This window comes from Dreissena polymorpha, chromosome 14 (assembly GCF_020536995.1).
Source record: "Dreissena polymorpha isolate Duluth1 chromosome 14, UMN_Dpol_1.0, whole genome shotgun sequence".
Classification (NCBI taxonomy): Eukaryota; Metazoa; Mollusca; class Bivalvia; order Myida; family Dreissenidae; genus Dreissena; species Dreissena polymorpha.
The window spans coordinates 9,665,603-9,942,677 of NC_068368.1; the positions used below are offsets into that span (position 1 = coordinate 9,665,603).

General features: G+C 34.4%; 5 protein-coding genes and 3 long non-coding RNA genes across 8 annotated transcripts; 1 reads left to right on the top strand and 7 right to left on the bottom strand.

Moving 5' to 3' along the window:
- Window positions 1-19,430: 19,430 nt before the first annotated feature.
- LOC127858670 (protein KTI12 homolog) lies at window positions 19,431-36,067 on the bottom strand. The gene is made up of 5 exons (XM_052395873.1): window positions 36,053-36,067; window positions 35,663-35,755; window positions 22,728-22,807; window positions 21,544-21,703; window positions 19,431-19,487 (listed from the first exon to the last, which is right to left on the bottom strand). The coding sequence occupies exons 1-5, from the start codon at window positions 36,065-36,067 to the stop codon at window positions 19,431-19,433; spliced, it is 405 nt and encodes a 134-aa protein (XP_052251833.1).
- An 18,886-nt stretch (window positions 36,068-54,953) lies between these two features.
- Window positions 54,954-185,550, bottom strand: LOC127858671 (receptor-type tyrosine-protein phosphatase kappa-like). The gene is made up of 18 exons (XM_052395874.1): window positions 185,379-185,550; window positions 183,771-183,908; window positions 176,221-176,459; window positions 175,858-175,939; window positions 65,385-65,461; window positions 64,931-64,967; window positions 64,573-64,670; window positions 63,967-64,089; window positions 63,568-63,722; window positions 62,876-63,011; window positions 62,490-62,603; window positions 62,087-62,189; window positions 61,751-61,824; window positions 60,334-60,462; window positions 59,873-60,004; window positions 57,629-57,768; window positions 55,387-55,522; window positions 54,954-55,088 (listed from the first exon to the last, which is right to left on the bottom strand). The coding sequence occupies exons 1-18, from the start codon at window positions 185,548-185,550 to the stop codon at window positions 55,008-55,010; spliced, it is 2,166 nt and encodes a 721-aa protein (XP_052251834.1). The 3' UTR covers window positions 54,954-55,007.
- LOC127859020 (uncharacterized) lies at window positions 72,065-74,207 on the bottom strand. Its single transcript, XR_008039236.1, has 3 exons — window positions 74,070-74,207; window positions 72,633-72,770; window positions 72,065-72,325 (listed from the first exon to the last, which is right to left on the bottom strand). It is a non-coding gene; the product is annotated as an uncharacterized LOC127859020 (long non-coding RNA).
- Window positions 87,656-88,094, bottom strand: LOC127859019 (uncharacterized). Its single transcript, XR_008039235.1, has 2 exons — window positions 87,945-88,094; window positions 87,656-87,879 (listed from the first exon to the last, which is right to left on the bottom strand). It is a non-coding gene; the product is annotated as an uncharacterized LOC127859019 (long non-coding RNA).
- Window positions 114,612-128,021, bottom strand: LOC127859013 (protein KTI12 homolog). The gene is made up of 8 exons (XM_052396398.1): window positions 127,800-128,021; window positions 120,407-120,458; window positions 119,454-119,506; window positions 118,931-118,986; window positions 117,334-117,413; window positions 116,615-116,774; window positions 115,049-115,180; window positions 114,612-114,758 (listed from the first exon to the last, which is right to left on the bottom strand). The coding sequence occupies exons 1-8, from the start codon at window positions 127,948-127,950 to the stop codon at window positions 114,615-114,617; spliced, it is 828 nt and encodes a 275-aa protein (XP_052252358.1). The 5' UTR covers window positions 127,951-128,021; the 3' UTR covers window positions 114,612-114,614.
- On the top strand, window positions 128,271-140,613 carry LOC127859016 (deoxyuridine 5'-triphosphate nucleotidohydrolase-like). The gene is made up of 6 exons (XM_052396402.1): window positions 128,271-128,516; window positions 133,753-133,844; window positions 137,138-137,182; window positions 138,659-138,733; window positions 139,421-139,491; window positions 140,540-140,613. Exons 1-6 carry the CDS (start codon window positions 128,347-128,349, stop codon window positions 140,594-140,596), a joined length of 510 nt encoding a protein of 169 aa, XP_052252362.1. The 5' UTR covers window positions 128,271-128,346; the 3' UTR covers window positions 140,597-140,613.
- A 12,805-nt stretch (window positions 185,551-198,355) lies between the features above and the next one.
- LOC127859017 (uncharacterized) lies at window positions 198,356-200,234 on the bottom strand. Its single transcript, XR_008039234.1, has 2 exons — window positions 199,882-200,234; window positions 198,356-199,169 (listed from the first exon to the last, which is right to left on the bottom strand). It is a non-coding gene; the product is annotated as an uncharacterized LOC127859017 (long non-coding RNA).
- A 32,313-nt stretch (window positions 200,235-232,547) lies between these two features.
- LOC127859011 (multiple epidermal growth factor-like domains protein 11) lies at window positions 232,548-245,742 on the bottom strand. The gene is made up of 14 exons (XM_052396396.1): window positions 245,684-245,742; window positions 244,847-245,059; window positions 244,437-244,634; window positions 244,097-244,228; window positions 243,278-243,415; window positions 242,827-242,964; window positions 239,189-239,326; window positions 238,798-238,935; window positions 237,773-237,907; window positions 235,153-235,282; window positions 234,543-234,658; window positions 234,250-234,330; window positions 233,840-233,919; window positions 232,548-233,413 (listed from the first exon to the last, which is right to left on the bottom strand). The coding sequence occupies exons 2-13, from the start codon at window positions 244,899-244,901 to the stop codon at window positions 233,855-233,857; spliced, it is 1,464 nt and encodes a 487-aa protein (XP_052252356.1). The 5' UTR covers window positions 244,902-245,059; window positions 245,684-245,742; the 3' UTR covers window positions 232,548-233,413; window positions 233,840-233,854.
- Between the last annotated feature and the right edge of the window lie 31,333 nt (window positions 245,743-277,075).

Below are 277,075 nucleotides of genomic sequence, written 5' to 3' on the forward strand. Positions count from 1 at the left end.
CATGCTGGAATATCAAACAATTTCTTGCAATATTTCTAAGTAGTTTTATTTTGTTGAAATGTTTATTGTTCATCCAGTTTATGCTATTTTCCGACCGAATTTTCTGTTTTTTGGGGAAAAATCTACCATTCTTCCGTGATGTTTTTCTTTGCAATAGAAAAGGATACATCATTTATAAACTCGACCATGCGCTTTATCTAAAAAAAACTCCTCTTTATGACAAAACTTTAAAAAAACAACTCATGAACTTACCTCTCGCGCGTGGCTTTTGTTGTTATCTGGTATCGAAGTGTCATCTGTTATCAAAGTATCCGCATACCCAGCGTGATTAAGGGCGGACCGATATTTTCATTAAGTAAAAATACCGACGATTTTTGTCCGTATTACGGATAATTTAACGTGTTTTTCCAGTATTTGACAGAGTACATTTTCCGTTTTATATCATATTTCTATTTTAACCACAGAAGTTCATTGCGTAAAATTTAAAAAAACGTTTGCTGTTTTGTTTATTCTATTAACATATTACATTATATTAACTTTTGAACAAAGTGCAAACGTTACCTTTACCGGGTGGTGCGGTGGTCTAGTGGTAACACACTGGTCTACCATTCCAGAGGTCCCTGGTTCAATTCCTGGCCGGGGCACTGGAAAATTCAGAAATGCTTCAAGTGTTTCCCACCCAACTAGAGATGTACTGGTGTGAAACCCAGGTAATTCTCGCGTGTATCGGTGCTATACACTGAGCACGTAAAAGAACCAAGAGATCTATTCGCAAAGAGCTAGGGTATCGCACCCGGATTCCTTGTATCTCAATACTGTCCCTTCTGCTTGCTGTCTCTTCAGCAAAAACCAAAGGACTCCATTGGAAATAAGTGCTTGCACTCTCATGGGTTATCCTTGACCGCAAGGTCAAAAGAAATACATACATACAATACAAAACGCGTTCAGCGCATGTACTGTATCATGTATTTCTGACGGTCACAATCAGCTCCATCATCAACCACAAAAGTTAAAGTGATATTAGACGCATTTAACAGTCAGGGTTTTTATTCCACTTTTTGGGAAGATAGCCCATGGCTTTGAAATTGGGAATTTTATCGGCATTTTAATGAAATTGGGAAAATAAATTCATTAGCCTTTTTTTCCACATGAAAAGTCCACTGATTAGGGAAATACTAAATTTGATATAACTCTTTATAATCATTCAAATTAAAAGAACAAAATCATATAATACTTTGTTAGATTTAATTGAATTGAAATTGAGATAAAATACGCATCAGACTTCTTTCTCAAAAAAAAAAATTGGGAAATTGGGAATTTTTTGCCACATTTTGGGAAAAAAGTATACTTTTTGGGATTGGGAACATAGCCGAATATCGGCTATAAAATCATCAAATCGGGCCAAAAAAAACGCTGACAGTATATAGGTGTCTATCGCAACCGTTGTTTATTTTTGGTGTTTTCACTTCATATACACTTATATTTCTTCATGCAGCATCAACATACTAAAACAATATCCCGGAAAGAGAAAAATTATGCATTTGAATATCAACCGTACTTTCGTTTTGACAACTTACGACAGAAATGATTCGATGTACGATGTGAATCTAAATTAAGTTTAAGTGCAGATTCGTTCACACGATACAAAGACACAATTTTGTTTTACGGATCATTTTAATTTTCTGCAACGATAATATTCAAAGGACACACGAACACTAAATCCGATCCTAATAAAAAGACAGTTCCGCTCGGCTTAGAGGACTGGATCAGTCATGTAAAATATCGAAAATAATGTATATTTTATATAAACAACTGGTAGCTTGATGAGTTGCAGATTAGTCAGTTGCCACATTTCAACTAACTCTTTTGATCTGTTATTCTGCTCAGCTCAATTCAACAGTGAAAAATGCGTTTAATGCTTCGAATTTTATAGAACACTGTGTATTACAATTTGAACAGAAATATCGATATTATTTGCAAATTAGCATTGTCCTAATGTTCCCAATAATCTCAGGTGAATTCTCGAATAAAAAGAATCTTTTAAAGGGACTTGTTCACAGATTTGGTATGTTTTGACGTTTGTCTTTAAATTCTTTAAATCGATGCATGTACGCATCGGTATAAAATAAGAATAAATTAAAGAAAGAAAGAAAGGAATCCTCACCAGGACACGAGCCACTGACCTTGTGAATAAACTCGGCCATCCATACAAATAAAGTATGAGAGGTATTTTATACTTTATATAAGAAATCCTCGTTATGACAGAACATATAACGAATACAAAAGAACTCTCCAAATCCTTTTGCGTTTATAAACGTCATGTTTCTTAATGGTCAACATATGCATATAATGAATATTTAAGAGCATGGTAAAGGTTCAGTATTACTGTTTCCCCGCAAATATCATAACTACAAGATAATTAGCAAATCTTTTTTCCAATTTTGAAAATTTACCAAAACGTGGACAGGTCCATTTAAACCTATAACAATGGTTGTTTGAAAATGCCAAGTGAACTCATTATTTCTAATATTTTTTATACCACATGGTGGTTTCAAATTTCAGAACGAGGCTGAATGTGACAACATTCCTTTCGTTTGTTATGAAAATAGTGGCGAATATCAACAATAAACTGATTCTAAACTGAAATTCTAAAATAAAGATTATAACACTTAATAATAATTCAACAGCATAACATAAAGTAACAACGGTGTATGTATACATTTTATTTCATCTTTATAAAAATACGATTAAGGTAATACAACTGTAATGGGCAATATTCCAAAACCCATTAAAAGTATTAATTTCATAAACTTCATACCATATGTGGTCTTATTACAAATTTTTAGGGTGGCTTTCCATGCAAAAAAAAAGTTCGTGACTTTTTCTGTATGATGACCCATAATTTGAATTTCTTCATAATTAAATTACCCCTGGGGATAAATAAATTCAATTAACTCATATTTGTTAGCATTTTTTGTTAACAATGTTTGTATATTTAGTACAGGATATGATTGTAGATGATAAAATAATATAATACAAGACAATTGAGTAATAAAAATAACGAAAAAATCTGATTTATTATGTAAGGTTCTTCAAAACTACAAGCTCAACCCGTGTATGCAAAAATCACCCATACAAAATTTTCTTCTTTTTTTATAAGTTGTATGTTATTTCTTTGGAATGTGAGCGTTTATATTTTAGCAAAGACATGTGATCAGCTTAATTCAAAGTAAAAAATCAATTTGCCCGTGTATATTTTGAACAAATCACTAAAATTTAATAGTGCCATAAGAAATATTTTTCAAGAAATTCAAAACCACATAATGGCAAATTGTCAAAATATACAAAATAAACAGAGTCATTTACCAATTCAGTAAACACCTTCAATGTTCTTACTCATTGTTACTTGTATACATATATTTAATACATTATGCAGTTATGCTAAATCTGCCAATGTAGGGATGGCGTTGGTGAGTTGGGGGTGGGGGTGGAGGATGAATAGGTCTGAAAAGTGAATAAAAAATACAATTTTGTATACTTAGTATTTTTCTCTGTTAAGAAGATCTATAACATTGTTAGATTTAAATTCAAATGAACACCTACCTAACAAGCTTGTATTTATTTAATAACAATGTACAAACAAAAATATTAATGCAAAACGAAACTAAATAAGCGTACTATACTTATAAGTTCCTTTGATATGGACAGGGCTTTCTACACTATATCCTACACTACATAAGTTAGTTACAAATACTCAAGCAAATTTGGTGAAACTTGGCATGCATATAAAAGGCAATATAGGGATTAAGTGCAATCCTTCATTTTTCACTTAATGTGATTGATCAGGTCACTGTTACTAAAAAAAGAAACAAGCAAGAGCACCGCAAAACCGGTGCCACGCTCGGCTACGGGTGCAGTTTTGAATAAATGAAAGCTTGTCAGATTATTTTTATTAGAGGTAACAGTGACCTTGACCTTTGACCTAGTGACCCCAAAATGGGTGCAGGGTGTAGAACTCATCATTGTGCATCTACATATGAAGTTTCAAAGTTGTAGGTGGAAGCGCTTTGATTTTAGAGCCAATGTTAAGGTTTTAGCACGACGCTGACGTCAGATGGCGGACGACACAAAGAGCTGGCTATGACAATACCTTGGGTTTTCTCCGAAAACGCCGAGCTAAAAAACACGCAAAATTGATCCTACGATAAGTAATAAGTGTGCTTTGATGAAATTGTGTGCACTTATAAAGGGTTTAATGGAGATTATGCAGTACCATATTTCTTACTTTAGTTGAAATCACTGTAACTGCAGGGCCCTCAATCCATTTTAGGGGAAGCGGGTCGCTACCCATAGCAGGGGGAATTTTCGCGGCGTTTCCCTTTTTGGGGGATTTTTAACTTACTCTCTAATTATTACATTTGTACATGTTTGCACTATATTCATTGCTTATTTCAAAATTAAGTATGTTTGACAAGATTAAATTAAAATATAATTGAGATATAGTAATCATGAGACATCTATCTATAAAAAAAAAAATTTTTTTTTTTTTTTAGTGGAAATTTTTCCCACAAAAAGGGGACAAAAGTATACTTTTCAGAGGGGGGGGGAAGCGGCCAAATTTCGGCCGTGGATTTGACAGATTGAGGGCCTTGTAACTTAAAAATAAATAAAGAAATGCACAGAATCTGACTTCTGTAATTACTCAAAAACTACTGAAGGTACTGAAATAAAACATGTAATTGAAATTTTCTTTCAAATCATTCGTTTGACACAGCCAATGGGGAAAAGCTGTGGGTCATTAAATCTTTTAATGACAAATTCACAAATTGGAGCAACTTTTTAAGTGCTGCCATATCCGTCATAGCATCCTGTGCATTGTATGTTTCACCAAGCAATTGTAAAACTAAATCAACTTGCTTCAAGGACTGCTTTGGATATAATTTTCTGAATACTGATAGAGAATCGATAAAAGAGCAGTTATACAAAATATCAATTGCATTACATTAACCAAGATTGAAACAAAAAGTGTTAAATCAAAACGATGACCATTATGATCAACTAAGCACACATTTCGAAACTTTTCAAGCAAATGTATAATTCTTTCGACAGCCACTCATATTGACACTGGCTGCACAACTTACCCAATGAATGTCATTGTCCCGACACTGCATGGCTGCACAACTTATCCAATGAATGTCATTGCCCCATCAGTCATTGAAATGCATGTAACTTGTAAAGCCTCTTGACCTATTGATACCGTTGGCGTGACATATGTTGCCACTGACTACCAGACTGGACTTCCACCGATGCATAAAAGTAACCTGCGGGAGTTCCCTTCCTTCAACTAGAAACATAGTTGACATTGCAATCTAGTAAAATATTGACATGCAATATCACATTTAGAATGCAACTTAACAGAATATATTGGAATTTTATTAGGTTCATAATCATACTGCTGATCTACCAGCCAAAAAATGTGTGAACTGCTGATCTACCAGCCATGAAATTTGTTTTAATATAGAACAAAACCATGATGTTTTAAGAAGATTATTGTTATTTTTGACATATTATTTTGGCTATTATTCTAGGATTGGGAAAATTTTCAGCTAATTGGGCGAAAATACTTTTATTTTGAATTCGGAATGGGTCAGACATTCTGACCCGCAGGATTTGTATATAAAGGCCTGCCAAACGTTGCCCAACTTTCACTTGTGAGATTGGCGGTCAACAAAGATAATTGGTTTTTCAACACATTTTATATAGTTTGATGTTTTCCATGTCATGATGCAAACATTTATTGTTACCCCTGATAATTCAAATTATAGATTCTTACGTCATTTCATTTAAGATAGCATCGCTAGCTGCAATCCTAGCTGATTCAGTCGCAACTTGATCTATCACCTCACCAGCTGGCTGTTCTATTATTTTTAAGTTGGTGTCCGATATTGTTTTGAGGTTTAATGTGGACAGGCTCACAGCATATTGTTTACACGGGATGGTCCACCCAGGCTGTCCACGATTGCTAAATGCAGAAACAAATATAACTATAGCAAAGATACACAAGTAAGTACAAGATCTAAAAAAATACACATTTACTTCTGGTTTCTGTATCTCGATGTTTACAGTAAATAGAGCATAGACAAACACCATTATATAATGATAATTATGCCCGTAATTTACATTTTTGAACTAAATGTCTATATAAATGATTACCGTATGTGTATTTTATATAAACTCTCTGATCATATATCTGTGACCTTACCTGTTTCAAGTTTTGTGTTGACAACAAAGTAGGTATTCCACTTTTCCAGGTCCATTTTTCCCATTGTATTTGACTGTGTGGGTTTAACCATACGCTGCAGTGTTTACCAACTGGCAGTCAATGTTACTGCACTCTACGTACAGATTTTTTTCTTTTTTGCTACTTCTTTTTTACTCGTTAACTGTCTTTTTGGTTACGATTCACGATTGTTGTTTTTTATGTTGGATAATAGTATTACCAAGTTGGATAATAGTATTAAATCAAATGAAATTATACCAGACAGTTTAGAATATGACATATATAGAAAGGACAGAAATTTAAACGGTGGTGGTACGATGTTACTCATCAAATCTAATTTACTTTCTTCTCCGTTATACTCAGTTGAAAATGAATCAGAATCAGTATGGGCCAAATCATCTTTAAAAGGGAAAACTCACTTCTTCGACAGTTGGTATAGGCAGCCGGATGCCCCAGTAGATCATCTTGTCTTATTTAAAGATCAGTTATGTAAAATTAAATCTTATGTGAAAGAAAATGTCACACCATGTTTACATGTATTGGGTGATTTTAACTTCAGAAAAATAAACTGGCAAAATAAACTAAATAACTTTACGTCATCATGCTTATCGGACTGTGAAGGCCAATCCCTTATTGATATCCTAGACGAACATAGTGCTGAACAACTCGTAAATTTTCCCACGAGGGACGAAAACACCCTGGATTTGTTAATTACAACACTACCCGGTCAATTTGAAAATATCTACTCGCCAGACAAGTTTAGTGATCATGATGTTATCGCTGGTACGTTGAAGTGTGACATCCCGTACAAGAAACAACCAAAACGTACTTATTTCCAATATTCAAAAGGAGATTATGATGCAATGAGAAAGGAAACTTTGGACTTTGCAAAGGACAAATATTTCAACGGTTATCAAAACTCCAGAACAGTGGAAGAAAATTGTCAATTAATCAAGAAATTCTTATTCAAATGTATAGACACTCATGTTCTAAGTAAAATATCTAAAAGTGTACAATCTTTACCTTGGATTATTCGAGAAATCAAAACATTAGTAAAACGTAGAAATAAAACTCACGCACATTTAAAAAAAACTGGAAATATCAGACTGAAAAATAAGTGGAAATTGTTAAGAAAACAAGTCAAAACTGAAGTTCAAGAAGCACATGACAATTATCTGAATAATTTAATTGAAGAAATTAAAAAAGACTCTAAGCCTTTTTGGAAATACATAAACTGTCAAAAATCCGACAAACAGGGTATACCCCCTTTAACAACAAAATGTGGCTCTACTGTAGAATCAGATTTAGAGAAAGCTAAAGTTTTAAACGAACAATTCACCAGTGTCTTTACGCACACCGAATATACATTAGTTCCTTATGAACCACCTTTATATGAAAAAATGGACTTAATACATATTACTGAAAAAGGAGTAGAAACATTACTTCAAGGTTTAAATACAACCAAGGCCATCGGTCCTGATGGTATACATCCAAAAGTATTAAAAGAACTTGCAACTAGTATATCAAGCGTATTAGCGCATCTCTTTCAACAATCAGTAAACATCGGTACTATTCCGGAGGATTGGAAATCAGCAAATATTTGCCCGTTATACAAGAAAGATGACAGATAAAAACCTAGTAATTATCGACCTTTGTCGTTGACTTGCATATGTTGCAAACTTCTAGAGCACATCATCTGTTCCAGCTTAATGCAACATTTTGACAACAACTCTATTCTGAACAAAAATCAACATGCTTTTCGTAAAAATTACAGTTGTGAAACCCAACGTGTAACAGTCATTAATGACTGGGCAACATCTATAGATAAATCCAAACAAGTGGACATTGTTATACTAGACTTCGAAAAAGCGTTCGACACCGTGCCTCATGAATTATTAAAAACTAAATTACACAAATATGGAGTTCCCGTAAACATCCTACAGTGGATAGACTCTTTTTTAGTAAACCGTAAGCTATGCGTTGTAGTTAATGGCACCAGATCAGAATCATCAATTGTTAAATCCGGAGTACCGCAGGGAACTGTATTAGGACCTATCCTATTTTTGGTGCATATTAATGACATTTCTATGGACATAATTTCGAAAATTAGACTTTTTGCCGACGATTGTGTTTGCTATAGGAAAATAAATAATTTTCAAGACTGCTTAGATCTACAATCGGACATTAACAAACTTGGTAATTGGGCCACTTCTTGGGGCATGAGATTCCAACCCAGTAAATGCAACATGATGACTCTTTCACGTAAAAAGAAGAAAATTAATTTTGACTACACATTGAAAAATACTCGTCTAGAATTCTTATCTTGTATTAAATATCTTGGAGTGAATATCACATGTGATCTGAATTGGAGCAAACATATCAATGAAGTCTGCAACAAATCGTACAGAACGTTAGGTCTTCTCAAAAGAAATTTATCCATGTGTCCTCAAGACGTAAAACTTCAGGCATACAAAGGACTAATCCGCCCAGTGTTAGAATATGCCAGCGCGGCCTGGGATCCGCATCTAATTTATTTACAAGAAAAACTTGAAAGCGTACAAAAGCGTTCAGCTAGATTCATCACTTCTAATTATCGGGACTATGAACCAGGATCCATGACTAAAATTTTAAAAGAACTAGAACTACAACCTTTGAAAGAAAGAAGAAAACAAAATAGACTAATATTACTATGTAAAGGACTTAATTCACGTGCAAATTTACCATTGAATCAACTACATCGACCTATTCGTTTCACCAAAAACATGCATAATGAGCATTTTAACAGAATTTCGACAAGGACAAACGTACTGAAGTTCAGTTTCATCCCAAACACAATATGTGACTGGAACTCTATTCCTCCGGACTTGATTCGCAAATATCAAACAGCTACAAATGATCGTGTTTCTGTGTTTATAAACCAAATAAGAGGGGGGCTCTAAAACTAAGTATGTTTCACAGCTACTTGACGCACGCGCGGTGAGTAAACGTTTTTCAATGTTTCACCATAACACTTCAAGATCAAGATCAAGATGTTGTCGCGAAAATATATTACTTCAGGTTCATTTTTTACACGAATTTTAAAGAAAAATCTATTTTGACGTCGTAATATATTGTACAATGCATATCATCGATACAATCTATTATTGAATTATATAAAACATGTTCTTATTTTAGATTTATACTTTGTTAATAATAAACCGAACAAAACGGACATCTCACGACTTCAGTTACGGCGACACGAATTACCTAAATCTACCCAAATCTACCGAAACCTTCCCAAATCTACCAAAATCTTCATAAGTCTTTGTAAAAAGAAATTATCTTGCATCATGTTTGTGTGATGGGTACTATTGTTTTGTTTTATGCTTCATCTTTACACGAGACAATGTGTAATTTCCTAATAATGGGTAGATCTGGGAAGATTTGGGAAGATTTAGGTAATTCGTGTCGCCCTTGTAAAATAAGATTACAGTGTTAGGGAAGGGTTATGGAGGTTTCGGTAAATGACAAGTTCGGTAAATTGATTTATATAGTAAAGGCCGTGGATGTTTCGGTAAATTGGTATAAATAGGAATTATCGCACCTTTGTCGATAAGCGTGTACATTAATTGAGTTGTTTGGCACTGATTAAATAATCTGTTTAAATGTACGGAGTTGATTTTATCAATTTAGAGATGTTTGCAAAGTGTTAATATTAATTATCCAGGCTTGCAACCTATTAATATTCTAATCAAGGGAGGTAAATTATATATTAAAAGTTTATCTTTACGTCATGATCGTTTTGTATTTTATATATGTTTTTAAACAATTAGTTGATAAAAACCTTAAATAAAGCGTATCAGATAAAAAATAATAATAATGTGGCTCTTACAAGAGGTGGCCTCCACGTGGCAAGAGCTGGGCAACATATTCATTATTTTGGCAAACTACCTCATGTTTATATAATGAGAAATTTTCGGTGGTTTAAAATACTAAGATCAAATATGTTTGTTTCTTATATAAATAAATTTCTCGCTTCTTGTTCCTACAATCAGGTCAGCACATAAGGTATTATTCTTAAAATAATCTAGATATGTATGTTTAGATCGTGAACATGCTTTAACACTGGTGGCCGAGTTTTTACATACACGACCAGTAACTTTCAAACTATGAAATAAACAAACGTTTTCCTTCTGTAATCATGTTTACAAAAAAATACTGGTGGTGACATCAAAGGATGTTTATTTGTGGTAAAAATAACATTATTATGTAATTGGTTAATTATAAAATTATCATGGTCATTTTCAAATAAGAAATCAAAGAGAGGATGAAGAGAAGGTTTTCACGGGTTATCGAGTAATTAAGGTAAGTGTTGTTGCTCAATTGTTAAAGTGTGTATATATGCAGGTGATTTCTTTAACTGTATCATACAATCATGGCTGAACATCTATGTATTTTCTGCAATATTAAGGTCACCTCTCGTGCGCACGCTATTGCATGTGATGCACGTGGAAGATGGAGTCACCGTAGACACACCGGTAAGTCTTAGTATTTTCTTTGTGATAACAGAGATACATTAAAATTGTGAATTTGCATTTCTTTTGTGGTCGCCTGTAATGTCTTTATTTAAAACTGATTATAAGTAATGCCAATGATTATTTTAATTAACGCAAATTAACAGATAATGGTTGTAAATATAAAATCATATTATGTTATAACTTTGCTTTCTTTATTTTCAGAAATTACCCATCAGCAGTACATGCAAGTTCGCAGTGGTGAGTTACAGATAGAGTGGTTATGTATTGGCTGCCGGAACCCTCCTCTGAATACCACAGCAGAGGGCGACGAACCACCACCACCACTTGAAATCCCGGTCTCGCCACTCAGAAATCTTGCGCAAGAGGACATAAGACACGGGGGTAACACTACCATACCAGATGTGTCATTCGATCTTACTCAACAGTACGAACGACCAACACCAGTGTTAGATACGTCTCTACCTGATGACCTTGAGCTGAACGACGAAATCCCCGCCGACGACGCCGTAATCACGTATGAGATTGTGGAGTCCGGGACTAAACGAGGTGCGGCGAAACTGATCTGTTCGGATGGATATTCTTACACGAAGGGGGTATGTATTTTACGTTTCCTTAAAATAAATTACATACCTTGAGAATACATAAGATGTCTGATAAATGCAGCTCGCATTAACTTTTTTATAATAATATAAAATTATGTGATTTTGCATAATAATTCGTTACACGCATTTTGAATACACTGATATAAATATTACACATGATTTTTTTATCATTCAGGTAGCGTCCGGAGAGAGACAATTCTGACGATGCTCGGTGCGAAACAAGACAGTAAAATGTCCAGCATCCGTGAAACAGTACCGCGACATGTTCACATCGGGTGTAGGGGGACACGTTCATCCACAAGAACCTGGTGCTACAAAAAATATGAAAATAGCTAAGAAGGTACGATTGTTTGGATATTTTATTATTACTTATTGTACTTAATATATGTACATTGAAGTGTAATTTATTTTGCACAATCTAACTTATAATCTTATATAACTTATATTATGGATATTGTATTATTACTTATTTTATTTAATCAATTTTAGATTGAAGTGTATTTTATTTTCAACAATATAACTTATAATCTTAGATAACTTACGTTATATTTGTTTCAGGTGAAGGAACTTGCGCGAGAGCGTGTCTTTGAGCCAGCCGCCGCAATCGTGGAATGACTGATATGGTTGAAATGTCACATTAAAATGAAATTAAATCAGCATGCGGAAAATCTGAATGATAATAATGTGTCGTATTAATATTGTACTGTGTCAAAAATGTATCTAATTAATATGTGACTACTCCCTCATTTTTTTTAAATGACATGATACATTCAAATATGTCCTATATATATATAAATATATCACATTTAATTGTACTGTGTCATAAATGTACATGTATCTGATTTGTATTAGAAATGAAACTTAATTAAATCAGCATGCGGAAAATCTGAATGATAATAATGTGTCGTATTAATATTGTACTGTGTCATAAATGTATCTTATTAATATGTGACTACTCCCTCATTTTTTTTAAATGACATGAAATATTCAAATATGTCCTATATATATATATATATATATATATATATATATATATATATATATATATATATATATATATATATTGTATCCATGTTTTACTTGTTGCTTATTTATATTATATGGTAAATAAAACGGATTACAACGTCAATTAGTTATTATTTTTTATTCAACGGATTTGTTCAGGCTAAAAATGATATCAGTTATTTTGGCCGTAAAACCCATTGTTCCAGTACAGTAGCCAGGTGCCTGTGTATTAAGTTGATAAGATAGTGATCATCACAGCAGGTTGCTATTACACAGTGTATTCATTCTTCTGGCGTTGTGTTAGATGTCATTTTTATCAGTTTTCAATTATGTGTATCTCTTCGCTTAACTCAACGTTGAATGGCATGCGCACTTAACATAATTATATAACATAACGCGTATCATTATATTACTTTTTATTAATTACGTACACATTTAGATTTTATGTATTGTTTTTTTATTGATTTTTTCTCAACCTGAAAGAAATAATAAAACATGTAATATAAAATTTAACATTTGGCTCTTACAAGAGGTGGCCTCCACGTGGCAAGAGCTTTAGTTTCATATTCATTATGTTGACAAACTACCCCATGCTTATATATTGAGAAATTGAGTGTTTATCGGTGGTCTAAAATACTATTGCGCTTTATATTTAAACTGAAATCATTTTTATTAAATCATATTTTACAAGAAACTTTTTAAAATAGCATTAAACTTTATTGAAGATCTTACATTGATTCCGCCATAAATCATAATTTATTATTACTATTATGTTATTTAAATTAAAGCACCAATTATAAAAAAACAGTATTGCGTTATTTAAATCGTAAATTTACCTACAATTTCCTAACAGAATTCGTTTTTCAGAGGTAGCTCATTCATTCCCCTTAATTCTTTACCGTCGGCATAGCATTAATTACTCAACTCAAAATTAATCCACAGTTTGCAAATAAATGCCCCTAATGTTATTGTAAGCCAATAATAGGTGTCATTAACACCTCGTTGTAGGTATACCACCTCTATAAAAACCAATTAACCGAACCCTCCACGGCATTTACTATATAAATCAATTTACCGAACTTGTCATTTACCGAAACCTCCAGCACCCTTAGGGAATGCTATCGTACAGCAATGTAATGTCCGCCAATAACCGATGCATACTTTGGGAATTATAAATTACATATTTGTTTACCTATATTCACTATCGTAACGGCGGTAAAATTATAATGCATAAGACGCATCCTGCGATGTTGTTATGGAATTTGTATTTTTTTTTATTAGCGCCACCTCAAATGTATTTTTTGGAAGTTGATTGGTCACGAAGATCCGTCTACATTTTTAGACACATGTATCTGTAACGCGTGCTAAATAAAAATGAATTTACAAGAACAAAATCATGAGAGTATAGTGTCGCCTATTTGTCCACTTGCATATCCATCACACCTTCTTTTCAGGGCTTAAATTACCTATGGATAAGACCACGGCGTTTCAATTTAATGATTTGTTTAGTATTTAAAGGATCGTGACATTTTCATAATTCAATTAATAACACAAGCGCCTTCCTGTTTAATATATGTCGTTTTCAATTGGTAGACCAGACAGCGATAGTATTTTCTTTAAAAATTATTTTTTGATCATTCTGTAAAAAATAAGTTTTATGTAGATTATTGGTTCATGATTCGATACATGGGAAAAAGAATATGGTTCTGCATGGTAATTTTGCATCATTCTGAAAGAAGCGTTTAGTACTCATTGAGGCAGGAAGAAAGTGAAACAATTAAATATAAATCCATTAGAAAAAAAAGATGAAAAGGTTCTTATTTATCTTCTTTGGGACCATTTTTCCAATGTTTGTTTTGTTTCTCTTTTGTGTCGTTGATGTAGATAATGAAGGCCAAAAATATATAATGTAGTTACAGTTGGCTCTTATTAAACGAGCATGACCGTGTGATGGTTAAAAAATATGCGAATGCATAACTAAGGCTTAAACGGATGCGTAGTAGTTGTTATGCTATGTATCTATAGAGTAAATAGAGATCATTTCAGTATGCCAACCCAATTATACTATACGAATTTTGGCTTTATTGCACTGCTTTTAGATTGATATTCGTTATATGCGTTATATATAATTGTCGCAAAAATAGTGTATTCAATATACTGAAACTGCCAGTTTATATTTATTTTTGTTTCGGCTATGTCATTGTATTTGTCGAATCTGACACGTAACGCAAATTGCTAGTGTCCTATTATCTGGGGCGTAGGTACGTTATGTTTTGCAAAGATTTATCAAATTATTTTGAATAGCACACGTAGGATGCAAAAAAATTGTGTGCTTGTTATTTGCTGTGCGGCTCCACTTACCAATATTTTTTAAATGCCCAAAACACTAGCGTTAATGTAATAACCCAACTATTGAAATAAACTTATCAACTCATATATTGTATACAATTGCATCACTTTTTCACATACATTCAAAAGGAAATATTACATGTGGGTGCACTCATTTGCTCTTAAAATGTTAAGTTGATAATTTTAACAATGTTCATTATTGTTTAAATATTTGATTTATATACACCGTCCGATTGTTTAAGTTTTCTAAAATCTTCTTTAAAATATCATTCAAAGTTATTGTTTTTTCTAACGAGGCTTTTTTAACTGGCAAAAAAACTAACATTTTTTTCTATTGAATAGCTTGCATGGACACTCCTTGCGTGCTCTGCGTTCCGATATTTGCACAAACAAAAAGTCATTTTGAAATAGCATATACATTTATGACTTTGCGCTTCAGTTACGATATCTACCGACATTAGCCGACGCATTAGCCGACGTCAATCGATCTTACAAAAAAACGCGAGAAATGATTACAGTTGTACGAACTAAACATATTAAAGGGGCCTTTTCACGTTTTGGTAAATTGACAAAATTGAAAAGTTGTTTCATATTCGCAAATTTTCGTTTTAGTTATTCTATTTGTGAGGAAACCGTAATACTGAACATTTACCATGCTCTACAATAGCCTTTATATGCATCTTTTGACGATTTAAAAACTTGAAAATAATAAAGAGTTGCAACGCGAAACGATTGAATAATTTGGAGAGTTCTGTGGTTGTCCTTATATTTTGTGAAACTACGAGGATCGCTTATATGAAGTATAAAACACGTCTTTCATTGTGTAAGGAAGGATGGCCGAGGTCTAATTCGCAGACTTTTTACCCCAGCACTCAATGGGTCAGTGGTTCGAGTCCTGCTGAGGGTTACCTTTTTTTCTTTTTTTTTTAAATTTAATTCTTGATTTTCTACTGGAGCTTTTTAGTTCCAATGTTTACATTTATCAATATAAAGCATTTAATGATAAACTTCAATACATGCCAAAATCTGTGAAAAGGCCCCTTTAACATCAGTCAGGTATGTGTATAAGATAATACACATACTTGCATCAGTGTAAAAGTGGTCCGAATACTAAACATCGATAATTACACAAAACAAATATATAAATTTGCCGCATCAGAACCTCGATAAAGTAAATTAAAAAAAACAACAGTGTTATATAAATATAATTTTTAAAGGTATGGGTGTTTTGGTGTATGTTATTTTTCATGAGCGTTCGAACGTGTAATAGGTGTGTTAATAAATCAACCATAACACAAAGCACTATAATAAGCGAATTACATGACACTATATAAAGGTTATGTTAATTTGCTTTTACATTGAATGACAATATTAAAGATTAATTATATACAAGTGACAAACGGACATAGTGAAAATTTAACTGTTCATGCATGTTTATTAAAATCTCTTTATTAGTGATTATCATTCATAACTATTTCCTAGTAAAACAGGATAGTTCAACATACCGGATATTTATAGCAATGTGGAAGTATTTTAGCTTCTTGATTAACAACCTGAACGGATACAACTCTTAAACAAAGTCATCTTAAATGTACCGATTTATGCTCGATGGGCTTGAACATCAACAACTTAATCAGCAATCGCTTTCAATCTTAATTAACGTCTATCCCAAAGCAGACAATATCTCAACACTCGGGGGATGCTCTATGAACAAGAGCAATGTCGCGCAAGAGTGTTGAGCTGGCTCAGCATTCATCTTAACGCCTTTGAAACGAATGCTGATCTGGAATGTCGCGCTGGAGTGCTGAGCTGGCTCAGCATTTGACGTAATACTTTTAAAACAAATGCTGATCTAGAATGTCATGCTAGAGTGTTGAGCTGGCTCAGCATTGAACTTAACGCTTTTTGATACAAATGCTGATCTGGAATGTTGCGCTGGAGTGCTGAGCTGGCTCAGCATTCGCTGTAACACTTTTAAATCGAATGCTGATCTCGATTGTCGCGCAAGAGTGTTGAGCTGGCTCAGCATTCAACTTTACGCCTTTAAAAACGAATGCTGATCTGGAATGTCCCTATGGAGTGCTGAGTTGGCTCAGCATTTGACTTAAAGCTTTTGAAGCCAATGCTGATCTAGAATGACGTGCTAGAGTGTTGAGCTGGCACAACATTTAACTTAACGCCTTTGAAACGAATGCTGATCTGGAATGTCGCGCTGGAGTTCTGAGCTAGCTCAGCATTCGACGTAATACATTTAAAACGAATGCTGATCTGGAATGTCACGCTAGAGTGTTGAGCTGGCTCAGCATTCGACTTACGCTTTTGAAACGAATGCTGATCTGGAAAGTCGCGCTGAAGTGCTGAGCTGGCTCAGCAGTCAACTTAACGCCTTTGAAACGAATTCTGATCTGGAATGTTGCGCTGGAGTGCTGAGCTGGCTCAGCATTCGCAGTAACACTTTTTAATCGAATGCTGATCTGGAATGTCTCGCTAGTGTTGTTCTGGCTCAGCATTCGCCATAACACTTTAAAACGCATGCTGATCTGGAATGTCGAGCCAGGTGCTGTTTCAGATCAGCATTCGTTATTTGCTGAGCTGATGATGATTACTGAGCTGTGTGGCAACTTCACGCACCTGATGTATTGTTTGTATTTATTGAAACACTTAATTAAAGTCATCTCAAATATGTTGAATTTTGTATACGCAAATTAAATAACACGCAAACCATGCTTAGCATGAGACAAAACGCGTGTTTCTTCCTGAAAATGTGTAATCGTAGAAAATACTCAATCTGATATAGCAACAAAATAGTGTATGATATATTGTACGCTGAATGCGTCGAAGATAACGAATAGCAGGTACAATAGATCTACGCAGCGTGTCGTGTAATGTGAATAGAGAAGTCATTATTTTAGCTATAAAGTATTAAACATATTGCAGTAAATCAGGCTATGGTCCCAGATTTCTTTAAAAGTGATGGGGTTCATATGCCAAACTTACCCGTTCTTAAGTTTGGCTCGATTGGTCATCGTCTGCCCGGGTACTACTTAAATTATTGATACAAGCCTGTGTCAATTGAAGTTGTAGCATTCAATAAAGAAGTTAATTATGTAAAACACGAATACAAACATAAACAGGTATTTTCAATGTTTATGAACAATTGCACATCAGCCTTTGCTGTTCTTAATATCACCGAGATCTCTTGGAAAACTAATATTCACCAATCAACATAATATTTTGTTACATGATTACTGACTTAAAGTAAAAGTAACTCGGCAAGACATATACGTAAGACACTTGACACGATGAATGACACAGTCACCTGACGCCCGACACAACATCGCGACGCACATCTTGAAACGACAATGTAGCTTGACTTTCAAAACGGCGCATGACAATGCAATGCGACAAGTGGCATGTACTTCTCATGTGACACTCGACACGACACTGTGAGTGCCACGTTACATTTATTTTCTGAGCTGTTTTCGTCATACGATAAACCACATTTAAGTAACATCTTAACATGACAGTCGCCACTTAATTCTAGCATGACACAACACTGTATCGTGACACGCTGCATTAGATTTTAAAGGGACAATAAACACGACACACATCATTGTAACGTGATGCAAGTAACGACATTGTCAAGGAACTCACGACCTTGTACAATCATGCATCACTGTTTAACTCTTGATTATAGCACTGTTGCACACAATTTATTTCATGGAAGATGCATAGCTTGCAACACAACAAGTACAGACGAGTTGAAGCCAAAACAAACACTGTAGAAGATTCAGTGAAAAAAAGAGTCACCGGGCAGAATTACACATACGTACAAATAAAAATCATTGAACAAAGGTTCTGACAAGACTAAACCTGGGGAGCCCGGTGCCAGTTCACTGTCTTGCCAGGGCGTGAGAAAACTGCTTGTGCGGGTCCCATCAATGATCGAAACCTGGACCTTCTGATCAAAAGTCTTAGGACCATTCAAAAGATTGAACCCATGACCTGATAAACAAGAAACCGTCGGAGACGGGTGATGCTCCCCAAGGTTTTTGTGTCACAATATTGCACTATATATTCAGATAAAAGGAAACGTCTTGAGGGCACAGTAGTTTTGGGGACAAGAATGTTTATATAGAAAATTTCAAAGGGCCATAACTCTGTGAAAAATAATCCGACCAGAACCCGCTGATAATATGCACATCTCCTCATGGTAGTGAAGCTTCCCGTAAAGTTTCATTGAATTCCGGTCATTAGTTGCTGAGAAATAGCCCGGACAAAAAATGCACTATATGTACAGTTAATGGAATATTTCAAAGGGCCATAACTCTGTAAAAAATCATCCGACCAGAACCCGCTGATAATATGCACATCTCCTCTTGGTAGTGGAGCTTCCCATAAAGTTTCATTGAATTCCGGTCATTAGTTGCTGAGAAATAGCCCTAACAACAATTGTGCACGGACGGACGAAGCGGCGACTATATGCTTCCCCCAAAATAAATTTTGGGGGAGCATTAAAAAGGCTGACACCAAATCCATACGAAAATGTTGACCCTTTAAAATTGATTACTAGTGAATATAATAATAAAATACACATATATTTTTATTTGAGCGTATTATTGAGGTACTGTATAAACATTTTTGTAAGTTGGGCGTGGTTGGACACGGGGTGCATCTTCATGTACGTCGCAACCTCTGAAGCTCGGCAAGGGTCGAAGGTCGCGTGTACTGAAGCTGAAACAAAACGGAAACTGAAAGTATAATAAATGCTGGTCAATATAGTGTTGTTATTTTGAATTTGTGTTGTTTAAATACCAAAATATGGATGGCCGCATAAATTGAAACAGTGCATGAACAACAATGGTGTTTGTTGAAAAATTCAAGAATAAGTTTGTACATTATATACATCAACAGACGTTAAGACGGTGGAACATGTTAACACAGGTATACACTTCTCCCTATTGTATCCCAGGAATATGTTAACACAGGTATACACTTCTCTGTATTGTATCCCAGGAAATTATTACTGTAGGAACACAATTGATTTTAATCGTGATGCTTTGAACAAAAATGAACCTGATCTGTAGCTCCGGGTACGCCTATAGTATCCCCAGGGACACATGTTTTCTGTGACCCCATGATGACCCCCACAACGTCCTGGGTCGTCTTGTCCAGTTCGTACAGGAAGTTAGTAGATTAGAGGGGTTGCTGAAATATACGAGAATCGCTGTTGAAAATAGGGAGTATAATGCATGTGCATGCAGTCGGCACAAGCTCAACTGGGACGACACTCCTTAATTAGATTTTCGTTTAGAAGAGACTTTCTTTGAACGGATAATTCCATAAAAGCAGCAGAAACACTTTACGCACATGCATTAAGTCAAGTTTTCAGTTAATATATCTTATGCCACTAGCACTTTGGGCTACTTAGATTCAATTTTTCATCGCCGAAATACAAGTTCAATAGCCCAAAAATTGCCTTTGTTTTTAGAAACTTTATATTTCTTTTGGTATACAGCACCAGAAGGGTTACTTTTACAATAAGCACAGGAGATTATAGTCATTAAAGCATTGATTTCACCGGACTAATAATTTCACTTTGTTTTCAATTAAAGGGGTCTTGTCACGTTTAGGTTAATTGACAAAATTTAAAAAAATGTTTCAGATTCGCAATTTTTTGTTGTAGTTATGATATTTGAGGAAACAGTAATACTGAACATTAACCATGCCCTATAATATAAATTATATGCATATTTTGATGTTTAAAAACCTGAAAATTATAAAGCTTTGCAGCGCAAAACGATTGAATGATTTTGCGAGTTCTGTTGAGTTGTTATATTTTGTGATACTACGAGGATTGCTTATATAAAGTATAAAATACATCCCAAAATGTATGAGCACGGATGGCCGAGTAGTCTAAGAGATAGACTTTAACTCCAGGCGTCAATGGTTCGAGCCCATTTGAGGGTTACTTTTTTTCTTTCTTTAATGTTATTCTTGTTTTTTACTGGAGCTTTTTAGATCTAATGTTTACATTTATCAATATAGAGCATTTAATGACAACCTTCAATACATGCCCAAATCTGTGAAAAGGCCCTTTTAAAGACTCTTTTTTTGGGCTGGTCATGCGTTTTCCTAACTTTTAGAATTAAAGGACCTGCCATATACTGAACGCAAGTCTATTACTATAGCAAACTTAAGGGTTTAACCCTTTTTAAAGCCTCCGACCACAACAAATTGACTATTAACCACAATGTGCGATTTTGATCCTAGGAAGCTAGGATAGCCATAGCTAGGAAGATGGTTTGTAAATGAAATATGAATTTCCTCATGCTTTTGTATATATTAATGGATGAGTTGTTTCAAAATTTCTCGACCATTGAATTTTAGAGAAACATGTGATCTTCTCATGCTGTACAAATGTGGAAAGGTTTTATAAAATTAATAAATAAATGATGAAGTAACAGTCCAAACCATCGATTTGTTTCAATAACTGTTTGTCTAACTATTACCTCTAATCTTGACCTTGACCTTGAGCTAGGGAGACATGCGTTACATGAAACACACCATATTCTAGTAGTTAACCGTTTTAGTAAGTTATTTTAAAAAGTGCATAAAGAATGATTGCGGCAGTAGTGACTACCCTACACATGCATTTATGCACATACCCTCATTGTGAAAGCTGTACAAAGCTTGATGCATTGGGACTTGACATAAAGTGTGGAGGAGATAAAAAGAAATTTTCATAAATACAGTTTTTTGTATTGCAACTCAGTATAAATCTACAAACTGGTGCCGTGGAGGCATTGGGGGCAGGAGCCTTCTTTTTCAACAGAGCATCTGAAATCGCATCCAATGGCAACACATCGTCCTTCTGAATTACAAACAGCGGACTATCCCAGTGGTTATTGGACCTTGGCTCCTCAAACCTCTGCACAAGGCCATCGAATCTGAATAAAAATTATTCCACACCTGGGCTTTTATTTTATTTATCAGGGAAATAGCCTAGCCTGCCATTGAATGATTTATTGACGAAGTTGATAAAGGGGAAGAAATGTCCCATGGTAAACTTGAAATTGCGTTAAAATAGTATCATTTTACAATTGCATTATAAGAAAATTATAGGACATGCAATTCTGTAATTACAGCCAAGTAATAAAGAATCATCAATATTATGAACATGTGGCAAATGTCAGTTTCATACATGTCATAACTACACAGATCAGAGGGGGTAATCACGTGATAGTCAAGATGGCGACGTCCATGCCAAGACAGTTATTTTTCGCCGTTTTACACCCTTTTTCATTCTGTTATTTTTAAAAGGACGCTCATTTTCCAGCCACATCAGCAAAAAGGTGATTAGCGTTTATTTCGTATTTAAATTCGCTTTATATCTCGACTTTACTCCCTGCAAATTTTCTTAGTGGAGCCCTAATTAGGTCATCCCACTAAGAAATTTTGCAACGAGTCAAGTCGAGATATAGAGCGAATATTACTATGAAATAAAAGCCAGTATCTTTCTTCCTAATATGGTTTGAAAGTCAGCGGAATAAAAAAGTTAATACAAGTAATAAAGAGTAAAAAAAACGAAAAATACTTGACTCGGCATGGACGTCGCCATCTTGTTTGTCACGTGATTACACCCTCTGACAGATGCAAAGGGCCAAAATTATCCACACACACAAACAAAATTAGACCACAAAATATTGCTTTCTATAAAAACTGTGTGAAATTTCATTTTAAGCCATTAGGGTCTATGTCAGATTAATTTTGCAAGGCATAGAGTATAATAAAGCATAACCTGAGTCTTGGTCACACAGAATGACTTAAAAGCAAGTCTCAACCAAAAACAAACGACAACCTGGTAAATCTGCTGTAAAATTCAACATCCCATTAACATGCTTTAACATATGATGATTGAAAACTTTAGAACACTTGGTAATTAAAGATAAAAACAAATGAGTTTTTTCTCACATTTCTTGCACATACTTCTCCTCCTCAGCTCGGCTGTTGTTCCATTCACTTGCTAGTTCTTTACTGGTATCACAGAATATCTGAAAATCACAAAGTTCCTACTACAATTTACATGAACTTGCAAAGCATACTGTTTTTATACTTTTGCAAAATAGTTCTTTAAGGCCAATAGAGTCAACCATTGTTTGAAAGTGATAGTAAACCAATTAGTGGGACTGAATACCTGTTGCAGAGTGATTGAAGCAATATCGCCAATTTAAAATGAGCATTCCAATCTACATCATTAAGGAGATGTGCAATTGTTAATGTTTGAAATTAATGTAAGAAAATTAGTTTGCTTAGTTTTCAATAATTATTTATTTTTCTCTTATAAATGCACGCAAATTATCACTCTTTATTATATTATAATAGCATACATTGTCTTCAATCCATCGCATGTTGGCTGACAGGTATTATTGTAAATGACAATATATGAAACCCGAGCAAACAAGCTGCAGTTTATTTATGTTTCTTAAGGTACAAGCATACAGAGTTCCATTTAATCCTTTAGGAAATTGCATACAAATGTTTTTCCCTATATCTTGCTATTAATTCATGTACAGGGGCTATTTTAAAATAACATGACTCTGTCAATAAATGAATGAAAAACTGAATCAATTTGTACTTGTGAGAGTAAGTCCAAGTATGCTCATTGCTGTAGTCACACGTTCTTTTAAAATCACATCTTGAGTGCAATATAACTATGAACATTACAATTCTTACAAGAAATATACTCACCTTTAATATAATTCAATGAATCAAGTATGGTAATTGTTTCTTTACTCAGGTTTCTAGAAGAAGAAAAATCAACTTCACAATATGTTATATAAATTTTGTGAGTAACACAATACAAGTAATACAAATGTAGTTAAATTACTTCAAATACAAAGTCGCAAAGATATGATCTAGTATGCCCATCTGTTAAAGAAATTCAGGTAAAGATTGGAGAAATCTTGATCTATTTATCTTGTTTTACTTTAGACCTTGACCTCCAACCAGTAGACTTGAATACAATGTGTGTTGCATAATATTCTAGTAACTACTGCAAAATTATTTAAAAACCGTTAATTTGCAAAAGACTAGGTATAACCTTTGACCTTGATTTGTGATGTTGACCTTTGACCTTGTGACAGGGTTTTTTGTGTTCCGGACATTCATTCTGATCATGCTTACACACCATATTCAAGTTATTTGAAAACTCATCCTTGATGGACATGGTTATGATTTGGACAAAGTGTCAGGTACTAATATCCAACATTGGACAATTGACAGTGTATTTTGATTGACCTTGGACCTTGAACGCTCCAGAAAGTGTCAAAAACACAATTTCCTAAAATTGACCTTTAGCTTTTTTAATGTGACCATGACTATGAACATATTAAATATAAATAAAATATGAATCAGCTATCCTTAAAGTAACTCCAAGAAGAAATATATATACAGTGCTGGGCTCAAACCCACAAACATTGGAACACTAACATGGCGCTCTACCAACTATGCTAACCTTGCCACTGGTTCTTACACACAATACAGCTTATCAGCTACTATTTTTCCTTATTTGAATGCCGATGTTTTAAATTACCTTTGCAATGACGACTTCAAATTGCCTCTGACAATCTTCTCTTCTTAAAGGGATCTTTTCACGCTTTGGTAAATTGACAAAATTGAAAAAAGTTGTTTCAGATTCGCAAATTTTCGTTTTAGTTATGATATTTGTAGTCTGAAGATACAAAGGAAAAAGACATTTTGACATATGTTGAAAACACTTGAACACAATGTGACCTGAATGTGTGACTCTGACCATTAACTACAAGTCAATCTAATTAGTGACAGATCTAAGATCACAAGTCAGAGCATTTGAGAGGATTGTGATGGCATTTTTTAAAAGTTTGCCAAGTCATAATAATGTATAAGTCTAAAGGATAAAATTATGAAATACATAATTGTACTAGGATGATCTTTACATTTTCCATTTGAATAATGGAAAAAGATGTAAAAAACTACATAAGATAATTACATTCTTGCATTAAAATGTTCTGCAAAAATATGATTGGATGTTTGGCCTATGAGCAGACATATGGTGTTTTGATTTCAAAGTTTAATAGTGCATATCAAATTATTTAGGTTTATAATGTCACATTATGATTGTAACGCAATTAGTTTGTAAAAAAATTGTTTCAATTTAATGACTATGTTCATGTTCAGATAAGTCTGTATTGATATGTAGCATGCAGTTTATGCACACACTCTCAATTTTTTGTTGCGGAATAAAAACTGACAGAGAAAAAAGCCCAGTTACTGCTTCTGTATATCTCTGCACTAGTAAGTTTGGTTTGAATCATATGCTACCCATTACTTGATAAACGCTACATAGCTAACAAGTATTTCTTGTGAAACACTGGGACAAATGAATGTCCACAAGATTCTTACAAAACTGGGGGAATCAGTGCTTGTTTGTTATTTTGTTCAAATTTGAGGGGTGTAGGGGGCCAGTTGCCAATGGAAAAAAGTATATTTTTCCTAAATGGGATCTTCAAATTTCCAATTTGAAGGTTTACTATTTTTTTTTTTTATCTTTAATAAATAAATCTCAACATTAAGTTCACCTCCCATCAATCCTTATAAATTTAACCTAAGTAATTAATTCAATTAACTTTTATGCTCAATTTTAAGAGATCTCAATTTGTAAGCTAAAAGACAGTAACATGCACACTTTTGTCCAATCCATACAATCTTTGGTATGATAAGGATGGAATCATGTTAAACATTTGGTCAATGCTACATATTTGTTTTTACAAGTAAACTTTTGTATTTAAAGCTAATTTTTTGGAAGACATTGTGTTTTTGTATAATAAGTCTGACAGGTTTCACAGAATCTGCTTGTATGAATACTGTGTAAATAACCCATAAAGGCTACCTGATACCATGTCCCTGTTGTGTATTGTATTATTCCAGACAAAGCTCCAATTATGTCGGGATGCATAGAAATATTTAAAAAGATCATAACTTTACAAATATTTCTCATGGTTTAGAAAATAAAAAAATATAATAGGCTGCTGCTGCAATTTGATTTGGGCCAGACATGTAACATTGGTATTATATATTTGATGTTTCATGTAGTTACGTGCTATACAATAACTTAATAAGTACTTTAATTAAACTCTGTGTCTTTATTAAGAATTCTGCTAATCTGAAAATAAATTGGTTATTTGTTAATTGATTTTATAATTGGTTTTGTTGAGAAACAGAAAGAAAATGTAGTTAATTTGTGAAAACAAACTTTGAAAAAGCCTATTTAGGCGAAATATATTAGACAAGAGAGGAATTTGTTCTGTGTAAATTTATATTTATCCCTACAGGATACAAAACTGAGTAGATCTGAAAATAATCAATTAACTTAATATGTACATATGTACATTGAATCGCCACTGTAAGTAGAACAGTGTATTAAAAGCTTTTAACAATTATTTTTGGTGCTGATTTCCTTTATGAACAAGAATATCAGTGGAACTGATGGATGCTCCCGTATGATGCGCTTTGTCAATCTATGTGTTAATAACCACCTAAAAAATCTATTATAAGCCTCGGTGACCTTGACCTTGACCCCAGTGACATCAAACCTCATCAAAAGGTAGAGGTTCTTGCATTTTACCTACGTGCCAAATATGAAAGAGATCGGTAAAGAATTGAAGGTGCTATGAGAAACTGTAACAAAAGTGTGACGGAAAAATCTATTATTAGCGTCGGTGACCTTGACCCCAGTGACCTCAAACCTCATCAAAAGGTAGAGGTTCATGCAAGGTACCTACATGGCAAATATTAAAGAGATCGGTAAAGAATTGAAGGTGCTATGAGAAACTGTAACAAAAGTGTGACGGAAAAATCTATTATTAGCCTCGGTGACCTTGACCCCAGTGATCTCAAACCTCATCAAAAGGTAGAGGTCTATGCAAGGTACCTACATGCCAAATATGAAAGAGATCTGTAAGGTATTGAAGGTGCTATGAGAAACTGTAACAAAAGTGTGGCTGAAAAAGTATATTATTAGCCTTGGTGAGCTTGACCTTGACCCCCAGTGACCTCAAACCTCATCAAAAGGTAGAGGTCCATGCAAGGTACCTACATGCCAAATATGAAAGAGATCGGTAAAGTATTGAAGGTGCTATGAGAAACGGTAACAAAATTGTGACTGAAAAAGTATATTATTAGCCTTGGCGACCTTGACCCCAGTGACCTAAAACCTCATCAAAAGGTAGAGGTCCATGCAAGGTACCTACATGCCAAATATGAAAGAGATCGGTAAAGTATTGAAGGTGCTATGAGAAACAGTAACAAAAGTGTGACGGAAGGAAGTAAGAGGGGAGCATAAAAATCACACACATATACAAAATAGTAACTGTTATAAGCCGAAACATAAAATTTCCGAAACTCAACTATATCCTGATTTCCATCAATTATTACCAGCATATACTTTATTGCGATCGACACCAGTGTTGTGATCGCTGACTACTACAACGGTCTTTTTCTGTTTGTTTTCAAAATATTTCTTCAATTCTTCAGTTCGTCTACTCTTCCCACAAGACCAGAGGGGGTAATCACGTGACAAACAATATGGCGACGTCCATGCCGAGGCAGGTATTTTTCGTCGTTTAATACCATTTATTACGTGTATTATTATTTTTTATTTAGATCACTTTCCAGCCATATTAGGAAGAAAGTTACTGGCTTTTATTTCACAGTAATATTCGCTCTATATCTCGACTTTACCCATTGCGAAGTTTCTTAGCGGGATGACCTAATTAGGGCTCCACTAAGAAAATTTGCGTGGAGTAAGGTCGAGATATAAAGCCAATTTAAATACGAAATAAACGCTAATCGTCTTTTTACTGATATGGCTGGAAAGTGAGCGTCATTTAAAAAATAAACAGAAGTAATAAAGGGTATAAAACGGCGAAAAATAACTGTCTCGGTATGGACGTCGCCATCTTGATTATCACGTGATTACCCCCTCTGAGGACGGATACCCACAAATATGTATAAAAGGCATTTTATATTAATTTCTTGTTATGGGCGCTGCCATCTTGTCTCAGAACGAACCGAACGCCATAACTGTCGGAAAGAAAATTGTATGATTAAATCTTGCACCGCACTAATAATTTCTAAATTTTTACGCCTTAGCATGTTTAAAAGCATTCAAAAATGGCATAACAACTATTGTACTAAACAATATGCCCTTAGATGAACCTATACAGCATTGTTAACGATTAGATCATAACAAGCTCTTAATATATAGCATATTATAACCGCTGCAAATATATAGCAGATTGTAACCGCGGTAAATACAAGCCTAGAACAGTGACCTCCCTTGTAAGTTTTATTTCGCGCGTAATTTATTGTTTATTTTGAAGCGCCAAAATCAAGTTGATAAACAATACAATGCCGGTCGAAGTGGAAAGGCAAATATCTGAAGTCATAGAACCTTTGGCAAAGAAACCTTGCATTGACGACTCGATGGCCGGACCAGTGTTGAGATTCGCAAAGCTGACAGCAAAGGCTTTCACACCAACACGGGGATCCAAGCTCGCCGCGGGTTACGATTTATACAGGCATGAAACTTTGAGTTTGATTCGGGAAACCAATTACATGAATTGCCACTCGTTAGGAAGCGACTGTCATTCAACAATCTGTATCCAAAAGATTCAATGGAAATTTTCTTGGTGATACTTTTGCATTATAGTTTACATTGGGCGTAGTATCTTAAAGGGACATGTTAGAGTTTGGAAAAACTAAGATAAAAAATTGTCATGTATTCAAAACAGAATGCGTAGATGTTTAAACAAGTGAATTAACCCCCGGGGGGTAACTTCTTATATACGGGTTACCGGTATATAGGGGTGTGCCGATTTTATGGGGTGTGTTTTTCGACTGAAAATATAGATATGGGTATGGTTTTGAGATTCTTAGTGTAGTTATGGGTATTGAAATCAGAAATTTGCTTGTATATAAATGCATATAGATTTGAAAGTATCAGTATCAAAATGGGTATGATAGGTCGCCGTTGTGTAATGGCTATGGTGTCCGCCTAGCGACCGGGAGGTCAGGGGTTCGATCCCCACCGTGGGAGCGTTCTTTACATCTCCCCCAAAGACACCAAGTACTGGTTCTAGGCCCAGGAAACGGACTCGATAGCGTTTATATAGGCCTTAGGCTTCCGATGCAATCGAGCTAAAATAAATAGGCTTAAACTAAAATGGGTATGATAAATGTCATTCTTGTATATACATTGGTATCAAACAGTAAATTTCAGTAACGGGAAAGATGCAGAAACTTGACTGTGTCCACTTTATCAAATTCTAGTATTTAAATGAGTCCAGTTTATCAAATTCTTGTATTGAAATGGGTCCACTTTCTCAATGGTATCGTATACAAATGGGTATGCTATAAAAAAAAATATTGTATCAAAATGGGTCTGCATTATCAGAGTTCCGGTATCAAAATGGTTCACATTTCGGAAGTCTCAGCGGGACACCCCTACCCTAAAATTTGGGAAGTTACCCCCCCCCCTACCCCCCCGGGGAATTAACCTTAAGAAATAAATGTTAAAAGTATTGGTTCATTAATGAATAATCTTAATTCAAAATTGCTACATTAATTAAACATGTGTAACGGTTTTGGTAGATAATTTTGAAAATTACATATTTCTGATTAATAATTAATTGAATGTTGTCATTTCTTGTGGTATCATACTAGTCAAGTAGCCATTCCTTCAACCCTGGCATTGGCAGTGGTTCCTTTTGACACTTTGGCATGAGTAGGGAACTTAATCAGAGTCTTTAACAGTGGCAGCAACGTTTGGGTAATTTCCGATTGGGAAAAGTATGGGTACCAGGCCAAGTCGGAAACATTAGCACTGAACACCCAGAAATTTGGAAAATTCCGATCGTGAAGTTTTCATTTTTTTGCTCACCCTGATGAGCTTAACAGGGAGAAGATGGAAGATGACAGATTGCAAGGGCATAATTGTGCATCCTGTGTCAGGAACCATAGACATATTGACAGATTTGAATCTAGAAGTTTCATGTATGGGATGCCCTAACAATGCATGATCTTGATGCAGGGGCCTTATTAGCACTTACCTCATGGGATGTTGCTTGGAGGGGCAGGCAATCAATTGTCCTTCAAAAACATTATGTTCAAGATGTGCAGCACATGCATGTATGTTGCAACCATATTGATTTGTGAATGTACACATTTGACTGTGGTGCATTTCTGATTGTAAACATAGCCTGTGTTGCTGTGGTATGTGTCATTGGCTAAGCAGAGTGCATGATCTTTGGTCTGTTACAGTCAGAATTTTGTGGACACAATCATGATCGCTGTGACCCCAACTACCACAAACAGCGCACTTCTACAGGATGTGTGATAGCAACACATTTTGCACATGTAGATGATCAGGTTTCACATTGCACGGCCCTTGCCTTGCAATCGTTTGCACACCCAACATTTAGCGCAAGATGCTGACACTGACTGTGTTGTGGAATTAATGAGCAAAACTTGTGGTGCCGACAGCACTTATAGTAATTTTACTTCGCTCCTTCGGGGCAATGAAAGACAGTTTCTGTCCTGTAAGTCTGTGAGTTTCCTAACAAATCAGTCACGATTTCAGGGTCGGCAATGCACCTGAGGTTCTTTGCATTAAACGCTTTTTTGACACAATGCAGCCTGGCCGCGCAGACTAGCTAGAAAGGTCTGAATAGCTGTTCCTGGAGATTGGGTCATTCTGTTCAGTTCAATGCGAGCCACTTGATTGCACAGAGAAGATCAGCTTCTGCCATGTTGGCAACATTACCCTGAAGATCCTGCATTAGGTCTTTACATAAATCTGGGTTGCAGCAATAGAAAAGGGAAGTGGGTAAAACACAGTTCGTAATAGACATTCCCACTTTGTAGATGTTACACTGTTGTATTTATGCTAATAATAATAATAAACTATAAAAGTGCAATAAAATAAGACAATTGTTAGTTACTGATATTGCATTTGTAATTCGCTGTGTAAAATAGAGTACACGTGTGGCTGTGATAGCACACTAGCCTTTTTCTAGAGGTCCTGGGTTTGAATCCTTGATAAGGCAGTTTGTATGCCCCCGGATCCAATGATCGGGGATATATTGTTTTTTGCCTGTCTGTCTGTCATTCTGTCCCAAAACTTTAACCTTGGTCATAACTTTTGTAATATTAAAGATAGCAACTTGACATTTGGCATGCAGGTGTATCTCATGGAGCTGCACATTTTCAGTGGTTAAAGGTCAAGGCCATACTTCAAGTTCAAAGGTCAAATATATGGCTTCAAAGCGGCGCAGTAGGGGGCATTGTGTTTCTGACAAGCACATCTCTTGTTTTCTTCTTGCTATTGTTATTAGTTCAATCTTTAAAATATAGATTTGTTAGTAAAAATATTTCATGAGATTAAAAAAAAATACTAAAAAAGTGTAACAAAACCCTTAAAGTATTTATCCAATCTACATGAGTAACACGGCAATATACTCAGACATTACCCAGGTTAAGAAATTGAAAAGTCTGGGATAGTGTCATAACAGTGATTTTTTTTGTCTATTGGGAAAAGTACTAGTCCCGCGATCGGGAAAATTTGTGTCGTTAATTCTTCAGATTGGGAATTGTGTTTTCAATTTCTTGGTACTAAATTTAACAAACCCATTCAAATATTGTTAACCAGGTTTTCTGAAGGAAAAAACTGGTTATTAGATTGGCGAATGTCGGCGGGCAGGCGGAACAAGCTTGTCCGGGCCATAACTTTGTCGTTCGTTGTGAGATTTTAAAATTATTTGGCACATTTGTTCAACATTATTGAACGGTGTGTCGCACAAAAGAATTACGTCGATATCTCTAAGGTCAAGGTCACACTTTGAGTTCAAAGGTCAAAAATGGCCATAAATGAGCTTGCCCGGGCCATAACTATGTCGTTCATGGCGAGATTTTAAAATCATTTGACACATTTGTTCACCATCATTGGTTAGTGTGTCACGCTTATGGCTAGGATCATGAAACTTAATAGGTACATTGATCATGACTGGCAGATGACCCATATTGATTTTCAGGTCACTAGGTCAAAGGTCAAGGTCACAGTGACAAAAAACATATTCACACAATGGCTGTCACTACAACGGAGAGCCCATATGGGGGGCATGCATGTTTTACAAACAGCCCTTGTTGTTACTTGTTTGCTTTTCAACTGATAAATAATGGTTTAAGTGCTTATTTCTGTTTGAATTCTTGAATGTTGACTAAATGATTTAAGCATTTTTGTAAAAATAATTGCTAAAATATTTTTGTTGTATAAATTGTATAGTTTGGTTCAATGTCATGTTCAAACTGTGAACAAAAAGTGCCACCATTATGTGTTCAGTGTATCTTGCATAATTTAATGGTTATATTTTGTTATTTTGTAATATGACTGTTTGTAAATAATAATGCAATATTATTTGTTCAAGATAGAAGAGTTGTGCTTATTTAAGATTGTTTCCATATATATATTGTTCCTGATTTTTTACAAAAAGGAGTTATGTATTAAAAGAAAACCATGCCTTTAAATGTGTTTATGCCTTCAAGGAGTGGGATACATTAAGCAATCCACTTGTCTGTATGTATGTGCATTCAGAAGCTTGTGTTTTGAAATCTTATTACTGAGTGGTAGGGCATTTTCCTCCCCTGAAGCAGTTCTTATATCACACCCCTATGAGTTCTGTATGAAGTACTTTGGCAACAGTTGTTTCGTGCACTCTCCCCCCCGCCTCCCACCACACACACACTTCAAGTATTATAGCAAGTGTTGAAAAGCTCATACTCAATACTGGGGCTGTTATAATAATATTCCATGAAACAGAGGGTACAAGGATTCAAAGAAAGCACCGCCGATAAAGAAGGAAATTTCAGCTTTGATGAGCTAAAGCAGTCCATTTTTTCACTAAAATAATGGTCCCTTAAATGTGTACTGTAAATACTGGGAGCGTCTGTCTCAAACTTGCACAGTTGAATAACTGTAGTGATGATATGATGGTAAAGACAGGAATTCTGACTGCAACCAGTTTCTGCTGATTGATTAGCCTTTGCCTGTCAACTACAGACTATATGGAGGATTTGAATGTGTCCAATAAAGAGTTGTGGGGGGCATCAAGGTCAAATATATGGCGTCCGTCCGTCCGAAAACTTAAGCTTTGGTCATAACTTTTGCAATATTGAAGATAGCAACTCAATTGATATTTGGCATGCATGTGTTTCTCGTGGAGCTGCACATTTTGAGTGGTGACAGGTCAAGGTCATCTTTCAAGGTCAAAGGTCAAATTTTGCAATATTGAAGATAGCAACTCAATTGATATTTGGCATGCATGTATATCTCATGGAGCTGCACATTTTGAGTGGTGAAAGGTCAAAGGTCAAATATATGGTGTCTGTCCATCCGAAAATTTTAACATTGGTCATAACTTTTGTATTATTGATGATAGAAACCTGATATTTTGCATGCATGTGTATCTCATGGACCTGCACATTTCACGAACACAGCTCTTGTTTTAATGATAACATCCAGCACACTTAAAATATAAATCTATTGTTTCAAGTTGTTTTTTCTCAAACAATTGATGTGTCCTTAAAGGGACCTTTTCACAGATTTTGGCATGTATTAAAGTTTGTCATTATATGCTCTTAATTGATAAAGGTAAATATTGGATCTAAAAAGCTCCAATAAAAAAAAGAAGAAAAAAAAGTAACCCTCAACTGGGCTCGAATCACTGACCCTTGGAGTAAGTCTATTGCTTAGACCACTCGGCCATCCGTGCTCATACAATGAGAGATGTATTTTATACTTTATATAAGCAATCTTCGTAGTATCACAAAATATAACGACAACAACAGAACTCTAAATTATTCAATCGTTTCACGTGGCAATGCTTTATAATTTTAAGGTTTTTAAATTGTCAAAAGATGCATACAATGGATATTTTAGAGCATGGTAAATGTTCAGTATTACCGTTTCCTCACAAATATAAATACATCCAAAACTTTCGAATCTGAAACATTTTTTTTTAATTTTGTCAATTTACCAAAACGTGAAAAGGCCCCTTGAGTCTGATGAGAGTTCTTGCCTGACAATATGAAGGTGAAGCAAGTTGTCAAGGATGAATATTTCAAAATCAAATTTCCAACCAAGAAGAAACCTGTCTTATCAAAACATTCTACATCCAAAAAAAACACTGATTTTTGAAGAAGCTTTCTTAAAAATATGAGTCAATGAATGACAGTTTAATTAATTATATTAATTTCCTACATTCTTAAACATGTCCTCAATTGTAGGAACATATAAATGTGTATCTCCTGTTGTAAGCAAAAAATATGCTGTACCTTCAATTTATTGTCAGATCTATTATACAAAGGAAAAGATAAGCAAGATATTGGAGTTTAAAATATAACCTTGACTTCTGAGCAATGGACACCTGGCTGGTTTAGCACTAGATACATCGTATCCTGCATGGTATCCTGATGGTGATCATTTGTGTAGAGTAAACATTAAAATTACGCCCAAAAATGATCAAGTGCAATCTTGGCAAGACACATGCATCAATCCAGTATTGTGAAAGTTTCATCGAGCTGTCTGCAAACAGGCTCGAAAATACACGTAAAATAATAACCAAACACAACAGTCAAGAGACATTGTATCAATACAAATAATTTATTTCACATTCAAGATATTCTAAAGAACATGTGTTTTATTGAAATAGGAGCACTGCAAGGCAAACACAAATATAAAATGGATCCTTGGCATTCCTTGTGGCAGTTGTAAATTTCCTTTAAATTCTCCCACAACTTGAGAGCGTCTTGCAAGTTGACCGCAAACTGGTAACAGATTCATGCTTCATTCAGACAACAGCCAAGTACTGGCAACACAAATATCTAGGACAAAAAATATTCTTCAGTTTTGGTTCCAACATTTGCCTGAACTCATTATAAACAAAGAATTTTTAATACATGTTCATGTCTGTGTTGCTTTAAAATGTAGCACTTTAACAGCTTATTTGATGAACATGACCACCTCATATCACAATGGAGTCTCAGTACATATTCAAACAATTTCTTGAGATCTTCTTCTGTTTACTCGTAGCCCCTGCAAAACATGAACATTCATTCAGATTCACGTATTAGTCACATCAGGTGTTTACTTGATTATGTGTACTTAATTGTATAAGAGCCGCTTTACGCAAAAATGGGTCTTATTTGTATGCTGCCTGATCCAGCGTAGCTCAAGATGAGGCTGCTAATTCGTGCACTCTTTTGTCTAATTTGCAGACAGGATAGCTCCTAACTAGAATCCACGGATGAGCACAGTGGACTGGAGCTAGCTTGGCACTGTTTTGCATAAGACCCATTTACTAATAACATGTCTCAGACATGGCACATTTGACAAAACTTGTATTAAGCACAGTGAAATAAATTTGTGAGCATGCTTTGAAGAATGAAAATACAATTTATTCAGAGTATACAAATTTGAGCAAAGTTGAGCGGACTTCTCCAGCTTATCTGGGATAACACTCTTAGCGCATGCATTAACCCTTTCCCCCATAAGAAGCAAACTGAAAATGGCTTTTGCAACCAGCATAAAACCAGAACAGCCTGCGAGTAACTTGCAGTCTGTTCAGGTTCTATGCTGTTTGCTGCTTATCAGTATTTTAGGGTTGGGAATGAAGCGTTTAAAAATTGAATACAGTAAGGAACGTATTCAATTAAATGTAACTTTTTAAAGGAAGACACAGGAGTCAAAATATGTATTGCAAAGGGTAAAAGCAAGTTTTTGTCGAATCAGGCTCATATTTTCACAACAAGAGAACTTTCTTGATCATGTGAGCTATTTCCCAGTTGTTCTTGGAGACTATTGAAGAGCGGATCTCAACACCGTCCTTGGTAATGGTGGCCAGGTCATACTGAAATAGTGATAGAACAAATTGAACACTGCCAGGAGGGTTGAAATAGCTTTCACATTTGCATCAACATGTTCTTCAATCGACTTTCTATTTTTGGGAAGTATAGGATATGAAAAGGGATACTACAGTGCGTTTAACAACGATGTTAATTGCGTGCTCAGCGTGAAAAAAAATGGTATATATAATGATAAGGCTTGAGAGATAGAGCAGTTTCACACTCAACTCTCGACATCAAAACAGTCTGGGTGTGCCTCATTAAATTTAGAAGATTGTCAGCGTCAGAGGGGTTGTACTTACAGGCTGTGTTCTCATATTCAGTAATAACTACGATAATGCATTCTGGTCACTCGTAAATTTAAGATCATATAAGTATCGTTGTTCAATTACCTGATATAAGCTCTGACGAAAATATTTTAAATTGTTTGCGAAATTAAAAGTTAAACATGTAAATGTATAAAGCTTTATGCCAGCCGTCATTTCAGCAGTGAAATCGTAACCTAACTTGCATTACATATATCTTGTATATAGATCGACATTAATTAACTGTGAGTTTTTTAATATACACTGATATAAATGAACGGTTTTGTTGATGTTTTTTATAATGCAAACAATTCAGCGTCGTGTTAAATTTAAATGATTTTCTTACAATATTACTATGACGAATTGTTATATAGAGAGTTCTGACTAGTATGCAAACACAAGGTACTCAAGTAAAGTATTGTGTGTTCTGTAAATAAAAAGGATGTGGATGAGACAAACACACACGCAAAATAACCTCACTATTGTGCAATATGTTTTTTTATAAATCGACTGAAACCATTTTTAAAATCGACATTTATATCACTAGAACAAAATAATGTCTGTTACAAGTTTAATGATGATCTGAGAAAAAATCCAAAGTAGTTTACAGGCATTTTAAACAAGCATACTGACTTAGTTTTTGACCCCACATGGCCAAATATCGCACAATGCTGAGCTATCACAATTCTAATTTTCTGGCATATGTTCAAGAGTTGTCAATATTAATAGGTTATTTAACGTTTCACTCTACAATACGGAGATATATTTAGACGACCACACAGTTTGAAGTCATGTTGGACGAACCGGTGTGTGCGAGTCCAAATAGTTTACGCGTTGTTCAGTTTAAACGTCTAATAAGCTTTTTATTTTATATCAATTTCTTATGCTGTGTGTTTTATTTTAATTTTAATTTTGATTTCAAAATGCTTTAATTGCACCTATGCTATTTTCAAGACAAGCGCCCATGTGACTATTGCACATTCGGATACTTTGTCTCGGTATCGTTATAAAACAATTACTTAGTGCACTTGGCACATAATTTTGACAAACGTTTGATAGTTAAAACATTTCTAACACATATCCTGTATACGTTCATATTCCAACATTATATTAATTAAGGGGGGGGGGGGGCAACAGTTTTTTAACAAATCAGATAGCAAGTAGGTAGCACAAGTTATCTCTCTTGAGCAAGAAGATGCAAAAGCAATTGTTCACTCATGAATATGTTTAGACTGAGTGGGGAAATTTGATTAGTCTCTTGACATAATACATATAAATATATTCGTAGAGGTCAAGTAGGATTAAATAGTAACAGTAATTGTTCTTTAATTTGATTAAGCTGTATGCGAATTTCTTGGAAAATAATAATAATTATCATACTCATCATCATCATCAATGATATCATCATCAGCAGCAATTTCATTATCGTCATTAGTGTCATCATCATCATCATCATCATCAGCAGCAGCAGCAGCAGCAGCAGCGGACACATCATCATCATTATCTTCTTCTTCTTCATCATTATCATCATCAGCATCATTAACATGATCATCATCATCATCATCATCACTATCATCATCATCATCAGAAGCAGCATCAGCAGCAGCATGATCATTATCATCATCATCATCGTGGTCGTCATTATAAAAACAAATGCAACATAAGACTATCAGACATGTCACTATAATAGCAATCAGTTAGAGAGAGCTATTCATCAACATATGTTCAAAGTTTACACTTGTCAAATAGCCAAAATAAAGAGCTTAGTTTCCACATCACATGGATGTAAATTAACACAACACATTTGGCGAAAATGCGACAATAGTGTGTTAATAAGGTTTTAATAAAGCCGTATTTGGAAAACTTTCGCGCCCCATAACGGCAATATTTTTAATATATTTAATATTTTAATGGATATTGTGTCCGCCTTGCGACCGGGAGGTCACGGGTTCGATCCCCACCGTGGGAGCGTTCTTTAGATCTCCCCCAAAGACACCAAGTACTGGTTCTAGGCCCAGGAAACGGACTCGAGAGCGTTTATATAAGCCTAAGGCTTTCGACGCAATCGAGCTAAAATAAATAGGTTTAAACTAAAATATGCTATATTTGTGCTTTGATAACATAGGCACACAAACTAACTTTCTTATCTGATTTGCGTCTTTCATGACATATGTATACAACTCATGTCTTAACAACTTCTCATAATAGTCATCAGTCGCGTAAAAGATATTGATTTTAATTGTATATCTGACTTTAAAAAACAAACCCACGAGTTCATGTTTAAATGTAATGGCCAAAACAAATTAAAAATAAAACAGTAACTGGAAGACGTTGCAAAACCGATTTTTAGCAACCATTTGGAAATCATGGTTCTTTCCGTAATACTTGAATGTTAAATATATATGCATATATTTTACTTTATTACATTATAGCTGATTATATAGATATCTACTACTTTTATATAAATTCATTTTTTTTAAAGATGCAATCATCTTTAAATATCCCATGTTTTGTATAATGTACATGTATATGAATTGGTTATGTGGTTAGTGGTAGTCATCCAAAACGAAATTGTGTGTTGTTCCTCTAAATAGACCAGTTTCACAATACCACCGCTGTTGCTATTTTTAGATATCACGTGTTGCGTCGAATTTCAGAACGAGGCTGAACGTGTATAGATATCTAGCGGAGGATATTGATGAACCAGTTGATTTTTATTTATTATTATTAAGGATTTTCATGAGCACTGACACTGATTAAAATAACAGAATATATATGCATATATGCATGTGTTGTTTAGTCGATAAATTAATGAGGGGTTATAAATAAACGTCCTTACAACTAAGTCATATTTTAAAGCCATAGTACCACTAGTGAATACGTGTATATACATTTTATTTCATCTTTATTTGAATTCAAGATACGCATGATCATCAGAGCAAATGTGGTCTGAAGAATAAACATTACACTAATTGCACAAAAGAAATATATACATAAGCCGTATAATACAAAAGTTATTTTATAACTTAAATTCTCAAAAGCAGAGACGTAGATAACGTCTCTATCAAAAGTATGTTTGTTGGTCTGTACTATTTTTCATTAACGATCGAACGTGTAGGATGTGTGTTGACTCAATCATAAAAAAGCAATATAAAATGCAAAGCACATGATACTATTTAAATGATATGTCATTTTTCTTTTAACTTGAATTAATTTTCTTTTACAGTGAAAGACAATATTGAAGAATTATTCTATACAGGTGAAAAAAACGAACGTAAAGCAAACTGAAATGTCTATGCATGCACCTTGATTTCTCTTTAAACGTGATAATGAGTGATACATATATGTCGCTTTATGTCATAAATCTCTTTTGTCTGTATTTTTCTGAAACACTATTTAACTCCGTTGTGGTCAAAGAAAATATGCTTGTTTTAATTTTGTTCTTCTATACACTAACGAACACTCTTTATAGTACTACGTAATGATGAAGTTTTATTTTACCGGTACCCGCTAAAAAGTTTTCGTGTTAGGCACAACATTTTATAAATATTTCAAATGCATTGGTATTATGTAAGCACTTCATTATGTATCCTAACATTCTTTCACAAAGACAATCGTTACAACGATAATTTTGGCAAGGCGGACATTCGTTCATACGTTGTTTTAACTATCCGGGCATTCATTCCCACGCTATTTTGACATCCCGGACAATCTTCCAACATTATTATGACATACCGGATATTCGCTCCTACATAGTTTTCACTCTCCGATTTCTGCAAGGTTTCGCAAATTACAGATTTCAGTGTTAGTCGATATATTTGAATATTTTTTAACGTTATCATTCTCATGATCAAGATAAAGTCTTACAACAGTATAAAGTATTGCACAAAATATGAGAAAATTAAAAAAAATCATTTTAAAAACCACACATTAAAATACCGGATAAGATGTCAAGAGTGTCATGTTATTTAAAAATGTAATAATAATGACCGGGATAGCAATTATTCAGGAACGAATCTCCGGGCTGTCAAAATAACGATGGAATGACCGGGCGGCAAAACATTATGTAGGAATCATTATCCGCATTGTCAAAATAAAGAAGGCAAGAATGTTCAGGTTGTCAAAAACATAAGAACGAATGTCCGCCTGTGTGGAATATAGGCTAGGACAAGTGTCCAGCATTCACTGTATTATTATGATAAAACTGGCTAATATCTTTACAGTATTTAATTAGAGTATTTGGCGTTACATTAGACTTAGAAATGACTACGTAATATTACTACCACGATAGATATTGTGTATCATAAATGATGTTCAATGACCAGGCATTTACCACGTGTGGTTTATGACACCATGCTGGTAATAAGTATTTGTCGGCACAATATCTGATCATAACGAGATAATGGGTTTGTGCTAAACACAGGGGCTATTGAACAACGAATGTATCAATTAACAAGATATATCTTTATTCAAACAGCGCGATGCAAAGATCTAACAAAGAGTGTCAAATTATGAAATGTGTGCAAAATAATGAAGAAAACAAGTGCTTTAATCAAGATTTATTTTTATGTATTGACACTTGTGAAGTGTGAAGTACAAATTTATTACTTATTCTGACAATGTCATATTGTGTTTTCTTAAATCGTTACATCGCCGAATGTTCAAAGAGTGAAAGGTTGAAATCAGATGCGCGTTGCATGGGACTATTGTAAATGGTTGCACGTTCAGCCTCGTTCTGTAGTTCTGCGAGTCACGTGACTTTGCGCTCTTATCAATTTAGGCCTATTGTAAAAAGGGTCTATTAGAAATGTATTTATTTACTTTGACTTAAATCATGTGAGATCGACCGTACCAGGTATTACAGTTGATATAAGTGCAAAAACATGTTACGGTAATTTGTTAAATGCTACCCTTTCCGTTCACAAATGAATAAAAGCGATACGTTTATGTATACAGACATTGCGCGTCACAGTTTCTGATGCAAATAATGTTTATCACGTGCAATCATTTATCCATACATACAAATAATATATGTAGCCCATGAAGTATTTTCTCGAAATGTGTCTACTATTAACATGTGATACAGATATTTGTGCACAAGAAACGAATAGAGTATGTTTACAAAGTAGTCCAAATTTGTAGCAATTTATCGAACACCTGCTGATTAAATTATAATATATCCAGATTCAATAACTTATTACCGTTTACTTAATTGCATTAACAAAATGAAAATAAATACTAAGTTTACTTTGATTGCACGCGGCTCCTGTTCAGCCTCTCTGACATCCTGTTCTACAGGAACCGGTTACAGTTTCACAAGGTCCTGCCAGACATTGACATCTTTGTACACAATAAGGTCCGTAGGTTCCAATCATGCAATCTTTAAAACACGCATATGCTTTATTACAGAAGACATGTATTTTAATTTAAAACCACTCATTCATTTTTAGTTGAAATACTAATATTTTCGTTTATACTGATAATACAAAGCACACATTTATAAAACCAAACTGATTGTTGATTATAACGGGTATATTGACCCGTTGCACGACCGTTTTATTGTCAGCTTTAACACCAAACATTGTAATTTCCCTAAGCTGTTCGTAAGCTGAAATTTAAGAAGAATTTATTATCGTAGTATACAATTTAAAGTGTTATAAAATGTTAATAATGCATACGAAATTTACGAAAATCTAATGACACAGCTTTGATACAAACTACATCATATTTATTGAACACTGTTAATTATGATTATATGAATAAGTGTCATAAGATAAAACATACAACAAAGAGAAACAAACATTAATATAAATGTATCTTAAGAAATCTACTACCTCCGTCGGTACGACCCTGAAGTACAATGCGCTTCCCAAATATATGTTTGGGGTAGACTTAATTGAAACCAGGTCGGCCTTTTAATGGCGGAACAACATTTACATTCAACAGAGTAACCAGTGCTTTCATCGATGGCTCGGTTGAGAACCCAGTTATCATATACTGATTGGTTTGTCGACAGTGTAGCTCCTTGAAGTACAACTTTTCTTTCACCTTAAAAAAGCAGGCGTTATTTTAGTGATCAATTTTAGAATTATTCGAATGGCAACATTGCGAATCTAAATCAGCTATCAATTATAGCGAATTTGTTTTCAAGTTCAAAATGTGAATATATCTAAATGCATTCGTGTTGTGTTTTGGTGCCGCTAATGTGATTTGTTTAGAACGTTTTAGAACGCATCGATCTTGGTTGAAACATTTGTTATTTCGTGAATAAAAATTATTATTTAGAACAGAATAACATGATTACTATTAGCACGAAAGATACAATCGTATTTATTTTGCTGCATAAATACATGTACTGTTTAAATTAACTAACATCAATGAACTATGACTTAAATGTGATACGATGCAATTTATTGGCGTAATAATTTCAAATGTGTGTTATAGGACTTCATAGGGAAAAAGACAAAAGAAAAATAGCATGACAGAAACAGTCATTAACGAAGGACAGTCCCTTAATGCGGCATAGTGTAGACACTGTGATAGAGAAGATAGAGAAACAAAGACCTAGATTTAGAGATAATAGTTGTAAAAGACGAGAAACTGTTTCAGATGAAATTGAGCTTAGTAACAGAACGTTTGCTTACTTTTAAGTGTAAAGAAACTGCATCGAAATACACGTATTGTGTAATTAACAGCTCCGTTATTTTGATTAAACACTATTTCAAATACATAGATATTCGTTAGCTTTACTAAATTTAGTTCTGAGTCTGCAATGCAGCATCTGTTTACGTCTCTCGCAAGAGACCTATGATATAGTATGTACGAGTAAATCCGATCATTTTACTGTAAATAAACCAGCATATTGTTATGGCTTACAATCGGGCTTTTCCGCACAAGCGTATTAAAAGGGTAGAAAACGTAATTGATACAGTAATCTGTATACATGCATACAGGCAGTGTTAAGTGAAAAAATATAAATAGATAGAAATTCCGAAAAACACAACAATCAAAAGCCTGAATCATTATTCATAAATACATTACAAATTCTATGTGTTGAACTGTATTGTTTATTAATAAGTTTAGTATAATTCTCATAAAAATGGGAAACTACATACTTTAAAGTTGGATCACAATCGTCAACGCTTTCTATAAGCGCTTATATGAGTATCATCACCATTTGCCAACAAGTGGGTGGAGTTTCAACTTTGCAGTTGCGTATAACGTCATTTATCGTCTCGTCTGTTGAATCAGCATTTCGTGGTTCGATAGACATATTTCTCGAGTCATGTATGGTTGTCGCTATGAACGAATATGAACATATTACGCTCCGACTTAATCGGGAGCACTACATTCGAGTAACGTAGTTATAATGTGTGTGTACATCATTTGCAATATAACAAGTTATGTTATTCGCGCCGCGTATTTAATACTTCTAAGCGAATCTTGTTGTGTTACGCATTTACTGAATACGTTTTTTTTCAACCCTACACTATGCGCGCAGCGTACTTGTATAAATCGTATAAGCTACGTCCACTTTTTCATACTGATAACAACTAGCCAATGTTACACCCAAGTATTCGAATATAACAATTATGAATGAAGAGTATATATGTTCTAAGGATAATCGACCGAGTATTAAATACGGCTCATAATATAAAATTAATAGTCGTTTCCATGCTATGTCGTTAATATCTACAATATGTTCATGGCATTAAATTTATTTGATAAAGTTGAATGGGTTGATGGATTGGTATATTGTTTCTGTATTTTATCATATATATTCATGCTTTTCGGGATTAAATTCGACATACCATTGTTCTGTCTATTGTTCTCTTTATTTTCAAATTTCTAACTTCCTTTTATGTATATAAGAGATGTAAAGGATCAAAGTGTAAAAACTGTATCATTTATTTAGCGGACCGAGAAAATACATATGATGCTTATATGTCAGCAACATTAGCTGAAGCTCCTCGGCTCACAGCAACATTTTATAACGTCATTATATCTTGTCAGCATTACTCCAAATAGTTTTAAGATGACTAAAACGTCTAAATCGTGTTCCTTTCCCATATTCGTTGTTATGTGCGTATTTGTGTTCACTATTGCATTACAATGAAAACAATAGCGAGATATATTGTAATATTTATAATACGATAGTGGAAATGTAAATATGGTTTTCATAGAACACAATTTATACTTAATACTTAATATGGAAGTGTCAGATAAACTTGTCCGAGCCATATCATATTGACCAAGGTTAAATCTTGTTCCGCAATAGTAGCTCCATTGAAATTAACTCTCTTTGATAAACATGTTCAACTACAATCAGACAAACTAAATAAATCCTACGCAACGAATTATGCGATACTTATGCTTTTATACGAGGGTCGTTTAGGACCGTATTTACCATACACAGTTAGTTTTTCTAAAAAGGCATATTGCTTTGAACACATGACATTTGACTTGCTCAGTTCTTGAAATAAATGTCGGCATTAAAAAAACTGACATTAATCTTCGAATTACCATTTATGTTAGTTCCACTTTACACAATAGCTAGAACACTACATGTAAACAATCTTTCTTATAAAGCAATAAGAAACAGCTCAATGGAGCGAAGAAAAGTTGGCTTATGATCAACAATAATGTGCTTGGGGCTGTTGTCGGCCAAAAACTTATGGCAAATCGCATAGCACTAACATAAACAAAGTGGCCAGGGCAAAAGGCCAGTGTTATAATCGCAGATACCGGTTATAAAAAGAGAACCAACTAATCCCACGTGATCAAAGAAAGTGAATAATCAGAAACAAGCGACGAACAAACTTTTCATTATTACACTAGACTGATATTCGAATACTACAAATACTACAGAAGACGAATTTATATATTTTTATCATGAGTGGATAACAATTGATAATATACCAATAACAACGTATTTTTATTATGCTTTTTACTGAAGTTTTTATGATTAACTGAATAAGTTGATAACGTCACTCAGACGTTATATCGGTAATCGTCACAGTTGTATTAATTATTTAACACCGAAAAAAATCACTTAAGTTCATAAACAGTAAAACACATATTTTATATAAATCATACTAATTATAACTCTATTAATAATGAAATCAATTAGTACCTGCGCATATGCATGCACGTAGAATGAATCCAAGTAAACATAAATATATCCTTTCTGATTTATACATTCTGAAAATATCGACTTCAACTTAAATCAAATGCACATTAAATGCTTGCGGTAAACAACACGCATTTGTTTACAGTCCTGTACAGTTTTTTTAAGTCATTCGCACACGGTGACAACCGGATTTAAAACTCCCTTCTTTACATGAGAATTGTAACATAAAGTTAACGTAGGAAATGACAATTGGTTGTTTCATGAGAAATGCGACAACCGTAGATATATATTTAAATGATCGTGATAATCTAGGTTAACGCTCTCCAACAAACTTGTATTGTGCGCACTTCCGGATTATACGGAAATGCGACAACCCCCTCCCCTCTCTGTATAACTAATTTATGTCCGTTTGTCAAGCGTATGATAATGATCGACTAGTACAGTACACAAATCCATCCGTTAGCCGCTGGAAAAGAGATACCAACAATTGTGACGAAATGATTCAATACATAATTGAGATACCGTCTGGTTTCAAGTTATTACAAACAGCTCAATGGAGCGTAGACAACTTGGCTTCTTATCATCAATAATGTGTTTGGGGCTTATGTCGACCGAAAAACTTTGGCAAATCGCATAGCACTAACATAAACAACGTGTCCAGGGGAAAAAGACCAGTTGCACATATATAATGAATAATCAGAAACAAGCGATGAACAAAGTTTTCATTATCACACGAGACTTATTTATACTAGACAAACAGTTACTTCTATAATATCTACAACGTCACTCAGACGTTATATCGGATATTGTCACAGTTGCATTCAGAGATTAACACCGTAAATTCACTTACGTTCATAAACAGTAAAAACACTAATTTTATATAAATCATAATAATTATTAACAATGAAATCAAATAGTACCTGCGCATATGCATGCACGTAGAACTAATTCAAGTACACATAAATATATCCTGTCTTTTATATACATTCTTGATATTTCGACTTCTACTTAAATCAAATGATAATCAACTACTTTCGTTAAACAAAACGCATTTGTTTACACCCCTGTATAGTTTTTCATTTTCACAATATGACAACGGGATTTAAACCTTCCTTCTTGACATGTGAATTGTAACATGAGTTAATGTAGAAAATGACATTTGGTTGTTTCATGAGAAATGCGAAAACCGTAGATATCTATGTAAATGATCTAGTTAATCTAGTTTAACGCTCACCAACAAACTTATTGTATTGTGCGCACTTCCGGATTATACGGATATAAGACTTCCTTCCCCCCTCCCCTCTCTGTAAAACTTATTTATGTTCGTTTTTCAAGCGTATGATAATGCCCGACAGTACACGAGTCCATCCGTTAGCTGCTGAAAGTGATATATCAACAATAGACTGATCCCGGAAAAGCACGAGTTTAGAAAAACCCACTAATTACCCCGGTACAAACAACGCTGGTCCATTATATCAACCAATGATAGCCTCCTTTAAATAATAACGGTTGATACGGTGTGTAATTTTGAAAGGATTATAAATGGATCATGTTTATTTGTACCAGCAGATTAGTGGGTTTTTCCAAAAAGTTGCTTTTTCCGAGATACATATATTGTGACGGACTGATCATGTACATAATCGAGATTCCGTCGGGTGGGTTTAATTATCAAATGAATTAAACGACACAATTTAAAAGCATGTACTTACTCAAATGTAGACATTACAAAAGAAAAAGTTGAGTGACTCCGAACTGTCTATAATGCTCAGAAATAGTTCAGAATATTGATGGTTACACAGTGGTTCTTCATAAAGTGTGTTCTTAACGACCTTTGCGAACGGACACTTTGACCGCAAGATATTTTAAACAAATCATATCAATCGGTGTTATACAATTGCCTAAAGGAGACTATTGTTAAATAACTTAATCCCAATGCATTAGCGTTGGTCCAAATAAGGCAAATGTTATGAGCAAATTAAATTGACCGATATTTGCGGTTGTGAGTTGTAAATATTTAATAGCCGCGTAATTATACACTCGTCGTCTAATCTTGAGCCAACTTTAAGTGTTACCGTAGTAGCTCTAAGTTTAATAACAGCTATAAATTTGTAAACAACCACCTTCAGACAAAATAATCATTTGATGTGCCTCTTATTCTTTGGACATGTAGATTTCTCCTTTTTTAATGACTCCTATTCTTTGGACAGTTGCATTTGATCCGAATTCATCTTATTGGTATTTTCGTTAATCCCTCGACATATCACATCTGTGTTTTTCCAACCAGTGTACGGTAATAAAACCTGGCAGATGAATACGAACAGTCAGTAGACCGTTACGTTTGCTTTATTTTAATATATAGTCATACGAACTCGGTGTGGTAAGTATAAGTACTGTGCGGTACATCGTTTAGCGGAGTTACGGAATACCGTTATGTCATCGTTGTTACACATTAAAATACACAGGGCGACAATGCGATAGCGCAATAACACGATGGCGACAATGCAAAAGTACGATGGCGACAATGCAATAGTACAATGGCGACAATACGATAGTCGTATCGTACAGTCGCCATCGTATCATCGTACTGTCGTCATCGTATCATCGCATTGTCGCCATCGCACTATTGCAATGTCGCTGTCGTATTGTCGCACTGTCTTCATCGTATTATCTCACTATCGCATTGTCGCATTGTCGCCATCGTACTATCGCAATGTCGCCATTGTATTGTCGCACTGTCGTCATCGTTTTATCGCACTATCGCATCGTAGCATTGAAGCCATCGTACTGTCGCAATCGTATTGTCGCACTGTCGCCATCGTACTTTCGCATTGTCGCCATCGTACTATCGCGTTGTCGCATTGTTGTCATCGTACTATCGCATTTTCGCCATCGTATATCGCGTTGTCGCCATCGTACTATCGAATTGTCGCCATCGTACTATCGCATTATCGCATTGTCGCCCTCTGGATTTTAATGTGTAACCACGATGGCATTACCGGTATTCCGTACGGAGTACTTTTGTCCATACGGAAATAAGAAAACAAACCGTTTTTGAAAGTATGATTTTTGTATTTTTTTTACAGAAGTAAGTCTGTTCATATACATGGAAACATCATATACTCAAAATTGACGAACATATGACCTAATTGAATACTATTGTTGATGAAAAGTCCAGATTTTACAGAGAAAAGGGCATCAACTGTGCAATATATTTAGTATTTTGTTAAAAGTACAAGATAGAGTCGCTGGAAAGTAAACAATTTTAAGGCGGAAATGTCGCATGGCGCGCTTAACAGGCCATACCGGGAGCCAGTATATTCACCTCACATCGCAATCCAGTGGGTCTACTACTGAATAACCATTGATACTAGTGATCGTTAGTATATTGAAGATGTAGTATGTTGCGGTTATTAGCGTGCTTTTATAGTAACAACCGATCATTCTCCATTGAAAAACAAATGCTCAGCGAGAGTAAAGTCAATGATCGTTAACAACTATTTGCAACTTTATTTTCGGTATGCGTGGTTTTAAATTATAATTGGATTCGAAAGGCTAAAATTCCGCCAACACCGGTATTTAATATGAACATTCTAAACAGATAGAACGTAAATTCACACTTTCACCAGTTTAAAAATACATTTTAAAATACTTTACTAGCTGAAGTTATGTTTGAGGAAAATGTAATTCTTGTTTACCGGTACTTTCGATGTAAGCAATATATCACAATGATACATTTATAAACCATAGGAGATGTTTAAGTTTAAGCTAAGAATATTTTATCAAGCAGTGTTGTTTGTTAAATACGCTTCCATTTGGCATAAACACAACCGGTCATGTATATTTCCAAGCATTCTGTGAATATGCAAATGACTTAAAAAAAACTGCTGGAGTTTGGATTTTAATAACCGAATATTGATGTATTTTAATATCCTTCTCAGCCAGTGCTCGACATGCATACAAATCAGTTTTTCATAACTTAACACAGAATGGCTATACTTTGACAAATGTAGATTCGATATAAAATATATCAAATACATCAAACCAGACAAAAAGTAGTTCCAGTATGATTCGTAGCTAGCAGGTTAGGGCAGATAAAGCCTATTCAAAGTGTGATTGGAAACAAAGTAAGATTGATAACTAGACATTAAATCGATTGCATAAATGATAGAGCGTCTTCGAGCGCTCCCATCTTGTGCCAAAGCGATCAATTTTCGCAATTACGTTCTGGAAGGAAGGCGGTAGGCATTGAAACAACAGCGACAACGGGTTCAACTCAATCAAGTGTGCGTGTGTGTGTTAAATAGTTTGCTGATGCAAGTAGTATATGTTGTAGAGATGTTATAGAAAGTTGTAGCTTTAATGTAGATAATCAACATGATATACCAGTGTTGGCTTTTCTTGGAAATGAACAGGTAGAATTTAACTGCAATTTGATTAATTACATTGACAAAAAGACCAAGGGTATGTTCTCGCGGTCATCGAGACAAGTAAATGATACAACTTGGAATGCAAATGAGCTCAGGAAAAGAGCAACCTGTTTACTGAAGTAAACGGATTAAATGCGGGCGTTTCAATTAACCATTCAGGTAATGTAAATTGTAAATTGACAATTATTAACGCCATTAGGCCACAGGAAGTTGAATTTCAGGAGAAACCATATAAGTGTCCCGTCTTCCAACATGAATCAAGTGGGACTTCATATCATCAGGAAACTTTCTTGCATACATCTTGAATTGATATGATTCGGTCCCCGGCAGCGGACACAGAATCCCATAAGCTGGCTCCCAAACGTGAGAACAATTGGTATGATATGATTCCCGTAAGCGGACAAACAATCCCAGAAGTGACAAGAAAATGTATGATATTGCTCCCTGAAGTTAGCTAAAGTGTACATGGTACATTCGCGGAAGTGGAAGTAACATATATTAGACGGTTTTCGGAAACAATTTGTAGATGATATGGTATGTCCGTTGAAGGGCACATCTACTTTATATAAAGGTTGATAATTGTGCGGTAAAACATTTAGATGTTACTGCCATCTGGTATGATATTAAACTCACAGCTGAATTTTGCATGAACCGGAAAGAGTTAATATAATTGTTAAAACTTATGGGAATGGTTTGCAGTATTTGTATAAAAAGTTTTTTTAAACAATCAAAATAAAAAACCTATTTTATTCAATGATAGTCGTGAAAATAATATCCAAAAAATAGCTTTAAATATGTTTTATGACAAATACATATAACGTTAAGTCCGGATTGGATTACAAGAGCAAACAGTGGAAATAACAACTAGTTAAGTCGAAGTTTCGATCTAGACGATTGGCAGATACGATAAATGTACTTCTTTCAGATATGAAACAATCATAGCAGAGAGTCAGTAATATAATGGTCATTTTAACAATATTTTGTCTAGATGGAAACGAAACTTAAAGTTTTGAACCTTTAAGCTCGCTAGCTGTTAATTGATTAGATCGTCTTCGTAGGAAAATCAAGTCTTTCCATGTTGTATACGAACGTTGCTTATATTTTCTGTTTCATATCCAAGAATGCTAGGATTAAGTTTGTATTTCCTTTATATCAAGAATTCGCGCCCATTTTTATAATATATGTTCGTTGAGTACGCACATGAGTGTATCTACCATCACGCAGTGAATGCGTAGAATGTCGTGTTGCCATTATTGAGAATTATATATAGTTAAATATGTCGTTAATCTTTAAAGTAAATTAACTTCGGCGAAAAGTAGTTTTTTTTTAATTGACATTTTTCGTCTTTAACTAGTCATATATTCAAGGTAAATTTACAACAGATAAAACTTGAGCATATGTATATGCTCGAATGATAAATGCTTTTACATTCACAGTATACGTTTTACTGTGTATTAAAATTTGTATTAAGTGTATATTCTTTATGATATAGATCTACATGCTTGTTTTGAAACTTTGTGCACATGTTGCAACTATGTATGTACCCTCGTAAATCGCACAATATAGTTGGTGTTTAGATTGTTTTATAAGTAGTTCGGACTGATAGCTTTAAGACGTTTCGCAGTTGACATTATATTCGGCAGGAAAGCAATAAGATCTGTGTAGTGTTTTCTCATATTTGGGGTTGTATTCATTTGAGAATAACGGCGTGTGATAATATTTTGAAGATTTGTATTACATTGGTAAAGGCCTTTAGTCACAATTCAATTATAATGAGTATTGACTCATACTACAGTATATTAATGGCTATATTTGTACTCGTTGGTCAAAGTTCAACTTTAACGTATAAAAATATTTACTATTTGAAATATGTGTATTTTAATGATGTATCTTAATTTTTGGAAATTTTGAAATCTATGAGTAAGTACGACGAGGAAATCGCATTTGACAGCGGAGGCCTCATCTTATCTACATGAAATTGACATACGATGACATGTTGAATACTGTTTCATCGTATCTCTTGAAAGCACTTAAACGCATTAAAAAGCCTGTGAACAACTTCCATGTGCATACAATTTGTTACCACTGTGACCTTGACCTTGAACTTGAGGTCAGCGTACATGTTTCGAAATCTGCGACCGCTATTCGAAACGGCTCATAACTACTGTGTTTCTTCAGATACTGATTTCATATTTGGTATGCATGTGTATCTAAACAGCACCTTTCCATGCGCATAAAATGTTCGAACCCTGTGACCTTGACCTTGAACTCGAGGTCAGCGTTCAGGTTTTGAAATCTGCGACCGCGATTCGAAAAATGATCATTACTACTGTGTCCCTTCAGATATTGCTTTCATATTTGGCATGCATGTGTATCTGGACAACACTTTTCCATGTGCATAACATGTTTGACCCCTATGACCTTGACCTTGAACTTGAGGTCAACGTTCAGGTTTCGAAATCAGCGATCGCGATTCGAAAAAGGCTCATACCTACTGTGTCCCTTCAGACATTGCCTTCATATTTGGTACGCATGTGTATCTAGACAACACCTTTCCATGCGCATGAAATTTATGAACTTGGGGTCCGCATTCAGGTTTCGAAATCTGCGACCGCGATTCAAAAAAGCTCATAACGTATGTGCCCCTCCAGATATTGCTTTCATATTTGGTACGCATGTGTGTCTGGACAAGACCGTTCCATGGGAATAATATTTTTGACCCCTATGACCTTGATCTTGAACTAAGGGTCCACGTTGAAATTTCGAAATCTGTGACCGCGACCCCAAAAAGGTCCATAACTACTATGTCTTGAGCTTTATGCGAAAATTTAATTAGATTGACTTTCTAAAATATATTAATCAATTAGATAATGTTTTGTTAGGTAAACATAGATATACGTTTTAAATATATATTTAAATATTAAGCATTGATTGTAAACGTAAAAGATTTGGGCATAGTATTTAAATTAGATAGAACAGGTATTGGTTGTGCTTACATTCTACCAAGTCAAAAGTCTCAAGAGATCCAGATAGCTTTTGTTTGAAGAAATTGAGTCTTAAAAAGAACAATATTGCGTCTTATGGTATACTTTTATTATATAAGCATTGTATTCAAGAAATTCAAGAATTGTTTGTAAAAATAAACATTGAGAGGATAATAACAAAGTATATTCACATATGAACCGCATTTGATGTCAAGGCCGAGCATTAAACCATTATTCGCAAATCAGTCAATCATACCATTTCTAACAGCGGTTTGCTCGGATATAGGATGGGTAAACACTTTACAACGACACGTTTCATGGGAATTTCATTCATGAATTTGAAATACTTGGAAGGAACGAATTCTCGGATAATGCTGCAATGTAGTTTAATTTTCTCGCGATAAACAATATCAGTAGTGCATATCACACAAGAGACAAATCAACATAGATAAACACAATAGTATTTGATTATGATAAAACAAAGCAAATGTATGTGTTAATAGATGTAAATATACAAGTATTTAAAAATCTAATTGACATTTTCACGCAATATCAATATGAAAATAGTGGTGATGTATTTTGGCAAAGTATTACAATTAATTAACAATACACAAAAGCATCAACAAGTTCAAGACATTTCTGACATCAATTGCAAAACAGCAAAGTGAAATTTCCTCAACGCACATAAATCAATTTTACAAGAAAACACCCAACACAAACAGGCAAACATGTATACATTATGGAAAAACATACAATTCTTTTCGTAGATGAGCAATACGATTATTGGAAGCACACGCCTATGTACGATTTCCGGAAAGCATTCAAACACCTTTTGAAAAACACTTAAAAATTAAATAAACCTATAAAAATACAGATCAGTAAAAATGAATGAAATGCTCAATCATTTTAATGACCTTAAAGAACGTGATTTTTATTATAATATATAGAATGAATTACGTGAGCATAATTTCAATACACCACAAACCGATAATGACCAGTTATGTTTTTCATTCAATTGTTTACAAACAAAAAATGGTTTACAACTTTGATAATAATTTACATTTAAATTGAATTGATTATACTTAATGCTATGACTATGTCGATCACTTCCGAGGCAAAAGTTAATTTTGTTTCCACACGTAAAGCACTGTATTCATATAGCGATATAACAATGCCGTTATCGTACGCCGATTATCACGTCATATTTGAAGTTTTTTCACATAAGTCCAATTATATTAAATGACGTGGAAAAATAGTGTAATACTTACAAATTTACACTCAATATAAGTAAAACAATAGTTGTGACTTTCGATAAACGACCTACAAGTTTGTATGATGATTTCTATGGTGAACCGTTTAAATTCGTTATATCCTTCTAATATTGTGACGTAACTTTATATAAAATACATATATTTTTATAACAGAAATGATGCATAACTGTGTAACCAACTCTCAAATAATCAATAGGGTCAAATACTCAATACTTTAAATATTTAGTCTTTAACGTAAAAACAGTCCAACAGTTCCAAACTAAACGAAGTCATCATTACTGAATGTTTGATGTAATAATAATTATAATTGTATTTAGTAATTTCTTCCGATATCGCTTATTTCATGTGTTACGCTTGCAGTTTTACAAACTAAACAAATATGATTGTTATTGTATATTGTTAATGCAGTTCGAATGTTCGTAACTCAATAAGAGAGCTTACCAACTCGAGAATATTGTTTCTATCATAGTTATGCAAAGCCTATGTATTGTTAAGATTATTAATCGCATGCATAAATCAGCGTTAAATGTCGACCAACAGTATTGTAATGGCAACTTGCTTGTAAAAGACAAAGATCTAAACATAAATAAAACCGTTTGATATTAACACCATTTTAAACATCAAGAGATTTCGTCAAATGAACAAACCAAGCAGATCATGTAACACGAAACAGTTTTTATATTTTTGAATATGCCCACCACAAGTAAACACCGTGCACCATTCATTCGCTTAGTTTTGTTTGCAATACTGGTCCTTTCATTTCATCTACATTTTGTATGCTGACATATTGATAACAAATGCAAAAAAATGTTTTATTTTATACGTAAGCTTTATTAAATAATAAAATGAATGGGAAAGTTAATATATAAAAATAGAAAAAAACCTTAAAGCATTAAAACAAATACAAAATTGCTGTACACTTTATGGTTACAAATAAACAAATATAATGAAGCAAACAAATGTAAGACAAATATATTACAAAATAACAAAAAATGCTAAATCGTATAACAATTAAGCATCTGTTCCCATACCGACGGTATTTATTTATTTGCGTGCGATATATTTACGAACGCACAAATGACATATCAGCTGTGTCTAGTATAGAAACATCCAACACATTCTTTCATTTTCATGTAATATCTATGACGACACTTTCTGAACATTTGCGTATGTGTTTGCATCATCCAGCGCAATGCAGTCTGCACAAAACTTGAACTGGTCCTACAACATACAAGTTGTTTTACTTCAAATCATTTTACTAACCGAAACATACACTGACTCGTGTTAATATGCCAAAATATATTTACAAACATTTGCGAATGCGACGTAGTCAAACGATTTAGTTTTTGTCAGAACTAACAGGTAAGGGCAAGTCATATGGGTCTCATCCGTCCGGTCAGTCTGTCAGTGATCGGGTAACAATATTGAAATGATCTTTAATACAAATAGTATCTAAATACGGGACATTGAGTAATTCTCTGCTTTGTGTGTATTAGGTGTACTAAAATACACAACGTACGAAGGTTGGTATAATCTGTTTTCGCCTCAGCCTCAGGTGCCTGACGACACGTGGTATGCTGACCTCACCATCAATCTCCACGTGTTCCAGAAGCGTCCATATGACTACGAACAGACCACTTTTGTCGGCGCCATTTCTATTTATACATGATATGTAAAGTCGTTTCATAAGTAGTTCATAACTATATATGGGTCGTGCTGTGTGAAAAAAGGATTAAATGCACGTGCGTAAAATGTCGTCCCAGGTTAGCCTGTACAGCCCGCACAGGCTAACCTGGGACGACACTTTCCGCAAAAACTTGATTTTTGCTTTAAAGAAACAGAGACAAATATCACACAAGCGGTCAGTGTTGTCCCTGATTAGCCTGTGCGTACTGCACATCCTAATCTGGGACGGCATTTTACGTACATGCATTAAACCCCCTTTTCAAAGAGCACGGCCCATATTCATCACAGCAGTCAGTAATGATTGATCGTTATATTCTCGGTTCTCTTATAACTACTTCCAGTCTGCTGAAAAAACCTGTATTACTAGTTTGAAGCTGCACATTCAATATCATAGAATATGATAATGACAGTAAGAATATCAATACAATTTATGATAGGCAAATCTTACAATAACAGAAATTACATAACAGATAATCCTTAAGGCCCAGTCTCACAATGTTGCCGGCGGAGCCCCGGTGCATGATCCGGCATCTACCGGGATGAACCGGGGCTCTACCGAGATGAACCGGGACTCCACAGGGATGAACCGGGGACGACCGAGCACAACCGGGGCTCAACCGGGAAAGTATTAAAATGTTTAATATCTCCGTGATGAACCGTGAGTCACCGGGAAGGACCGGCTACGGCCGGTGTGCACTGGGAACAACCGGGACGGCACCGGGAACAACCGGGATGGTACCGTAGCTCCACCAGCGCCCATACAGACCCCGGCAGAGCTACGACAACGCCCCGGTAGAGCACCGGTTAATGCCGGCAGAGTCCAGGTATAGCTACGGTAAATAAGTAAACCGGCGCTCTGCCGGGACGCCACCGGTATTCATAGGGGCTCAGCCGGGGCATAACCGGCGACGACCGGGGTTAAACCGGGGCGTTGCCGCAGCTCTGCCGGGGTCTGATGCCAGTATAGCCCCGGTGAGTGCCGGCGGATGTAAGGTATACCGGGGCTCTGCCGGGGCTCTGCCAGGGCTCTGCCGGGGCTCTGCCGGGGCTGTGCCGGGGCTGTGCCGGGGCTGTGCCGGGGCTGTGCCGGGGCTGTGCCGGGGCTGTGCCGGGACTGTGCCGGGGCTGTGCCGGGGCTGTGCCGGGGCTCTGCCGGGGCTCTGCAGGGGCTCTGCCGGGGCTCGGCCGGGGCTCTGCCGGGGCTCTGCCGGGGCTCTGCCGGGGCTCTGCCGGGGCTCTGCCGGGGCTCTGCCGGGGCTCTGCCGGGGCTCTGCCGGGGCTCTGCCGGGGCTCTGCCAGGGCTCTGCCGGGGCTGTGCCGGCTTTCACCGGGGCTCAACCGGGGCATTACCGGAGACAACCGGGGCTCTGCCGGGGCTTCACCGGGATAAACCGTAGCCATTCCAGGGTTGACCGGGACTCTGCAGGGCTGTTAACCGGCTTCAACCGGGGCGGCACCGGGAAATAGTGTGACCGCGTTTAAAAGTTGTACGAATCATCCCGGTTCTAGCTGGTAGACCGGCGTTAGCAAACCGGGATGGACCGGGGCTATACCGGCAATAGCGAGACTTGGGATTTAAGTTATGCAGAATTTCAGAAGCATGTGTGTATTTACTACATTGATGCAAGCTGATTTAATATTGCATTTATGGAATAAATTACTCCCCACGCCCAGTTAATTGTTTGTATGTAAACCGTGTAAATTACATGCAAAGAAATCGGATGTTTTCGTGTGCTATATGTCGATATATTTTGATCAAGTTTAAATAGGGGTACATAAAGTACATCACAATTGTTAATTATAAAATCTCAGTTGATTCGTTTTTGAAACTATCTCACGGTAGTACGGAATACAGGTCCCATAGTGAGTATGTGAAATGGGTATGGTACGAAGGACAGAGTAACAACTAAACAATTATTCATCATGATTAATTATTATTATTATAAAATGCAATATTATTTATTACAACAGATACACTATATTGTATTAAAATATGCAAATTCATTTTATACATAAAGTTATGCAGTGTAAGGGTAAGTTTAAATGTGTATACAAGGATAAGTTAATTAACTTACAGGCATTGGACTAGGATTGGTGCTTCACTTTTTGTAACATTTCGTACGTGGCGCAACAGATCCATAAATGATCGAGGACTCTGGGGCAGTTCCATCGTTTGCGACCAGCCTGTGTACACTATCTGTGAAAATCTGTGTGTCTGTAAAGTCAACACTGCTAAGCATTATTGCACGCAAAACATGGGATCATAAAACAGTACGACAAACACTGCACACTCTAAAACAATTGAAAATAGCACTTTATCTGACCATGTCTTTAGTTTAGCAATATTAAGTTGTTGTTTTTTCAATTTAACAGACGAAAGAATTCGTAAATGAATAAGTGGTCAGCAGTTTTTGTACTGCCGTCAAAGTGCTATTCGCGTGTTCATAAAGAATTTCATGATTATGCCGTATGTACATTCCAAGAAATCGAGTTACTTAGTGTACTTCTGTGTTAGTAACAGTCACCTGAAATTTACATCTGCAGAAATTAAGGGTCGCGCAAAATATTCCATTTTCACTTTTAACGTGTTGTTGAATTACTTCAATTGGGCTGACTGAAAGACGAATGATCGGATGGACGTATTTGAACAGGAGACTAACAGCTAACATAACGTCAAAAGTGTATACCAGAATGAATGATCAAATTGTAGGTATTTGATTAGTTATTATAATATAATTATTGTTCTTCATCCATTAACCTTGACCTCTGGTTATTTCATACAATTCGAACATTGACATGTAAACGTAAACAAGAGCACCGCCTAGCGGGTGCAGACCGCTCATCTATTTTTCTGTTCAAAGGTAAAGGGACCTATCTAAATACTTCAATCAAAAAGGAGGGAGAGGTGGAGGTGGAGAGGGGTATATTGTGTGGGGGTGTGGTCATTTATTACATTATCTTCCAAAAATAAGAAACAATAGGAAAAAAAAATAATGTATTTGTGGGGATTCTTGGGTGGGGTGATTGGACGGTCTTTCAAAAATAAAATAATACAAATAAATAAAAAAAATGTAACCATGTTTCAAAAAACAATTTTTAGTGTTGGGGTTCAGAGGGTTGCGGGGGGTCGGGGGGGTTGAGAGGGGTTATAGTGTGAGGGTGTGGTCATTTATTTGATGATCTTTCAAAAATAAGAAACAATTGAAAACAAAATATTATTTAAGAGGGGGGATTGTGGGGGATGGCTTGGAGTCTATTGTGGTATGTCAGGTAAGTGTTGTTTTGTCAAAGTATGAATCAAATCTGATCATAAATAAAGAAATTAAGGCATTTTAGCAAAATTTATTAATTTGACCTTGAGAGTCAAGGTCATTCCAATGTCAAGGTCAAAAACAACTTGACAGGTACAGTACTCTCATAATAGTATGAAAGTATATGAAGTTTGAAAGCAATAGCCTTGATACCTTTTAAGTAAGGAGAATATAAACACAAAATTTTACCAAATATTCAAAGTTACTAAGTCGAAAAAGGGTCATAATTCCGTCAAAATGCCAACCAGAGTTAAGTAACTTGTCCTGTACAGTCTCCATGTGATAGATATTATGTGTTCCAAGTCTGAAAGCAATAGCTATGATACTTTAGGAGTTAAGTGGACAAAAACACAAAACTTAACGAAATTTTCAATGTTCTAAGTAAAAAGGGGCCATAATCTGTCAAAATGCCAGTCAATGTCACATAACTTTGCCTGCACAGTCCTCTTATGATAGTTAGTAAGTGTTGCAAGTATAAAAGCAATAGATTTGATACTTTAGGAATTAAGTGGACCTAAACACAAAACTTAACACAATTTTCAATGTTTTATGTATAAAAAGGGCAGATAATTCTGTCAAAATGCCAGCCAGAGTAATCTTACTTTGCCCGCACAGTCCCCTTATGATAGTTAGTAAGTGTACCAAGTTTGAATGCAAAAGCTTTGATACATTATGAGAAAAAAGGCCTTAAACGCAAAACTTAACCGGATGCCGACGCCGACGCTCAGGTAATGACAATAGCTCTTTTTTTCAAAAAATATATGAGCTAAAATGCTTCAAATATTATTTAAAACTTCAAACTAAATTAGATGTTTATTGTATATACTTCGCACCAAAATCGTATTACGATATAGACCAATTTGATTCTAGATCAACGTCAAATTACTGTGTTGTCCTGCCTTCGACACGAACACCCTTAGCTAGCAATACACAATTAAAATAGACTTAAACAAGTATTATTGAGTTATATAAATTGTCAATTGTTTATGGAAGTGGGACAAAGATTACCTTGTGTTTCAGATTTAGGTCGAACGATCTTGTATAAAACTCTGGTCCGTCTTTCGATTCACAGGATACACCAGTCAATCTTATACCAGAAATCGACTTTGTTTCGTTTTCGCCTGGAAGACATTTTTCTTCCTGCAAATAAATTACACATTGTTTATATGCATGACGTTCGGCCTGCTTGATTAAAAAAAAATAAACCGCTTTAAATTTACAGTTGCAGTTACAGTTGACTGGGTTTCATGAAAAAACAAGAATTGATTTTCTGCTAATCTTTCTGTAGTTTAATTATATTACCGAAATACACATATATATGTTATAGACTGCAATTTTGTAAAATTATTTTTAGTTGCTCCCATTACCCCATATCTTTCAATGGGCATAACGAAGTGATAGCAATGAGTTCCACCCGTGTTTAATCGGGTTGTAAGTGCATCATACAAGACCATACGTATTTTGTTCACCTCAGACATGGACTCATCAAAGGAAATAATCAGTTCAATTTCCTTTTCACATATCAGTCTACAGAAGTCCACAAAACTGTGTTCTAGAGGAGCTTGTGTGATAATGAATCTTGTCGAAAGCTTGAAACTCTGAAGCAAATCAAAGGATTAGTATTTAATGTATCTAATATATTTATTAAATGCGGTTAAAAACGTCTAAATTCATATTTGCAGCACAGAAACATAAGACATGACTTTCGGACCTTTTATGAAATAAACACAGTCAACACATGTAAACATGGTTGCATTCCGTTTTGGATTAAAATATTGCCCTTGCCCATCATGTTTCATGACGCTATCTACTATCTTCTATGTGACCATTGTTAAACATGGTCTCTAAACCATCGTGATTAATCGCGTGTTATGTTGATTTCATTAACTATATGTACCTATTACTTAATATGTGTTAATTTAATATTTCAAATTAGTTTCAAGGTACACATAAGAACATATATGAATGTCATATAACACATAATAAACTGGTTAAACTTTAAATGAAATTTGGAGGTATATACAGTGCATAACCCATAACACTGTCAAAGGCAGTATGTAACAATAAATCAGTGCACTTGTCAAACATGTTTAATTTGCAATGTGGTTAATCGCCTTATAGAGCTACTGTCGACTAACGATTGATCATGATTTTTAAGACCATGATCAATCACTTTTCATGGTCTTATAGTTTCCAATAAAATTTATCATAGACCGTGTGGTTTATAGAAAATGATTTAGTACAGTGGTCAACCATTGTTTAATTATGATCTTAAGGCTTTGAGTATTAATTGAAACTTGCATAGTTAACTAAACAGTGTCTTTTTTATCTTTTATTATGCTAAAAAATGAGTTTGGAAACGTTTGAAGCACATTATATTGATACGGATACGGAAGACGACTGTTAAAGATAATGATGGTGACAGCAATTAAAATCAATATTAAATAGATTTTAATATATTATTTTCAACATTGATTCATCGGCAAACAAGACAAAAAAAAACAGAATCTAATACAATGAAAGATAGTATACTATAGTTAAACTTGATAGAAATTCCTTTGCAAACGTCCATAAAAATGAAATTAAGAGAAGTGAACTAAGAAAAAGACAGCGGTTTAAAGTGCATGTTTATAAAATACCTTTAAGCATGTTAAACATTGACATTATTTATAGTATACAAAACACTGTATTTGAATATTGGTAGAACAAATTCAAATAACAAATCGTAGTCAATCAACATTTTAACAACATTCATAATGGCCATATTTGACGAATACTATATTGATTTTTTAAGTGCAAAGATGTATACAATTGAAACTGATATAATTAAAATCAATATTAAAGCAAGTAATATTTACTGTATAATTAAGTTTGTTTAGCACTTACTGGCATTATAACAGCATTGATGTAATCGGTCGTGTGCGGAATGTGGGATGACAAATATGGGCGATAATTATCAGCTGAAAATTAATTACATGTTTATTTAAGGAACACAAATATCACATTAGGTTTTACACACAATGTAAAGCCAATTTATCGTGTGGTAAAATGTAATTTTAATGTAATTATGGCACTGCCTTCTACGTAACATACTCTTCAACAAACATGCCGAATTTAAACAATTTGTCAATGAACACATTTAATCCACATCAATACAAAAAAAAATACAAAACCACTACAGCAATCTAGTTTATATATAAGGCTATGTATTATTCTTCATACCAGCCAGGATGTCCATTGATCTATTCTTTGACTGATTCTCATTGGTCGTTGCCGATTTGTACGTGTTATCGTCTGGAAACAGTGACTCCTCGGTGCTTAAATCCTGAAACATGTTTCGATTTTTTAGATATTTAAGTAATAAAAGCCTCCCAATAATATTAGTATTAATGCGTTGTATCAATGTTGCATCTTTGGTTTGCCCTGATAGTTCTGTTTTTACATGTTTCCAAAGGAAAGTTAATGTTTTTTAATATGTTTTTGAAAACACATGTTTTGCAGTTGTGAATGTCAAAATTTATAGTTTATGTGTCCTACAACTCATGAAAAGTAACCTTAATGCGGCATTATCAACATGTCTTAATCAACCGCGGGGAATTATTGGATTCCCTGTTATCAAACTTACTAAATATTGTTCTTTGAGCCCCATATTATCTCCACTTAGCTGTTCGGTAGTCAGGGGTTTGGAAGGCAGTACTAACATTTCAAGCATCAGCTTGTACAGGTATCGGTACTGACTCTGGAATGATTGTCGAGCTTGACAATTATGTTTTAATAGAATACTATGTTATCGCTTTTATACTAAATAACGGTGTACTACGAACATATTCCGCGGTCTTGACGTATGTCTTTTCTTTTCCCATGCAATAAGATGCCGCTTTTATAGAGAAAATAACTGTACAATCAATACATTTTTATGAGTGTATTATTTGTGGAAAACAACAACAAAGATTTGAACAAGTGTTCAATCTTCATATATCACGAAACTACTAATCGGCTTGATACACTTACGGCAGTCTGCACCATGTTGACCCTTTGGGCGCGCAGGTTGGTCACACACTGTGGGATATCAATGTTCCCGGTCTCCTTTCCCTGATCGTAGAGATAGTCCATTGCAATGAAGGTCCCGGTGCGCCCAACACCAGCGCTGACAGCGGAAACAAACATATAGCACAATCGTTACTCAATTCAAAACCCAATAAGTAATCAAACCAATCCAATTTTAACCGATGCCATTTTTCGAATTTCGTTTTTTGGTACAGGATTTATGAAATTGCTCAGCATGTTTTGGTTAACGAAGTTGTAGATTGTTGTTTCATTTAAGTACGCTATTGCAAATATATATTGTGCACACTTTTGAACTAGATATCTTCGCAAATGGTTTCTGGATATCGTATGTATTCGAATTTCAAACAAACAAAAACGATTTGAATATAGACCCGTTTCCCTCCAGATCAATTGACGTCTTTCTTTTCTCCCAAGTAAACATCTTACCCGACTTGTATCCAAAACGGGCAAGGAGGGTATATGGTACACCATATAAAGTCAAGAAACGAAATCGAAACCATTAGTGTTACGAAGATGTTCGTTATCATATGCGTTGTGTTTCACATACAACATCTTAATGTGCAGCACTATAAATGATTCCCATCGCACAAACTAAACAACAGTCTGAAATACGAAAATGCTACAGCTTATTTTACCTGCAATGTATGAGCCATGGTTGTTTGGCGGTTCTCTTTTGACACCTAATCTTTCTCCAGAATTGAACGAGGCTTGTGCTGCTGGTTGGCACGTTTTTATCGGGCCAAGTAGTGTAGTGAAACTGGGTCACGTTGCGAGAAACATGAGGTTTATCCTGCAATTGATTGTTCTTTTATAGACTTTTACTACTTCTTCATTTCACATAAGACATAATGGAAATTACCTACGCACTCGAAATATTGTTACGCCTCTGGAACATTATTTACTCGATAAAACTGTCAATCGAACTATTATTCCAAATATTTTACTTATTGAAGAATGTGTCGTTAAACGAAAGTATCATTTCGGCATTGTTAAATTTAAGATTTGGAAATGGAACTACAAGAATCAAAACAAACCTTTTCATGCAAAGTAATCTTTCGAATTGTATAACATGAATAGTCTTTTTCTTCTGAAAGTGTGACCGCAAAGGTGCCGTGTATTATCGGTTTGCTTTCGCCCCAGTATTTCAAACATTTCATCTAAAAAATGCAACGATTGCAAAACAATATTGCTTGAGTTTCCTATATTTTAGGTAGTTTTAGTGCATGAATGTTATCATTTATGTTGCACTCAATTCAGTAATATATATTACTTGCTTAATGAACATGTCACAAATTTTAAAAAGGCCATATCCCTGACGTAAATTGACATATGTAAGAATTTATTTTCAATTTGAAACTCATGATTTAATCTATATTTTATATTAATTCGCAATACTTGTGACCCTTTATTAAAAAAAGAGGGACCTGCGTCGTAATTACATTTTTGTTTATGTACATCTTATGTTACATTGTTATTTTTATTTTATGCTCAAAATGACCAATGATTGAAACAATAAAAGACATGGCGACCTGTATTCTAATATTCATGTTTTTACGCAACAATTGACATGATTTTATCCAAAGAATTATTGAGTACACGTCCGTGACTACGAAGTCAGCAACAGATATTTGTACACGCACCTTTCCTTCTTCAACGAGTTTCGTAGCCATAACAATAATACAGACGTCTTGTTCCCACACCATTCTCCAAAAATCGCCTACCATTGGATTTACTGGACCTGAAAGCATGCAAGTGTTAGGCATTATACAAAGCATACGGGCACATTAACAAAGCATTTCCGTCTGGTAGTATATGGTGTAATGTTTTAAATTGAAATTGATCAACCGCGTAACATTTAATACTAGCGAATTTATCCCCCGATATTTGTTATCGACTTTATTTTTTATTGATACATATACACGTATTATTATCAGCTATTTACGCGATTCGTTGACATGAAAATATCGTGTTTTAATACATGTGTAGAAACTGTTTTACCTTGAGACGCAATATACTTTTTTTCTTCCGTGTAGCCCTACACAAAACATATACACAGGCTGATCATATATTTTATTTCAACGACAATAATAAATTTGTAAGATAGTTAACACTGTATTTGGTATGGTATTCATCTTAACACATTGAGTATAAACGTGTTCGAATAATAATTCCTAGCGGATAATAATGGATATATATTTTCATGCACATGTTTTACACCACAAAATATTTGACCGAGTGATAGTTCCAACTTAATCTCATTTATACAATGCTTCTAATTTTCTTAAAATATTGTAATCATGTTTTTTCTCTTGTCAAATAACTCGGCGTTATATTGTTTGTTTCAACGTCATACTATTTGTTATCAAATTCATTTAACAAGGGTATACTCATTACATATGTATAATGCACTATTTATAAGCTCTTCATTGTCAACAATAAATGTCTCACGTACATCGACATGGCAGGCGTTGATGTAGTCGGAAGTTGGTTCATCGGCGATTCTTCTGAGAATCACTCGAGAATGGTCGTCTGCAAGGACAAACACGTGATCCAATTATATTTCTTAAACGCAATACATTTGTTAAAATAGTTCGAACTTTTAATTGCGGCAATACTAGTATAGCTATGCATTTCAACGATGGTTAGATCATTATAATAAAACTGTTATTCTTAGAAAATGTCATACAATTAAATTAAATAATTTTATTATAAATATAAGTATTATCATGTATAATATTTATAATTATTATTAATTAAATTATAATAATATCAATTACAAAAAGAGCAAGAAAAACAAGAAGAAGAAAAATAAGAATATGAGTAATTACAATAATAATTATTCTAGTATTATCAATATAAATATAATAATAATGATAAATATAGTTATTATTATTATTATTATTATTATTATTATTATTATTATTATTATTTCAACGCTTACATACAAGCATGTCACAGTCATATAATAAAGACATAATGCATTTTGTATAAACGAAATACATCGTATATTAACAATGTATAACACTTGAATAAGGAAGGTTATATTATTTAATACTGTATATATTTAAAGCGTCTTTGCTTTTTTATCCTGCTAATATCTCACTTACATGCATAAATCTCTTTGTATCTATTTTTGCCTGTGGCTGCAGATGCCACAATCGTCGGATGCTGAAGACCATATGGTATTTTCTGTTCAAAAGCCGATTATTTATCAAAACGAAAACGATCGATTTATTCATATTAAAATAGTTCATTCAACCATTGTAATTGGTGTCAATCATAAGTTTATGCATTACTTCATTTTGATGAAACGACATTATTTGAAAGTGATTGCTAACTTTTGAAATTGAAATAATTTGGGAAAAAAATATCTTCGACATTTTACTAACTAAATGCACGGTCAATATTGCATACTGCATTAATAACAACATTGCATTAGCCTAACATTTGCCAAGTCATGTTATACTTACGTCGAATTCTTGATGGAAGAGTTTTTTGTTTTGGTAGTTGTCTCGTACGAACTCCCTCATATTATCGACAGCAATGAGACGTATTTCGGTACGTTTACGTTCTCTATGTAGTGATTCGCTGTTGTAGTAATGGCCGTCCTCTTCTGGAGACCCGGTGTTTGCATACACTGCGTTTGAAATAGCTTCATTTGGGCCTTTCAGAGGTTTAGTCTTTGACGATGTCGGCGTTTGGTCGATTTCTGCACATTCAGACAATTATCAATACACTTGTGTAAGTGACATATGCTTTGGGAACCAAAATGCATATATACAAATGTTCATTATGTTTTTAAAACGGACAACTTACTAGAATCTTTGTCATTCTGAATCGCAACAAGAATGTCGTCGAACTGGTGTCTGAAAAGAAAAATTTACAGTTGTAAGCTGACAACAATAATTGTGATTTCATATTAAAGTCATGTCCACAGTGAATATAATTGCGTACGTGTCCACTATTTCGACTACTAAAGCATGTGTATTTATCTATCAAGAGTTCGTAATATATAACACATGGCAAAAATGTTTACTAGAAACAAAAATGCAAAACATAAATCACCTTTTTGTTGGTGTTGAACGCCTGCTTCTAATTGCGATTATTGATACAATTACGATTGCGATTACCACAATACCACCAACCGAACCACCAACAGCTGGTCCTATGAGCTCAGACTGAATAACTGAAACCAGGCATTCAATGTATTTATCTAATTATGAACATAAGTTGCATTTAATGTCTGATTGCGTTGCATAAGATACTTTGTACAGAAAAATATTGTTTAAAGAAAACTGAAACTGTCTTCCTTACGTTGTGTCATACAAAGATCGCCAGCAAAGCCTTTTGTACAGCCTTGTGAACATATGCCGTCTATATGATGACACACGCCATTACATTTTCCACATGCTGCTGAACAATTGTCTCCAAAGAAACCGACATCACATGCTAGAATAGTTAATACCAAGTTTGTATATGTATTAGGTCCAAGAACAGATTGTGTTCTTTGTTAAAAACAAACAAGTGAACAAAAATATTTGAAATTAGCATGATCAAATTAAAGTACGTTTCTTTGACACAGTTTTGTCGTCAAAATTATGGTATTTACAATCATTTAATCTTTTTTCGGCAAAGTATTTAAACCCAGTTTTTCACCTTAGTTGACCTTTGTTAGCGATCAATCAATTTTAATATAAAATGTCCCGCTGGTAGGCCTGACACTTTTTTAAAGTAAAAAACGTGCAATCTACACATAGTTTTCACATTTACATTTAATTTGTTATTCAATCGACTTTCTATGTTGGGAAGTGTAGGGTATGAAAAGGGATACTACAGTGCGTTTAACAACGATGTTAACTGCGTGTTTAGCATGAAACAATTATATCTCTAATGATAAGGCTTGAGGGATAGAGCAGTTTCAAACTCAGCTCTCGACATCAATACAGTCTGTGTGTGCCCCTTTATACTAACAAGATTGCCAGCGCCAGAGCGGTTGTACTTACAGACTGTGTTCTCATATTCATTAATTACTACGATAATGCATTCAGGGCACTCGTATATTTAAGTATTGTTGTTCAATAATCTGATATAAGCTTTGACGAAAATATTCTTAATTGTTTGCGAAATTTACTGTTAAACATGTAAATGTGTAACGCTTTATACAAGCCGCCGTTTCAGCAGTGGAATCGGAATCGTTGCCTCACTTTAATGAATTGCATTACACATATCTTGTATAGAGATATAGTTTTATTAACATAAACTGATAATTAAAAAAACGGTATTGTTGATGTTTTTCATAATGTAAAAAATTCAGCGTCGTGTTAATTTCAATGATTTTCTTACAATATTACTATTATTAATTGTTATATAGATAATTGTATTTTACCTTCAATGCACATCGTCCCGTTATATCCGGGTCCACATGCCCCAGGGCATACGCCGGACAGTTTGTTACATGGCACCTTGTTTTTACAATTACCACAAATTTTCTCACATGCAAGACCATACCGTTCGTTTTCGCATTCTGTTTAATTAAACGTAAACAAAAACATATATTTGTTTTACTAAGTAATGCGGGATGTTTCCATTATTTAATTGTGGCCATCATTCCAATAACGATGTATGGAAAGTTTCGTATTCACTTATAGCATATGTATAGTCGAGTCGAACACTTTTTAAACGAAGACATATTTGTAAAACGTAATTTATAAATTGTCAATTTTTATTCAATATTTTAAGTGCGAATCATGTCAATATGAATTTGAAATGAAGTATACCATGAACGCAGAGAGAACCTTTGTATCCTGCAGCACATCCATCTGGACACATGCCGTTAGTCTTATTACATGTAGCGTTGTTCAAACATCGACCACATTGTGTAAGACAGCCCTGACCGTACCATCCGTTGTCGCAGGCTATGTGAACACATATTTATTAAAAGCATCGCTGATGTAACATATTAACGACGTATTCAAATATCATTGGTGTAATCTTTCGATGGTGTATCAACTAGCGCATTTGCAAAACAAATTGTGAGAATTACATATTTCCGCACAAAAGAAAAAAGTATTGTTTCTATCTTCTTACCATTGATTAAAAAATGAAAATTAACAGTAAAATAGGCATCACTGAGGCTGTAAACAGGCTCAATTTACATGCATGCGAAAGGTTGATTATGTTATTGAACGAAATAACATAATTATGATTTAAATATTGAATGTATGGTAAACTCATTTATCAAATTTCAATAATAAATAATAATTAACTTAAGAAACATAACAGTTAGCTAAGTTACTAAAGTAAATTGTTGTCCTGTGAATAAAACTAATGTCATTGGATGAGGCAAGCACCCACGCAAAATTACCCCACACTTGGGCAATATTGTTTGGTAAATCAACTTAAACCATTTTCAAACTCGATATTTACATCAATAGAGCACAGTAATGTATGTAACAAGTTCATGGACATTGGGGAAACAATCCAAAGAAGTTTTCAGGTATTTTAAATTTGCATACTGACTCAGTTTTTGACCCCACATTACCAAATATCAAACTATGCTGAGGTAACACAATTGTATTGTTCTGGCCAACGTTTAAGATATGTCAATAATACAGCTTTAATAGTGTTAACCATTTATAATGCTTAATACGGCATGTACGTAAATAGCTGTCTCTGATAAGATAAAACTGTTAACATTTTTACTTACAGAGCTATATCAAAACCTGTATAACATAAAGACAACAAAATAAAGACATACAGGCAAATGTGTTATCGTAATCTGTTGCAAATTGTGATAATACAACTTGGAACACTATTACTTATTGAAATATACATGTTAATTTCTTGGCACACAATTATGACAAATTGTTGATAGATAAAACCATTTCAAAACACAGAACCATGCACACTTTCATATCTAAACATAATATTAATTTAGGGGCGACAACTCTCATCATCATTATCATCATCATCATCATTATCATCATCATTTTCATCATCTTAATCATCTTAATCATCTTAATTATCTTAATCATCATCATCATCATCATCGCCGTCATTATTACCACCACCCCCAATAACAACACCATCATAATCATCACCATCATAATCATCAGCATCATTACCACCATCATCATCATTAACATCATCATTATACAATCATTTCATTAAAAAAACATTACGCTCCCATATATATCAGTGTAAAAGTTCTCATAATGTTCAGATAATATTCAGAGAAAAGCAACATCAACGTGTGTTGAAAGGTTACACTTGAGCCTAAACTAAACGCTAAACAAACATATCGCAAGGCATCTTTTTTTAGCGAAATACCAAAACAAATTTCGATTTCAGCCAAGATAAACTAAGAAACAAATACGTTGAGAACGTTTAACAAAGATTAAGTTAACATGCGACTTCTTCAGTTTTAATAAGGTTTTAATATAGCCGTATACAGAAAATTTCCGCGCATCCTGACTAAATTTTTTTTAATGACCGTACCTATGTTTTATCTGGGCCTAGATACCATTAAAAACATGGTCTGAGCAAGTTGTATGATGAGCTGACTACACAAGTGACTTCTAACGAGTTAGGAGCTTTCACTGTATTATATTAAGGACAATGCGCCATTCCCTGGAGGCCATAATTGCAACAAAGCGAACATTTGTTTTTTCTCTGAGATATTTTAAGAACGAATGTTCTTAATAAGTATCATGAAAATTTGACCGTGAATGTCTTTTCTAGACTGAAAACAAAGTTTTACTATAGACATATCCAGAAAATTGCCCGGAACCCTTGCGGCCGTGTTTTTCACCCACTGTTGAAACTGCGCTGAGATATAGTAGTAAAAGGTTTATGACCAAATTATATGAAGTTTTTAAAATAAATATACATTTTAAAGTGTGAACAAGGTAAACAAAGTTAAATTGAAGCCATATAAGGAAACTGCCCCGCCCTTTGATGGCAATGTTGTTAAAACGACCGGAATCATTTTCGAATTCGGATATTATGTAATGTTCTGACTATCTTTTTTGAGGTGGGAACTATAAATAATACGTCTAAATGTAAAATAGCTTTTTTTAAAGTTGACCTAGTTACATAGTTTATATTATGTACGTGATACCGTTTCGAACTCCGCTTACATATCATTGGGGCAAATATTATGCCCACGTATAACGATCTACCAATAAGTGTGGCCACTAGATTGTTAAGGTAACGCATCCGTAATGGGAACCTTTCAAAATTTAATATAATGAATTATATTCTTAATCAGCATTATTTCACTGAACTACAGGCAAAATATTAAGTAAGCTTTCTATGTTTTTTAAAAAATACAAATAAAAATGCAACATGCATGATTCGTATTTTCAGCAGTAAATGACCCAATTTAGCTATAACGTTGTTTTAATTTAAAAAATTGAATAATGTGCATACAAATTGTAACATATTTAACAATAAACATAGCTTATATGCTTTATTAAATCAAATTACGTAAGAAAAGAAATAAAACGCGTCGCAAATAGTACGTGTTGTCGGCGGGTTTCGAACCTGCGCTGGAAGATCCCCCCAAAAGATTTCTAGTCTATCGCCTTAACCACTCCGCCACGACTTCACATTAGTACCAGCTTAAATTAGATATCCCTAAGTAAACAGGTAAAAAGGCTCTTCGATCTTTGAAGAAATCGCGGGAAATCATTACGGGTGCGCTACCTTAATAAGGTAAATGTTGAAGACGGACGACGCATGACGAACAACGAAAAATAGGTGATCACCAAAGCTAGCTATGATCACTTCGAGCTCATGTGAGCTAAAATGTGTCTCAATAAAGTGCTGTTAGGTTAAAAAAATTACAATTCTTTGTATTTAAAGGATTTTTTAGTTCGATAAACTACATTGTTTTTTTTTTTCTTTTATAATGACTTTTATACAGATAAACTCATTTTAACAAAGGTTTGTTTCTATATAAACAATTCCCTGTTGTGATTTTGTCCAAATATAAGACGTAATTTTGAATCGTGCTCTGGCATATATGGAATTATATATTAATTTTTCGGATAGCAATATAAACACATTTTAACATGCTCTGAATATTCATGTACTAAAGACTCAAGTGTGTTAATTTCGTTGTTTTTCTTTTCTTTTTGGGCCAACAATTTCGTGCAGTTATATATTTCTCTGTGTGTCTTAAAATATGACTACTGCATTTGTATAGAGGGACGCTCAACCCACAAATTAATTTTACATTTATTTATAATTTACCGTCTTTGCACATAGTCCCGTTATATCCGGGTTCACATTCTCCAGGGCAGAGTCCGGAAACCTTGTTGCAGGGCACCTTGTTCTGACAATTACCACAATTGTTCTGACATCGAAGGCCATGCAATCCGTCATCACATTCTGTTCAATGAATAGTCAAGAATAACTCTACATATTAAATTAAGTAGTAGCATCGATGTGTCCATCATCACGTACTTAGCAGCAGTAACATTTAGGAAAACGAGTTCGTGGATGATTCGTATTCACTAGTAACATATAAATCCCTTACGTTCTGACAACGCATCTTTAGCTTAAATATGATTTTAACATCAGCAATATATATTCTTTCAAAAGAAGATCTAGTCACAAGACGTTTATGAAGAGTCAATTATTATTACATATCTAAAGCGAAAGCGCTGTCACTTGGAATCAGAAAAAAAGAACGTACTTTCTATGCAGAGAGAACCATTGTATCCTGCAGCACATCCATCTGGACACACACCGGAAGTCTTATTACAGGTAGCGTTGTTCAGACATTGACCACATTGTGTAAGACATCCCTGACCGTGCCATCCGTTGTCGCAGGCTTTTAATATTAATTTTACGTATCTTAGACATTACATTATTTTCTTAAAGAACGCATTCACAACAAACTATTTTCTCAAACATTAAAACGTCGACATTAAAGTATAAATCCTTCCGTTGTCTTGAATGATATAAAACTGTTTAGGAAAAGTACATTTAAGCGTAAATGTAGTAAACACACAAACTACCTTTCCAAGCAGTTCAGTCTAAAGTTGCTCTACAACTATCTACCACTTTGTTAATTATTTGTTTATATTCGACCATTATCGTACGTGCATTATTCTACGTAAACATCAGTCATAAGAAGATATTCAAACACATGTGGTGTCATAGTTTTTAAGCAAATAATGTTCACCTCATGCATTATTTGTTCGTTAATCAAACATCCATAATTGTAGCAATTTAAATGTTTAAAAAAAAATTTTTAAATAGATCTCTATAATCAATACATTTATTTCGGTTATGTTCTGTTGTGGTTCAGAGATTCGTAATCCCAGAGTTGGAACACTGAGCTTTGTATGTTTCATTAAGAAAGTAGTCCAAATCAGAAGCAGTTAATAAACATTCTGATAAAATAATCATTTATCCCGATTATTTTACTTCTGGTTGATCACATATATAATCGAATACACTTAAACTGTTAAGTACATATTTATAAATTATTCTGACAATGTCATATTGTGTTTTCTTAAATTGTTACATCGCCGAATGTTCATAAGAGTGAAAGGTTGAAATCAGATGCGGCGTTGCATGGGACTATTGTAAATGGTAACACGTTCAGCCTCGTTCTGGAGTTCTGCGAGTCATGTGACTTTGCGCTCTAATTAATTTAGGCCAATTGTGAAAAGAGTCTATTATAAATGTATTTATTAACTTTGACTTAAATCAAGTGAGATCGACCGTACCATGTATTACTGTTGATAAAATTGCAAAAACATGTTACGGTAATTTGTTAAATGCTACCATTTCCGTTCACAAATGAATAAAAGCGATACGTTTATGTATACAGACATTGCGCGTCACAGTTTCCGATGCAAATAATGTTTATCCCGTGCAATCATTTAACCTTACATACAAATAATATGTGTAGCCCATGAAGTATTTTCTCGAAATGTGTCTACTATAAACATGTGATACAGACATTTGTGCACAAAAAACGAATATAGTATGTTTACAAAGTAGTCCAAATTTGTAGCAATTTATAGAACACCTGCTGATTAAATTATAATATATCCAGATTCAATAACTTATTTACCGTTTACTTAATTGCATTAACGAAATAAAAAAATACAAAGTTTACTTTGATTGCACGCGGCTCCTGTCCAGCCTCTCTGGCATCCTGTTCTACAGGAACCGGTTACAGTTTCACAAGGTCCTTCCAGACATTGACATCTTTGTACACAATTAGGTCCGTAGGTTCCAATCCGGCAATCTTTAAAACACGCATATGCTGTATTTCAGAGCACACATTTATTAAACCAAACTGATTGTTGATTATAACGATGGATTGCAAAAGCACAAAAATAAGGCTTACAACATGTCATGTTACTAATATAGATGAGTGAAAGGCCCTTGATGCTTTACCTTCTTGTCTGTAAACCACCATTTCACATATTGTCATATAATTTGAATTCGGGTGCTCAACCAACGCGTGACCAACCACGCGTATTGCTTGCATAGCCTGTGGCGGACTTATCTCGTAGGTTCGTAGGATATCAGAAGAAGTTTTGACCAGTTGTTTGACCGTGTTATTGTCAGCATGAACACCATACATTGTAATTTCCCTAAACTGTTCGTAAGCTGAAATTTAAGAAGACGTATTTATTATCGTAGTATACAATTTAAAGTGTTATAAAATGATAATAATGCATACGAAATTTTATCTAATGACACAGCTTTGTTACAAACTACATCTCATATTTATTGGAATCTGTTTTTATGATTATATGAATAAGTGTCATAAGATAAAACACACAACAAAGGGAAACAAACATTAATATATTAATATAATCTTAAGAAATCTACTACCTCCGTCGGTACGACCCTTAAGTACAATGCGCTTCACAAAATATGTTTGTGGTAGACTTAATTGGAACCAGGTCGGCCTTGTAATGGCGGTACAACAATTACATTCAACAGAGTGACCAGTGTTTCCATCGATGGCTCGGTTGAGAACCCAATTATCATATACTGATTGGTTCGTCGACAGTGTAGCTCCTTGAAGTAAAACTTCACTTTCACCTTAAAAAAGCAGGCGTTATTTTAGTGATCAATTTTAAAATTATTCGAATGGCAACATTGCGAATCTAAATCAGCTATTAATTATAGCGAATTTGTTTTCAAGTTCAAAAAGTGAATGTATCTAAATGCATTCGTGTTGTGTTTCAGTGCCGCTAATGAACGCTTTAGAACGCATAGATCTTGGTTGAAACATATGTTATTTCGTGAATAAAAATTATTATTTACAACAGAATAACATGATTACTATAAGCACGAAAGGTACAATCGTATTCATTTTGCTGCATAAATACATGTACTGTTTAAATTAACTAACATCAATGAACTATGACTTAAATGTGATACGATGCAATTTATTGGCTTAATAATTTCAAACGTGTGTTATAGGTCTTCATAGGAAAAAAGATGCATAGCATGACAGAAACAGTTTTTAACGAAGGACGGTCTCTTAATGGGTTATAGTGTAGACACTGTGATAGACAAGATAGAGAAGAAAAGACATAGATTTAGAGATAATAGTTGTAAAAGACGAGAAACTGTTTCAAATGAAATTGAGCTTAGTATCAGAACGTTTGCTTACTTTTAAGTGTAAAGAAATACCCGTATTGTGTAATTAACAGCTCCGTTATTTTGATTGAACACTTTTTCAAATACAAAGATATTCATTAGCTTTACTGAATATAGTTCTGAGTCTGCAATGCATCATCTGTTTACGTCTCTCGCAAGAGACCTATGATATAGTATGTTCGAGTAAATTCCGATCATTTTACTGTAAATAAACCAGCTAATTGTTATGGCTTACAATCGGAATTTTCCGCACAAGCGTATAAAAAAGGTAGAAAACGTATTTGCTACAGTAATGTGCATACATGCATACAGGCAGAAGTTAAGTGAATAAATATAAATATGTAGAAATTCCGAAAAAACACAACAATCAAAAGCCTGAATCATTATTCATAAATACATTACAAATTCTATGTGTTGAACTGTATTGTTTATTAATAAGCTTAGTATAATTCTTATACAAATGGGAAACTACATACTTTCAAGTTGGATCACAATCGTCAACGCTTTCTATAAGCGCCTGTACAGTTTTTCATGTTCACAATATGACAACCGGATTTAAAACTTCCTTCTTGACATGCGAATTGTAACATGAGTTAATGTAGAAAATGACATTTGGTTGTTTCATGAGAAATGCGAAAACCGTAGATATCTATGTAAATGATCTAGTTAATCTAGTTTAACGCTCACCAACAAACGTATTGTATTGTGCGCACTTCCGGATTGTACGGATATAAGACTCCCCCCTCCCCTCTCTGTAAAACTTATTTATGTTCATTTGTCAAGCGTATGATAATGCCCGACAGTACACGAGTCCATCCGTTAGCTGCTGAAAGTGATATATCAACAATTGTGACGGACTGATCATGTACATAATCGAGATTCCGTCGGGTGGGTTTAATTATCAAATGAATTAAACGACACAATTTAAATGCATGTACTTACTCAAATGTAGACATTACTAAAGAAAAAGTTGAGTGACTCCGAAATGTCTATAATGCCCAGAAATAGTTGAGAATATTGATGGTTACACAGTGGTTCTTCATAAAGTGTGTTCTTAACCACCTTTGCGAACGGACACTTTGACCGCAAGATATTTTAAACAAATCATATCAATCGGTGTTATACAATTGCCTAAAGGAGAATATTGTTAAATAACTTAATCCCAATACATAAGCGTTGGTCCAAATAAGGCAAATGTTATGAGAAATTTAAATTGTCAGTTGTAAATATTTAATAGCCGCGTAATTATACACTCGTCGTCTAATCTTGAGCCAACTTTAAGTGTTACCGTAGTAGCTCTAAGTTTAATAACACTATAAATTTGTAAACAACCTCTTTTAGACAAAATAATCATTTGATATGCCTCTTATTTTTTTGGACATGTAGATTTCCCCTATTTTAATGACTCTTATTCTTTAGACAGTTGCATTTGATCCGAATTCATCTTATTGGTATTTTCGTTAATCCCTCGACATATCACATCTGTGTTTTTCCAACCAGTGTACGGTAATAAAACCTGAAAGATGAATACGAAAAGTCAGTAGACCGTTACGTTTGCTTTATTTTAATATATAGGCATACGAACTCGGTAAGGTAAGTATGAGTACTGTGAGGTACATCGTATAGCGGAGTTGCGGAATACCGCTATGTCATCGTGGTTACACATTAAAATACACAGGGCATTAATACGATAGCGCAATAGCACGATGGCGACAATGTAATAGTACGATGGCGACAATGCAATAGTACAATGGCGACAATCGATAGTCATATCGTACAGTCGCCATCGTATCATCGTACTGTCGTCATCGTATCATCGCATTGTCGCCATCGTACTATTGCACTGTCGCTATCGTATAGTCGCACTGTCGTCATCGTATTATCGCACTATCGCATTGTCGCATTGTCACCATCGTACTATCGCACTGTCGCAATCGTATTGTCGCACTGTCGCCATCGTACTATCGCATTGTCGCCATCGTACTATCGCGTTGTCGCATTGTTGCTATCGTACTATCGCATTGTCGCCATCGTATTATCGCGTTGTCGCCATCGTACTATCGAGTTGTCGCCATCGTACTATCGCATTATCGCATTGTCGCCCTCTGGATTTTAATGTGTAACCACGATGGTATAAACGGTATTCCGTACGGAGTACTTTTGTCCATACGAAAATGAGAAAACAAACCGTTTTTGAAAGTATGATTTTTGTGTTTTTTTACAGAAGTAAGTATGTTCATATACATGGAAACATCGTATACTCAAAATTGACGAACATATAACCTAATGAATACTATTGTTGATGAAAAGTCCAGATATTACAGGGAACAAGGCATCAATTGTGCAATATATAAAATATTTTGTTAAAAGTACAAGATAGAGTCGCTGGAAAGAAAACAATTTTAAGGCGGAATTGTCGCGTGGCGCGCTTAACAGGCCATACCGGAAGCCAGTAACTTCAACTCTCATCGCAATGCAGTGGGTCTACTACTGAATAACCATTGATACTAGTGATAGTAAGTATATTGAAGATATATACTAGACATCCCTAAATTTGGAAATAAATTGATCCAATTTAGGAGGATTGGAAAGTCCACTAGGCATACATGGGTTAACCTCGCATCGCAATCCAGTGGGTCTACTACTGAATAACCATTGATACTAGTAATAGTAAGTATATTGAAGATGTAGTAAGTTGCGGTTATGAGCGTGCTTTTATAGTAACACCCGATCATTTTGCGTTGAAAAACAAATGCTCATCTAGACTTAAGTGAATGATCGTTAACAACTATTTGAAACTTGTTTTTTGGAATGCGTTGTTTCATGTTATAATGATGTTAATCAGTTTTCCATAACTTTAAACTGAGTGGCTAGACTTGAATAAATGTAGATAAGATTATATATCAAATACATCAAACCAGACAAAAAGTAGTTCCAGTATGATTCGTAGCTAGCAGTGTAGGGCAGAGAAAACCTTTTCAAAGTTTGATTGGAAAAACGGTAAGATTGATAACTAGACATTTAATCGATTGCATAATTGCTAGAGCGTCTTGGTTCACGCCCATTTAGTGCTAAAGCAATCAATTTTCGAAATTACGTTCTTGTTAAAACAACAGCGGCAACGGGTTCAACTCAATCAAGTGTGTGTGTTAAATATTTTGCTGATGCAAGTAGAATATGTTATAGAGATGTAATCGAAAAATGTAGCTTTAATGTAGATAAGCAACATGATATTCCTTGGGAGTTTCTTGGAAACGAACAGGTAGGATTAAACTGCAATTAGATTAACTAAATTGACGAACAGAGCAACGGTATGTACTCGCGGTCATCGAGACACGTAAACGAGACACATTGGAATGCAAATGAGCTCAGGAAAAAGAGCAACCTGTTTCCGGAAGTAAACGGATTAAATGCGGGCGTTTCAATCAACCATACAGGTAATGCAAATTGCAAATAAACCATTTGTGTAGTTATTTAGCCACAGGAAGTTGTTTTTCAGGAGAAACCTTATAAGTGGCCCTTCTTTCAACATGACGCCAGTAAGATTTATATGATCAGGAATCTTCTTGCATACATCTAGAATAGGTATGCTATGGTCTCCGGAAGCGGAAATATGATCCCATAAGCTTGTTCACAAACGTGAGAACTATTGGCATGATATGATTCCCGGAAATGGACAAAGAATCCCATAAGTGACAAGAACATTGTGTATATGGTACATTCGCCGAAGAGGACGTTACAGATATTAGACGGTTTTCGGAAATGTGTTGTAGATGATATGGAATGTCCGTTGAAGGGAACCATAAAATCCTTTATATAAAGGCTTACAATTGTGAGGTAAAACATCTAGATGCGACTGGCATCTTGTCTGATACTAAACTCGCAGCTGAAGTTTGCATGAAGCGGAAGCAGTTAATATAATTGTTAAAACTTATGAAAATGCTTTGCAAAATTTTTATAATTAATTTTTTTTACCATCAAAATATAAAACCTATTTTATTCAATGGTAGTACTGAAAATAATACCATACATAGCTTTAAATATATTTTATGACAAATAGATATAACGTTGAGTCCGTATTAGATTCCAAGAGCAAACAATGGAAATAGCATCTAGTTAAGTCGGGGTTTCGATGTAGACGATTGGCAGACAAAACCATTCATTTTTCTAATAAGATACCACGTGTGGTAAACATTCGGCTCACCTACTCGCATCACATGTAAACAATACACGTAAACTGTGTAATTTACCGTGGTAGCTTTTCTGCCACAGAGACAGTTGATGCTTTAGAATAATATTCTGGGAACGAAGTTAAGTCGTTGGTAAACCACCAAGGTTGTTGTAGAGCAGTATATCGAAGTAAGCAATATGCACTATTTAGTCCCATCATGAATTAGAATGCCTTATAGGCAAATGTCGATTTTTCAGACTGAGAGTTAAGAGATTAAAAAAACTGAGGATGAGATTCTTTGATTCCAGGATTTGGAAATAGGTTGTTTTGGTAAAAATAGGATATATAAATATAATTATATATTTAAGCGTTTTGACGCATATCATTGTATAAACATATGGACAAACTATACGAAATACCGTATCAGTGTTTTTTATGCGTTGGGTGAAAGGAACGGCAATCAGATAGACTGTAGCCTATCTACAGAACAATCGGATACGCTCGGCTATTTTCCCTGTAAACAAGGTTAGAACCGGATCAAACCAGTTCATTGTTAGTGTTCTAGAAGGCAAGCGGCTAAACAAAGGAACAATGGAAAAAATTCGTTTTATTTGAATTTATACGTTTATTTTTGGAACATTATTGATTGGAAAGTGATATTTATTTGTCAATTTGTGCACGGCATGGAATACTATTGAAAACTATACTACAAATTACCAAGTTTTGACAAATTTACAGTTTTCAGTAAGTGCACCGGACGATTTCCTTTGTTTCAAAATGGAGGGAAAACAACAAAGAATGTCTGTAGCGATTTTAGGGCATAGTTTCATCCGTAGAATACATGAGAGCTTTCGGCATCATTCCCTGCCTGCCAACTACGACCTGACAGAATGCGAGGTGATACATATGGGCCTAGGTGGGCTGTGCGTTTGCGGAAATAACCAGAGACACGTAAGCACTGACAAGTTTAAGCGACGATTTGACAATTTCCTTACAATTCACAAGCCACAAGTTGTTGTAATTCAGCTCGGTGAGAACGACATTGATTGTGGGATCGGCACAAACTCCGGGATATTGCCATTAACTGTGGCGAGTACATTAGAGGAGATTGGCATCCTGCTCTTGAAGGACTACAGTGTAAAGAAGGTTGTTATATGTGAATTGTTCACACGTTTGAGGCCTCGGAATGTAAGCGTAGAGGAATACGAGGCAAAACGACGTCACGCAAACTCAATTCTAAAGACATTACTGGAATCTCATCCATCTATTACATTCTGGAGTCACAGACGTCTCTTCGGTGCTCAGACACAGATATTTGCAGCAGACGGGGTCCACCTTACCCAATTTGGTCAATATCGCTTCTACAGGTCGTTGCGGCATGCAGTTATGAGAGCTGTGAAGAATTCTACATAAAGTATTCTAGGGGAGTATATTTTTAATATATCTGCTTTTCACTACTCCAATATGTAATGAAATCAAAGTCAATGCTGATCGCAAATGTCCAGAATGTTGGTTATTGGTCACTAAAAGCAGTATACGATAATACGATCGAAATAAGCATTTATATTACATAATTGATGAATCAGATAATTCCATTGTAACTAAAAACTGATTTCGAACTAGGTGTACATTTAATACAGTTTTTATTTGATATGTTGCTACATATGTAGCCAGTGTCAGCTAATATAGTATACCCAGTGTTTGTGACTGCTAGCCTTTAAATGCGGTCAGGTGTATTGTTTTCATGTAGATTGTATGGTTGTTTTTACTATAATTATATTGATATACCTCGCTTTATGCAGCCAGTCGGCTGCATACAGGTCTGTTTGTAATGTGAATGTGATTGGGCTCTCTTTTTTGTTTTAACATACCCCCACTGTCTGCGAGCCATTAGGCTTTATCGCGGTCACATTTTGGTGAATTGTGGTGGGTTTTTAAGGTTTATTACCACTGTCTGCGAGCCATTTGCTTTAAACGCGGTCAAATTATTTGTGTGAATTGTGGTTGTTTGTATTTGTCATACCTCCCACTGTCTGCGAGCCTGTGGGCTTTAACGCGGTCACATTTGATCGAGCGTGCCTGTCACGTTTAATTGAATGTGAATTGTGGACGTTTTATTTAACTAATTTGTGTGTAGTATATCCCACTGTCTGCGAGCCAGTAGGCTTTAACGCGGTCACATTTGGTTGAGTGTGCTTGTCGCATTTTATTGAATGTGAATTGTGGATGGATTTATTGAGCTAATTTGTGTAGTATATCCCACTGTCTGCGAGCCTGTAGGCTTTAGCGCGGTCACATTTGGTTAAATGTGCGTGTCACATTTGATTGGATGTGAATTGTGGATGGATTTATTTTAACACATTTAGGTGCACTGTAACTTACTTGTTTATACATCAATTCCATGGTATGATAATATTATGGCTTAACTTTGCTATATAAATTTAAGTCATTGCGAGATAAATCATGTCAAGAGTGTGGTTCAGGGATAGTCAGTTATAAAAAAGGGGCGAACTTGCTAACGTTTGCTTCGAACTCATTTCAGCTCCAACATGCCTCCGAAGAAACGGAAGAACAGCGATGTTCCACCGACAATGACCAAGAAAAGGGCGAAAACAACGGCCTCACATACCGCCACAACCAGTGTAAACACGAATGACCCTGCCATTTTGGCAATAACTGAAAATACCCGAAATAGGGCAGCAAGAAGACCGGTTTTAAACACGCCTGGACTGTCCGGGAACCAATCCCAGGCTGTAAATGAGGGCGATTCTCATTTAACAAGCCAAATCATCGGCAACCAATCCCAGCCTGGTGTCGATGTACACACACAAATGACAAGACAGATAGTGGACAATATTTCCAGTACACTGGAGAGCTTAGTGGAGCGGAAGATCTCTGAAATTTTGGGAAAAAACATGCCCCAGACATCCACTCCAATGACTGATCAAGAACAGCATCTGAATGATCGTGGGATTCAATCAATCCAACATGAGGGACACTGGAACAATCTTCCAAACTACAACATTGTGCAAACAGAACATAGCACTTTCACAGGTACTGGTATTTCTGGGATCCCATCAATCTTGAATAATTCTATATCCCTTCAAATGTCACCGTCCATACCTCTTTACGCTTCAGTTCCCCTCAAGGTCAAAGAAAAAATTTGGGCTAATGAATTTGTGGATTTTTCCACTGCTTTCAGTAAGTCTGCTGGACACTTTTAACATAACAATTTCTAGTGAAGGTATACAGTCCCTGACCCCTATGACCTCACGAAAATTTTTAAACATCGAGCAGTGGACAGATACTTTTGCCGTTTTTTCTTCAGTGTATAGGCAAAAATATCCAGACTCTGCCGAACAACTAGCGCAGTACTGCAACACTGTACGCGCTATTGCCAAAGCCCGTGGAAACTGGCATTTCTACGATTCAAACTTTCGTCAGTTACGTCAAAACCACCCCTTCCCTTGGGACTCCATTCACCACGAGCTTTACATCAAAGCGTTGAATCAGAGGCAGCCCTTTCGGTCAACCGGCCCACAAACGGGCCAACCCAGTAAAACCTGTAACCGGTTTAATAGGGGAGAAACATGCAACGGCTGCAGTTTCTCCCACAGATGCAGAACATGCTCCGGCAATCATCCCCAGTTTAAATGCTGGAATAGAACTTCAGGAGCCGATCAGTCCAGGTTCAAATCAAACCCAGGTCAAGCACATCAAAACAGGTCAAACAACCAAAACAGGTCAGACAACCAGAACAGTTCTAACAACCAAAACAGGTCTAACCAACAAAACAGGTCAAATAATAAGTAACGATCCTTTACCCACTCCTGTCAATTGGCAAATATTACATACCCTTCTAGATGGTTATGATGCTGACGACAAAAAATATCTCGTGGAAGGTTTTAAGTCTGGGTTTAAACTTAATTTCTGTGGCGATAGAACTAGCTCTGATAGCCCAAATCTTAAATCCGCAAAAGAGCATCCTGAGATAATTTCTAGAAAATTAGCCAAGGAAGTGCAAGCAGAACGAATAAATGGCCCGTATGACAAACAACCCTTTGCCGAATTTAAAGTATCGCCAATTGGAGTTGTTCCAAAAAAGGAATCTGGCGATTTTAGAATGATTCACCACCTGTCATACCCTCGTCACACTGGAACGTCAGTAAATGGGCAAATCCCGCCAGATTTCACAGAAGTTTCTTATGAAAATGTAGATGACGCTATAAAAATAATCAAATCCCTTGGTAGAAATTCATACATGGCCAAAACAGACATCTGTTCAGCATTCCGCATTATCCCTGTACATCCATCTGACTACGGTCTTCTAGGCTTTAGATGGGATAACAAATACTACTATGACAAATGCCTCCCAATGGGAGCTTCGTCAAGCTGTAGGATTTTTGAGACTTTTAGCTCTGCATTGAAGTGGATAGCCATTAACAAGTTCGGTATTCGTCACATTGTCAAGATTCTTGATGATTTCCTTTTTCTTGCACCAACCTTTCATGAAGCTAAAGAGGCCCTAGACTCTTTCTGCCAAATGTGTGCGTTGATTAAGGTACCCTTGAATGCAGAGAAAACATTTTCTCCATCACCTGTCATGACTTTCCTAGGCATAACATTAGATTCAATTCAAATGCAGGCCCGTCTACCTAAAGACAAACTTGCAAAAACAGCTAGGCTTCTGTGCGACTTAAGATCAAGAAATACCTGTACACTCCGTGAACTCTTATCCATCATAGGGCTACTAAATTTTGCCTGTTCAGTCGTCACACCTGGGAGGGCTTTCTTACGACGCCTGATAGATTTGTCTATTGGTGTTAAAAAGTTACATTACAGGGTCAAGTTAAGGTCTCCGGCAAAACATGACATGATGGTGTGGTTAAGGTTCCTCACACATTTCAATGGGACCTCTTTTTTCATCAATGAAAAAAGACTCTCCAGCGATAGTCTTGGCTTGTATACAGACGCATCTGGATCAAAAGGTTACGGAGCAATTTACAAGAACAATTGGTTTTATGGGCCTTTTCCAGAAAGCTGGCATAAAGCAAATATTACCTTCCTTGAATTATATCCTATTGTCATTGCGGTATTCACATGGGGGTCCCTTTGGCGGAATCACACAGTGGTTTTCAACACTGATAATGAAGCATTAGTGTCAATCATAAACAAGCAAACCTCGAAAATAAGCTGTATAATGTACCTGCTCAGAAAGCTGGTTTTGCAATGTCTCGACCTAAACATCATCTTCCGAGCCCGTCATGTTAGGGGAAAAGACAACAGTATCGCAGACAGTCTTTCTCGATTTCAGATTCAACGGTTCAAAGCGTTAGCGCCCTTCTGCAACCCACATCCTACAGTCATAGCTCCACATCTCAAGCCAGAGGTATTGTGCAAGGGTTTGAACATTTGCTAAATGCTTCTCTTGCACCTTCAACTATGGAGACATACAAGCGCGGTTGGCGGCTATTTCATGAGTTTTGTCAAGTTTTTTCCATTTCTACTATCTCTTTGCCCCTTTCTGTCACGACTCTTGCCCTGTTTGTGGCTTTCCTTCACCAAAAACCTATGTCCGTGAAATCCATTACCACTTACCTTTCAGGCATAAGCTATGCACATAAGCTGCAAAATGTGACAGACCCCACTTGTCATTTCCTGATATCGTCCTTAATTAAAGGTGCGCAACGCTTGTCACCATCTTACGACTTGCGCTTACCTATCACTATTGATCTTTTAGATAAATTAATATTTGCTCTAAAGCATACTAGCGAAACTCACTACCATGAAAAACTATTTGCTGCCATGTTTCTATTTGCATTTCATGCTTTTGCTCGTTGCAGCGAGATTGCAAGCTGCAAGCCATCTACAAAGTCTTTCATTTTACAGTTAGCGGACATTCAGTTTGATTCCATTACAGCACCTTCTTCAGTATCGGTTACTTACCACAGGTTTAAGCATAATAATGGCAAACCACACACAATCAACTTTTCACATGGCCATACAAAACAATCTGCAGTTCATGCCCTGAAGGACTACATATCAGTTCGTGGTCAATATCCGGGGCCTATTTTTACTTTAACTTCTGGTTTACCTGTCCCTAGGAGAATTTTTGATAAACAGCTATCATCGTGTTTAAGATTTTGTGGCTTGGACAGCAAACGGTACAAATCACACAGCTTTCGTATAGGTAAAGCTACTGACTGTGCTCAAAGAGGGTACTCAGATGCTAAGATAAGACATTTAGGTCGTTGGCATAGTAACGCTTTCCAGAAGTACATCAGAATTACAGATAATTGACCAGTCTTATCCCGCAGACAAAGAGCATTGCATAATATACCTTGATGATAACAGCACTCTCTATCAAGCAACCTGCTTGGGCTGGTTGCTTTGAACAGACGTGCCATCTGACATTAATTAAAACCTTAACAATTGAGATTAGCCTTGTCCTGGTACAAAAATCCCAGATTTACCAGTTACCTGTATATATGTATATATATATATCATGTACCATTTTTACTTGTGGCATTTCTATAACTTTGTTGTGTTTTTTCCAATATGAATGTCATTGTATGTGTTAAGTACTGTGAAAGATACTCACTCTTTGTATCGGAAACATTTTCGTTGCCTGCTTGGGCTGTACAACGACAACAATTTTCCAACTGCTATTTTTCTTCACGCGCTATATGTTTGCCAATACTTCGTAATTACAATCTATTCGATACCTGCCTGGGCTGGCTATCGAAAAACAACTAAGTCGTATATTTTTTCACATTCTAGATGTGTTCAACTACATTGTATCGAATTGAGCAAACAATTCATTGTATATACATTTTGTTGTTTCCATCATTTTCATTTAATGCGCCACTGTAATGTAGCGTCCTATATTTGTTTGTTTGCTTGTATCAAAGTTTCTACTTTATCAAGCCAATGTGTACTGATAATTACACATATATATGGTTAGTGTAGAATTTGTTAATTTATTGACGTTACTGACATTATTTACTTTGTCTTGCTTTAAATAGTCTTTGATGCATTTCCACGTTACATGTTTTATTCTAGTCAGAATATTTTGTGATTCTGTTGAAAAATGTGTTATTTCTTACATACTTGTTATACTTGAGCCATTCAGTTCCCATTTTGTTCACAAGATGCCAAAGTATGAGTTTATTATTGTATTCCTACATGTAAGTCGTGCCAGACAGGTGGGACCTCTACATTACCGTTTTAAAATGTGGGGGAAGATAGCAAGCTATCTTTTTGGCCATTTTCTAAAGAAACCTCCACATTTTACCAAATTACATTATTGTTTGATCTCCTTTTGTCATACGTTATTTATATTGGTGTATATATTGTTATATGTTTTGGAACTTTTGTTACATATTAAAAACGGTCAGTCAATGACCATTTAACCACAGCGTATGTTTTGTGTGTTACTTCCACCCAGTTGCATAAGGACAAACTATACGAAATACCGTATCAGTGTTTTTTATGCGTTGGGTGAAAGGAACGGCAATCAGATAGACTGTAGCCTATCTACAGAACAATCGGATACGCTCGGCTATTTTCCCTGTAAACAAGGTTAGAACCGGATCAAACCAGTTCATTGTTAGTGTTCTAGAAGGCAAGCGGCTAAACAAAGGAACAATGGAAAAAATCCGCTTTACCCACCACCTCCCCAATCTCCTCACAAAGCGGCACATGCATGCAGGAAATAAATTGTTTTATTTTAACGAGTATATTTTGCAACAACTTTTTGTATGTTGGGCTTCTAATTGACTGAAATAATAACATTGTTTCTCCATTATTTTTATGCTATGTTATGGCAACCTCCACAATCTCCTCACAAAGCGGCACATGCATGCAGGAAATAAATTGTTTTATTTTAACAAGTATATTTTGCAATAACGTTTTGTATGTTGCGCTTCTAATTGACTGAAATAATAACACTGTTTCGCTATGATTTTTATGCTATGTTATGACAAGTGAGTTGCTATGGTGCCATTTCTAAGGAAACGTATTGTATCTTTTACTGCCATTGTCAAAAGAAGCCTTACAGAGCACGCCATTGAGGTCTTTTCTAAAGAAATCCATGTACTTTACATATCTAATGAATGCCATTTTCTAAAGAAACCTCCACATTTTACCAAATTACATTATTGTTTGATCTCCTTTTGTCAGGCCATTTTCTAAAGAAACCTCCACATTTTACCAAATTACATTATTGTTTGATCTCCTTTTGTCATACGTTATTTATATTGGTGTATATATTGTTATATGTTTTGGAACTTTTGTTACATATTAAAAACGGTCAGTCAATGACCATTTAACCACAGCGTATGTTTTGTGTGTTACTTCCACCCAGTTGCATAAATTGATGTATAAAGTACATTTCTTAAGTTATTGTAAAATGTGATCAACCTATCTCCAAAATAATAACCGAATGTAAAGCTTAATTTACCAAGATAAATACTGATGTTATAAAACACAATGTTTGGCAGTTTGCAGCGTTTGACGAACATACTATTTGTCAAGTTGAACAATTCTAGCAGCAATACATTTTGAGTTTCGCTTGACACAAGTTCCAAAAATGACAATTGTATCCTTGATAAACAAAAGGTCCACAACTACATTAAAACAGAAAAACAAACTGCAACAAAACACTACACATGTGTACAATTTCACCTGGTGGTTTATATAGTATCAAGTTTTCTTCACTACATTAATCATAAATTCTTAAATCTAACTCTAGTCAAAAATTAGACGGAACAATGGCCGTGCAAAATTAAAAGAGATGGTCACAATTTTAAACGCAATGCACTTTAAATGTACATATTTTAAGTTATTAACAATCACTTATGTTTTATCTGAAACGAATGAAGAATTACAAGAATGTGCTTACTATTTACTAAATTTTTAATTATATACATAAAAAACTTTATGAACGCGTGATGAACACTGTTTAATGTTATGAGGAAAATCATAGAAACTATTTGATCGATTTATATATTGTTTTTAGCCAGGCAAACCGTCAAGTCAAGTCACAACACCGTCTTCAACTAACTTAATAAGCTTGACATTTAAGTAGATAAATGCTGTCCGTGTATTTACCATGGTTATCAATGCAAAAAAAAAGAATGGGCTTACATTAAATGACAGCCTGGAAGGAAACCCTTAATCGCGCGCGTGCACCAACAATCTTCGACTTGCAATTCACGAATCATTACACTAGTCGTTCCACAATAGTGAGGCTACATTTTATTAATCCTGAAAACAGGATCTTAAGAAACTGTTGAATGAAGTGTCGAAAAAAAATTCACAACAATGTCATCGTTAAACTACAGATGACACTTAAGTACCACGAATATCATAAAATGGATGCACATAAATGTATGCTACACAAATAAAATGTTAAACCAGCTCATGATCGTTTGCTCTTCCCGTGTGAGATCATCCAACAAGTGCGTAGCACCAAGATTAACAATGTGACCAAGGCAAATGGTCGGCACAATAACGAATAAAATATATACAACGCAAAATAGCCATCATTTTTTTTAAAGCTTGGATTTTCAAATATGGCGGTGAAGAAAAGCTTCAGTTAAGTGAACATATAAGTACAAGTGAACATACATACAAGCCGAAAAATATTTGTATATAGATATTACTATACTCGTAACTACGAATATTATTTTGTACAGTATCGATTAACAGTGTTCAGAGAAAATAATGTTTCCGAGATGCGCAGCCACGACTGAAAGTGTGTGTGTGTGTGTGTGTGTGTGTGTGTGTGTGTGTGTGTGTGTGTGTGTGTGTGTGTGTGTGTGTGTGTGTGTGTGTGTGTGTGTGTGTGTGTGTGTGTGTGTGTGTGTGTGTGTGTGTGTGTGTGTGTGTGTGTGTGTGTGTGTGTGTGTGTGTGTTATGTTTTTAAGCCGTTAACCTAATTTCGATAAGGATAACACGAGACTTTTGTAAAACTGATAACGTTATTTCGTCAAAATAACGACCTAATTCAATCGTTTTATCGATAATTTCACAGTTCTTTTAAAATATGTATCGATCATTTCACAGTTCTTTATCAATGTTTGAAACGAAAAATTATCCGTTTTAAAACATTATTGTCTATCAATTCAAAATGTAAAAAAATAAACTGTTTTTTCTTAATTTATGTGAATAATTATAACCGTATGAATATCTAATTCGATTAATACCTGTGCAATTACATGCATGTAGAATCAATCCAAATACAACTAAAGCTCTTCTTTCTTTTGTATACATTCTTAAATAAGCAACTGTTACTTTAGCAAATGTTAATTGACTAAATGCGTTAAGTGAAATGAACTCGCACATCGAAAATTATGGGTATAAAACTTCCTTTTACACATGTATGTGGCATGAGTATAACGAACAGGACAATGGATTGTTTTCGGAGAAACAGGAAGACCATAGATATCTGAATTAAACAAATGTGTGACGTTTTTCAAGTTACTTAAATAATGTACACCTCCTGATTCCAAGATTAATAGCAGATAATCAACATAAACATAAGGATATCGTATGTTTACAGCGAAAGGTTGTTAAAAATTAAAATCGACATTGACTTGCTATTGGAAGTTGAATGTTATAACGAAAGGGAATGTTCGGCTCACAGAAAATTCACGTTAATGTTCTGAGCACAGAGACATAACAGTTCACTGTTAAAGACTTACCAATCTTAACAATTGCTAGTTTGATTAAATCGACTATTTAATATTTTTACCTATTTTAAATATTCATATTATATTGTTGTCCCAATACACCCCCGTGCAATTTTATTTTAAGACAAAGACAACATGTCTTTTTCTCCAACATACTTTTACTAATTTATACGTGTTTTAACTTTGAAATAAAGTTCAGAGAATCAGCATTCTGACTACTTCACACACAAAACTACATTAATGTACATAGTAATCAAAACTATTAATTCGTTACCATTTTACCCTCGTACATTTTTCAGCAATTAACGTATAATTGTGATTAACATATATACTATCAAAATCAATAATCGCATATTTCCCTCGTGATGGGGAATATGAAGCTGCATTAGTCTGATACTAAATTTTCTATAAACCGCTAATATATATATTCGTCTTATACTGGCAAATATAATAGTTTAAAACAATTTCTATAACTTACGATGAAAGTAATTATAACTTGTGTAAGCAATTCAATAATCTGTATCAATTTAGAGGAAGGGATTGTTAGTAACAAAACCCCACTAAATAAGACGTGGTCAAAGTTACGTTGACTGATAATGTTGGCATTGAATGGTCAATATTTCAAGCCTCGTAAGTAAACACAGATAACTAGGAAGTAAAGAATAATAACATGTAAAATCAATACCGTTATTTTCTCATCAAGTGATATAGTATAATACTATATATACTAGCAACCAAATTAGCTCTCTTTTATTTATTTTATTTAAAAAACGTTACTTAAATGTTTCTTTACTAGTGAAAATATTTCAGAAAGAAAGTATAATAATTGGTGAGACAGTGATCTCTGGATTTGTCCTCTTTACAATTGAATGATGTTCATCACGATAACGTTATTAAAGTGGTTATGTTGTGATCGTAAAAAAAATTCATTCCATAAACAAAGAATCGAAAACATATTCAAATGTAGAACAACTAAGTCACTTCAATAGTGAAACAACATATTAAACATCATTTTATTTTTTCATTTCCCATTTTATAATGCCTCTATAGGTAATATCAGTTTTAACATCGAAAGACCCAGTTATCCATTCGTTTTATTACGGAAGCCAACTCCAACATAACTCGATATCGAGAATGTAAAAATGGTTTACTGTTTTCCAATGTTGAGCCCATTATTAAAGTTGTCATTTTCGAATTAAACGAGCAAATTAGGTTTTTAGCATTTAATAGCGGAAGCTAAATCATGTCTTAATGCAAATCAAATACAATGACAGTTTGAAGACTCGCTCATCATAACTGTTGAAATAATGCACGCGCACTTTAAAAGCTTCTAAACATCATATTCAAGAAAAGTGTTTCCCAAATAACAATCTTAACGTCGCAAATCGAATTGAATAATTAGAAACTTACCAAAGTTCAACTGTTTAAGTTTCGCGTGATTGAGTATATTGTGCTAATGTTGCTAATTACACATTATGCTAATTTTCAACGCTAAAAATGACCATATACGACAAACTAGAAGGGTTGATTATTAAAGCTAAACTAAATTATATGTATAAAGTGTACTTTGTAAATATATAAGGGTAGTTTATCATAAACGTTATACAAATATGTAAGATACCGTCGCTACCATCATTCTTTCTTTGATACATTAATAAAGGATAAATGGTTGCTTTCGAGGAATTACCGTTAACATTTATTTTTTTCAATACATGGAGAAAATAATTCTGTTCAAGGGTGCAACTTCAGTACACTGGGAATTTATTATGTCATTATATATTGTCAGCATTACTGCAAAAAGTTTTAAGACGAATTAAACGCCTAAATCGTTTTCCTTTCCCATATTCGTTGTTATGTGTGCATATTTGTTCATTATTGAATAACACTCACAAAAAATAGCGGGCTATCTTGTATATGTATAATATTATACAATTGCAAGGTAAATATGGTATTCATAGAACACAATTTATAAACTATCACTTAATATGGAAAGGTCAGATAAACTTGTCCTAGCCATACTATATAAACATATAAGGTTAAATCTTGTTCCGCACTAGTAACTCCAGTGAAACAAACTCTCTTTGGTAAACATGTTCAAATACAAACAGACACACTAACTGAATCGTACGCAACGAATTATGCGATACTTTAAAGTTGAATTTGCTTTCATACGAGGGGCGTTCAGGACAGGTATAACCAAACACAATAAGTTACGTTACAAAGACGTATTGCTGTAACAACACAGCGTTTGACTTACTCAGTGCGTTCAATACATGTTTGCATAAAAATATATTGACCTTACACATTAATATTCGACTTAGAATAATTTGCAATTTTACTTTACACAATAGCTAGGAAACTACATGTAAGCAATCCTTCGTACAAAGCCATAAGAAACAACTCAGTGGAGCGTAGAAAACTTGGCTTCTTATAAACAATAATGTGCTCGGGTTGTTCTCGGCAAAACACCCTCTGCAAATTGCAAAGCACCAACATAAATAACGTGGCCAGGGCAAAAGACCAGTGTTATAGATACCGGTTATACAAACAAAAACAAATAAACCCCACAGTTTTCATCACCACACAAGACTGGTATATGCTAGACCAACAGTTACTTCTATAATAACGACATAAAAATCAGAAGACGATTGAACGTAATTATTTGTTTGTCAAGAGTGTATAGCAATTGATAATATACCGATAACAAAGTATTTTTATTATGCCCTTACTGAAGGTTTTAGAATTACACTGGATAAGATGATAACGTACCTCTGACGTTATATCGGTATTTGTCACAATTGTATGCGCGTTTAAAACCGTAAATTCACTTAAGTTCATTAACAGCAAAAACACATATTGTTATATAAATAATAATAGAATAACTTTATTAATAATGAAATAAATTAGTACCTGCGCATATGCATGCACGTAGAACAAATCCAAGTACAAATAAATATATCCTTTCTTTTGTATACATTCTGAAAATATCAACTTCTACTAAAATTGTATGATAATTAAATGTTTGTGTTATACAACACGCATTCGTTTACACCCCTGTACAGTTTTAAGTAATTCGCACACTGTGACAGCCTTATTTAAAACTTCCTTTTTGTTATGTGAATTGTAGCATGAAGTTAACAATGGAAATGACATTTGGTTGTTTAATGAGAAATGCGACAACCGTAGATATATATTTAAATTATCTAGTTAATCTAGTTTATCGCTCACTAACAAACTTGTATTGTGCGCACTTCCGGATTATACAGATATGCGACATCCCTCCCTCCCCTCTCTGTATAACTTATTTATGTTCGTTTGTCAAGCGTATGATTATTATCGACAAGTAAGGTACACGAGTCTATCCGTTAGCCGCTGAAAGTGAGGTTTCAACAATTTTTACGGACTGATCCTGTACATAATTGCGATACCGTCTGGCGGATTTAAATAACAAATGAACTAAACGATACAATTTTGTTGCATGTATTTATTCAATGTAGACATAACTAAACAACAAGTTGTGTGGCTTCTGAATGTCCATAACGCCCAGATATAGTTGAGAAATCTTGGTCATTATATAACGGTTATTCATATAGTGTGTTATTAATTTTTAAAACATTGGCTAATGGACACTTTCACCGAACGATATTTTAAACACATCATGTCAATGGTTGTTATACAATTGTTTAATAACTTAATCCCACTGCATTAGCGTTTGTCATAACAAGACAAATGGTATGAGAAAACTAAATTAACTGATATTTGCGGTTTGAGTGGTAAATAGTTTGATAGCCGCTTAATTATACAACCATCGTCTAATGTTGAGCCAATGTTAAGTGTTTACCGTAGTAGCTCTAAGTTTAATGACACTATACATTTGTAAACAACCTCTTTTAGACAAAATAATCATATGATGTGCCTCTTATTTTTTGGACGAGTAGATTTTCCCTATTTTAATGACTCTTTATCTTAGGGGACAGTTGCATTTGATCCGAATTCATCTTATTGGTATTTGCGTTAATCCCGTGACATATCACATCTGTGTTTTTCCAACCAGTGTACGGTAATAAAACCTGGCAGCTGAATACGAGGTGCTAGTAAACCGTAACGTTTGCTTTATTTTGGTATATAGGCTTACGAACTCGATAAGGTAAGTATGTGTACTGTGCGGTACATCGTATTGTCTATAAGGAAATGAAAAAAACAAACCGGTTTTGCACGAATTAGTCGTGTTGCTTTTGATAGAAGTAAGTATGTTCGTCTACGTGGAAACATCGTGTACACAAAATTGACGAGCATATAACTTTAATGAATAATATTGTTGATGAAAAGAAAAAAGATTGGAAATAAAGTAAGATTGTTGACTAGACATTTAATCGATTGCATAAATGCCAGAGCGTCTTGTAGCGCTCCCATCTTGTGACTAGGTAATCTATTTCCAAAATTACGTTCTGGAATGAAAGAGCTAAGCATTTAAACAACAGCGGCAACGGGTTCAACTCAATCAAGTGTGTATGTTAAATATTGTTCTGATGCCAGTAGCATATGTTAAATAGATGTTATAGAAAGTTGTAACGTAAATGTAGATAAACAACTTGATATTCCAGTTTGGGCTTTTCTTGGAAATGAACAGGTAGGATTAAACTGCGATTTGACTAAGTACATTGACGAACAGAGCAATGGTATGTACTCGCGGTCATCGAGACACGTCAACGAGACAAATTGGAATGCAATTGAGCCCCGTAAAAAAAGAGCAACATGTTTCCGGAAGTGAACTGATTAAATGCGGGCGTTTTAATTTACGATTCAGGTAATGCAAATTGCGAATTAGCCATTAGTAAAGTTATTAAACCACGGGAAGTTTGTTTTTTCAAGAGAAACCTTATAAGTGGCCCGTCTTTCAACATGACGCTAGTAAGATATCATACTATCAGGAAACTTCTTGCATACATCTAGAAGGTATGCTATGGTCCCCGGAGCGGACATATCATCCCATTAGCTGGCTCCCAAACGTGAGGACAATTGGCATGATATGATTCCCAAAAATACACTAAGAATCCCATAAGTGAGCAGAAAATTGTGTATATGGTTCATTTTACCGAAGGGGACGTTACAGATATAAGACGGTTTCGGAAATGTGTTGAGGATGATATGGTATGTTTGTTGAAGGGCACCACAAAACCCTTTATATAAAGGCTTACAATGGTGAGGTAAAACATCTAGATGCGACTGGCATATTGCCTGATACTAAATTCGCAGCTGAAGTGTGCATGAAGCGGAAGCAGTTTATATAATGGTTAAAACTTATGGGAATGCATTGCAAAATTTGTATGAAAATATTTTAACAATAAAATTTAAAACCTATTTTATTCCATGATAGTCGTAAAAAGAATACCATAAATAGCTTTAAAAATGTTTTTGGCAAATACATATAAAGTTAAGTCTGGATTAGATTCCAAGAGCAAACAATGGAAATAGCAACTAGTTAAGTCGGGGTTTCGATCTAAACGATTGGCAGACAAATCCATTCTTTTTTTTATAATTAGAAACCACGTGGGGTACGCATCACCTACTCGCATCACATGTAAACAATACACGTACATTGTGTAATATACCGTGGTGGTTTTCTGTCACAGAGACAGTTGATGCTTTAGAATAATATTCTGGGATCGGAGTTAAGTCGTTGGTAAACCACCTAGGTTGTTTTAGAGCAGTATATCGAAGGAAGCAAAATGCATTATTTCGTCCCATCATGAATAAGAACGCCTTATGGGCTTATGTCGATTTTTTCAGACAGAAAGTTAAGAGACTTTGCTAAAAAACTGAGGATTGTTTTGGTAAAAATAGGAAACACAAAAATAATTTTATATTTTGGCGTGTTGATGCATATAATTATATTAAACATATATAAAGGTATTAAGTACATCTCTTCGACATGTATTGTCATTTAAACAGTGTGTATTTATTGATATATAATACATCCCTTAGACATAATTATATTGGCATTCAATAATAGGTTTATGTATGTTTAGTATTTCTGTTCGAAAAGTATGTGTTTCATAGGTACTCTGAAGGAGCAAGAAAACGACCCGGGTTTGCATGGGCTACACGTAGAAGACACGGAGGACAGAATGGCCGAATGCGTAAAATACAAGTCGTTAGTTACATGCAAGCTTACCTATATCATCAGCAATATAGATGGCTCAATTGATGGATAAGGAAAATCTGATAACGTTGTTGAATCTGTTTGGTTCAGTATTGCATGGATTTATTATAAAAATGGTGTATATGATCAAACGGAAAGTCAAAGTGTTAAGTAATGTTTAGAAGCTTCAAAACGTGCGTATTCCAAAGCAATTTATACAAAATATGTATTTTCATCCGATATGTTACAATCATTGTGTTTGATGTATGGAGATTTTACGGATGTCAGTGATCTGAGACATCTAGCAATGATCATTTCAGGGTATGCATGTTTCATGTGTATAAACGAAGTAAATTAACTTGGCTGTAATGAATCAGCTTTTTATAACAAAAATGCATCCACAATGCTATCCAAAGAGAAGTTAACAAGTTGCACAAAATTATGAGAATGCATTGTTAAAAAAATGAAGCCAGTTGGTCCCTTAGTGACTTGGTGCCTTCTCACTGTGAGCTAGTAGACACACTAATGTGCCAAACGAATCTAGCTTCGGAAAGAAGCCTGAAGATGCGTGATATATTGGAATCAAAACATAGCAAATACGGTTGAGTTCAATATTCTTCAGATAAATGATTAATTTTGCTACATGTTGAACAGTACTTTTTTGTTTTTGCATGTTTAAAAGGAATAACATTTTGTGAAAATAGGTGTGCTTATTTATAGAAGAATTACATAAACATCGCATAATTCACAGTATATATGTTAAATCATACTAAATCCTGTATGAAAGTGGTTGTTTTGTAACAATATCCTAGTAGAGAGTCAGTCACATAGTTGTAATTAAAACAATATTTTGTCTAGGAGGCAACTAACTTTAAGTTTTGAACCAGTAGCAGCTTTTTAGCTGTTAAGGCAGTAGGGACATAATGAGATCGGGAATAGTCGGTCGATGTCGCCGTATTTGGACAACGTTTCGGCTATAAGCGGATTCTACGGTTAAGTCCGGAAATCGTACTAAAAACAAGCAATATATGTGTATTTTGTATTAAAAGTGTTAAATTTGCTTATCTCTTTAAGATTTAATAACTTTAAAATAAAAATGTAAGTTAAATTAATTCGTTTCATAAAATATTTTTGTTCATGACGTCACGGTTGTTGACACTTCCGTGTCAAAATGAAAGTGTTGAATAAAAGCGGACGATTTGCAAAATCGAAATTGAAGCAAACACCGATCGACAACGTTGTGTACGACCATAATTATTCATATACCGAGCTCTGCGATGAAGATCAGTATGCGAATGACTCATGTAAAAGCTGTTCGCATTTGCAAAGTTGCGTGGAAGGAGTAAGCCATATTTTCTTAGCGATACTTTCATTGCTTAAAATAATAAGTGACTACCGAGAGTCACAAACGCAAAAAAATATTTTATCTGAAGTTGTCCCTGAAATCGGTCAGTTTTTCAGTGACGAGAAGTGACGGAACGAGAAAATATGGCTTCCAAATGACACATGCCCAGTCAAAATCACGCAATGACTTAATACTGATGCTTAATAATGTCACATCAAGTTGTCATTAATCTGTCTGGTTTTTTATTTAAATATAAGTTGTATATTATTGTGCTAAATGTAAGGCAAATTTAAACTTATACATCTTAATGCTACGTAATATTGGGAAAACTTTGACATTTTGCGGTGAAATGCGGATATATTCTTATGTTGCCTTTTTACTTTGGGTGACCTTAAGATTGTATTATTAATGTAGTATTATATCAATATTAAGCCAAGGTAAGCTAAAAAGAATTCATATGTCAGGGTTTATAAGTGTAGCTTTTTATAAGAAACCCCCAAAAAGAAGTGATATACAAATTTATACTGAAAGTCATTTGGTTATGATGAATAGGGGTAGGCATACTCAAAGTGTAATATCTTGAGGTAGGAACGGTAAAGCTTCCTGAAATTCATTCAGTGTGTGGAAAATATGTTGTGTTAATACATATGTACAATATACGCATTTCATCACAATACAAGTGACATAAAACATAATTAAAGTTTCTTGTCACTGAACGATTTATTGTCGTTTTTGCCATTTTATGCAGATAAGTGAAAATATTATTGTAGATCAAAGGCACAAGTTGCTTTCTATGACACTTTGTGTATGCTGTATCTACTAGCACCATCTAGTCGAGTATGTTTATTAAAGTAATTATCAAAACATATGTATATCCCATTTACAAATACTATATATTTTGGATAAAGGCTAAATGCATAGAAAACGCCCAACTGAGTCAAGGGTTATTCAACCAACTATAAAACGTTTACCGGCTGGTAATTTTTCTTTATTTTGCAATTACTTGTGATATACAATTTACTATGTGAGAACAATAACAAATTGTGTTTCTGGAAAAGTACGCATTTAGGCTCCCACTACCTTATTTGTTTAGTTAGTGTGTTTGTTGCTATTTCAAGGAGTAATAAGTTTTCTTATAAAATTCTAGTGAGATCGTAAGAAAATCAAATCAGTCCATGTGTATATGAAAACTTTGTATATTTCATGATTGATTTTCCGAGCATACTCGGATAAAGGTTTAATTTCTTTTCTTCTAAGAAATTGCGCTCATTCTTACAATATATTAGTGAATGCGTACTAAGTCATATATTCAAGGTACATTTACCACAGATTTTACTCGAGCATATGTATATGCACGACATATAAATGTTATTACATTCACAGTAAACTTTTTACCATGGATTGAAATTTTAAAAGAACATATTTTTTATGATAAACAAGCTTGTTTTGAAACTCTGTGAACATGTGGCAACTATGTATGTGCCCTCGCAAATCCGCACAATATACTTGTTGTTCAGTTTGTTTCATAAGTAGTTCGGACTGATTTAACCCGATAGCTTTAAGAAGTTTCGCAGTTGAAATTATATTCGAAAGGAAACCAATAAGATCTATTAATTGTTTTCTTATATTTTGTTAAGTATTATTTCGAAAACAACTGTTTGTTTTCATTCAATGTCAATATTGAAAATGTTTATTATGCTGTTTAATGCCAGTAGACACAATTGAGTTTAATGGTAATTGGCTCATACTACAGTATATAAATGCTAATATTTGTACTCGTTGGTCAATTTCTACTTAAACGTATTGTCTATAGAACAACAACAAACATATTTACATATTTGACATATGTATATTTTATCGGTGTATCTAAATTTTGGGAATTTCGAAAACTTAGAGTAAGTACGATTTTATCGTTTTCAACGAGGAAATCACATGCCTCTCATTTAACAGCTGATGCCTCATCTTATCTACATGAAATTCACATACGATGACATGTTGAAGACTTGTTCATCGCATCAGTTGAAAGCACTCAAACGCTCTTAAAAAAGCCTGTGAACAACTTGTTTAACCAAAGTGTTTCCTTCAGTATACATGTGATCTCAATATTTCAAATTGGATTGCAAAATTTAACATTTTACCAAAGTTCAAATATATATTTTTTCGCACAGTTGAGTACAATATATGCCATTACAAAAACGATGTTCTGATGTTCACAAAATGATAATAAATGTTTTCCATGCGCATGCTCACTGACGTTTGTAGTAATTGTTAATTTAAAGGAGGCTTAGTCGCAATTATGTGCGCATTGATATGCAGCAATAAACTTTAAACTTGAATGCTAGTGAATTGTTTAAACACACTTATATACGGAGATGATGTAGAGGCACCCTATCATTAAAGGGTACCAGACAACTGCCAAACATGTCCAAGTTTTGAGAGTTTTGTTATCATGTACACAGTTTAAAATGTTGAATGTGAGTCATATGATTTGAAAGCATCTTACTAAAAGAAGATAAGCTATTTGTAAAATGTGCAAGGTAGTTTTCAGAGGCCAGTAAAATGTTAGTTTTTGTAGCCGAGTGAGCTTCTTAATGTTCATCAACACTACTTCCATACAAACATCACCGTCAACTAAAGATCAGCAACGGTTATGGTTTTGTGGCGTGTCAATGATAAATAGAATTTTATTGGTAAATGCTCAATTTAATAGTGTACTGCAGGCTTCGGTACGGATGTTGTCATGACCGAGATAATTCAGTGTTGACCAATGTGGGTATTTTTTGTGGCGGTTAAATTATTACCTTAATGGTGCTGAAAAAATGTATTACAATGGGCCCATACATGTAAATTTTACTACCCAAGTACTTGACTGTTAACCACCTCTGAAGCATAGACTCAGACTGGTACATTTGCATTACCCGATTACTGGGCTGGTATGCTATGCTGGAGTTTCCACTACAGGGGTACTGGGCTTCAATTCATCTGATATAATAGACGCATGCTAATACATTTTCGCTGTCCAGGTATTTAAGAATTACCCACATTGTGCGATGAACGTAAAACGGTTGTTGATAACAACCAGTTCTATATCAGATACATTAGGTTTACGCACAACGCTCGATATGTAATTCCATAAATCTGATTTTAACTTGCTACAAAAAGTTTCAACATTTTACCGAACAAGTAAGCGCCACTTTGCAATGTTTTCTCAAACTTTTTCTGACTTGATAATCAAACATCTGAAGTTGGAAATGAACACACTGCAAAAAAACATTATCTATAACGAGAAATGACTAAAATATTGTAAACCTCCATATGTCGACATTGAAATAGAAGTGCGTGAGAATCGTAAACATATCCTGTTGAGTCATGTGATAAAACAGTTTCCATTAACGTTTTTCCTGTGATAAAATCTCGTACGTTATTAGGCGGAACTAAATACAATTGACAATGTATAGCACGTGTGGGTTAATCATCACACCATATCTCGGGACGAAATGCAACATACTACCAACATTGATTGAATGGGTAAATCGTTTAGTTGTATGCATATATACTGGCAGCATACGCTTTTACTTCTTATTGGAGCAGAGGAACCTTGCTTAGAGTTTAAGAGGATGCAGTTTAACACAATTGTAATGTTCTAATAAAGTTTCATAAGGAATGAGAGCTTATGTGGCCGTCAGAATATCCACAAGTTTTTTCTTTAATTAGATCAATTGGCCTAGATTTTGATCATGTATTTCCCCATTTTAAATGTCTTATTGGGACACATGATCTGGAAAACGTTGATGATGGTCAGGGAAAATGTTCACAAAGTGTCAAAATAGACAACTGCCCTTCACCTCTAGGCCGATATATCATTGGGACAAATGCTCTGAGAAAGTTTCATGAAGATTGGACAAGAAATGTGGCACATATAGTCTTCATAATGTAATACTATAGCTATACACGGAATATATGAGTGCCCCGCTCTCGTGCGGCACATTTTGTAAATAGAACGGAACCATTTGCGTAATCAGTTGGGAGATTATGGAGAAAAATATTCTAAGCATTCCAAGTATACTAAATCGTCAACAGATGCATACATATTATGGATATTTTAGAGCATGGTCAATGTTCAGTATTATTATTTCCTCGCTCATAACTAAACGAAAATTAGCAAATCTTTAAAAAAAAAATGCCTATTGTGTCAGTTTACCAAAACGTGAGCAGGTCCATTTTAACCTTTAATCAAAGCGCTGAAGGCGCTGAAGTTGTTCGCTATTGCATAATCTTAGAGTAAACTCAGTTTTTAAAATATTGTTATAGCTTTTAATATCGCAAGTTTGAAATGTACACAACCCATTCAAATTAATATAATGTGTGTCTTAAAGCACAGGTCGATAGGTGTATGCACTTTTTATCCTCATATTTACGTTATAGAGATAACTTAGACAAAATAACAACATGTCTTTTTTTCGCAATTGGTTGCTGCACTGGCAACAATCTTTAGAATCTTTAGAATCTTTAGAATTTTGGTTGCCTTGCTAAAGAATAACAAGCTTAGAATCATGTACATGTGTTATGTGTATCTAATACTTAATATATTTTTAATTAAATTATTGAACATCAATTTTGCCGACATGACAGACTTTTAATGCATCATGTCTTGTTGTGAGCCGGAATTGTATCATTCCCTAGGCCTAATTGATCCACAGTTGCCAATTTGTATCTATGTTTAATTGGATTGAGTTGTTCAAGCTTTGACAAAGCTAGTTGCCCTGCTTTTTAGCCCAAATGTAACCAACTTTTGAAATTGAGTTTCCTGGGCTTAAATCTACTGTCCCCAGGCTAACAGGCAACCACTAAACCTATTAGCTATTCATGATGAAAGATCTGACAGTGTATTGAACTCATTCAATTTGCAAGTCTGAAGACAGTAAATGGGACCTTTCCACGTTTTGGTAAATTGACAAAATTAAACGATTTAATAATTTGGAAAGTTCTGTTGTTGTCGTTATATTTGATCATGCTACGATGATTGCATATACATACAAAGTATAAAATACATCTCTCATTGTATGAGCAAGGATGGCCGAGTGGTCTAGACGATTGACTTTTATTCAGAGGTTCGAGCCAAGTTGAGGGTAACTTTTTTTTGTATCTTTAATTGTATTCTTGTTTTTTATAATGGAGCTTTTAAGATCCAATGTTTACATTTATCAGTATTAAGCATTTACTGACAAACTGTGAAAAGGTCCCGTTTAGACGTTAACTAAAAAGGTCACGAGGTAAAAATTTAGAACTCATTGGTTGCTTATTTCATTTAAAAGTGATTGTGTTTATTTGCCTTGTCAGCGAGGTTACTTTAAAGTTATTATCACTTTTAGCCTTTTTCAAATTATTAATAAAAAATATAATTTAAGCTTCAATTTGGGAAAACAGGGCTTAATGCATGTGCATTAATTGTCATTCCAGTACCAGAGACTCTCTTTTAACGAAAACCACCATAAAATCAGAAAGTGTCGTCCTTGATTAGCTTGTGCGCATTGAACAGGCTAATCAGTGTGCACAGACTAACCTTATTTGGCATGCATTAAGCCCCGTTTTCCCTGAAAGCAGCCAATGTGTACAGATTTCAATGATAAACTTGACAATGTCGTCGCACAAGCTGTTAAACACTAGACTGGCCAATATCGTCGCACAAGCTGTTAAACACTATTGATTACATACACATACTGCTGTCTGCAGTGTACCAGTGGTGAAGTATAAACAGGCAGTTGCGGTGGTTATCGTTCCTAGCGTAGTTAAGAGCAGACTGACTTGCAAAACTCCCTCTACATTAGTTGCACGCTAGCGCGAACAACTAAAAATGATTGTTCGAAAATGCCAAGTTCACTCATTATTTTTTAATATTTTTAGATATCACATGATGGGTCCAATTTCAGAAAAAGGCTGAAGGGTGACACATTTATTTTCCTTTGTTATGAAAATAGTGGAGAATATCGACGATAAATTGATAGGAAACTCCAAAATAAAGATTATTACACCTAAATAATGATTCAACAACATATCATTTAGTATCATTTGTGTTTATTTATAAATTTTATTTTATCTTTATAAAAATACGAGTAATTTAACACATTAGATTCAGAGTAAAGGTGGTCGAAATGCTTAACATCGATAATTGCACAAAACAAATACATACATTAGCCGTATCTGAACCTCATTAAACTTAATTTTAAAAACAGTGTTATAACTATAACTTTAATTTTCAAAGGTATGGGTGTTGGCGTGTGTTATTTTTCATGAACGATCGAAAGTTTAATACGTGTGCTAAATCAACCATAACACTAGGCACTATAATAAGCGAATTACATGACACTATATAAATGTTATGTTAATTTGCTTTTACATTGAATGACAATATTAAAGAATTATTATATACAAGTGACAAAACGGACATAGTGACATAGTGAACATTGAATTGTTCATGCATGTATATTTAAATCTCTTGATCGTGAGGCATAACTATTTCCTAGTAAAACAGGATAGTTCAACATAGCGGACATTAATAGCAATTTTGAAGTATTTTCACTTCTTGATTAAGATCCTGAAAGGATGCGACACTTTAAAAAGTCATTTTAAACGTACCGAATAATCCTCGATGGGCTTGGACATCAACCACTTAATCAGCAATCGCTTTCAATCTTAATTAACGTCAATCCCAAAGCAGACAATATCTCAACACTCGGGGGATGCTCTCTGTGCGATAAGCAGTGTTTAGTTTCCTGTTTGTATTGTTCCGAAATGCCATCTCAAAGTGTAAGTCTGTTCCACATATCAAGTGGTTTTGTACGAACAAGAGCAAATTTAGAAGTCAAATTTACCCAGTGTGCGTTTTATTTGCCAAGACGTTTGCAAAGCATCTTTTAGTTATCGAGGAAAAGACAACTGCTTGTAATAAGCGTCAAACGTGTAATTGTATCGGTATTATTAATATTACCAACATACAAATCAAGTTATTGTTATTGTTTAAATTCGTAATGTTTACATATGCATACAGGCATATGTTTAATAAAAAAATCGATTACAAATTACGAAATAAACACTATAATACCTAAATGATAACTTAATGATATCAGTACCTTTATTGTGTTTTAAGGACGTACGCGGTAGTTTAGTTTCACGCGAATTTGTTTTCACTGTAACACCGGTTGCGCTATAAGTGTATGCTTTTTCGAATATTTGAATAAAAACGGGATGCATATTCAATAAGGGAATGATACCAAGAAATAAAGAATAATGAAGTTTAGAAAATTGATAAACAATTTGCAGCCCCTTAATAACACAGTAAGAATCTACCATCATTCCTGCGACTACAAAAACCTCTTTTATCGCATGTTTGTAAAAACAAGCAAGAATCTCAATACGGAAAACAGTCAATTCTTCGTTATAACTGAAAATGTTTGTGTCGCAAGTACAATTAAAACGGATAGCTTTCTTTCCAATTAAGCAATTTGTCATTGAATCATCACATATTTAAAACATGCCATCAAAGTAAATGTGTTATATATAATATAATAAAAATCGTTATGTGCGTTTCATGTTATGCTTCAAAATAAATCGGAACACTTTAATTTCTCAAACAACGGCTTAAGATATCAATTACTTTTATGTAATGTTGTGTCAGATTATTTACTACATAGAATATCTGATGAATTTAAATTATTCATCCACGACGTTCTGATAACTCTAAACCATGTGCGGATGTTGGTGCATGCCGCACGTGTATATAAAACTTGCATACTATTTTTTTCGCTTAATTTATTTCTCTCTGACCAATATGATTCGAAACAGATTGTGTTTATTTTTGATAAGCAATTGATTAGATAAAACATTGATGTACACAAGCAATTGATTAGATAAAACATTGATGTACACTAAGGCATTTACAGGCTGGTCCATCGTTAAGCAAAGTATTTGAACGTACGCCGGTACGGCACGTGCAAGCCATTTATAATACATACATAACGTCATATAACACGAATGCAATGCAATCTAAATCTTTCTACCTAAATATAGTGAAACACCCGTTTTTGTGACACGCTGAAATACTTACGACAAAACATGGGATCACGGGTAGGATTGGGGAAGTTGAAAGTAAGAGATTATATATTTTTTAATTTTCCGATTAACTTTGTTGATATCCATTTGACGTTTTATGGTATTAAATAAAATTGTAATCATAATTATAAATGGACACAGAGAATAACATTATTTTTCAACAGTTTTTTTTTCACTTGTGTGCTCAGTTTTGTTCTTGAAGGCATATTTGCGAGGTAAACTCACACGTTGAAATAGTCGTTTAATTCAAAGCTCAATAACACAAAGAAGAACACCCGTCATCCTCGATTTTATTGTATTTTAATATCAGCAAAAGATAGATCAAACATTATGCTATATGTAAAAAAAAATTACAAAAATTACCGCGTACGTTCTTAAAAAGGAATTTTGTACTTTAAAATATCTGAGTCATTGTAGATTTAAAAACAAAGTACAGTTTTCAGCATTTTTGCATAACAGTGGCGTATCAACAACTCATAGATTATTATAATTAAAAAAAAACTCATTATAGATAGTTCATGGGTAGTGAATCATTGATTTACATATACGCCATAATTGCCTTTTGTAGTATCTCTATTCACATGCAAACTTGTTTGCAGTATGTTAACGTTTTCCTAACAATGCAACACTTGTGTTGGATTAGATTTTTATCGTACACGAACTGTGAAGATAAAATTGTTTTTCATATATATATTCCTAGCAATTCCAATAATATGGTACTGCGTTTATATACATTAATTCATACAAATGATATGCCGTGAATTAATGAAGTCATATCAAGAATCACAATTAATACCGTTGATATGCCCCTTTAAGTGTAGTGTATACGTATTGTTTTATTGAATACTTAAGTAACCTAATGTAATGATATCGATACACATCTTTTATACTTTGCAGTTTCATTATATTCCAATCTACATTTGCAAACAACAATACATTGGTAAAATCATGTCAAGAATTAAAAAAAAATGGTATGCCCCTTTAAATGTATTCAATTATCAATCTTTTTTTGGTTCAATATAAATTTATATTTGTTTGATCTTGCTACACATAATTTGTGTTTTCACTTAAATTGAAATCTACTTTTGCTTTGGCATACATAAAAACATTGGTCAAGTCATGTCAAGAATTAAAACTAATACTGTCGATATGGCCCTTTAAATGTTTTGTATACATCTTTTTTAAGTTGGATAATGTATTTACATATCATTATTGATCTTGTTACAAATATCTCGTGTTTTCATTTACACTTAAATCTACTTTTTCATTGGCATACAGCAATACATGTACTAGTATGTGTTTTGACCTGCACCATTACTACATGGTTTCCACTGCGTTTTTAAATTGTATTTTAATACATGCAGTCAAACTGCATTTGAGAACAAACGATCCCGGTAACCTATGGTTTTCTTTTTATATTTGTATTAAGTTATTACTCATTAAACCTTTAGGTTAATTTGGAGAAAATCTAGGTGGAGGAAGGCATGTAAAAATAAAAATGACTGATGCATTTTATTTATTTTCATATTTGACATTCTGTTGTTTTTGTTTTTGTTTAAAAATTGATATAAACAAACACAAATCAATCGATTCATGTAAAAAAAATATAATTTTGCAGTCAAATTAAATCAGTATTACAGATTTTGTGAGAAATAGAGGTTGTTTTCAACACTTTTCTCATTAATTTGCTCAAGTTTTTATTTTATTACCTTATTGGTGAATTGTTCTTGTGCTGAAATATGCTTGTTGTTCAAGTGCGAATAAAAAATGAACAACACCGGTGACCCATGATTTTTATTTTATTTTTCTATCCCCAACTGATGGTTCTAACTAAATACAAAAAAATATCAAATTCTAGGTGGAGCAAAATTTGCATAAAAACTGCCGCATACGTCCTTTACACATTTTTTGCATTTTTACAAAAAGAAGAGTAAATTTTAAGCATCAGAGTAAAGGTGGTCTGAAGACTAAACACCTGCGATTTCATAAAACAAAGCTACATATGATCCGTGTTATTTCTTGCACAATGATTTCAATAAATTAAATTACAAAAATAATACAATATACTATTTTATCTTATAATTATTAATGGTATTGGTGTGTGTGTTTTTATTTTTCATGAGCGATCGAAAGTGTAAGGGGTTTGAATCACTCATTAAACAAAGACCTATAAAAGCGAAGTACACAACAATATTTTAATTTTATTTATGTTAATGTTCTATAAGATTGACTGAATTTACTTAAAATGTAACGACAATTGCGATGAATATTAAGATACAACCCACCAACAAACGTACAAATGATGCAAATCGAACTTTCTTTGTATGTTTATTGAAATACTTTTATTAATTATTATGTGTGTTAACATATAGCATTTTATATTATAAATCGTAAATGATTGTATTTTTCGGAAACGTTATTTAACCCCGTTGTGGTCAAACGAAATATACCATGGCCGGTCTGACCGTTGGGAGTAAATGAGAAAGACGACACAGAAATCCTCAGCCAGTCAGGTCTGTTGTGGGCCGCTTAAAGTTGCTTATCCATCGGGCGGGACGTCCTCTCTCTCACATTGTCCATCCAGCTTTTCTTCTGATTACCTCGACAATTCTGACCTCGGCAGTAATGATACCATACTAATACAGGGTTGCTCCCAAGTACTTGAAGCTGGTCACTTCTTCCAACTCCTGGCTGTTCATGGTGATGTCTGCACTGATGTTGGTCGTGATGTTCACCATGATCTTCGTATTTCCCATGCTGACCACCTGCCTTTATGCTCCTGCTCCTTCATAGTCTGTTGATGAGGTCTTGAAATTCACTGTTGGTGCCATCCACGAGGTCAATGTTATCCGCATCTCAAGTTGGAGATCGGTCTTTCAACCGATGTAGATGGAGGTGTGGTGACCTTGGTGGGTCTCCTGCATTATCTTCTCAATGAAAAAGATAAACAGGACGGTAGAGAGTAGACAGCCCTGACGGACGCCCGCTGATGTCCTGATGAAGTCACCCATATGCCCGTTGAAAAGTACTGTGCTGCTGTCATTACCGTAGAGTTTTGGGATGACTCAGCAGCCATTCGTCAATGTTGAATCCTCTCAGAACCTGTCGTAGGCCATGCCACACCCGGTCGAAAGCTTTCTTAAAGTCGATAAAGTTGTGGAAGAGGTCACGTTGGTAGTGCTGACAGGTGTTTCTAAATTATGACTTTGCAGTTGAACATTTGTTCTTCTGTGCTCCACCCCACTTTGAATAAAGTCTGTTCTTCTACCAGCAGTTGAGTATTCGGCGTCACATTACTCCACAAAAAAACTACCCAATACTACTACCACGAGAAGACATGGAGTTATCATAAATTGTGTTTAATGACCAGTATTCTGCCACCTGTGTATATGACATCATGTTGTTTCTATTTGTCTGCTCGGTATCTGATCATAACGAGATGATGGGTGTATGCCGAACCAAAGGGATATTGAACGCCGGGATAAAAGTACTCAAAGAAAGAGTATCAAATGTGTGCAAACAATTAAATAAAAACAACTAGAGCTTTGTCACAGACGTGACGTATACCCCCACGTGCCGCATTGACACAGACTATTTTGTATGCTGTCTTCACAAAACAAGAGAATCTAATTTATGGCGATGTTTAAGAATTATTATGCCATTGTTATTTATGGCCATTTTGACCTTTGAACTCTTGAATTCTTTCGCAGGACACGTCGTCCAATGACTGTGAACAAAATTAATGTACAGAGTCATTTTAAAATCTCACAACAATGAAAGACATAGTTATGGCCCGGACAAGCTCATTTATGGTCATGTTTCACTTTTGAACTCCAAGTGTGACCTTGACCTTGGAGATATCGACGTAATTCTTTCGCATGACACATTGTCTAATGATTGTGAACAACTGTACCAAGTAATTTTAAAATCTTACAATGAATGACATAGTTGTGGCCCGGACAAGATCATTTATGGCCATTTTTGACCTTTGAACTCACAGTGTGACCTTGACCTTGGAGATATCGACGTAATTCTTTCGCACGACACACCGTCCAATGATGGTGAACATATGTGCCTGATGATTTTAAAATCTTACAATGAATGACATAGTTATGGCCCGAACAAGCTCATTTAGGGCCATTTTTGACCTTTGAACTCAAAGTGTGACCTTGACCTTGGAGATATCGATGTAATTCTTTCGCGCGACACACCGGCCAAAGATGGTGAACAAATGTGACAAATGATTTTAAAATCTCACAATGAAAGACATAGTTATTGCCCGGACACCCCATTTATGGCCATTTTTTTATCTTTAAACTCAAAGTGTGACCTTGACCTTGGAGATATCGACGTAATTCTTTCGCTCGACACACCGTCCAATGATGGTAAACAAATGTGCCAAATGATTTTAAAATCTCACAATAAATGATAAAGTTATTGCCCGGACAAGCATTTGACCTTTGAACCCCAAGTGTGACCTTGACCTTAGAGATATTGACGTACTTTTTTCACACGACACACCGTCCCATGATGGTGAACAAATGTACCAAGTTATTTTAAAATCTAACGATAAGCAAGGGCTGTTTGTAAAACATGCATGCCCCCTATATGGGCTGTCAGTTGTAGTGGCAGCCATTGTGTGAATACGGTTTATGCCACTGTGACCTTGACCTTTGACCTAAATACCTGAAATCAATAAGGGTCATCTGCCAGTGATGATCAATGTACCTATGAAGTTTCACGATCCTAGGCCTAATTATTCTTGAGTTATCATCAGGAAACCATTTTACTGTTTTGAGTCACTGTGACCTTGACCTTTGACCTAGTTACCGGAAAATTAATAGGGGTCATTTACCAGTCATGATAAATGTTCCATTGAAGTTTCATGATCCTAGGTGTAAGCATTCTTGAGTTATCATCCGGAAACCATTTTACTGTTTCAAGTCACTGTGACCTTGACCTAGCGACCTGAAAATCAATAGGGGTCATCTGCAAGTCATGATCAATGTTCCTATAAAGTTTCATGATCCTAGGCTTAAGCATTCTTGAGTTATCATCCGGACACCATTTTACTGTTTCGAGTCACTGTGACCTTGACCTTTGACCTAGTGACCTGAAAATCAATAGGGGTCATCTGCCAGTCATGATTAATGTACCTATGAAGTTTCATGATCCTAGGCGTAGGCATTCTTGAGATATCATCCGGAAACCATTTTACTATTTTGAGTAACTGTGACCTTGACCTTTGACCTAGTGACCTAAAAATCAATAGGGGTCATCTGCCAGTCATGATCAATCTACCTATGAAGTTTCATGATCATAGACCTAAGCATTCTTGAGTTATCATCCGGAAACCATTTAACTATTTCGAGTCACTGTGACCTTGACCTTTGACCTAGTGACCTGAAAATCAACCGGGGTCATCTGCCAGTCATGATCAATCTACCTATGAAGTTTCGTGATCCTATGCCTAAGCGTTCTTGAGTTATCATCCGGAAACCATTTTACTATTTCGAGTCACTGTGACCTTGACCTTTGACCTAGCGACCTGAAAATAGGATTCATCTGCCAGTCATGATCAATCTACCTATGAAGTTTCATGATCCTAGGCCTAAGCGTTCTTGAGTTATCATCCGGAAACCGACCGACCGACATGAGCAAAACAATATACCCCCTCTTCTTCGAAGGGGGGCATAATAACATAGTTATGGTCCGGACAAAATTTCGGTTTAAAACACACTAAGTAACCCCGTGACCTTGTTTTTGATCCGGCATGACCCATATTCAAACTTGACCTATACATCATCTAGATACAACTTGTGACCAAGTTTGGTGAAGATCGGATGAAATTTCGGGACAGACCGACAGACGGACAGACCGACCGACGGACCGACAAAGTGACTCCTATATAGCACCCATTACCAATGGTAATTGGGGTATGATTACTTCGATTCAGAAAGGGAAGTTAATGTTTTAACAGGAAATAAATGACTTCAAATGGGAAGTATATATGTACTGCTTACTTGTATGATATCGTCTTGTGGCGACAATATCGGTGCGTAGCCCAATGTTCAAACGGCGTGAAGGGTCGAAATCAGATGCCGCGTTGCGTGGCCCAATTAAAAATGGCATCACGTTCAGCCTCGTTCTAGAATTCTGCGAGTCATATGACTTCGCGCTTTATCAATAGTGGCTTATTGGGAAAAGGGTCTATTAAAGCCATCACAACATGCCATATCGTATGTAGGACGACTTTGATCGTTTCATATCCTAATATAATTTGACTTCATGTACACCTTATTTTCTTATTCGCGGGAAAAGTTTACCCTTTGAACAGTGTGCTATATATGCTACAAAAGCATCACGTGGCTATTCCGGAACGTTCTCTATGAATAACAGCGAAATGAGAACACTTAAATTCAATCAGAAATGTATTAAATGTTAATCGATGGCTTGTAATATTTAGCCATTAGATGAAATTGATGAACACTAATTTATACGAAATAATTTGCTAATTTATCGTTTGTATTTCTTGAAAAACTTAAATATGTTGAATTGATTGTGTATATGCAAATTAAATAACACTTGACTTACGCTTAGCATGCGACAACACGCGTGTTTATACCGGAAAATGTGTAATCGTAGAAAATACCCAATCTTATATAGAATCACAATATTGTATAATATATTGTACGCTAAATTGCGTCGAAGATAACGAACAGCAGGTACGATAGATCTACGTAGATTTTGTGTAATGTGAAAATAGAAGTCATTATTTTGGCTATAAAGTATTAAACATGTTGCAGTAAATCGGTCTATGGTTCAAGATTTCTTTAAAAGTGACGGGGTTCATATGCCAGACTAACCCGTTCTTAAGTTTGGCTCGATTGGTCATTGTCGGCCCGGGTACTACTTAAATGATTGATACAAGCCTGTGTTAATTCAATAAGTTGTAGCGTTCAATAAAGAAGTTTATTATATAAAACACGAATACAAACATAAACAGGTATTTTCAATGTATATGAACAATTGCACATCAGCCTTTGCTGTTCTTGATATCACCCAGATCTCTTGGAAAACGAATATTCACCAATCAACGTATTTCGTTACATGATCACTGACTTAAAGTAAACGTAGCTCGGCAAGACATATAAGAAAGACACTCAACATGTGGCATGTACTCCTCATATTACACTCGACACGACACTGTGTGTGTCACGTTACATTTATTTTCTGAGCTATTTTCGTCATACGATAAACCACATTTAAGTAACATCTTAACATGACAGTCGACACCTTATTCTAGCATGACAGTCGACACAACACTGTTTCGTGACACGCTGCATCAGATTGTAAAGGGACACTAAACACGACACATGGCATTGTAACGTGATGCAAGTAACGACATTGTCAAGGAACTCACGACCATGTACAATCATGCATCACTGTTTAACTCTTGATTATAGCACTGTTACACACAATTTATTTCATAGAAGATGCATAGCTTGCAACACAAGTACAGACGAGTTGAAGCCAAAACACACACAGTAAAAGATTCAGTGAAAAAAATGAGTCAACGGGCAGAATTACACATACGTACAAATAAATATCATTGAACAAAAGTTTTGGTTAGACTCTAATCAATAAAACTGGGGAGCCCGGTGCCAGTTCACTGTCTTGCCAGGGCGGGAGAAAACTGCTTGTGCGGGTCCCATCAATGATCGAAACCTGGACCTTCTGATCAAAAGTCTTGGGAACATTCAAAAGATTGAACCCATGACCTGATAAACAAGAAACTGTCGGAGACGGGTGATGCTCCCCAAAGATTTTTTGTCACAATATTGCACTATATATTCAGATAAAAGGAAACGTCTTGAGGGCACAGTAGTTGGGGGGACAATAATTTTTTTATAGAAATTTTCAAAGGGCCATAACTCTGTGAAAAATATTCCGACCAGAACCCGCTGATAATATGCATATCTCCTCTTGGTAGTGAAGCTTCCCGTAAAGTTTCATTGAATTCCGGTCATTAGTTGCTGAGAAATAGCCCCGGACAAGAATTGCACTATATGTACAGTTAATGGAAATTTTCAAAATTTCAAAGGGCCATAACTCTGTGAAAAAAATCATCCGACCAGAACCCGCTGATAATATGCTCATCTCCTCTTAGTAGTGCAGCTTCCCATAAAGTTTCATGGTATTCCGGTCATTAGTTGCTGAGAAATAGCCCGGACAAAAATTGCACTATATGTACAGTTAATGGAAAATTTCAAAGGGCCATAACTCTGTGAAAAATCATCCGACCAGAACCCGCTGATAATATGCACATCTCCTCTTGGTAGTGAAGCTTCCCATAAAGTTTCATTGAATTCCGGTCATTAGTTGCTGAGAAATACTCCGGACAAAAATTGTGCACGGACGGACACACAGACGGACGGACAGACGAAGCGGCGACGATATGCTCCCCCCAAAATAAATTTTGGGGGAGCATAAAAAAGGCTGACACCAAATCCATACGAAAATGTTGACCCTTTAAAATTGATTACTAGTGAAAATAATATTAAAAAACACATATATTTTTATTTGAGCGTATTATTAAGGTACTGTATAAACATGTTTGTAAGTTGGGCGTGGTTGGACACGGGGTGCATCTTCATGTACGTGATGAACTGACGTCGCAACCTCTGAAGCTCGGCAAGGGTCAAAGGTCGCGTGTACTGAAGCTGAAACAAAAACGAAACTGCAACTAGAATAAGTACTGGTCAATATAATGTTATTATTTTGCATTAGTGTTGTTTAAATACCAAAATATGGGTGGCCACATAAATTGAAACAGTGCATGAACAGAAGTGTGGTTTGTTGAAAAATTTGAGAATAAGTTTGTATACATCAACAGACTTTAAGACGGTCGAACATGTTAACACAGGTATACACTTCTCCGTATTGTATCCCAGGAAATATTACTGTAGGGGCACAATTTATTTTAATCATGATGCTTCGAGCAAAAATGTACCTGATCTGTAGCTCCGGATACGCCTATATTATCCCCAGGGACACATGTTTTCTGTGACCCCATGATGACCCCCACAACGTCCTGGGTCGTCTTGTCCAGTTCATACAAAAAGTTAGTAGATGAGAGGGGTTGCTGAAATATACGAGAATCGCTGTTGAAAAAATGAGTATAATGCATGTGCATGCAGTCGGCACAAGCTCAACTGGGAAGACACTCCTTAACTAGATTTTCGTTTAGAAGAGACTTCCTTTTTACGGAAAATTCCATAAAAGCAGTAGACACACTTTACGCACATGCATTAAGCCAAGTTTTTAGGCGTAATATATGTTATGCCACTAGCACTTTGGGCTACTTAGATTCAATTTTTCATCACCGAAATAGCCCAAAAAATTGCCTTTATTATTAGAAACTAACTATTTCTTTTGGTATACAGCACCAGAAGGGTTACTTTTACAATAAGCACAGGAGATTCAAGTCATTTAAGCATTGATTTCACCTGACTAATAATTTCACTTTGTTTTCAATTAAAGGGGCCTTTTCACGTTTTTGTAAATTGACAATTTCAAAAAATGTTTCAGATTCGCAAATTTTTGTTGTAGTTATGATGTTTGTGAGGGAACAGTAATACTGAACATTAACCATGCTCTAAAATACCAATTATATGCTTCTTTCAATGTTAAAGAACCTGAAAATTATAAAGCGTTGCAGCGCAAAACGATTGAGTTATTTTGAGAGTTCTGTTCAGTTGTTATATTTTTGATACTACGAGGATTGCTTATATAAAGTATAAAATGCATCCCACATTGTATGAGCACAGATGGCCAGGTGGTCTAAGCGATAGACTTTTACTCCAGGGGTGAGTGGTTCCAGCCCAGGTAAGGGTTACTTTTTCTTTCTTAAATTTATTCTTGTTTTTTATGCATACATCTGTAAAAAGGCCGCTTTAAAGACTTTTTGGCTCTTTGGGGTTACACTAGTCGGAGACACGAGTTTCATTTAAACTTTAGGGTTTAACATTTTTTAAAGCCTCAGACCACAACAAATTGACTATTAACCACAATGTGCGATTTTGCTTCTTTAGCTAGGAAGATGGGTTGTAAATGTAAATGTTATTGTATATATTATTGGATGAGTTGTTTCAAAATTTCTCGATCATTGAATTTTACATGAAACATGAAACATGTGATCTCCTCATGCTGTACAACTGTGGAAAGGTTTTATTAAATTAATGGATAAATGATGAAGTAACAGTCCAAACCATCGATTTGTTTGTCTAACTATTACCTCTAATTTTGACCTTCACCTTCAGCTAGGGAGACATGCCTAACATGAGACACAACATATTCTAGTAGTTAACCATTTAAGTAAGTTATTTTAAAAAGTGCATAAAGAATGATCAAGCCAGGAGTGACTACCTTACACATGCATTTATGCACATACCCTCAACCATTGTGAAAGCTGTACAAAGCTTGATGCATTGGGACTAGACAAAAAATGTGGAGGAGATTATAAGTTATTTTCATAAATACGGACTTTTCTATTTCAACTGAGTATAAATCTACAAACTGGTGCCGTGGAGGCATTGGGGGCTGGAGCCTTCTTCTTCAACAGAGCGTCTGATATTGCATCCAACGGCAACACATCGTCCTTCTGAATTACAAACAGCGGACTATCCCAGCGGTTATTGGACCTTGGCTCCTCAAACCTCTGCACAAGGCCATCGAATCTGAATAAAAATGATTCCACATCTGGGCTTTTATTTTATTTATTGGGGAAAGAGCCTAGCCTCCTTTGACGAAGTTGAGAAAGGGGAAGAAAGGTTCCATGGTATAAACTTGAAATTCGGTAAAATAGCATCATTTTAAAATTGCAATATAAGAAAATTCTAGCACATGCAATTTTGTAATTACAGCAAAGTAATAAAGAATCATCTATCTTATGAAGATGTGTAAAATGTCAGTTTCATACATGTAATAACTACATGGATGCAAATGGATATAATTATCCACACACAAACAAAATTAGACCAGAGAATACTGCTTTCTATAAAAACTGTGTGAATTCCATTTAAAGCCATTAAGGCCCATGTCAGATTAATAATACAAACCATAGAGAACAATAAAGCATAACCTGAGTCCTGGTCAGACAGAATGACTTGAAAGCAAACTACTTCTGGGTAAATCTGCTATAAATTTCAACATCCCATTAACATGTTTTAACATAAAATGATACAAAACAGTAGAACATTTAGTAATTTAAGATAAAGACAAAGGAGTTATTCTCACATTTGTTGCAAATACTTCTCTTCCTCAGCTCGGCTGTTGTTCCATTCACTTGCTAGTTCTTTACTGGTATCACAGAAAATCTGAAAATCATAAAGTTTGTACTACAATTTACATGAACTTGCAAAGCATACTGTTAGTTCTTTAAGGCCAATAGAGTCAACCATTGTTTGAAAGTGATAGTAAACCAATTAGCGGGACTGAATACCTGTTGCTATCTAACTCTGTTTACTGCCAACCGCTCTTTTGAGTATCATAGGCAGGTAGTCCGTTTCCTGGGAAGAACCAGTACTTGGTGTCTATAGAGGAGAAAATGAGAACGCTACCCGAGTAGGAATCGAACCTACGAACTCCTGATCGCTAGGCGGACACCTCATCCACTACACCACCACGACCTGCAGAGTGATTGAAGCAATATAGCCAATTTCAAACGAGCATTACAATCAGCATCATTAAGTACAAGTGCAATTATCAACATTTGAAATAAATGTAAGAAAATAAGTTTGCTTAGTTTTCAATAACTATTTATTTTTCTCATATAAATGCACAAAAATTACCACTCATAGTTATAATAGCATACATTGTCTTCAATCCACTGCATGTTGGCTGATTAAAACACATCCCTGAAAACAACAGTACACATACTAGGGATGAAGAGTGTTAACAAGTAGCGATAATCTTCACTATTCTACCTAAACAACTTGACTGTATCAGTAGAGATTTCCTGCACCGTATAATGAACCCCCTTTGTGCAGTATCTTGATTGCACAGGCTTATCTGTGAAAACACGTTACAAACATGTATTAAGTCCCGTGTTCCCAGAGCATGACTCATATATTACATTTAGAGACAATGACAGACTATTTCAACCCTCAAAATTACAGATAAGACACCAAGTTCTGTCAGTTTACAACTTGTCTGACATTTGGCCAATCTGCTAGAGATGTAGTGTTGTAAGATATTGAAATTCATCCAACAGATTAATGATTTTATGTAACAAATTAAGACCCGTTGGATAAAGATAAGGTTTATCCCACACCTTTCTTTTATCCAACAGCTAGAACATGTACATAGGGACTACTTTTTTGGTCTGTTTTTGAACTGTTACGTATGAAGTGTTCATTTTGCCTGACAGCACTCATATGGTTGTAAGACATTTAAATGTTTGTCAGTTCAGTTTTCAGGTGTGGTAGAGTTATATTGCGATCCCACCTTCACTCAAATATGCAATGCTTCTTTATTTACCTTAGCCAGTCCTATGATCGTGGCTTCCAAGACTTCATTTGAGGAGCTATTTATTAGTATTTAACATTTTGCGTGAAAGTATTGGTCATAGAGAAAAAGTACTAGCACAAGCAAGTAATTTGCTATGGTTATCCGAACTTAAAAAAGTGAAAACTTTTTGTGGTGCAACATCAGACTTGCTTGATCCACTTGCACATTTCCATGATCATACAGTTACATTGCTGGCAACGGAAAAACATCATTAATTTACAAGTACTTTAACCACTGGTTTTGATTCCTTTATTTAAAGCATGTGGAAACACTGGAAGATCACTAGTGCTATATTACTCTACAAGATGGCACGCTAGTTACTCACCACACACTGTGTTGTTTGGCACTCTTTTGTTACACAATACAACTCGTATCTGAAACCTGAAGAAGCAAGACGGTAATATTGATTAAATGAAGACATCAAACTAAATACTCTTCCCCATGAGGCCAATAACACTTAAGCCCGGACTTGCTTTCAATAATATCTGAGATATTGCGTACTAGTATGGTATAACATTAAAAATACTGTGAAAACAATATTTTGTCTCACAGGTATTATTGTAAATGACAATATATGAAACCCCAGCAAACAAGCTGCAGTTTATTTATGTTTCTTAAGGAACAAGCATACAGAATTCCATTTAATCCTATAGGAAATTGCATACAATTGTTTTTCCCTATATCTATTTCAAAATAACATGACTCTGTCAATAAATGAATGAAAAACTGAATCAATTTGTACTTGTGAGAGTAAGTCCAAGTATGCTGTAGTCACACGTTCTTTTAAAATCATATCTTGAGTGCAACATAACTATGAACATTACAATTCTTACAAGAAATATACTCACCTTTAATATAATTCAATGAATCAAGTATGGTAATTGTTTCTTTACTCAGGTTTCTAGAAGAAGAAAAATCAACTTCACAATATGTTATATAAATTTTGTGAGTAACACAATACAAGTAATACAAATGTAGTTAAATTAGTTCAAATACAAAGTCGCAAAGATATGATCTAGTATGCCCATCTGTAAAAGAAATTCAGGTCAAGATTGGAGAAATCTTGATCTATTTATCTTGTTTTACTTTAGACCTTAAATTGCGACCTTGACCTCCAACCAGTAGACTTGAATACAATATGTGTTGCATAATATTCTAGTAACTACTGCAAAATTATTTAAAAACCGTTAATTTGCAAAAGACTAGGTTTAACCTTTGACCTTAATTTGTGATGTTGACCTTTGACCTTGTGACAGGGTTTTTTGTGTTCCGGACATTCATTCTGATCATGCTGACAAACTCAATTCAAGTTATTTGAAAACTCATCCTTGATGGACATGGTTATGATTTGGACAAAGTGTCAGGTACTAATATCCAACATTGGACAATTGACAGTGTATTTTGATTGACCTTGGACCTTGAACGCTCCAGAAAGTGTCAAACACAATTTTCTAAAATTGACCTTTAACTTTTTAATGTGACCATGACCATGAACATATTAAATATAAATAAAATATGAATCAGCTATCCTTGAAGTAACTCCAAGAAGAAATATATATACAGTGCTGGGCTCAAACCCACAAACATTGGAACACTAACATGGCGCTCCACCAACTATTCTAACCTTGCCACTGGTTCTTACACACAATACAGCTTATCAGCCACTGGTTCTTACACACAATACAGCTTATCAGCCACTGGTTCTTACACACAATACAGCTTATCAGCCACTGGTTCTTACACACAATACAGCTTATCAGCTGCTATTTTTCCTTATTTGAATGCTGATGTTTTAAATTACCTTTGCACTGACGACTTCAAATTGCCTCTGACAATCTTCTCTTCTTTAGAGTCTGAAGATACAAAGGAAAAAGACATTTTTGACAAATGTTGAAAACACTTGAACGCAATGTGACCTTTATGTGTGACTCTGACCATTAACTACAAGTCAATCTAATTAGTGACAGATCTTAGATCACAAGTCAGAGCATTTGAGAGGATTGTGATGGCATTTTTTAATAGTTTGCCAAGTCATAATAATGTATTAATCTAAATGATAAAATTATGCAATACATAATTTAACTAGGATGATCTTTACATTTTCCATTTGAATAATGGAAAAAGATGTATAAAACTACATAAGATAATTACATTCTTGCATTAAAATATTCTGCAAAAATATGATTGGATGTTTGGCCTATGAGCAGACATATATGGTGTTTTGATTTCAGAAAAGTTTAATAGTGCATATCAAATTATTTAGTCTTATAATGTCACATTATGATTGTAACGCAATTAGTTTGTAATTTTTTTTTTCAATTTAATGACGATGTTAATGTTCTGATTAGTCTGTATTGATATGTAGCGCTAATGCACACACTCTCAATTTCTTGTTGCGGAATAAAAAATGACAGAGAAAAAAGCCAAGTTACTGCACTAGTAAGTTTGGTTTGAATCATTTGCTACTCATGACTTGATGAACACTATATAGCTGACAAGTATTTCTTGTGAAACACTGGTAAAACTGAATGTCAGCAAGATTTTTACAAAACTGGGAGAATCAGTGTTTCTTGTGTTTTTTTGGATCAAATTTAAGGCCTGTAGGGGGACCAATTGCCAATGGAAAAAGGTGTATAGGCTAATCAGGGACGACACTTTCCGCTTTTATGGTATTTTTAGTTCCAAGGAAGTCACTCCTTACCGAAAATCAAGTTTAGGCAGAAAGTGTCGTCCCTGATTATCCTGAGCGGACTGCACAGGCTAATCTGGGACGACCCTTTACGCACATGCATTAAGCCCAGTTTTCTCAGAACAAGACTCATTTTATTTTTATCTTTAATAAATAAATCTCAACATTAAGTTCACCTCCCATCAATCCTTATAAATTTAACCTTAGTAATGTATTCAAACCACTGTTATTCTCAATGTGGAGGTATCTCAATTTGTTAGCTAATAGACAGTTACATGCACACTTTTGTCCAACCCAGACAATCTTTTGTATGATAAGGATGGAATCATGTCAAGCATTTGGTATATCATACACATGTGTTTTTACAAGTAAACTTTTTAATTTAAAGCTATTTTTGGAAGATATTGTGTTTTAATAAAATAAGTCTGACAGGTTTCACAGAATCTGCTTGTATGAATGCTGTGTAATAACCCATAAAGGCAACCTGATACCATGTTCCTGTTGTGTATTGTATTATTCCAGACAGAGCTCCAATTATGTTGGAATGCATAGAAATATTTATTAAAAGATTTCTCATGGTTTAGAAAAAAAGCTGCGGCTGCAATTTGATTTGGGCCAGACATGTAACATTGGTAATAGATATTTGATGTACAGCGCTTCCACTAGTTTTGAAAAGTTGGAAGTCCTGACTTCCAAGCCTTAAATTTTGGACGTTCCAAATAATGCAGTTGGAAGCCCCGATTTTTTTAATGAATATTTTAGTAAACCCTACCACATTGTGTTGATCGCTGGAGACATACATGTTACAACACTATCAATTAAAATATAATCCAGAATAAAATTGCAATTTCAATGTTCAAAACCAAAATATGAAAAGTATTGACAATGTGTATAAGAATTTTATAAACACAAATGTCCGCCATTTTGAGCAAGTGCATATGAAAAGTGAGTTTTTGGATGGGATCATTCCCATTGAACATGCATAAATCAAGTGCACGATTTGCAAGCATTTAGTACCGTTCATAACGACCAATCAATGAGCGAATTTAATTTTATTTATTACTGTAAATTTATGTATTTTTTCTATAGTTTCAATATATCAATAATATCTCATTGTGTGCATTAATGACAATATATTTTTTCATGTTAAAATACAAATATACCGAGTTGCACTTCTATATTTAATTACGGCACATGGACTGTTTTGACACGCAAGCTTTCCATGCGTGGAACTTGACTCTGTCAGCAACAACTTTGCGCTGTTATTAAAAAACGGGTTTTACATGGCATCATTAAATAATATCACGTGGCTGTAAAAAAATTGTGTTATTCAGTTCTATAAATGGACATGATGAAATATACTTGTACTGAAATTAAATCGTTACCGCATACAATTTGTAACGGGTATCCTTTTCACAACTTACTCGCCATAAGTAATTAATTGCTCACAATTTGCATTTAACTTCTCATAAGGAACAATTGTTTAAGTAATTGTTTATGTTAAAAAGGTGTGATGAGGATACCCGACACTGTCTTTCATCTACTGTTTAATTAACGTAAATTTTAAAACTGTGATTCCTTGTAAATCAATCTGCAATAAACGCTTACTTCAAGACTAACGTCAATCAAAAATAATTATCGCCAGTTAACCCTGCCCTTATACGCATTCTTGTTACCGATTGGATGCTGAACAGCACAGTTTGGCAACTGAGAGTAACCCAAGAATTTCTCATGGTGTATCTGCGTCAGCATATATATGGCTGTGTAATGTGACTTTATTATTCAATACTTTAATATCTCTTATCAGTTATACGGGCATAAGCCCGCGAAGCGGGCGTTGACCGTTCATACATATGGAAATTTAGACATAAAATTACATAAGAATACCACATAGGGATACGTCTAAAAAAATTGCCACGTGACATATATTTTCGCGATGCTATTTATGACCTTGAACAAATCAAAAACACTTTGACATATGCTAAATCACATGTAAATACATACCTCAGGAAAAATTACATCAATGACATCATAATTGTGTAGCGGATCGCAATAAATATTCTCCCATTATTTGTTTTTCTTCGCAACCATTCCAGAATTAAGTCATTACTCAATTATCTCCCCTGAATACTCATCTTCAGTTGGTATAAAACCGAAGACTGGTTCACTACATATAGTGACAGTCTTTACCAAACACACGTGAACATAACCCGTCTTAAATATATTGCCGAATCTCAGAATTCTGTCGAATTTATTTGCGTTGATCTTTTCGATATCTTATTGTTATTATTATCCTGACAAATCACAAACGTTTGTTAAAAAATTATTTGTTTTAAACATTATAGTTGGCATCTCTATTCTTCCAGTATTCTCGCGGTATTCCAATAACGACACCCTACTGTTTATTTGTCAGAATTCGTGACGCATTTTCCATTCGCTCTCAGAAAGAAGTTTTACGTGTGATCATGAACAATATTCTGGTAAGTTGTCGTTGTTATCCATCAGAAACACATTTATTCACAAAATTTAAAGATATTCCGGTCTAACTTTTTAGTCTTTTAGCTTTAATTTCTAACGTATTTACACTTCGTCTGCTGGCACTTTTACCGATATCCCGAAAGGTTACATATCACTATAATAAGTTTAGGCCTAAAACCACGAAATCCGATACCGTTGGATTTTCGTACGACAATCTTACGTAAATTTTTTTCCAGATTCTAAATCAACAAAAAACAAGACATTCATAAATTGTCTGCATTATTTATCAAATTCTAAGATATTTGTTGGTTTTCCGTTTTTAGAAGCTGTTCTGCCAAGGCAAGAGCTGGGCATCACACAAGCCATTCTATTAAGCAAAACTGACAGTTTTGGTTTACACAAATCAACAAAGGAGGGATTCCTGAACTATCAAAATTTCCAAGCTATACACACAGTTATTATCTGTGGTGATCTTTATTGGTTCTGTTGGTTTACTTGGATGTAACATGAAAAGTCTATATCTGTCTATCTATAAACAAAAATCATAATAATAAAATGGTATAATAAGATCAGATGTGCAAAAAATGTCAAAGGGTTGTTATATCAACAATTTGAAGGCAATTATGCTGAAAAAATATTAAAGTTCCCATGCAAATCTAGTCTGTATATCGACAAGTGTCTGCCAATAAATGTCAAACAAGTAATACAAAACTTACCACAAGTATGTAAAAGCACTAAGTACCTGCTGTGATCATTTTTAGTAAGATAGTGTAATTCTAAACAGTAGCAAATAGCTTGTTTAGTAAGTGCATAATGCAATTAATATGATTTCCTTTCTATTGTGTAATTAATAAATTGGTTGTTACTTGTACTAGGTAGAACGAGAAATGTACTTTGACATACAATTTTCACCGACCCTTGGGTGTTAGCCAATCAGAAGACACCTTACATCTGTTGCTTTTAGAGATATTTGGCATTGAACATTATTATTATTATTATTTATATCAAATTATGCGACTATCGACCGCTAACTCATAGATATTGTGCGTATTTATTGACCTGGCGTGGCGGAATTAACCTCTGACTTATGCAAGTTATGGTTATCACAAAATACGACAAACGGGGAGGTTATTATTCATAATTTATCCTGTTAATATTTGGTAACTCTTTGGTTACCATTGTGAATTTCCTACACAGTAATGCGCTGGACGGTCGTGATACTCCGCCCTGCATGATCAAATAAATACTCACAATATGCTGAATAATTTTAATTTTAAAAAGGTAGCAATTGAATCTTCTTCAAATTTGTATATAATCTATTTTAATTCATGAAATACTTGAAACTTTTATGTTGTTTTTTTTTTGCCATTCTAATATTTTTATTCATTTTGTCCTCAATTAAAAAAGAGATTTTAAACATTTATTATGAATAAATCTGAAGTAAAGCGGCTCCAGAGACAAAGGTTTTGATTGGCTGTTCAGAAAATGTGTACGTCGAAGTACAAGGATGTCGAAGTACAAATTGTACTTTGACGTACAAATATATACTTCGAAGTGTATTTTATATTTGTATGTCGACGTACAATTATTGTACTTGGACGTACATTTCTCTATTTACCTTGTAGGTCTTCTTTACTTTCAACCCAAATGGTAGGCCATAGTATTTTTTTAGGGTTATCTCAAGAATGCTTCCACTAAAGGGATCAATACAGAGACCTCCCAGTGACTAAGCCAGTTAGCAGACACCCCATCCACTATACCACAGCCTTTAAATTCCTGTGGCTAGAAAACACAAAAATTATAAGATGCTAGATCTTTAAGCTAAGAACATGTAACTCGTTTTAAGATTGATTTTTTTGGATGCGTTACTTAATTATTGCAACAATTATAATATTTTGAACACAATCATGTCCATATAATTATTAAAAATAAATGGTTATCAAAAAACTTAAAAAGCTTTTGCCCGTAAATTAGGTAGCACCTATAATCATATTATCTCTTATTCATTACCCCATGTCGCTTTTATGTGGATTAAGCGCGGAGCGGGGTTAACAGAGTAAAAACCAGATTAACTGTTGTGATTTGTATGTCCCGTGTCTTAGAAAACAGTATACATGCGGTTAATTGGATGTCCAAGTGACTTCCACCATTTGTAAAACTGAGGTACGACTGCCAATTTTGTGCGTAATTTACGCCTGGACGTCCACTAACCGAAGCGCTAGATGCTATACAATATCTTTATAAATACTTTAATTAAACTCTGTGTCTTTATTAAGAATTCAGCTAACCTGAAAATAATCAATTAACTTATGTATAGGAGGTTTTGGGGATTCCGATAATGACGTCACGTTTGCGCATGCTCAAATTTTGGCCGTCAAAACTGCGGCCATTCTGCTATTGTTTGCATGTGATGAACCGCATCGTGATAAGGTTACAATCATATTCGCGACCCTTTTGAATAACAAAAAATACTCAGAACTTGAAATTCTTTCAGATTAAATTGAATCCAATGAACGAACACAAATAAGGACGAAAACAAACAACAAATTAATTGAATTTATGTAATCAACATATAGAAACTGATTTGAACCTATTTGTCTGTAAAAACTTACCTTGTTACAGATTAACTAAATCCTCTTGATAAATGTAAATGCTTTATTTAATTGTTCACACCAGTTTTAACACTCTTTGTTTCAGCATTTTTAACACAGTGTTTAATTGCCCCCTTGTTTATCACAAACCGATTATCTCGATATGATCGGATACTGTCCAGACATTTACTAAGAAAACAGTGTGTAATAAACCCAGGGACCTATACTTGTATGACTCTGTATGGGGTCTCTGCATAAACCACATGTGTCTGGTCATTAAACACAATTTATGATACCTCCATGTCATCTCTTAGCATATTAAGTCAAAATCTTAACAGTTGCTTTAATAAAATATTGGAACATATTTAAAATATAGACATTTGTCCGAAATGGATTAACAGGTAGGAACTATTAAGTATATATATTAGCCAGTTTAAACATAACAATAAAGTGTTTAATCACTATACATTTAAAATTTTTTACAAATTTACTGCTACACAATTAACGTATTTAACTGGTACCTGCAAATGTAAACTCTGCTATAATGTGTAAAGATCGTGTGTTACTGCAGTATTCGAAACATCATCATGAAAACCAGCAATCGCGTTTGGTCATTGTATACGGTCACGGATATAAAATACTTGCGTAAAATAAATTAAATGTGTAGATTTATGGTATCATAAAATGCTAGATTTGTATCGCTCATGATCGCTAGAGAAGAGTTCAATATACATGTTCATGCAAGGACAGTTCAATTTGCAAAATATGCAGGTGTAATTTTCAATTGGAATGCTTAAATTATTAATATTTTCATTAAATGTAAACGAAACGAAAATTCATTCAATGTAAACGAAATTAAAACTACATTTCAAGATCGAAAAATCAAATGTATTGAGCTTTTTAAGGGCTTTGTTTTATAACTGATTCAATACACCCCTTACACTAAATTTCAATCTCTGATGAAAAATAACACTATCGCATCCACACCACTTATAATAATATCCAAATTATTATATGTTTTATAATTTTTGAAATATCATTTATTAAAGTCTTACTTAAAAAAGAATACGGGTATTTATAGTTTTGTTTTGTGAAATTGTAAGTATTAAGTCTTCCGACGACCTTTACTCTGATACAATGTAATAGGCCGCGATCGAGAAGTTGACGGCCAATCTATTTTTAGTAACGGAAAACCCCTCTTGTGACGTCACACAAAAACCTCCTATATATGTACATTAAATCACCTAAGTAGAAAAATGTATTAAAAGCTTTTTTACAAGTTGAAAGCCGTATACTTCAGACACTTTGTGACCAATAATTTTTGGTGCTGATTTCCTTTATGAAAAATCACACACATATACAAAATAGCAACTGTAATAAGTCGAAACATAAAATTTCCGAAACACAACTATATCCAGATTCCCATCAATTATTACCAGCATATACTTTATTGCGATCGACACCAGTGTTGTGATCGCTGAATACTACAACGGTCTTTTTCTGTTCGTTTTCAAAATATTTTTTCAATTCTTCAGTTCGTCTACTCTTCCCACAAGACGGATTCCCACAAATAAGTATAAAAGGCATTTTATATTAATTTCTTGTTATGGGCGCTGCCATCTTGTCTCAGAACGAACCGAACTCCAAAACTGTCGGAAAGAAAATTGTATTATTAGATATTAGATCTTGCATCGCACTAATAATTTCTAGATTTTTACGCCTAGGCATGTTGAAAAGCTTTCAAAAATGGCATAAAAACTATTGTACAAAACGATATGCCCTAAAATGAGCCTATACAGCATTGTTAACGATTAGATCATAATAAGCTCTTAATATATAGCACATTATAACCGCTGGAAATGTATAGCAGATTGTAACCGCGGTAAATACAAACCTAGAACAGTGACCTCCCTTGTAAGTATTATTTCGCGCGAAATTGATTGTTCATTTTGAAGCGCCAAAATCAAGTCGATAAACAATACAATGCCGGTCGAAGTGGAAAGGCAAATATCTGAAGGCATAGAACCTTTGGCAAAGAAACCTTGCATTGACGACTCGATGGCCGGACCAGTGTTGAGATTTGCAAAGCTGACAGCAAAGGCTTTCACACCAACACGGGGATCCAAGCTCGCCGCGGGTTACGATTTATACAGGCATGATCAAAACTTTGAGTTTGACTCGGGAAACCAATTACATGAATTACCACTCGTTAGGAAGCGACTGTCATTCAACAATCTGTATCCAAAAGATTCAACGGAAATTTTCTTGGTGATACTTTTGCATTATAGTTTACATTGGGCGTATTATCTTAAAGGGACATGTTAGAGTTTGGAGAAACTAAGATAAAAAATTGTCATGTATTCAAAACAGAGGCGGACCCCAAAACAGAATGCGTAGATGTTTAAACAAGTGAAATAACCTACGGGGGGTAACTTCCTATATACAGGTATATAGGGTTGTGCCGATTTTATGGGGTGTGTTTTTCGACTGAAATTATAGATATGGGTATGGTTTTGAGCATCTAAGTATAGATATGGGTATTGAAATCAGAAATTTGCTTGTATATAAATGCATATAGATTTGAAAGTATCAGTATCAAAATGGGTATGATAGGTCGCCATGGTGTAATGGCTATGGTGTCCGCCTAGCGACCGGGAGGTCACGGGTTCGATCCCCACCTTGGGAGCGTTCTTTACATCTCCCCCAAAGACACCAAGTACTGGTTCTAGGCCCAGGAAACGGACTCGAGAGCCTTTATATAAGCCTTAGGCTTCCGATGCAATCGGAGTGGATTGAGTAACTCTGGGAAACCTATCAATCTTATTTCTTTTTAACCCCTCCACGCATTGGCAGTAATAAACATAGCCATTATTATAAAAGAAGAAGAAAGAATGGAGCTAAAATAAATAGGCTTAAACAAAAATGGGTATGATAAATGTTATTCTTGTATATAAATTGGTATCAAACAGTAAATTTCAGTAACGGGAAAGATGCAGAAACTTGACTGTCCACTTTATCAAATTCTAGTATTTAAATGTGTCCAGTTTATCAAAATTCTTGTATTGAAATGCAGGTTTTTTTTCCACTTTTTGGGAAGATAGCCCATGGCTTTGGAATTGGGAATTTTATCGACATTTTCATGAAATTGGGAAAATAAATTAATTAGCCTTTTTTTCCAAACGAAAAGTCCACTGATTAGGGAAATACTAAATTTGATATAACTCTTTATAATCATTCAAATTAAAAGACCAAAATCATATAATACTTTGTTAGATGTAATTGAATTAAAATTGCGATAAAATACCATAGACACTTCTTTTTTTTAAAAATGTTTTTTTTTTGTTTTTGGAAATTGGGAATTTTTTGCCACATTTTGGGAAAAAAGTATACTTTTTTGGATTGGGAACATAGCCGAATTTCGGCTATAAACCCTGAAATGGGTCCACGTTCTCAATGGTATCGTATACAAATGGGTATGCTTTAAAAAAAATCTTGTATCAAAATGGGTCAACATTATCAGAGTTCCGGTATCAAAATGCAGGGGTTCCACTGGCCCAAAAAAAGTTGTCGCCACTTTTTCTCGGCGCGAAACTGTCAGTTATTCCGACCTTATTACATAACGTAATTATGAAAACCGTCTAAGAAACCTTACAACATCAATGTCATTGACTATATTATTACTTTTAAAAGTATGTAAATACATAAATGATAATAAGTAACTTCATAAGTCTTAATAAGCTTTATTTATACATAAAAACATTGGTTTGCACATGATAAATAATCACATATAACCAAACTTATCTAATAATGTTAACATCAATGGAACAGTATGCGGCATACATTTTTTATAAAAATTTATTTAAACATACAATCACACAAATGTACATCATCTGGAAGGGAAAAAAATTCAAACATCAGTAAATAAAGCCTCTCAATTTAATTGTTAAACAGTTACATTTCGGAAAATAAAACATCTAAATTTAATTGTTTAACAGTTACATTTGGTCATTTGGCTAATATGATGCACATAAACTGAAAGGGAAAAAAATGATACACATCTGAACGACAAACATCTCAATTTAAATTAACACCGCCTTATATATCGTTATATCGTCATTGATCTTTGTGCCAGTTTGTTCTAAGTGTTACATAATTGAGTGTTCTTTATCATAAAAGAACCGTTAATCCGATAATAACCCCCATACAACTTGACAATAGCAGTAAAAACACCGACTGTAACACCGACTGTAACACCGACTGTAACACTTTCACGCTTCCGTGATTTCAGTGCACTCTACACTGTAGATCGCTTACATCATCGTAAATCAATATTTACAACTGACAAACTCTGGCCGCTTATGCTCAGTCGCGTGCTTTTCGACTCGCTGAACATTTTCAGATAGGATTTTACCGATTTTTTTAAATTCGCCACTTTAAAAAAATTCGAGCCACTTAAAAGTATTGGTTCATTAATGAATAATCTTAATTCAAAATTGCTACATTAATTAAACATTTGTAACGGTTTTGGTGGATAATTTTGAAAATTACTTATTTCTGATTAATAATTAATTGAATGTTGTCATCTCTTGTGGTATTATACTAGTCAAGTAGCCATTCCTTCAACCCTGGCATTGGCAGTGGTTCCTTTTGACACTTGGGCATGAGCAGGCTTTTTCCGCTCCATTTTGGGAATACGCCACACTGGAATTTTGGGAATTTCGCGTCGTGAAAACCCCCATTTTGGGAAAAAAATTATTCGCAAAATTGGCTCAATTGGGAAAAATTATTGCATGTAAATAGTGTTTCTTATATTTCAAAGAAGCCGTTAACTGGTAAATAACGACTATTTTGATAACTTTTTATTAAAATTTTACAAAGTATTATTAACATGTGAGATAAGTGCAGGTTTTTTAATCTGAATTTGGGGAAAAGGCCTGACCTTTTTTTAGGTAAAAAAAAATGGTGCGAAGCGCCGGATTTTGAGGAAAATAAGGAAAGTCTTAAATAATCATTAACATATTTTACAGTTTTTTAAAACAAATTCAAGGCAACAGATAATTTAATTATGCAACACTTTCTATTTTCTACACCGGATCAGGTTAACTTATATATTTTAAGTTAAAAAAAAATAAAAATTTTCTATTGGGAAAAAAACAGCCAGATTTGCATTGGGAATGGGGCCGAATTTCGCACCCGTGGCATAGGGCGGAAAAAGCCTGATGAGTAGGGCACTTAATCAGAGTCTTTAACAGTGGCAGCAACGTTTGGGTAATTTCCGATTGGGAAAAGTATGGGTACCAGCCCAAGTCGGAAACGTTAGCACTGAACACCCAGAAATTGGGAAAATTCCGATCGTGAAGTTTTCAATTTTTTGCTACCCTGATGAGCTTAACAGGGACAAGATGGAAGATGACAGACTGCAAGGGCATAATTGTGCATCCTGTGTCAGGAACCATAGACATATTGACAGATTTGATTCTAGAAGTATCATGTATGGGATGCCCTAACAATGCATGATCTTGATGCAGGGGCCTCATTAGCACTTACCTCATGGGATTTGGCTTGGAGGGGCAGGCAATCAATTGTCCTTCAAAAACATTATGTTCAAGATGTGCAGCACATGCATGTATGTTGCAACCATATTGATTTGTGAATGTACACATTTGACTGTGGTGCATTACTGATTGTAAACATAGCCTGTGTTGCTGTGGTATGTGTCATTGGCTAAGCAGAGTGCATGATCTTTGGCCTGTTACAGTCAGAATTTTGTGGACAAAATCATGATCGCTGTGACCCCAACTACCACAAACAGCGCATTTGCTACAGGATGTGGTATATTGTCCCTTAACAACACATTTTGCACGTGTAAATGGTCAGGTTTCACAGTGTCTGGCCCTTGCCTTGCAAGTGTTTCTACTGCCATGAACTGGGCCATTGCACACCCAACATTAAGTGCAAGATGCTGACACCTGTGTTGCGGAAACTATGAGCAAAACTTGTGGCACCTACAGCACTTTTATAACTTTACTTCGTTCCTTCTGGGCAATGAAAGACAGTTTCTGTCCTGTCAGTCTGTGGGTTTCCTAACAAATAAGTCATTATTTTAGGGTCGGCAATGCACCAAACTAGATTGTGATTTTATCACTATAGTCAAATACATGAGTACATAGAGGTTTTTTGCATTTAGCCCTTTATTGAGACAACGCAGCCTGGCTTCACAGACTAGCTAGAAAGGTCTGAATAACTGTTCCTGGAGATTGGATCATTCTGTTCAGTTCAATGCGAGCCACTTGATTGCACAGTGATCAGCTTCTGCCATGTTGGCAACATTACACTGAAGATCCTGCATTAAGTCTTTACATAAATCTGGGTTGCAGCAATAGAAAAGGGAAGTGGGTAAAACACAGTTCGTAATAGACGTTCTAACTTAAATTGTACGTGTTCCACTGTCGTATTTACGCTAATAATTATAATAAAGTACAATAAAATTATAAGACAATTATTAGTTACTGATATTGCATTTGTAATGGGCTTTGTAAAATAGAGTACATTTGTGGCTGTGATTGCACACTAGCCTTTTTCTAGAGGTCCTGGATTTGAATCCTTGATAAGGCAATTTTTATGTCCCCCAGTTTCTTTATGTCCCCCAGTTTACACTGGGGGACATATTGTTTTTGCCCTGTCTGTTGGTTGGTTTGTTTGCTTCAAACTTTAACATTTGCTATAACTTTTGCAATATTGAAGATAGCAACTTCGTATTTGGCATGCATGTGTATCTCATGGAGTTGCACATTTTGAGTGGTGAAAGGTCGAGGTCAGCCTTCTGTCAAAAGTCAAATATATGGGGGGACATAGTGTTTTACAAACACATCTTGTTTTCTTTTTGCTATTGTAATTAGTTCAATCTTAAAAATATAGATTTGTTTGTAAAAATATTTCATGAGAATTACAAAAAGATACTTAAAAAGTGTAACAAAACCCTTTAAGTATTTATCCAATCTTGATTAGTAACTCAGCAATATACTCAGACATTACCCAGGTGAAGAAATAGAAATGTCTGGGAAAGTATCATGACAGTGATTTTTTCTCAATCGGGAAAAGAACTGGTTCAGCAATTAGGAATAATCTTAAGATTTGGAATTGTGTTTTCAATTTCTTGGTACTAAATTTAATAAACTCATTTAAATATTGTTTACCATGTCTTCTTGCTTGAAAAGTTCAGTTTCAGTGAGCATTAATTTGTTTACTTGAAGATAAGGATCTATGGAACAAAAATGGATGCAACTTTCCCTCCTTTAGAATATTTTAGAGACTGCAATTAGGAATGTTGTAATTTTTTTCTCAATTGCGAAAGTATCATTTATGTGTACTTCATTGTCGATGTTTCAGTGCCTACGATGCTGTGATCCCTGCCCGTGGCAAGGCCGTGGTGAAAACTGACATCCAGATCTCACTCCCTGATGGCTGCTATGGAAGAGTTGGTAAGCATGGACGTGCTAGTTTCACTTCCAGTTATATATGTCATTAAACCAATGTAGGAAAGGTGTCTTTTTAAGTCACTGCGTCTGAAGGTTCTTCCACACAAATTGTGGACAGTTTCTGTGTGGAGGCGTTTGTTTTCCCTCAAATTTAAACAGTTTTTTTTTCATTCAAAATTGCGTCCGGTAATCGGACCCATTCTCAATGGAAAAATGTACATATTTGTCTCAAAAGGGAGCTTAAAATTCCCACTGGAAGGTTCCCCCCCCCCGTCCAAAAAAAAAAAAAAAAAATATGCCCCCAGAACATAGGTTTTGGGGGCATATTAAAATTGCACCGTCCGTCAGTCAGTTAGTTAGTCTTTCCGTGTGGATTAGTTTCCGCTCAATAAGTCAAGCAATTGTCATCAGATCTTCACCAAACTTGGTCTGAAGACATTATCTAGGTCAAGTTCGAATATGGGTCATGCAGGGTCAAAAACTAGGTCACAGGGTCACTTAGTGCATTTCAATTACTTCTATCAAAGCTTTTATAGGGAACATACGTCATCCTATGGTGACAGCACTTGTTTGTTCTAGATCTCCATATTTTGTTCATCTCCTATCCATATAACAGGGGTTTTTATCTGATTTTGGGGACAGGGCCTGGCCTTTTTTGAGGGGAAAAAAATCGCGTGAAACGTCGAATTTTGGGGAAAAAAATTGTGCGAAAAGCTGGATTTTGGGGAAAATAAGCAAAGTCTAAAATAATCAATTTAACATATTTTACTGATTTTAAAACAAATTCAAGGCAACAGATAAGTTAATTATGCAAGATTTTTCTAGTTTATTTAGTGGATCAGGTTAACGTATATATTTAAAGGTAAAAAAAAAAAAAATAATTTTTTTTTATAGGGGAAAATGAAATCTAGGGGAAAATTTACCAGCTGAGGGGAAAAAAAATCCGAGGGGAAAGGGCCGATTTTCGGCGGGTCCCAAAGAAGGAAAAAAAACCTGCATATAAGATCAACCTTAGTAAATATAATACTGGACACACGTGTATCCTCAATTGTGAAGCATTTTTTTATCAAAACAAGAACAACACTAATTTCTCAATTTTAGTCAAAACGCCGCAAATTTTCCCAATGCAAAGGGACCCGGCCCCATTCCCAAAATGGTGAAAACAAACGCTGGTAAAAATAGCTAACTTTTCACTATCTTTTTTTTATATAAAACAAGTATTGGTAAAGATGAGTTAGCAAAAATGTGAAACAAAGAGACACCTCAGAGTAATTTAGGGCAACGTAATTTTGTCATCTGAAAGCCAATAATTTGTACACCCCTAAATCTAGATATTATTTATTTGCTATGGTCCTCACTCCTGAAAAAGTATGGGAGAGTTCCTGTTAATGTTCCTGTCCTATAAAAACCTATAAAGTTTCGATCAGGGCCCTCAATCCATTTTAGGGGAAGCGGGTCGCTACCCATAGCAGGGGGAATTTTTGCGGCGTTTCCCTTTTGGGGGGATTTTTTACTTACTCTCTAATTATAACACTTGTACATGTTTGCACTTTATTCATTGCTTTTTTCATAATTTAGCATGTTTGGCACGATTAAATTAAAATAGAATTGAGATATAATAATCATTATACACTTCTATCTATATAAAAAAAATAAACAATAAAAAAAAAAATTAGGGGGAATTTTTCCCCCAAAAAGGGGGAAAAAGTACCGGTATACTTTTCAGGGGGGGGGGATGCGGCCGAATTTTGGCCGTGGATTTGACAGATTGATGGCCCTGTCGATAAGACTTTTATATTATAACAGTGCTCCAGCTAGCAATAAATAGAGGGGCGCTGCACCCCTCTAAAATTTGCCCTTTAAAAAAGCGCCCCTCTATTTTCTGTCAAATGCCCTTTTGGTCTCTAAATTCCTGTTTTCAGGCCGTATAAATCGCCAGAAACATCAACATGAATAAACAGATAACACCCTTACCAGTACATGACTGCTGGGGGCGTATTAAGTCAACACTTTGTGAACAAACAAGCTCAAGGGCATGGTTTTATCCGATCACTAATTAGCCTTTTGTTGCAGCCGATAGTTACATGCTGTGAAAGATTATCTCTAAGGTCACGCTTGGTTAGGCACAATCACACTCGAACGTAAACTTCTGAATTCTTTGGCTATGATTTTTGTTTGCAAAAATAGTGATTTTTAATTCCAAATACGTATTAAAATTTGAAAATTAATCATCTTTTTTTTAAATGCGAATATGTGGTTAACATTTAGTCCGAAATTTAGGCATGGAAGAACATATTTGTGTTTGGATTTTATTTCTGAACTTTAAAACACTGTCTGTTTTCAATCATGATGAATTTTAACATGAATAGAAGCAGACAGTTGTTATTTCAACAAATAAAGAGCTTGTTTGGAAGGCGGATTTATCTCTCTGGGAGTAAAATGTAATTTTGATATTGTCATATATTTTCGTGACCTAACAAAACTGGCAACGTTGTTGACATTAGATGAAATAACATGTTGTAAAATAAATATATCCTGTTGTTAACAATAACAATGTTTCATTTCAATCTCCAGACTAAATGCTACTTCATGGTGACATTGATCATTGTTTAGACTTTAAATGTGTCAATAAAGAAAATATAGATTTTTGTTTTAATTAATATTATTGTGGACAAACATTGGCTCAAAGTTATTTAAAGCAACGAATTTAAGTGGTGGCAGTCGGAACGTTTTTTTGACCCAGTGAAATCCCTGAATTTATTTCATGTTTTCTTTGTTCTTCTACAAGGCCACTGATGCTGAAACTGGAGCCCTTAAAGATTAACATGCAGTTCAATAATGATAGGCGATAAAAAACAGCAAAATCTCCCCCCCCCCACACACACACCTGAAAGAAATATGATATCTACATATCTCTAATGTGTGTAGTCAGATGCTAGCCCAAGTCGGTTATGAAATCGGCTACTAAGTTGTTTTCCTTTGCGCCAATGTAGATAGAAATATATTTATTATAATTTCATTACACAACATGAGGAACAGCGTACAATTGGTGAAAGCTTCCAATGCACTAATGTTTACATTTCAAAAGTATTTAGTATAACCAAAGTATATACTTAAGTATATTTATAACCTAATGCCCTATTTTCCAAAATTACGCGTGAAAAATGCCCTTTTTGAGGAAGCTCCCCTATATTTTGAAAAGCTGGCTGGAGCACTGTTATAACATATGTTTAGAAATAATTTTACAGAATTGAAATGTGATGTTTGGGTTTATTTTTGAAACTGATTTATTTTAGCACCCATGTCTGGTCTGGCAGCAAAAAACTTCATTGATGTTGGTGGTAAGTTTAGCATGTATATATTGTCAACACATTTTCTAAGCGGTTTTATTGGTGCATTCTGCTCTTAAGAGAAAGTATTGTGCTCAACCTCAAAATTAAGAATTTAAATGTTTGTTTTTTAGCTCGACTATTATATATGAAATATATTAGTGGAGCTATCCTACTCACCCCGGCATAAGCGTCTGCGTGCAAATGTTAAAGTTTTCGTACTACCCCAAGTATTTTCTTTGTCCCTTGACATATTGCTTTCATATTTTGAATACTTGTTTACCAACATGACCCCAACCTTTAAACAAGAGCAGACAACTCTATCAAGCATTTTGTCATAATTATGGCCCCTTTTCCACTTAGAATATGCAGCAAATGTTAAAGTTTTCGTACTACCCCATTTATTTTCATTGTCACTTGACATATTGCTTTTATATTTTGCATACTTGTTTACCAACATCACCCCAACCTATCAACAAGAGCAGACAACTCGTGCATTTTGTCATAATTATTGTCCCTTTTATACTTAGAAGAATATGCATATTATTGATAAATCTATGTTAAAGTTTGGGTACTACCCCAAATATTTCCTATATCCTTTGACATATTGCTTTTATATGTTGCATACTTGTTAACCAACATAACCCCAACCTATAAACAAGAGCAGACCACTGTATCAAGCATTTTGACATAATTATGGCCCCTTTTACACTTAGATAATTGAACATTTTGCTTAAATTGCCATAACTTCTTTATTTATGATCACATTTTATTATAACTTTGACAAAACAACACTTACCTGAATACCACAATGGATTCCACCCAAACAATACCCCACGCCCCTACCAGATTTCTTCCCCCCCCCCCCAACCTCACCCCCCCCCGCAATTTTTTTTTAAAAACATCTAATAAATTACCACAACCCACATTATACCCCCCTCTCACCCCCACCCCCCCAAAAAAAAAATTTTATTTTTTATTTTTGTTTAAACTTCTAATCAATTACCCCACCCCACATTATACCCCCCTCTACCCCCCCCCCCCCACCCCCAAAAACCTTTTTTTTCCTTTTTATTGTTTTTGAAAGATCGTCTAATAAATTATTAAATATGAACAATTTCCCCATGATGGCTTACGTTATACTGTCAAGCACTCGAATAGTCGAGAGTCCTGTCCTCTGACAGCTCTTGTTTGTTTTGTTTTTTATTTAGAAGAAGATCAATTCGATTCAACTGATTGAAAAACAAATTATCAGGGTTTTGAGCTAAGTTGAATTATATAGACATATCTGGTATTTGTTTAACCAGCCATCTTAATGTACTTTTAATATCTTATTTTGTAACTTCTGGAATTAAGTAGCCTAGATTTAAACTTTCAATTTCTGTTGTGCCAAGCTACAATATGTAACTGTAGAGGTGTGTCTGGTGGAGTCAAACTGAGGATTGTCAGTGAAGATCGATCTCACAACTGTCAATGTTTTATTTTTAGCTGGAGTTATTGATCAGGACTACCGGGGAAACGTTGGAGTTGTGATGTTCAACTTCGGAGATGCTGACTTTGAAGGTACAAGTAACTGCTAAAATCTGGACCTATATTTTACAAACAATTCTAAGACATAAACTTTAAATTGGAATATTCAAGATTTGCTATGATTTTTAGTCAAGCATGGCACTAACCGCTGCTTTCTACATCATTATGTTTTCTGAAGTATAACAATCGCTTGGTGCATTCTGGGCCGTGTTCCCCAAACCCCTCTCCCAAATATATATATACCTAAAAATATCTTTATACCTAACTCTATTTTTAACCTTAAATGAGGCAAGTTGAAGAGGCAACACACCTACAGAAACATGATATGGCAAATAGAAAGATTGGTTATTAACTCATCTTTAGGCCAAGTAACAAACTATTTTCAAATCATTATAGTATTTAAATGCAGGTAAACAGAATTAAATTTTGTGTGTTTCATGTTTTGGGAATGTTACCATTAAAACATTTGAAATGGATATATATTGTAGTTTGACCAATTAGCTACAAAGTTGATAATGCACTTGAATACTGTCTTGTTCTAGGCCTTGATGATCTCAATGTGTGAACAGGTCAGCTTGTGAAATTGTCTTTAATACCGGTAATTCAAGAAAGTATGGGCTTGTTTTAACCAGTTGATTTATTTAAATTACAGGGTTTTAAAGTTCTTGAACATATTGGTCAGATATGTGAAGATTAAATAAGAGTTGATTCTATTGTCAGTGAAGGCAGGAGACCGTATAGCCCAGCTGATCTGTGAGCGGATATATCTGCCAGACCCTATAGAAGAAAAGGTGAGCCCCAGATCAATGAATACGGGTGTTTTTATGCACCTGGTAGGGTGGCATATAGCAGTTGAACTGTCAGTCTGTTTGTCTGTCTGTGTGTCCGTCCGAAAACTTGAACATTGGCCATAACTTTTGCAATATTGAATATAGCAACTTGATATTTGGCATGCATGTGCATCTCATGGAGCTGCACATTTTGAATGGTGAAACCTCATCCTTCAAGGTCAAAAGTAAAAAAATACAATCCAAGGGAAGTAATAAGCTTTAAAAGGGAGATAATTTCTAAACCTTCCCAATGATATATTGAAATTTTATTTCAAAGCGGCGCAATAGGGGTCATTGTGTTTCTGACAAACACATCTCTTGTTTTCTACTGAAATTAGTATTGTTGTTTATTGTCAATTTAGGGGCAAAAATTCTGTCCCCTTCACAAACTAAAAAAAATTATTAATAAAAATATAAGTTTAATATATCTCCCTTTCCAGCGTTATAATTTGAACCTTTGCAAAATTTGATATGAAAACCATCTTATATTATTTTATAGTTTTGTTAGCTAAAATAAATAACCTCTTTACTGGGTTTATGTCAAAACTATGCCATTTATACAACTCCAAAGCAGGGACCCTATTCCTGAAAAGGTAGGGGATAAACGCAAATAAATGAGCCATGCTCTGAGATAAGGTAGTTAAATGCATGTGCGTTAAGTGTCATCCCGGATTAGCCTGTGCAGTCCGCAAAATTTCACAAGATCCACGAACACATTCCTAAATACTGCCTATCATGGTGGGTAAAAAATATATGATGTCACTTAATTTACCTTGATTAATTGTTGGAAATTCTTAAACCATGTTTACAATGGTTGATTGTTTGCCAATATTGGAGGACATGTTAAAAAAATACTACACAATTCTCATAGCTTTTTTTGTTTACACTTTCTTTACATGATGATACATTTTTTAGATTATTGTCAAAAACCTGAACTGTGAACTTTGCATTTATACATGTAATTGTTGTGTTAAAAAATAGAGGAGGAAAAGCATTTCATTTGTTTCAGTCGTTAGACGATACAGACCGCGGTAGTGGTGGATTTGGCTCAACTGGCACAAAATAGCTGCAGATGATGGACTGGGATCTCAAAACAAAGAAACTAGATCTGAAGAAAACAGATTTCATGACTTAAATTAAGACTTCTCCTTAAGGCTTCTCAGTTAGCAGCTAATATGTATTCATCAAAACTCTTCCATGAGAATGTTTCACAGTAGTTTTGTATTTAAATATGAAAATATGGTATTATGTGCGTCATGTATCATATATTTTTCATAATAAACTTTTAAGTTGTATAATGTCTTTTTACCATAAATATTTTTCAGCTAATGATGTTTTATGAAAAATGTTATATAAAAAAAGAGGAAAAGAAAACTAGCATTGCGAACACATATTCCAATTGTCTACATTGCATTTCATCATGTATTCAATTTTCATTATGCAATTATGTACTAGTAGTATTTGAGACATCACGGTTTGATGCAATTAATGTTTAACTCCTGCAAAATTACTGTTTATGATACAAATTCCTAAATCTATAGTCATACATTTATATTGAAATGTATTTCTAAGAATACCGAGTTGTTACTTGTTTGCTTTTCAACTGATAAATAATGATTAAAGTGCTTATTTCTATTCGAATTCTGGAATGTTGAGTAAATGAAATATGGTCAGATTTGACCATATGATTAAAGCATTTTTGTAAAAATAATTGCTTAAATATTTTGCTAGTTGTAGATGTATTTTTGCTGTATATATTGTATAGTTTGGTTCAATGTCATGTTCAAACTATGAACAAAAAGTGCCACCATTATGTGTTCAGTGCATCTTGCATAATTTAATGGTTATATTTTGTTATTTTGTAATATTACTGTTTGTAAATAATAATGCAATATTGACAGTTCAAGATAGATGAGTTGTGCTTATTTCAGATTGTTTCCACAATGTTCTTGATTTTTTACTAAAAAGGAATTTTGTATTTAAAGCAAACCATGCCTTTAAATGTTTTTATGATCTCAAGGAGTGGGATACATTAAGCAATGCACTTGTTTGTATATATGTGCATCCAGAAGCTGGTGTTTTGAACTCTATAATTACAGAGTGGATCTTGCTAAAATGTTAACGGTTGAATGATCTTTAAGAAAAGCTATTTTATAAATGAATATATCGAAAGACGGAAGATTGAAATCCAAAGAAAATTTATGAGAAAAAACAATTATTTGTAACTTCAAAACTATTCTAATGTTGATAGGCGATTTCTGTAACTCTCTTAGGTATTTCTGGCACCTATTTTGGTGATAAGGTATTATCTTCCAACATGCGCATGGGACGGACTTGAACATTTCTTAAATCACACCCCTATTAATTTGGTGTGAAGCATTTTGACCACAGTTGTTATGTGAACCCCCCCCCCCCTTTCAAGTATTATGGCTAGTGTTGGAAAGCTCACTCAATACTGGGGCTGTTTCAATAATATTTCCTGAAACAACAGAGGGTACAAGGATTCAAAGAAAGCACTGCTGATAAAGAAGGGAATTTCTGCTACTATGAGCTAAGGCAGAAATGTGTCTGTTTTTTCACTAAAATAATGGTCCCTAAATTGTGAACTGTAAATACTGGGCGCGTCTGTCTCAAACTTTCACAGTTGAATAACAGTCGTGATGATATGATGGTAAAGACAGGAATTCTGACTGCAACCAGTTTCTGCCGATTTATTAGCCTTTTTGTCAACTATAGACTATATAGGGGAATTGTAGGTGTCCAATTAAGTGTGGTGGGGGCATCAGTGTCTGTGACACATATCTTGTTTTCTTCATAATTTGTGTTCAGAGAAGAAACTGCCTTAGTGTGTTCAAATATAAACGTACAAATATATGTTTAGATAATTTCCCTTTTGTGTTTATTCTTTGTTTTTATCATCTCACATATTGCCAATTTATGTAATCATGTCACCTGCTGTGTTCAGTAAACATAGTTTATATTTGTTACAAGTATGTATTTGTTTAAATTTCATGTAAGGCAGTCAAAGATCTTAAGAAAACACATTGTGACCATAATTGCGAACATTTCCATGTAGTTGCAAATTAATTTCATTGAAAGTTAATAAAGAAATATTGCACAAACTTTTTTGTTTTTTAATTGATGCTCCAGTTAAGACCAATCTGGACGTTATCGTTTTGAAGTGTTTGTTTTTTCATATACTTGGACAAATAAAGGTGTAATGTTCTCCAGAAGTAGGAAAAGAAACTTACATGTACAAATGTTCATTAAAGGGGCCTTTTAGTTAGATGTAAGTCTAAATATGCGGCATCTGTATTGGATTGACACAATCTATTTAAGACTAGTTTTTTAGGGTAGATTTTGTGAATATATTGTTCAAAGTATGGGTTATCTAAGTTTGGTACCGGGTATCTCATCACTGTACCTACTAGTTCGGTTAAAATTCGAATCAAATCTAGCTGTTTAGTTTTTGAAAATTCTAACATAAAATTGCTTTAATAGCAATATAAAAAAAGATCAGCTATTAGTGATGCACAATTAGTACCCATAGGCACACCCATCATTTGTTTAAATATTTTACCATTAAATTCAACAAACAAGTTATCCAGAAGAAAAGTAAATGCTGCACAAAAGTCAAGACAAGTCCTAATGTTATATTTATCTTATATCTGATTACCGGTAGTAAAAAAGCACTTTTAGTGTAAAGAGCAAGATAACAACACCTCTTTTGCAAATGTCTTTTTCAATCAGTGAAATGAGTTTTGATTTTATTAAAGTGTTAGGAATGCTTGTATATAGTGTAGAAACATACATGCTTATTTATATGTGACACCTTAATTATTATTTTTTTCAATTTTATCAATATCATCAAAGGAGTTTCTTATTGACTAAAATAAGTTTATCTTACTATTTTCATAAACTTTGTAACTATATTTAGCTATATGATATTTAATAGCACTCAAGGCGGATGTTAGATACACTGATAATTGCTTGGTGGTACAAGAAGTCTCATCCCAGATAAGAGTGTGCCTTCAAGATCTTGCAGCAGCTGTTGATGTATTTAAAAAATCATTTTGAATTTTTATCTATTTTGAATCTACAGCTGTTCTATTTTGAAAAACAGAGATTTGCATTAAACACACATGGAATTATGTAATCAAAATCTTCATAAGGTCACTTATACTGTGCATATTTGCTGTTTTCAATATGATGGAAATACAACTCAGTTTATACAAATAATCAATGGCATGTTTTTCTTTAATTCATTGATTATAAATGAATAAATTTATTGGCAAGGGTTTATGGGTCATATGTTAAAGTGTTAGCGCAAAATTCAGACAAACTTGAGGCTTGTTTCGTGTCTTAAATGGTCAAACCGCTAAATTTTATCCCTGTACAACAGACAATCAGGAAAAATTAAGTCTTACATAGCTGTGTTACTAAACCAGTCTATCACACACTCAGAACTGATGTGCGTATACTTTCTTTACAAAAATATTTTATTTCAGATTACAAATTATTTATTTTAATTTTTTAATGATACATCCAGCACCCTTACAATATTAATCTATTGTTTCAAGTTGTTTTTTTTTATCCCCCGCCAAAGTTGGAGGGATATAGAATTGGTATTGTCCGTCCATCACAAACTTGAGATATTGGAGGGGATATCAATTCAATAAATTTGCTAGTTTCTCATACAACTGATGTGCCCTAAAGTCTGACAATATTTCCAGGCCTGACAATATGCAAACTTTAAATTGGAAAGTAAACTTGATACATGTGAAGCAGATTGTCAAGGATGAATACTTCAAAATCACATTTCCAACCAAGCAAAGACTTCTCTTATCAAAACATTATATACCCCCAAAAAAATATGATTTTTGAAGAAACTTTCTTGAAAATATGAGTCAATGAATGACAGTGTAATTAATTATATTAATTTACTTCATTCTTAAACATGTCCTTAATTGTAGGAACATATCAATGTTTATCTCTTGTTGTAAGCAAAAATTATGCTGTAACTTAAATTTGTTGTCAGATCTATTATACAAAGGAAAAGATAAGCAAGATATCTTCGTTTAAAATGAGACCTTGACTTTTGAGCAATGGACACAGGGCTGGTTTAGCACTAGACACATCGTATCCTGATGGTGATCATTTGTTTACAGTAACAATTAAATAACCCCCCCCCCCCCCCCAAAAAAAAAAGATCAAGTTATAGCCAGTGCATCTTGGCAAGACACATAATCCAGTATTGTGAAAGTTTCATTGAGCTGTCTGCAAACAGGCTAAAAAATACATGTACAATAATGACGAAACACAACAGTCAAGAGACATTGTATCAATACAAATAATTTATTTCACATTCAAGATATTCTAAAGAACATGTGCTTTAGTGAAATAGGAGCACTGTAAGGCAAACACAAATATAAAATGGATCCTTGCGACAGTTGTAAATTTCTTTTAAATTCTCCTCGAACTTGCGTCTTGCAAGTTGACTGCAAACTGGTAACAGATACATGCTTCCTTCAGACAACAGCCAAGTACTGGCAACACAAATATCTAGGACAAAAAATATTTTTCAGTTTTGGTTCCAAAAAAAGAAAAAGTCATAACATTTGCCTGAACTCATTATAAACAAAGAATTTTAAACACATGTTCATGTCTGTGTTGCTTTAAAATGTAGCACTTTAACAGCTTATTTGATGAACATGACCACACCTCATATCACAATGGAGTCTCAGTACATATTCAAACAATTTCTTGAGATCTTCTTCTGTTTACTCGTAGCCCATGCAAAACATGAACATTCATTCAGATTCACGTATTAGTCACATCAGGTGTCTACTTGATTATGTGTACTTAATTGTATAAGAGCCGCTTTACGCAAAATGGGTCTTATTTGTATGCTGCCTGATCCAGCGTAGCTCAAGATGAGGCTGCTAATTCGTGCACTCTTTTGTCTAATTTGCAGACAGGATAGCTCCTAACTAGAATCCACCAATGAGCACAGTGGACTGGAGCTAGCTTGGCACTGTTTTGCATAAGACCCATTTACTAATAATATGTCTCAGACATGGCACATTTGACAAAACTTGTATTAAGCACAGTGAAATAAATTTGTGAGCATGCTTTGAAGAATGAAAATACAATTTATTCAGAGGATACAAATTTGAGCAAAGTTGAGCGGACTTCTCCAGCTTATCAGGGATGACACTCTTAGCGCATGCATTAACCCTTTCCCCCATAAGAAGCAAACTGAAAATGGCTTTTGCAACCAGCATAAAACCAGAACAGCCTGCGAGTAACTCGCAGTCTGTTCAGGTTCTATGCTGTTTGCTGCTTATCAGTATTTTAGGGTTGGGAATGAAGCGTTTAAAAATTGAATACAGTAAGGAACGTATTCAATTAAATGTAACTGTTTAAAGGAAGACACAGGAGTCAATATATGTATTGCAAAGGGTAAAAGCAAGTTTTTGCCGAATCAGGCTCATATTTTCACAACAAGAGAACTTTCTTGATCATGTGAGCTATTTCCCAGTTGTTCTTGGAGACTATTGAAGAGCGGATCTCAACACCGTCCTTGGTAATGGTGGCCAGGCCATACTGAAATAGTGATAGAACAAATTGAACACTGCCAGGAGGGGTGAAATAGTTTTCACATTTGCATCAACATGTTCTTCAATCGACTTTCTATTTTTGGGAAGTATAGGACATGAAAAGGGATACTACAGTGCGTTTAACAACAACGATTTTAATTGCGTGCTTAGCGTGAAAAAATGGTATATATAATGATAAGGCTTGAGAGATAGAGCAGTTTCACACTCAACTCTCGACATCAAAACAGTCTGGGTGTGCCTCATTAAATTTTGAAGATTGTCAGCGTCAGAGGGGTTGTACTTACAGGCTGTGTTCTGATATTCAGTAATTACTACGATAATGCATTCTGGTCACTCGTAAATTTAAGATCATATAAGTATCGTTGTTCAATTACCTGATATAAGCTCTGACGTAAATATTTTAAATTGTTTGCGAAATTAAAAGTTAAACATGTAAATGTATAAAGCTTTATGCCAGCCGTCATTTCAGCAGTGAAATTGTAACCTAACTTGCATTACATATATCTTGTATATAGATATATACAACAAACACTGATATAAATGAACGATTTTGTTGATGTTTTTTATAATGCAAACAATTCAGCGTCGTGTTAATTTTAAATGATTTTCTTACAATATAACTATGACGAATTGTTATATAGAGAGTTCTGACTAGTATGCAAACACAAGGTACTCAAGTAAAGTATTGTGTGTTCTGTAAATAAACAGAATGTGGATGAGACAAACACACACGCAAAATAACCTCACTATTGTGCAATATGTTTTTTTATAAATCGACTGAAACCATTTTTAAATTCGACATTTATATCACTAGAACAAAATAATGTCTGTTACAAGTTTAATGATGATCTGAGAAAAAATCCAAAGTAGTTTACAGGCATTTTTAACTGGCATACTGACTTAGTTTTTGACCTCACATGGCCAAATATCGCACAATGCTGAGCTATCACAATTCTAATTTTCTGGCATATGTTCAAGAGTTGTCAATATTAATAGGTTATTTAACGTTTCACTCTACAATACGGAGATATATTTAGACGACCACACAGTTTGAAGTCATGTTGGACGAACCGGTGTGTGCGAGTCCAAATAGTTTACGTGTTGTTCGGTTTAAACGTCTAATAAGCTTTTAATTTTATATCAATTTCTTAAGCTGTGTGTTTTATTTTTATTTTAATTTTGATTTCAAAATGCTTTAATTGCATCTGTGCTATTTTCAAGACAAGCGCCCATGTGACTATTGCACATTCGGATACTTTGTCTCGGTATCGTTATAAAACAATTACTTAGTGCACTTGGCACATAATTATGACAAACGTTTGATAGTTAAAACATTTCTAACACATATCCTGTATACGTTCATATTCAAACATTATATTAATTAAGGGGGGGGGGCAACAGTTTTTTAACAAATCAGATAGCAAGTAGGTAGCACAAGTTATCTCTCTTGAGCAAGAAGATGCAAAAGCAAATTGTTCACTCATGAATATGTTTAGACTGAGTGGGGAAATTTGATTAGTCTCTTGACATAATACATATAAATATATTCGTAGAGGTCAAGTAGGATTAAATAGTAACAGTAATTGTTCTTTAATTTGATTAAGCTGTATGCGAATTTCTTGGAAAATAATAATAATTATCATACTCATCATCATCATCAATGATATCATCATCAGCAGCAATTTCATTATCGTCATTAGTGTCATCATCATCATCAGCAGCAGCAGCAGCAGCAGCTGCAGCAGCGGACACATCATCATCATAATCTTCTTCTTCTTCATCATTATCATCATTAGCATCATTAACATGATCATCATCATCATCATCACTATCATCATCATCATCAGAAGCAGCATCAGCAGCAGCATGATCATTATCATCATCATCATCGTGGTCGTCATTATAAAAACAACTGCAACATAAGACTATCATACATGTCACTATAAGTCATATGTTCAAAGTTTACACTTGTCAAATAGCCAAAATAAAGAGCTTAATTACCACATCACATGGATGTAAATTAACACAACACATTTGGCGAAAATGCGACAATAGTGTGTTAATAAGGTTTTAATAAAGCCGTATTTGGAAAACTTTAACGCCCCATAACGACAATATTTTTTTATTACTTACAATACCTATTTTTTTTACTTTGCCGAAATATTATAAGAAAACATCTTCTGAGCAAAGTGCGTGATGATTGAACTAAACCTGTGAGTTCTATAGAGTTGAGAAACGTTCGCTATATTCATATTAAGAATAACGTCCCGCCTCCTGGTGGCCTGATTTGCAATGAACAGAAAAAACAACAACATGTTTTTACTCTGAGATATCATTGGAATAAATTTCTGCCCAAGTTTCATGAAAATTGGACAATACATGTCTTTCCGATCGCCATATACGAAATATACGAATTATTGCCCTGCCTGCTGGCAGCAAGGTTTTTTATCAAGCTGTAACCATTGGTGAACTCTAAAAGTTAGTGACCAAATTTTATAAAGATTTGAAAATAAAGGTGCCTCTTGAGTGTTAACAAGGTTTAATTGTAGTCATATAGGGAAACTGCTCGCCCCTTACCGCCATGCTGTTTAACCGGCCGAAACCATTATCGAACTCGGTCCAGATATTAAACAATTTTGTAAATGTTTTCACGATGAGTGAACTACAAATGTTACTTCTAGAGTGGAAACAAGCGTTTTCTTTAAATGAAACCTGGATTCCTATTTTTTTATTACGCGATCCAGTTTCAAACCCAGCCAATATACCACAGGTTGTTGTTTTTATTTAAATAAATACTTGTTGTTTTGTCCGAGAGATAATAAACAAATTAGTATTCAATGTATATATATATATATCAAATGACAGTAACAGAAATGAAAAATACACATACCCTCTGTGCACAGTAAACCTTTATATCCTGCCGCACATCCAGCCTGACAAACGCCGGAAATCTTATTACAGACAGAGTTGAGTAGACAATTACCACATCTGGTACGACAGTCCAGGCCGTACCATCCGTTGTCGCAGACTGATAATTTTAAGTTTGCGTTTACAACGTAGACGATACACTATTTTCTAAAAGAACGTAATTGACATCAAGTTTTTTTTAATTTAACGATGACATTTTATGATTAATCCTCATATTGGTGTAAAATATAATAGACTGTTAAAATATGCTATATTTGTGCGTTGATAACATAGGCACACAAACTAACTTTCTTATCTGATTTGCGTCTTTCATGACATATGTATACAACTCATGTCTTAACAACTTCTCATAATAGTCATCAGTCGCGTAAAAGATATTGATTTTAATTGTATATCTGACTTTAAAAAAACAAACCCACGAGTTCATGTTTAAATGTAATGGCCAAAACAAATTAAAAATAAAACAGTAACTGGAAGACGTTGCAAAACCGATTTTCAGCAACCATTTGGAAATCATGGTTTTTTCCGTAATACTTGAATGTTAAATATATATGCATATATTTTACTTTATTACAAACATATGTAATTTGTTCATATGAACATTATAGCTGATAATATAGATATCTACTACTTTTATATAAATTCATTATTTTTTAAAGATGCAATCATCTTTAATTATCGCATGTTTTGTATAATGTACATGTATATGAATTGGTTATGTGGTTAGTGGTAGTCATCCAAAACGAAATTGTGTGTTGTTCCTCTAAATAGACCAGTTTCACAATACCACCGCTGTTGCTATTTTTAGATATCACGTGTTGCGTCGAATTTCAGAACGAGGCTGAACATGTATAGATATCTAGCGGAGGATATTGATGAACCAGTTGTTTTTTATTAATTATTATTAAGGATTTTCATGAGCACTGACACTGATTAAAATAACGGAATACATATGCATATATGCATGTGTTGTTTAGTCGATAAATTAATGAGGGGTTATAAATAAACATCCTTACAACTAAGTCATATTTTAAAGCCATAGTGCCACTAGTGAATACGTGTATATCCATTTTATTTCATCTTTATTTAAATTCAAGATACGCATGATCATCAGAGCAAATGTGGTCTGAAGAATAAACATTACACTAATTGCACAAAAGAAATATAAACATAAGCCGTATAATTCAAAACGTTATTTTATAATTTAAATTCTCAAAAACAGAGACGTAGATAACGTCTCTATCAAAAGTATGTTTGTTGGTCTGTACTATTTTTCATGAACGATCCAACGTGTAGGATGTGTGTTGACTCAATCATAAGAAAAAGCAATATAAACTGCAAAGCACATGATACTATTTAAATGATATGTCATTTTTCTTTTAACTTGAATTAATTTTCTTTTACATTGAAAGACAATATTGAAGAATTATTCTATACAGGTGAAAAAACGAACGTAAAGCAAACTTAAATGTCTATGCATGCACCTTGATTTCTCTTTAAACGTGATGATGAGTGATACATATATGTCGCTTAATGTCATAAATCTCTTTTGTCTGTATTTTTCTGAAACACTATTTAACTCCGTTGTGGTCAAAGAAAATATGCTTGTTTTAATTTTGTTCTTCTATACACTAACGAACACTCTTTATAGTACTACGTAATGATGAAGTTTTATTTTACCGGTACCCGCTAAATAGTTTTCGTGTTAGGCACAACATTTTATAAATATTTCAAATGCATTGGTATTATTTAAGCACTTCATTATGTATCCTAACATTCTTTCACAAAGACAATCGTTACAACGATAATTTTGACAAGGCGGACATTCGTTCATACGTTGTTTTAACTATCCGGGCATTCATTCCCACGCTATTTTGACATCCCGGACAATCGTTCCAACATTATTATGACATACCGGATATTCGCTCCTACATAGTTTTCACTCTCCGATTTCTGCAAGGTTTCGCAAATTACAGATTTCAGTGTTAGTCGATATATTTGAATATTTTTTAACGTTATCATTATCATGATCAAGATAAAGTCTTACAACAGTATAAAGTATTGCACAAAATATGAGAAAAATAAAAAAAAACATTTTAAAAACCACACATTAAAATGCCGGATAAGATGTCAAGAGTGTCATGTTATTTAAAAATGTAATAATAATGACCGGGATAGCAATTATTCAGGAACGAATCTCCGGGCTGTCAAAATAACGATGGAATGACCGGGCGGCAAAACATTATGTAGGAATCATTATCCGCATTGTCAAAATAAAGAAGGCAAGAATGTTCAGGTTGTCAAAAACATAAGAACGAATGTCCGCCTGTGTGGAATATAGGCTAGGACAAGTGTCCAGCATTCACTGTATTATTATGATAAAACTGGCTCATATCTATACAGTATTTAATTAGAGTATTTGGCGTTACATTAGTCTTAGAAATGACTACGTAATATTACTACCACGATAGATATTGTGTATCATAAATGATGTGCAATGACCAGGCATTTACCACGGGTGGTTTATGACACCATGCTGGTAATAAGTATTTGTCGGCACAGTATCTGATCATAACGAGATAATGGGTTTGTGCTAAACACAGGGGCTATTGAACAACCGATGAATCAATAAACAAGATATATCTTTATTCAAACAGCGCGATACAAAGCTCTAACAAAGAGTGTCAAATTATAAAATGTGTGCAAAATAATGAAGAAAACAAGTGCTTTAATCAAGATTTATTTTTATGTATTGACACTTGTGAAGTGTGAAGTACATATTTATTACTTATTCTGACAATGTCATATTGTGTTTTCTTAAATCGTTACATCGCCGAATGTTCAAAGAGTGAAAGGTTGAAATCAGATGCGGCGTTGCATGGGACTATTGTAAATGGTTGCACGTTCAGCCTCGTTCTGGAGTTCTGCGAGTCACGTGACTTTGCGCTCTTATCAATTTAGGCCTATTGTAAAATGTGTCTATTAGAAATGTATTTATTTACTTTGACTTAAATCATGTGAGATCGACCGTACCAGGTATTACTGTTGATATAATTGCAAAAACATGTTACGGTAATTTGTTAAATGCTTCCCTTTCCGTTCACAAATGAATAAAAGCGATACGTTTATGTATACAGACATTGCGCGTCACAGTTTCCGATGCAAATAATGTTTATCCCGTGCAATCATTTATCCATACATACAAATAATATATGTAGCCCATGAAGTATTTTCTCGAAATGTGTCTACTATTAACATGTGATACAGAAATTTGTGCACAAGAAACGAATATAGTATGTTTACAAAGTAGTCCAAATTTGTAGCAATTTATCGAACACCTGCTGATTAAATTATAATATATCCAGATTCAATAACTTATTTACCGTTTACTTAATTACATTAACAATGTGAAAATAAATACTAAGTTTACTTTGATTGCACGCGGCTCCTGTTCAGCCTCTCTGACATCCTGTTGTACAGGAACCGGTTACAGTTTCACAAGGTCCTGCAAGACATTGACATCTTTGTACACAATAAGGTCCGTAGGTTCCAATCATGCAATCTTTAAAACACGCATATGCTTTATTACAGAAGACATGTATTTTAATTTAAAACCACTCATTCATTTTTAGTTGAAATACTAATATTTTCGTTTATACTGATAATACAAAGCACACATTTATAAAACCAAACTGATTGTTGATTATAACGGGTATATTGACCCGTTGTTCGACCGTTTTATTGTCAACATTAACACCAAACATTATAATTTCCTTAAGCTGTTCGTAAGCTGAAATTTAAGAAGACGTATTTATTATCGTAGTATACAATTTAAAGTGTTATAAAATGTTAATAATGCATACGAAATTTACGAAAATCTAATGACACAGCTTTGTTACAAACTACATCTCATATTTATTGAATACTGTTAATTATGATTATATGAATAAGTGTCATAAGATAAAACATACAACAAAGAGAAACAAACATTAATATACATGTATCTTAAGAAATCTACTACCTCCGTCGGTACGACCCTGAAGTACAATGCGCTTCACAAAATATGTTTGGGGTAGACTTAATTGAAACCAGGTCGGCCTTTAAATGGCGGTACAACATTTACATTCCACAGAGTGACCAGTGCTTTCATCGATGGCTCGGTTGAGAACCCAGTTATCATATACTGATTGGTTTGTCGACAGTGTAGCTCCTTGAAGTACAACTTTTCTTTCACCTTAAAAAAGCAGGCGTTATTTTAGTGATCAATTTTAGAATTATTCGAATGGCAACATTGCGAATCTAAATCAGCTATCAATTATAGCGAATTTGTTTTCAAGTTCAAAATGTGAATATATCTAAATGCATTCGTGTTGTGCTTTGGTGCCGCTAATGTGATTTGTTTAGAACGTTTTAGAACGCATCGATCTTGGTTGAAACATATGTTATTTCGTGAATAAAAATTATTATTAAGAACAGAATAACATGATAACTATTAGCACGAAAGGTACAATCGTATTTATTTTGCTGCATAAATACATGTACTGTTTAAATTAACTAACATCAATGAACTATAACTTAAATGTGATACGATGCAATTCATTGGCGTAATAATTTCAAATGTGTGTTATAGGTCTTCATAGGGAAAAAGATGCATAGCATGACAGAAACAGTTATTAACGAAGGACGGTCCCTTAATGGGGCATAGTGTAGACACTGTGATAGAGAAGATAGAGAAACAAAGACCTAGATTTAGAGATAATAGTTGTAAAAGACGAGAAACTGTTTCAGATGAAATTTAGGTTAGTATCAGAACGTTTGCTTACTTTTAAGTGTAAAGAAACTGCATCGAAATACACGTATTGTGTAATTAACAGCTCCGTTATTTTGATTGAACACTATTTCAAATACATAGATATTCATTAGCTTTACTGAATATAGTTCTGAGTCTGCAATGCAGCATCTGTTTACGTCTCTCGCAAGAGACCTATGATATAGTATGTACGAGTAAATCCGATCATTTTACTGTAAATAAACCAGCATATTGTTATGGCTTACAATCGGGCTTTTCCGCACAAGCGTATTAAAAGGGTAGAACACGTATTTGCTACAGTAATGTGTATACATGCATACAGGCAGTGTTAAGTGAATAAATATAAATAGGTAGAAATTCCGAAAAACACAACAATCAAAAGCCTGAATCATTATTCATAAATACATTACAAATTCTATGTGTTGAACTGTATTGTTTATTAATAAGTTTAGTATAATTCTTATAAAAATGGGAAACTACATACTTAAAAGTTGGATTACAATCGTCAACGCTTTCTTTAAGCGCTTATATGAGTATCATCACCATTTGCCAACAAGTGGGTGGAGTTTCGACTTTGCAGTTGCGTATAACGTCATTTATCGTCTCGTCTGTTGAATCAGCATTTCGTGGTTCGATAGACATATTTCTCGAGTCATGTATTGTTGTCGCTATGAACGAATATGAACATATTACGCTCCGACTTAATCGGGAGCACTACATTCGAGTAACGTAGTTATAATGTGTGTGTACATCATTTGCAATATAACTAGTTATGTTATTCGCGCCGCGTATTTAATACTTCTTAGCGAATCTTGTTGTGTTACGCATTTATTGAATACGTTTTTTTTCAACCCTACACTATGCGCGCAGCGTACTTGTATAAATCGTATAAGCTACGTCCACTTTTTCATACTGATAACAACTAGCCAATGTTACACCCAAGTATTCGAATATAACAATTATGAATGAAGAGTATATATGTTCTAAGGATAATCGACCGAGTGTTAAATACGGCTCATAATATAAAATTTAAAGTCGTTTCCATGCTATGTCGTTGATATCTACAATATGTTCATGGCATTAAAGTTATTTGATAAAGTTGAATGGGTTGATGGATTGGTATATTGTTTCTGTATTTTATCATATATATTCATGCTTTTCGGGATTAAAATCGACATACCATTGTTCTGTCTATTGTTCTCTTTATTTTGAAATTTCTAACTTCCTTTTATGTATATAAGAGATGTAAAGGATCAAAGTGTAAAAACTGTATAATTTATTTAGCGGACCGAGAAAATACATATGATGCTTATATGTCAGCAACATTAGCTGAAGCCTCTCGGCTCACAGCAACGTTTTATTACGTCATTACATCTTGTCAGCATTACTCCAAATAGTTTTAAGATGACTAAAACGCCTAAATCGTGTTCCTTTCCCATATTCGTTGTTATGTGCGTATTTGTGTTCACTATTGCATTACAATCAAAACAATAGCGAAATATATTGTAATATTAATAATACGATAGTGGAAAGGTAAATATGGTTTTCATAGAACACAATTTATACTTAATACTTAATATGGAAGTGTCAGATAAACTTGTCCGAGCCAAATCATATTGACCAAGGTTAAATCTTGTTCCGCAATAGTAGCTTCATTGAAATTAACTCTCTTTGATAAACATGTTCAACTACAATCAGACAAACTAAATCAATCCTACGCAACGAATTATGCGATACTTATGCTTTTATACGAGTGTCGTTTGGGAACGTTTTTACCATACACAGTTAGTTTTTCTAAAAAGGCATATTGCTTTGAACACATGACATTTGACTTGTTAATTGCTTGAAATAAATGTCGGCATTAAAAATCTGACATTAATCTTCGAATAACCATTCATGTTAGTTCCACTTTACACAATAGCTAGAACACTACATGTAACCAATCCTTACTTATGAAGCAATAAGAAACAACTCAATGGAGCGTAGAAAAGTTGGCTTATGATCAACAATAATGTGCCTGGGGCTGTTGTCGGCCAAACACATTTTTCAAATCGCATAGCACTAACATTAACCAAGTGGCCAGGGCAAACGACTAGTGTTATAATCGCAGATACCGGTTATAAAAAGAGAACCAAATAATCCCACATGATCAAAGATAGTGAATAATCAGAAACAAGCGACGAACAAACTTTTCATTATTACACTAGACTGATATATACTAGACCAAAAGTAAATTCTATAATTACTACAAATACTACAGAAGACAAATTTATATATTTTTATCATGAGTGGATAACAATTGATAATATAACAATAACAACGTATTTTTCTTATGCTTTTTACTGAAGTTTTTATGATTAAACTTTGTCAAAACAAGGAAAATGATAGGAGGAAACTAAATTGACTGATGTTTGCGGTTCAGAGTGGCAAATATTTGATAGCCGCTTAATTTTACAATCATCGTCTAATGGTGAGACAAGTTTGAGTGTTTCCATATTAGCTCTAAGTTTAATGACACTATACATGTGTTAACAATCTTTTAAGACAAAATAATCATTTGGTGTGCCTCTTATTTTTAGGAAACGTAGATTTTTCTTATTTTTATGACTCTTAATCTTCGGACGGTTGCATTTGATAGTAATTCATATTGTTGATATTTGCGTTAATCCCTTGACATATCACATCTGCAAGTATTATTTTGTTGCTTTTTATAGAAGTGAGTATTTTCGTATACATGGAAACATCGTATACTCAAAATTGATGAACATTTAACTTAAATGAATAATATTGTTGATGAAAAGTCCCGATTTAAAAGAGCACAGGGCATCAGTGGTGCAATATTTAGAATATTTTGTTAAAAGTACAAGATAGAGGTGCTGAAATGTAAACAATTTTAAGGCGGAAATGTCGCGTGGCGCGCTTAACAGGCCATACCGGAAACCAGTAACTTACCCCATTTATGTCTAGCGACTAGAAAAATGTCCCTGGCAAACAGCGGCGTCTAATAAGGGTCTGAGCTGTTTGCTTAAATGAATTAATGTAAGAAATATTTTAAATATAGAAATATATATACTAGACATCCCTAAATTTGGAAATAAATTGATCCAATTTAGAAGGATTGGAGAGTCCACTAGGCATACATGGGTTAACCTCTCTTCGCAATGCAGTGGGTCTGCCACTAAAAAACCATTGAGTGATACTAGTGATAGTACGTATATTGAAGATGTAGTATGTTGCGGTTATGAGCGTGCTTTTATAGTAACAAACGATCATTCTCCATTGAAAAACAAATGCTGAGCGAGAGCAAAGTCAATGATGGTTAACAACTGTTTGCAACTTTATTTTCGCTATGCGTGGTTTTAAATTATAATTGCATTCAAAAGGCTATAAATTCGCCAACACCGGCATTTAATATGAACATTCTAAACTGGTAGAACGTAAATGCACACTTTCACTAGTTTAAAGTTACATTTTAAAATACTTTACTCGCTGAAGTTATGTTTGAGGAAAATGTCCTTCTTGTTTACCGGTACTTTCGATGTGAGAAATATATCACAACGATACATTTATAAAACATAAGAGATGTTTAAGTTTAAGCTAAGAATATACTATCAAGCAGTGTAGGTTGTTAAATACGCTTCAATTTGGCATAAACACAACCGGTCATGTATATTTCCTAACATTCTGTGAATATGCAAATGACTTAAAAAAATACTGCGGGAGTTTGGATTTTAATGACCGAATATTGATGTATGTTAATATCCTTCTCAGCCAGTGCTCGACATGCATACAAATCAGTTTTTCATAACTTAAAACAGAGTGGCTATACTTTGACAAATGTAGATTCGATATAAAATATATCAAAAACATCAAAACAGACAAAAAGTAGTTCCAGTATGTTCTAGTATGATTCGTAGCTATCAGGTTAGGGCAGATAAAGCCTTTTCAAAGTGTGATTGGAAACAAAGTAAGATTGATAACTAGACATTTAAGCGATGGCATAAATGCTAGAGCGTCTTCGAGCGCTCCCGTCATGTGCCAAAGCGATCAATTTTCAAAATTACGTTCTGAAAGGAACGAGGTAGGCATTTAAACAACAGCGGCAACGGGTTCGACTCAATCAAGTGTGCGTGTGTGTGTTAAATAGTTTGCTGATGCAAGTAGTATATGTTATAGAGATGTTATAGAAAGTTGTAGCTTTAATGTAGATAATCAACATGATATTCCAGTGTTGGCTTTTCTTGGAAATGAACAGGTAGAATTTAACTGCAATTTGATTAATTACACTGACAAACAGACCAAGGGTATGTTCTCGCGGTTATCGAGACAAGCTGGCTCCCAAACTGAGAACAATTGGCATGATATGATTCCCGTAAGCAGATAAACAATCCCAGAAGTGACAAGAAAATGTATGATAATGCTCCCTGAAGTTAGCCAAAGTGTACATGGTACATTCGCGGAAGTGGAAGTAACATATATTAGACGGTTTTCGGAAACAAGTTGTAGATGATATGGTATGTCCGTTGAAGGGCACATCTACTTTATAAAAAGGTTGATAATTGTGCGGTTAAACATTTAGATGTTACTGCCATCTGGTATGATATTTAACTCACAGCTGAATTTTGCATGTAGCGGAAAGAGTTAATATAATTGTTAAAACTTATGGGAATGGTTTGCACTATTTGTATTAAACGTTTTTTCGAACAATCAAAATACAAAACCTATTTTATTCAATGATAGTCGTGAAAATAATATCCAAAAATAGCTTTAAATATGTTTTATGACAAATAGATATAACGTTAAGTCCGGATTGGATTACAAGAGCAAAAATAACAGCTAGTTAAGTCGAGGTTTCGATCTAGACGATTGGCAGATACTACAAATGTACTTCTTTCAGATATGAAACAATCATAGCAGAAAGCCATAAATATAATGGTCATTTAAACAATATTTTGTCTAGATGGAAACGAAACTCTAAGTTTTGAACCAGTAGTAGCTCGCAAGCTGTTAATTGATTAGATCGTCTTCGTAGGAAAATCAAGTATTTCCATGTTGTATACGAACGTTGCTTATATTTTCTGTTTTATATCCAAGAATGCTAGGATTAAGTTTGTATTTCCTTTATATCAAGAATTCGCGCCCATTTTTATAATATATGTTTGTTGAGTACGCACATGAGTGTATCCACTATCTCGCAGTGAATGCGTAGTAAGTCGTGTTGCCATTATTGAGAATTATATATAGTTAAATATGTCGTTAATCTTTAAAGTAAATTAACTTCAGCGAAAAGTAGTATTATTTTAAATTGCCATTTTTCGTCTTTAACTTGTCATAAATTCAAGGTAAATTTACAACAGATAATACTTGAGCATATGTATATGCTCGAATTATAAATGTTATCACATTCACAGTATACGTTTTACTGTGTATTTAAATTTGTATTTAAGTGTATAATCTTTATGATATAGATCTACATGCTTGTTTTGAAACTGTGTGCACATGTGGCAACTATGTATGTACCCTCGTTAATCGCACAATATAGTTGTTGTTTAGTTTGTTTCATTAGTAGTTCGGACTTATAGCTTTAAGACGTTTCGCAGTAAAAATTCTATTTGGAAGGAAAGCAATAAGATCTGTGTAGCGTTTTCTCATATTTGGGTTTGTATTCATTTGAGAATAACGGCGTGTGATAATATTTTGAAGATTTGTATTATATTGGTAAAGGCCTTTAGTCACAATTCAATTATAATTAGTATTGACTCATACTACAGTATATTAATGCTAATATTTGTACTCGTTGGTCAAAGTTCAACTTTAACGTATAAACATATTTACTATTTGACATATGAGTATTTTAATGGTGTATCTTAATTTTGGGAAATTTTGAAATCTAAGTACGACGAGGAAATCGCATGCGTCTCATTTGACAGCGGAGGCCTCATCTTATCTACATGAAACTTCGCATACGATGACATGTTGAATACTGTTTCATCGTATCTCTTGAAAGAACTCAAACGCATTAAAAAGCCTGTGAACAACTTCCATGTGCATACAATTTGTTACCCCTGTGACCTTGACCTTGAACTTGAGATCAGCGTACATGTTTCGAAATCTGCGACCGCTATTCGAAAAAGGCTCATTACTACTGTGTCTCTTCAGATATTGCTTTCATATTTGGCATGCATGTGTATCTGGACAATACTTTTCCATGTGCATAACATGTTTGACCCCTATGACCTTGACCTTGAACTTGAGGTCAACGTTCAGGTTTCGAAATCAGCGATCGCGATTCGAAAAAGGCTCATACCTACTGTGTCCCTTCAGACATTGCTTTCATATTTGGTACGCATGTGTATCTGGACAACACCTTTTCATGCGCATGAAATTTATGAACTTGGGGTCCGCATTCAGGTTTCAAAATCTGCGACCGCGATTCAAAAAAAGCTCATAACGTATGCGTCCCTCCAGATATTGCTTTCATATTTGGTACGCATGTGTGTCTGGAGAAGACCTTTCCATGGGAATAATATTTTTGACCCCTATGACCTTGATCTTGAAGTAAGGGTCCATGTTAAAATTTCGAAATCTGTGACCGCGACCCCAAAAAGGTTCATAAATACTATGTATTGAGCTTTATGCGAAAATTTAATTAGATTGACTTTTTAGAATATATTAATCAATTAGATAATGTTTTGTTAAGTCAACATAGATATACGTTTTAAATATAAAGCATTGATTGTAAACGTAAAATATTTGGGCATAGTATTTAAATTAAATAGAACAGGTATTGGTTGTGCTTACATTCTACCAAGTCAAAAGTCTCAAGAGATCCAGATGTCTTTTGTTTGAAGAAATTGAGTCTAAAAAAGAACAATATTGCGTCGTATGGTATACTTTTATTATATAAGCATTATATTCAAGAAATACAAGAAATTATTTGTAAAAATAAACATTGCGAGGATAATAACAAAGTATATTCACATATGAACCGCATTTGATGTCAAGGCCGAGCATTAAACCATTATTCGCAAATCAGTCAATCATACCATTTCTAACGGCGGTTTGCTCGGATATAGGATGGGTAAACACTTTACAACGACACGTTTCATGGGAATTTCATTCATGAATTTGAAATACTTGGAAGGAACGAATTCTCGGATAATGCTGCAATGTAGTTTAATTTTCTCGCGATAAACAATATCATTAGTGCATAGCACACAAGAGACAAATCAACATATATAAAAACAATAGTATTTGATAATGATAAAACAAAACAAATGTATGTGTTAATAGATGAAAATATACAAGTATTAAAAAAACTTATTGACATTTTCACGCAATATCAATATGAAAATAGTGGTGATGTATTTTGGCAAAGTATTACAAGTAATTAACAATACACAAAAGCATCAACAAGTTCAAGACATTTCTGACATCACTTGCAAAACAGCAAAGTGAAATTTCCTAAACGCACATTAATCAGTTTTACAAGAATACACCCAACACAAACAGGCAAACATGTATACATTATGGAAAAACATACAATGCTATTCGTAGATGAGCAATACGATTATTGGAAGCACACGCCTATGTACGATTTCAGGAAAGCATTCAAAAACCTTTTGAAAAACACTTAAAAATTAAATAAACCTATTAAAATACAGATCAGTAAAAATGAATGAAATGGTCAATCATTTTAATGACCTTAAAGAACGTGATTTTTAATATAATATACAGAATGAATTACGTGAACATAATTTCAATACACCACAAACCGATAATGACCATTTATGTTTTTCATTCAATTTTTTACAAACAAAAAATGGTTTACAACTTTGATAATAACTTACATTTAAATTGAATTGATTATGCTTAATGCTATGACTAAGTCGATCACTTCCGAGGCAAAAGTTCATTTCCTAACAAATACGCTCTAAGTTTGTTTCCACAGGTAAAGCACTGTATTCATATAGCGATTACGGATATAACAATGCCGTTATCTTACACCGATCATCACGTCATATTTGAAGTTTTTCCACATAAGACCCATTATATTAAATGACATGGAAAAATAGTGTTATACTTACAAATTTACACTCAATATAAGTAAAACAATAGTGTGACTTTCGATAAACGACCTACAAGTTTGTATGATGATTTCTATGGTGAACCGTTTAAAATCGTTATATCCTTCTAATATTGTGACGTAACTTTATATAAAATACATATATTTTATAACAGAAATGATGCATAACTTTGTAACCAACTCTCAAATAATCAATAGGGTCAAATACTCAATACTTTAAATCTTTAGTCTTATACGTAAAAACAGTCAAACATTTCCAAACTAAACGAAGTCATCATTACTGAATGTTTGATGTTATACTAATTGTATTTAGTAATTTCTTCCGATATCGCTTATTTCATGTGTTACGCTTGCATTTTTACAAACTAAACAAAGATGACTGTTATTGTATATTGTTAATGCAGTTCGAATGTTCGTAACTCAATAAGAGAGCTTACCAACTCGAGAATATTGTTTCTATCATAGTTATGCAAGGCCTATGTATTGTTAAGATTATAAGTCGCATGAATAAATCAGCATTAAATGTCGTCCAACAGTATTGTAATGACAACTTACTTGTAAAAGACAAAGATCTAAACATATATAAAACCGTTTGATATTAACACCATTTAAATCCTGAAGAGATTTCGTCAAATGAACAAACCAAGCAGATCATGTAACACGCAACAGTTTTAATATTTTTGAATATGCCCAACACAAGTAAACACCGTGCACCATTCATTTGCTTAGTTTTGTTTGCAATACTGGTCTTTTCATTTTATCTGCATTTTGTATGCTGACATATTGATAACAAATCAAATGCAAAACAAGAGCACCGCCTTGCGGGTGCAGACTGCTCATCTATTTTCTTTTTAAAGGTGAAGGGACTCTCATTTTCAATCACAAAGGAGGGAAGGTGGAGTGAAGAGGGGTGTATAGTGTGGGGGTGTGGACATTTATTACATTATCTTCCAAAAATGCGAAACAAATGCAAAAAAAAATTCGGGGGGGAGTGGGGGGTGGGGGTGTGGGGGGGGGATTCTTGGGTGCGATGGTTGGACGGTATTTCAAACATAAAATAATAAAAATAAATATTTGTGTTTTTTAACCGTTTCAAAAAAAAAATTGGGGGGGGGGGTGAGATGGGGGGATATAGTGTGAGGGTGTGGTGGTAATTTGTGAGATGATCTTAAAAAAAAAATAGGGGGGGATTCGGGTGGGGGGAGGGGGGTGGGGGGATTCTTGGGTGCGATGGTTGGACGGTATTTCAAACATAAAATAATAAAAATAAATAGTTGTGTTGTTTAACCGTTTAAAAAAAAAATTGGGGGGGGTGGGAGGTATAGTGTGAGGGTGTGGTGGTCATTTGTGAGATGATCTTAAAAAAAAAAAATAGGGGGGGATTCGGGGGGGGGGGAAGAGGGGGAGCACGGGGGATGGTTTGGGTGGAGTCTATTGTGGTATTTCAGGTAAGAGTAGTTTTGTCAAAGTATCAATCAAATCTAATCATAAATAAAGAAGTTATGGCAATTTTAGCAAAATTTAATAATTTTATCTTGAGAGTCAAGGTCATTCAAAGGTCAAGGTAAATTTCAACTTGCCAGGTACAGTAACCTCATGATAGCATGAAAGTATTTGAAATTTGAAAGAAATAGCCTTGATACGTAAGAAGTAAAGTGGATCGAAACACAAAATTTAACCATATATTCAAAGTTACTAAGTCAAAAAAAGGGCCATAATTCCGTAAGATGACAACCAGAGTTATGAAACTTGTCCTTTTACTGTACCCTTATGATAGTTTGCGAGTGTTCCAAGTATGAAAGCAATATCCATGATACTTTAGGGGTAAAGTGGACCAAAACACAAAACTTAACCCAATTTTCAATTTTCTTAGTATAAAGGGCCCATAATTCCGTCCAAATGCCAGTCAGAGTAACATAACTTTGCCTGCACAGTCCCCTTATGATAGTTAATAAGTGTTGCAAGTATGAAAGCAATAGCTTTGATACTGTAGGAATAAAGTGGACCTAAACACTAAACTTTACAAATTTTCAATTTTCTAAGTATAAAAAGGGCACATAATTCTGTCAAAATGCCAGTCAGAGTTACATTACTTTGCCTGCACAGTCCCCTTATGATAGTTAGTAAGTGTTGCAAGAATGAAAGCAATAGCTTTGATACTTAAGGAATAAAATGGACCTAAACACAAAACTTAACCAAAATTTTGAATTTTCTAAGTATAAAAAGGGCACATAATTCTGTCAAAATGCACGCCAGAGTTATCTAACTTTGCCTGCCCAGTCCCCTCATGATAGTGATTAAGTGTACCAAGTTTGAATGCAATAGCATTGATACTTTCTGAAAAAAGTGGACCTAAACGCAAAACTTTACCAAAATTTTCAATTTTCTAAGTATAAAAAGGGCACATAATTCAGTCAAAATGCACGCCAGAGTTATCTAACTTTGCCTGCCCAGTCCCCTCATGATAGTAAGTAAGTGTACCAAGTTTGAATGCAATAGCATTTATACTTTCTGAGAAAAGTGGACCTAAACGCAAAACTTAACCAGACGCCGACGCCAACGCCGACGCCGACGCCAACGCCGACGCCGACGCCAAGGTGATGACAATAGCTCATTTTTTTTTTTCAAAAAATAGATGAGCCAAAAATGTTTTATTTGATACGTAAGCTTTATTAAATAATAAAATGAATGGGAAAGTAAATATACAAAAATAGAAAAAATATCTTAAAGCATTAAGAAAATACAAAATTGCTGTACACTTTATGGCTACAAATAAACAAATATAATGAAGCAAACAAATGTAAGACAAATATATTACAAAATAACAAAAAATGCTAAATCGTATAATAATTAAGCATCTGTTCCCATACCTACGGTATTTATTTATCTGCGTGCGATATATTTGCGAAAGCACAAATGACATATCAGCTGTGTCCTGTATAGAAAAATCCAAACAATGCTTTCATTTTCATGTAAACTCTATGACGACACTTTCTGAACATTTGCGTATGTGTTTGCATCATCCAGCGCAATGCAGTCTGCACAAAACTTGAACTGTTCCTACAACATACACATTGTTTTACTTTAAATCATTTTACAATCGAAACATACACTGACTCGTGTTAATATGCCAAAATATATTTACAAACATTTGCAAATGCTTCGTAGTCAAACGATTTAGTTTATGTCTGAACTAACAGGTAAGGGCAAGTCATATGGGTCTCATCCGTCCGGTCAGTCTGTCAGTGATCCGGTAACAATATTGAAATGATCTTTAATACAAATAGTATCTAAATACGGGACATTGAGTAATTCTCTGCTTTGTGTGTATTAGGTGTACTAAAATACACAACGTACGAAGGTTGGTATAATCTGTTTTCGCCTCAGCCTCAGGTGCCTGACGACACGTGGTATGCTGACCTCACAATCAATCTCCACGTGTTCCAGAAGCGTCCATATGACTACGAACAGACCACTTTTGTCGGCGCCATTTCTATTTATACATGATATGTAAAATCGTTTCATAAGTAAGCCATAACTAAATATGGGTCGTGCTGTGTGAAAAAATGATTAAATGCACGAGCGTAAAATGTCGTCCCAGGTAAGCCTGTACAGCCCGCACAGGCTAACCAGGTATGACACTTTCCGCAAAATCTTGAATTTTGCTTTAAACAAACTTACTTTCAGAGACAAATATCAAACAAGCGGTCAATGTTGTCCCTGATTAGCCTGTGCGGACTGCACATTCTAATCTGGGACGGCACTTTACGTACATGCATTAAACCCCTTTTCAAAGAGCACGGCCCATATTCATCACAGCAGTTAGTAATGATTGATCGTTATATTCTCGGTTTTCTTATAACTACTTCCACTCTGCTGAAAAAACTGTATTACTAGTTTGAAGCTGCACATGCAATATAATAGGATATGATAATGACAGTAAGAATATCAATACAATTTATGATAGGCAATTCTTACAATAACAGAAGTTACATAACATATAATCCTTGTCTTAATGCGAAGTCTCACTATGTTGCCGGCGGAGCCCCGGTGCGTGATCCGGCATCTACCGGGATGAACCGGGGCTCTACCGAGATGAACCGGGACTCCACAAGGATGAACCGGGGACGACAAGGGACAACCATGGCTCCACCGGGAAAGTATTAAAATGTTTAATATCTCCGGGATGAACCGGGAGTCACCGGGAAGGACCGGGTACGGCCGGTGTGCACTGGGAACAACCGGAACGGCACCGGGAACAACCGGGACGGCACCGTAGCTTCAGCAGGGCCCATACAGACCCCGGCAGAGCTACGGCAACGCCCCAGTAGAGCCCCGGTGAATGCCGGCAGAGTCCAGGTATAGCTACGGTACATAAGTAAACCGGCGCTCTGCCGGGACGCCACCGGTATTCATAGGGGCTCCGCCGGGGCATAACCGGCGTCGAACGGGGTTCAACCGGGGCGTTGCCGTAGCTCTGCCGGGTTCTGATGCCAGTATAGCCCCGGTGAGTGCCGGCGGAGTTAAGGTATACCGGGGCACTGCCGGGATTCTGCCGGGGCTCTTTCGGGGCTCTTTCGGGGCTCTGCCGGGGCTCTGCCGGGGCATTGCCGAGGCTCTGCCGGGGCTCTGCCGGGACGCTGCCGGGGCTCTGCCGGGGCTCAACCGGGTCATTACCGGAGACAACCGGAGCTCTGTCGGTGCTTCACCGGGATAAACCGTAGCCATTCCAGGGTTGACCAGGACTCTGCCGGGCTGTTGACCGGCTTCAACCGGGGCGGCACCGGTAAATAGTGTGACCGCGTTTAAAAGTTGTACGAATCATCCCGGTTCTCGCTGGTAGACCGGCGTTAGCAAACCGGGATGGACCTGGGCTATACCGGCAATAGTGAGACTTGGGATTTAAGTTATGCAGAATTTCAAAAGCATGTGTGTATTAACTACATTAATGCAAGCTGATTTAATATTGCATTTATGGAATAAAATACTCCCCACGCCCAGTAAATTCTTTGTATGTAAACCGTGTTAATTACATGCAAAGAAATCGGATGTTTTCGTGTGCTATATGTCGATATATTTTGATCAAGTTTAAATAGGGGTAGAAAAAGTACATCACAATTGTTAATTACAAAATCTCAGTTGATTCGTTTTTGACACTATCTCACGGTAGTACGGAATACTGGTCCCATATCGAGTATGTGAAATGAGTATGGTACGAAGGACAGAGTAAAAACTAAACAATTATTCATCATGATTAATTATTATTATTATAAAATGCAATATTATTTATTACAACAAATACACTATATTGTATAAAAATATGCAAATTCATTTTATACATAATGTAATGCAGTGTAAGGGTAAGTTTTAATGTGTATACAAGGATACGATAATTAACTTACAGGCATTGGACTAGGATGGGTGCTTCACTTCTTGTAACATTTCGTACGTGGCGCAACAGATCCATAAATGATCGAGGACTCTGGGGCAGTTCCATCGTTTGCGACCAGCCTGTGTACACTATCTGTGAAAATCTGTGTGTCTGTAAAGTCAACACTGCTAAGCATTTTTGCACGGAAAACATGGGGTCATAAAACAGTACGAAAAACACTGCACACTCTAAAACAATTGGAAATGGCACTTTATCTGACCATGTCTTTAGTTTAGCAATATTAAGTTGTTGTTTTTTCAATTTAACAGACGAAAGAATTCGTAAATGAATAAGTGAACAGCAGTTTTTGTACTGCCGTCAAAGTGCTATTCGCGTGTTCATAAAGAATTTCATGATTATGCCGTATGTACATTCCAAGAAATTGAATTACTTAGTGTACTTCTGTGTTAGTAACAGTCACCTGACATTTTACATCTGCAGAAATTACGGGTCGCGCAAGATATTCCATTTTCACTTTAAATATAATGTCCAGGTGTCGCGATAATGTTTAACGTGTTGTTGAATTACTTCATTTTGGGCTGACTGAAAGACGAATGATCGAATGGACGTATATGAACAGGAGACTAACAGCTAAAATAACGTCAAAAGTGTATACCAGAATGAATGATCAAATTGTAGGTATTTGATTTATTATTATAATATAATTATTGTTCTTCATCTATTAACCTTGACCTCTTGTTATTTCAAACAATTTGCACATTGACATGTAAACGTAAACAAGAGCACCGCCTGGCGGGTGCAGACCGCTCATCTATTTTTCTGTTCAAAGGTAAAGGGACCTATCTCAATACTTCAATCAAAAAGGAGGGAGAGGTGGAGAGGGGTGTATTGTGTGGGGGTGTGGTCATTTATTACATTATCTTCCAAAAATAAGAAACAATAGGAAAACAAAAATAATGTATTTGGGGGGATTCTTGGGTGGGGTGGTTGGACGGTCTTTCAAAAATAAAATAATACAAATAAATATTTGTGTTATTTAACCATGTTTCAAAAACAATTTTTTGTGTTGGGGTTCAGAGGGTCGCGGAGGGTCGTGGGGTTGAGAGGGGTTATAGTGTGAGGGTGTGGTCATTTATTTGATGATATTTCAAAAATAAGAAACAATGGAAAACAAAATAATATTTAAAGAGGGGTGGATTGTGGGGTGGGGGATGGCTTGGAGTATATTGTGGTATGTCAGGTAAGTGTTGTTTTGTCAAAGTATGAATCAAATCTGATCATAAATAAAGAAGTAAAGGCACTTTTAGCAAACTTGATTAATTTGACCTTGAGAGTCAAGGTCATTCCAATGTCAAGGTCAAAATCAACTTGACATGTACAGTACCCTCATAATAGTATGAAAGTATTTGAAGTTTGAAAGCAATAGCCTTGATACTTTTTAAGTAAAGAGAATATAAACACAAAATTTAACCAAATATTCAAAGTTACTAAGTCAAAAAAGGGTCATAATTCCGTCAAAATGCCAACCAGAGTTGTCCTGTACAGTCTCCATATGATAGTTAGCATGTGTTCCAAGTCTGAGAGCAATAGCTATGATACTTTAGGAGTTAAGTGGATCAAATCACAAAACTTAACGAAATTTTCAATTTTCTAAGTAAAAAGGGGCCATAATCTGTCAAAATGCCAGTCAAAGTCACATAACTTTGCCTGCACAGTCCTCTTATGATAGATAGTAAGTGTTGCAAGAATGAAAGCAATAGATTTGATACTTTAGGAATAAAGTGGACCTAAACACAAAACTTTACCCAATTTTAAATGTTTTATGTATAAAAAAGGGCAGATAATTCTGTCAAAATGCCAGCCAGAGTAATCTTACTTTGCCCGCACAGTTCCCTTATGATAGTAAGTAAGTGTACCAAGTTTGAATGCAATAGCTTTGATACATTATGAGAAAAATGGACTTAAACACAAAACTTAACCGGATGCCGACGCCGACGCTCAGGTGATGACAATAGCTCTTTTTTTTCCAAAAATATATGAGCTAAAATGCTTCAAATATTATTTAGAACTTCAAACTAAATTAAATGTTTATTGTATATACTTCGCACCAAAATCGTATTACGATATAGACCAATTTGATACTAGATCAACGTCAAATTACTGTGTTGTCCTGCCTTCGACACGAACACCCTTAGCTAGCAATACACAATTAAAATAGACTTAAACATGTATAATTGAGTCATATAAATTGTCAATTGTTTATGGAAGTGGGACAAAGATTACCTTTTGTTTAAGATTTAGGTCAAACGATCTTGTATAAAACTCTGGTCCGTCTTTCGATTCACAGGATACACCAGTCAATCTTATACCAGAAATCGACTTAGTTTCGTTTTCGCCTGGAAGACAGTTTTCTTCCTGCAAATAAATTACACATTGTTTATACGCATGACGTTCGGCCTGTTTTAATTAACGAAAAATAAACCGCTTTAAATTTACAGTTCAGTTACAGTTGCCTGGGTTTCATGAAAAAACAAGAATTGATTGTCTGCTATTCTTTCTGTAGTTTAATTATATTACCGAAATACACATATATATGGAATAGACTGCAATTTTGTAAAATTATTTTTTAGTTGCTCCCATTACCCCATATCTTTCAATGGGCATAACGAAGTGATAGCAATGAGTTCCACCCGTGTTTAATCGGGTTTTAAGTGCATCATACACAACCATACGTATTTTGTTCACCTCAGACATGGACTCATCAAAGGAAATAATCAGTTCAATTTCCTTTTCACATATCAGTCTACAGAAGTCCACAAAACTGTGTTCTAGAGGAGCTTGTGTGATGATGAATCTAGTCGAAAGCTTGAAACTCTGAAGCAAATCAAAGGATTAGTATTTAATGTATCTAATATTTTTATTAAATGCGGTTATAAACGTCTAAATTCACATTTGCAGCACAGAAACATAAGACATGAATTTCGGACCTTTTATGAAATAAAGACAGTCAACACATGTAAACATGGTTGCATTCCGTTGTGGATTAAAATAGTGCCCTTGCCCATCATGTTTCATGACGCTATCTACTATCTTCTGTGTGACCATGGTTAAACATGGTCTTTAAACCATCGTGAATAATCGCGTGTTATGTTGATTTCATTAACTATATGTACCTATTACTTAATATGTGTTAATTAAATATTTCAAATTAGTTTCAAGGTACACATTAGAACATATATGAATGTCATATAACACATAATACACTGGGTAAACTTTATATGAAATTTGGAGGTATATACAGTGCATAACCCATAGCACTGTCATAGGCAGTATGTAACAATAAATCAGTGCACTTGTCAAACATGTTTAATTTGCAATATGGTTAATCGCCTTATAGAGCCACTGTCGACTTACGATCGATCATGATTTTTTAAACCCATGATCAATCACTTTTCATGGTCTTATAGTTTCCAATTAAATATATCATAGACCGTGTGGTTTATAGAAAATGATTTAGTACAGTGGTCAACCATTGTTTAATTATGATCTTTAGGCTTTGAGTATTAATTGAAGCTTGCCTAGTTAACTAAACAGTGTCTTTTTTTTTTCTTTTATTATGCTAAAAAATGAATTTGGAAACGTTTGAAACACATTATATTGATACGAATACGGAAGATGACTGTTAAAGATAATGATGGTGACAGCAACTATAATCAATATTAAATAGATTTTAATATCTTATTTTCAACATTGATTCATCGGCAAACAAGACAAAAAAAGACAGAATCTAATACCATGAAACATAGTATACTTTAGTTAAACTTGATAGAAATTCCTTTGCAAACGTAAAAATGAAATTAAGAGAAGTGAACTAAGAAAAAGACAGCGGTTTTAAAGTGCATGTTTAACATGTTAAACATTGACATTATTTTAAAGTATACAAAACACTGTATTTTAATATTGGTATACCAAACTCAAATCATACCAAATCGTAGTCAATCAACATTTTAACAACATTCGTAACTGCCATATTTGACGAATACTATATTGATTTTTTTAAGTGCAAATATGTATACAATTGAAACTGATATAATTAAAATCAATATAAAAGCAAGTAATATTTACTGTATAATACAGTTTGTTTAGCACTTACTGGCATTATAACAGCATTGATGTAATCGGTCGTGTGCGGAATGTGGGATGACAAATATGGGCGATAATTATCAGCTGAAAATTAATTACATGTTAATTTAAGGAACACAAATATCACATTATGTTTTACACACAATGTAAAGCCAATATACCGTGTGGTAAAATGTAATTTTATTGTAATTATGGCACTTCCTTCTACGTAACATACTCTTCAACAAACATGCCGAATTTAAACAATTTGTCAATGAACACATTTAATCCACATCAATACAAAAAAAAATAAAAAACCACTACAGCAATCTAGTTTATATATAAGGCTATGTATTATTCTTCATACCAGCCAGGATGTCCATTGATCTATTCTTTGACTGATTCTCATTGGTCGTTGCCGATTTGTACGTGTTATCGTCTGGAAATAGTGACTCCTCGGTGCTTAAATCCTGAAACATGTTTCGATTTTTGAGATATTTAAGTAATGAAAGCCTCCCAATAATATTAGTTACTGTATTAATGCGTTGTATCAATGTTGCATCTTTGGTTTGCCCTGATAGTTCTGTTTTTACATGTTTCCAAAGGAACGTTCATGCTTTTTAACATGTTTTTGAAAACACATGTTTTGCAGTTGTGAATTTCAAAGTTTATAGTTAGTGTGTCCTACAACTCATGAAAAGTAACCTTAATGCGGCATTATCAACATGTCTTAATCAACCGCGGGGAATTATTGGATTCCCTGTTATCAAACTTACTAAATACTGTTCTTTGAGCCCCATATTATCTCCACTTAGCTGTTCGGTAGTCACGGGTTGGGAAGGCAGTACCAACATTTCAAGCATCAGCTTGTACAGGTATCGGTACTGACTCTGGAATGATGACCGATCTTGACAATTATTTTCCAATAGAATGCTATGTTATCGCTTTTATACTAAATTACGGTGTACGACAAACATATTCCACGGTCTTGACGTATGTCTGTTTCTTCTCCCATGCAATAAGATACCGCTTTTATAGAGAAAATAACTGTACAACAATACATTTTTATGAGTGTCTTCTTTGTGGAAAACAACAACAAAGATTTGAACAAGTGTTCAATCTTCATATATCACGAAACTACTAATCGGCTTGATACACTTACGGCAGTCTGCACCATGTTGACCCTTTGGGCGCGCAGGTTGGTCACACACTGTGGGATATCAATGTTCCCGGTCTCCTTTCCCTGATCGTAGAGATAGTCCATTGCAATGAAGGTCCCGGTGCGCCCAACACCAGCGCTGACAGCGGAAACAAACATATAGCACAATCGTTACTCAATTGAAAACCCAATAAGTAATCAAACCAATCCATTTTTAACCGATGCCATTTTTCAAATTTCGTTTTTTGGTACAGGATATATGAAATTGCTCAGCATGTTTTGGTTAACGAAGTTATAGATTCTTGTTTAATTTAAGTACGCTATTGCAAATATATATTGTGCACAATTTTGAACTAGATATCTTCGCAAACGGTTTCTAGATATCGTGTGTATTCGAATTTCAAACAAACAAAAACGATTTGAATATAGACCCGTTTCCCTCCAGATCAATTGACGTCTTTCTTTTCTCCCAAGTAAACATCTTACCCGACTTGTATCCAAAACGGGCAAGGAGGGTATATGGTACACCATATAAAGTCAAGAAACGAAATCGAAACCATTAGTGTTACGAAGATGTGCGTTATCATATGCGTTGTGTTTCACATAAAACGTCTTAATGCGCAGCACTATAAATGATTCACATCGCACAAAGTAAACAACAGTCTGAAATACGAAAGTGCCACAGCTTATTTTACCTGCAATGTATGAGCCATGGTTGTTTGGCGGTTCTCTTTTGACAACTTATCTTTCTCCAGAATTGAACGAGGCTTGTGCTGCTGGTTGGCACGTTTTTATCGGGCCAAGTAGTGTAGTGAAACTGGGTCACGTTGCGAGAAATATGAGGTTTATCCTGCAATTGATTGTTCTTTTATAGACTTTTACTACTTCTTCATTTCACATAAGACATAATGGAAATTACCTACGCACTCGAAATATTGTTACGCCTCTGGAACATTATTTACTCGATAAAACTGTCAATCGAACTATTATTCCAAATATTTTACTTATTGAAAAATGTGTCGTAAAACGAAAGTATCTTTTCGGCATTGTTATATTTAAGATTTGAAAATGGAACTACAAGAATCAAAACAAACCTTTTCATGCAAAGTAATCGTTCGAATTGTATAACATGAATAGTCTTTTTCTTCTGAAAGTGTGACCGCAAAGGTGCCGTGTATTATTGGTTTGCTTTCGCCCCAGTATTTCAAACATTTCATCTGAAATTCGCAAGTTTATATGAACAACGATTGCAAAACAATATTGCTTGAGTTTTCTATATTTTAAGTAGTTTTACTGCATGAATGTTATCATTTATGTTGCACTAAATTCAGTAATATATATTACCTGCTTAATGAACATGTTACAAATTTCATAAGGCCATATCCCTAACGTAAATTGAAATATGTAAGAATTTATTTTTTTATTTGAAACTCATGATTTAATCTTTATTTTATATTAATTCGCAATACGTGTGACCCTTTATTAAAAAAAAGATGGACGTGCGTCGTAATTACATTTTTTGTTTATGGACATCTTATGTTACATTGTTATTTTTATTTTATGCTCAAAATGACCAATGATTGAAACAATAAAAGACATGGCGACCTGTATTCTAATATTCATGTTTTTACGCAACAATTGACATAATTTAATTATTTTTATCAAAAGAATTATCGAGTACACGTCCGTGACAACGAAGTCAGCAACATATATTTGTACACGCACCTTTCCTTCTTCAACGAGTTTCGTAGCCATAACAATAATACAGACGTCTTGTTCCCACACCATTCTCCAAAAATCGCCTACCATTGGATTTACTGGACCTGAAAGCATTCAAGTGTTAGGCATTATACAAGCATACGGGCACATTAACAAAGCATTTCCGTCTGGTAGTATATGGTGTAATGTTTGAAATTGACATTGATCAACCGCGTGACATTTAATACTAGCGAATTTATCACCCGATATTTGTTATCGACTTTATTTTTTATTGATACATATACACGTATCATCATCAGCTATTTACGCGATTCGTTGACATGAAAATATCATGTTTTAATACATGTGTAGAAACTGTTTTACCTTGAGACGCAATATACTTTTTTTCTTCCGTGTAGCCCTACACAAAACATATACACAGGCTGATCATTTATTTTATTTCAATGACAATAATAAATTTGTAAGATAGATAACACTTTATTTGGTATGGTATTCATCATAACACATTGAGTATAAACGTGTTCGAATAATAATTCCTAACGGATAATAATGGATATATTTTTTCATACACATGTTTTACACCACAAAATATTTGACCGAGTGATAGTTCCTACTTAATCTCATTTATTCAATGCTGCTAATTTTCTTTAAATATTGTAATCATGTTTTTGCTCTTGTCAAATAACTCGGCTTTATATTGTTTGTTTCAATGTCATACTATTTGTTTGCAAATTCATTTAACAAGGGTATACTCATTACATATGTATAATGCACTATTTATAAGCTCTTCATTGTCAACCATAAATGTCTCACGTACATCGACATGGCAGGCGTTGATGTAGTCGGAAGTTGGTTCATCGGCGATTCTTCTGAGAATCACTCGAGAATGGTCGTCTGCAAGGACAAACACGTGATCCAATGATATTTCTTAAAGGCTATACATTTGTTAAAATAGTTCGAACGTTTAATTGCGGCAATACTAGTATAGTTATGCGTTTCAACGATGGTTAGATCATTATAATAAAACTGTTATTCTTAAAAAATGTCATACAATTAAATTAAATATTGTAATTATAAATAGTGTTATCATGTAAAATATTTATAATTATTATTAATTAAATTATAATAATATCAATTACAAAAAGAGCAAGAACAAGAAGAAGAAAAATAATAATATGAGTAATTACAATAATAATTATACTGGTCATCAATATAAATATAATAATAATGATAAATATAGTTATTATTATTATTATTATTATTATTATTATTATTATTATTATTATTATTTTTATTATTATTATTATTATTATTTCAACGCTTACACACAAGCATTTCGCAGTCATATAATAAAGACATAATGCATTTTGTATAAACGAAATAAATCGTATATTAACAATATATAACACTTTAATAAGGAAGGTTATATTATTTAGTACTGTATATATTTAAAGCGTCTTTGCTTTTTTATCTTGCTAATATCTAACTTACATGCATACATCTCCTTGTATCTATTTTTGCCTGTGGCTGCAGATGCCACAATCGTCGGATGTTGAAGACCATATGGTATTTTCTGTTCAAAAGCCGATTATTTTTCAAAACGAAAACGATCGATTTATTCATATTAAAATAGTTTATTCAACCATTGGAATTGGTGTCAATCAAAAGTTTATGCATTACTTCATTTTGATGAAACGACATTCTTTGAAAGTTATTGCTAACTTTTGAAATTGAAATAATTTGGAAAAAAAATATCTTCGACATTTTACTAACTAAATGCAAGGTCAATATTGCATACTGCATTAATAACAACATTGCATTAGCCTTACATTTGCCAAGTCATGTTATACTTACGTCGAATTCTTGATGAAAGAGTTTTTCGTTCTGGTAGTTGTCTCGTACAAACTCTTGCAGTTTATCGACAGCAATGAGACGTATTTCGGTACGTTTACGTTCTCTATGGAGTGGTTCGCTGTTGTAGTAAAGGCCGTCTTCATCTGGAGACCCGGTGTTTGCATACACTGCGTTTGAAATAGCTTCATTTGGGCCTTTCAGAGGTTTAGTCGTTGACGTTGTCGGCGTTTGGTCGATTTCTGCACATTCAGACAATTATCAATACACTTGTGTAAGTGACAAATGATTTGAGAACCAAAATGCATATATACAAATGTTCATTATGTTTTTTAAACGGACAACTTACTAGAATCTTTGTCATTTTGAATCGCAACAAGAATGTCGTCGAACTGGTGTCTGAAAAGAAAAATTTACAGTTGTAAGCTGACAACAATAATTGTGATTTCATATTAAAGTCATGTCCACAGTGAATATAAGTGCGTACGTGTCCACTATTACGACTACTAAAGCATGTGTATTTATCTATCAAGAGTTCGTAATATACAACATATGGCAAAAATGTTTACTAGAAACAAAAATGCAAAACGTAAATCACCTTTTTGTTGGTGTTGAACGCTTTCTTCTAATTGCGATTATTGATACAATTATGATTGCGATTACCACAATACCACCAACCGAACCACCAACAGCTGGTCCTGTGAGCTCAGACTGATTCACTGAAACCAGGCATTCAGTGTATTTATCTAATTATGAACATAAGTTGCATTTAATGTCTGATTGCGTTGCATAAAATACTTTGTACAGAAAAATATTGTTTAAAGAAAACTGTAACTGCCTTCCTTACGTTGTGTCATACAAAGATCGCCAGCAAAGCCTTGTTCACAGCCTTGTGAACATATGCCGTCTATATGATGACACACGCCATTACATTTGCCACATGCTGCTGAACAATTGTCTCCAAAGAAACCGACATCGCATGCTAGAATAGTGAATACCAAGTTTGTATATGTATAAGGTCTAAGAGCAGATTGTGTTCTTTGTTAAAAACAAACAAGTGAACAAAAATATTTGAAATTAGCATGATTAAATTGAAGTACGTTTCTTTGACACACAATTTTGTCGTTAAAATTATGGTATTCACAATCATTTCATCTTTTTTCGGCAAAGCATTTAAACCCAGCATTTCACCTTAGCTGACATTTGTAAGCGATCAATCAATTTCAATTTAAAATGTCCCGCTGGTAGGCCTGACACTTTTTAAAGTAGAAAAGGTGCAATCTACAACCAGTTTTCACATTTACATTTTATATGTTATTCAATCGCCTTTCTATGTTGGGAAGTATAGGGTAAGAAAAGGGATACTACAGTGCGTTTAACAACGATGTTAACTGCGTGTTCAGCATGAAACAATTGTATCTCTAATGATAAGGCTTGAGGGATTGAGCAGTTTTACACTCAAGACATCAATACAGTCTGTGTGTGGCCTTCATACTAACAAGATTGCCAGCGCCAGAGCGGTTGTACTTACAGACTGTGTTCTCATATTCATTAATTATTACGATAATGCATTCAGGGCACTCGTATATTTAAGTATTGTTGTTCAATAATCTGATATAAGCTTTGACGAAAATATTCTTAATTGTTTGCGAAATTGACTGTTAAACATGTAAATGTGTAACGCTTTATACAAGCCGCCGTTTTAGCAGTGGAATCGTTACCTCACTTCAATAAATTGCATTACACATATCTTGTATAGAGATCTGCATTAATTATCAAAGTTTTTTTTAACATAAACTGCTAATTAATAAATGGTATTGTTGATGTTTTTCATAATGTAAAACATTCGACGTCGTGTTAATTGACCTTTCGACAGCGAGAGTGAAGCCACGCCCACCGATTTCAAGGGGGGTCACTCCGCCGAAGTCCGTCATAAAAATGGCTACGCGAATCGGCCGCATAAGTGAACCAAAAAGGCCTCATGGTATACCAGAAAGGCCATACAATAGTTTTTATTATCATTGAATAGTGGTGCTGAATATAATTATCATATCTATTAAATAGTCAAAACTTTTTTATTAGTCTACTTAAAAGCCGTTAAATTTATCATCAAAGTCGGCAAAATTATCGCCAATTATCGCATACAGTATGAATTGTTCGTTAGTCACAATATTTTTCCTTGAGTAATAGATGTTTCAGTTTTTTAATTAAAAGCCGTTAATTTTTGCAACCGATGGCAACATCGCAAATGTGGCACAGGTAAGTAAATTTATTATAATAGAAGACGAAGAACGTTTCTATTGAAATCCGATATAACACATATCTACAATGCGTTTGGTCAAAATGACCCATGCGCATTGTTATAATCGTATAACAAAGTCAAAGTCGTCAAAAAAGTAACATACACAATATATTATTATATATTATTATTTCCTCGAAAACTATCTTCTGCAATGTTTAAAATATAAAAAGTTGAAAGAATTTTCATGTACAAAAAAACTCGCTAATCAGACCGGGTTTTCAAAGGGTCATTCACAGTTTGCGGCATCTGTTTTGATAACGGATTAGTAGAAAGCCCACATATGGTTTAAAATGACACTTATTGGCCCCTATTGATAATTACTTGCGCATTTGAAAATAGTTTCTTAACTTACATTAAATTTGGAAGACTTAAACCGAAAGAAATAAAAAATGTTTTATTCTATGTGATATTATTAAAAATAATAACTGATTGTCTTTATTATTACGATTTCATTAGCATTAAAAAAATCTAGCAAAGTTTATAATGTCTTATTTATTTGCCGACTGCATTAGAATGTCAAATTTATTTAACGTTGGCCACCTTTGAAAAATGGTTTTAAATGTTCCTTTCTAATTTGTCTATATAGAGGATAAACAAGTACAAAGTTATACTCTTTTTTATAACGTGTCCGTTGCAAAACTTACATTTTCTATTTTCGCGTACTATCTTATTATAACGACTGTGTTTTGCTTTCGGGCGATCGTTTAATATGTTGAGATTAAGCTGTTCGTGTGGACGACCACAAAGACGAATCCAACGTTTGAATTTTTCAAGATTAGTACCCGGTTGAGGGAACGGAAAAAACGTACTTCCATCTTTTAACCGTTCTGGATACCTTGTGTCTGAATAACAAGTGCCATAACAGCACCTTTCAACCATTTTCTTTGTTTAAAACACAGAATTACGTATAAGCTTATGTGTCGGACAACGGCGAGTTTGACGGACAAAATGGCGGATAGTAACGGGCCTAATCTATGCTGTAATCTGATTGGTTAACAAGCCTGTCAATCAATCGGCTGTCGAAAGGTCAATTCCAATGATTTCCTTACAATATTACTATGATTAATTGTAATATAGATAATTGTATTTTACCTTTAATGCACATCGTCCCGTTATATCCGGGTCCACATGCCCCAGGGCATACGCCGGACAGTTTGTTACATGGCACCTTGTTTTTACAATTACCACAAATTTGCTCACATGCAAGACCATACCGTTCGTTTTCGCATTCTGTTTAATTAAACGTAAACAATAACATATATTTGTTTTACTAAGTAATGCGGGATGTTTTCATTATTTAATTGTGGCCATCATTCCAATAACGATGTATGGAAAGTTTCGTATTCACTTATAGCATATATATAGTCGAGTTGAACACTTTTCAAACGAAGACATATTTGTAAAACGTAATTTTTAAATTGTCAATCATTATTAAATATTTAAGTGCGAATCATGTCAACATGAATTTGAAATGAAGTATACCATGAACGCAGAGAGGACCTTTGTATCCTGCAGCACATCCATCTGGACACATGCCGTTAGTCTTATTACAGGTAGCGTTGTTCAGGCATTGACCACATTGTGTAAGACAGCCCTGACCGTACCATCCATTGTCGCAGGCTATGTGAACACATATTTATTAAAATCATCGCTGATGTAACGACGTATTCAAATATCATTGGTGTAATCTTTCGATGGTGTATCAAATAGCGCATTTGCAAAACAAATTGTGAGAATTACATATTGCAGCACCAATGAAAAAAGTATTTTTTCTATCTTCTTACCATTGATTAAAAAATGAAAATTAACAGTAAAATAGGCATCACTGAGGCTGTAAACAGGTTTCATTTACATGCATGCGCAAGGTTGATTTTGTTATTGAACGAAATAACATAATTATGATTTAAATATTGAATGTATGGTAAACACATTTATCAAATTTCAATAATAAATAATAATTAACTTAAGAAACATAATAGTTGGCTAAGTGACTAAAGTAAATTGTTGTCATGAGAATAAAACTAGTGTCATCGGATGAGACAAGCACCCACGCAAAATTACCCCACAATTGGGCAATATTGTTTGGTAAATCAACTTAAACCATTTTCAAACTCGATATTTACATCAATAGAGCACAATAATGTATGTAACAAGTTCATGGACATTGGGGAAACAATCCAAAGAAGTTTTCAGGTATTTTAAATTTGCATACTGACTCTGGTTTTGACCCCACATTACCAAATATCAAACTTTGCTGAGGTAACACAATTTTATTGTTCTGGCCAACGTTTAAGATATGTCAATAATACAGCTTTTAGAGTGTTAACCATTTATAATGTTTAATACGGCATGTACGTAAATAGCTGTCTCTGATAAGATAAAACTATTAACTTTTTTACTTACAGAGCTATATCAAAACCTGTATTACTTAAAGAAAACAAAATAAAGACATACAGGCAAATGTGTCATCGTTATCTGTTTCAAATTGTGATAATACAACTTGGAACACTATAACTTATTGAAATATACATGTTAATTTCTTGGCACACAATTATGACAAATTGTTGATAGTTAAAACCATTTCAAAACACAGAATCATGCACACTTTCATATCTAAACATAATATTAATTTAGGGGCGACAACTCTGGTTGAACAAATATGTTATCCAGTAGGAAGCACAGGTTATTTATGTTGAACAAGAAGCTGCAAAAGTAAATAGTTCACTTATAAATATTTTAAGACTAAGTGGGAAACATTATATTCAGCTCTTCACATAATACATATGTGCTTAACGGTCAAGTTGGATTCAACAGTAACATTTATTGTTCTTTAATTGGATTTAGCTGTATGCGACATTATTTAAAAAAATTGTAATTTTAATATTCATCATCATCTTCGCCATCGCCATCGTCATCGTCATCGTCATCATCATCATCATCATCATCATCATCATCAGCAGCAGCAGCAGCAGCAGCAGCATCATCATCATCATCATCATCATCATCATCATCATCAACATCATCATCACCATCATCATCATCATCATCATCATCATCATCATCATCTTCATCTTCATCATTTTCATCATCTTAATCATCTTAATAATCTTAATCATCATCATCATCATCGTTATTATTACCACCACCCCCAATAACAACACCATCATAAGCATCACCATCATAATCATCAGCATCATCACCACCATCATCATCATTAACATCATCATTATACAATCATTTTATTTAAAAAAAAGCATTACGCTCCCATATATATCAGTGTAAAAGTTCTTATAATGTTCAGATAATATTCAGAGAAAAGCAACATCAACGTGTGTTGAAAGGTTACACTTGAGCCTAAACTAAACGCTAAACAAACATATCGCAAGGTATCTATTTTTAGCGAAATACCAAAACAAATTTCGATTTTAGCCAAGATAAACTAAGAAACAAATACGTTGAGAACGTTTAAAAAAGATTTTGTTAATATGTGACTTCTTCAGTTTTAATAAGGTTTTAATATAGCCGTATACAGAAGATTTCCGAGCACCCTGACTGAATTTTTTTTAATGACCGTACCTATGTTTTATCTGGGCCTAGATACCATTGAAACATGGTCTGAACAAGTTGTATGATGAGCTGACTACACAAGTGACTTCTTACGAGTAAGGAGCTTTCACTATACTATATTAGGGACAATGCGCCATCCCCTGGAGGCCATAATTGAAACAAAGCGAACATTTGTTTTTCTCTGAGATATTTTAAGAACGAATGTTCTTAGTTTAAACGTATTTATTTCAAACAAGAATGCATTTACACATTTATTTCTTAATAAGTATCATGAAAATTTAACCGTAAATGTCTTTTCTAGACCTAAAACAAAGTTTTACTGTAGACATATTCAGAAAATTGCCCGGAACCCTTGCGGCAGTTTTTTTACCCACTGTTGAAACTGCGCTGAGATATAGCAGTAAAAGGTTTATGATCACATTATATGAAGTTTTTAAAATAAATATACATTCTAAAGTGTGAACAAGGTTAACAAAGTTAAATTGAAGCCATATAAGGAAACTGCCCCGCCCTTTGAAGGCAATGTTGTTAAAACGGCCGGAATCATTTTCGAATTCGGATATTATGTAATGTTTTGACTATTTTTTTTTTGAGGTGGGAACTATAAATAATACGTCTAAATGTAAAATAGCTTTTTTAAAGTTGACCTAGTTACATAGTTTATATTATGTACGTGATACCGTTTCGAACTCCGGTTACATATCATTGGAACAAATATTATGCCCACGTATAACGATCTACCAATAAGTGTGGTCACTAGATTGTTAAGGTAACGCATCCGTAATGGGCACCTTTCCATATTTAATATAATGTATTATATTCTTAATCAGCATCATTTCACTGAAATACAGGCAAAATTTTAGGGAAGCTTTCTATGCTTTTAAAAAATTTAAAAAAAAAAGGCATCATGCATGATTCGTATTTTCAGCAGTAAATGACCCAATTTAGCTATAACGTCGTTAAATTTAACCTTAAACATAGCTTTATGCTTTATTAAATCAAATTACGTTAGAAAAGAAATAAAACGCGTCGCAAATAGTACGTGTTGTCGGCGGGTTTCGAACCTGCGCTGAAAGATCCCCCCCCCCCCCAAATGATTTCTAGTCTATCGCCTTAACCACTCCGCAACGACAACTTCACATTAGTACCCGCTTAAATTAGATATCCATAAGTAAACAGGTAAAAGGGCTCTTCGATCTTTGAAGAAATCGCGGGAAACCATTACGGGTGCGATACCTTAATAAGGTAAATGTTTAAGACGGACGACGCATGACGAACAACGAAAAATAAGTGCTGTTAGGTTCAAAAAGTTACAATTCTTTATATTTAAAGGATTTTTTAGTTCAATAAACCACATCGTGTTTTTCTTTTATAATGACTTTTATACAGATAAACTCATTTTAACCAAGGTTTGTTTCTATATAAACAATTTTTTATCCGTGCTCTGGCATATATAGAGTTATCTATTAATTTTTCGGATAGCAATAATAAACACATTTTAACATGCTCTGAATGTTCGTGTTCTAAAGACTCAAGTGTGTTCATTTCGTTGTTTTTCTTTTCTTTTTGGGCCAACAATTTCGTGCGGTTATATACTTATCTGTGTGTCTTAAAATATGACTACTGCATTTGTATAGAGGGACGCTCAACCCACAAATTAATTTTACATTTATTTATAATTTACCGTCTTTGCACATCGTCCCGTTATATCCGGATTCACATTCCCCAGGGCAGAGGCCAGAAACCGTGTTGCAGGGCACCTTGTTCTGACAATTACCACACTTGTTCTGACATCCAAGACCATGAAATCCGTCATCACATTCTGTTCAATTAATAGTCAAGAATAACTCTACATATTTAATTAAGTAGTAGCATCGATGTTTTCATCATCACGTACTTATCAGCAGTAACATTTAGGAAAACGATTTCGTGGATGATTCGTATTGACTAATAACATATAAATCTCTTACGTACTGACAACACATCTTTAGCTTAAATATGATTTTAACATCAGCAATATGTTTAAATATTCTTTCAAAACAAGATCTAGTCACAAGACGTTTTTAAAGAGTCAAGTATTATAACATATCTAAAGCAAAAGGGCTGTCAATGGGAATCAGAAAAAAAGAACGTACTTTTTTTGCAGAGAGAACCATTATATCCTGCAGCACATCCATCTGGACACACACCGGAAGTCTTATTACAGGTAGCGTTGTTCAGACATTGACCACATTGTGTAAGACAGCCCTGGCCGTACCATCCGTTGTCGCAGGCTGTTGATATTAATGTAACGTTACATTATTTTCTTAAAGAACGCATTCACAACAAACTATTTTCTCAAATATCAAAACGTTGACATTAAAGTATAAATCCTTCCGTTGTCCTGAATGATATAAAACTGTTGAGGAAAAGTACATTTAAGCGTAAATGTAGTAAGCACACAAACTACCTTTCCAAGCAGTTCAGTCAGAAGTTGCTCTACCACTATCTACCACTTTGTTAATTATTTGTTTAGATTCGGCCTTACCCGTGCGTGCGTGATTCTACGGTAACATCAGTCATAGGAAGGTATTCAAACACATGTGGTGTCATAGTTTTTAAGCAAATAATGTTAACCTCATGCATTATTTGTTCGTTAATTAAACATCCATAATTGTAGCAATTTAAATGTTTAAAAAAAATCTATTATTTACATAGATCTCTATAATCAATACATTTATTGTTATTTTCGGTTTTGGGTCAGAGATTCGTGATTCCAGAGTTGGAACAGCGAGCTTTGTATGTTTCATTAACAAAGTAGTCCAAATCGGAAGCAGTTAATAAACATTCTGATAAAATAATCATTTATCCCGATTATTTTACTTCTGATTGATCACAAATATAATCGAATATAAAACGTTGTTTACCGGACGTAAACTTGAATAAACGAAATGGAAAAAAGATAAATACATTACATTTATTGCACGCGGCCCCTCTCCAGCCACCCTGACATCCTGCTCCACATGTACCAGTTATGGTGTCACAAGGCCCATCCAGACAATGACATCTTTGTTCACAATTAGGTCCGTAGGTTCCAATCATGCAATCTATAAAAACGCATATTTTATATTACGGTTTATAGGAAACAGTTGCATTCATATTTAGTTGAAAAACTGAATAGTGTCGTTCATACTAATAATGACACGTTTATTTAAACCAACATATCATTGACTGATACGCTTAACTGCAAAACTTAAATTACTGCATGAAAAATAAACGACTATAAATGAGTGAAATGTCCATGTTGATTTACCTTCTTGTCGGTAAACTTCTATTTCACATATTGTCATATAATCTGGTCCCTGACCAACCACGCGTATTTGATGCATAGTCTGTGGCGGACTTATATCATAGGTTCGTATGGTATTAGACATATCAGTGGCCTGTATTTCGACCATGTGACTGTCAGCATTACCACCAAACATTGTAATATCCCTAAGCTGATGGAAAGCTAAAATTTAAAAAGACGAACTTACAATCGTAGTTAACAATTAATAGTGTTATATAAATGTTTAATTCATACACAATTTAATATAATGACATAGCTTTGTTAGAAACTACATCTCATATTATTTGAACACCGTTAATTATGATTATATGAATATATATCATAAGATAAAAATATACAACAAAGCGAAACACACATAAATATATCTTTACAAAATCTTCTACCTTCGTCGGTACGACCTTGAAGTACGACTCGCGTCACAAAATATGTTTGTGTCATATTTATTTGGAGCCAGGTTGGCCTTTTAATGGCGGCACAACATTGACATACATTAGGAGCACCAGTTCTTCCATCGATTGTTTTTCCGATAACCCAATCGTCCCATTCTGACTCGTTTTTCGACAGTGTAGCTCCTTGCAGTGAAATTTTGATTTCACCTTAAAAAAGCAGGGTTTTTAATTAATTTTAGTGATCAATTGTACAATTATTCGAATGGCAACATTGCGAATCTCACTCAGCAATCAATTATAGCAAATTTGTTTTCAAGTTTAGACAGATTCAATTGATTTATCCAATGCATCCGTGTTGTGATTCGGTGCAACAAATGTGATTTGTTTAGAACGTTTTAGAACATATCGAACTTGGTTGAACGCATGTTATTTTGTGTACACAAATGACTATATAGAACAGAATAACATGAACATGAATACTATTAGCACGAAACGTACAATCTGATATATGTTTATTGTATAAATAAATGTACTGTTTAAATTAACTAACATCAATGAAATATGACTGGAATGTGATACGATACAACATATTGGCGTAATAATTTCAAACGTGTGTTAGGTCTTCATAGGAAAAAGATGTATAACAGGACAGAAACAGTTATTGACGAATGACGGTCTCTTAATGGGACCTTGTGTAGACACTGAGATAGAGAACACAATACCTAGGTTTAGAGATAATAGGCAAGGACGAGAAACTGGTTCCTATGGCATCGAGCTAAGTATCAGAACATTTGCTTACTTTTAAGTGTAAATACACTGCATCGAACTTACCAATATTGTGTAATGAACAACTACACCGTATAAATCGTGTTCACATGTTTATGGTGTGATAGGAGAAATAGTTCATATTATAACTTCACATTGTTGCCGGAATGAGGTGCATTCAAATTAATATAGGAATATTGTGTTTTTTACTGCATGACAGCTCCGTCGGGATTTTCCGCACAAGCGTATTAACAGGTTAGAAAACATTCTTGCTACAGAAACGTGTATACATGCACACAGGCATAAGTTAAGTGAATAAATATATATAGGATCTGGCACGAGTTGTCATATCATACCATATTTTATTAAACGAGTTCAGGAATTTTGTTAGTAAGCGAGCCTTTGGCTAAGTCTGAGCTTACTAACGAATTTCCTGGACGAGTTTAATAAAATATGGTATGATATGACAACGAGTGTCAGATCGTTTTTTATCACATGCTTTTAAATGAGCAAATTAAATAAATATTTACGCAAACAAAATGATAAATCCCGAATGTTGTTTACATTTCGTGACGTCATTTGACGTTGCAACGTCATTCCAGCAAAATAACAAAATGCGATTTGTCAATAAACGAAAACTTAGCCAATGAAAACGCTTAAAAATGTTGTATTACACATGTGTTATATGTAATGGTTGAATTACATGGGAAACAAGGTATAGCATGTGATAAAAATATGTAGAAATTCCGAAAAACACAGCATTTAAAAGCCTGAATAAGTATTCATAAATACATAACACATTCTATGTGGTTAACTGTATTGTGTATTCATAAGTTTAGTCTAATTCTTACACAAATGGGTAACTACATACTTTAAAGTAGGATCACAATCGTCAACGCTTTCTATAAGCGCCTATACGAGTACCATCACAATTTGTCAACAAGTGGGTGGAGTTTTAACTTTGCAGTTGCGTATAACGTAATTAATCGTCTCGTCTATTGAAAAAGCATTACGTGTTTCAAAAGAAATGTTGTGAGTCACGAATTGTTGTCGCTATGAATTAATTTGAATATGTTTCGCCCCGACTAATCGGGAGCAATACATTCGAGATATGTAGTTATACGATTTGTGTACATTATTTGCAATAGAACTAGTTTTGTTATTCGCGCCGCGTATTTAATGCTTCTCAGCGAATCTTATTGTGTTACGCATTTATTGAAAACGTTTCTTACAACCATACACTCTGCGCGCAGCGTACTTTTAAATATCTTATAATCTACGTCAACTTCTTAATACTGAGAACAACTATCCAATATTACAGCCAAGTATTCTCATAAAACAATTATGAATGGAAACTATATAACTTCTAAAGATTGTCGACAAAGTATTAAATACGGCTTATATCTAAAAAATTAATAGTCGTTTCTTTGCTATGCCTTTGATATCTACAATATGTTAATGGCATATAAGTAATTTGATAAATGCAATCCTACGTGTTTTGGGCAAAGAGTTCTATAAGGCATGGATTGATGGATCAGTATCTTTTTTTGTACTTTATAATATAGATTATGGCTTTTCGGGATTACATTTGACATACCATTGTCCAGCCCACAAATGTATTTCGTCTACGTCTCTTTTCATTGAAATTGCTTTCTGTTCAAGACAATTACCTTTCATGTATATAAGAGATGTACAGTATCAAATTGTAAAAACTGTGTCATTTATTTAGCAGAACGAGAACATATATCTAAGGCTTATACGTCAACGACATTGGCTGAAGCTCCTCGGCTCACAGCAACGTTTTATTATGTCATTATATCTTGTCAGCATTACTGCAAAAAGTTTTAAGACGAATTAAACGCCTAAATCGTTTTCCTTTCCCATATTCGTTGTTATGTGTGCATATTTGTTCATTATTGAATAACACTCACAAAAATAGCGGGCTATCTTGTATATGTATAATATTATACAATGGCAAGGTAAATATGGTATTCATAGAACACAATTTATAAACTATCACTTAATATGGAAGTGTCAGATAAACTTGTCCTAGCCATACCATATAAAACATATAAGGTTAAATCTTGTTCCGCACTAGTAACACCAGTGAAACAAACTCTCTTTGGTAAATATGTTCAAATACAAACAGGCAAACTAACTGAATCGTACGCAACGAATTATGCGATACTTTAAAGTTGAATTTGCTTTCATACGAGGGGCGTTCAGGACAGGTATAACCAAACACAATAAGTTACGTTACAAAGACGTATTGCTGTAAACACACAGCGTTTGACTTACTCAGTGCGTTCAATACATGTCTGCATAAAAATATATTGACCTTACACATTAATATTCGACTTATCATAAATTGCAATTTTACTTTACACAATAGCTAGGAAACTACATTTAAGCAATCCTTCGTACAAAGCCATAAGAAACAACTCAGTGGAGCGTAGAAAACTTGGCTTCTTATAAACAATAATGTGCTCGGGCTGTTCTCGGCAAAACACCCTCTGCAAATTGCAAAGCACCAACATAAATAACTTGGCCAGGGCAAAAGACCAGTGTTATAGCTACCGGTTATACAAACAAAAACAAATAAACCCCACAGTTTTCATCACCACACAAGACTGGTATATGCTAGACCAACAGTTACTTCTATAATAACGACAAAAAAATCAGAAGACGATTGAACGTAATTATGTGGTTGTCAAGAGTGTATAGCAATTGATAATATACCGATAACAAAGTATTTTTATTATGCCCTTACTGAAGGTTTGAGAATTACACTGGATAAGATGATAACGTACCTCTGACGTTATATCGGTAATTGTCACAATTGTATGCGCGTTTAAAACCGTAAATTCACTTAAGTTCATTAACAGCAAAAACACATATTTTTATATAAATAATAATAGTATAACTCTATTAATAATTAAATAAATTAGTACCTGCGCATATGCATGCACGTAGAACAAATCCAAGTACAAATAAATATATCCTTTCTTTTGTATACATTCTGAAAATATCAACTTCTACTAAAATTGTATGATACTTAAATGTTTGCGTTTTACAAAACGCATTTGTTTACACTCCTGTACAGTTTCGCACACGGTGACAGCCTTATTTAAAACTTCCTTCTTGTTATGTGAATTGTAGCATGAAGTTAACATTGGAAATGACATTTGGTTGTTTAATGAAAAATGCGACAACCGTAGATATATATTTAAATTATCTAGTTAATCTAGTTTATCGCTCACTAACAAACTTGTATTGTGCGCACTTCCGGATTATACAGATATGCGACATCCCTCCCTCCCCTCTCTGTATAACTTATTTATGTTCGTGTGTCAAGCGTATGATAATTATCGACAAGTACGGTTAACGAGTCTATCCGTTAGCCGCTGAAAGTGAGATTTCAACAATTGTGACGGACTGATCCTGTACATAATTGCGATACCGTCTGGTGGGTTTAAATAACAAATGAACTAAACGATACAATTTTGTTGCATGTATTTAATCAATGTAGACATAACTAAACAACAAGTTGTGTGGCTTCTGAATGTCCATAACGCCCTGATATAGTTGAGAAATCTTGGTCATTATATAACGGTTATTCATATAGTGTGTTATTAATTTTTAAAACATTGGCTAACGGACACTTTCACCGAACGATATTTTAAACACATCATGTCAATGGTTGTTATACAATTGTATAATAACTTAATCCCACTGCATTAGCGTTTGTCATAACAAGACAAATGGAATAGAAAACTAAATTAACTGATATTTGCGGTTTTGAGTGGTAAATAGTTTGATAGCCGCTTAATTATACAACCATCGTCTACTGTTGAGCGTTAAGTGTTTACCGTAGTAGCTCTAAGTTTAATGACACTATACATTTGTAAACAACCTCTTTTAGACAAAATAATCATATGATGTGCCTCTTATTTTTTGGACGAGTAGATTTTCCCTATTTTAATGACTCTTTATCTTCGGGGACAGTTGCATTTGATCCGAATTCATCTTATTGGTATTTGCGTTAATCCCGTGACATATCACATCTGTGTTTTTCCAACCAGTGTACGGTAATAAAACCTGGCAGCTGAATACGAGGAGCCAGTAAAACCGTAACGTTTGCTTTATTTTGGTATATAGGATTACGAACTCGATAAGGTAAGTATGTGTACTGTGCGGTACATCGTATTGTCTATACGGAAATGAAAAAACAAACCGGTTTTGCACGAATTAGTCGTGTTGCTTTTGATAGAAGTAAGTATGTTCGTCTACGTGGAAACATCGTGTACACAAAATTGACGAGCATATAAATTTAATGAATAATATTGTTGATGAAAAGAAAAATGATTGGAAATAAAGTAAGATTGTTGACTAGACATTTAATCGATTGCATAAATGCCAGAGCGTCTTGTAGCGCTCCCATCTTGTGACTAGGTAATCTATTTCCAAAATTACGTTCTGGAATGAAAGAGCTAAGCATTTAAACAACAGCGGCAACGGGTTCAACTCAATCAAGTGTGTATGTTAAATATTGTTCTGATGCCAGTAGCATATGTTAAATAGATGTTATAGAAAGTTGTAACGTAAAGGTAGATAAACAACTTGATATTCCAGTTTGGGCTTTTCTTGGAAATGAACAGGTAGGATTAAACTGCGATTTGACTAAGTACATTGACGAACAGAGCAATGGTATGTACTCGCGGTCATCGAGACACGTCAACGTGACAAATTGGAATGCAAATGAGCCCCGGAAAAAAAGAGCAACATGTTTCCGGAAGTGAACTGATTAAATGCGGGCGTTTTAATTTACGATTCAGGTAATGCAAATTGCGAATTAGCCATTAGTAAAGTTATTAAACCACGGGAAGTCTGTTTTTTTTTCAGGAGAAACCTTATAAGTGGCCCGTCTTTCAAGATGACGCTAGTAAGATATCATATTATCAGGAAACTTCTTGCATACATCTAGAAGGTATGCTATGGTCCCCGGAGCGGACATATAATCCCATTAGCTGGCTCCCAAACGTGAGGACAATTGGCATGATATGATTCCCAGAAATGCACAAAGAATCCCAAAAGTGAGCAGAAAATTGTGTATATGGTTCATTTTACCGAAGGGGTCGTTACAGATATAAGACGGTTTCAGAAATGTGTTGAGGATGATATGGTATGTTCGTTGAAGGGCACCACAAAACCCTTTATATAAAGGCTTACAATGGTGAGGTAAAACATCTAGATGCGACTGGCATATTGCCTGATACTAAATTCGCAGCTGAAGTGTGCATGAAGCGGAAGCAGTTTATATAATTGTTAACACTTATGGGAATGCATTGCAAAATTTGTATGAAAATATTTTAACAATAAAATTTAAAACCTATTTTATTCCATGATAGTCGTGAAAAGAATACCATAAATTGCTTTAAAAATGTTTTTGGCAAATACATATAAAGTTACGTCTGGATTAGATTCCAAGAGCAAACAATGGAAATAGCAACTAGTAAAGTCGGGGTTTCGATCTAGACGATTGGCAGACAAATCCATTCTTTTTTTTATAATTAGAAACCACGTGGGGTACGCATCACCTACTCGCATCACATGTAAACAATACACGTACATTGTGTAATATACCGTGGTGGTTTTCTGTCACAGAGACAGTTGATGCTTTAGAATAATATTATGGAAACGAAGTTAAGTCGTTGGTAAACCACCTAGGTTGTTTCAGAGCAGTATATCGAAGGAAGCAAAATGCATTATTTCGTCCCATCATGAATTAGAACGCCTTATGGGCTTATGTCGATTTTTCAGACAAAAAGTTAAGAGACTTTGCTAAAAAACTGAGGATTGTTTTGGTAAAAATAGGAAATACAAAAATAATTTTATATTTTGGCGTGTTGATGCATATAATTATATTAACATATATAAAGGTATTAAGTACATCTCTTCGACATGTATTCTCATTTAAACAATGTGTATTTATTGATATATAATACATCCCTTAGACATAATTATATTGGCATTCAATAATAGGTTTATGTAGGTTTAGTATTTCTGTTCGAAAAGTATGTGTTTCATAGGTACTCTGAAGGAGCAAGAAAACGACCCGGGTTTGCATGGGCTACACGTAGAAGACACGGAGGACAGAATGGCCGAACGCGTAAAATACAAGTCGTTAGTTACATGCAAGCTTACCTATATCATCAGCAATATAGATGGCTCCATCGATTAGGAAAATCTCATAACGTTGTTGAATCTGTTTGGTTCAGTATTGCATGGATTTATTATAAAAATGGTGTATATGATCAAACGGAAAGTCAAAGTGTTAAGTAATGTTTAGAAGCTTCAAAACGTGCGTATTCCAAAGCAATTTATACAAAATATGTTTTTTCATCCGATATGTTACAATCATTGTGTTTGATGTATGGAGATTTTAAGGATGTCAGTGATCTGAGACATCTAGCAATGATCATTTCAGGGTATGCACGTTTCGTGTGTATAAACGAAATAAATTAACTTGGCTGTAATGAATCAGCTTTTTATAACAAAAATGAATCCACAATGCAATCGAAAGAGAAGTTAACAAGTTGCACAAAATTATGAGAATGCATTGTTAAAAAATTGAAGCCAGTTGGTCCCTAAGTGACTTGGTGCCTTCTTACTGTGAGCTAGTAGACACACTAATGTGCCAAACGAATCTAGCTTCGAAAATATGCCTGAAGATGCGTGATATATTGGAATCAAAACATAGCAAATACGGTTGAGTTCAATATTCTTCAGATAAATGATTAATTTTGTTACATGTTGAACAGTACTTTTTTGTTTTTGCATGTTTAAAAGGAATAACATTTTGTGAAAATATGTGAGCTTATTTATAGAAGAATTACATAAACATCGCATAATTCACAGTATATATGTTAAATCATACTAAATCCTGTATAAAAGTGGTTGTTTTGTAACAATATCCTAGTAGAGAGTCAGTCACATAGTTGTAATTAAAACAATATTTTGTCTAGGAGGCAACTAACTTTAAGTTTTGAACCAGTAGCAGCTTTTTAGCTGTTAAGGCAGTAGGGACATAATGAGATCGGGAATAGTCGGTCGATATCGCCGTATTTGGACAACGTTTCGGCTCACTCTGGATCAGCAGACGATTTATTTCATAAATCAATCTCTGGGTTAATGGTCGCCATCTTTCGAACTACTTTAAAAAGTACAACAACAACAATAACAGTAGAAGACAAGGTTAATTGCGAAAAGTTGAAAAATTGAGTACATGTGTCACGGTTGTTGAGTGAAATAGTGTTGTTTTCAACTGTGTATGAAGCATGTGAACTTGTAGTGAAATAACCGAATTGTTGGTTGAAATGGAATTTAGAAATATATCTAATAATTCATCATCGTGTAGAATTATCATCAGCATCATTTCTGTGGAACCTTGCACTATTCAAAATACAAGTGTTTCATAGATATGGTGCTTTTGACATAGTTCACTAACCATCAAGACTGAAATGATTCATGCACACAGGTAAAGTAAATAATTGAATTTGTGCAGAATGTTTATTTTTTACAAATTATTATTTAATTTGACCAATTTATTTTAGATTGATTGCACTGAAAATCAAAGTCTAAAGCTTAGTAAGACACTTAAGCCAGTTTTCTGAGAAGAAACAATACTTGTTCAGAGTATAGCAGGCTCATGCGGCCTCTGGTTTATTTATTTGGTCTCGGCCTTTAACCTGGGTCGCTTTGATTTCAGGTGTTTAGCCCCCATATCAACAAGGCTCTTGACCCTATATGTAGTTATTCATATTGTTTAAAGATTTTGAGAACCCTCACTCGGTGCCAGTTGGGATAAAACAGGGACCTTCTTATAGCTAGATGAATGCATCAAATATGCCAGCAACACTTTATAATCAATAACTTTATAATTGATGATTCTGTTCTTATAACTACATTACTAATTTACCAAAACAATTTGAAACACATTTTTATGCCCTCAAAGGAGGGCATATAGTGATCGCACTGTCCGTCTGTCTATCCGTCACACTTTGCATTTAGGTTTCGAAAAAATGCTCATAACTTCTATGTCGCTTCAGATGTAACATTCATATTTGGTATGCATGTGTATATGGACAAGGCCTTCCCATACACACACAAATTTTGACCCCTTTGACCTTGAACTTAGGGTCGGCGTTTAGGTTTTGAAAAATGCTCATAACTTCTATTAAAGCGTTTATCGGGGGCATATGTCATCCTACCGAGACAGCTCTTGTTTTTGCTACTGTCCTCTGCACCAACCATGATATATCTGCATATATGCATCCAACCAAATCAGTAAAACTATTTGTCACTTAATTACAGTAAACTTATTGCATGTTAACTTTTCAACAATATATATATACATGTATATATAATTATATATAACAGATCTTGAAAAAAAAACACATCAAACTTCAAATTGTTTTAGTAAATTATAGGCTTTAATTGGTATTGTGACATTGACACCACTCATGCATGCGACTATACAATTATACAACTATGGAACACATTATTTATGAGAAATTCCAATATATCAACATATTGTCTCAGATTTTAGGCAGATAATCTAGTGCTTTTTGCTGCCATTTTTACTATTACACATATTTTCATTTTATGTTATGATGCATTGATCTTGTTTCTAAATTAACCAAGCAATCATGTTAAACTTTTTAAGAAAGATGTTGTCTGATAAATATAGAAAATATAATCACTACAAAGTGAACAAAATTCAGTTGAATACTGTGACCAACAAAGATTTGCCAAAGAGCAATTCAGATCATGATTTAAATTAAATACAAGTAATATGAAAGTCTGCCTATTGGATCCCAGTTAAGACTTATTTGTCAAATCTGCACATTAATTTTCCTTTAGCAATGTAGAATTGGGGACTAAATACCATCAAGTCATGTAAAAAGGAGCAGGGTATAGCACGCTGCTATAGATCTCTTGAGCTTTCACATGGATTTTACGGGCAATTTTCATACAACAAATGATATTATATAGTGTAATGATAAAGCATTATGAGCACAAATTATACCTCTTACTAGTGGTGCAAAAATCATTTAAGTGTCACATTTCAAAAGAAAATTTATATAAAAAGGTATTATTAATTGTTAAAACATTATAAAAGGTTATTTCAATTCACTAAAGCATTTAATTACAAGAACAAGTGCATTTTATGTCCATTACAATACATGTAACAGTATTGGCATTGTATTTATCTGCATTTGATGTGCATTTAATACACTTAAAAATGCAGACAACTTCAAGACACACTTCTAACAGAAACAAATGTATTTTTTTCTGCATTTTTCCAGCATTAATACTCTTCAAGTGTATTTTTTATCATCCCAAATACACTTTACCAGGAAAAAGGAATGTTAAAATAGATTTTTAGTTTGTTTTAAGTATATTTTCAAATGCATTAAGACACTCTTTTCTTTTGCAAAAAATGTTGAACAAAAACTTGAAAATATTTAATATACTAAAGTGTAGTAATAATTAAAGTTTTGTATGAGCATCAAAAACAGTGTCAAATTCATACCAGTGCCTATTTAGTAGCAGTAGGCCTTAAATGGTCTACTTGTGGTAGAAATAATGCATTTTGTAAAATACAACATACATAAATTAAAAAATATAGCTGCCCATACAGTTCAATACAATGTTCAATTAACTACACTATGCAAAGTTAAAATATGACATCAAGCTTGGAATAATCTTTTCAATAATGAATAATATGCTGTTTTAATTTATAAGTGAAATAGACACTGCATATAAAAACTGATTTTACACCAAAACTAAATGTTTAATTTGATTTTTAGCTCCACTGGCCAAAGGTCCTGTGTCCATCGTGCATCCATGCATAAACTTTTCCTTTAAACATCTTCTCCTAAACTACTGGTCCAATTCTGATGAAATTTCTTAGGAATGTTCCTGGGGTGAACCTCTTTCAAATTTGTTCAAATTATGGGGTCAAATTTGACTCTGCCCTGGGGGTCACAAAATTGAAAATTCGCTTTAATAAGGCCTATTTTGTGAAAACTTTCAAAATCTCCCGTCCATAACCATCAGGCCTAGGGCTATCAAATTTGGTATGTAGACACATCTAATAGTCCTCTACCAAATTTGTTCAAATTATACCCCTGGGGTCAAATTTGACCCTGCCCCGGGGGTCACAAAATTGAACATATGCTTATATAGGGTATATTTTGTGAAAACTTTACAAATCTTCTCGTCTATAACCATTGGGCCTAGGGCTACCAAATTTGGTATGTAGTGGCATCTTATAGTCCTCTACCAAGTTTGTTCAAATTATGCCCCTGGGGTCAAGTTTGACCCTGCCCCGAGGGTCACAAAATTGAACATATGCTTATATAAGGCCTATTTTGTGAAAACTTCAAAAAAATTCTTGTCCATAACAATCCGGCCTAGGGCTATCAAATTTGGTATATAGTGACATCTAATAGTCCTCTACCAAATTTGTTCAAATTTAATCCCTTGGGTCAAATTTGACCCTGCCCCGGGGGTCACAAAATTGAACATATGCTTATATAATGCCTATTTTGTGATAACTTAAAAAAAATCTTGTCCATAACCATTAGGCCTAGGGCTACACAATTTGGTATGTAGTGACATTGTATAGTCCTCTACTTAGTTTGTTCAAATTATGCCCCAGGGGTCAAATTTGACCCTGCCCCGGGGGCCACAAAATCAATTATATGCTTATAAAGTGCCTATTTTGTGAAAATTTTAAAACTCTTCTTGTCCTTAACCATAAGGCATAGGGCTACCAAATTTGGTATGTAGTGACATGATATGGTTCTCTACCAAGTTTGTTCAAATTATGCCCCTTGGGTCAAATTTGACCCTGCCCGGGGTCACAAAACTGAACATACACTTATATGGGGCCTATTTTGTGAAAACTTTAAAAATCTTGTTGTCCATAACCATTGGGCCTAGGGCTACCAAATTTGGTATGTAGTGACATCTAATAAACCTCTACCAAATTTGTTCAAATAATGCCTCTGGGGTCAACTTTGACCCTGCCCCGGGGGGTCACAAAATTGAATAAACGCTTTTAAAGCGCCTATTTTGTGAAATCTTTAAAAATCTTCTTGTCGAAAACCATTTGGACTATGGCTACCAAATTTGGTATGAAGTAACATCTTATAGTCCTCTACCAAGTTTGTTCAAATTATGCCCTTTGGGTCAAATTTGATCCTGACCCGCATGTCACAAAATTGAACATTATATACGCTTATATCTTGCTTATTTTTTGAAAACTTTAAAAATATTCTTGTCCTTAACTCTAGGACCTAGGGCTACCACATTTTATATGTAGTGAGATATAGTAGTCCTCTACAAAATTTGCTCAAATTATGCCCCTGGGGTTAAATTTGACCCAGCCCAAAAGGTCACAAAAGTGTACATGTGCTTAAATAGGGCCTATATTTAAGTATTTGCACATGCAGAGAAATTTGTTTCAGCCTTTTTTCAGCAGTGGAGCGATACAGGGCCATCATGGCCCTCTTGTTTAAATACTCAAAAAAATGAAACCGGTTTCATGCTTGCATGAACACAGTTTATAAATGCTGTCAGAATTATAAAATATGCAATTACTATAAATACAAATGCCAGGGAAAAGTGCTTTTTGTACTAAAAAGTTCGAATGAATATTACAATAATACATTCTGAATATTTTAGTATGTAATTAACAGTTTTGTCTGAGAAAATCACTAAATTTTATATATTTATTCAAATTCACATAAATCATATTTCAAAAACACATAATTACTTCAAATCCTTTCACACAATACTGAAAAAAATGCACAGTTTCTGATTGTTATTGATTCTTTATTAATTTATACATGTACCATTTTTTAATCTTGATGCATCCTCAATTGTATAATGCACATCTTAATCTGTTTTAACAATTATAATATAAAGATTAAGGCTGACTCAGTAAAATAATAATCCATGATTTCTGCAGTACTTGCAGACAAACTAGGAATACTGCTGTGATATTATCTATCTATCTAATAGGATACAAATTTGGCTTCAATAGAAAAAAAATCAAAGCATACACATGTATGAAATGTGTATGCATATATTAGTTAAACTTAAATTGATTGACCATCGATAAAAAGATATTATAATATATGTATATATATATATATATCCTTGTAAAACTAAAAATTAAATATGTATGTTTCTATTACATCATTTAGGACTTTTATATTCAGACAAAGTAGAGTGAAGCTTAAAACAGTATCCAATTGTAACAGTCAATTTTGAGAAAATCAACCTTATAATTATTTTCTGTGTTGGCCAATGTCATAATTGGTATAAAATGTATATTGAACTGGAAGTTTTCTTTATTTTAAATGATAACATTTGCTTGGTCAGCCATAATTGTCACAATCAAGTGGTCTTTTTACACTGTAGTTTTCTCACTGACTATGGGTTTGTTCCGAGAATGAGCCACACAAAGTATCGTTGGGGAGATGAGTTGTCAATTTTATGTTTATCAGTCTTTCATAATCCAGTATACCTGTAAAAAGGGAATTTGTAACTAATAATCACACAATATACACAATTAAAATTGTATGCATTTAGATTTATTTAGTACTGCACATTAATCATTTTCCAAAAATATGTAGCAACATTACATTATATAATGCTGCAATACTAAAGTAATTTACTAATTAAAGGTCGCTGATGTGTAATGGATGTGGTGTCCACCTAATGATCTGGAGGTCACTGGTTTGATCCCCAGTGTGGGAGCATTCTTAAGAAATCTCCAAGAGACACCCAAGTACTGGTTCTAGGCCCAGGAAACGAACCCAAGAGCATTTCACATACATGTACGTAGTTAGTACTTTAAATTTAATCGAACTAAAAATGGGTTAAAACTAACAACTGAAACCCTTATTAATACATTTTATTTTGAATCAAGCAAATGTGCAAATTCATTAAAAACAATGAGTAAAATTTAAAAATTTTACTTTAAAGTAATCATGATAATTTAGATCATTTTCAGAATATTTAATGATGATAATGATACAATTATATATTCCCTAAATGATAAAAATAAAACATGTAATGTTAATTTATGAAAAAAACGTTTTAATTTTATCAATATCATGTTAATTACAACTAGATACAGGCAATTAGATCAGAAACGTGCATTAATTATATTAATGAACAACCCAGACATTTGTAGTGATTTATGGTCACTATTTGATTAACGTTCTAAACATGACCTGTCATAAAAGGTATTTTTTAGCCAGTACTACAATCGGCAATGATAGTCTGTATTGCATACATATTTCAACGTCTATTATCGATTCGCTTCCTCAAACTGAACAAATATTTAATGTTTACATCGCGAAACGTAATGCATCCAGTTTCACTTTCGGTTTGGTTGGTTTTGTAAACACCGTAATTTCATCTTAAAAATTGGATGATTGGGTGATTAAATAATAATGGAAAAGTAAATCACTTGGATAATAGGTCAAAATGCAACACAAATGAACGTTAATAGTGCTATTTATATCAAAGTTTCGGTAAAAAGTTTGGCGCTAGTTCAACGCGCATCGTATACAGCCTCATAACAATAGACTGACAGCCTTTTGGGTAGTAAAGTAGTAATACAAGGCAATATGGCGACCGTTAGCCACGAGGCCTATCTTACGGAGGAATCCGAGATAGCCGATGTATCACGATTGCGTTTCGGCTATAAGCGGATTCTACGGTTAAGTCCGGAAATCGTACTAAATACAAGCAATATATGTGTATTGTGTATTAAAAGTGTTAAATTTGCTGATCTCTTTAATATTTAATAACTTTAAAATAAAAATGTTAGTTAAATTAATTCGTTTCATAAAATATTTTTGTTCATGACGTCACGGTTGTTGCCACTTCCGTGTCAAAATGAAAGTGTTGAATAAAAGCGGACGATTTTCAAAATCGAAATTGAAGCAAACACCGATCGACAACGTTGTGTACGATCATAATTAATCATATACCGAGCTCTGCGATGAAGATCAGTGTGCGAATGACTCATGTAAAAGCTGTTCGCATTCGCAAAGTTGCGTGGAAGGAGTAAGCCATATTTTCTTAGCGATACTGTCATTGCTTAAAATAATAAGGGATTACCGAGAGTCACAAACGCAAAAAAAATATTTTATCTGAAGTTGTCCCTGAAATCGGTCAGTTTTTCAGTGACGAGAAGTGACGGAACGAGAAAATATGGCTTCCAAATGACACACGCCCAGTCAAAATCACGCAATGACTTTATACTGATGCTTAATAATGTCACATCAAGTTGTCATTAATCTGTCTGGTTTTTTATTTAAATATAAGTTTTATATTATTGTGCTAAATGTAAGGCAAATTATAACTTATACATCTTAATGCTACGTAATATTGGGAAAACTTTGACATTTTGCGGTGAAATGCGGATATATTCTTATGTTGCCTTTTTACTTTGGGTGACCTTACGATTGTATTATTAATGTAGTATTATATCAATATTAAGCCAAGGTAAGCTAAAAAGAATTCATATGTCAGGGTTTATAAGTGTAGCTTTTTATAAGAAACTCCCAAAAAGAAGTGATATACAAATTTATACTGAAAGTCATTGGGTTATGATGAATAGGGGTAGGCATACTCAAAGTGTAATATCTTGAGGTAGGAACGGTAAAGCTTCCTGAAATTCATTCAGTGTGTGGAAAATATGTTGTGTTAATACATATGTACAATATACGCATTTCATCACACTACAAGTGACATAAAACATAATTAAAGTTTCTTGTCACTGAACGATTTATTGTCGTTTTTGCCATTTTATGCAGATAAGTGAAAATATTATTGTAGATCAAAGGCACAAGTTGCTTTCTATGACACTTTGTGTATGCTGTATCTACTAGCACCATCTAGTCGAGTATGTTTATTAAAGTAATTATCAAAACATATGTATATCCCATTTACAAAAACTATATATTTTGGATATAGGCTAAATGCATAGAAAACGCCCAACTGAGTCAAGTGGTATTCAACCAACTATAAAAAGTTTACCGGCTGGTAATTTTTTTTTATTTTGCAATTACATGTGATATACAATTTACTATGTGAGAACAATATTTAATTGTGTTTCTGGAAAAGTACGCATTAGGCTCCCACTACCTTAATTGTTTAGTTAGTGTGTTTGATGCTATTTCTAGGAGTAATAAGTTTTCTTATAAAATTCTAGTGAGATCGTAGGAAAATCGAATCAGTCCATGTGTATATGAAAACTTTGTATATTTCATGATTGATTTTCCGAGCATGCTCGGATAAAGGTTGAATTTCTTTTGTTCTAAGAAATTGCGCTCATTCTTACAATATATTAGTGTATCCACTAGCTCGCACTGAATGCGTACTAAGTCATATATTCAAGGTTCATTTACCACAGATTTTACTCGAGCATATGTACATGCATAAAATATAAATGTTATCACATTCACAGTATACTTATTACTATGGATTGAAATTTTAAAAGAACATATTTTTTATGATAAACATGCTTGTTTTGAAACTCTGTGCACATGTGGCAACTATGTATGTGCCCTCGCAAATCCGCACAATATACTTGTTGTTCAGTTTGTTTCATAAGTAGTTCGGACTGATTTAACCCGATAGCTTTAAGAAGTTTCGCAGTTGAAATTCTATTCGAAAGGAAACCAATAAGATCTATTTATTGTTTTCTCATATTTTGTTAAGTATTATTTCGAAAACAACTGTTTGTTTTCATTCAATGTCAATATTGAAGATGTTTATCATGCTGTTTAATGCCAGTAGACACAATTGAGTTTAATGGTAATTGGCTCATACTACAGTATATAAATGCTAATATTTGTACTCGTTGGTCAATTTCAACTTTAACATATTGTCTATAGAACAACAACAAACATATTTACATATTTGACATATGTATATTTTATCGGTGTATCTAAATTTTGGGAATTTCGAAAACTTAGAGTAAGTACGATTTTATCGTTTTCAACGAGGAAATCACATGCCTCGCATTTAACAGCTGATGCCTCATCTTATCTACATGAAATTCACATACGATGACATGTTGAAGACTTGTTCATCGCATCAGTTGAAAGCACTCAAACGCTCTTAAAAAAGCCTGTGAACAACTTGTTTAACCAAAGTGTTTCCTTCAGTATACATGTGATCTCAATATTTCAAATTGGATTGCAAAATTTAACATTTTACCAAAGTTCAAATATATATTTTTTCGCACAGTTGAGTACAATTTATGCCATGTACAAAAACGATGTTCTGATGTTGACAAAATGATAATAGATGTTTTCCATGCGCATGCTCACTGACGTGTGTAGTTATTGTTAATTTAAAGGAGGCTTAGTCGCAATAATGTGCGCATTGATATGCAGCAATAAACTTTAAACTTCAATGTTAGTGAATTGTTTAAACACACTTATTTACGGAGATGATGTAGAGGCACCCTATGATTAAAGGGTAAAAGACAACTGCCAAACATGTCCAAGTTTTGAGAGTTTTGTTATCATGTACACAGTTTAAAATGTTGAATGTGAGTCATATAATTTGAAAGCATCTTACTAAAAGAAGATAAGCTATTTGTAGAATGTGCAAGGTAGTTTTTAGAGGCCAGTAAAATGTTAGTTTTTGTAGCCGAGTGAGCTTGTTAATGTTCATCAACACTACTCCCATACAAACATCACCGTCAACTAAAGATCAGCAACGGTTATGGTTTTGTGGCGTGTCAATGATAAATAGAATTTTATTGGTAAATGCTCAATTTAATAGTGTACTGCAGGCTTCGGTACGGATGTTGTCATGACCGAGATAATTCAGTGTTTACCAATGTGGGTATTGGTTGTGGCGGTTAAATGATTACCTCAATGGTGCTGAAAAAATGTATTACAATGGGCCCATACATGTAAATTTTACTACCCAAGTACTTGACTGTTTACCACCTCTGAATCATAGACTCAGACTGGTACATTTGCATTACCCGATTACTGGGCTGGTATGCTATGCTGTAGTTTCCACTACAGGGGTACTGGGCTTCAATTCATCTGATATAATAGACGCATGCTAATACATTTTCGCTGTCCAGGTATTTAAGAATTACCCACATTGTGCGATGAACGTAAAACGGTTGTTGATAACAACCAGTTCTATATCAGATACATTAGGTTTACGCACAACGCTCGATATGTAAATTCCATAAATCTGATTTTAACTTGCTACAAAAAGTTTCAACATTTTACCGAACAAGTAAGCGCCACTTTGCAATGTTTTCACAAATTTTACGTTGATTAATTTTTAAATTACAAACTTTTTCTGACTTGATAATCAAACATCTGAAGTTGGAAATGAACACACTGCAAAAAAACATTATCTATAACGAGAAATGACTAAAATATTGTAAACCTCCATATGTTGTCATTGAAATAGAAGTGCGTGAGAATCGTAAACATATCCTGTTGAGTCATGTAATAAAACAGTTTCCATTAACGTTTTTCCTGTGATAAAATCTCGTACGTTATTAGGCGGAACTAAATACAATTGACAATGTATAACACGTGTGGGTTAATCATCACACCATATCTCGGGACATAATGCAACATACTACAAACATTGATTGAATGGGTAAATCGTTTAGTTGTATGCATATATACTGGCAGCATACGCTTTTACTTCTTATTGGAGCAGAGGAATCTTGCTTAGAGTTTAAGAGGATGCAGTTTAACACAATTGTAATGTTCTAATAATGTTTAATAAGGAATGAGAGCCGTCAGAATATCCACAAGCTTTTTCTTAAATTAGATCAATTGGCCTAGATTTTGATCCTGTATTTCCCCATTTTAAATGTCTTATTGGGACACATGATCTGGAAAACGTTGATAACGGTCAGGGAAAATGTTCACAAAGTGTCAAAATAGACAATTGCCCTTCACCTCTAGGCCGATATATCATTGGGACAAATGCTCTGAGAAAGTTTCATGAAGATTGGACAAGAAATGTGGCACATATAGTCTTCATAATGTAATGCTATTGCTATACACGGAATATATGAGTGCCCCGCTCTCGTGCGGCACATTTTGTAAATAGAACGGAACCATTTGCGTAATCAGTTGGGAGATTATGGAGAAAAATATTCTAAGCATTCCAAGTATACTGATAATTGGCCAGAAAATGTTGCTGCTAGAGTTTTCCAAACATTTTGCTTAAAGTTAACATAAGGACCTAGTTTGTTACACCATGTGATCCTGTTCTAACGTGGGACAAACTTTTTTAACAAATTTTACAAAGATTAGCCAATAAATGTGACCTTTAGAGTGTTCTCAATTATATTGTTGATGTCGACAGATGATGCTCTCAAGTGAACAATAGAAAATGTTTTGATCGATTTATATAACGATCTAACAAACAATACATTTTTCTATTGGAAACCGATATTCCAGATGTCCTAGTTCGTTTTAAAATGTAATTTTGACCAATAAGAATACGCTTGAATTTTAAGGTAGAGAGGTTACACTTAATTAAGAAAACCGGGCCGACCGTCTGACAGACCATCGGACTGACTGACATTTGCTAAGCAACATACCATAACCTTTCGACCGTAGCTTAATTGTCCAGTTCAGTAAAAAAGTACCCAAAGAAATGCTTTGAAATATTGTTCGAAAAATAGTTATAGTTAAAAACTAGTAAACGATTTTGTATTCTTAAAATAATGATGGAAAAATGGAATTAAATTTAATATTAGCAAAATGTGCTAAGTGGTTGCGCATTTATAAACGTACTTAACTTTAAAATAGTGTTTATTCCTCTTTATTATATAATGAAAATAAAACAAACGGGGTGCTTATTACACTGTATTCGATGCATTGTTTTAACCTATTTATTAAAGCTAAATTGAATAACAAGCCTTAGGCTTATATGATATGCTCACGCGTTCGTTTCCTTTGTGTCTATGTGGGAGATCTAAAGAACGCTTCCAGGGTGAGGATCGAACCCGTGACCTCCCGATCGCTAGGCGGACACCATATCCACTTCGCCACGGCGACCTTAACAATGCACCTTATTCGATGCATTGATAAAGGCAACGACAGACCTAATTCAAAGCTTAAAGAGAATCCGGTTGTATCAACCCAATAGAACAAAACACCAGAAATAGAAAAAATGCATCTCATGTTCATGAAGTAATGTAATAAATTAAATGAGATACCTTTGTAGGTTTATAAAACTTATTTCATTTCCCATCGTGTCCTTTTATAAGCAGCCAAAATTAAAAGCATGCTTTTAGCCTTTTCTATAAATCAAATGTTTCAGGCCTGATATCATTTTAAAGATGGATCTGTCCTTTAGCAAATATTGCAACACAAAAGATACGCTCTCTCATTTTCTAAGAAAGTAAAGTTTTGTTTTCAGCAGCTTGTTTATTTAAAGGATGTCATTCATTTTCTTAACTTTCGAAACAGAAGTGCAGGCAAGTTAAAGTTCACGTATAAAAATTAAGCTAAACACAAATTAGGGAATAAGACGAGTTCAAACCCGGAACCTGTAAATTATACTTGTCAATTTCATTAATCCATGAACACGTTCCTGGAAGATAATAGTAAAAGAAGTCGTTATCTAGTCCAATTCTGAACGCAAATCGACCACGAAGATTATTTGAAAAGATGGCGATACGTCATTCTTGCTCTCAAATATTGTAGTCTTCATTAAAACTTAAATCGAATAAAACGACGAGTGGAAAACAAAAACTGAATCACGCAAATATGCTGAAAATGGTGTTGATCTTTATAATAGTAATGATTATCCGCACGCTTGTAAAAGCGTGGGGATATTGTATTGACATCCGCTTTCTGTCCGCCTGTCCTGGTCACTATCTCCTACTACACTATTAGCAATAGAACCTTGAAACTTACACACATGGTAGCTATGAGCATATGTGCGACGGCGACGGCGACGGAATTTGTATCTGACCCCTGCGTCAAAAGTTACGGGGAAATAAATCGGGGAAAATGGTAAAAACAACTCATTTCACTAACATCATGCGACGCACATGATAATTACTTTTGACCCAGGGGTCATATCAAAATTACAAATAGAGCACCGTCGCACATATGCTTATAGCTACCATGTGTGTAAGTTTCAAAGTTCTAGTGCTAATAGTGTAGGAGGAGATAGTGCCCGACCATGCCAATGTCGCAGCGAAAATGTGATACAAATAAATACTGAACATCTCTTATGACAACAAGGTGTATCTCGGCCATCCGTGTCCACATTACCCACCCCAGGGCCATTGAAAAAGGTAAAGGAGCTTGGTTCCCGTCCTCGTTTAAGTTTATCGAGAGGTCCACGGGTACCACTTCCCCTTATCTCCTATTTTTTCGTATCCTAAATTTGTCAAAACCAATTTTTTTCGTACCCATTTTTTTCGTACCCACATTTTTGTTCGTACCCAAAAATTTTTTCGTACCTAACATTTTTTTAACCAACTTTTTTTTCGTACCCAAATTGTTTTCGTACGCAAATTGTTTTCGTACCCTACATTTCTTTTGTACCCCAATTATTTTTAACCACATTTTATATCGTACCCATCTTTTTTTCGTACCCAATTTTTTTTTCGTACCCAACATTTTTTCGTACCAAATTTTTTTCGTACCCCAATTTTTTTCGTTCCCAAATTTTTTTTTGTACCCAATTTTTTTCGTACCCAAATTAATTTTTGTACCCATTTTTTTTCGCACCCAAATTTTGTTTCGTACCAAATTATGTTTTGGCATAATTTGTTCGTACCCAAATATGGTCGTACCCAAATTTTTGTGGAATCCAAATTTGTGCTGGTACCCAATTTTTTTCTGTTTTAACATGACTTCTTCATTTATTCACCAATTGACTTCAAATTAATACTTATCATCTCTTAAGGCAACACGTTCTATCTCGACCATCCATGTCCACATTACCCGCCCCGAAGCTCCACCAACATATTCCTGGTCCAGCCAAAATTGCCTTTTAATTTAACATCTATTCGGCGTGGGGATATGCGTCGGTCTCTACCGCGCCATTTTCCTAGTATTAATCATATATGTTAGTTTGGTGTTGTTGCTTTGTTGCTTATAGCGACCAAATCACCGGGTCAAATCATAGAAAAAGCTAATGACCATTGACCACAATTTAGCCTGTGAGATATGCGAGACAGCTCTTAAAGATATTATATATTTATGATTGGCGCTGTTACTTCCCTTTGGCTGCTATATATTCATGCTCTATCAGTTTATATCATTTGCCTTTAATAGTTTATTGGGGTTCAGATAACTGTATGAAACCTTGCGAACAAGATAAGTAGCTATAGCACTGTACGTCTGTGAAAATATCATAAGGCGATATGTCGAGTGTAGCATTTATTAGTTCCACAAATGTCAATGTCATGCAATGTCATTAATTGTATGTTTTGCCGAGCTTGAACACCGGATATGGTGCCAATGAAAACAAATGGATTTGATGTGATATTGAGAAAACTCCGACCTGGCATTAACTGAATGGTAACTTTAAATTTGAAATTAAGTCAGTTAATAAAAATAGGCATTTCGAGGTAAAGCTCGAACAAAAACATATTGTTATAACCAGTAAATACGTTAAAAGATAAGTCTTATTTTGCGTTTAATTTCGATAAAGATATGTAGCCAACGTTTAATGGCATATTTCTCAAATTATCTTAACTCCATTTGATGGAAACAAATTAGATGGAAGTTTACATTCATTCATAGATAGATATTTCAGGGCGAGCACCACTACACGGGCATGTGACGTCTCTCTCTCTAATCAAGTTCATGGAACGAAAACCATTATGAGATCGTTAGATTGGCTTACTCAAACCCAGACTAAAATATGTTTGAACATGTATGGAGAGCTTCAAAAGTTTAATAAAGAAGCCGAATTGGTTAGATTGGTAACGAAGCAAATTATTGTTTTTAAAGAAACAATTGTAGTTGAGATTAGCATGCATTATATTAGAAGTGAGTACACTTCCAAACCGCGACAACATAGGCCACTTACAAACAAGGTAGATCAGAACAATATACTGAAACTTAATGTCCAATTTTCAATTTGTTGACATTATTAATTGTCAGTCGATCTAAATACGTATGCATCCATCAAAATAGTTGGAGTGTAACATATACCCGTTGCCAAACAGCATTATTATTTACTATTTTGCCAATTAGGCAGAAATGTTACTATATTTCAACTGATTAACAATGTTGAAAGCTGACCATTGTCGTATTTTAAAGCATACAAATCAACACAAAAATGTACATTATTGTTTGTTCACATATTTATATAAGCATAGCTATTATTAAGTTTACATGTAATAGTATATGTTAATCATGAGGATATTTATACCAACACATGTGTACTGGTAAACTGTTAATAAACTTTTCTCAAGATTTAAACAAGAATACCGTGTCCGTTATCAAAAAATATAAGGCATCAATAAATACCAATATTTGAAAAATGCTTATCAGTTTAAACAACGAACATTAATATGTTGGTTTGATTACTGAGTAAAGGGCATTGAAAAACCAGTCGCTCGTATTGTCTGCATGTAAACATAGCCGAAAGCCCTTGGTTGCGCTTCGCAACGTCATCAACAAGATTGAATCCCTGCCCTTCATCGGTGTTTGTTTTCTCATATTTGATGATTTTGCATTGCTGTCTTTTAGTTTAAATAGTATTGGTCGAATGGTGCCGTTCTTGAGTGGAATGCAGTGAAATGCTATAATATCTTTGAGGTTCAGTTCGACGTCTGCTATTGTTCTGATAATGTTAGATATGGTTTTGACCTGACTGGTTGCATGTACTTGGGGTGACTCTGTTATGTTCATGATGTTCACATTGTTTTTCCAGAGTATTGCTCAGTGTAATTCGCAAGTTTAAAAGCAGCTCTGCTTGTTTCATAATTTGTGTCGGCTTGTATTTGCAGATGATTTGATGTACACTTGAAATCCAAGCATTTGTTTATTAATGTGTGCCATAGCAAAACTTACATTTATATGCATGGTTTAGAGATTATTGTTGCAAAATTTGAAACGATAGCTTGTTCATATTGCATTTAGGCAACCTATATGTCAGTAGCCTAACGGTCTTTCAATCAAACGAGATTTTGTTCAAAACAGCTTTTCGTGACGAAAATTTATCCGCATGTATTACGAAAGAGAAATAAATAAGTTATACAAACGTATGAGAATGCATTGTTTAAAAATTGAAGCCAGTCGATCCTGAACCTGACTTAGCACTTACTCACTGCGAGATAGTTGACCAACTAATGTGTTCAACGCTCCGAACTTCTGAAAGATGCCTGAAGATGCATGAGATATTGAAAACAAACATAGAAAATATACGGTTGTGTTCAAGATTCTTTAGATAAAAAAAATATATTGATTACAAGTTAGTGTGTGTGAGGCCATTTCTAGAATTAAATAGTTTTCTAAATAAGTTCTGGAGAGATAGTTTTCGTAGATAAATCTATTCGGCCCACGTATGTATGTAAATTGTATTAATTTCCGGTTGATTTTCCGAGCATGCTCTAATAAAGGATATACTAGAAAGCAGTGAGTCACGTTGCATATCTTGTGTCGTAAAATCGTAAGTCTTAAACTTGTCCAATTTTTACGGTATATTGACTATTGATTGTATTCGAGCATTCATTTTTATCCCATAATCAGACGTGCATTGTCGAAATAAACCACTGTGGAATATGTTTTCCTTTATTTCGGCAATGCTGAAATATAGCTGTCACGCGCGGCGGACTCTTATCGTCATATTACTCGGAATCAACTATAAAGTACTCATTTTAGTTAAATCGAATCAGATTCAACAAAACAAAAAAATTGATACCAAGATTTAATATATTTAAAACACTAACTGCAACACGAACAGCGAAAAACATTGTTTACCAATTTTAAGTGCGCGTACTCTTGACGTCATTATTAACACGTTAAAGACAAAAGTCATATTCTTTCCCGCTAAAGCTGCAGTTTTATATTATTTTATTATTATTATTTCTAACAAATCGGGGACGTAGAGGTATGATAAATAGAAAAACAGGCTAGTGACTGATCTTTTGTAATATATTAGGCTCGGGACGAAGAAAATAATAAAACAATGTTTGCTTAAAATAACTTTGGGATTTTCCGTGTACAGGTAGAACTTTCTATTTTACTATTCTAGTTTTAAAGAAATAATTGACGACTAAGAAAATTGAAGAAAATTGATGGGATAAATCGAATACTAGGTCGGTGCCTAATAAAGCGAAGTTTATTTTTGCTCGTCCCGAAAATCTGAACCACTCGCCAAGGCTCGTCGTTCAGATTTTCTAAGCCTCGCTAAATAAACTTCGCTTTATTCGGCACCGACCTAGTATTCTCTATATGCACGAACAACAAATGTTATTACATTCTCAGTATACGTCTTACTATGAAATAAAAGTTGTATTGAGTGTACATTCTTTATGATACAAATGCTTGTTTTGAAACCCTGTTCACATGTAAAATCTATATATAAACCATCGCAAATCGCAAAAGAATAGTTGTTTTTATTTTTGTTTCATTAGTAGTTCGGACTTATTTGACCCGATAGCTTGAAGTAGTTTTGCAGTAGAAATGATATTATGTAGAAAACCATTAAGATCTGTTAAAATTGCTCTCAATTGTGTTTTTCGAGAACAACTATTTGTTTTCATTCACTGCAAATAATGATATTATAATCTCCATGCATTTAAAGATTATTATTATACTGTTTAATTCATGTAAGAACAATTGAATATTTATTATTATTGGTTCATACAACTGTATATTAATGCTCATCTGTGTTGTCTGCGGTCAAATTTCAACATCAAACATATTATCGTATATAAAATATGTATGTTTTAATTTTGTCTTAATTTCGGGAATTTTTGAAACCTTAGAGTAACTACGCTATATTCGTTTTCCAAGGGATAATCACATTTTTTTCAATAAATAGTTAACTGCAGACTTTGGTATGTATACTTGCATGACCCAGACACTTAAATATTGACCACTGTGAGTATTGGTTATGGTGGTTTTGATTCCCAGTTGCTGAAAAATGTATTACAATTTGCTCACTCAGGTTCATTTTTTCTACCCAGGTAATGGACTCTTCACCACCTGTAAACATAGACTCAGACTGGTACATTGTTATTACCATGCAAACTGGTCTGGTTCCCAAGTGGTAACCAAAGGATCTGATGGCACGTTTTCATCTAACAGTAATAACCTGGTCACTATAGTCTGATGCAGGAACAGTTTAACAACCCGGTTACTGGAGTGCTACACACAAAATGCCATGGTATAAGCATAGGCAATAAGGCGGGGAGGTTTTTAAGCAGACAAGTACACGCATAGATAGCTTAAGAATGGCATATTTTCATTATTCAAGAACTGGACTGGTACCCACATGGTTAGCATAGGCTCAGGAAGGTATATTGGTATGCTTCACTACCCGGATATTGGACTGGTATCTTCATGGTAAAATTGGCTGAGGCTGGTATATTTTCTTTACAAATATAGTAGAGATGGAAAGCAAAGGCACATGCCGATACAACGTTACTACCCGTGTACTAACCTGTTTCCCATATTGTAACCATAGATTCAGGCTGGTGCTTATTCTCTACCCGGATACATGCCTTGTACCAACAATTAACGAATATGCACGGGAAAGTATGTTTCCACTACAGAGGTAATTGACCGTTATTTCCCTGGTTATAATCGACGAATACTGATATACTTTTGCTGTCAAGGTACTGAAGCATTACCCACATTTTGCGATCGACATTAAACTGTATTTGATACCGATCAGCTCTTTATCAGACACAGCAGTTTCATTCGCAATGCTTGATATGTAGTTTAAGTAATATAATGTAAAGTGGCTACAAACAGATTCAGCGACTCTTCAAAATTTAATGAGCATGTAAGCGCCACTTAACAATGTTCACACATTAAAGTTGTATAATATTTAAAATAGACATTATTTAGGACTTGATAATCAGACGTTTGTATTCGGAAAGTAGCAAACTACATAGACGAAACATGAGTTAAATATTATATAAATTTCATATATAATCGATCATGAATTAGAAGTTGATGTGACAGTTAAGCACATCATGTTTGTTGTATTGATGTACACATTTTTCAAGTGTTTTCCTGCGATAAAATCTCGAAACGCCCTAAGGCGAAACAAAATGCATTGGACTAAAGGCTGAGCATCGCACCATAGCTCGGGGCGAAATGCAACGTACTGCAAACATGAACTGTATGGGTTAAATTTTCGTTTGATGTATTTACACTTACGCAAATACTTCTTTATGGAGCAGGGGCTAATTGTTAATTGTTATAAAAATGCAGTATAACAAAACACATGCTCTAATCAAATTCCATGACGACTGTGAACTAATGTAGCCTCTAGAATGTCCACATGCCTTTTTTTAAATTGATCTATTGACCTAGATTTTGATCCGGTGTGACCCAGTGTTAAATTTAGCCAATTTTTATCAGTGGGACATATGTTCTAAACAACGTTGATGATGATCGGGAAAACAAGGTTTACAAGGTTTCTATATAGACCTTTAAGGAAGCTGCCTTGCCCCTTGCGACCGAGATATCGTCGGGACATAGTTTCATGAGGATTGGACAAGAAGTGTGGCCCATCGAGTGTCTACAAGACATTACAAAAGCCATATATGGAAACATGTGTGTGCTTTACCCCATGCGACCATTTGTTCCATTGACCGAAAAAAAAATATTCAGTTGATGGGGACAAATGATCTTAGCAATTATTTTGGGGGATATTGGGTAGAGAGTATGATTTGTACAGTTTGCAAAAGCGTGTTCTCGTAAGATGATATAGTGAGAATGTTTTAACCCCAAATGTCCCAGTTTCAAACCTATCTTAAATATTATTGGGCCAATTGTTCTGACAAAATTGCACGAAGATTTGGCTATGAATATTGCATCTAGAGAGATGTTAAGTTAAATGTTTGTTACTGAAGACGTTGTTAGTTTTCTAGCCAAAAGAAAATGTTCTTGGCCAATTTCATGACGATCTAACAAAAATTGTTCACAAGGATCCACTACAGACATATGAGACGAACTGTTGCTTTCCACTGAGGTCATGTTTTTCCGCAGACCCAAACCATTTTCGAACTACACTAAGATATCATTAATGTCATTTCATGTCCTGTGAAAGTTTAATAACGATATGACAGAAAATACGACATATAGTGCTTTCATACTTTTTTATTTATGTATCTAATGACATGGCATTTTACCCTTCACGACCAGTTTCCATTATGGTTTTTAGTTATATGTCCTGAAAAAGTTAGGTCAAAATAATACATAAACAATTTGAATTATCGTGAGTCGAAATGTGTTGTATGTTTATCTAGGAATAGGCATGTTGCAGTGCCTTGTCACATAAAGCTTATAAATGTGTAGCTCAAATTCAATAGGTCGTCCTTACCTCAAGTCCCAGTCAAGAAGCATACCAATTGAGATGATCATTAGTTTAAGAGCTCTTTGGATAGCTTGTTAAAACGAATTGTATATTATTACCCACGTTTCGTTTATCTCTGACCTAAAGAAAAAAGTTCATTTCATCGAATCAATAACCATAATTCAAGTTTTCTTTTTGTTATAATCTTTTAATCAGAAATTAATATAAACATACACGACGATTGCGAACTATAAATCAAGATATCACACCAACATAAAATTTAATTGAATAAAAAATGTAATATTCATGAACAAAGTAACAAATGTGTAGTTATCATAGTGTATGCCTTAAATGCATCTAATGACAAAAAAAGAAATCAATTATGGAATTCTAACAAGGCTTTAATTTCTTTGTAGACGTTTACGTCCTCCCCTATTCGAAGATTATGAAATAACTTCTCCTCTGTTCATTGACGATGATAATGCGTTGAATAATGTCAATATCAACATGAACAACAGGTAAACTATACAATATACGTCAGGTGAATACATGAAACAATAAAACGACCACCACCACCCAAAAAACATAAACAAAAGTTGTATTTAATAATATAGAGTCTTAAGTATATTTGAGACCGTTGCCTTTCATAGCCCTCATCAAGTGCATATGTGTATGAAAACACCCCAAACATATGAACAATGCTGTAAGGCACCTACTTTGTTGCGTATTCATGATGATTACGGCAGCCTGCCAGTACAAGAGTTGGTCAAACGTTACAATCTTGGAAAGGTTGTGCTTCACGGAGAGGTTGCATACAAAGTATAATGTTGACAAAATACACGCTATGTACCAACAATATATATTGGTCATAGGCTTGAATTTGACTTACAACTGTCCGGGTTGCTGGCATAATTCCCATGCGATGAAGTCAACTTAAAGCTGAAGTAGACGGATTGAAACAATTTATAATTACATCAATAACAAAGAAAAGAGGTAGTTACCTTACCTCATTTGATTTCACTGTGTAGTAAATGACTGTTAAAATTGTTTGTGCTAATTCCAATGCAAACAAATAGTGAACTATGCATCAAGGGAGGTAACTTTTCAAAACATTATTTAAAAGGCACAGACTAAGTCTCAAAAATGTCACATTTGCATGGACACAAATAAAGCATATAGTAAGAACCTTACAATTTTCTAACAATATATGCTCTCTTGAAAAGTGAGTTTGAACAAGTGCAACATGTGGTTTTATAGAGTTACATTGAACTTCTTTCTAAATGAGCTTCTTTAGCCGACTAAAACCACGGTATAGGTCTTGACCCATGTTAAGTCAAATTATACTGAAATGTTTGTCGCATGGTAGCTCTGTGTTAAATAAAATATTGGTATTACCAAACAATGGCTCACAAACTCCATCATCACGTTTGAGTCAGTAGTAATGCACTTGTGCTGATTGTGTTAGAAGTCATTAGGACATATTGTTGAATTTCTATGTTGCTAAATACACTGACATATTTGTTAATTATCTTTATGTGTTCTTTGACATAAAAATCATCAATTTTGAGTGTATCGTAACATCGTTATCGTCATTAATATGTTTTGGTGGCCATCTTAGACGCCATCTTAAAAAACGTTGCGGATGTAAACTTTTGATATAATGTAAAAGATCTCCGACACTACTAGTATCAATTAAAATAACTTTTATTTATTAATTATTATTTCTATTTTTTTTTGGGGGGGGGGGGGCAAAAATAAAAAGTGGGCGAGGTCTCAAGACTCGCAGAATTCCAGAACGAGGCTGACCGTGTATCCATGTCTAATAGTGCCACGCCACGTCGCCTCGGATTTAAGTCATTCACTCTATTGAACATTCGGCGATATTATCAAATAATAACAAATTGTCACTTAAAACAGGAAGCAGAAAGCATGTAGTACTGCTAATTCTGACAATGTCATATTGTGTTGATAATATCATTAAAAATTGTGTAAAAACGAATATCCGAGACGAGACAATTATAAAAGAACGGATATCCGGACTTTCAAAAAAATGTAGGAAGGATTGTCCGGGTTGTCAAAATAACGTTGGAACGAATGTCCGGATAGTCAAACAACGTAGGAGCAAATGTCCCTTTGTCAAAATTAGCGTATGAACGACTGTCGTGGGAACGAAAGTCCGAATACCCATTAAAGCGCTTAGTACGTAAACGTTAAATATTTAAAACAAAGTAATGCTAAATATTTTACGTATTTAGCGGGTAGCGGTAAAAGAAAACACTGTCATTAAGTATGGCCTAGTCCTATACATATTACGTAAGGGTGTGAAACAACATAATCATAACAAACACTTTCGGTCACCACAACGGGGTTAAATAATGTTTCCGAAAAATACAAACATTAGATATTTATATTTTTCATTTATCATCGCGCATTAAGAGTTATGAATATGCATTTGTCTGTATTTTCTTCACTTGTCTATAGGATTCTTCAATATTGTCAATTTCTGTAAAACAAAATTTATTCAATTAAGCAATTAATTTAATTAAAAATTAAGCACAAAATGAACATGACATTTAAATAATTGTGTCGTTTACTATTCCTGTTATAGTACTTTATCTTATAGTTATTCAACACATATCTTACACGTTCGATCATTCGTACAAAATATCACACACCACCGCACTCATACCTTTGATAATTAAAGTAATAATATGCGATGTGCTGTATTATACGGCTAACCTTTGTTTTGTTCAATGATCGATGCATAGTCTTCAGACCACCTTAACTCTTATGTTCCTGCATCAATGGTATTTGTTTAAAAATGAAATGCAATTTATAAATATACACTACTGGTAATAAATAGTAAGGCGTTGAATTAATATTTAGGTGTTATATTGTTTAATGTTTACATTATAATATCATATAAATTTATTGAATTAACGCATGCCTGTATGCGTATGTTTGCCATTATTGTAACCAGTGTCGGTGCTCATGAAAATCCAGAATGTAAACAATACCAATCAACTGGTATAAAATCATCGATATTTTCTGACAAAGAAAGTTACACGTTCAGCCTCGTTCTGAAATTCGACGCGTCACTTGATATCTGAAAATAGCAACAATTGAGGTATAGTGAAACTGGTCTATTTAGATACATGAATAAAATATTAATTACAATTTTCTATTACAAATTAACGTCCGCAAATCAAATATATACAATAATGGAAAAAACTGAATTCCTACCGCAATGCTATTTTATATGAATGTCTGTTATAAAACTGATTAATTAATTTAATCAAATTAGGTAATATACCATATGAGAAACAGAATAAAAAAAACACATCATCACATTTTCAGAAAAAAGTAAAATACTATGACTTTATAACCATACAAAGAAGTGACAGACCATACAAAGAAGTGACAGTTGTAATCGCTTAAACTACCTGTGCTATCATATATATGATAAATAACCTTGTCCAATGTATCTCACAGTTATGACGTTAAAATGAAAACATATAAAAGGCCAAAATACAGTTGTCAAATTAGTAAACGACCTTTTTGTCTGAATGCATAACCATATTTCTTTAACATATATTGAGAGATGTGTCCTTTATATATGTCTTTATTGGTTTTGTTAAATTCAAAATGTTTAGAGAAGTATCCCCTTTGGGGCCCTATTCAATTGCATAGTCTCTTAAATATATACACAGTGAAAGTTCAGCTAAATTTACAACATGACGTAAATCTAAATTTAGCATGTGAGCCTTAATTTCTGTTGAATGGATAACACATATATCATGGAATTTTGAGTATAATGTCAACCATAAGCTATTCTTTTTTGAAACGTTATATTTGCATGTTTATGTTTATCGAAGGGAGTCTTATTCTAGCCTTTGTTAACACATCTTATGTTGAAAAGACCAATTATGAACATATTTATATGAATATTGGTCAAGTGTTTTCATCGGCAGTTGTTTTTATTATGTATTATAGAGCCAAACTGTTTAAGGACATTCATGAAAGTTTAATTATTTCTATATGTATTCTAAATTTATGATACACAAAACTGCAGTCAAAACAAAACATATAAACATATGAACATAACAATAAGAAATGACAACCATTTCAATTAACTGTAAATTCGGCGTTTCTTGCAAGTTTTGAATCAATTGCTTTCAAACCGAAGGTTTCGTATGTGACAAGTTTCCAAATCGCTGGGTTTCTTCCGGACACAAAAGCATAATGACTGAAATCAGTAAATTACTTTAGATAAAAAAAACTAACACAGTATTATACAGTTTACTGGCAAGATTTCAAAGACAACTTCGTACATATATTGGTTATGTGTTCCTGCTTGGTTTGAACACCATATGCATAACGAACAAAGACAAACGATGCCATATAAAGTCAAGAAGTACAAAGTACAGTCCTTACAATAAAGCGCTAATTGTATGTGCAACTTAATGAATATGATTGTGTTAGTATTTAAACAATTATTTGTGTATTTACAATATTCTTTTGACATTGTTAAAAGATAAAATAAGCATAATATCGACCAAAATCATATCAGTTGTTTTAAGAACCAACATTGATATAATATAACTTACATGGACAAGTGTGTAGTCATTTGTATTTGTCCTCAGTAGTTCACGTTGGCGACACATTTTAATATGTAGCAGCAACTGTCTCACTAAGAATGGATGATATTGACATACTATCAACAGGTAAAACGTAATGTTCAATAATTGTCTTGACACATATGTGATGCTGTCTTAGGATTCAAATGGTTTTATATCCGAAAGTGTTTTAGAAATAAAACAGATGTAATTGTACATAACTGTATCTGAGCTATTGTAACTTTAAAGTTTAACATGCAATCTACTCATAATTGAGCATTGACCAAGAATGCAAAATAACTTATGTTACATAATGTTTGATTGCTTTTATTCCGCTTAACATACACATCAATATATTCCTGCATTTTTTTTTTTAAATAATATAGCCTGTCCTATTCATAAACTTTCTTTGAAGCTAATGGACTTAATTCGTATTGAGGAGAATGTGTTGCTATTAATGTATATTTATAGAATCCCGCAAAGCATTCCGTGGATATATTTAGAAAATTGTTTAAGAGACAAATATACAATGTTTTATTATTATTATTAACCGAATATAAATTCATTTAAAAATCGGAGGCCTAATATTACTAGTTTAAAACCTTACCTTTATCATGGATATGTTCACACGTGTTTTAAGATAACTTTAAAGGCTAAAAATCTTACGGTTTGTTATGGTCAGTTAGTCATAGCAATTAGGGTCTTTGGTTGTAGGTGACAATGCATCGTAGGCAGAAAAAGCCGCTGTTTGACATGTTTTCATTTTACTCGATGACGATGATCTTTTAAAATAAAACATGATAAAAAAAGTGGTATACGAGAACAAATAATACTTGGTAAATGTACATTAACACAGTTGATATACAATTACTGAAAATAATAAAACCCAACAGAAATCAGGAGATATACTTTTCTCGCCATGAACACATTAATCAGTACAACTGAAGCTGAGTCCTCACCCGGCAAAAAAGAAAAACACTGTGGAGCTTATAGCGATTTTAAAACACGCATAACCTCATTAACACTCAAAAAACAAGTTATTGGACATTTAAATTAACCTCTAAGCATTACTAGTTATTATATTTCTATGGTAATGTTGATATACTTACTGATGTCTTCTATGTCTCAAGTGTAAGGCAATCACCATACTACAAACTACGATTGGTACACCACTGGCTGCCAATGAGATGCTTACTATCTCCTCATGAGAAAGTCCATCAGCCGTCTTTTTCTCTGCAGCTGGATAGACACATTTAACCGGCATTGTGTGTGGGTGGCTTTGGTCTGACTTTATTAGTCGAATAACGAGTTTTTCAGTCAATCATACATTATTTTTAAGCAATTTATTTATCACGAACTATATTATCAGCTGTATTTATTTCCTCTTCATCATTATAAATTTGATGTGATCAAGAGAACCAGTTAAATCTTTGAAAGTGATTAATTTCCCTGATATATCGATCGTGTTCACTAATGAAAATGTTGTACTTTACCGAGAATTTCTCAACGCTTTGTGCTTTAGAAATAAACGGACTAACTGACACAACTATAGCATAAATAATTATTTACAATACCAATACAAATAGGACAACTGTTGATATACATTTGACATTTAAAATATAAATATATCCTTTTGGTATTTTAACTTTGGCAACCACTGGGTCAATCAGGCACAGAGCCTGAAGACTGTGTTCCAAATTAACGATGAAATCCGTTAAAGATAAATAAAAACATGATAAACCGTGTAACTATTTCTAATTGCGATTGGCTAGTATGGATTAATGACACGGTATTTCTAAGTATGATCTTTTCTGAACAGTAGCGTGATTCCTATTGTCGGAATAATAACTTAATAGTAAGTTTTGAATTAAAAACTTTTTTTTTTTGAAAATTGTCATGTTTTCCTACCTGACTCGGGCCTTTAGTCTAACAATCTTTCACGTAACCGCTAAGTAATTAAAGCTTCAGGGATTTTATTTTCAAACGTGTGTTTCCTATTATCAATGCAAAGCGGTTCTAATTGCTTGATGTCTATATGTGTTATGATTTATTAATATCAATAAATGGAACGATGTTTTATTCCTAATAATGATAAATAGTACGCTTGTTGGTAAACGAACTATACAAACAGTTTTGAATTGAAGACACCTTTTTCAAAAATCGTCATATTTGCCTATATGTTAACAATTTATTGTAACATTTTTATTATTTGATCTTGAGAACGACTCATCCTGAAAGCAAAGCATGGTACTTTCTTAACCATTAAGTCATTGTTAGATATATAACAATTTCCATGTCATGTTTACTTTCAAATGTAGTCATTAAAATTACCATCAACCTTGCGATCGACGGTGACATTCTATCAATGATTAAAATGATGCATATGTGTACGATTCAACTTGTAAACATATATATACGTGACAGAACATTGGGTAGATTTAAAAAACAAAAAACTTTATACACAAATGATTGAAATTTCACCATACAGAGATCGCCAGTGCCATTATATTTGCTACTGCTGATAAACAATCATCTTCAAATAAACCGATATATCATGCTAGAATAAATAATATTAATTTCATGTTTATATTTTTTCTAAAACAACACGCGTTCCTAGGTACAACTAATGTCATCTAACGTACCCATACTAGAAAACACGAAATGAAAAATCAGTGGATCATTTACTTTTATTGAATGCGGACCCTATCCAGCCAACTTGACACTCCGATCCACAGGTACCATTTATGCTGTCACAAGGGCCTTTCATACAATGGCATGTTCTTTCACAATCAGGGCCGTACGTTTCATTCATGCAATCTAAACCATATATCCATTTTATTATCCTGAAAATATGTACTTTACACGAAACCAATGAGTTCATATATAGTTGAAATACCAATTTTTCGTTCATATTAGTAATAACACACACACACACACACACACATATATATATATATATATATATATATATATATATATATATATATATATATATATTCCGCCCACTGATTGTTAAAAAAACCCACACAACTTCAAAAAATTCAAAATTACGCTTACAATCTTGCATCAAGATTAACCATAATCTTGATCGAAACGTTATTGATTTTTTACCTTCTTGTCTTTAAAGTTCTATTGCACATATAACCATATAATCTGTCCCTCCGTGTTGACCAATGAGGCGTATGGCTTGCATCGGCTGTGGAGGACTTATCACATATGTTCGTCTGCTGTCATAGACCCTAGTGGCATGTATTTCGACCATGTGATTATCGTTATGACCACCATACATTGCAATATTTCTAAGCTGTGCGTATACTGAAATGTACACATCCTTTTTGCAATCATAGTTTTCAAATAATTGTTTTATCAAAGTTAAAATTTGTTTATGTACAAACTTGTATCGTGTGATAAAATCGTTTTATCGATTTTATCGTATGCCCTACATCTCATATTGAAAACCTTAAATAATGATTATATGTATATGTATCCTAACGTAGACAATACAGCGAGGGAAAAACACAAAAGTATCTTAAGTAATATACTACCTCCGTCCGAACGACCTTTAAGTACAACTCTCTTCACAAAATAGGTTTGTGATAGGTTTAATTGCAACCAGGAGGGCCTTCCTATGGCGGTACAACATTGACAAAGTTCGGCAGGTCCTGCTCTGCCGTCTATGGCTCTTTCAATAGTCCAATTCGAATATATTGATCCGTTTGTCAACAGGTGTGCTCCATCGAAAGAAACTTTGAAATCACCTTAAAAACATGTTTTTCTTTAATTGATTACGTTTGCAATATTTCGAAGACAATTTTGAAATCCCGTCTGATGTCAATTATAGCCATTTATTTTCAATTTGTGCAAGTTTCAATGGGCCTTATCCGTGTATTAACTTTGCATATGTAGGTATGTCTCAAACGTTTTATATCATTAAAAATTAATTTGCAGAACATATACAACACAAAATAATTGTGATTCAACCATTCACAAATTGGATGAGTACACTAGACACAGTTGTATCTAATGTTTGTCAATTAAAGTGTATGCGCAGTTATCTATAATGACAAATAAATGACTGAAACTTGAATTGTTATGTTACAAACTATTAGGAGTATTAAATCAACAAAAAGTGTTTGTTGAAAAAAGAAAAAAAACAGTAGTAGAACATATTATAGAGGAAAGAAAAGACCTACGTACAGATATAATAGGTTAACCAAAAGACGAGCCGGTTGCTATGGCATAAGGCTAGGTGTGAATATGTGTGCTTGATTTTATGTACAATTTTACTGCATCGAAAGTAAGCGTGATTTACCATCATCATCTTTTTCGTCGCTTTATATCCCGTTACCAGTATTGTATTGTATATTTATACTTTTTAATAGTGATGGTTGTATTGCTTTGATGTTATATGTTATATGTTATTAAAAGAACAAACAAGAAAATGTATATAATGTTTTTTGTTTGTTTTGCTTTTTGAATATGTTAACAGCTTCAAGCTATGTTTTACATGTTGCGTGCATGGGATCGATCTATTTGTTGCTTGTTTTCATCTTTATGTGGTTACGTTCATTAACTATACGAACACTTACCGCGTATATGTTTTTCTTGCAAGATTTGAATGGCAATTGCATACTTTAAATACCTAGCACATTATGCTCAATACTAAGTATATTTACAGTATAAACAATTAATATACAAGAACATAAACGTTTTAAAATTCATTTTCTTCCAATAATCTTATTTCGAAACTGAATAATTCAGGATATAAATTATGCAATTACAAACGCTTTCATCAAGCACCCATATGAATACCACTACATTTTGTCAACCAGTGGGCGGAGTCTTACATTTGCAGGTGCGCGTGATGTCACTTGTCAACTCGTCAATAGACTCAGCATTTCGTGTTTGTAAAGACAGGTTGTTCTTGGCTCTTATTTTGCCCGAAAGAATGAATAACAGTTATGCGAATTGCCTTATTTAGCATATATATTCCCGTTTGCAATTGATAAGAATTATTCGGCCCAACAATATCAGGAACAATATATTTAATATAAGTAGGTGTAACATGTGTGTATATTTTATACAAAAGAGCTTTTTCGCGACGCGCATTCAATGTTTCTCAACCGACCTCTCTGTATACTGCATTTATCAAGATACATTTTAACAATTAGATATTATTCGCGCATCTTCCGTTTGATTTTTAGCCACTTTTGCAATATTGAAATGAATTATCAAAAAAAAGTCCGAATTTCCGAGTATAAACCATATGATTTTTAAAGTAAATATCTAAGACTTTTTTATCATAATTGTACATAAGATGGCGTTTACTATGCAATCGTTTTTCATACTAAGTCTTGTTTATGTGCAATATGTTCATGCACAGAAAATCTGGTATAGTCCTTAATTGTTGTGCACAGTGATTTATAGAATTGGCACACTTTGCATTATCAAGATATGTTGTTGTTTTTGTTTCTAGATACATGTAATAAAAAGGATTCTCAGTGTGCATAAACAATAATTCATTATATTTGTCTGAAGTCACCAGCATGATTATTGTTTATTTAAATATTGAGCCAAATCGTATCAAATTCTTATATATAAAATTTAAAAAAACTGTCCCTTCGAGACCTGTTTCATGAGCGTTACAAAAACTGTCATTAATATAATAAAGTCGATTAACAGCGGAGTCTCGTTTGAAAAAGCCAGAATGAGATTGGATGTAAACAAAATTCATGAAGCAATTCAACATATAAAAACCTTTCATATGGTGTTGATCAGATACTGATCGATAACTTGACTAATGATACACTACCATTGTCCATACGTATAATATTTTACAAGGATTAATTATGTAATTAACAGTTTTTAAATCAACGTTTTAAAAAGAGCATAGAACAAGAGATCGTGCCCTTATTTAATAGCATGTAGGCATCTTTACGTATTAGAGACACCTGATAACATTTTCCGGAGCAAGACGTAGGTCTGGTGATCAGCTGTGTGATAGTTGTTGCGTATTTTGTTTTTGGCGAAATGATTCATTCGCTCAGCATTTCTGGGACTTATATGAGTATGTTACCGTTACTTTAAATTACAATAGACGATACACTTTTCGTGTTATTTGTAATTTATATGGTAAACATCGAACGTTTTATCTCTACAGAACTAAAATCGTTTTGAGGTAGTTCTAAAAATGAAGTTTTCGCGAAAGGTAGGCCAAACCTATCCAATATGAATTATCTTATTTAAAAGAGTTATTCAGCTCTATCACCTTGCTAACGATATTTTCCTCTGATAAATAATATTAAAATATGCGAAACAGACGAGCTAACTGAGCCTACGCTCAAAAGTGATACATGCTTTAGCTTTGCGGTATAGTTTAGAATTCTGCTTTGATTGTGTATATGTCTCTATTAACTAACATAAGACAGAGCAAGTAAAACTGTTTAAAATAAATTATAATAGCCAATTATAATTGTAATATTATAAAACAGTAAAAAACGAGAATCATAATCAGAAAAGTATTTACATCGTACAAAAGTATTCATGGGAGACATAAAACATCCCACGCTTTGGTTGACGTCCTATGACGTCATAATTTTAAGATGCAATACAATTTAAAGGTACACGTTCAACGTACTAATAAATAAAATATTTTGTACCTGAAAGCAATTCATAATTTTACAAACTTACCTAAACGAACACGTGATGCACTAGTAAAATTGTGCTAGAAATATTATATTAAATGTTTAATTTATTAAATAAATTGTTTGTAGCCTTGCAAACCATTAAATAAAGACACAAGACACTCTCCAATTAGCTCAACATGCTTTTACTTTAGTTAAATATTTTGGTTTGAAAAACTATGTACATGGATGCAAAAATAATGACATACTCAGTGTTTACAACAACTGACTGCCTGCGAGAAAACCCTTGATTACGCGCGCATACATACATTGCAGTTCATGAATCATTACATAGTTGTTTTCCATATTGCACAATAGCCAGGGTCTATATTATAGCAAAACATGCGAACACAATCTAAAGAGATTGCCAAACATTCACAATGTGACTAAGGCAAATGGCCGGTACAATTTATAAAAAAAAATATACAACATAAATTGGCCCTTAAACATTATTAAAGCTTGGATTATAAACAACTAAGGCGGAGAAGAAACATTTCAGTTAATTGAACATATAGGCAGAATATCTTTAGAATTACAGCTATTACTATTTTTATAACTGAGAATATATTTTGGTACACTATCGATTAACAGTGGTCCGGGAAAATAATTGTTCACGAGGTGTGCAGCCACAACTGAAAGTATTAATTTTCTTTGATCACAAATGGGTTACAATCAATAATATACCGATTTCGAAGCATTTCTGTTATGCTTTTAGAAGCCTTTTACTTAACTTTCGAAACGGATAACAGAATAATTTTGTGTAACTGATTACGTCGTAACGTCGTTAAGTCATTACGTCAGAATAACTATAATAAAATCGATATGTTTTAGTTGTGTTAAGTGTTTGGATCAGAAAATACTCCGTGTTCAATTATATTTCTCTTTAAAAATTAGTTCAAGTTCAAAATATCATTTATATGAATAATAAAAATATAACTCTAGTAATATTTAAATCGATTTGTACCTGCGCATACACATACAAATTCAATTAATCCAAATACAAATAAGGCTCCGCTTTCTGTGGTGTACATGCTTAACATAGCAACTGCTATTAAAGCGAATTGTAATGTGAATAAATGAGTCAAGTGAACTCGAACATAGTAAATGGTCGGTATACCAATTCTCTCTAGAAATCTGAAGTGTAACAGGAGTATAACGTACACGACAATAGATTTTTCCATGAGAAACACGTGGACTATCTGAAGTGAGCAATTGCTTGACGTTCTCCAAGATACTTGAATTATGAACATCTCCGGAATCAACTACATATAACTGATTATCAACACAAACATAAGGATATTGTATAGCTTATCGACACTTACAATAAGCTTTTATATGTTTTTGATACAATCGTTTCAGAGTTGAATGGTTTAACGAGAGCAGATATCCTATTCCCTGAGAGTTGAGTAAGTCATGTTATTATTCTCCGAAAAGAGATACTATTTTACATTTAAAGACTTACCAATTTAAGTTATTGCTAATTTGATAGAATCGACTTTGTCATAAGTTCAAATAATGAGACTTCTGATAGGTAAACTGTCAAGCTATATTTAGGCATTATGAAAGGTAACAAGGCTGACGAGAGGAATTGTGAGGCCAAAATTTTTTTTAAGTAAAATACATTTAATTTACAACACCAATACATGTAGATCAAGAAGAAATATCATTTTATACACTATTATATTTGGACTATATTAGCCGAATATATATTTTCATGTAAGCGGTAAATAGAAATTTGAGTATCAGGCTAAACTAATGAAAGTTGAAACTAACTGTTCTTCACCATAAGGACAATATTTTAGTCATCCAATTGTACTCAATGCACATGGCAAAATAATGCGATAGATGGCTTTGATAAGATATATTCTATAGTTTATAAAGTTTTCTTTAACCAGCGATTAAAATAATTAGTGCTCGGGAATGCAATTCAAAAACCCGAGGTCATGTTAGAGGAAGATGTGGTTAATAACAAAATCCCACTGCATAAGTGCTGGTCAATCTTATGCTGACTGAAAATGTTGGCATTGCATGGTCAATATCTTAAGCCGCATATGTACAAATCAACACAGATTACTAAGAAGTAAACGAAATCGCATGAACAATCAAACACGTGTTTTCATTCTAAAGTGCATTAATATATAATTGATGTCTTTAATAAAGTAATATATGAGCTCTTTACAAACTATATTTAAATGTTGCCTGACTAGTAATTGCATTTGCTATCTTTTATTTTATTTACTTTAAAAACGATACTTAAATGCTGCTTTACTAGTAAACCAATTTCATTAAGTCAGAATAATTATTGGTGGGAAAGTGATTGTTTGTTTTTTACAATACCATGAAATTCATCACATTAATGTTATTAAAGTGGTTATGGTGTGATCGTTAACATATACTCTGTATTATAACCAAAACAATATGCATATGTACAAACATTGATAACCGAAGCTAAATGATGTCTACGTGAGATTCAAATCCAATGACAGCTCAAAGAGTTGCTAATCATGTATGTTGAAAGCAGTCAAATGTGCTTCTATGTACACATTATTTTATTCCTCAATAAACGCTACTTATAACCTAACACTACGAACTAAAAAGGTTTATTATTAATACTATATTAAACAATATGAATAAAGATGTGAAAATGAATATTTAAAATAAATCTATATGATTTATATTATATATATTATACATTTCTGCAGTTTCTGTATTATTTCTTTAATACAGCTATAGACGATATCTGGTTGCTTTCGATGTAATACCGTTAAAACATGTTCTTAGTACAGGGGGACAATTGGTATGCAACTTCAGTACTCCGGAAAGATTGAATGACAAAGCATATTCATTTATTAATGTAGATGTCTAGTACCTGAATTAAATGCCGTTTACGCGTTTGACTTTCTTTGTGTTCGGTTCTCTCCCATGCAAAGTATGTGGGGCTAGTTCTCTCATAAATTCAACGTACAATTTGGTAGTCGTAAAGGCGATACATGTTTCGCTGTCCGTTTCTAAATATATAAGTCTCCAAAAGTTATAGTTTTGTACGAAAGGTCAATAGCATGTTAAAGCTGAAATCAAATACCCTGTTGCATACATTTATAGTCTGGTTTTCAAACTGCGGCGATTGCCGGAGTCTATAGTATCATGCAAAGCAATAGCATGTATCACTTATGAGCGTAAGTTTAGTATGCTCCCCTGTTTCAAGTGTTTTTAACCAGGTTTTCCGAAGGAAAAAACTGGTTATTAGATCGGCTGGCTGGCGGGCTGGCGGGCGGGCGGGCGGAACAAGCTTGTCCGGGCCATAACTTTGTCGTTCATTGTGAGATTTTAAAATCATTTGGCACATTTGTTAACCATCATTAGACGGTGTGTCGCGCGAAGAAATTACGTCAATATCTCCAAGGTCAAGGTCACACTTTGAGTTTAAAGGTAAAAAATAGCCATAAATGAGCTTGTCTGGGCTATAACTATGTCATTCATTATGAGATTTTAAAATCATTTGGCACATTTGTTCACCATCATGGGACGGTGTGTCGCACGAAAGAATCACGTCAATATCTCCAATGTCAAGGTCGCCACGACTAAAAATAGATTTATTTTAAAACAAACTTACAAAGGGGGTTAATTTTGTTTGTTCATTTCAAAAGTTCAGTTTGAGTTGTCTCCCTTTATCAGATTTTTTTTCACAATGAAAACCTGGTTTTGTGACAATTTTGTCCCTTGTTTCCATATCATTTGAGCAGGGGGAGGATACCTTTTAACAGGAGAAACAACTGACCTCAAATCGAAACAAGCGTATTATCAGTGGACTGGTCTCCTTTAGGTTTATTTAAATTATATAATTCATACATCCGTTTCTTTAGCTCGTGGATGCCAATTTACGTTTAATAAAACATGCAACGTCAACTACTCGTCGCTTTTTAGTTACCTGACCTAGACACATCTGAAACATGACCAACACGTTTTCTACTAAAAGGCAATTACATAAAACTGTATTATTAACATGATTCGTTAAGAACTTGTAATGGCGCACATATAATGCATCGCTTTTGAGATGGAAATTTCACTATGACCTACTTACTATATTTTACTGCCTTGAACAGCATTGAGCAGCGCAGAGACTTGACCACAGAGATTGTTGATTTATGTTTTTAAACTTTAAAATTCCTTTTAAAATGTGATTTACTTGTCGACAGTAAAAGTACCGAATTTAAAGCCTGGTTCACTAAGATCAAGATATTTTTTTAAACGATAAAACTCATCTAAATCGACGGAGGCTATTTCTTGCAGCATTTAACTATTTGATTGTGTTTATTAAGTTTTACCTATTAAGCTACAATATATTTCGAGTTATTCGTGACAAAAGTTAACAAATGACAATTGTATCCTTAATAAACCTAAAGTTCACAAATCCATCAATATCAGAAAAAAACACGTGTGAACACGTTCAAGGGGTGATGTCATAATGGTGTATTATCAAATCCTTTATTAACTGTAGTTTCATTCGCGTCAAAAATCAGACAGAAGACCGCCCGAGCGAAACAAACGAGAGAGCAAATCTTCACTTCAGTAAGCATAACAGCCGAATACTACATTTACTATAAATTATTTTACCAACAAATATTACATTAAGTGGTACAGCATTGACTTTAATTCAAGAGTATTCAAGAAATATATTTCATGAGATGCGCTGCCACGAATGAAAGTATTTATTTTGTTTAATCGCGATTGGTTAACGCGTGATAATCCAGTGCCTGTGTAACACAACACGCATTCGAATAGATCTGTGCATTGTATTTTTGCGAACTCACACACACTAATTAACGGGTTAAAAACTTTTTTCTGGAAATTAGCATTGTGACATTATGCAAACTAATGTATATTCGCTTACGAATAATCTATTGCATTCAATGCGAAGGTTATTTTATTTCGGAAACACCGAAACTCGAACCCCTTCTTTCTGCGATGTTATGGCATAACCCACTCTTCTTAGCCTACTGTATCGCATAAACTCGGCAACTTATTTATACCACAGCGCTCGCCCAGAATTGATCCTGGAGCTCGTAGAACATCCGAGAAAGTAACTGCCCAATGCAATTCTACAGGTTACACTCTCCCTTCAATTAAATTATTGCGATGCTTGCCAGATTTGTGTTATAGTCTAGTGCTGTCGAGTCCCTGAAACTCCCAGCTTACATCATCACGGCTGGGGCTTCTTAGCGCGATGAACACCGTGAATATATCAACAGAACATGCCTCGAATTCATGATCCTGTGTAATTGACTGTACCAGTGTTTAAGAAGTTTTTTCTTTATCGGCATAGTATCGATGAAAATACTTTTCGCTTTTCACGGGGGATAGAGAGTATGTGCATACATTTCCCGCCGTTTTCCTGGGAATCTGGTTAATATAAATTATCCCAGCCTTGACATGTAAATGCTAAACATAAAAGAAATAAATTGTGTTGTTAAAGATATGTTTATTATGCACACTTCAGCATTTCACGATTAATCACCGAGTATCAAAATAAACATAAGTACAACATATGTTTATGGTTATGGTTTATGTCAATTGAAAATTAGCACTAGCCTTTGTGTTTTATTTAACACATTTACTAGTTTTTCCGAGCTGTCATTTATAACAATGAGCATATATCCAGTTATCCGAAGAACAATAATAAAGTCACGTTACTATACTGAGCTAGAAAACATAAGATCACTGTTAAGGACTTACAAATTTTTATTATTTCTTATTTGATAAAAGCGACGGGTTAATGTCATGCAATCAAGGGCATATAGCCTTTAATTTCGCCATGTTGTTAGCTTATCAGCATCGCTGCACGGTTACAATTTTATCAAGGTACAGACCGTGTTTTATTTAGATCGATAATTGATGTTGAGTATGGTATAATGTATAAATATTTGTGTATAAAATACCATACTTATGTCAAGTAAAGCCTAGAGAGTTATGCATATGCACGTCATATATAAGTCAGTAAATACGATAAACAAATGTTTTGCTATCAATATGACATAAAAAACACATACTATAATAATTCCCCGAACAGAATATGCACTTTTTATATCCGCTAAAACTGATAAACCAACTTATGCGACGGATGTACCTTATTGAGATATTGTATTGTTGGCTTCATGCACGAATATTTGAAATGATACAGAGAAATAGACGTTTATAAGACAATTTGTATATTCTATTAGTTAACGATATCATCTCATAACGTTCTAACTCCGAAACCAAATATATTATTATATGGACAACATATAAAAGCTGAACATCACATCATATCTCTGGACGAAATACAACATAAACTGAATGGGATAAACGTTTCATTTGATTCATATATACAGTCAGCATACGAGAATACTTATTTTCGGAACAGAGGACATTTTGTAACACTTAAAGAGGATGCTGTATAACAAATGGGTTGATAAAGATTTATGATACATAGAAAATAATGATGCCTTTAGAGTTTTAAATGCATTCTCTTCAGTTTCAACTTATGACAAAGTCATTGACCGCACATGATCCAGTTTCGAACTTGGGGCATATTATTGGGGCAAATTAACAGTTCAACAAAACTGAAGATTAGGGATTCATGTGTTTTTTTAGATTGTGAATGACGACAAGGTCATTAAATACGAAAACCCCCTTACTATTTATATGTTTTTTAAACTGCATACGAAAAAAAATTCATGTACGTTCAGTATATTGCCGTACTAACAAACCACAAGACCATGGTAAGCAAACATCTACTACACTGTATACTAAGAATGCTTAGAACGTTGCGGACGATATTACAGTGTCGCGTGATAAAGGCATGGCAGTGCAATATAAAGAAGAGAAACTCAAGCTGCTGGAGCAGTATAGCATTATCATTATATACAATAACATGATATCATCAATAATCGACCCCTGAACCTAATGCTCCAAAGGTGTAAGTCTTACTGAAATGCATTATATATATATATATATATATATATATATATATATATATATATATATATATATATATATATATATATATATATATATATATATATATATATATTCAGGCATTTGACATATTGTTTCATTAATTTAATACAATATTGTAAAACACCATATGACAAATCGATATAAACAAATCAGCAAATAGTCAGAAAAAGTAAAATACTCAGTGGGCATCAAACTCCTGACTTATGAACCGTACAAAGAAATGACAATTGACATCGCCTTAGCTAACTGTGCTATCATGTCTGATAAATAACCACATCCCATATATGGATAATATATAAATCTCACCATAATGACGTTAAAATGTTAAAATTGAAAAGGTCAAATACACAGTTGTCATTTTATAGAACGACTGTTACTGTGTCTGAATGTATCAACTAATTATTTATTGTTTAAAGAGAGGTGTGTCTGTTCTTTTATGTCATTAGTAGTTTTGTCAAATTCAACATATTTTAATAATTTGCCTTTGTGGGGCCACAGTTAAGTAGATAGTATCTTTAAATATATACAAAGATTAACTTCAGCGGTATATATTAGCTTTTTTTCTTGAAGCGTCGAAGTTTACAGTTTATGTTTATAGAAGGTGTCTGATTTTAGATAATGTTAATAAAAAAAAAATTCACAGACCCAAACTATAAACATAAATATACGAATATTTTTCCAGCGTTTTCTCCCGGCAAGCCATTTTATTATGTACTAAACAGCCAAATTCATTAAAGCATCATTATTCCTATATGTATTCAAAATGTATGTTTTACGAAACTATATTCCACACACAAATATATTCATATGAAATAAACATATTTATCGGCATCCATTAAGTTTAACTGAAAATTGGTCGTTTCCTCGATTCTTTGAATCAATTGTTTTCAAATCGAACGTGTGGTCTACGATAAGTTCCTTATTCACTGTGATTTCTCTTCCGGACACTGAAACATGAATGACTAAAATCATTGTTCGTGCTTGCATCAAGAACATTCAAACACGTACGCAAGATTATACAATTTACTGGCAAGATAACAAAGCAAACATCGTTTAAAAAGATTAATTGTTATAACTTGGTGTATGTTTTTATATGCATAACGCAGACATACATACACTGTTTTATGGTGTAATATCACAAATTACAGTGCTTGCACTAGAGCGCGTTATGCAACGTAACGAATAAGATTTTTAAATTTCCGTTTTGATGCGATTGCACTGTTTGTACCAAAGCTCCGTCTACGCAAGAGGCAATATAATTGCTTGTGTATTTACAGTAATTTATATTGAAATGATTAATTATAGTATGAATGTATTATATACAAAGTATGATATATTGTTTCAGGATATAACGACTTTATATTATTACTAACATTAACAGGTTTCCATCATTCGTAATGTTCCCCAGTGGATAAATTTGGCGACAGCTTTTCGTACGTGGCAGCAACTGTTTCTGTAACGGATCAACACATCTTGTTATCGGATTGAGTAACGTTCAAATTATGTTGTACAACATCTGCATGCAGTACTGTCTTGGGATTTACTCTGGTATTCTGTCCGAATTTATTTCTCAAACAATAAAGATAGTTTTATACTCATTTTATATTTTTTTATTTAAAACTTTAAGCATGCACACTACTGACCATTGAGTATTTACATTGAACACAACAAAACTTATGTTACTGAATGGTTGATTGATTGATTATTACTCATCTTACCATGCACATGAATATATTTATGTTATGTATGCACTGTTGATATGATAATAAATACTACGACTTACTTTGGTTTAATTGCAACCGTTCGTATTTCTCAACTTTCTGTAAGGCTTTTGGAATTTGTTCGCATTCAGAAGACGTTGGCGCTGAAAGCATACGAGCATAGAATGGATACCACAAATAATTCCCTTACTAAACTAAGATAAATATATGCATTTTGCAACTTTTGTTATAACATCTTACGGATTACGTTAAATATGTGGTTTAGTTTAACACGTTTATAAACTTTACTCGAACTCACTGATAAGTAGTTGCACAAGCGTGTTCAAAATTATTTTAAATTCAACACAACACCTACGGATTGTCATGGTCAGTGTGTCATAGTGGCTAGTTGCTTTTGTTTTTGGCGACAATTCATCGTAGGCAGAAACAGCCGTTCCTTGACATGATTCCGATGTATTCGATGCAGATGTTCTTGCGAAATAAAAAATGATAAAAATAGCGTTGAATGGGCATAAACAATGCTCGGTAAATGTACATCGACACAGGTGATATATTGAATAAACGGATACTGAAACCAAACAGAAATCAGGAGAAAAACGCCCCTCGCCATTTGTATATCTAAAATTTAAGCAAGTGACCAAATGCCTATACAAACATAACTATAGTTGTGTAAATACACACGAAACATGTAAGGTCGCCGGCTTGCACGATCAATGCAAATCATCGGGTTTAAACCTGTTTTAAGACCCGTCAAACCTTGCACATAGCCCGGAATAAATCACTTAAAAGGACATTACACAATGAAAGATACAAAACATAAGAACATACATCTGCACGATTACAACTGATTCCCCATCTTCAGACGACAAAAATTAAAACACATTCGTGGAGCAATTGAAAATATCAATAAACTACGAAGCAATTATATTGATTATATTGATAGCAGTAAATGTATATATACTTACTGCTGACGCCTTCTGTGTCTCATGCATAATGCCGTGACTACACTACAGACAACGCATGCCACAATGGCTGCACATATGACGCCCACAAGCTCCCCATGAGAAAGTTCAATAGTCGTCTTTTCCTCTGTAGCTGGAAAGTATGACACGTATCATAGGCAACATGTGTGGATGTCTTTGGTCATCATTGATGACTAATTAAAACTTTTTTTCTCAATCATTAATTGTTTTCAGACAATGTATCTCTAACGAACAAACTTATTTAATGTAGTGATTTTTTTTCTCTTTATCATACTTTTTCTATTTCGAGAACGCGAACTAGTTCCATCTTTGAAAGAGATTAATGTTCCACATATGTCAATATTAACATGGATACAATGTGTGTAGTTTACCGGGACGTGTTCAAACAATTTTTTGTACGATTATATTTAATGGATTAAATAACACAACTATATTAATACGAATAATTTACGGAAAAAAAATATGACGACAATGTTGATTACCAATAGGGGCCTTGATTTTATTATAAAAATCTAACGCGCGACCACTAAATTTAAACGTTCGGTTTCAAATTATAAATGATCATTGAAAAGTGTTACTTATGCCTTGTTTTTGTTATATGTTTACATTGGTGAATTAAATGAAACGAAATTTATTTAATTATTATTATCGAATAATGGTCACAATTCAAATTAAGTAAAAAGATTTCCAGGATGGTACGTATACACGTATTACATATATATTTTACGATTTGTTAATCATCTTTTACCTTTAGCATAAACGTGACATTACCGTTTGCATACTTCTTACATTCAGTTTAAACAGCCAACATAAAAGCGTAAACGAATAAAGATCTAGTAATAAGAAGTTTATAAAGAGTCACTTACTATTAAAGTAAGAAGAGTACAGTTGATCGGAATCGGAATTTTATACATAACATAACATAACATTTATTAGGCATAACACACTATATTGCAAATTTATAGCCTATCCATGCAATGTATGCACAGAAGACCTTTATAACCTGTAGCACATCCATCTAGACACACACCGGAAGTCTTATTACAGTCAGCGTTATTCAGACATTGACCACATCTGGTCAGACAGCCCTAGCCTTATCATCCGGTATCGCCAATCTGAACGCTCCGGACAGTGGGCTACACCACACCGTCTCGCCGTTATTGCGGAATAGTCCGAGGGTTCCCGATTGCCGGTATCCCGTCGCTTTTTATATAAAATGTACGTAATATTTGACGAAAACTATTTTTCTAAAATATTATATTTCACAGCAACTGTTTTATTATAAACTTTAACGCTGAAATTAAATAATAAATTCTTTAATTTGCGTGAAATATAATAGAATGTTGAAGTACACCATGTTTATGCGATAATGAAAAAAGCACAACAACTTTCTTTCTAAGTAGTTTTGATTCTTTCATGATAAAAAATGTGTGTTAATTACGGGTTCCACAAAAGTCTGCACTCGCTTAAAGCCATCTAAGAGATTCACTGTTTTTTTATTATTCAAATTAAATACACTTATATTTTTGAATCTGGATAAACCAATTTTACGATTACACGTTTATTATATGTGAATATTAAATAAAGACAACATTCACTGGAAGACGGTGCAATACCGAATTTCTGCAACTATTCGGCGATCATTTTTATGTACGCATTTATAAGGTTTCGATTGTAAATGTATTTCCTTATATGTAAAGTTGTTGCAATAAAAAAGATTATTTGGTCGTCCACTAAAACGACAAAGTATGTTGTAACTCGAAATTAGAAATGCATAGGTCTAATTGGGAATGGTTGTGTTTTTATGTGTTGTATCACTACAAGCAATGGATAATTTATTACCGTACATTGTAATACTGCTGTGTAATTCTGCTGGTAAAGTTGCACATGAATGTTCCACTCATTTTGTTTCCAAAAACAAATACTCTCTGATTATACGTAAGCAAAATAAGTTTCCGGTGCAAAATAATGGTAAGCCTTTCATTATTTGTTCATACATAAAAAACATAATTGTAGCAATTGGAGTGTTTTGTCGATGAAGATGTTCTTCTATTTAAATGTAATACATTTAGAAACATTATCGATTTTAATTTTGGATTCAGGGTCAGCAATCCGTGATTCTTAAGCAGTAAAAAAAAATCTGATTGATCAGACGTATACTCCAATATAATAAAATGTACTGTACTGGTTCTTGTATACACGAAATGGAAAAAAAATAAATATTTTACTTTCATTGCACGTGGCCCCTCTAATCATCATCAACAACATCACGTTAATCATCATCATCAGATGAGCAGCATCGTCATCAACAACAACATCATCATCATCATCATCATCATCATCATCATCATCATCATCATCATCATCATCATCATCATCATCATCATCACCATCATCATCATCATCATCATCATCATCATCATTATCATCATCATCATCATCATCATCATCATCATCATCATCATCATCATCATCATCATTCAATGTATTTACCTAATTGTGAAAATTAGTTTCATTGAATGTCTGATTGCGTTGCATAAGAGACTTTGTACAGAAAAATAGTGTTGAAAGAAAAATGAAATAACGGAAGTACCTTACTTACGTTGTTTCATACAAAGATCGCCAGCAAAGCCTTGTTCACAGCCTTGTGAACATATGCCGTCTATATGATGACACACGCCATTACATTTGCCACATGCTGCTGAACAATTGTCTCCAAAGAAACCGACATCGCATGCTAGAATAGTGAATACCAAGTTTGTATATGTATAAGGTCTAAGAGCAGATTGTGTTCTTTGTTAAAAACAAACAAGTGAACACAACTATTTGAAATTAGCATGATCAAATTGAAGTACGTTTCTTTGACACAGTGTTGTCGTTAAAATTATGGTATTCACAATCATTTCATCTTTTTTCGGCAAAGCATTTAAACCCAGCATTTCACCTTAGCTGACCTTTGTAAGCGATCAATCAATTTTAATATAAAATGTCCCGCTGGTAGGCCTGACACTTTTTAAAGTAGAAAACGTTCAATCTACAACCAGTTTTCACATTTACATTTTATATGATACTACAGTGCGTTTAACAACGAGGTTAACTGCGTGTTCAGCATAAAACAATTGTATCTCTAATGATAAGGCTTGAGGGATAGAGCAGTTTTACACTCAAGACATCAATACAGTCTGTGTGTGGCCTTCATACTAACAAGATTGCCAGCGCCAGAGCGGTTGTACTTACAGACTGTATTCTCATATTCATTAATTACTACGATAATGCATTCAGGGAACTCGTATATTTAAGTATTGTTGTTCAATAATCTGATATAAGCTTTGACGAAAATATTCTTAATTGTTTGCGAAATTGACTGTTAAACATGTAAATGTGTAACGCTTTATACAAGCCGCCGTTTTAGCAGTGGAATCGTTACCTCACTTCAATAAATTGCATTACACATATCTTGTATAGAGATCTGCATTAATTATCAAAGTTTTTTTAACATAAACTGCTAATTAATAAACGGTATTGTTGATGTTTTTCATAATGTAAAAAATTCGACGTCGTGTTAATTCCAATGATTTTCTTACAATATTACTATGATTAATTGTAATATAGATAATTGTATTTTACCTTTAATGCACATCGTCCCGTTATATCCGGGTCCACATGCCCCAGGGCATACGCCGGACAGTTTGTTACATGGCACCTTGTTTTTACAATTACCACAAATTTGCTCACATGCAAGACCATACCGTTCGTTTTCGCATTCTGTTTAATTAAACGTAAACAATAACATATATTTGTTTTACTAAGTAATGCGGGATGTTTTCATTATTTAATTGTGGCCATCATTCCAATAACGATGTATGGAAAGTTTCATATTCACTTATAGCATATATATAGTCGAGTTGAACACTTTTCAAACGAAGACATATTTGTAAAACGTACTTTTTAAAATGTCAATCTTTATTGAATATTTTAAGTGCGAATCATGTCAACATGAATTTGAAATGAAGTATACCATGAACGCAGAGAAGACCTTTGTATCCTGCAGCACATCCATCTGGACACATGCCGTTAGTCTTATTACAGGTAGCGTTGTTCAGACATTGACCACATTGTGTAAGACAGCCCTGACCGTACCATCCATTGTCGCAGGCTATGTGAACACATATTTATTAAAATCATCGCTGATGTAACGACGTATTCAAATATCATTATAATTGGTGTAATCTTTCGATGGTGTATCAAATAGCGCATTTGCAAAACAAATTGTGAGAATTACATATTGCAGCACCAATGAAAAAAGTATTTTTTCTATCTTCTTACCATTGATTAAAAAATGAAAATTAACAGTAAAATAGGCATCACTGAGGCTGTAAACAGGTTTCATTTACATGCATGCGCAAGGTTGATTTTGTTATTGAACGAAATAACATAATTATGATTTAAATATTGAATGTATGGTAAACTCATTTATCAAATTTCAATAATAAATAATAATTAACTTAAGAAACATAATAGTTGGCTAAGTGACTAAAGTAAATTGTTGTCCTGTGAGTAAAACTAGTGTCATCGGATGAGACAAGCACCCACGCAAAATAACCCCACAATTGGGCAATATTGTTTGGTAAATCAACTTAAACCATTTTCAAACTCGATATTTACATCAATAGAGCACAATAATGTATGTAACAAGTTCATGGACATTGGGGAAACAATCCAAAGAAGTTTTCAGGTATTTTAAATTTGCATACTGACTCTGTTTTTGACCCCACATTACCAAATATCAAACTTTGCTGAGGTAACACAATTTTATTGTTCTGGCAAACGTTTAAGATATGTCAATAATACAGCTTTTAGAGTGTTAACCATTTATAATGTTTAATACGGCATGTACGTAAATAGCTGTCTCTGATAAGATAAAACTATTAACTTTTTTTACTTACAGAGCTATATCAAAACCTGTATTACTTAAAGAAAACAAAATAAAGACATACAGGCAAATGTGTCATCGTTATCTGTTTCAAATTGTGATAATACAACTTGGAACACTATTACTTATTGAAATATACATGTTAATTTCTTGGCACACAATTATGACAAATTGTTGATAGTTAAAACCATTTCAAAACACAGAATCATGCACACTTTCATATCTAAACATAATATTAATTTAGGGGCGACAACTCTGGTTGAACAAATATGTTATCCAGTAGGAAGCACAGGTTATTTATGTTGAACAAGAAGCTGCAAAAGTAAATAGTTCACTTATAAATATTTTTAGACTAAGTGGGAAACATTATATTCAGCTCTTCACATAATACATATGTGCTTAACGGTCAAGTTGGATTAAACAGTAACATTTATTGTTCTTTAATTGGATTTAGCTGTATGCGACATTATTTAAAAAAATTGTAATTTTAATATTCATCATCATCTTCGCCATCGCCATCGTCATCGTCATCTTCATCTTCATCATTTTCATCATCTTAATCATCTTAATAATCTTAATCATCATCATCATCATCGTTATTATTACCACCACCCCCAATAACAACACCATCATAATCATCACCATCATAATCATCAGCATCATCACCACCATCATCATCATTAACATCATCATTATACAATCATTTTATTTTAAAAAAAGCATTACGCTCCCATATATATCAGTGTAAAAGTTCTTATAATGTTCAGATAATATTCAGAGAAAAGCAACATCAACGTGTGTTGAAAGGTTACACTTGAGCCTAAACTAAACGCTAAACAAACATATCGCAAGGTATCTATTTTTAGCGAAATACCAAAACAAATTTCGATTTTAGCCAAGATAAACTAAGAAACAAATACGTTGAGAACGTTTAAAAAAGATTAAGTTAATATGTGACTTCTTCAGTTTTAATAAGGTTTTAATATAGCCGTATACAGAAAATTTCCGCGCACCCTGACTGAATTTTTTTTTTAATGACCGTACCTATGTTTTATCTGGGCCTAGATACCATTAAAACATGGTCTGAACAAGTTGAATGATGAGCTGACTACACAAGTGACTTCTTACGAGTTAGGAGCTTTCACTATACTATTTGAGGGACAATGCGCCATCCCCTGGAGGCCATAACTGAAACAAAGCGAACATTTGTTTTTCTCTGAGATATTTTAAGAACGAATGTTCTTAATAAGTATCATGAAAATTTAACCGTAAATGTCTATTCTAGACTGAAAACAAATTTTTACTGTAGACATATCCAGAAAATTGCCCGGAACCCTTGCGGCAGTTTTTTTACCCACTGTTGAAACTGCGCTGAGATATAGCAGTAAAAGGTTTATGACCACATTATATGAAGTTTTTAAAATAAATATACATTTTAAAGTGTGAACAAGGTTAACAAAGTTAAATTGAAGCCATATAAGGAAACTGCCCCGCCCTTTGTTAGCAATGTTGTTAAAACGGTCGGAATCATTTTCGAATTCGGATATTATGTAATGTTCTGACTATGTTTTTTGAGGTGGCAACTATAAATAATACGTCTAAATGTAAAATAGCTTTTTTAAAGTTGACCTAGTTACATAGTTTATATTATGTACGTGATACCGTTTCGAACTCCGCTTACATATCATTGGGACAAATATTATGCCCACGTATAACGATCTACCAATAAGTGTGGTCACTAGATTGTTAAGGTAACGCATCCGTAATGGGCACCTTTCCATATTTAATATAATGTATTATATTCTTAATCAGCATCATTTCAATGAAATACAGGCAAAATTTTAGGGAAGCTTTCTATGCTTTTAAAAAAATAAAAAAAATGCATCATGCATGATTCGTATTTTCAGCAGTAAATGACCCAATTTAGCTATAACGTCGTTATATTTAACCTTAAACATAGCTTATATGCTTTATTAAATTAAATTACGTTAGAAAAGAAATAAAACGCGTCGCAAATAGTACGTGTTGTCGGCGGGTTTCAAACCTGCGCTGGAAGATCCCCCCCCCAAATGATGTCTAGTCTATCGCCTTAACCACTCCACCACGACAACTTCACATTAGTACCCGCTTAAATTAGATATCCATAAGTAAACAGGTAAAAGGGCTCTTCGATCTTTGAAGAAATCGCGGGAAACCATTACGGGTGCGCTACCTTAATAAGGTAAATGTTTAAGACGGACGACGCATGACGAACAACGAAAAATAGGTGATCACAAAAGCTAGCTATGATCACTTCGAGCTCATATGAGCTAAAATGTGTCTCAATAAAGTGCTGTTAGGTTCAAAAAGTAACAATTCTTTATATTTAAAGGATTTTTTAGTTCAATAAACCACATCGTGTTTTTCTTTTATAATGACTTTTATACAGATAAACTCATTTTAACCAAGGTTTGTTTCTATATAAACAATTTTTGATCCGTGCTCTGGCATATATGGAGTTATCTATTAATTTTTCGGATAGCAATAATAAACACATTTTAACATGCTCTGAATGTTCATGTTCTAAAGACTCAAGTGTGTTAATTTCGTTGTTTTTCTTTTCTTTTTGGGCCAACAATTTCGTGCGGTTATATACTTATCTGTGTGTCTTATAATATGACTACTGCATTTGTAAAGAGGGACGCTCAACCCACAAATTAATTTTACATTTATTTATAATTTACCGTCTTTGCACGTCGTCCCGTTATATCCGGATTCACATTCCCCAGGGCAGAGGCCAGAAACCGTGTTGCAGGGCACCTTGTTCTGACAATTACCACACTTGTTCTGGCATCCAAGACCATGAAATCCGTCATCACATTCTGTTCAATGAATAGTCAAGAATAACTCTACATATTTAATTAAGTAGTAGCATCGATGTTTTCATCATCACGTACTTATCAGCAGTAACATTTAGGAAAACGATTTCGTGGATGATTCGTATTGACTAATAACATATGAATCTCTTACGTACTGACAACACATCTTTAGCTTAAATATGATTTTAACATCAGCAATATGTTTAAATATTCTTTCAAAACAAGATCTAGTCACAAGACGTTTTTAAAGAGTCAAGTATTATAACATATCTAAAGCAAAAGGGCTGTCAATGGGAATCAGAAAAAAAGAACGTACTTTTTTTGCAGAGAGAACCATTATATCCTGCAGCACATCCATCTGGACACACACCGGAAGTCTTATTACAGGTAGCGTTGTTCAGACATTGACCACATTGTGTAAGACAGCCCTGGCCGTACCATCCGTTGTCGCAGGCTGTTGATATTAATGTAACGTTACATTATTTTCTTAAAGAACGCATTCACAACAAACTATTTTCTCAAATATCAAAACGTTGACATTAAAGTATAAATCCTTCCGTTGTCCTGAATGATATAAAACTGTTGAGGAAAAGTACATTTAAGCGTAAATGTAGTAAGCACACAAACTACCTTTCCAAGCAGTTCAGTCAGAAGTTGCTCTACCACTATCTACCACTTTGTTAATTATTTGTTTAGATTCGGCCTTACCCGTGCGTGCGTGATTCTACGGTAACATCAGTCATAGGAAGGTATTCAAACACATGTGGTGTCATAGTATTTAAGCAAATAATGTTAACCTCATGCATTATTTGTTCGTTAATTAAACATCCATAATTGTAGTAATTTAAATGTTTAAAAAAAATCTATTATTTACATAGATCTCTATAATCAATACATTTATTGTTATTTTCGGTTTTGGGTCAGAGATTCGTGATTCCAGAGTTGGAACATCGAGCTTTGTATGTTTCATTAACAAAGTAGTCCAAATCGGAAGCAGTTAATAAACATTCTGATAAAATAATCATTTATCCCGATTATTTTACTTCTGATTGATCACAAATATAATCGAATATAAAACGTTGTTTACCGGACGTAAACTTGAATAAACGAAATGGAAAAAAGATAAATACATTACATTTATTGCACGCGGCCCCTCTCCAGCCACCCTGACATCCTGCTCCACATGTACCAGTTATGGTGTCACAAGGCCCATCCAGACAATGACATCTTTGTTCACAATTAGGTCCGTAGGTTCCAATCATGCAATCTATAAAAACGCATATTTTATATTACGGTTTATAGGAAACAGTTGCATTCATATTTAGTTGAAAAACTGAATAGTGTCGTTCATACTAATAATTAGACACGTTTATTTAAACCAACATATTATTGACTAAAACGCTTAACTGCAAAACTTAAATTACTGCATTAAAAATAAACGACTAAAAATGAGTGAAATGTCCATGTTGCTTTACCTTCTTGTCTGTAAACCTCTATTTCACATATGACCAAATAACCTGGTCCCTGACCAACCACGCGTATTTGTTGCATAGCCTGTGGCGGACTTATGTCATAGGTTCGTATGGTATTAGACATATCAGTGGCCTGTATTTCGACCATGTGACTGTCAGCATTACCACCAAACATTGTAATATCCCTAAGCTGATGGAAAGCTAAAATTTAAAAAGAAATCGTAGTTAACAATTAATAGTGTTATATAAATGTTAAATTCATACACAATTTAATATAATGACATAGCTTTGTTACAAACTACATCTCATATTTATTAAACACCGTTAATTATGATTATATGAATATATATCATAAGATATAAATATACAACAAAGCGAAACACACATAAATATATCTTTACAAAATCTTCTACCTTTGTCGGTACGACCTTGAAGTACGACTCGCGTCACAAAATATGTTTGTGTCATATTTATTTGGAGCCAGGTTGGCCTTTTAATGGCGGCACAACATTGACATACATTAGGAGCACCAGTTCTTCCATCGATTGTTTTTCCGATAACCCAATCGTCCCATTCTGACTCGTTTTTTGACAGTGTAGCTCCTTGCAGTGAAATTTTGATTTCACCTTAAAAAAGCAGGGTTTTTAATTAATTTTAGTGATCAATTGTACAATTATTCGAATGGCAACATTGCGAATCTCACTCAGCAATCAATTATAGCAAATTTGTTTTCAGGTTTAGACAGATTCAATTGATTTATCCAATGCATCCGTGTTGTGATTCGGTGCAACAAATGTGATTTGTTTAGAACGTTTTAGAACATATCGAACTTGGTTGAACGCATGTTATTTTGTGTACACAAATGACAATATAGAACAGAATAACATGAACATGAATACTATTAGCACGAAACGTACAATCTGATATTTGTTTATTGTATAAATAAATGTACTGTTTAAATTAACTAACATCAATGAAATATGACTGGAATGTGATACGATACAACATATTGGCGTAATAATTTCAAACGTGTGTTAGGTCTTCATAGGAAAAAGATGTATAACAGGACAGAAACAGTTATTGACGAATGACGGTCTCTTAATGGGACCTTGTGTAGACACTGAGATAGAGAACAAAATACCTAGGTTTAGAGATAATAGGCAAGGACGAGAAACTGGTTTCTATGGCATCGAGCTAAGTATCAGAACATTTGCTTACTTTTAAGTGTAAATACACTGCATCGAACTTACCAATATTGTGTAACGAACAACTACACCGTATAAATCGTGTTCACATGTTCATGGTGTGATAGGAGAAATAGTTCATATTATAACTTCACATTGTTGCCGGAATGAGGTGCATTCAAATTAATATAGGAATATTGTGTTTTTTTACTGCATGACAGCTCCGTCGGGATTTTCCGCACAAGCGTATTAACAGGTTAGAAAACATTCTTGCTACAGAAACGTGTATACATGCACACAGGCATAAGTTAAGTGAATAAATATATATAGGATCTGGCACGAGTTGTCATATCATACCATATTTTATTAAACGAGTTCAGGAATTTTGTTAGTAAGCGAGCAATGGTTGTATTACATGGGAAACAAGGTATAGCATGTGATAAAAATAGGTAGAAATTCCGAAAAACACAGCATTTAAAAGCCTGAATAAGTATTCATAAATACATAACACATTCTATGTGGTTAACTGTATTGTGTATTCATAAGTTTAGTCTAATTCTTACACAAATGGGTAACTACATACTTTAAAGTAGGATCACAATCGTCAACGTTTTCTATAAGCGCCTATACGAGTACCATCACAATTTGTCAACAAGTGCGTGGAGTTTTAACTTTGCTGGTGCGTATAACGAAATTCATCGTCTCGTTTATTGAATCTGCATTACGTGTTTTGACAGACATGTTGTTAGAGTAATTTATTGTTGTCGCTATGAATTTATTTGAATATATTTTGCTCCGACTCATCGGGAGCAATACATTCGAGATACGTAGTTATACGATTTGTGTACATTATCTGCAATATAACTAGTTATGTTATTCGCGCAGCGTATTTAATGCTTCTCAGCGAATCTTGTTGTGTTACGCATTTATTGAAAACGTTTCTTACAACCCTACACTTTGCGCGCAGCGTACTTTTAAATATCTTATAAGCTTAGTCAACTTCCTCATACTGAGAACAACTATCCAATATTACAGCCCGAGTATTCGAATATAACAATTATGAATGAAAACTATATATCTTCTGAGGATTGTCGTCCAAGTATTAAATTTGGCTTATAATATAAAATTAATAGTCCTTTCTATGCTATGCCTTTAATATCTACAATATGTTAATGGCATATAAGTAATTGATAAATGCAATCCTACGTGTTTTGGCAAAGACTTCTTTATAACATTGGTTGATGGATCAGTATCTTTTTTGTACTTTATTATATAGATTATGACTTTTCGTGATAACAGTTGACATACCATTGTTCAGCCAACAAATGCATTTCGTCTATGTCTCTTTATATTGAAATTGCTTTCTGTTCAAGAGAGTTACCTTTCATGTATATAAGAGATATACAGGATCAAATTGTAAAAACTGTAGCATTTATTTAGCGGAACTAGAACATATATCTAAGGTTAATACGTCAGCGACATTGGCTGAAGCTCCTCGGCTCACATCCAAGTTTTATTACATCATTATATCTTATCAGCATTACTCCAAATAGTTTTAAGACGAATAAAAAGCATTTAATCGTTTTCCTTTCCCATATTCGTTGTTATGTGCGTATATTTGTTCATTATTGAATAACACTCACAAAAAATAGCGAGATATCTGGTATATGTATAATATTATATAATGGCGTATATATATAATATTATACAATGGCAAGGTAAATATGGTATTCATAGAATACAATTTATAAACTATCACTTAATATGGAAGTGTAAGATAAACTTTGCCGAGCCATATTATATGAAACATATAAGGTTAAATATTGTTCCGCACTAGTAACTCCAGTGAAACAAACTCTCTTTGGTAAACATGTTCAAATACAATCAGACAAACTAAATGAATCGTGCACAACGAATTATGCGATTCTTTAAAGTTGAATTTGCTTTCATACGAGGGGCGTTCAGGACCGGTATAACCATACACAATAAGTTACGTTACAAAGACGTATTGTTTTAAACACACAGCGTTTGACTTACTCAGTGCTTTCAATACATGTCTGCATAAAAAATGTATTGAGCTTACACATTAATATTCGACTAAGAATAAATTGTAATTTTACTTTACACAATAGCTAGGAAACTACATTTAGCCAATCCTTACAAAGCCATAAGAAATAACTCAATGGAGCGTAGAAAACTTGGCTTCTTATAAACAATAATGTGCTCGGGCTGTTCTCGGCAAAACACCCTCTGCAAATTGAAAAGCACCAACATAAATAACGTAGCCAGGGCAAAAGACCGGTGTTATAGATACCGGTTATACAAACAAAAACAAATAAACCCACAGGATCAAATATTGTGAATACTTAAAAACACGCGATGAACAAAGTTTTCATCACCACACACAACTGTTATATACTAGACCAACAGTTACTTCTATAATAGCAACACAAAAATCAAAAGACGAATGAACTTATTTATTTTTTGTCAAGAATAGATAGCCATTGATAATATACAACGTATTTTTATTATGCCCTTACTGAAGGTTTTAGGATTACACTGGATAAGTTGATAACGTACCTCTGACGTTATAACTGTAATTGTCACAGTTGTATGCGCGTTTAAAACAGTAAATTCACTTAAGTTCATTAACAGTAAAAACACATATTTTTATATATATAATAATGGTATAACTATATAAATAATGAAATCAATTAGTACCTGCGCATATGCATGCACGTAGAACAAATCCAAGTACAAATAAATATATCGTTTCTTTTGTATACATTCTGAAAATATCGACTTCTACTTAAATCGTATGATAATTAAATGTTTGCGTTATACAACACGCACGCGTTTACACCCCTGAACAGCTTTAAGTAATTCGCACACGGTGACAGCCTTATTTAAAACTTCCTTATTGTTATGTGAATTGGAGCATGAAGCTAACGTAGGAAATGACATTTGGTTGTTTCATGAGAAATGCGACAACCGTAGATATATATTTGAATGATCTAGTTAATCTAGTTTAACGCTCACCAACACATTTCTATTGTGCGCACTTGCCTTCCTCCCCTCTCTGTATAACTTATTTATGTTCGTTTGTCAAGCGTATGATAATTATCGAAGTACGGTTAACGAGTCTATCCGTTAGCCGCTGAAAGTGAGATTTCAACAATTGTGACGGACTGATCCTGTACATAATTGCGATAACGTTCGGTGGGTTAAATTAACAAATGAAATTAATGATACAATTTTGTTGCATGTATTTATTCAATGTAGACATTAAAAAAGAACAAGTTGTGTGGCTTCTGAATGTCCATAATGCCCAGATATAGTTGAGAAATTTTGATCGTTATACAACGGTTATTCATAAAGTGTGTTCTTAATTTTTAAAACATTGGCTAACGGACACTTTCACCAAACGATATTTTAAACACATCATGTCAATGTTTGTTAAACAATTGCCTAAAGGAGAAGATTGTTAAATAACTTAATCCCATTAGCGTTTTTCATAACAAGGCAAATGGTATGAGCAAACTAAATTGACTGATATTTTCCGTTTTGAGTGGTACATACTTTGATAGCCGCTTAATGATACAATAATCGTCTAATGTTGAGCCAATTTTAAGTGTTTACCGTAGTAGCTCCAAGTTTAATGACACTATACATTTGTAAACAACATCTTTCAGACAAAATAATCATATGATGTGCCTCTTATTTTTTGGACGAGTAGATTTTCCCTATTTTGATGACTCATAAATCGGGGACAGTTGCATTTGATCCGAATTCATTTTATTGATATTTTCGTTAATCCCGTGACATATCACATCTGTGTTTTTCCAACCAGTGTACGGTTATAAAACCTGGCAGCTGAATACGAGGAGTCAGTAGATCGTTACGTTCGCTTTATTTTGGTATATAGTCATACGAGCTCGATAAGGTAAGTATTTGTACTGCACCCGATTGTATAAACGCTGATTAAAGCGGGTATATACGATTTTTATATGTGCTGAATTGTAAAATATTGATACAAATATGTTATAATAACACACACTATGCAAGAAAAATGATACATTTAAGACGAATTTCATAAAATACAGCAAATACAAATTAGCGCCCCGAGCCGATTGTGACGAAGATAATTCGTAATTATTTTCCTACAATAACCGACGCATTCGTCTTTTTTGTAAGTGTTCATGTGTCGTATGAATCGATATCGCTGCAGAAATTTCAAATGAACCGTTAAACTAAATTTAGATTCACATCGTACATGCATGATATATATGCTGGCGAATTCGGCTGTACAGCCTTTTTCGATTTCAGAATTAAATATCTGGCTTATTTAGCATTTTTCGACACATGTTCTTCTTAACTTTTATTTTAGTTTATATTGAAATATATGTATAATAAGTTTTTTACACATTTTATATTTATTACTAAATATTTGACAAGATCGTATATACCCGCTTTAAAGTTACCGCTCGGTAACATCACGCCGGGTATGCGAATACTTCGTTGACGGATGGCACTTCACTAACAGAGAACAACAAACGCAACGCGCGAGAGGTGAGTTCTTCAGCTTTTTTGTATTTATGTTCTGTTTATTTGGTTTTTAGACACAGAACATTGTTTGGGTGATTAATGGTATAGCACTTCGTATTGCGAAGAAAGAAATTCGCGGAAAAACGATGAATTATTTAAAAAAAACGATAAAATTCCATCGATAATCAGCATGAATTGAATGATCAGTACATATTTTAACAAAATAAACATACTTGGAAATAAATCAAGAACGTGCTTACTATTCGAAATAAAAGATCAATATATCCAGTTATGTTACAACATGTTACATTTTAGTTTAGTAATGTATTTGAGAAATTTCAAATGTTTTAAGAGTCGCATGCACATTTTTCATCTGCACTTCGTTTACCGATCATCTAAAAAACAATGGCACTTCGTTTCCCGACATCTAGACACTTTTTTCCAGATATTACACACTCGTTTTTTGTGAATCAAAACTGCAGAATTCGCTGTGGAATACTGTTAAAGTAAGCAGGCAATAAATAATAATGTATGTACTTAGTACGCAAATAAAAAACGAATTACCGAAGCATGTTCTTATCCCTTTGAAATATGATTATGATTTGGCATAAATGTGAAAGATAAATGTTAAACAAATTGGATATGTCTAATGAGTAAAATCTATATGACCATATATTTTAACTTACGTTCTAAACGGTTGATCTAAAGCATTTATCTTTATGTCCAAATGAAGGTACTAAGGCTATTTACTTATATATTAGATAGCATGTCATGAATAATCACTCTGCTTAAACTGCCTCTCAGAGATTAATATCAGCAGCGATGCAGGTCCGAAATTCTATTGGACCTTTTTGGCTCAATGCCAGCAAACGAAAATAGCAATAAAAGAACGAGCGGGGTCGATTTAATCACACGACAGTGGTGTAAAAAGTTATGCATATCCGTCTTTGTTTTTAATATAAACACAAAACATGTTGCATATGAAGTTGCATATAAGTGACACAATTATTTATTACAGGATGAGTGAATCGGAGATTATGAATGCCGCCGACGGTTCGTTGTTGGACATTAGTTTAGAAGAAGAATTGTGTACAAGCAAACGGTTCTCGTGTGGAATTTGTGAGGACAGTTATGCTAGGAAAGCCTACTTGAAGCGTCATTTGAAGACACATGAGGATGGGTGCATAAAGTAATCAGTGCTCATAAAACGCACTAAGTGACCCCGTGACCGTATCTAGATACCACTTCTGACCAAGTTTGGTGAAGATCGGATGAAAACCGAGAGAGCGGACACTTAATACGGACCGAACGACCGACAGACCGACCGACAGACAGACAAGTTCTATCCTATATAGCACCCTAAACTTCGTTTGTGGGGGTATACTAAGTACTGACTCCATAATATGACATTTAAACATTTTATGTACGCATTCCTATTTTCCAGAATCAGTTGTTTTTACGATTTAATTGTACCCGTGTTTCTTTAAACTCAACCAATACAGTGATTTAGGATCAGGTGAATCGCACTTCGAGCAAACGTTAGCGTTGCGTAAAGGGAAGTGCTCCTTATAAGCAGGGCTCAAAATTAAGGCAGTTTTACCATTCTCTTTTTAATTTTGTTGCTACGCATAAGTATCGTCTTGATGATGCGATTCAAATAAGCACAACCGACATAGGATTTTATGAAGAACAAATGTGTATTTGCCTCATAAAGACCCCTTCACTACTGTTATCTAGAGCCCTGCTATAAGTAAAATTAAACACGATTGTGTTGACCCGCATTATCCGTTGTATTTTCATTTCTCTGAATCTCAAGTTACCAATAAAAAACAAGTTCATTATGTACACATTTATTTAATAATAAATATTATCTTATTTGAAAATTGCAATTATAATAAACATAGTATAAATTAATAGTAATGTGATTTTTGAAAAATATATTTTCAAAATGTTTCGTATGAATAGCCATAATATAAATACATGCATTTAAGGTAAAACATAAAACTCAGTTATAAGAGTGCCCGCTATGTTGAAAGTCTCCGTAATCTGAAGTGCCCTTTATCGGTAAACATAGTGCCTGCAACTTTATGTATGCCACCTATTACAACATGCACTATCTTTGTTTATATTTCATTGAATACTATCAAAATTTCAGTATTTGAAGCACAGTGATTACTCTACATGCTGGAATAGCAAACAATTTCTTGCAATAATTCTAAGTAGTTTTATTTTGTTAAAATGTTTACTGTTCATCCAGTTTATGCTGTTTTCCGATCGAATTTTCTATTTTTTGGGCAAAACTGTACCATTCTTCCGTGAAATTGTGTATTCCCAATACAAAAGGATACACCATTTATCAACTCGACCATGTGTCTTGTCTTAAAAACTAATCTTTAGGATATAACTTTAAATAAAACAGAGGAACTTACCTCTCGCGCGTGGCGTTTGTTGTTCTCTGTTAGTGAAGTGCCATCCGTCAACGAAGTATTCGCATACCCGGCGTGAACATTCAAACCTTGGTAAGTTTGCGGTTATTCAGGTATAGTAACCTTCAAGGTAACTCGATTGAATAAACACGATATACCGCAAGGTATCCTAACCGCGCATAGTGGAATTTAACCACCGGTAACTTTAACCAAAACATTACCACAATGCATTTTCTAATGACGTAATTTTCGCGCGAAGTGTTACGCTTATAAACAGCGACATGTATTTTTTTATCAAATTCATTTACAAATGAATTCCCAATAAAATAAAGTGTAAATTTTAACTATGAGTTCACCAAAATGACTAGGGACAAATTGATAATGATGTCGGGATTTGCATCATTTAGCGGAATCCCTGGTGCTTCCAAACTGCAAGAGAGTGCTTACAAAGACGTCTATTCTTCTAGTTGTTCTAGATGTAACATAAAAATTATACATGGTCGTCGTAACATGCTAGACTATTCTTCTAATTTGGCTTATGTTTACAATAAACTTACTTACTTTCTTGTACAATAAGGGAATTTACCATAGACAAATAAAACATTTCTCTGAAGTTTACTATTGTTTGATTGTAACTTGGTGTATATCGTGTTCAAACTAGATCGATAATACATGTTGTGTATGGCAAAATATTTATTCTTCATCGCACACGCGTAAAAAGATACATAGACACATTTTACCTGCAGCTTGTGCAACGTCATTTTAAAATGGACATGCATGTATCAAGCTGAAAAAAGATTGGTTTTGGAACACCAAAAACACTACAACCATAAAAATATAGCGTATTTCAAACAAAGTCAATGATAATAGGAACTTGAATTTAGTGTTCGTTTAAAATAATGACATTTATTTAATGTTCGTTTTTCAAATGTAAGTGCCGACAAGAACAATGTTAAAAACACTAGGCCAGCCGTTAGTGTAAACATTTCCAATATTTACAATAAATTATCCCAATCTTAAACATGAGCTGAACTAAATACACAACATTTTGCTTGCATTTTATACTGTTATACAAGACGGCTGTACCAAAAAGCCTTGAATGCAGCGCATATACAAAAGTCTGTAACACGTTAGACATTTTTGTTGCTATTAGCATGACGGAAAAAATAAAAAACGTTATATTCCTCGGAAAGGTTATTCAATAATATCCGCTGGAAGCAAGATACCCACTATTAAGACGGACTTACCATGTACCTAATTGAGAGATTATAAACCTATTTGAGATACCACTTGGTCGGTTTGACGTGTAAATGCATCAAATGATTGCATGTAGTTAAATTTACTCACAAAAATGAAGACATTACCAAATGAAATGGTTCTTTATACAAACGTGCTCTTAATATGAACCTAAATATGGCATAGTCAATAGTTTATAGGTCGCCGCGGCATTATGGATATGGTGTCTTACTAACTACTGGGAGGTCATGAATTCCGTCTTTATGTGGGGTGGCATTAATATACATTCTTCCTCGCACACGCGAAGAAAGATACCTTTACACATTTTACATGATGTTTGGTCAACGTCATTTTAAAATGGACATGCATGTATCGAGCTAAAATCGGATTGTTTTTGGAGCACAGAAAACTCTACAACATTTATAAATGTAGCGTATTTCCAACATTCTTTTTTCATTTATATGAATCATAATTATTATAACTATCTGAATATTTCATACGAGTAAAACCTGTGCATATATATGCATGTAGAATTAATCCAAATACAAATAAATCTCTACTTTCTTTTGTATACATGCTTAAATAATCAACTATTACTTTGGCGAATTGTTAATCGACTAAATGCGTTAAGTGAAGTGAACTCTAACATCGAAAATTATTTGTTTAAAACTTCCTTTTACATCTGAAGTGTAGCATGAGAAGACCGACCATGACAATGGATTGTTTCCGGAAAAACAGGAAGACCAAAGATATCTAAATTAAACAAATGTTTGACGTTCTTCTAGTTACTAAAATAATAAACACCTCCGGATTCCACGATTTTTAACAGATAATCAACATAAACATAAAGATATCGAATGTTTACAATTAAGGATTTTTGAAAAATAAAATAATGATCTGTGTTTTGTTTTACGCATAGAGTTGCTATTGCGAGTTAAATGTTATAACGAGAGGAGATTTTCTACTCTCACTCTCAGAACATTGCAAAAGTCACGTTAATGTTCTGAGCAAAGAGGCATACAAGTTCACTGTTACACCTCGTGTGCATTTTTATTTTTAGGCAAAGAAACACATGTAGTTTTGTCCCAAATACTTTTACAAATTCATACTTGTTTTAACGGTAAAATAAAGTTCAGAGAATGAGCGTTCTGACTAGGTCACAAACAAAAATAACATTAATGTAAATGGTGTTACCATTAACAGTTTTACCTTTTAACAAAGAAACCTTCATGAAACGTTTTCGTTATTAAGAAAAAACTATGGCACCCTGACACCACGACCGCTTGATATTTGAAAATAATTAAACCAGCCATCGTCAATCGAGTAATACAACATTTAAAAAATGTACCTGTTTTCAACAATTAATGTATAATTGTGTTTAACAAGTATATTATCACAATCAGTTATCGCATATTTATGCCTTGTTTATTGAATACAATTGTGTGATTAAAAATATTTCCCTCATGATGGAGAATATGAGGTTTCATGACTCCGATACTCAATTTTCTATAAAACGCTTATATATAGATATATTTATCCTGCCTCTGTTGCAAACATTGACCTTATAAAGCAGGGACAAATAAACTAGTTGATCTCTGGCAGTACCTCGCGTGACCACGATCTAACCGTAAGTACGTTTTCTTACGCGCCGATTAAGATGTTCTTATATTTGACCTTATACAAAATGTACTTGCGAAGTTCCTGTGAAATGTTTTGTAAAAAATGATTGTAAAAGTAATAAATGGGTATTAAATTTGTGGAAACAAATGCTAATGAAGTAATCGATTCCGCCTTTAAATGTATTTACTCATAACCTTTAATATACTCGGTTCTTATATATAAATAGAAAGGTTACACTCCACTAATACACACTTATTTTCGGTCGTCTGCAATTGATTTTATATTCAATGGAATATCATTAAATCAAACAAAATAACGTTATGTTAAAGATATTATTTAAAATGAAGCAGGATGAATGGAATAAATTGTTAGTGCCGAGATGGAGAAAGTTTATCCAGTTCGGCCCAAACAAGAAAATAGGGCTCGCTAAATGTCGTCCTATTGTCTTTTTCTAAGCCTCATCGGATAAACTTTCTCCATTACGGCACTAACCATGTATTCTCTATATATTCGTCCGATACTGTAAACATAAAACATTTTATAACATTTTCTACGGCTAACACTGAAATATTTATTACACGTGTATGCAATTCAATAATCGTTATCAATGTTATAGGAAGAGAATGTTACTAACAAAACCCCACTGCATTAGTGGCGTTCAAAGTTATGTTGGCTGATAATGTTGGCATTGAATGGTCAATATTTAAAACCGCGTTAGTACATATCAAAAATGATATCTCGAAAGTAAAAAATCGCATATACAATCAATAACGTTTTTGTCTCTTCAAGTGCAATAATATAAAGTTGATGTCGTTAATAAAGTTATATTTGATCTATTATGTATTACGTATTTACATTATAAACGATACATAATGATGCTTTACTAGTGACAACATTTCATGAAGTAAGTATAAAAAGTGGTGAAACAGTGATCGCTGGATTTGTTCTCTTTACAACAGTATGATTTACATCACAATAATGTTCTTAAAGTGGTTATGTTGTGATCGTTAAAATATATTTTATTTCATAAACAAAGAATCGAAAACATATTCAAATGTAGAACTATTATATAACTTTAAAAGTTGAACGTCTAACGACATATTAAACATCATTTTATCATTCATTTTTTATATTAAGTCCACCCGAAACATTCTCGATAGCGGAAATTTTATAATAGTTAAATAGTTAACTGTTTTCCAATGTTGAGCCCATTATTCAAGTTTTCTAATTCAAATTCAAAGAGTAAATTAGTTTTTTTCTCATTTGATTATGGAAGCTAAATCATGTCTAAATGCAAATTAAATACAATTAAATCTGCTCATCATATCTGTTTTAATCACTTACGCGCATTTTAAAAGCTTCTAAAGATCCTGTGCACACAATATAACGTCGCAAATCGAATAGAATAATTAGAAACTTTACCAACGTTCAACTGTTTTAGTTTCGTTTGATTGAGTATAGTGTGCATATAGTGTTTCGAAATGCACATTATGTTATTTTTCAACGCTAAGAATGACCTAATATGACGAACTAGAAAGGTTTATTATTAAAACTTTAATAAATTATATGTATAAAGTATATTTTATAAATATAAAAGGTTATTTTATCATTTAAATTATACAGATCTGTAAGGTACCGTTGCTACCATCATTCTTTCTTTGATACATTAATAAAGGATATGTGGTTGCTTTCGAGGAATGACCGTTACAAAAATTCAATACAGGGTGAAAATAAGTATGTTAACGAGCGCACCTCCAGTACACTGAGAACAATAAGATTGAATGCAAAATTAAATTCATTTATCAAAGGATATGGCTGGTACTTGAAATAGATGTCAAATACGCTTTTGACAGTCTGTGTGGTCAGTTCTATCCTATGCTTAGTATGTGGGTTCAGTTCATTCCTATGCTTAGTCTGTGAGGTCAGTTTTCTCCTATGCTTAGTCTGTGGGGTCAGTTCTCTCCTATGCTCAGTCTTTGGGATCAGTTCTCTCCTATGCTCACTCTGTGTGGTCAGTTCTCTCCTATGCTCAGTCTGTGAGTTCAGTTTTCTCCTATGTTCAGTCTGTGAGTTCAGTTTTCTCTTATGTTCAGTATAGGGGGTCAGTTCTCTCCTATGCTAAGTCTATGGGGTCAGTTCTCTCATATGCTTAGTCTATGGGGTCAGTTCTATATTCAGCGTAGCCTTTGAGTCAGTTCTCTCCTATGCTAAGTATGTGGGTCAGTTCTCTCATTTGCTAAGTATGTGGGGTCAGTTGTCTCCTATGCTTGGTTTGTGGGGTCAGTTCTCTCCTTAGCTAAGTCTTTTGGATCAGTTTTCTCTTATGTTCAGTATTTAGTGTTTGTTCTCTGCTATGCTAAGTATGTGGGGGTCAGTCCTTAGCTCAGTTTGTGGGGGCAGTTCGCTCCTTAGCTCAGTTTGTGTGGTCAGTTCTACCCTATGCTCAGTCTGTGGGTCGGTTCTCTGCTATGCTCAGGCTGTGGGGTCAGTTCACTCCTTATCTTAGTCTTTGGGATCAGTTCTCTCCTATACTTAGTCTGTATAGTCAGTTCTTGGCTATGTTCAACTGTGTCTCCTATGCTATGTCTGTGGGGCCAGTACTCTCCTCAGCTTAGACTGTGTGGTCAGTTTACTGCAATGGTCAGTCTAAGGGGTCAGTTTTCTGCTTTGCTCAGTCTGTGGGTCAGTTCTCTCCTATGTTCAGTCTGTGGTTGAGTTCTCTCCTATGCTCAGTCTGTCGGGTCAGTTCTCTGCTTTGCTCAGTCTGTTGGTCAGCTCTCTCCTATGCTCAGACTGTGGGGTCAGTTCTCTCATATGCTCAGTCTGTGGGGTCAGTTTTCTACGATGCGCAGTATATGGGGTCAGATCTTTTCTATGCTCAGTCTGTGGGGTCAGTTCTTTTCTATGCTATGTCTGTGGGGTCGGTTCTTTGCTATGCTCGGTATGTGGCGTAAGTTATCTCCTCAGCTTAGTCTGTGGGGTCAGTTGTCTCCTATGCTACGTCTGTGGTATCAGTTCTCTGTTTTGCTCAGTCTGTGGGTCAGTTCTGTCTTATGTTTAGCCTGTTGGGTCAGTTCTCTCATATGCTCAGTCTCTGTGGTAAGTTCTCTTCTATGCTCAGTATATAGGGTTAGATCTTTTCTATGCTCAGTCTGTGGGGTCAGTCTTTTCCTATGCTATGTCTTTGGGGTCGGTTCTTTGTTATACTCAGTATGTTGGGTAAGTAATCTCCTCAGCTTAGTCTGTGGGGTCAGTTGTCTCCTATGCTAAGTCTGTGGGGTCAGTTCTCTCCTATGCTAAGTCTGTGGGGTCAGTTCTATCCTATGCAATGTCTATGGGGTCAGTTATCTGCTATGCTCAGTTTTTAGGGTCATTTCTCCTCAATGCTATGTGACCCAGACTTCCAGAAACTCAACAGCCTTCAGTCAGACATTTGGTCTGATTGGTCAGAATTTTCTGTCAGACTTTAGGTTATTCTGTCAGACCAAAGAACATTCGTGAAATTCAAACAAAACTGAGAAAAATGTAAATAATCACAAATACGTACATCTTGTTTTATCATGTTATTTTTTATCATATTACTTTGAGTAACAAAGTAAAGTAACAAAGTTTGTTAACATCCACTTCCTCATTATAAAAAGTCACTAATAAAATCACTATCTGTATTGTATCTATTTAAAAGCTTAATAACATCTTCACTTTCGTCTTGTTCCCAATCTTCTTCATCGTTCTGTGATTGTCCAGGCTTTGGCTCCTTGAGGGCAATTGCTCTGGAAAGAAACGATACCATCAGTTTATTCTTAAGTTAATCACATTGTTTTCAACTTTTGAGTAACAAAGTAATTTGTTTCAATTCATGGTCTGCCTGTCTTCCAAGACTCAATAAATTTACGAGGGGGCGCTTATCCTCGTATTTTTTCCACTAGCTCACGGGCGTTTGCATCTGCAACCTGTTTTGGATTTTCAGGCTTTGCGACATTCAAAAACTTCTACATTATGTATATTTACTTATTTACTTCAAATTTACTTAATTCAAAAGAAGGAAAATGAAAACGAAATCACCTGGTTATAAATCCTCGTTAAACTCCGTGAGTGTACTTCGATATCGTCGATAACTGCAAGCTGTTGCTTCGTTTAACTTTTACTTTTGTTTAAACTAAACGTCGATCGAATGATGGTCAAATGTACCGATCCAGGCTTGAAGCATGCATGTATTTACTCGTCGACAATAAGCAGAGAACCAAATATATTTCTAGAACATTTTTCACCAAGCACGGACAATTATTTCCGTTTTTTGACAAGACTACTATGGACCAATCAACAGCGGGTTAACTGACCGACGAATACATTCGAATTTCTCAAAATCTCGTATTTCACAAAATCGGCAAAGTGCGTATTCCGCCGATGTTCTATAAATACTTTTAATTTCTTGGGAAAACCCGAAATATTTTTGTCGGACATTTAGGGCCGACGAGCTTAGAATTTCGATCGGCCCTTGACTGTTTGTGTTGGACATGTCCGTAGGTCCGACGGAGTTTCGGGAAGTCTGTATAATGTCTGTGGTTCAGTCCTATCCTAAGCTTAGTCTGAGAGGTAAGTTCTCTCCAATGCTGAGTATATGGGTTCAGATCTTTTTTATGCTCAGTCTGTTGGGTCAGTTCTTTTTCTATGCTATGTCTGTGGGATCGATTCTTTGCTATGCTCAGTATGTGGTGTACGTTATCTCCACAGCTTAGTCTGTGGGGTCAGTTGTCTCCTATGCTTAGTCTGTGCGGTCAGTTCTCTCCTAAGCTTAGTCTTTGCGGTCAGTTCTCTCCTAAGCTTAGCCTGTGGGGTACGTTCGCTTCTATGCTCAGTCTTTCCTATGCTAAGTTTGTGGGGTCAGTTCTCTCCAAAGCTCAGTCTTTTGGGTCAGTTCTCTCATTCTTTCATATGCTCAGTCTGTGGGGTCAGTTCTATCCCATGCTCAGAGTTTAGGGTATGTTCTATTCTATGTTCAGTCTGTGTGGTCACTTCTCTGCACTTGTCAGTCTGTGGGGTCAGTTCTCTCTTATGCTCAGTCTGTGGGGTCAGTTCTTTCCTATGCTCACTCTGTGGGGTCAGTTCTCTCTAATGCTCAGTCAGAGTGGTAAGTTTTCTCCTTCACTGATTTTGTGGGGTCAGTTCTCTCCTATGCTCAGTCTTTGGGGTCAGTTATATCCTATGCTCAACTGTGGGTCAGTTCCCTGCTATGCTGAGTCTGTGGTGTCAGTTCCATCCTCATCTTAGCTTGTGGGGTCAGTTCTATCCTATGTTATGTCTGTGGGGTCAATTGTATACTATGCTCAGTATGTAGGGTCAGTTCTCTCCTCAGCTAAGCGTGTTGGGTCAGTTCTCTCCTATTCTACGTCTGTGGGGTCAGTTTCTCCTATGCTAAGAGTGTGGGGTCAGTCATATCATATGACCAGTATGTGGGTCAGTTATTTTATATTTTCAGTCTCTGGGGTCAGTTCTCTCCTATGATACATCTGTTGCTCTCCTATGCTATGTCTGTGGGGTCAATTATATCCTATGCTCAGTCTGTTGGTAAGTTCTCTGCTATGCTCAGTCTGTGGGGTCAGTTGTCTCCTCAGCTTAGCTCGTGGGGTTAGTTCGTTCCTATGCTAAGTCTGTGGGGTAATTTGTCTCCTATGCTGAGTCTGTGGGATCAGGTATATTCTATGCTTAGTAAGTGGGTCAGTTGTATCATATTTTTTAGTTTCTGGGGTCAGTTTTCTCCTATCCTACAGCTGTGGTGTCAGTTCTCTCCTATGCTCAGTCTGTGGGGTTAGTTCTCTCCTATCTCAGTATGTAGGGTCAGTTATACCATATTTTCAGTATCTGGGGTCAGTTCTCTGCTATGCTTAGTCTGAGGGGTCTGTTCTATCCCATGCTCAGAGTTTAGGGTATGTTCTATTCTATGTTCAGTCTGTGTGGTCACTTCTCTGCACTTGTCAGTCTGTGGGGTCAGTTCTCTCTTATGCTCAGTCTGTGGGGTCAGTTCTTTCCTATGCTCACTCTGTGGGGTCAGTTCTCTCAAATGCTCAGTCAGAGTGGTAAGTTTTCTCCTTCACTGATTTTGTGGGGTCAATTCTCTCCTATGCTCAGTCTTTGGGGTCAGTTATATCCTATGCTCAACTGTGGGTCAGTTCCCTGCTATGCTGAGTCTGTGGTGTCAGTTCCATCCTCATCTTAGCTTGTGGGGTCAGTTCTATCCTATGTTATGTCTGTGGGGTCAATTATATACTATGCTCAGTATGTATGGTCAGTTCTCTCCTCAGCTTAGCGTGTTGGGTCAGTTCTCTCCTATGCTACGTCTGTGGGGTCAGTTTCTCCTATGCTAAGAGTGTGGGGTCAGTCATATCATGTGATCAGTATGTGGGTCAGTTATTTTATATTTTCAGTCTCTGGGGTCAGTTCTCTCCTATGATACATCTGTTGCTCTCCTATGCTATGTCCGTGGGGTCAATTATATCCTATGCTGAGTCTGTTGGTAAGTTCTCTGCTATGCTCAGTCTGTGGGGTCAGTTGTCTCCTCAGCTTAGCTCGTGGGGTTAGTTCTCCTATCTCAGTATGTAGGGTCAGTTATACCATATTTTCAGTATCTGGGGTCAGTTCTCTCCTATGCTCAGTCTCTGGGGTCAGTTCTCTCCTTTGTTCAACATGTGGGGTCATTTCTCTCCTATACTTAGTCTGTGGGTCAGTTCGCTCCTATGCTCAGTCTCTGGGGCCAGTTCTCATCTTAGCTCAGTATGTGAGATAAGTTCCCACCTGTGCTCAGTCTGTGGGGTCAGTTCTCTTTTATGCTCAGTCTGTGGGGTAAGTGCTCTCTTATGCTCAGTCTTTGTGGTCAGTTCTCTCCTATGCTCAGTCTCTGGGGTCAGTTCTCTCCTATGCTCAGTCGGTGGGGTCAGTTCTCTGCTATGCTCAGTCTCTAAAGTCAGTTCTCTCCTATGCTCAGTATCTGGGGTCAGTTCTCTCCTTAGCTCAGCCCGTGGAGTCAGTTCTCTCATATGCTCAGTCGGTGGCGTCAGTCCTCTCCTATGCTCAGCATGTGGGGTCAGTTCTCTCCTATGCTCAGTCTATGGGGTCACTTCTCTCCTTAGCGCAGTCAGTGGGGTCAGTTTTCTCCAATCCTCAGTCTGTGTGGTCAGTTTTCCCCTATGCTCAGTATGTCAACTCTCCTATGCTAAGTCTGTTGGATCAGTTCTCGCCTATTCTCAGTCTGTGTGGTTTGTTCTCTCCTATGCTAAGTCTGTCGGGTCAGTTCTCTCAAATACTCAGTCTGTGGAGTCATTTGTATCCCATTCTCAGTATGTGGGGTCATTTCTATCCGATTTTCAGTCTGTGGTGTCAGTTCTCTCCTCAGCTTAGTTTGCGGGGTCAGTTCTATCCCATTCCCAGTCTGTTGGGTCACTTTCATCCTATGCTCAGTCAGTGGGGTCAGTTATCTCCTATTATCAGTCTGTGGGGCAGTTCTATTCCATTCTCAATATTTCGGGTCAGTTGTCTCCTATGTTCAATGTTCAATTTGCCATCTCAAAAGCTATAAACGATTTCGGTTTCCTGTTCTACAAAGTCTGAATATTGCCGCAGTATACAAATATCACATTTTGTAAGCTAAATATTTTCACAAATCCTGCAAAAAAATCGAAAGAAATTGCTCAATGCGTGTCGAAAACTACAAATAATGCTAATACAATATAAAATATAATTGGATGCATAACATTAATGCTACAAAAACAAAATGTTCCCGACCACTTCACGATCGTTTCATCGGTTTATCTTCATCTATGTTGTCCTTCTGTTGGCTGAATCAGCCAACAAGTGCACAGTACAAACATGAACAATTGAACAACGGCAAATGGCGCATTAAATCAAAGATAAAATATATAAACACAAAGAGCCCTTAAATATTATTTGGGATTGTATCTAAAAAATACATGGTGAAGAAACGTTTTAGTTCAATGATCATACGAGCCGGATAACTATTAGTACTACAGCTACCAGCTATTTGTTCAACTACGTATATGTGCTGGTACAAAATCGATTTACATGCACGATTGTTAGATACAATTATATATAATGAGATGCGCAGCCACGACTGACATCTTTTTTTTCTTTGACCAAGAGTGGATTAAAATCGAAAATATACCGAAACCAACGCATTTTGGTCTTGTATTATTCTTTTCAGACGTTACTTAGCTTTCGAAAAGGATTTAACTGAAGAATTAACACGCCGGGTATGTGGATACTTTGATAACAGATGGCACTTCGATACCAGATGACAACAAAAGATTCGCGCGACAGTTGAGTTCTTCAGCTTTTTGCATTTATGTTTTGTTCATTTGGTTTTCAGATACGTCACATTTTTTTGTCGATTTATGGTATAGTACTTCGTATTGAGGAGCAAGAAAGTCGTGAAAAAAACAGTGACAAGAGATAAAATTTCATCGATAATCGTCATGAATTCGATGATCAGTACGTATTTCAACAAAATAAAAATACTTGAAAATAAATCAAGAACGTACCAACTAATCGAAAATAAAAGATCACTATGTCCATTAATATTACATGTTAAATTTTAGTTGAATAACGTATTTGAGGAAATTCAAATGTTTTAAGAGTCGGATGCCAAATTTTCATGGACATTTCTTTTACCGATCATCTCAAAGACAATGGCACTTCGATTCCAGATAACTCTACACTTTTTACCAGATATAACACACTTTATTTAGTGAATCAGAAATGCAGAATTCGCTGTGGAATACTGCTATAGTAAGCAGGCAATACATAAAAATGTATGTACTGACGTTAATTAAAAACGAATTACCGAATTATTTTCTTATCCCTCTGGAATATGATAATAAAAGGGAAAGGGAAGTGTAAAGGAAAGTGCTTCCTATAAGTAGAGCTCAATATAAAGGGAGTTTTCCAATCTCTTTTAAATTGTGTGGCTATGCATTAGTATCGACCTCATGATGCGATTCTAATGAGCACTAATGACAAAAGATAGTATGTGGTGTATTGGCCGCTTTAAGACCCCTTGCCCCCCTTATCTAAAGTCCTGCTATAAGTTCAATTGAACTCAGTCGTGTTGATCGACATGATCCGTTGTATTTTCAATTCTCTTAATCTCAATTTACAACTTAAAACAAGTTTATTATTTAGACAATTATTTTCGGTCGTCACTTGAAATGTATTTCTTCAGAAATAAGCATTTGAATCTTATTTAAAATTTGCACTTATAATATTAATTATATAAATTAATTGTAATAAGATTTTTGAAAACGAACAACGCCATTGGTTATATTTTACATGTGTATGTAATAACGTTATGCAAAGATTCCCAATGTGTCGGGCTTGACAATGCAAATTGATTCGTACTTCAAAATGTTTGGTAAGTATAGCCATATTATGCATAAATGCATTTCAGGTAGAAGATAAAACTCGGTTATCAGAGTGCCCAATTTGTTGAAAGTCTCTGTTATCCGAAGTGCCCTATATCGGGAATCAAAGTATCCGAAACTTCATGAATACCACCTATTAAAACATGTTCAATCTTCGTTTATATTTCATTGAATACTATCAAAATTTAAGCATTTGAAGCACAGTGATTACTCTACATGCTGGAACATCAAACAATTTCTTGCAATATTTCTAAGTAGTTTTATTTTGTTGAAATGTTTATTGTTCATCCAGTTTATGCTATTTTCCGACCGAATTTCTATTTTTGGGGAAAAATCTACCATTCGTCCGTGATGTTTTTCTTTGCAATAGAAAAGGATACACCATTTATAAACTCGACCATGCGCCTTATCTAAAAAAACTCCTCTTTAAGACATAACTTTAAAAAAACAACTGATGAACTTACCTCTCGCGCGTGGCTTTTGTTGTTATCTGGTATCGAAGTGCCATCTGTTATCAAAGTATCCGCATACCCAGCGTGATTAAGGGCGGACCGATATTTTCATTAAGTAAAAATACCGACGATTTTTGTCCGTATTATGGTTAATTTAACGTGTTTTTCCAGTATTTGACAGAGTACATTTTCCGTTTTATATCATATTTCTATTTTAACCACAGAAGTTTATATAAAATTTAAAAAACGTTTGCTGTTTTGATTATTAATATAAAAAAATAATATGATGCAAGATTAATACCTGCGCATACAAGTGCACGTAGAACAAATCCAAATAAAATTATCCTTTCTTGTATATACATGCTGAAAATATCAACTGATACTTTAACCAGATGATTATCGTATGCATGTATTACACAACATGCATTCGTTTAGACCTTTGCAGTGTATTTATGCGAACTCACACACATTAACTAATGGATTTAAGGCTTCCTTTAAGAAACTTGAATTGTGTGATAATGATAAATAATTTGTATTCGTTATCTTATAGAATAAACTATCTAATTCAAAACAAATGCTTTTTTCCTTTGGAAACGCCGAAAAACAAAACCCTTTTTCTCAACAGCTATGTCATAACCTATTCTACCTTTTTCTACTGTTACGCTTAGACTCGTCTACTCGTTCATACCGCAGCGCTCGCCCAGAATCGATCTCCCTGGAACTGGTTGAACAGCTCAGGAAGTAACTGCTCTACACAATTCTACATGTTTCACCACGTGGTTGCATAAATTTGTGGTTAGCTCTCCCTTCACAGCGGATAACTTGTTTACTTATTGACAGTTTTACCTCGTTAGCCGTATGTACACTGAGCACATTAAATTATGTACATCTAGATCTTTTGCGAAACGATATTAAATATTTGCATTTTTTCGGCGAAGCTGTTTGACCCACCTTTATACATTGCTCGACAGCCAACAAAATGTAACAGTTATTTCCCTCCAGTAGGTGCTATACTATTGATTGGCTAATTTAAAGATTATATGGATACTGCACGTCGCTTTGAAATGTTAGCTACATTAAATGCTTTTTTCCAATTAAGTAGTTGTTACTGAAAGCTTTTCAATTTTGAAGTGTCTTGTGTTGTGGGGGCGTGCCGGTCCGGTATGGTGACCATCAAACAAACTCGCGTGCTTCCGGAAACGCGGATTCAACCCGGGTCGCATAGTTGAGAAGCGCGTGTACCAACCACTGCGCTAACCGGACAGTCCCATAGTTAATACTCAATACAGTGAATTATTAGAGCAAGCTTGTATGTTTATTTCATCCAGTATAGACTGGGGGACATAAACATATTGTTTTTGCCCTGTCTGGTGGTTTGTTTGTTTGCGTCAAACTTTTACATTGGCCATAACTTTTGCAATATTGAAGATAGCAACTTGATATGTGGCATACATGTGTATCTCATAGAGCTGCACATTGTTAGTGGTGAAAGGTCAAGGTCAATGCCATCTTTCAAGGTCAAAGGTCAAATATATAGGGGGGGGCATGGTGTTTCACAAACACATCTTGTTTAATTTAATTATTGTCTTAAGTAATGTTTTACCCGATCTTATTAACAAGCAAGTTCGTATGGTTGTATATTGCCACCAAAGACCAAAATACGCCGTTTGGATATAGCGTAGTCGTTGCAAGCCATGTGCTCCGAGCAAAGACCGGAAACCAATCACAGTTTTTTAACATTTTGTCTAGATTTATGGGCTTGGTTCACGAAAGTGCGAATTCGGACCTACATATTCTCAAATAAGAAATGTGATGACATCACATATTTGACACAAGTATTATGTTGTTAAATTTCAATCACGTAATATATTGATACCCGTTGATTGCCTGTCTACGTTTGTTGTCTTTGAGGTCATTTGATTTTGGTGATATGCCATAAAAGGCTGTTTTAGCTGAAATACTCATCATGGTCAGAAACAACAACGAATGCCCGCATGATATACCAGGCTGTATTATAAGATCTAACACTTTGAAGATTATTAAATTCATGTGAACATATTCATTCGTTGTGCTTCGTGTTGTACGTTTTGTTTATATAATGAAGTTGTGAAATAAAAATAATCTAATATGTCAAAGAACCAATATCCGAAATCATCGTTGTCATGACATAGTACTCTTTCTGACTCGTACCATTTTCAGAATTGTTAGCAAACAGTTGATTCTGCATGCTTTCTTTAATTTCCTACTGTTAAACAATACGGTAAATAACTATTCTTACATATTGAATTAATGTTTTAATAAATAATTATCCTCGTGCTGGTATTTTCGACTGTTTAATGCTTCTATTAACATGCAAAAGTATACATAACATTTGTGTTAGTCATTACAAATAAATACATAGCAAACAAAAGTTTAAAAAACCCATCTATTAACATATTACATTATATTAACTTTTGAAAAAGTTACCTTTACCGGGTGGTGCGGTGGTCTAGTGGTAACACACTGGTCTACCATTCCAGAGGTCCCTGGTTCAATTCCTGGCCGGGGCACTGGAAATTTCAGAAATGCTTCAAGTGTTTCCCACCCAACTAGAGATGTTCTGGTGTGAAACCCAGGTAATTCTCGCGTGTATCGGTGCTATACACTGAGCACGTAAAAGAACCAAGGGATCTATTCGCAAAGAGCTAGGGTATCGCACCCGGATTCCTTGTATCTCAATGCTGTCTCTTCTGCTTGCTGTCTCTTCAGCAAAAAACAAAGGACCCCATCGGAAATAAGTGCTTGCACTTTCATGGGTTATCCTTGACCGCAAGGTCAAAAGAAATACATACATACAATACAAACCGCGCACAGCGCATGTACTGTATATCATGTATTTCTGACGGTCATAATCAGCTCCATCATCAACCACAAAAGTTAAAGTGATATTAGACGCATTTAACAGTATATAGGTGTCTATCGCAACCGTTGTTTATTTTTGGTGTTTTCACTTCATATACACTTATATTTCTCCATGCAGCCTCAACATACTAAAACAATATCCCGGAAAGAGAAAAATAATGCATTTGAATATCAACCGTACTTTCGTTTTGACAACTTACGACAGAAATGATTCGATGTACGATGTGAATCTAAATTTAGTTTAAGTGCAGATTCGTTCACACGATACAAAGACATATTTTGTTTTACGGATCATTTTAATTTTCTGCAACGATATATATTCAAACGACACACGAACACTAAATCCGATCCTAATAAAAAGACAGTTCCGCTCGGCTTAGAGGACTGGTTCAGTCATGTAAAATATCGAATATATAGACAACACTAGGTTAGCGTTGAATACAGAGAAGTTTATGTTGCGAGGCTTAGAACGCCGGAAGCGCGAGCCTTGGCGAGCGCTTTCGGTGTTCGAGCCGAGCAACATAAACTTCTCTGTATTCAACGCTAATCCTAGTATTCTATTTATCCCATTTGATTTTTTCAACGTGACATTTAACATAAATAGATCTAATAACCTTAACAATAATTTTAATTCAGTCATAAAAGCGCTTAAAATCTAACAAATGTAACCATGCGTAGTGATATACATGTATTTGTTCTGGTACGCAAAATAGTCTTTAAAAAATTCACACACAAACTGTAAAACAAGTAAAAATATCACCATATGCCTACATTCAATTTTACGCAGTATGCGAATTTTAACACATTACGACCGCGAAAATAAGATTTTACTTTACTATAATTCATTTTATTTTCGAAAGAAAATGAACAAAATCCAATATGGCGGCGAATGCTCCTGACAAAATGCTGTCGATGTCAACAAACATGTACACCATCGACGACCTAGTTCTGGCTACCATAACTTTAAATGTCGCTTTCTATGATTTTTGACTGGCGCGACTTTGTACAGGTCTGTCAATACTAAATAAACTGTACGCTGAAGTTTCTTTAGCTATCGAAGACCTTGACAATTTTGACGAGTAAACAGACTATTGCAGCGACTGACACTTTATTTGACAAAATATACAGGGCAATACGTTTTCCGACTTCGAACGACGAATTTAAGGACGCGCAGAACGTGTTTTTATAGAATGTTGTGGGTATGCCGTGTGTGATCCGATGCATCAATGGCGCCCATGTTAAAATCATTTCCCCGAGAACAGGGAACGACACAAGTACAAACAAAAATCAAAACACGTAACTCAATAATTACGATTTTGCATCTAGGGTCTTTAATAATTATTTTAGCATAGTTAAATAAAGACCCTTATGCCATTCTATCACTTTATTCAAATGAGTTTATGAACGCGATAAACTTTCTTCTTCGCCACACGCTACGTCATGTACTCTACATTACTGCTGTTCCAATAAACCGGAGCAGTTTATCTAATAATAGCCGTTGGTAAACTCGGTTGCATTTGCAGATTTCTGCATACAAACATAATTATGTTTAAACTTGCACAATGTTTTATTTATCTATGGTAAGTGCCCTTATTGTACGAGAAAATAATTTAATATATAAATACACAAAGAATGGAAAACATTCCAGTACACAACAGATAAATGAGTACAAAATACCCGTGTACAAAATGGGACGTTGTGTGGTGCTTTTTTTACCATCTTATACTTTACACAGCTCTATGCCTAACGTGAATTAAATAGGAAAGCAAACATAGCAGATTATTCATGAACTGTGCGGTATGTGTATGGCTTGTTGTACATTCTTAATATTTAAGTTAAATGTCAAAAGTATATGCTTTGGTTATAAACAATGCACATTACACGAAATAAGGAAAATGTGATCAATTGACAATTCAGATATGTCGACATACAGTACATGTAGAAAACATGTGAAATAAGTCGCGTTTATAATAAATCGTCAAAAAAATGGGGAAAATGACGCAATAAGTATGTCATTTTATGACGCCATCAATCAGCTGATTCATTATACGGATGGCGAAAAATTATGTCATATGACTAGATTAAAAGGTTGAAAGTCGTATAATTTTAAAGCTTAAGTTTTGTCGACTTTGTTTCTTATGAAAAATCATTCAGTGGTAAAGTAAATATAATAAAAAAAAATACAAAACAAAAATCGTGTAATTTTATATTTTATTTCAACATTTCTTTTGGTGAATATGTCATATATATATTTTTCTGCAAAATATGCATATTTTCTTTTAATGGGTGACCTTACAATTCGATCAATGAACCAAACAATATCGACCTAATTTTAGCGCATATCGCATGACGTCATTTAAAAAGTAGTCCGTGCACGCGACAGGTATATTCCACAGTGTTGAATACAAGCAAGTATATTCCACAACGTGTTATACCGTCAATGTCGCGATGAAAATGGGATAAAATGTATATTTTATATAAACAACTGGTAGCAAGATGAGTTGCAGATTAGTCAGTTGCCACAGTTCAACTAACTCTTTTGATCTGTTATTCTGCTCAGCTCAATTCAACAGTGAAAAATGCGTTTAATGCTTCGAATTTGATAGAACACTGTGTATTACAATTTGAACAGAAATATCGATATTATTTGCAAATTGTGTAGAGTTGTTTTTATTAGTATTATAAGCATCTTCCTAATGTTCCCAATAATCTGAGGTGAATTCTCGAATAAAAAGAAAAGAATCTTTTAAAGGGACTTGTTCACAGATTTGGTATGTTTTGACGTTTGTCTTTAAATTCTTTAAATCGATGCATGTACACATCGGTATAATATAAGAATAAATTAAAGAAAGAAAAAAAGGAATCCTCACCAGGACACGAGCCATTGACCTTGTGAATAAACTCGGCCATCCATACTAATACAGTGTGAGAGGTATTTTATACTTTATATAAGAAATCCTCGTAATGACAGAACATATAACGAATACAAAAGAACTCTCCAAATTCTTCAATCCTTTTGCGTTTATAAACGTCAGGTTTCTAAATCGTCAACAGATGCATATAATGAATATTTTAGAGCATGGTAAAGGTTCAGTATTACTGTTTCCTCGCAAATATCATAACTAAACGAAAATTAGCAAATCTTTTTTTTCCAATTTTGAACATTTACCAAAACTTGAACAGGTCCATTTAAACCTATAACAATGGTTGTTTGAAAATGCCAAGTGCACTCATTATTTCTAATATTGTTTTATACCATATGATGGTTTCAAATTTCAGAACGAGGCTGAATGTGACAACTTTCCTTTCATTTGTTATGAAAATAGTGGCGAATATCAACGATAAATTGATAGGAAATTCTAAAATAAAGATTATAACACTTAATAATAATTCAACAGCATAACATTTAGTACCATCGGTGTATGTATACATTTTATTTCATCTTTATAAAAATACGATTAACATATTAAAGGGGCCTTTTCACGTTTTGGCAAATTGACAAAATTGAAAAAAAGTTGTTTCATATTCGCAAATTTTCGTTTTAGTTATGATATTTGTGAGGAAACCGTAATACTGAACATTTACCATGCTCTAGAATAGCCTTTATATGCATCTTTTGACGATTTAAAAACTTGAAAATAATAAAGCGTAGCAACGCGAAACGATTGAATAATTTGGAGAGGTCTGTTGTTGTCCTTATATTTTGTGAAACTACGAGGATCGCTTATATGAAGTATAAAATACGTCTTTCATTGTATAAGGAAGGATGGCCGAGAGGTATAATTCGCAGACTTTTAACTCCAGGAATCAATGGGTCAGTGGTTCGAGTCCTGCTGGGGGTTACCTTTTTTTCTTTTTTTTAAATTTCATTCTTGATTTTCTACTGGAGCTTTTTAGTTCCTATGTTTACATTTATCAATATAAAGTATTTAATGATAAACTTCAAAACATGCCAAAATCTGTGAAAAGGCCCCTTTAACATCAGTGTAAAAGTGGTCTGAATACTAAACATCGATAATTACACAAAACAAATTAGCCGCATCAGAACATCGATAAAGTAAATTAAAAAAAACAACAGTGTTATATAAATATAATTTTCAAAGGTATGGGTGTGTTGGTGTATGTTATTTTTCATGAGCGTTCGAACGTGTAATAGGTGTGTTAATAAATCAACCATAACACAAAGCACTATAATAAGCAAATTAAATGACACTATATAAATGTTATGTTAATTTGCTTTTACATTGAATGGCAATATTAAAGATTAATTATATACAAGTGAAAAAACGGACATAGTGAAAATTGATCTGTTCATGCATGTTTATTAAAATCTCTTTATTAGTGATTATCAGTCATAACTATTTTCCTAATAAAACAGGATAGTTCAACATACCGGATATTTATAGCAATGTGGAAGTATTTTAACTTATTGATTAACATCCTGAACGGATACAACTCGTAAACAAAGTCATTTTAAATGTACCGATTTATGCTCGATGGGCTTGAACATCAACAACTTAATCAGCAATCGCTTTCAATCTTAATTAACGTCAATCCCAAAGCAGACAATATCTCCACACTCGGGGGATGCTCTATTTGCGATAAGCAGTGTTTAGTTTCCTGCTAGTATTGTTCCGAAATGCCATCTCAAAGTGTAAGTCTGTTCCACATATCAAGTTGTTTTGTATGAACAAGAGCAAATTTAGAAGTCAAATTTACCCAGTGTGCGTTTTATTTTTAAAGACGTTTGCAAAGCATCTTTTAGTTATCGAGGAATAGACAACTGCGTGTAATAAGCGTAACACGTGTAATTATATCGGTATTATTAATGTTACCAATATATAAATCAAGTGATTGTTATTGTTTAGATTCGTAATGTTTACATATGCATAAAGGCATGTGTTAAATCGTTAAATCGATTACAAATTCCGAAATAAACAATATAATACCTAAATGATAATTCAATGATATCAGTACCCTTATTGCGTATTAACACATTTATTTGCATCTTTACTAAAACAGTGTAAATTATTAGCATCAAAGTAAATGTGGTCTGAATACTTAACAACTGCAATTTCAGTTAACAAAGTTACAAATGATCGTCTTATGTCTTGCACAATGATTTCAATAAATTAAATTACAAAAATAATAAAACATGCTATTTTATCATTCTTATTACCAATGGTATTGGTGTGTTAGTGTGTTTATATTTTTCATGAGCGATTGAAAGTGTAAGGGTGTGAATCAATCATAAATCGTAGCCCTATAAAAGCGAAGTACACAACAATATTTTAATTTTATTTATGTTAATGTTCTATAAGATTGACTGAATTTACGTAAAATGTAATGACAATTGCGATGAATATTAACATACAACCGAACAACAAACGTACATATGATGTACTCGAACTCTCTATGGATGTTTATTGAAATACTTTTATAAATGATTATGTGGGTTAACATATAGCATTTAATATTATAAATCGTAAATGATTGTATTTTTCGGAAACGTTATTTAACCCCGTTGTGGTCAAACGCAAATTTCCATGGCCGGTCTGACCGTTGGGAGTAAATGAGGACACAGACATCCTCAGCCAGTCAGGCATGTTGTGGGTCGCTTAACGTTGCTCTCTCACATTGTCCATCCAGCTTTTCATGTTATTTTATGTGCCTCCATAGCTCAGTGGATAAGGCGCTTGCTGAAATCCAGAGGTCTCGGGTTCGATCCCGGGTCGGGGCACATACATGCCAGTCATGTTTCAGCGGAATGCTGACTGACAAATAAAGGCTTAGCTCGGCATTAAGACGTGTTTGTTTTTTTTTCTTATGATGGCCTCGACGGCGGTCGCCATGACAATTCTGATTCGGACCTCAGCGGTACTGATACCATACTTGGACAGTGTTGCTCCCAAGTACTTGTAGCTGGTCACTTCTTCCAGCTCCTTGCTGTTCATGGTGATGTCTGCACTGATGTTGGTCGTGATGTTCACCATGATCTTTGTATTTTCCGTGCTGACCACCAGCCCTTTTGTTCCTGCTCCTTCATGGTCTGTTGATGAGGTCTTGAAGTTCACTGCTGGTGCCACCCATGAGGTCAATGTTATCCGCGAATCTCAAGTTCGAGATCGGTCTTTCAACCGATGTAGATGGAGGTGTGGTGATCTTGGAGGGTCTCCTGCATTATCTTCTCAATGAAAATCATAAACAGGACGGTTGAGAGTAGACAGCTCTGACGGACGCCCGCTGATTTCCTGATGAAGTCACCCATATGCCCGTTGAGAAGTACTGTGCTGCTGGCGTTTCCGTAGAGTTTTTGGATGACTCAGCAGCCCTTCGTCAATGTTGAATCCTCTCAGAACCTTACGTAGGCAATCATTCCACACCCGGTCGAAAGCTTTCTTAAAGTCGATGAAGTTGTGGAAGAGGTCACGTTGGTATTTCAAGTGTTTCTAAATGATGACTTTGCAGTTGAACATTTGTTCCACTGTGCTCCACCCAACTCTGAATCCAGTTTGTTCTTCTGCCAGCAGTTGAGTATTCTGCGTTTAATTACTCCACAAAATAACTACTCAATATTACTACCACAAGAAGGCATGGAGGTATCATAAATTGTGTTTAATGACCAGAATTTTGCCACCTGTGTTTATGACATCATGTTGTTTCTATTTGTTTGCTTGGTATCTGATCATAACGAGATGATGGGTTTATACCTAACGAAAGGGATATTAAACACCGGGATAAAAGTACTCAAAGGAAGAGTGTCAAATGTGTGCAAACAATTACACAAAAAAACTATTACTTTAATCAAGAAAGGGAAGTTAATGTTTTTACAGGAAATGTATGACTTCAAATGTGAAGTATATATTAACTGCTAACTCGCACGATATCGTCTTGTGTTGACAATATCGATACGTAGCCAAATGTTAAAAGGCGTGAAGGGTCGAAATCAGATGCGGCGTTGCGTGGCCCTATTAGAAATGCCATCACGTTCACAACATGCCATATCGTATGTAGGACGACTTTCATCGTTTCATATCCTATTATAATTTGAATTAATGTTCACCCAATTGTCTTGTTCGCGGGAAAGGTTTATCCGTTTGACAGAGTGCTATATAAGCTACAAAAGCATCACGTGGCTATTCCGGAACGTTCTGTATGAATAACAGCGAAATGAGAACACTTAAGGGGGCGTTTTCACAGATTTAGGCATGTTTTGAAGTTTGTCATAAAATGCTTTATATTGATAAATGTAAACATTGGATCCAAAAAGCTCCAGTAAAAAAATCAAGAATAAAATATAAAAAAATAAAAAAGGTTACCCTCAGCAGGGCTCGAACCACTGAACCTTGAGGTAAAAAGTCTACCAATTAGACCACTCGGTCATCCTTCCGGATGCAAGGTCAAATGTATTTTATACTTTATATAGTATCCTCGTAGTTTCACAACATATAACAACAACAACAACAGAACTCCAAATTATTAATTCGTTTCGCGTTGCAACGCTTTATTATTTTCAGGTTTTTAAATCGTAGAAAGATGCATATAAAGGATATTTAAGAGCATGGTAAATAGTCAGTATTCTGTTTCCTCACAAATATCATAATTTAAACGAAAATTTGCGAATCTGAAATGAGTTTTTTCAATTTTGTCAATTTACCCAAACGTGAAAAGGCCCCTTTAAATTCAATCAGAAATGTATGCCAGCTCAGCATTCGAGCGCGAAATTCCAGATCAGCATTCGATTTAAAAGCGTTAAGTCGAATGCTGAGCCAGCTCAGAACTCCAGCGCAATATTCAAGATCAGCATTCGTTTTAAAAGCGTAAAGTCGAATGCTGAGCCAGCTTAACACTCTAGCGCGACATTCTAGATCAACATTCCTTTTAAAAGTATAACGTCGAATGCTGAGCCAGCTCAGCACTCCAGCGCGACATTCCAGATCAGCATTCGTTTCAAAAGCGTTTAGTCGAATTCTGAGCCAGCTCAACACTCTAACGCGACAGTCTAGATCAGCATTCGTTTTAAAAGTATTACGGCGAATGCTGAGCCAGCTCAACACTCTAATGTAACATTTCAGATCAGCATTCGTTTTAAAAGTGTTACGGCGAATGCTGAGCCAGGTCAGCACTCCAGCTCGACATTCCAGATCAGCATTCCTTTTAAAAGTTTTAGGGCGTATGCTGAGCCAGCTCAGCACTCCAGCGCGACATTCCAGATCAGCATTAATTTTAAAGGCGTTAAATCGAATGCTGAGCCAGCTCAGCACTCCAGCTCGACATTCCAGATCAGCATTCGTTTTAAATGTGTTACGGCGAATGCTTAATCAGCTCAACACTCCTGTGCGACATTTCAGATCAGCATTTGTTTTAAAAGTATTACGTCGAATGCTGAGCCAGCTCAGCACTCCAGCGCTACATTCCAGATCAGCATTAGTTTCAAAAGCGTTAAGTCGAATGCTGAGCCAGCTCAGCACTCGAGCGCGACATTCCAGATCAGCATTCGATTTAAAAGCTTTTGAAGCGAATGCTGATCTGGAATGTCGCGCAAGAGTGTTGAGCTGGCTCAGCATTCATCTTAACGCCTTTGAAACAAAAGCTGATCTGAAATGTCGCCCTAAATAAAGTCATCTCAAATATGTTGAATTGTGTATAGGCAAATTAAATAACACGCAACCTATGCTTAGCATGAGACAAAACGCGTGTTTCTTCCTGAAAATGTGTAATCGTAAAAAAATACTCAATCTGATATAGCAACAAAATATTGTATGATATATTGTACGCTGAATGCGTCGAATATAACAAATAGCAGGTACAATAGATCTACGCAGCTTGTCGTGTAATGTGAATAGAGAA

Bases quoted from the DNA above. Each gene is read 5' to 3' on its own strand.
- LOC127858670 (XM_052395873.1), bottom strand. The intron at 22,808-35,662 runs GTTCTCTTGTTG...TGTGATTTTCAG, and splicing joins TAGCTCACATGATCAAGAAA to ATATTCTGTGATACCAGTAA. The intron at 21,704-22,727 runs GTGAGAAAAAAC...ATTTTTATTCAG, and splicing joins GAGAAGTATGTGCAAGAAAT to ATTCGATGGCCTTGTGCAGA.
- LOC127859013 (XM_052396398.1), bottom strand. From the start codon at position 127,950: ATGCCTTTTATACTTATTTGTGGGAATCCGTCTTGTGGGAAGAGTAGA. The intron at 120,459-127,799 runs GTAATAATTGAT...TTGTATCTTCAG, and splicing joins TCGCAATAAAGTATATGCTG to ACTCTAAAGAAGAGAAGATT. The intron at 115,181-116,614 runs GTTTGTAGATTT...CGTATATTTCAG, and splicing joins CCAATGCCTCCACGGCACCA to CAACCCCTCTCATCTACTAA.
- LOC127859016 (XM_052396402.1), top strand. From the start codon at position 128,347: ATGCCGGTCGAAGTGGAAAGGCAAATATCTGAAGGCATAGAACCTTTG. The intron at 133,845-137,137 runs GTAAGCATGGAC...GATTTATTTTAG, and splicing joins TGGCTGCTATGGAAGAGTTG to CACCCATGTCTGGTCTGGCA. The intron at 137,183-138,658 runs GTAAGTTTAGCA...TTTTATTTTTAG, and splicing joins AAACTTCATTGATGTTGGTG to CTGGAGTTATTGATCAGGAC.
- LOC127858671 (XM_052395874.1), bottom strand. From the start codon at position 185,550: ATGTTTGGTGGTAATGCTGACAGTCACATGGTCGAAATACAGGCCACT. The intron at 176,460-183,770 runs GTAAATTATAAA...CTGAATGTGCAG, and splicing joins CGGGACGATGTGCAAAGACG to AAATCGACCAAACGCCGACA. The intron at 64,968-65,384 runs GTACGTGAGACA...TGTTTTGTGTAG, and splicing joins TCAACGCCTGCCATGTCGAT to GGCTACACGGAAGAAAAAAA.
- LOC127859011 (XM_052396396.1), bottom strand. From the start codon at position 244,901: ATGACACAAACATATTTTGTGACGCGAGTCGTACTTCAAGGTCGTACC. The intron at 237,908-238,797 runs GTAAAATACAAT...TCACTATTCTAG, and splicing joins CGGGACGATGTGCATTAAAG to CATGCGATGTCGGTTTCTTT. The intron at 235,283-237,772 runs GTAAGTAAGGTA...CATACTTTCCAG, and splicing joins CGATCTTTGTATGAAACAAC to CTACAGAGGAAAAGACGACT.